Below are 288358 nucleotides of genomic sequence, written 5' to 3'. Positions count from 1 at the left end.
AAGATCAACGGTATTGTGAGCTCTGTGGCCTGCCGGCTGAAGCTTCCTAGGACTATGAAGGTACACCCAGTTTTTCATGTATCTTTACTAAAGCCTGTATCTCCTAATACCTTCCAGGGATGTGTTGTGCCACCTCCACAGCCTGTTGTGATTGATGGGCAAGAACAATTTGTGGTGGAGGAAATTATTGATTCCAGGATTCGCAGGAATCGGCTCCAATATCTGATAAGATGGCAGAGGTATCCCCCTGAGGAAGACTCTTGGGGACCTGTGGAAAACATCAATGCCCAACAGAAGATTTCTCGTTTTCATCAGAGATTCCCTGAGAAACCAGGTCCAGGATCATCCTGAGGCCGCTTCTAAGGAGGGAGTAATGTCAGGACTCTGAAAATTTTTTACCTTTTGTGCATTACTGCCCTTTTCCAAGATGGCATCTTTGGTCTCATGTGCACTGTGCCTTCCTGCTATAAAATTCCACCCCAGCCTTCAGTCTGTGCTAGAGTATTCTGCCTTGCATCCAGCTCCTGACCTCTGATTACTCCCTGGCTATATACCTGCTCCTGTGAACCTGTGTGGTGATCCTGCTACTCTCCTCTGACTTCCTGCTGCATACACCATTTTCCAGTAATCCTCCTTCATCTGCTGCTCGTGTTTACTTCCATCTGCATTTGCTGGACATGTAAGCTGTTTCTGCTCTGCAAAAGCCTGAGACTATTAACCAGGCCTCCCTGGTTGAGCTAAGATATGATTTAAACTGCCTTATAAGCTTATCTATCTGTCTTTGGACTAAGACAAGGATTTATTCGTGTCAAGTATCCTCAAGAATACTTGTGCTTCATAGACTTTCTGCTTGATTGCATTTTCCTCTGAAGTTTCCTATAGACTGTTAAGCTGCGTTTAATATTTACACCAAGTGTTGTAGACTTGAGTTTCTCTCTGCACCTGTTTGAATCACCGTGTGATAATATAGACTTTACCACTTATAAAACTGTGTCCTGTAGTTGTCTTGTTCCACGCAAAGAGTCTCCTGAGTTATCCCCTATAGTTATTACACACGGACCCGTCCCAGCCATCCAGCAGCGCTGCAGCAAGTGGGCCTGCCACACAATCTGGAGACCAGGAAGCTGGTCCATCAGGTCTTCCCCTTTCCCAGTCCTCTGCCACTGCCCCTTTTTTGGGGGGCTCCTCCCAGCAGCGGCAGAGGGCATCGGACAAGTCCCTCATGCCCGAGTTTTTGCACTTGAGCTTGGTTTTTCACGAAGGACTCAAGGCTTTGGGTGACCGAATGGATATGTCCCTTAGCCACATGAATACACGTATCCAGGAGGTCACCAAAAGCCTTGACCAAGTAAAAGCCAACCTCCAGGGGCCAGCACATCATTTTTTTAACCAAATTGAGCTGGGCATGTTGGAACACCTTACTCCTGATCTCCAGCTTAGTGTCATGCAGGCCTGCAATGCTGCTTACATGCAGGCTATGCAGCAGAGTCGGTATTTTCAGCAGACAGTGGCGCCATATCCACCTGTGCCTTCACTGTCACGATTAACCTCAATGCCGACCTCTGCTGCATACCACTGCACGGCCACCTCTATTCCTAGCACTGCCGGACACCAGTACAGCACCACCACCATGCTGAGTGCTGTTGGACAGCCCACCGCCACCACCATGACAACCGCTACTCCTGCTTGGACCTCCTCCACTGACACCACGATGCAGCAGGATCCAGGCGTGGCCTTCCGTACCGCCACCACCACGATGCAGCAGGACCCAGGCATGGCCTTCCATACCGCCACCACCACGATGCAGCAGGACCCAGGCATGGACTTCCATACCACCACCACCACGATGCAGCAGGACCCAGGCATGGCCTTCCGTACCGCCACCACAACGATGCAGCAGGACCCAGGCATGGCCTTCCGTACCGCCACCACCACGATGCAGCAGGACCCAGGCATGGCCTTCTGTACCGCCACCACCACAATGTAGCAGGACCCTGGCATGGCCTTCTGCTCTACGAGCACTATGGACTCTGGCATGGCTGCATGCTCTATGAGCACTATGGACTCTGGCATGGCTGCACGCTCTACGAGCACTATGGACTCTGGCATGGCTGCACACTCTACGAGCACTATGGACTCTGGCACAGTGCAGCCGGACCCTGTCTGGTCACCCACCATGACCATGCCATGACATATGAGCCCACCAAGGCTTCCCAGAACCCGGCAATCCCAGAAAGGAAAAAAAAAACAGCAGACTCTTAGTATTCCTCCCCTTCACCTCCCAGTGTGTCTGTAATGTCAGGTTTGTCTCACTCTTCCAGTGCGTCTCAAGCCTCTCATGTGTCAAGCCCTATCCCCGAACTACCAGACCCCACAAGTTTCATTGCCCCTTCTCCTGCCACCTCTGCGTCGTCCACAGTTAGCCAGGCCTCACAGCTTCACACCCCCTGTTTACATCACTCTACCCCAAGCAGGCGCAGTAAATAAAAATTTTGTGTATAACAAAATAAACAATATTGTTTTTTGCCCCCAATTATGTGTGGTTTACTTGTGTATTTCGCCGCCGTCAACACACACCGTGCGCCGAACACTTAATTTTTTGGTCACATCATAGCTACAGTAGTTAGCAAATAAAAGACTGCAGCTTTGTGTGTCTTTAGTATAGAGATATGAGGTGGGCCATAATCTCTTCCTTCTGCTTAGTCTGTGACTAGTGTTGCAGAGTGAAGAGAAAATGGCGGAAATAAAATGCAGAACTATACTCAACAGGTCAGGTGTCCACAAACTCTTTAGTTAGGACACCTGACCTGGTGAGTAGAGAACTGCCTTGTATAACCTCCATTTTCTCTTCTGTGTACGTAATCTATTTCACACAAAGTGAAGGGACGATGGCGGTCATGCACGGCATATCTATGTGGAGTGCCCCTAGACGCAGGGCCGTGGGGTACTCGGTACCAGGCCTCTCTGTCTCGGTCCTGGGGTTGTCATGGTGGCTAGACCCGGTCCGTGACCCTGCTAAGGGGCGTCCAATGAAAGGTGTGATGATGATGCGTGGTGCAAGTCGCGATGAATAACGAGGACACAGGGTTGCAGTCTCTTTACCTCTTTACTGAAGGCTTCAGGATCCGCAATCCAGAGCACTGCTAACAGGGCTGGCTGAGACTGGCCGGTCCGAAGGCACATCCAGAGTTCCCTTTGCAGGTGGAAATCAGTGCCTACCTTCTAGCGCCTGTGTGTTGTAGTACCTCCCTGCTGAGCACCACGGGATAGTCCTCACAACTGTTGTGTCTGTTTCTGATGTTCTTTCTCACAACTCTCGTATCTATTCTGATGTTCTTCTCTGTCCCCCAGATGATTTGGCTAGGACGCGCCCGTATGACGGGTAGGCCTGGAGTTCTTCCAGGACCCTAGAGTCGCCCCTCTCCCACAATTGCCTCCTATGTCTGCTTAGGTGATTTAGGTGAGACAGCCAACCTAAAGTCAACTGCCCTGCCGCTGTTTGAAGTAATGCTTGGAGCCCAATACTTCCTCGGCGTTTCGGCCACCGGCTACGCGCCTCAGTAGGATGTTGCCACGATCTTAAGGCACAACTCCTACTGGTTCTATCCTCCTTTGTGCTGTGATCTCGTTTCTCACTTCTCCACAATAAACCTCGCTTTGTGTCCTTTCCTAGGATGCCACTGCAACGGGTGCAGGCGCAGCTCCGTAACGTTCTGTCCTTTTCGCTAGGCCACTGCCAGGATCCCACCCCTGACAGAGACCCCCCTGAATCTTCCCCACAACACCCTCTGCCACAGGATGTTGCCTGGGCAAAACCCAGTCAGCTTCTTCCTGACTTCCTATCCAAACCCCCCGGTTTTACCAGATTGTGAGGAGTGGCCTAATACATAGCGCCCTTTGCTCCCCCTGGAGGCCAGAGTGTGAAGTGTAATGTGTGACTGTGATACCTGGTCAGGTGAACTCCTTAAGTGCCATCAGACGTACCATCACTCCCTTTAGTGGCGGAGCGTCAGTACTGCAACGACCAGGACTCTGGGGCGCTGCATATGCTCACCTGTACATGTGTCAGAAATAGTGAATTCATGAGGCTGTTATATGTGCATCATGAATTCATTATTTCTGACACCTGACTTGATGAGTATAGATCTGTTTTGTATGACAGTCATTGTCTCTTCAGTCTGTGTCCAATGGATACTGCAGAACAGAATCCGGACGCAATGACGTCAACAACCTTTAAAGCAACATGGCTGCCGTCACATTAACATTATGTGGTCAGTATTTTATATCAGTATGTGCAAGTCAAAACAAGGATTGGAACAATTTTGGGAAAATTATAATAATAACATATCTAGCACCTCAGCTATTATCACCCACTCCTGGTTTTAGATTACAAATACTGATATGAAATACAGACCAAATACAGCTAGTGTGAGGACAGCCTTGGTTTGTAGAGGACATAGGAGACACGGTCAAGACACCAAAAAATAAAGTTTATTAACGAGAAATATTAATAACATTTTAGAAAATAACTGGTACAGATAAAATCCCAACAGGACATTTACACAACATTGTCCTGCCATGACACATGCCCAATATCCGAATCAAAAAAGGCAGCAAATTGGTCCGCATGTGGCCAACTTCAGCTGTTGACGGCAGCGGGTGATGTTGGTAATCGGGCAGTGGGTGTACAACTGGTTCATTCAGTTCAATGTTGGGCCGCTCCTTAGCCATTATGTAATTGTGCAGAACCACACAGGCTTTGACCACCTCGTCGACTGTCTCCATTTTTAGATTAATGGCTGATGCAAGAATGCGCCATTTTGAGACTAGAATCCCAAAGGTACACTCTACTGTTCTTCGTGCCCTGGTCAGTCTGTAGTTAAAAATCCTTTTAGTGTGGTTCAAGTCCCGACTGGAATATGGCTTCAATAGGTTTTCACACATCTGAAAGGCCTCATCACCAACCATAACAAATGGCATTGGTGGACCTTGAGTGTTGGGGAATGGTCGTGGACGTGGAAAATTACAATTTTTGCCATACACACCACGGCCCATATCAGAGTTCTTAAAAGTCTGGGAATCGTTGCCACGGCCAAAAGCTCCAATGTCCACGGCGATGAAGCGACAGTCCGAATAGGCTATTGCCATGAGCACAAGAGAAAAATATTTTTTATAATTGAAGTACTCCGATCCTGTTCTGGCTGGTTTGACAATGTGCTTTCCATCCACCGCTCCCAAACAGTTGGGGAAATCACACACACTCCAGAATTTTTCCGCAATTTCAATCCACATGTCCAAGGTGGGTAGGGGTATAAACTGATTTCGGAGAACATTCCACAAAGCCCGGCAGTTGTCTGCAACTATTCCAGACAGGGTGGATATTCCAAGCCGGTATTGGAAGTAGAGGGATGATAAACTCTCTCCGGTTGCCAGAAATCTGGAAGAAAAAAAAAAATTACAATCTATTCTATTTATGGTGTTGTTGTGCTAAAGACAGAAAGGAAAATGCCAAAAAAATACATGTCAGAATACCCAAAATTTGCACTGCCATTGGTTTAGATTTGTTACGTACCTTAATGTAACCAGCAGACGTTCTTCTGGTGGAATCGTTCTACGGAGCTGGGTGTCCTGTCTCTGTATGGCTCCTTGGACACAAGCAAGCAAATCCCGGAATGAGTCTTGCGACATCCTTGTATATTCAGGGAATTTGTCCGGGTTCGCATTAAGCTCGCCATATAACGTGTGATAGGCTCCACGGCTCTCACGTAGTTCAATAATGGGGTGTCTCCAAATATGCCTACGCTGTCTCCTTCTCAATCTTTCATGATTTCTGTCTTGCTCCCAAGCAAATGCACAGGCAAGAAACAGCTTGATGCTTAAATCCATTTTGAAATAAAAGCTCTCCATGCGAATATCCATTATGACACAGGATACAGGTGCAAAATCTGAAGATTTCAGCTGTTCAAGGGTCTATATAAAGATATCCCATAATACACGCCCTCTGTAGTCCCATTGGCGGTGTCTGGGACTGGTGCACCAAAAACGCAAACGCAGGAAAAAACGCATTGAGAAGCGTGCAAACGCGGCGTTTTTTTAACTGCATGCGTTCCCGCATGCATCTAAAAAACGCCGCGTTTGGACATGTTTCTATGCGTTTTTTCCTGCACTTGCGGATGCAGATTAAACGCTGCGGATTCTAACGCAAATGTGAAACTAGCCTTAGAAGGGAAAATCCTCAGCAACTCATCAACTTCACGGGGGAAATGTTCAATGAAACTTTAATGCTCCTTGAAGATCAGCGCATAGCAATGTCAGGAAAAGCCTTACAGTTGCTTGGTTTTCCTGATCCAATAAGAAATCTTGAAGGCATCCAAATGTGTAGGGAGATTTTCATAGAAACAAACTACAATATTCATGAACTGACAGCATTTGTCTCAGAACAAGCCCATATTGGTACCAGATCAAAGGGACGCCTATAACTACATTTTAAGTTTCAGTGAAACCAACAAAGGTGGGATTGTCTTCCTTGATGCTCCAGGTGGAACAGGAAAGACATTTGTAATCAACTTGCTCCTGGCAAAATTTCGCCAAATTGCTTCAAAAATGCAGTGCCATCATTTGGAATGAATGCACCATGTCACACAAAATGGCTCTGGAAGCAGTGGACAGACTGCTGAAAGACCTGTGTAGCAACAAATATATCATGGGAGGAGTAGTTATTGTTTTGGCAGGTGACTTCCGCCAAACACTAACTGTTATTCCAAGATCAACCCCTGCAGACGAACTCAATGCCTGTCTCAAAGCATCGTATCTTTGGAGAAAAGTAAAGAAAATGTCACTGAACACAAACATGATGGTCTACATGACAGGCGATGTTTCTGCTGGACTGTTTTCGAGCCAGCTGTTGACTATTGGAGATGGCAAGGCACCAGTAAACTCAACCACTGGACAGATCACCTTCCCAAGATCACCTTCCCAAGCAACTTTTGTTGCATTGTGACTTCCATTGAGGATTTGAAAGCAAAGGTTATTCCAAACATTCAACTCCACTTCAAAAATTCTGTCTGGCTGTGTGAAAGGGCTATTCTAGCGTCAACAAGATTAATCTTCAAATTCTAAATCTCCTTCCATGTGTGTGCACAACCTACAAGTCAATGGATACAGTAATAGACCCTGCTCAAGCATTATTTTATCCAACTGAGTTCCTTAATTCCTTGGAGCCACAGGGACTTCCTCCTCACAACCTCTAAAACCTGGAGCACCTATTCTGCTCTTGAGAAATTTGGATCCACCAAAGCTATGTAATGGAACAAGACTCTTGATTAAGAACCTGTTTCCACATGTAATTGAGGCAACCATTTTGACAGGATGTGCCACAGGAGAAGATGTTTTCATTCCAACAATTCCTCTCATTCCATCTGATTTGCCTTTTGATTTTAAATGCCTCCAGTTTCCTGTTCGACTGGCATTTGCTATGTCCATCAACAAGGCTCAGGGACAGTACTTGAAAGTAGTTGGAATCGATTTACAATCTCCATGCTTTTCTAATGGTCAACTTTTTGTGGCCTGTTCAAGAGTTGGAACATCCAAAAATCTGTCCGTCTTTGCACCTGAAGGAAAAACTAAGAATGTCGTTTATCAAAAGGCTCTCGATTAAGTAGTAGAAAATTACTTCACATTACTTGGCCAATTTAGTTAAATCTGTGTAGAATATCTCTGGTGTTGAAATATATGTTGTGAAATGCTTCTATTAGCTTAGTTTTTGCCTTTTAATAATTACATTTCTATTTGTTTTGTGGTTTTTGTGTGCAGACTAAATTCTGCATTCTATTTTGCTAACTGCAGTTAGTAACCCGGGCGAAGCTGGGTAGTACAGCTAGTATATATATAGCACAATGATCAAACGTGCATTGAAAATCATTCTGTTGATGGCAATCTCTGAGTTACTGAAGGGGAACCTGTCACCATGAAAATGCAGTCCAATCTGTAGACACCATGTTATAGGGCAGGAGGAGCTGAGCAGATTGATATATAATTTTCTGAGAAAACATTCAGTATAACCTGTGATTTCATCATATAATCCTCTTCTATTTCTGGGATCCAGTGGGCAGTCCTATAAGTGACAGACCCAGCAAGACCAGACCTTCAATGTAGCAACAAGGCCACCACCAGGTGGCAGGAGAATAGCCAAAACAAGCTGGGTCGATATAAGACTGTAGCACAGTACAAAAGGAATAAGCAAACACAGAGAACTGTGTGAGGCATGATATGTATTATAACCAGTGGTGTGAAATAAGCCTACATGGCAGTTTACAAGATTATATAACTCCATAGCACAGCCCTATAATGATCCAATAATGCCACCAACTCTTTGAGTTTAATTTAGCGATTGATCTTTTATGTCGCCTCCATCTATATGGCTGCATAACTGAACAGATTTGTCATCAAAACTTTTTTGGTGATAAAATAGTAATCATTTCCTGAAAATTATTTTGGAAACTAAAAAATTCCTGTACACCTCAGAATTATTCAATATCACTTTTTTGACTCCTCTGATGCACAAAATCTTAAAAAACCTGTTACAGTACATGAAAGGACACTTGAATATAAATTCAACAGCTTCAATGCAGTTCTGTAAGTTGTGAAAAGTCAAACGATATGACATTTATGTAGGAAATTATGGTAATAACGACTCATACAAGGTGACTGAGCTGAAGATTACTTTGTAGAGCAGTTTACCACAGGGGTGTGTAATCAAGAAAATCAATACAGAAATGGGATATTTTTACCTGTGACTGTGGGTCAATAAAGTAAGTTACACTGTGCACTATGCGGTGCTGTTCCCAGGAGCAGATTTCTAAGTGATACAGGGGAGAGACATTTTGTGTAGCTGCATGCGCGGCTACTGGCTCTGCAAAACCCTATTAAAAAGTGTTAATCAAAGCTTAACACCGCAGTTTTTCCCTCTGCGGCTGCTTATTTTTAATTTCACGTATTAAGCTGTAATTGTTAAATTCCATTATCTTCTAACGCTCGTAATTAATCTTTGTACATTTCTCAGAGGGAAGCTCATTCTGGTGCCAATTAGGCTGTGGGAAAAACACTGCAATTGGACTTGAAATCCTGTGTTTTATTAGGACCCATAGACTTGTCTGTCTTACCCTTCTGTACAGTGTCATAATACCTTACTCCGTAGCAAAGCAATTACAACCATTTCCTTATTAGTAACTTAGCGTAGATATGAATCATTGCCTTAGGAAGTTTCATTCCGAGAAAATTGGGAGAAGGATTTGTAAAAATATGAAAAAGCAACAGTTTTCATTAAAACACTTTAAGTGGCAACATACAGGTCATCTCGGCTTTGGCTCTGTACAACATGTGCCCTGCGATGTTAGGAAGTGTTGCCAACTTTTCTATGCCTGAGAATGAGGACCTTGGGTCACATTCAGACGTCAGTAATTTTTCTCATATGTGAAAAACAGATCAATTTCCAACAGTGTTTTGAATCAGATTTTCATCAGTGAGTGGTCCGTATTTAGCTTCTACCATCAGTAAACCATCATACCATCATAAAAAATTTGTAAAGCTTCTCTTACCCTTTTCTTACCCACCTACATGGCATCTACTTTTCGTCCATGATTTTCATGGATCCATGGGCTTGTACAAGTGATTTTGATCCATGATCTCGGATTGATCCATGACTCGGATCAAAAACAGACATGCCTCCATGATTTTCTTTTGGCACATTGTCTTGCAAAAATACACTGATGTATGTGGAGTGCCCGCTAGGGTCGTGGGGTACATGGGCCGGGTCTGACGGTTCTTCAGGGGGTTGTCACAGCAGCTGTGACCCGGTCCGTGGCCCTGGGCATCCAATAAAATTAAAATGAAAGGGGAATAAAGTTTATAGGGGATTAGTTCGTGATGCCACCCATGGTGTTCGGCAATAGGGGAATGGCCGACGCTGTGGTTCAGGTCCACTGGGGCAGTTGGTGACGCAGCAGAGATGTTACAGCTCTCCACGGGTAGAGCTAGGCCCCAGGGCAGTTAAAGAGCTGACGTCAATGATGGTGAATGCTATAGTGGAGGGCAGGTGATGCAGTAATTATTCAGAGGACACAGCGGGACGTAGTTTCTACACTTTACTCATAGTTCTTAGATGCAGTCCCCAGCCGGGTGCTGTGTCCTCCGGGTCTGTAGTCCAGCCAGCTCTCAGGTAATTTGGATGCACTTTCCTGAGACTCCCTTTCTTATGTTCCTTCCCTGGCTGTCTCTCTGCGCTGGCTTCACCCTCCTGCCCTGCGCCTCACACAGAATGTCCCAAGCCAGCAGCCTCAGATCCTGTCGGGCGACGTCCTCCTGGTCCCCTTGTTCCTATGTGGCTGCCTTTTTGGTGAATATGTATGGATGTGGCGGTGGCACATACAGATACCGTAGCCGCAATGAATACGCAAGCAATGAATAGCCAGGTCTTTCACCGGGAAGGAACAACCATGGGAAGGGCAGCATCCAATAAAGGAAAACCACCTATGACAAAAGATGGTATCCATCCACAGACAGCTGTTTCGGGGTATTTGCCCCTCATCAGTGTGGAGTAGGAAACTGGCTATTAGGAGCAGTGCCTAGTAAAAAGACTATAAACATAAGGATGAATGACCTCGGGGAGATCAAAACAGCTGTCTGTGGATGGATACCATGTTTTGGCATAGGTGGTTTTCCTTTATTGGATGCTGCCCTTCCCGTGGTTGTTCCTTCCTGGTGAAAGACCTGGCTATTCATTGCTTGAGTTGAGAAACACGTGATGGTGTCTCCGTGGCTTCTCTACATGCTTTTGCATATTTCCCTTAAGGGATGGGGGCAGTGTTCTGGATCACTGCGTTGAGAAACACGTGATGGTGTCTCCGCGGTGCTGGATGTTTTGATCTCCCCGAGGTCATTCATCCTTATGTTTATAGTCTTTTCACTAGGCACTGCTCCTAATAGCCAGTTTCCTACTCCACACTGATGAGGGGCAAATACCCCGAAACAGCTGTCTGTGGATGGATACCATGTTTTGGCATAGGTGGTTTTCCTTTATTGGATGCTGCCCTTCCCGTGGCTGTTCCTTCCTGGTGAAAGACCTGGCTATTCATTGCTTGAGTTGAGAAACACGTGATGGTGTCTCCGCGGCTTCTCTATATGCTTTTGTATATTTCCCTTAAGGGATGGGGGCAGTGTTCTGGATCACTGCGTTGAGAAACACGTGATGGTGTCTCCGCGGTGCTGGATGTTTTGATCTCCCCAAGGTCATTCATCCTTATGTTTATAGTCTTTTCACTAGGCACTGCTCCTAATAGCCAGTTTCCTACTCCACACTGATGAGGGGCAAATACCCCGAAACAGCTGTCTGTGGATGGATACCATGTTTTGGCATAGGTGGTTTTCCTTTATTGGATGCTGCCCTTCCCGTGGTTGTTCCTTCCCGGTGAAAGTCCTGGCTATTCATTGCTTGCGTTGAGAAACACGTGATGGTGTCTCCGCGGCTTCTCTACATGCTTCTTCATCAGGCAAAGACATAGTCTATGCCTGATGAAGAGACCTGAGTAGTCTCGAAAGCTTGCAATTTGTTACCATTTTTTCAGTTAGCCAATAAAAGGTATCAACCACTGAGGACTCTCAATTCTAAATATTTTTTACACAGCATCGCTCACTCTGCCGAGACCTCCTGTGTTCTCTGCAAGAGAGAAATGGCCAGACTCCACTGGTGTTAGCTTTTGTTTGTCAAGGACAGATTTAATGGAAGTCAGAAATTGGAAAGGCTGGATCTTTACTTCCGCCAACATCATCTTTAGGGGTCCTAGCAAAGTGAGGGAGCCATACACAGATCTACAGTGGAGAATGGGAAACATATCTAAAGCTTTGTGAAAAGTAGGAAATCAGGCTATAGACAGGCGTAAAGCACATGGAGGGGAAAGAATTGCAGTTCTGAAGACATCAGCCTTGTGGATATATCCACAGCTCACGTCCAGCATGTATTACAGGGAGGGACGCTCCAAGAAGAGAAAAATCTGAAACTTGGATCAGGCTATAAACTGAATATGAAAATAAGGAGAACAAATAGGAAGTTTTTTTTATAGAAAATTAAGAACAAACTTTATTAACAATGACAAATAGATAAAAACACAAGCCACTGTCACATGATAACAGTGCCATGGACATACAAAGTGCAAAAGAAGGACACCGGACATGCAAGTCCACCAAACACAAGATATAATATATAAACCAACAACGCTGAATGTGTACTCAAGATGCAAGCAGCATGTATGTAAATATTGACCATGTGCCCTAATGACATTGATCCCATAAGGGATAACCCATGTATATAACTAACAGATGATCCATACATATATATATCACGGCAGTGTGCCTAAGTTAAACTCAGTTATTTAGTGGGGATTAATACATGGGTATAGAATCTCCCTGGGTAGGGGACCAAGACCATACTTGGTACCCCATATCAAATGTCTGAATTGTAAAGGGTAAAAAGGTATAGCATACTTCACCTGAGGGTTGGAAGACAAGTTGCACATACCCCGACGCGCGTTTCGCCGCTATTCGCCTTGCTTTCTCAAGGGGAGTGTGATTTTTATTGCCTATACAGTGTTTTAAATACTAACACCCAGTCACCAAATCAGTCACATGGCCATCACAGCTGTGAGCAGGCGGCGCGTGCGCACACCGCCACACCGGGTCCGCCCACCCCCGCCCGGACCTGACCAGCACCGGGGCCAGACGGGCACCGATTGGTCCCGTCTGTACCAGACGCAGGAAGTTGCCGGAGGGAGGAGGGCGGAGCCGCGAGGCAAGTGCGCACACGCGCACCACAGCTGGAACCAGAATCCATACAGCGGAAAGGGGGAAGGAAGGGGAATGAACCCATGGTAATCCAGAGCGCAAGCGCACCACAGAGCGTGGAGTCTGTCTAAGCCCCACACGTCGATCAAGAGAGAGGCGGTGCAGGGAACAGCACAGGGTGTGGAATCTGTCTAAGCCCCACATGTCAAGCAGAGGGAGGGGCATAACCGGAGGCTGGACCCGTGAGAGTACTGTGCGCAGGTGCACTTTAGATCACAAAGCGTGGAGTCTGTCTAGGCCCCACATGTCAATCAAAGGAGGGGCAGTACTATGTTAAGATAAATGTACACACGCATGATCATACACAACAAGCCTAGCCTATTATAAGTCACAAAGTTAATGCACTGAATAATCACTATAGCCGCTAATATGAAGACAATATCACCAGTATGTACTAGCACTTCATGTTGCTGGACATTCGTCATGTACACCGATTCTTAGTATGGTCCATGATGGAATTTCTGGAGTGATGAAGAGTCTTCACATATATATGTCACGAAACAGCATATCTTGATTTTTATATCAATCACGTTTTTCGCCCCATTAAGTCTTATCCGCATGAACACATATATCTCCCGCATGACCGAAGGGAGAAGAGGATGGGCCATGTAGACCGGACACACATACAAAATCACCTGGATACAAAAAACATATAAGCATTAAAAACAAATTATGTACAATAAAATACAGGGAAGAAGGGACGGACATACAAAGTAGGGGGGGAGGGAAAAGTCAAGGAGAAGCAGGACAGGGGGAATATGAGAGGAAAGGAAAAGAGGGCAATGAAAACGTGCGGCCCTAATCATGCCACACTTAACAGCATTTATAAGTAAACCCCAAAATTCAGTGATTCATTAAGCCCATCAGGTTTCATTGTCCCAAGGGTCACTATCCATTTCAGTTCTCGTTGGGCTAGTAGTTTTTTTATGTTACCACCCCTAATGCCCGTATGTATAACGTCAATAGCCCTTACTTTAAAATCCTTAGGATCACAATTGTGTACCAGGCGGAAGTGTTTCGGAATAGTTTTGAGGGTTGATATATCTTCCACCGTTCGCGTTGCCAAAATATCCCTCACGTGTTCTCTGACACGTACCCTCAACTCCCGTGATGTCAGTCCCACGTATATGAGGGGGCAGCTACATGTCGCATAATATACCACATTCTGGGTACCGCATGAAATGTACTCCCGAATGTGATACATTTTCTGATCCACTGAATTAAATGTAGACGTTTGGTACATATTGGCACATGCCAGACAGTGGCCACATTTAAAGAAACCCTTTCTAGGTTGCCTGGTACCAAAGAAGTTTGGGGTAGGTGCCACATAATGGCTTTTAACTAGTAGGTCACTGAGATTTCTAGAGCGACGAGGAGTCATGAGGGGTCTATCAGTAAGGAAGGGTCTCAGGGAGGGCTCTGCACTAAGGACAGGCCAATATTTGTTAAAGATGTTACGCATATTATCCCACTCGTGATTATACACCGATATAAAGCGTATATTCTCATCTTTCTTCTCGGTTTTTATCTTTTGGTATAATAATGCATCCCGAGACACCGACTTAGCTCTATTATATCCATTTTTGATAGATCTTTTGCTATAGCCATGTTGTTGAAATCTCTTTTTCAAGTCTATGGCTTGCTTCTCAAATTTTTGATCCGTAGAGCAGATCCGCCTCACCCTCAGGAACTGTCCAACCGGGACGGCCCTAACCGTGGAATGGCTATGCGCAGTTGATGCATGTATTAGAGAATTTACAGATGTTTCTTTCCGATAGACATCAGTCTGGATGGTGGAGGATGAGTCCACCCCCAGACTGATGTCCAGAAAATCAATTTGAGCTGTATCATATCTATATGTCAATTTGATGTTATAGGTATTATCATTGAGCATAGCCATAAACTCATCCAACTGCTGCACCGTTCCCCGCCAAAAAAATAAAACGTCATCAATATAACGTAGCCAGCACAGCACATGGTCAGCGGCCCCCGCCCCTGAATCACCAAACACCAACCTCTCCCAGAATCCTAAAAAGAGGTTGGCGTACGCAGGGGCACAGGCCGCGCCCATGGCTGCGCCACGCTTCTGATGATAAAACTGATCTTTAAAAGTAAAAAAATTGTGCGTGAGAACAAAGTGCAGCAGTTCAAGGATGAGTTCACACAGCGGGCCTTCCAGGTTGGAGGTCCCCAGGAAGAAGCGGACCGCCCGGATCCCATCCTCGTGGCTAATACAAGTGTATAACGTTTCAACGTCTGCAATCACCAGGATGGTTTCTTTATCCACAAGGAGGCCGTCAACCCTAGCAAGGACGTCCGTCGTATCCCTCACATGGGAGGGTAAAGTCTCTACAATAAGTTTTAAATAAAAATCAATAAACTTACAAATGGGATCACAGAGTCCATCTATCCCCGATACGATCGGACGTCCAGGAGGGTTGACGGCATCCTTGTGTACTTTGGGAAGCAAGTAAAAGGTCGGCGTCTTCGGGAACTGTACTGTAAGTCCATCAAGGACTTTTTTATTTATTACACCCAAGTCAAAGGCTCTCATAAGGATTTTTTGAAGTTGGGCAGAGAAGGACACCAATGGGTTATATCCCAATTTGTTATATACCTGGCCATCACGTAGTTGTCTGAACGCTTCGCGTTCATATTTAATTATAGGCCAGACCATGATGTTCCCTCCCTTGTCCGCTGCTTTGAATACCACATCTTCCAAAGATTGTAATTGTTTTATAGCCTCTCTTTGTTTGTGGGTCAAGTTGTCATACCGGCGGTGTGATGACAATGTTTTCAATTCATTTGATACCAATTTGGTGAAAATCTCCACCGCCGGGCAGAGTGACAAGGGAGGGAACCTCGTGGACTTAGGGAAAATTGTTTTGGGAAACCCACCTTCATCAGCTGGAGTTTGCTCATCTAACAGTTCCTCCAATATCCGTATGGTGTCCTTCTCGGCCGCACTCCAACCCTCCAAGCCGTTATCACCTTTGCTGTGCAGTTTCTTTAGTACCAGTTTCCGAGAAAAAAGATGGAGATCTTTTAGTGCTGTGAAGTAGTGAAAACCATTAGTGGGAGAAAACGACAGGCCTTTGCTTAATACATCAACTTGTGTGTCCGTTAGTATATGGTCAGATAAATTAATTACCTGTAGCCCTCCCTGAGAACCACTCCCGGCCTGTTTACCCTCAGATCCTTTTTTCACATTTTGTCTTGTGTTCATTTTCCTATTGTTCCCACTAGTTGTGGGCTCGTCACTCTCAGTGTCCAATCTTTTTTTATTATTAGTTTTCCCTTGCTGCATTTCCCCTCTCATTGATCTCATCGATGTGGAGCGGGACCGTGACTGAGAATCATTTCTGTAAAATGGGCGTGACCTTTCGCCTGGATTTCTCCATTTATACATTTTATTTTGATTTTTATCATTAATGTCCCGCTGAAATTTTTTTGATTTAGTTGTTTGTATTTCTTCCACCCATTTTTGCGTCTCATCCTGTACCTCACTGTTGAACTTTTTTAAGGCCTCCACTGACATCTCTTTTTTGATGTTAGTCTGCAACTCTTCCATTTCTTTCTCAATACATTCAAGAGATTCGGCGTTCATTTCTTTTAGTATTTCCATAAAGCCAAACGAGCAGGTATTGGCATGGTTTTCCCATCTCTCATGTATTCCTGAATTTTCAACTGGAAATGAAGGGAACACTTGTACTCGTAATCCCCTTGGGGCTTGGGGCTTAGACAGATTCCACACCCTGTGCAGTTCCCTGCACCGCCTCTCTCTTGATCGACGTGTGGGGCTTAGACAGACTCCACGCTCTGTGGTGCGCTTGCGCTCTGGATTACCATGGGTTCATTCCCCTTCCTTCCCCCTTTCCGCTGTATGGATTCTGGTTCCGGCTGTGGTGCGCGTGCGCGCACTTGCCTCGCGGCTCCGCCCTCCTCCCTCCGGCAACTTCCTGCGTCTGGTACAGACGGGACCAATCGGTGCCCGTCTGGCCCCGGTGCTGGTCAGGTCCGGGCGGGGGTGGGCGGACCCGGCGTGGTGGTGTGCGCACGCGCCGCCTGCTCACAGCTGTGATGGCCATGTGACTGATTTGGTGACTGGGTGTTAGTATTTAAAACACTGTATAGGCAATAAAAATCACACTCCCCTTGAGAAAGCAAGGCGAATAGCGGCGAAACGCGCGTCGGGGTATGTGCAACTTGTCTTCCAACCCTCAGGTGAAGTATGCTATACCTTTTTACCCTTTACAATTCAGACATTTGATATGGGGTACCAAGTATGGTCTTGGTCCCCTACCCAGGGAGATTCTATACCCATGTATTAATCCCCACTAAATAACTGAGTATAACTTAGGCACACTGCCATGATATATATGTATGGATCATCTGTTAGTTATATACATGGGTTATCCCTTATGGGATCAATGTCATTAGGGCACATGGTCAATATTTACATACATGCTGCTTGCATCTTGAGTACACATTCAGCGTTGTTGGTTTATATATTATACCTTGTGTTTGGTGGACTTGCATGTCCGGTGTCCTTCTTTTGCACTTTGTATGTCCATGGCACTGTTATCATGTGACAGAGGCTTGTGTTTTTATCTATTTGTCATTGTTAATAAAGTTTGTTCTTAATTTTCTATAAAAAAACTTCCTATTTGTTCTCCTTATTTTCATATCAGTCTTATATGGGAGTAAGTATTGCTTGTGACTGATGGTAGTCACGAAACATGAATCTGGAAATTTTGATATTTATAAACTGAATATGAAGGATTATAAAAATTAATGAAAAAATGATAATTATATACTGAAACTTGGTTCCATTTTTATTAAATAAATATAACTACTTACATATTTAAAAATAATGTTTTATGGTAAAGGTGTCCAAAGTCATCTTTCAAAGTGTACGATTTATCTTAATTTTATTTCAGGCACTAAATGAAGGATCCGAGTCCAAACACGCAAAACTTACCTTCCTTACATTTTGTATAGTTGCTTGGATTAAACCCAGAAATGAGTATGACTAGAGAGAGATGTGGAAAGTTGCTTCCTCCACCATGGCTTCACCTACCTCAATTGGTCAAATTTATAAATAATAGATTTGAGGATCCTCTGACGCTTTTTCTGCCCTATCAAAGGAATTCACAATTACTTCAACTGGTCTAAACAAGTCACTGCAGACAGTGTTAAGCAAAGGAGAAATGCCTATAACTAAAAAGACTGACATGTCATACTGTTCTGAGCTTGGTTCCTAGTGCACACCATTGCAGATTTCTATGTCACTGATTTCCAAGAAATATGCACTTCCAGCACTGCAAACAGAACACACTTAGAATTAGCACCGCAGATGTTATTGGCTTGAAATATGGTATCCATAGAAATCTGTAGGCCCATAAAATATCGTAAAGAAGCCCTCCTCCCATGAAAGTTTTTATCATCTTAATATTTTGCAATCATCATATTATATAGCACTGTGCACTTACAGTTGATCATTTTGCCTTTCTACCCAGCTGATTATTCTCTTTTCTCTGCTCAAAGTAGCAGATAGAAGGAGACATGGATATAGAGACATGGATATAATCCGCACTGCTGCAGAAATCACAATCCCAGGACTTATGCATCTCCTGAGGAAGAAGTTATGTTAACTTCAAAATGCGTTGAGAGAATAGTGAATAAAATACCATCTTTTATCCATATATTGGGATTGTAATTTCTGCAGCAGCGTGGATTATATCCACGTCTCCTTCTATCTGCTATTGTGAATTGGCCATATAGTCTGACCCGTGGATCTGCAGCAACTGTTGGCTCTGATGAGTCTTATCTCTTATGTGCCTTTATACTATGGAAAACTAGGTGAGTGCAAACTACTACCTGTCTTGAAAGTATTATCGGATGAGACCCTATTTGCACTTTTCTCTCCTAGAGTGGTTTTGTGTCTCTACTCTATGTAGAAAGAGAAAGTGTCTTTTCCCTACAAGAGTCATCCCCTCTTCAATTTCTGACCCAGCTGCTTCGACCTTTGCAGTGACTCATAACTTGTGCAGAAAAAATTGACCCTCCCGTTTTATATATTTACTTTACTGCAGGGTATTTAATCACTATGTTTCTGTCTTTGTTTTTGTTCTGTTTAGGGGCTTGTGTGAACATGTGCTTACATGCTGCATGCACACCAGTTTATATCCCAGTTCATACCTTTTTTTTTTTAAGCCCAAACACTTCTCTGGAGTTAGCCTCTCCAGACACACTGAACACTGAATGCCTCAGAAAGCCGACTATTTAAACTCCAGACCACACCCTGGGGTGGAGATAAAGTGGCAAACCTATCACCTGAAGCAGTAGCGTAACTACTGGGGGGCAGTGGGTGCAGGTGCCCCGGGCCCGGTGCTCTGAGGGGGCCCACCTGGAGCTACGCTACTGTAACTGTATCGGCACGCGCAGCGTGCCGATACAGTTACATTCTGCGGCAGAGCAGTGAGAATCGATCTCCCTGCTCTGCCGCCCAGCCGCTGCAGCCCCTGAGCAGGCGGGGGGGGGGTGCCAGCAGTCGGCCCCCCGCCGTCATCGGAAGATCAGCTGTACCGGCATTTAGCCGATACAGCTGATCGCATTGATGGGAGAAGGAGCGCTACGCTCCTTCTCCCATCATCCCCCTGTCAGTGTTGGCATCTGACATCGCCGACACTGACAGCGGGTGCGATGACATCACTGCCTGGCGCCCACTGTCAGGAGATCAGCGGGAGCAGCGCAGGAACCAGGTTGAAGAGAGGTGAGTATTTATTTATTTATTTATTTATTTATTTTATGGGTGCTGCTGCCTTATTACAGGGTCTGCCTATGGGGGGCTGCCTTATTACAGGGTCTGCCTATGGGGGCTGCTTTATTACAGGGTCTGCCTATGGGGATCTGCTGCCTTATATCAGGGTCTGCCTATGGGGGCTGCCTTATTACAGGGTCTGCCTATGGGGATCTGCCGCCTTATTACAGGGTCTGCCTATGGGGGGCTGCCTTATTACAGGGTCTGCCTATGGGGATCTGCCACCTTATTACAGGGTCTGCCTATGGGGTGCTGCCTTATTACAGGGTCTGCCTATGGGGATCTGCCACCTTATTACAGGGTCTGCCTATGGGGGCTGCCTTTTTACAGGGTCTGACTATGGGGGTGCTGCCTTATTACAGGGTCTGACTAAGGGGGCTGCCACCTTATTACAGGGTCTGACTAAGGGTGCTGCCTTTTTACAGGGTCTGACTATGGGATCTGCCGCCTTATTACAGGGTCTGCCTATGGGGGGCTGCCTTATTACAGGGTCTGCCTATGGGGGCTGCCTTATTACAGGGTCTGCCTATGGGGGCTGCTTTATTACAGGGTCTGCCTATGGGGATCTGCTGCCTTATTACAGGGTCTGCCTATGGGGGCTGCCTTATTACAGGGTCTGCATATGGGGATCTGCCGCCTTATTACAGGGTCTGCCTATGGGGGGGCTGCCTTATTACAGGGTCTGCCTATGGGGATCTGCCACCTTATTACAGGGTCTGCCTATGGGGGGCTGCCTTATTACAGGGTCTGCCTATGGGGATCTGCCACCTTATTACAGGGTCTGCCTATGGGGTGCTGCCTTATTACAGGGTCTGCCTATGGGGATCTGCCACCTTATTACAGGGTCTGCCTATGGGGGCTGCCTTTTTACAGGGTCTGACTATGGGGGTGCTGCCTTATTACAGGTTCTGACTAAGGGGGCTGCCACCTTATTACAGGGTCTGACTAAGGGTGCTGCCTTTTTACAGGGTCTGACTATGGGATCTGCCGCCTTATTACAGGGACTGCCTATGGGGGGCTGCCTTATTACAGGGTCTGACTATGGGGGTGCTGCCTTATTACAGGGTCTGCCTATGGGGGTTGCCTTTTTACAGGGTCTGACTATGGGGGCTGCCTTATTACAGGGTCTGACTATGGGGATGCTGCCTTTTTACAGGGTCTGACTATGGGGGTGCTGCCTTATTACAGGCTCTGACTAAGGGGGCTGCCTTATTACAGGGTCTGACTATGGGGCTGTCTTATTACAGGGCCTGACTATGGGGGCTGCATTATTACAGAGTCTGACTATGAGGGTGCTGCCTTATTACAGGGTCTGACTATTGGGGCTGCCTTATTACAGAGTCTGACTATGGGGGTGCTGCCTTATTACAGGGTCTGCCTATGGGGGGCTGCCTTATTACAGGGTCTGCCTATGGGGGCTGCTTTATTACAGGGTCTGCCTATGGGGATCTGCTGCCTTATTTCAGGGTCTGCCTATGGGGGCTGCCTTATTACTTATTACTTATTACTTATTAATCTGCCCGAAGATTTCATCCATTATAAGTTCATGTTAAAAACATACAACTCTGCCCTTCACCTCTCCAAACAAACCTATTTCAACACCCTCATCACGTCGCTGTCCAATAACCCTAAACGTCTCTTTGACACTTTCCGGTCCCTACTCAACCCAAGAGAGCAGGCCCCAACCACAGATCTCCACGCTGACGATCTGGCCAATTACTTCAAAGAAAAAATTGACCACATTCGACAGGAAATCATTTCCCAATCTCTTCATACCAAGCACTGTCCTCCCTCCCCCACTGCATCTAGTTCACTCTCTGACTTTGAACCAGTTACAGAAGAAGAAGTAAGCAGGCTCCTTGCATCCTCTCGCCCGACCACTTGCACCAGCGACCCCATTCCGTCGCATCTCCTCCAGTCCCTTTCCCCGGCTGTCACCTCTCACCTAACAAAAATATTCAACCTTTCCCTCACTTCCGGTATTTTTCCCTCCTCATTTAAGCATGCCATCATACATCCACTACTTAAAAAGCCCTCCCTCGATCAAAATTGTGCCGCTAATTATAGACCTGTCTCTAATCTTCCCTTCATCTCTAAACTCCTGGAACGCCTGGTCCACTCCCGTCTTACCCGCTATCTCTCAGATAATTCTCTTCTCGACCCTCTTCAATCTGGTTTCCGCTCTTTACACTCTACTGAAACTGCCCTCACTAAAGTCTCTAATGACCTACTAACAGCTAAATCTAATGGTCACTATTCCATGCTAATTCTCTTGGATCTCTCGGCAGCATTCGACACTGTGGATCATCAGCTCCTCCTCACTATGCTCCGCTCCATCGGCCTCAAGGACACCGTTCTCTCTTGGTTCTCCTCCTATCTCTCTGGCCGATCCTTCACTGTTTGTTTTGCTGGTTCCTCCTCCTCTCACCTTCCCCTTACTGTTGGGGTTCCTCAAGGATCAGTCCTAGGCCCCCTCCTCTTCTCTTTGTATACTGCCCCTATTGGACAAACAATCAGTAGATTTGGTTTCCAGTACCATCTCTATGCTGACGACACCCAATTATATACCTCTTCTCCTGTTATCACGCCGACCTTTTTAGAAAACACCAGTGATTGTCTTACCGCTGTCTCTAACATCATGTCCTCCCTCTATCTGAAACTGAACCTGTCAAAAACTGAACTCCTCGTGTTCTCTCCCTCTACAAACCTACCTTTGCCCGACATTGCCATCTCTGTGTGCGGTTCCACCATTACTCCAAAGCAACATGCCCGCTGCCTTGGAGTCATCCTTGATTCCGAGCTTTCATTCACCCCCCACATCCGATCACTGGCTCGCTCTTCTTATCTGCATCTCAAAAACATTTCCAGAATTCGCCCTTTTCTTACTTTCGAATCTGCAAAAACTCTTACTGTCTCACTTATTCATTCTCGTCTGGACTATTGTAACTCTCTACTAATTGGCCTACCTTTTACCAGACTCTCCCCGCTCCAATCTGTCCTGAATGCTGCTGCCAGGATCATATTCCTCGCCAACCGTTACACCGATGCCTCTACCTTGTGCCAGTCATTACACTGGCTACCCATCCAATCCAGAATCCAGTACAAAACTACTACCCTCATCCACAAAGCACTCCATGGCTCAGCACCACCCTACATCTCCTCTCTGGTCTCAGTCTACCAACCTACCCGTGCCCTCCGCTCTGCTAATGACCTCAGGTTAGCATCCTCAATAATCAGAACCTCCCACTCCCGTCTCCAAGACTTTACACGTGCGGCGCCGATTCTTTGGAATGCACTACCTAGGTTAATACAATTAATCCCCAATCCCCACAGTTTTAAGCGTGCACTAAAAACTCATTTGTTCAGATTGGCCTACCGCCTCAACGCATTAACCTAATTATCCCTGTGTGGCCTATTAATAAAAAACAACAACATAATCACGTTCCTCCATCATGTTCTCATACACTTTATGCAGTTAATAGCCTCTGTGTCTGTACTGTTACATACTTAGGCAGTTAACTGGTTCATGCAGCTTTACATGAACACCCGAGCCTTACACTATGGCTGGTCCAAATAACTAAAGCAATTGTTACCATTCACCTCTTGTGTCTCCCCTTTTCCTCATAGATTGTAAGCTTGCGAGCAGCAGGGCCCTCATTCCTCCTGGTATCTGTTTTGAACTGTGATTTCTGTTATGCTGTAATGTCTGTTGTCTGTATAAGTCCCCTCTATAAGTTGTAAAGCGCTGCGGAATATGTTGGCGCTATATAAATAAAATTATTATTATTATTATTATTACAGGGTCTGCCTATGGGGATCTGCCCCTTATTACAGGGTCTGCCTATGGGGGGCTGCCTTATTACAGGGTCTGCCTATGGGGATCTGCCACCTTATTACAGGGTCTGCCTATGGGGTGCTGCCTTATTACAGGGTCTGCCTATGGGGATCTGCCACCTTATTACAGGGTCTGCCTATGGGGGCTGCCTTTTTACAGGGTCTGACTATGGGGGTGCTGCCTTATTACAGGGTCTGACTAAGGGGGCTGCCACCTTATTACAGGGTCTGACTAAGGGTGCTGCCTTTTTACAGGGTCTGACTATGGGATCTGCCGCCTTATTACAGGGTTTGCCTATGGGGGGCTGCCTTATTACAGGGTCTGCCTATGGGGGGCTGCCTTATTACAGGGTCTGCCTATGGGGGCTGCTTTATTACAGGGTTTGCCTATGGGGATCTTCTGCCTTATTACAGGGTCTGCCTATGGGGGCTGCCTTATTACAGGGTCTGCATATGGGGATCTGCCGCCTTATTACAGGGTCTGCCTATGGGGGGCTGCCTTATTACAGGGTCTGCCTATGGGGATCTGCCACCTTATTACAGGGTCTGCCTATGGGGTGCTGCCTTTTTACAGGGTCTGCCTATGGGGATCTGCCACCTTATTACAGGGTCTGCCTATGGGGGCTGCCTTTTTACAGGGTCTGACTATGGGGGTGCTGCCTTATTACAGGTTCTGACTAAGGGGGCTGCCACCTTATTACAGGGTCTGACTAAGGGTGCTGCCTTTTTACAGGGTCTGACTATGGGATCTGCCGCCTTATTACAGGGTCTGCCTATGGGGGGCTGCCTTATTACAGGGTCTGACTATGGGGGTGCTGCCTTATTACAGGGTCTGCCTATGGGGGTTGCCTTTTTACAGGGTCTGACTATGGGGGCTGCCTTATTACAGGGTCTGACTATGGGGGTGCTGCCTTTTTACAGGGTCTGACTATGGGGGTGCTGCCTTATTACAGGATCTGACTAAGGGGGCTGCCTTATTACAGGTTCTGACTATGGGGCTGTCTTATTACAGGGCCTGACTATGGGGGCTGCATTATTACAGAGTCTGACTATGAGGGTGCTGCCTTATTACAGGGTCTGACTATGGGGGCTGCCTTATTACAGAGTCTGACTATGGGGGTGCTGCCTTATTACAGGGTCTGCCTATGGGGGTGCTGCCTTATTACAGGGTCTGCCTATGGGGGTGCTGCCTTATACTGCAGAGTGCCTATGGGGGTACTGCCTTATTACAGGGTCTGCCTATATGGGGGTGCTGCCTTATTACAGGATCTGCCTATGGGGGCTGCTGTATGCTATAGCGTCTGCCTATGGGGAGTGCATTATACTATATTGTGGACTATTTGGTGCATTATGCTACTGTATATGGAGGCTATCTAGGGGGCCATCATACAGTGTGGAGATTACAGTGAGGGAGTCATCTTACAGTGTTGGAGCCATCAAAGTTTGGGGGCTACTAAGGGGCCAGTATACTGTGTGGGTGGTACTATACAGTGAGGGGGCATTATACTGTGTATAAGAGAGCATCATATTGTGTATAGGGAAGCTGTACAGGGGGGCAAACTCGGGACATTATTCAATGTGAAGTGGGCACTTATTGCTATAGTGGAACTCAGGTTACTGTGGCTTTCAAAGGGGCTCATAGGGCAATATTACTTTCTAGGGGGCAAAATATGGGCCATGTTTTCTAGGGCACTTGCACCTGGCATTACTATATTATAGATGGGTGCTTTAGAATTTAGAGGGCACAGAGAACCACACAGCAGGTGCAGTAATAGAGAGACATACGGCAGCAGCGGCTCAGTATTGGGGTATCAGGGGCAGTAATAGGGACACATACGGCAGCAATGGCTTAGTATTGGGCTATCAAGGGCAGTAATAGGGACACATACGGCAGCAGCGGCTCAGTATTGGGGTATCCGGTACAGTAATAGGGACACATATGGCAGCAGCGGCTCAGTATTGGGGTATCAGGGGCAGTAATAGGGACACATATGGCAGCAGCAGCTCAGTATTGGGGTATCAGGTGCAGTAATAGGGACACATACGGCAGCAGCGGCTCAGTATTGGGATATCAGGTGCAATAATAGGGACACATAAGGCAGCAGCGGCTCAGTATTGGGGTATCAGGGGCAGTAATAGGGACACATACGGCAGCAGCGGCTCAGTTTTGGGGTATCAGGGACAGTAATAGGGTCACATAGGGCAGCAGTGGCTCAGTATTGGGGTATCAGGGGCAGTAATAGGGACACATACAGCAGCAGTGGTTCAGTATTGGGGTATCAGGTGCAGTAATAGGGACACATAAGGCAGCAGCAACTCAGTATTGGGATATCAGGTGCAATAATAGGGACACATACAGCAGCAGAGGCTCAGTATTGGGGTATCAGGGGCAGTAATAGGGACACATACGGCAGCAGCTGCTCAGTATTGGGGTATCAGGGGCAGTAATAGGGTCACATACGGCCGCAGAGGCTCAGTATTGGGGTATCAGCAGGATGAGGAGTTTGTGCAGGTTAGGAATAGATGGTGATGGGGCTGGAATATGAGAAGTGAAATGTGTCTTTGTTGTATTCTCTGCAGACGAGTCCTGGCTGGAAGAAGTTATGATGTCGGTCTGGGCCAGATGGAAAAGACAGGAAAAATGAACGATTCCATCAGAAAGGATGTCAGCGGTAAGACATTATCTGTAACTGTGCTGTGATCTCTTATATGTTCTGTAGGGCTGGTATCTACCACTGACCATATGGCGGTAATATCCATGTTGGTCGTTATATAGAGATGATCCTCAGTAACATCGCAGTCATCTGCTGAGGTTCTTCTCCACTATTAGGGTGCGTCACCCAGCTGTAATCAAGGTTACCTGGTTAAGGGCCCACTCAGAAGTTTCGCCCCCCCCCCGAACCAAAACCCTAGCTACGTCTCTGACCTGAAGAATAGAGAGGTTTAGTTAATGGAAACAGCATGGGTATTCAGCTTGAAAGGGTACCACCATTTAACAAAATCCAGTCAGATAATATTGTGCTAGGAAAAAAGAAAAATATGTCACAAAATGCTCTTACCAAATTGCTGTAGTCAGAGATCAGGGGTAAACAAATGCTTACAGTAAGCAGCGCCTGTTGCAGCGGTGGGTGGCGTTATGGCAGTATGAAATAAAGGAGATTACATACAGAGCATCCTGCAAGTAGAAGGAATGGGTCATTGTGGTGACATCGCATTTAATCTGGAATATCCAGATGTATTGTTTCTAGTAGGCCCAGGGACAGGAGAGAGTTGATGTGAGAATGACTGTTGACCCTTATTGTCATTGAATTAATGTTCGGTGGCTGCCATTTGTTGACTTGCTGCTGATTAGCTATTGTATCTGTACTAGTATTCTTCTACTATTTTTAGGAAACAAAGACACGATGTTTGAATATTTGTTAATAAGTTGATGACCCATTGGTGCTCTGCAATATGAAGGACAATCTATGCATATGGTTTGAACACTCCAGCAGTGAGGGATGGCCTCGTTCCACCCCCCCTCCTGTGGTGGAACGCCTAAATAAGAAGTTGTGACCTATAAAAAGGAGGATTTGCCTGTGTTCAGAGAGACTCTACATTACAGAAATCATGGCATCATGGTTCCAACTGAATAAATTCAGAGCTGCTTCATTAACCATCACTGAACCCTCAAAGACATTTAGAGAATCCAGGTTGGAACAGTCAGGTCACCTGGCCTCGTACATCAATGGACTGTCAGCTTTCTAAGCTTGTTGTTACCGCCTCACTGTGGGGGCCCGCCAAAAGTGGGGAGCCAATGGTGGGGGTATTTAGCACTGAAAGCAGATCTAATCCTCGCGAGTCAGCGGAAAGGTGAGACTCTGTATTTTGCACCATCTTGGGTATTTGCTAGGACTGTTCTATATGCTATTGTGTGTTGGTGGTTCAATAAATTATTGCCACACTGTTTTACCCTCACCCTATTTTGTCTGAGTAGTGTTCTGACCACAGGAAGTGAGTAGGCGTTCAGTGGTATAAGCCCTGGTCCATGCAGTCTTTCTAAAGACAGTCGGACCAGCGGATGAGACCACTCACTGACCCTGTATCTGTCATGGTTAATGTCTTGTTCTTTCAGGGTTAATTTTGCTGGCCTCCCTTTGGATCTGGGAGGGGTACTTATGCTCACTCCAGACTAGGATACCCTGTCAGCTATACTTTCGTTCTAGTCTGCCTGACCCCTGGAGTGTCTGCTCGGTTTGCAATTGTATTCCTTGCTCTCTGTGCATTACTCTGATCGCTTGTTCTTTTGGATTTCTAACCTCTAGCTTCTCTTCTGACAATCCCATGTCTCTCCCCTTTGGTACCTTGTGATCTTCTTGTTCTGATCTTAGCTTGTTTGACTATTTTCCTGTGTGTATCGTCTCCTCTGCACCCCGGCGTCTGGCTCCGCCCCCAACCACCTCCTACTCTGTCACATGGTTCAGGTCCTGTTTGTAACCTGGCTAGTAACCCGGCATTTTGCTCAGCTCCCTTGCTGCTATGTGTAGCTCTCCCCATAGCAATAATACCCGGGAACCATGACAGTATCTCTCCAGTCAGTTACCATTGACCTGTGAGGGCATCATGGAAACAGGACACTATGGTGACATCTACCGCAGGGAGATGACCTAAGGTGTCTGTAGTTCAGCTCAGTGGAAGACTGGAAGTGATGTGATGATAGATCTTGTTGTCTGCATGGTAACTAGATCACTTGCAGGCATTCTAGTGAGGAAATGGAAGTGATGCGCCTGGTATTGTTGATATGGCATCATGGTAACTAGTCATGGAGAAATGCTCTGCGGAGGAGAGAGTGCAACAGCTGCTGGAGTCTGATCACCAAATTAGATTAATGAATGCCTGTGGTAAGTGTCAGAAAAGAAGAAATGAAGAGTAAGGAAACCATGAAATGATCATTACCATAACCAGATTAAATGATTCTGAAAGAACAAGGCTATGGTTAAATGAAGTACTGACAGGCAGATATAAATCGGAGAAATTAGATGACATATACTCACTAGAACAATAAATCTAATATCAATGGACATTATCTTGGAGAATAATAATGACCCAATGTGTGAATATACTACGAATGGTCAGACTTATAATTCTTAAGATAAAACCATGGTGAAGGCTTAAAACAAATCAATAGTATAGTGGAACCCAGCCAGTGAGAGTATTGATCAGAGTATATTACTGATTCAGTGTGTAAATGAGTAAATATCAAATTCTTTATTCAGGCCGTTTGGGGGAAAGAGACTGGAGTTCATGAATTCAGTATGCCTCCCGCAATTTAAGGAGGTGTTGCCTGTCACCCCAATGATGAGGTTCAGGTACATGTTCTATCATTTGAAATCGCAGCTGTGAAAAGCTGTAACCTTTAGAATGAAAATGTTGAGGAATGGGTAACAGTAGATTCTTACATCTGATCTATGTCCACTTTGACCATGGTATTTCTGAGATTACTGGGACATATAAGGCATGGCAGAAAAGGTTGCCTAAATTCAGATACTTCTGGATTACCCTGTACTCAAAATGTTCCAGTGTCTACGGATCACTCTGTGCAACCTATAAGCATAGGAGTGAAGGAGTGGATAAAGGGCATATGATTGAGTCCCACAATTTTGCTGGTTAACCCCTGTCTGAAAATGTATCCTGCATTTCATCATATGAGTTTGAGCTGTGTGGCCTCATCGCTATCAATGTATTTAATGTGTTGAAATTGAGAAATGGGAATTGACTTTCTAACTTAACATGTATGTAAACTCTCCTAAATGTAATATGTTATTGTGATGTGGCCTGCACAAAGAAGTCAGTGGTAAGTGTGCCTGAACGATTCTTAGTGACAAAAGTGTCAAGAAAACTGATTTGGCTAGAGTTGTACTGTAAGGTAAAAGTCAAACCTGGCGATGTGGAGTTGAAGAATTTGTAGAAGAATAAGGAGTCCAGCATGCCAACTGTAACCGTAAAAGATGTCGTCTATGTATCTTTTCCATAAACGACACTGATTTTTAAACAAGATCCTCAAATGATGCCATGTAGTATTATCCATAAGAGGGTACCACGTTGAACCCATAGTTGTCCCCATAGAGAGAAAGGAAATATAATTTTTTTGGAAAGAACAAGTTTGGAGACCAATAAACAGCTGAATTACCAAAAGGTTCATATTGTGATTTATCGAGTAATTTATTGACCGAATCTAATCCTTTAGCATGAGGAAATGAAGTGTGTAGGCTGTTGAAATAAAAGGAAACAAGAAGAGGTTTACTGTTGAGGGGACCTAGCTCATAGATGACTTTGAGGAATGCACCAATGTCCAAAAGGAATTATTTGGTATTTTTAATTAAGTGTTCTGATCTTTTCCAAAAAGATAAAGGGGAAAGTAGTTAGTCGTCGAGGCAACAGTGAGTCTGCCTGATGGTTTATCTAGGAATTTGTGGCTTTTTGGTAGTGTATACAAAACGGAAATCACTGGATGCTGTTTCAGCAGAAATTATTGGGTTTTATTGTCAATTGCACCAAGAGTTGTTTCTCTAAAACACATTTGATCTCCTGAACAAGACTATTGGAGGCATTATGCGTAAGTTTGATAATACCTTAGAATCACTGAGCTGTTCAAGAATATCCTGTACATACTCAGTACGATTCATAACAACTATGGATCCTCCCTTGTCGGTAGGCATAATAATAATTTCCTTGTGATATAATAAGGATCACAGAGCTTGATGGTCTAGTGATAAAAAATTCCTGTGATAGAATAGATAACCTTGTTCTATATCAACACGTAGTGTTGAAAATTCTTTATCACTTAAACTAAGGAAGGTTTTTAGAGAAGGGGCTCTCTTGGATGGTTGAAAATTACTTTTTGTTCATAGACCTAGGTCTGTTAAAGAAATCAAGGGTTGGGGACCTGACAGAACCTTGTGTGATGAAGGTGTGTCCCTAGAGAAGTATGCCTTAAGTCGTAAGGTGCTATAGAGTCAATGAAGATCCATATCAAGATGGAAGGTGTTTTCTTTATAATCTTGGCAAACAGACAAACATGTTTGTAATACTGAAGGTTCAGCAATCCCCAATGATTTGGATTAAATATTCACTACCAGGGATGTGTTACCTGGGAATGTGTCACTCTGATTGTGTTTGAGGCCTCTTTTCCATTGATGCCCTTGTCTCGTCTTTTTTTGTCTGAGTGGCTAAATGGTTGGACCCTACAAAAGGAGCTGAAAGTCCTGGACATAAGTTTTCCAAGCTGGAAAATGAATGATCGGCAGAGGATTTAAGGTATTTGGTTAAGGTGGCACAATACAGCTCGATGTTAATGAGATTCGCGTTCAAAATCCCAGCTATGTGTTTCCTTGAGTAGAGCGTGTAGAAAATCATTTGAGTATGTAGACTTTGCTATGATGTTGGAGGATTCTTCAGTTTTGTATGAAAAAGTAGTGTGACAAAGTCACTAGCAAGGTGCTGAAGGGGAGATATGTTTTGCTCAGGCTCATGGCTTCAGTGATCTAGAAAGCCTGAAGTTGTTCCTTCAGCACGCTAAGTGTTGCAAGGAGGTAGCAGCCAATTTAAATAAAGGGATTTTAGTGGATGACCACAGAGTGGGTGGAAGGTTGTCCACCTCATCTCCACCCCAGGGTGTAGTCTGGGGCTTAAATAGCTGGCCTCTAGAGGAAGTAGTTGTTCAGTGCCTGGAGAGGAACACTCCAAAGAAGTGTTTGTGACTAAGGTAAAGGACCTGAACCATGGACCTTGCTAAGCCTGAGCATGCTGATCCCCACTAAGACAAGGACTGTGTGTTTTGCTGTTTTGCCCAGAGGGCTGTGTTTACTTTTTCAGCTTGATTTATGCTGCACTTAATAAATCAAAGACATTTTTAAAGAGACAGTGTTCTGTTTCTACTTCTAAGTCCAGCCGAGTGAGCAGGTCTACACAGTTGGTGTTAGAAGTGTGGGCAGCAGTCCCAGCAAACAAGTGTGATGGCTACAAGAGGTACTGCATATGTGGTGCCCAAGGGTCCTGGTCATCACAGTAGCATTGCTTTCCTCACGGGGAGAGTGATATTACATTTGGAAGCGATGAAAGATAACCCTCACCAGATAATTACAATGCACACAACATGTGCACACTCCAGGCCACAAGGGGGAGCTTTTGATCCTATTTAATAGGTGACTCCCCTATATACATTGTGGTTTGGAGGGAAAGAGAGATCAGATTGTCAGAGAGACAGAAGAGAGCAGACAGACCTAGAGGGTCAGAACGTCTGAAGGGGCCGTGTGGTCTGAAATACCACAGCTCCTGGAAAGAGACACAGAAAGTAGAACATTTTTCAGTGAGCGTGCAGGAGAGCGAAGCACAGGAGAGGGATATCAGGGGAGACCAGCTAAAAGCAGGCTGCCTCCCTCTGAAGCGCAATTATCCGGTAGCTGGAACACCGAGGTTGTAAGGATCTCTAAGACTTACAGCAGAAACCTGCAGGACAGCTGAACTGCATGTTACCTGTCCACCCTAACACTCAGGAGGCACGGTGACACCTTTAGAGCCCGGGGCGTGCTAGAGTCCCTATAAACAGGCTCAATTCACCAGTCATACGGGTTATGTCCTATCCTATAAGGGAGACAGAGAGAGAACATCTGTGAGGACCTTATGTGAAGCCATAGGTAGTAAGGAACTACAACACCACAGCGCTATAGAAAGGCTTTCGCCTCCACCTGGAAAAGGGGGACTCTGGATTCACTTCCAAACCGGCCGGACCCTGCCTGCCCTGTGATCAAGAGCCCTGGACTGTGGCTGCCTGAAGTCATCAGTAAACAAGGTAAAGAGACTGCAAACCTGTGTCCTCATTCTTTACTGCACCATTCACCATCTTCCATCTACACGCCGGGAGCCCTGGGGATATACTTCACCTGTGGGAAGCTATACCATCTAGCTGCCATAACATCACTCAGGGGACCCCTTAAAGCAGCGTTGGTCCCCACTGACCGAACACCACAGATGGCATCACGAACATAAACTTTATTCCCTTTAAAGACCTTTCCCTTTTTACATGAGCGCCCAGGGCCACGGACCGGGTCGCCACCGTGACACCCCCCTGTGAACGCAGGACCCGGTACCGAGTACACCATGGCCCTGGCAGGGCGACTCACATGTCCTGGGTGAAGGAGGCCAAAAGCCAGTAAATGACGTCAGGCAAAATGTAGGACCTGCTCAAACATCTGGTACAAGTGCAGCAGAAACAGCACCAACAGCATCAGCAGCAATTACAGCAGCAATAGATGGCGCAACAAGAGATGAGTAAGCTGCCTTTACAGCAGATGCAACAGCAGCACCAGCTGCAAATTGACTTGCTCATGCAGGCAGTTCATGGAAGGTGGGCAGCCTCTCCCAAAAGTCCAGGGGGAGTCTGGAAGGCGGTAAGATGAGCGATGCAAAAAATGACCCCTTGTGATCATATGGAAGCATTTTTTACTGTGTTTGACCGGATAGCAGAGTGTGAGAAGCATCCGCCAGAGCAATGGGTGGAGGTGCTCATCCCCTGACTAACTGGCAAGCTCCAAAAGGCTTATTATGATTTGGCATTAAAGGGTGCGCAGGAGTATGCCAAATTAAAAACTGAAATTTTGGCACACGCGGGGGTGACTATGTTGGTCAGAGCACAAAGGGTTCACCACTGGGCGCATCATGGGGACAAACCACCTCGATCCCAAATGTTTGGCTTACTGCTTATCTTGTGCAAAAATGGTTGTGCAGTGCCCCAGAGTCCTGGTCATTGCAGTATTGTTGCTCTTCCACTAGGGGGAGTGATGGTACGTCTGATGGTACTAAAAGAGTTCACCTGACCAGGTATCACAGTCACACACTACACTTCACACTCCGGCCACCAGGGGGAGCAAAAGGTTCTATCTATTAGGCCATTCCTCACACTCGGGTAAAACTGGGGGTTGGATAGGAAGTTAGGGAGAAGCTACCTGGGTTCAACCCAGAGAAGACCTGTCAGGCAGACAGGGGGAGAAGGAGGAACATCTGAGCTGCAGACAGAGGTCCCTGTCAGGGGTGGGATCCTGACAGAGACATAGCAAGAGATAGAACGTTACGGAGCTGCGCCTGCACCTCATTGCGGCAGCAACCTAAGAAAGGACAAGAAGCGAAGTATATTGTGGAGAAGTGAGAAACGAGATCACAGCACAAGGAGATAACACCAGGAGGAGTCCTGCCTTAAGATAGGCAACATCCTTCTGAGGCGTGTAGCCAGTGGCCGGAACACCGAGGGAGTAATAGGCTCTACACATTACTTCAAACAATGGCAGGACAGTTAATTCCAAGTTGGCTGCCCAACCTTTAACCTAATGAAGACAACGGAGAGGGGCGTTACTAGGGTCCCTATAAAATAGCTCCAGGCCTACTCCATCATACGGGTCGTCCTATCCATACCATCTGGGGGACGGAGAGAAAGAACATCAGAAATATACAATACAGTTGTGAGGAATATCCCGTGGTGCTCAGCAGGGAGGTACTACAACACACAGGCGCTAGTAGGAAGGCTACTGATTTCCACGTGCAAAGGGAACTCTGGATGTGCCTTCAGACCGGCCGGACTCAGCCAGCCCTGTGAACGGTACTCTGGACTGTGGACGCTGAAGTCTTCAGTAAAAGGTAAAGAGACTGCAACCTTTGTGTCCTCATTATTCATCGCACCTTACAACATCCACCATTACCACCTACTCATCAAGGGTAGCCCTGGGGACATACTTCACCTGTGGGAAGGTATACCATCTAGCTGCCATTCAATCACCCCAGTGGACCCCTAGCAGCATCAGTCACCCTGACCGAATACCACAGGTGGCGTCACGAACACTTGACAAACTACACCTTTAATTGGGCGCCCCTTAGCAGGGCCACGGACCGGGTCGGGCCACCGTGACATCCCCAGAACCAAGACAGTGGGACCCGTTACCGAGTACCCCACTGCCCTGCGCCTGGGGGCAATCCAGTTGCAGCCAGAATCCTCTACTCCAGCCCAGATGATTGAGCGGGTTGTCATGGACAGATTCATTCACTTTGTTCCTAGGCCGGTACGGTCCTGGGTTGCTTATTGAGATCCTTGGAATGGATGAACTGGTGGTCCAAGTGTAACAAAACCAGGTGGTCAAGAGGTCCCTAAGAAAGCCAGGGGGTGATTCATCCCCATACTGGGGTACACAGTGGGAGCCTGAGCCCCAAATGAGGATGGACAGCACCACAGGATGCACATGGTTGCACCCTGTACCACGGTCACCAGAAGAAATGCCACTGCTCTCTACTAGAGAGCCCACCCATATTGACTGCACTGCATATATTAGTGAGGTTTGAAAAAGACCCAGGCTGGGTCGAAACATAAATGATAACCTAAGTTACCTATGTTATACACCTTTTCTGCGATGAAGGAATACGGATACTTTTTTTTGCATATCAAACTCTCTCATGAGCGCGGTGGGAGGTTGTCCACCTTATCTCCACCATAGGGTTTCATCTGGGGCTTAAATAGCTGACCTATAGAGGAAGTAGTTGTTCAGTGTCTGGAGTGGAACACTCCAGAGAAGAGTTTGTTCTTGTGTTAAAGGACCTGAACCGTGGACCTTGCTAACCCTGAGCGGGCTGATCCCTGCTAGGAGAAGGACTGTGTTTTGTTTTGCTGTTTTGCCCAGAGGGCTGTGCTTACTTTTTCAGCTTATTTTATGTCGCAATTAATAAACCAAGGACGTTCTTAAAGAGACAGTGTTCCATTTCTACATCTGTGTCACGCCTAGTGAGCCAATCTACCACAGTAGCCATAAAGTTGGTTAATACAGGGTGCTCGAATGATCATGTAGAAGACCTAATTTCCAAGCACAAGTGTGGCCACTATCAGATGTAAAAAGCTACTGTTACCCATTCCACAACATTTTCGTTCTATTGATCACTGCGTTTCACAGCTACGATTTCAAGTAATAGAATATGTCCCTGAACCTTTTCGTGGGAGTGAAAGGCAACAACTCCTTAAATTGGGGAGGCATACTGGATCAATGTTAAAGTCCTGGAAAACCACTTTAATGAAGGAGACACAGGGCAGAGGAAGAACCAATGTGTGAACGTTGCTGCTTCATTTTGTGAACACTCCCCCTTCTTTAGATATCTCTAATGTTTCTTTGTAAATATTGATTATTGCATTTTGGTGTTAGATGAAGATTTCTTTATTGCTCATTGTAAAGCCACATTCACACGATCAGTATTTGGTCAGTATTTTACATCAGTGTTTTACCACCACACTTATTACAATCCTAACCCATGTCTTCAACCTATCACTAATTCTGGTACCTTCTCTTCTGCTTTCAAATATGCCACAATCACGCGTGTCCTCAAAAAGCCATCCCTTGACCCAACTACTATGTCCAGCTGGCCCCCACATCGCTGCTACCATTCGCTCCCAAGCTCCTTGAGCAGAACTTTCATGCTGAACTTTCCTACCACCTCTCATCTAACTTGCTCTTCGACAACCTACAATCTGGCTCCCTCTCCCAGCACTCCACTGAAACTTCCCTGACCAAAATTACTAAGGACTTACAACCAAAGCTAACAGAGAATTCTATATACTCCTCCATCTAGACCTGTCCTCTGCCTTTGACACAGTTGACCACTGCCTCCTACTCAAGCACCTTGCCCTATCCTAAATCTCCTCATACCTTTCCAACTGCACATTTAGCATCTCCCACTCCCATACTACCTCCTCATCTTGCCCTCTATTTGTTGGTGTCCCTCAAGGCCCTGTCCTAGGACCCCTACTCGTCTCCATCTATACCATTGCCTAGGACAACTCATAAAGTCCCAGGGCTTCCAGTACCATCTGTATGCTGATGACAATCAGATCTACTTCTCTAGCCCAGAAGTCACCTATCTGCTGTCCAACAATCAGCCATATCTTTTCCTCTCACTTCCTCAAGCTCAGTGTGTACAAATCTGAAATCATTATCTTTCCTCCATTTCACGTATCTTCCCTAGCTGATCTACAGTGGTGAGAAAAAGTATTTAGTCAGCCCACAACATCACTGCTCTAGAGGAGATCTGTGTGGAGGAATGGGCCAACAAACCACCATAAGTGTGTGGCCAACCTTGTGAAAAGTTACAGAAAATGTTTGACTAATGTCATTTACAACAATGCATATATAACAAAATATTGAGATGAACTTTTGTTATTGACCAAATACTTAATTTCCAGCATAATTTGCAAAATAAATCTTGCAAAATCAGACAAGGTGATTTTCTGGATTTGTTTTCTCATTTTGACTCTCATAGTTGTAGTCTACCTATGATGTAAGTTACAGGCCTCTCTCATCTTTTTAAGTGGGAGAACTTGCACAATTTGTGGCTGACTAAATACTTTTTTCCCCACTGTATCTATCACAATAAGTGATGACACGCTTTCCCCTATCCTGACTAATCAATCTCTGTCTTCGCTACTCCTCCACTTCTCCCCTTTGCAAATCCCTTCATTGGCTTCCAATTCCCCAATATATCCAGTTAAAACTATTCCAGTTCCCACGCGTATGCAGTTCAAACTACTAAGGCCGGCGTCACACATGCGTGTTTTACGGACGTAAGAGCACAAAAACTACGTCCGTAAAACTCGCATTACATACGGCACAATGATTCTCAATGGGTCTAGTCCTATCAGCCGTATATTACGGATCCGTAATATACGGCGTTCTACGGCCATACAAAATCGCAGCATGCTGCATTTGTCAGCGTATTGCGCAAAAAAATCGCCAATGAAAGTCTATGGGGGCGAGAAAAATACGGATTCCACACGGACCAGCAGTGTGACTTGCGAGAAATACGCAGCGGTGTTAGTGAAAAGTCGGTAATTCAATTGCCGGCTTTTCATTTCTCCTGCCTAAACCCGACAGGATATGAGACATGGTTTACATACAGTAAACCATCTCATATCCCATTTTTTTTTTGCATATTCCACACTACTAATGTTAGTAGTGTGTATTTGCAAAATTTCAGCACTGTAGCTGCTAAAATAAAGGGTTAAATGGCGAAAAAAAATGGCGTGGTCTCCCGCGCAATTTTCTCCGCCAGAGTGGTAAAGCCAGTGACTGAGGGCAGATATTAATAGCCAGGAGAGGGTCCATGGTTATTGGCCCCCCCGTGGCTAAAAACATCTGCCCCCAGCCACCCCAGAAAAGGCACATCTGGAAGATGCGCCTATTCTGGCACTTGGCCTCTCTCTTCCCACTCCCTGTAGCGGTGGGATATGGGGTAATGAAGGGTTAATGCCACCTTGCTATTGTAAGGTGACATTAAGCCAGATTAATAATGGAGAGGCGTCAATTATGACACCTATCCATTATTAATCCATTTGTCTGAAAGGGTTAAAAAACACACACACACATGATTTAAAAGTATTTTAATGTAAGAAAGAAACAGGTTGTTTTAGTATTTTATTGTTCTCTCAATCCATCAGGAACACCCTCGCTTGGCAAAATAATAAACACACAATATACATACCTTCTGATGTCCTATCACGTCCCACGAGGTAATCCATCTGAAGGGGTTAACTAATATTACAGGCATGAGCTGCGCTAAACCACTCGCTCGTGCCTGTAATCCCCGGGTGCTGAAAGGAAAGCAGAGTGATCTATACTTACATTCAGTCGCGGTGATGCACCCCTGCTGGATGTTCTCATGAACTGCAGCCTGGGAACTTTTTCCCACGCTCCAGGTCATATGAGGACAACCACCAGGGGGCGCATCACCGCGACTGGAGGAAATGTAGGTCAATGACCTACATTTCCTTCATTCGCCGGGGAATTACAAGCACGAGCACAGCTGCATTTGCAGGGCTCCTGCTTGTAAATTATTTTAACCCCTTCAGATGGATTACCTCGTGGGACGTGACGGTTCAACAGAGGGTATGTATCTTGTGCATTTATTGTTTTGCCAAGTGAGGGTCTGCAAATGGATTGAGAGAGCAATAAAATATTAAAACAGCAGCTGTGTTTATTTCATTAAAATACTTTAAAATCATGTGTGTGTGTGTTTTTTTAACCCTTTCAAACAATTGGATTAATAATGGATAGGTGTCATAATTGACGCCTCTCCATTATTAATCTGGCTTAATGTCACCTTACAATAGCAAGGTGGCATTAACCCTTCATTACCCCATATCCCACCGCTACACGGGAGTGGGAAGAGAGTGGCCAAGTGCCAGAATAGGCGCATCTTACAGATGTGCCTTTTCTGGGGTGGCTGGGGGCAGATGTTTTTAGCCACGGGGGGGCCAATAACCATGGACCCTCTCCTGGCTATTAATATCTGCCCTCAGTCACTGGCTTTACCACTCTGGCGGAGAAAATTGCGCGGGAGCCCACGCCAATTTTTTCCGCCATTTAACCCTTTTTTTTTAGCAGCTACAGCGCCCAAATTTTGCATACACACACTACTAACATTAGTAGTGTGGAATATGCAAAAAAATGGGGATATGAGATGGTTTACTGTATGTAAACCATGTCACATATCCTGTCGGGTTTGGGAAGGAGAAATTAAAAGCCGGGAATTGAATTACCGGCTTTTCACAGACATCGCGCTGAAGTAAATATAAATACAGAATATATATATATATATGTGTCTCAATGACATATATATATATATATACTGTATATATGTTTTCCCGAACATTTGAGCACATAAATCCATTAGATGTCGGTTTTGCAAGCCTGCGAGAAAATATCGCAGTACGGATGCCATACGGATTACATACGAAGGATGCCATGCGCAAAATACGCTGACACACCCTGACTACGGATCAATATTTTGGGAACATTTCTCCGTATTACGGCCGTAGTACGGATGTATAATACGTTCCGTATTGTCTTACGCCAAGTGTGACGCCGGCCTAACACTGACCTACAAAGCCATCCATAATCTGTCCCCTCCGTACATCTCTGAACTAATCTCAAGATATCTTCCCTCACGTAATCTCCAGTCCTCCCAAGACCTCCTTCTCTTCTCCGCACTTATTCATTCCTCATCCAATCGCCTCCAAGGCTTCTCCCGAATGTCCCCCATCCTATGGAATTCTGTGCCCCAACATGTCCAATTATCCATCACATTCGGATTTTACAGAAAGAACCTGCTACCTCAACACCATCGGAGCTACTGCAACCTCCCAACCTATTGTCTACTTCCCCATCATACTGTAGAACGTAAGCCGCAGGGGCAGGGGCAGGGTCCTCTTCCTTCCGTAACTGTCCATCATTGTTAGTTTGTTTACTGTGTTATTTGTATTTTGTATGTAACTTCTTCTCATGTACAGCACTATGGAATCAATGGTGCTAAATAAATAAATAATAAATAATAATCAGTAATTATAGGCTAAAACCAGAAGAGGAACAATCTGCAGAAAAGTATAATAGAAACACATGCATCACTTCTGCATTCTTCACCCACTTCTGGTATTGGCTTAACAGGGCCAGACTGGGACTAAAATTCAGCCCTGGCATTTGAAGTTACACAGGCCCACTTGTCACATGGTGACTGTATAATATCTTTGTACACTTGCAGGCAGGGCCGGTTTTAGGCAAAGTGGGCCCTACGCCTAGGCAAAGTTTAAAATGGGGACCCAAATGCTAACATATTGCACATCACACAAAAGCATTTCGGTTGTATTTACAAGCGCTGAGCTCAGGCCGCTAAATGAGTTTGATCAACAATACTGAAGTTGTTCAACGCTTGTTTCCCGGCCTCTTTCCACCAGCTGAGGAATAATGATGGGACAGAACGATCATTAATAGATCACTAACAGATTACCATACAGTATCATGTTATCAGCAGCACATCTACAGTTTACACCGGCAATGTGCTGCTAAGAACAAGGATTTTTGTTCCAGCAAAAACAATCTGAATATGCAGCATTTTACTTGTTTAGTAAAATACACCCCATAGTCCTCCAAATATTATAATGTGCACCACAGTCCTCCATATAGTATAATACACTCCCTATAGTCCTCCATATATTAAAATACACTGCTAAGTCCTCCATATAGCATAATACACTCCTCATAGTCCTCCATATAGCATAATACACTCCTCATAGTGCTCCATATAGTATAAGGCACCGCCATAGTCATCCATGAAGTACAATTCACTTCCCATAGTATAATGCACCCCATAGTTCTTCATATAGTATAACGTATTCCCCATAATCCTCGATTCAGTATAATGCAGCCACCACCCTACAGAATATAATGCAGCCACCCCAGAGTATAATGCAGCCACCCCATAGAATATAATACAGCCCACCTCCCCATAATATATAATGTAGCCCCCATAGAATATAATGCAACCCCCCATAGTATAACACAGCCTCCCTCATAGAATATAATATACCCCCACAATAGTATATAACAGCCACATAGTATATAACACGGCCTCCCCCATAGAATATAGTATACCCCCATAGTATATAGCACAACCCGCATAGCAGATAACACAGCCCATGTAGCAGTAAACAGCAGGGCCCATGTAGCAGTATACAGCACAGCCCACATAGTAGTATATAGCACTGCCCACATAGTAGTATACAGCACTGCCCACATAGCAGTATACAGCAGAGCCCGCATAGTAGTATACAGCAGAGCCCACATAGTAGTGTATAGCACAGCCCACATAGTAGTGTATGGCACAGCCCACATAGTAGTATACAGCAGAGCCCACATAGTAGTATACAGCAGAGCCCACATAGTAGTGTATAGCACTGCCCACATAGTAGTATATAGCACAGCCCACGTAGTAGTATACAGCACTGCCCACATAGTAGTATACAGCACTGCCCACATAGTAGTATACAGCACAGCCCACACAGTAGAATACAGCACAGTCCACACAATAGTATACAGCAGAGCCCACATAGTAGTATACAGCACAGCCCACATAGTAGTATACAGCAGAGCCCACATAGTAGTGTATAGCACAGCCCACATAGTAGTATACAGCAGAGCTTACATAGTAGTGTATAGCACAGCCCACATAGTAGTATACAGCACTGCCCACACAGTAGTAAACAGCACAGCCCACATAGCAGTATACAGCACAGCCCACATAGTAGTATATAGCAGAGCCCACACAGTAGTATATAGCATAGCCCACATAGTAGTATACAACAGAGCCCACATAGTAGTGTATAGCACAGCCCACATAGTAGTATACAGCAGAGCCCACATAGTAGTGTATAGCACAGCCCACATAGCAGTATACAGCACAGCCCACACAGTAGTATACAGCACAGCCCACATAGTAGTATACAGCACAGCCCACATAGTAGTATATAGCAGAGCCCACACAGTAGTATATAGCACAGCCCACTTAGTAGTATACAGCACTGCCCTGTTGTGAAATTGGATTTTGGGCTCCCCCGGTGGCCACTGGTGGAATTGAACTGGTGTGCATCATCCTCTCTGTTCACCTGTTTCCATCAGGATGTGGGAGTCGCTATTTAGCCTTGCTCCTCTGTCACTTCCATGCCGGTCAACATTGTAATCAGAAGCCTTTCTGTGCATGTTCCTGCTGCTAGACAACTCCCAGCTAAGTTGGACTTTAGTCCTTGTTTGTTTTTGCATTTTGTTCCAGTTCACAGCTGTAGTTTCGTTTCTGTGTCTGGAAAGCTCTTGTGATCTGAAATTGCCACTCTGATGTTATGAGTTAATACTAGAGTCTTAAAGTAATTTCAGGATGGTGTTTTGATAGGGTTTTCAGCTGACCATGAAAGTGTCCTTTCTGTCTTCCTGCTATCTAGTAAGCGGACCTCAATTTTGCTAAACCTATTTTCATACTACGTTTGTCATTTCATCTAAAATCACCGCCAATATTTGTGGGGGCCTCTGTCTGCCTTTCGGGGAAATTTCTCTAGAGGTGAGCCAGGACTATATTTTCCTCTGCCAGGATTAGTTAGTCCTCCGGCCGGCGCTGGGCGTCTAGGGATAAAACGCAGGCTACGCTACCCGGCTACTGTTAGTTGTGCGGCAGGTTTAGTTCATGGTCAGTTTAGTTTCCATCCTTCCAAGAGCTAGTTCTTATGTTTGCTGGGCTATGTTCTCTTGCCATTGAGAACCATAACAGTTTGACCGGCCAAAAAGGGTTAAATTAATTGACAGAGAAAGGAGAGAAAAGAGAAGTCTGCTGAAGTTTTTTTTTTTTTTTTTCCTTCAGTTCTGAGTGTGCTTGTAATTGAATCTCTTGCAAGTCTGCCTATATTGCAGCCTTTCTCTCTCTCTCTCCTTCTAATCCTGGAATGGTTCTGTGTTCACCTGTTTAAAATGGATATTCAGAGTTTAGCTGCAGGTTTGAATAATCTCACCACGAAAGTTCAAAATTTACAAGATTTTGTTGTTCATGTTCCTATATCTGAACCTAGAATTCCTTTGCCTGAATTTTTCTCGGGGAATAGATCTTGCTTTCAAAATTTCAAAAATAATTGCAAGTTGTTTTTGTCCCTGAAATCTCGCTCTGCTGGAGATCCTGCTCAGCAGGTCAGGATTGTGATTTCCTTGCTCCGGGGCGACCCTCAGGATTGGGCTTTTGCATTGGCTCCAGGGGATCCTGCGTTGCTCAATGTGGATGCGTTTTTTCTGGCCTTGGGGTTGCTTTATGAGGAACCTCAGTTAGAACTTCAGGCGGAAAAGGCCTTGATGTCCCTATCTCAGGGGCAAGACGAAGCTGAAATATACTGCCAGAAATTCCGTAAATGGGCTGTGCTTACTCAGTGGAATGAGTGCGCCCTGGCGGCGAATTTCAGAGAGGGTCTCTCTGATGCCATTAAGGATGTTATGGTGGGGTTCCCTGTGCCTGCGGGTCTGAATGAGTCCATGACAATGGCTATCCAGATCGATAGGCGTCTGCGGGAGCGCAAACCTGTGCACCATTTGGCGGTGTCTACTGAGAAGACGCCAGAGAATATGCAATGTGATAGAATTCTGTCCAGAAGTGAACGGCAGAATTTTAGACGAAAAAATGGGTTGTGCTTCTATTGCGGTGATTCATCTCATGTTATATCAGCATGCTCTAAGCGTACTAAGAAGCTTGATAAGTCTGTTTCAATTGGCACTTTACAGTCTAAGTTTATTCTATCTGTGACCCTGATTTGTTCTTTATCATCTATTACCGCGGATGCCTATGTCGACTCTGGCGCCGCTTTGAGTCTTATGGATTGGTCCTTTGCCAAACGCTGTGGGTATGATTTGGAGCCTCTTGAAACTCCTATACCCCTGAAGGGGATTGACTCCACCCCATTGGCTAGCAATAAACCACAATACTGGACACAAGTAACTATGCGGATTAATCCGGATCACCAGGAGATTATTCGCTTTCTTGTGCTGTATAACCTACATGATGTGTTGGTGCTTGGATTGCCATGGCTGCAATCTCATAACCCAGTCCTTGACTGGAAAGCTATGTCTGTGTTAAGCTGGGGATGTAAGGGGACGCATGGGGACGTACCTGTGGTTTCCATTTCATCATCTATTCCCTCTGAGATTCCTGAATTCTTGACTGAATATCGTGACGTTTTTGAACAACCTAAGCTTGGTTCATTACCTCCGCACCGGGAGTGTGATTGTGCCATAGATTTGATTCCGGGTAGTAAATACCCTAAGGGTCGTTTATTTAATCTGTCTGTGCCTGAACATGCGGCTATGCGAGAATATATAAAGGAGTCCTTGGAAAGGGGACATATTCGTCCTTCGTCATCTCCCTTAGGAGCCGGTTTTTTCTTTGTGGCTAAGAAAGATGGCTCTTTGAGGCCGTGCATTGATTATCGGCTTTTGAATAAAATCACGGTTAAATATCAATATCCGTTGCCACTGCTGACTGATTTGTTTGCTCGCATAAAGGGGGCCAAGTGGTTCTCTAAGATAGATCTCCGTGGGGCGTATAATTTGGTGCGAATTAAGCAGGGGGATGAGTGGAAAACCGCATTTAATACGCCCGAGGGCCACTTTGAGTATTTGGTGATGCCTTTTGGTCTTTCAAATGCCCCTTCAGTCTTTCAGTCCTTTATGCATGACATTTTCCGTGATTATTTGGATAAATTTATGATTGTGTATCTGGATGATATTTTGATTTTTTCGGATGACTGGGACTCTCATGTCCAGCAGGTCAGGAGGGTTTTTCAGGTTTTGCGGTCTAATTCCTTGTGTGTGAAGGGTTCTAAGTTTTTTTTGGGGTTCAAAAGATTTCCTTTTTGGGATATATTTTTTCCCCCTCTTCCATCGAGATGGATCCTGTCAAGGTTCAGGCTATTTGTGATTGGACGCAACCCTCTTCTCTTAAGAGTCTTCAGAAATTTTTGGGCTTTGCTAACTTTTATCGTCGATTTATTGCTGGTTTTTCTGATGTTGTTAAACCATTGACTGATTTGACTAAGAAGGGTGCTGATGTTGCTGATTGGTCCCCTGCTGCTGTGGAGGCCTTTCGGGAGCTTAAGCGCCGCTTTTCTTCCGCCCCTGTGTTGCGTCAGCCTGATGTTGCTCTTCCTTTTCAGGTTGAGGTCGACGCTTCTGAAATCGGAGCTGGGGCGGTTTTGTCGCAGAGAAGTTCCGATTGCTCCGTGATGAGACCTTGTGCTTTTTTCTCGCGTAAATTTTCGCCCGCCGAGCGGAATTATGATGTTGGGAATCGGGAGCTTTTGGCCATGAAGTGGGCTTTTGAGGAGTGGCGTCATTGGCTTGATGGGGCTAGACATCAGGTGGTGGTATTGACTGACCACAAAAATCTAATTTATCTTGAGTCCGCCAGACGCCTGAATCCTAGACAGGCGCGCTGGTCGTTGTTTTTCTCTCGGTTTAATTTTGTGGTGTCCTACCTGCCGGGTTCTAAGAATGTTAAGGCGGATGCCCTTTCTAGGAGTTTTGAGCCTGACTCCCCTGGTAATTCTGAACCTACAGGTATCCTTAAGGATGGAGTGATATTGTCTGCCGTTTCTCCAGACCTGCGGCGGGCCTTGCAGGAGTTTCAGGCGGATAGACCTGATCGTTGCCCACCTGGTAGACTGTTTGTTCCTGATGATTGGACCAGTAAAGTCATTTCTGAGGTTCATTCTTCTGCGTTGGCAGGTCATCCTGGAATCTTTGGTACCAGGGATTTGGTGGCAAGGTCCTTCTGGTGGCCTTCCCTGTCTCGAGATGTGCGAGGCTTCGTGCAGTCTTGTGACGTTTGTGCTCGGGCCAAGCCTTGTTGTTCTCGGGCTAGTGGATTGTTGTTGCCCTTGCCTATCCCGAAGAGGCCCTGGACGCACATCTCGATGGATTTTATTTCGGATCTTCCTGTTTCTCAGAAGATGTCTGTCATCTGGGTGGTGTGTGATCGTTTCTCTAAGATGGTCCATTTGGTTCCCCTGCCTAAGTTGCCTTCTTCTTCCGAGTTGGTTCCTCTGTTTTTTCAAAATGTGGTCCGTTTGCATGGTATTCCGGAGAATATCGTTTCTGACAGAGGTACCCAATTCGTGTCTAGATTTTGGCGAGCATTCTGTGCTAGGATGGGCATAGATTTGTCTTTCTCGTCTGCTTTCCATCCTCAGACTAATGGCCAGACCGAGCGGACGAATCAGACCTTGGAGACATATTTGAGGTGTTTTGTGTCTGCAGATCAGGATGATTGGGTTGCTTTTTTGCCTTTAGCGGAGTTTGCCCTCAATAATCGGGCCAGCTCTGCCACCTTGGTGTCTCCCTTTTTCTGTAATTCGGGGTTTCATCCTCGATTTTCTTCTGGTCAGGTGGAATCTTCGGATTGTCCTGGAGTGGATGCTGTGGTGGAGAGGTTGCATCAGATTTGGGGGCAGGTGGTGGACAATTTGAAGTTGTCCCAGGAGAAGACTCAGCTTTTTGCCAACCGCCGGCGTCGGGTTGGTCCTCGGCTTTGTGTTGGGGACTTGGTGTGGTTGTCTTCTCGTTTCGTCCCTATGAGGGTTTCTTCTCCCAAGTTTAAGCCTCGGTTCATCGGCCCGTACAAGATATTGGAGATTCTTAACCCTGTGTCCTTCCGTTTGGACCTCCCTGCATCTTTTTCTATTCATAATGTTTTTCATCGGTCATTATTGCGCAGGTATGAGGTACCGGTTGTGCCTTCCGTTGAGCCTCCTGCTCCGGTGTTGGTTGAGGGCGAGTTGGAGTATGTTGTGGAAAAAATCTTGGACTCCCGTGTTTCCAGACGGAGACTCCAGTATCTGGTCAAATGGAAGGGATACGGTCAGGAGGATAATTCTTGGGTGACTGCCTCTGATGTTCATGCCTCCGATTTGGTCCGTGCCTTTCATAGGGCTCATCCTGATCGCCCTGGTGGTTCTGGTGAGGGTTCGGTGCCCCCTCCTTGAGGGGGGGTACTGTTGTGAAATTGGATTTTGGGCTCCCCCGGTGGCCACTGGTGGAATTGAACTGGTGTGCATCATCCTCTCTGTTCACCTGTTTCCATCAGGATGTGGGAGTCGCTATTTAGCCTTGCTCCTCTGTCACTTCCATGCCGGTCAACATTGTAATCAGAAGCCTTTCTGTGCATGTTCCTGCTGCTAGACAACTCCCAGCTAAGTTGGACTTTAGTCCTTGTTTGTTTTTGCATTTTGTTCCAGTTCACAGCTGTAGTTTCGTTTCTGTGTCTGGAAAGCTCTTGTGATCTGAAATTGCCACTCTGATGTTATGAGTTAATACTAGAGTCTTAAAGTAATTTCAGGATGGTGTTTTGATAGGGTTTTCAGCTGACCATGAAAGTGTCCTTTCTGTCTTCCTGCTATCTAGTAAGCGGACCTCAATTTTGCTAAACCTATTTTCATACTACGTTTGTCATTTCATCTAAAATCACCGCCAATATTTGTGGGGGCCTCTGTCTGCCTTTCGGGGAAATTTCTCTAGAGGTGAGCCAGGACTATATTTTCCTCTGCCAGGATTAGTTAGTCCTCCGGCCGGCGCTGGGCGTCTAGGGATAAAACGCAGGCTACGCTACCCGGCTACTGTTAGTTGTGCGGCAGGTTTAGTTCATGGTCAGTTTAGTTTCCATCCTTCCAAGAGCTAGTTCTTATGTTTGCTGGGCTATGTTCTCTTGCCATTGAGAACCATAACACTGCCCACATAGTAGTATACAGCAGAGCCCACATAGTAGTATATAGCAGAGCCCACATAGTAGTATATAGCACAGCCCACATAGCAGTATACAGCACAGCCCACACAGTAGTATACAACACAGCCCACATAGTAGTATATAGCACAGCCCACACAGTAGTATACAGCAGAGCCCACATAGTAGTATATAGCACAGCCCACACAGTAGTATACAGCACAGCCCACATAGTAGTATACAGCACAGCCCACATAGTAGTATATAGCAGAGCCCACACAGTAGTATATAGCATAGCCCACATAGTAGTATACAACAGAGCCCACATAGTAGTGTATAGCACAGCCCACACAGTAGTATACAGCAGAGCCCACACAGTAGTATATAGCACAGCCCACATAGTAGTATACAGCAGAGCTTACATAGTAGTGTATAGCACAGCCCACATAGTAGTATACAGCACTGCCCACACTGTAGTATAAAGCAGAGCCCACACAGTATTGTATAGCACAGCCCACATAGTAGTATACAGCAGAGCTTACATAGTAGCATATAGCACAGCCCACATAGTAGTATACAGCACTGCCCACACAGTAGTATACAGCACAGCCCACATAGTAGTATACAGCACAGTCCACATAGTAGTATATACCAGAGCCCACACAATAGTATATAGCATAGCCCACATAGTAGTATACAACAGAGCCCACATAGTTGTGTATAGCACAGCCAAGATAGTAGTATACAGCAGAGCCCACATAGTAGTGTATAGCATAGCCCACATAACAGTATACAGCACAGCCCACACAGTAGTATACAGCACAGCCCACACAGTAGTATACAGCACAGCCCACATAGTAGTATATAGCAGAGCCCACACAGTAGTATATAGCACAGCCCACATAGTAGTATACAGCACTGCCCACATAGTAGTATACAGCACAGCCCACATATCACCCGCAGTGTCAGAGGCAGAGCGGGGAATGATGGGAGAGGGAGCATCAGGTGACACTCTCTCCTCCATCATTGCATTCAACTGTACCATTGTAAGTTCATTAATTTTTATTTGAAACCTTTAGTTGAGACTATCCCCTCCTATGTCAGAGACACAACGGATGTTCTCACCAAGATCGATGGTATCTCAATTGATGAGAATATGATGCTAGTGACTATTGATATTGAGTCACTATATACTTCAATTAGACATTTTGATGGGTTAAGAGCGGCCCGATTCTTCCTTGAGACAGCCAACTGGGAAGGCCATTTATCTGATTTCATTTTGGATTTGTTAGAGTTTATTTTGACACATAACTTTTTTGTTTTCAAAGATCGATTTTTTTTACAGATGCAGGGTACGGCGATGGGCGCGGCCTGTGCCCCGTCGTATGCAAACCTGTTTCTCAGATTCTGGGAGAGGCAGGTTTTTCAGGGCGACGGGGCGCGGGCCGCCGACCCAGTGATGAGCTGGTTTCGTTAGATTGATGATGTGTTAATGATTTGGGAGGGTGACGAAACCAGCCTATCGAACTTTATGCGGTACCTTAATGACAATTCTTTTAATCTAAAATTTACTTATAATTGTCATAAAACACATATTGATTTTTTGGACATTAGTTTATTTGTTAGGGAGGATGGAAGGATAGAAACTGACTTATACAGAAAAGACACCTCTGTGAATTCGCTCCTACATGCCTCCTCAGCACATGGCCATTCTACTATTAAAGCCATCCCAGTTGGCCAGTATCCCAGGAACAAGAGGATCTGCTCCACAATGACCCGTTTTGAGAGACAATCCACGATCTTGGCGGAGAGATTTAAGTCCAGAGGATATAGTGCTCGAAGTATTAAGGCAGGTTATAGACGTGCACAGCACACGGACAGAAGGGAACTCTTGAAACCATAGGTAAATTGGTGATTATGGGATGAGTTACATCTCTACGTCCAATTGCCGGTGGGACCGGATCCATGAAATACTGAAGAAACATTGGCCAGTACTGCTCACGGATTCAGTCCTGGCATCCCACATACCAAAATCTCCACACATGACACAGAGGAGGAGCAAAAACTTACGTGACCACCTGGTGAGAAGCCACTATGTGGCAAAAGAAAAAAGATTGTTTAATTTTGGTGGCCCAAAAAATGGTTGCTTTCCTTGTGGATCATGTGTGGCGTGCCCTAACATCTTAAGGTGTGAAACATTTAAGACATCAGATGGGAGCAGGGAATTTAAGATCCGAGAGTATATCTCTTGTAATACATCATATGTGGTATACTATGCCACTTGTCCCTCCTCCCTAATATATGTGGGTCTCACTTCTAGGGAGCTCAAGATTAGAACCCGTGACCATGTGCGTGACATTATAGCTGCCAAGGAAATGTTGGATATTACCACACTGAAAACGTTATCAAAACACTTTAAGGATTTTTATGGATCCGATCCCCATGGTTTGAAGGTGAGAGGTATTGACTGTGTCCATGGTGGAGTGAGGGGTGGGAATCTTAAACAGATTCTCGCCCAACGGGAGTGTAGGTGGATTACAGTCTTAGATACCATATCCCCAAAGGGGTTGAATGAGAAATTGACCTTTGCACCCTTTTTATGATCTCTCTGTATTGAGTGCAACCTGGGACCTGATGGCGTCCTGTTCCTTCCACAGTCTATGGGGGTTTAATACGAATATATAGTTATTATTACGTGGTCTATCCATGAAATATTTTCTCGTGTTGCTTTGAATTTTAATTTTTGTTTGTCCTGTTCGTTTTTCCTTTTAGTGTACTTATCGTTCCTTTTGAGCATACATAGGATATATGAGAACTGTCCTTGCCTTTTTTGGATACCCTGATTCGGAGGATTTGAAGAATTCATTAGTGGCCATAAAAAGATCGTCTTTTATTATTTATTCTCTTGGTATAATTGTTGTAATTAATGTTAAGAGTGTCTTTTTTTTTTTTTTTTTATTAGCACTACAGTCACTTTATTACTTGTTATAATTGACCTCTATTGTAACTATCACGAGTCACATCAGTATATATGGTGGACACATCTATAAAATATTTGCACTTTATAGTTTAATACGGACCACTTTTTAGAACTATGTCCGTTTTTAGTATGCGGTTTTTACTGCACATGAGGAACTATATTGTTCCCTTGGCATCTTCTTTTATTACAAATAACTTGGGGTTTGTTGTGTGACCGATAGAATTAGTCTTATGGTCATTAAGGTATGTAATGGAGGGTTTTTCTTTTCTTTTTTAGCGGTGTACAATTACCTTTTTGACGATCTGACGATCTTTTTTTCTCTTTGTTAGAAAAGGAGTCCGGTAGTAGTACGCGTGTGCATTGTGACTTGTTTTCATCTGTGCACCTCGGTACTTATCCCTTCCACCAAGAAAATGGCTGCTGATAGTGCGCGTGCGCACCGCAACCTGTCCCACGCTGCGTACCTCATGAAGGCGACCTAGATGTATAGCGCGCATGATTTTGACGTCACTAGGTGTATTTTCACCCGCATGCGCGTTATGCAATGACGCCGACATGAGGGGGTGTTTTTCATGTGTGGGGGGAAGCGGGCGCATGCGCCACCTTCTGATCAGTGGACCATATCCATATAAAAGGGTGAACAGTGACAGGATTAACTTACATCCCCTTTGAGAAAGCCATCTCGCGAAACGCGCGTCAGGGGCCATAGGGAGGACTACTGCATTATCCGGACTTATAATGGGTGAGCATTGATTGTAACCTTATATGTGCCTTATGGAGTGGGCGGTACTGTTGTAGCACACATGTGCTGTTGATGTTTCTCTGAACCTTTGTTACACTTAGAAACCCGCTCCAATGGGGCAAGTTTGTTGTATTGATATATATACTTCCCCAGATCTTATAATGGAGCAGTATTCCTCCTTTTGAGTGTTAGTTGTTGTTCCTTCTTTTATCTATTATGATATGCTATTTGTTATCACATTATATGTTTAATAAAAGCTGTTCTGTTTGAACTACTGTGTTGGTGATTTATATACTCTTATTTCTCGTGTTGATAAGCAGAGCCCACATAGTAGTTTACAGCACAGCCCACATAGTAGTATATAGCAGAGCCCACATAGTAGTGTATAGCACAACCCACATAGCAGTATACAGCACAGCCCACACAGTAGTATACAACACAGCCCACATAGTAGTATATAGCACAGCCCACGCAGTAGTATACAGCAGAGCCCACATAGTAGTATATAGCACAGCCCACACAGTAGTATACAGCAGAGCCCACACAGTAGTATATAGCACAGCCCACATAGTAGTATATAGCACAGCACACACAGTAGTATACAGCAGAGCCCACATAGTAGTATATAGCACAGCCCACACAGTAGTATACAGCAGAGCCCACACAGTAGTATATAGCACAGCACACATAGTAGTATACAGCAGAGCCCACATAGTAGTGTATAGCACAGCCCACATAGCAGTATACAGCACAGCCCAAATAGAAGTATATAGCACAGCCCACACAGTAGTATACAGCAGAGCCCACACAGTCGTATATAGTACAGCCCACATAGTATACAGCAGAGCCCACATCTCCCCCCCCCCCCCAGAATGGCCCCACAGTCCAGTAAAAAAAAACAACACACTCCTAACCTTCCCTCGTGCCTGTGGTGCTCCCTGCTCCTGTCTCGGCAGCTGCCGCTGCACTGCCTGGGACACAGTGAGTGCGCGCACACCCGCAGTATCAGAGGCAGAGCAGGGAATGATGGGAGAGGGAGCGTCAGGTGACGCTCTCTCCTCCATCATTGCATTCAACTGTTCCGGCGTCATAGACGCCGGTATAGTTGAATGCGGAAGCGGCGGCGCTGGGGGGGGAAGGGTGAGTCGGCGTTCAGCGGCCCACTACTGGCACCGGTCCTTCTGGCATTTGCCAGAACTGCCCGATGGCCAGTCCGGCCCTGTGGCTTACAAATACTGATGTAAAATACTGACTAAGTACTGAATTTATAAATGTGACCTGACTGTCTGCATTGAGGATAGGGGAGAGTCCTGCAGAATATACGGACATCCAGTCTAATCCTTTGTGCTGTGTTTTTGTGAATGGTTTGTTGCTGCCTCCTTTGTATCTGTGGGAATATAGCTGGAGTTAGAGGATTCATTTATTCTTTATTTCTAGGTTTCAGGGAATTTGAAAAACGCAAATAATAGTCTAAAGCCTACATTTAACATTCGCACAATGTGCGTAGACTGTATCCACCGATGGAAGAAATAGGGAGAACAATGCATTATTCCTAGCTGCGCTGCAGAGGTAATGATCTCATTTGAGATGCTCTGCAGAGGTCCATTGGTGCATGTGTTAAACATATACTCTTGAGCCAGTGGGTCAGCTTGCTCTAAGGTTTGCCACTGTGAGTGAGTTAATAGTTGGTACTACAAGTTTTACAAATGAAGCAGTAAATATATGTGTCCTTGACTACTCTGTGTGGTCTAATGTTGTGGAAGAAAAATTTCAGACAAATATTTGTACAAAGTAAGCTTGCGGCTCTTACCATTATCGCAGGTGAAAATTACAATGTAGAACATGGCAGGGTTATGAGTACAATACATGCATATTTCCCTGATAGCAATTTCATTTTACTGTTTGCCTACCTTATTGCTCCCAAAAAGATTTACAGCCCTGCACTGCCATTATCCATAGAACTTTATTAAAGGTACTATTGTATTACCACAGACAGGGTCTAAGAGGCGATTGAGAAAATGCAGCACACTCTGTTATGGCCTTTATCCAACAGAGATACAAGTGCCTGAATTATGAAAAAAGAAAGCGATCATATTTTACTAATATACAGAATGTACCGTACATATGTTAGACATTTCATAATTCCTCTTTTACGTAGTCATAAATACAACTATATAGTTGTCATGGGTTTACTGTGACAGAGAGGGGCCAGAAGACTGCGGTATTTGATTTCACATACTCCTGCACTGAATAGAAGTATGTCTCCTTCATATTAAATGGTGCAGGTTTCTGTTAGCAGTGCTTGGATGATCTTAGCTGTTCAGTATTGGCCATTTCCCCTCTGCTATATATACTCGCCTCTGGCTATCTGGCTTGCCAGTGTTAAGTCTTCTACTGCCTGGTGAGAAGTGGAGGAGTCGGATGTTGGTAGATGCGTTTGTAGTTTGGTTCTCTGACTGTAGATTGGAGTTTTTGGCTGTCTGCAAATCCTCTTTCTCTCTTATTTGGTTTACATTCCTTTTCTCCCCGGTGTTCCCCTCTGTGGTCTGTGAGTGGATATATGCATGATTGTTATTTTTCCTTTATCCTTTTACGTCCTTCCTTGTTTGTCTGGTTTGCATATATACATGTACTATTACTCCTCACTTCCCTAGTTGGTGGACGGGGACACATATAGGGCTGATTCAGGAGTTTAGCAAGGTACGTGGCTTGTCATCTTCAACATCAAAGTGATCTGGGGAGCAGGGATAGCTAGGGTGTCATTAGCGTTAGGGATAGGGAAGGAGCCCCTGGCCCCATATAATCTGACAACAGAGCAGTGACAGTAACACTGGCCAATATTTTTTTTTTCCATCATGAATCCTATTACTGCTCTGGCTGGGCAACTGTAGCAGCTCAGTTTGGAGGTGACAGATCTTTGCTCTGTTGTTTTGCAGCACTCAAACACATCTGATGTGCGGACTGCAGCTTCCAGAAAACCCCTGGTGGAGTCCAAGGTTGCTTTGCCTGACAGTATCTCTGGGGTGGCGTGACAAGTTTGTTGTTTTCAGGGAGGCCTGTAACCATTACTTTAAATTGCGTCCTCACTCCTCTGGAACTGAGGAGCAATGGATGGGGAGGATAATTTCACTCCTTCAGGGTGACCTTCAAGCCTGGGCATTTTCTCTTATGGCCGACTCTCAGTTGCTAAAGTTGGTTGAGGAATTTTTTCAGGTGTTAGGTGACATATACAATATCCCCCCATCATGTCTCCCTGGCCGAGTTTACACTATGTCATCTTCGGCAAGGAGACTTGTCTGCTGAGGAATATTGCTCTGAGTTTCGGAGGTGGTCTACAGATACTAAGTGGAATGACCCTGCACTCCATAGAAAGTTCTATCAAGGCTTAACTGTAAGGGGCAAGGATGACTTTGCCCTGCATGAGACTTCGGTCTTCCTTAAAGCCGCCATGTCTCTGGCCATCCATGTGGACAGGCGTATTTGTCAGTGACATAACGAGACACTCAATTTGCGGGGGACCCAGAGTCAAGGGTACTTAGGTCTGAGTCTACCGAAGAACCCATGCATTTGGAAGGGGTGACATGTTCTGTTGGTCCATTGGTAGTTCTGCGTCAAGGGGGAATGTTTTTTTTCTGTGGTGGAAAGGGTCATTTTGTGGGTGCTTGTCCTTCCATATATCCCCATAATCAGCCACTGGAAAACTAAGGAGTCTGGGTTGCGGGGAGGTTGGCAACGCAGGTGTACTTATTTCCTCCGTTGTTAGATTTCAATTTTTTCTACTGGCCAAGATCCATCTTGGAAAAGATAAGGTGGTCATGCTTTCCTTTCTGGACAGTGGGGTAGGGTTTATTTTGATCAACGCTAGGTTCATCAAGGCCCATGGCCATTACAAGTATTGTCTCGATCAATACCCATTATTGCTATTGACTCTGCACCCTTGAGCCAGGGCTATTTTACTCAGGTCGTTCGTACAGTATGTTGCATCTACAGGTAGGGGCATGATCATAAAAATCTGTTATATTTAGAATCTGCTAAATGTCTGATGTCTTGACAGGCAAGGTGATCTTTATTCTTCGCCAGATTCAACTTTTTTGTTATGTATAGGTGTGGGAATAAGAATGTTAAGGTGGATCATTTATCCTGTTGTTTTCCTCGGGGTAATGATAATTGTGAACCATTTCCTATACTACAGAAAGGAGTAGTTATTCTTGCTATAAGCTCTGAACTTGAGAGAGGGGTTATAGAAGCTCAGGGGGATTCTCCTGCTGCCAGTCCTTTAGGTAAACTTTCCATACCAGTGAATCTCCGTCTTAAAGTTATAAGTGAACATCATGATTTGGTCTTGGCTGGACACCCTGGCAGTAAAGCCACCACAGATCTCCTTACCCGGCATTTTTCGTGGTCTGGGGTGCATTAGGATGTTTGGGAGTATGTAGTTGTCTGTAGTGCGTGTGCGAGTTCTAAGATACCCCGTACTAGTCTGAATGGGTCTCTCCAACCATTGGTGAGTCCCAGTAGACCTGCCATTGGGTTACCATGACAGTGTGGAGCCAGAAGACCGCAGCATCTGATTGCTCCTACTCCGGCAGAAGCACTTCTCCTTCATTTTAAATGTGTTTATTCCTTCTGGCAGAACAGGGGTTAATCGGCCATGTTGGAAATCCCTGTGCTCACAGCTGTGCTCAATTAGCCACTCCTTTTCCCTTTATACTCTGGGCTCTGATACTAATCCTTGTCAGATCTAGCTTTATTGCTGCATAGCTAACAGAGGGAGAGGAGTTCGTATGAGAAGGAGAGTTGAAGGTGTCATTAGTGACTGTTGCTTGGTTTTTATGCATGGTAATTCCTTATCCTTCTCTGTTTTGGTTTATTCCTCTACCTTCACACCCCAGTTCATTCCTCTGTTATATGTGAGTGAATATTTTGTATGCCTGGAGTTTTCTGTTAACCCTTGCTTGTGTTGTCTTGTTTGTCGGGTTGGTATACTAAGGTGCACAGTAGCACCCCCTCTTCCCTGGGTGGGGTAAGAGAACAGATAAAGGACTAACTCAGAAGATAAGACAAGGGCGGAGGCCCTGGCATCTTCGCCTTCTGAAGTATACTGGGAAGCAGGGCAAGCTAGGGCGCCCCCTGGTGTTAGGGACAGCGAAGGAGTCCCTGGTCCCGGATGACCCGACAGCTGTGTTGTGACATTCGCTTTGACTGCTACCATCTTCACTGATCCATGATGGATCAAATCTCTGCTCTGATGGGGTAATTGCAGCAGCTCAGTCAGGAGGTGGCAGATTTACACACGGTGGTTTTGCAACACCCTAATACATCTGAGAAAAGAGCCCAAAAAGGAGGGTACACTTTGATTATTCTCCACCATGCCACACACCACAATGGGGGGAGCTTCCAGGGGAGAAATACACCTACTCGAGGTACTTTAGGACACTCCAAGAAAACTGGATATATGCCATAGAAAAACAATGGAGTACACGTGCATGGATAAATAATTACAATTTTATTAGAACGAAAAAACACCAAAATACAGATATGTACATAGAACAGTATAATTTGTCACTTATTCAGATTAAGAGGAGCCGAATAGCACAGATAAAAACTAGTGTGGGTCTCAAAATGACGCCATATACCGCCGTAAAGTGCATAGTGCAAATCTATAAGGGTATTCTTAACTGGGGGAGTAGTAAGCATGTAAAGGACAGTATATGAGCCCTGTACACAAGCTCAAAAAAGTGTCAAAAGCATATCCAAAACCCCCCCCAAGATTCTTACCCGTGTATTGGCGTCAGACAGAGGACCACACCGTTACCCCTACGCGCGTTTCGCGTTAGCTTCTTCCGGGGGCGGTGCTGCTGAATAACTTAGGGCATCATTTATAGGTCCCCCATAATTGCCCACTTATTCCACCTGTTGCGGCGCATGTTCGCAGCCTGCCCGGCCGGGTATTGCATCACTGACGGCGTCCAAGATGGCGGCGCGGTCCACAGCTCCGTCGCAGTGACGTCACTGCACCGCACACGTCATCAAACGGCGCCGCCCATAATGCCCCGGTGTGGGAATACATCTGGTGTGGGAATCTCGCCTTTCAGGCAAACCATAGTGGAGCCCGAGGTCTCGTTGCCTGACAGGTTCTCTGGGGGGCGTGACAAGTTTGTTGTTTTCAGAGAAGCCTGTAAATGGTACTTCAAGTTACTGTACATACGGTTTCCTTAGGTACAGAGGAGCAATGTGTGGGGATAGTAATCTCGCTCCTTCAGGTGCACCCCCAAGCATGGACATTTTCTTTCTTGTCTGACTCTCAGTCGCTTTACACAGCGGAGGGATTTTTTCGGGCACTGGGCCTTATACACTCACTGGCCACTTTATTAGGTACACCTGTCCAACTTCTTGTTAACACTTAATTTCTAATCAGCCAATCACATGGCGGCAACTCAGTGCATTTAGGCATGTAGACATGGTCAAGACAATCTCCTGCAGTTCAAACCGAGCATCAGTATGGGGAAGAAAGGTGATTTGAGTGCCTTTGAACGTGGCATGGTTGTTGGTGCCAGAAGGGCTGGTCTGAGTATTTCAGAAACTGCTGATCTACTGGGATTTTCACGCACAACCATCTCTAGGGTTTACAGAGAATGGTCCGAAAAAGAAAAAAAATCCAGTGAGCGGCAGTTCTGTGGGCGGAAATGCCTTGTTGATGCCAGAGGTCAGAGGAGAATGGGCAGACTGGTTCGAGCTGATAGAAAGGCAACAGTGACTCAAATCGCCACCCGTTACAACCAAGGTAGGCCTAAGAGCATCTCTGAACGCACAGTGCGTCGAACTTTGAGGCAGATGGGCTACAGCAGCAGAAGACCACACCGGGTACCACTCCTTTCAGCTAAGAACAGGAAACTGAGGCTACAATTTGTACAAGCTCATCGAAATTGGACAGTAGAAGATTGGAAAAACGTTGCTTGGTCTGATGAGTCTCGATTTCTGCTGCGACATTCGGATGGTAGGGTCAGAATTTGGCGTAAACAACATGAAAGCATGGATCCATCCTGCCTTGTATGGAGCATCTTTGGGATGTGCAGCCGACAAATCTGCGGCAACTGTGTGATGCCATCATGTCAATATGGACCAAAATCTCTGAGGAATGCTTCCAGCACCTTGTTGAATCTATGCCACGAAGAATTGAGGCAGTTCTGAAGGCAAAAGGGGTCCAACCCGTTACTAGCATGGTGTACCTAATAAAGTGGCCGGTGAGTGTATATGATTACCCCGATCGTGTCTCCTTAGCTGAGTCCACACTGCGCCAACTTCAGCAAGGAGACCGGCCAGAGGAGAAATATTGGTCTGAGTTCCGGAGGTGGGCCACAGATACCATGTGGAATGACATTGCACTCTGGATGCCTTAGCTCTGTATGAGACTCCTGACTCCCTTAAGGCAGCCATGTCTCTTGCGATCCGGGTTGATTGCCATCTTCGCCAGAGACATAGGGAGTTACCTCTGGGTGCGGGAGGTCTGGGGTCAAGGGAGGTCAGCACTGAACCTACAGAGGAATTCATGCAGGTGGGTGCGGCATCACATTCTGGTAAATTGTCTCTTGTCCGGCATAAGGGGGGAGTGTGTTTGTTTTGTGTTAAAAAGGGCCATTTTATAGGCATGTGTCCTTCCCGACCACATAGTAAAGAACCGCCGGAAAACTAGATGGCCCGGGTTGCGTGGAGGTTAGCAACCCGGGTGTACTTATCACCTCTGTGGGTAGGACACAGTTTTTCTACCAGCTGCAATCCAAATGGGTGGAATTAACGTGTCTGCATTTCTGGACAGTGAGGCGGGGTTTAATTTGATCGATGCTATGTTAGTCCAGGTCCAAGGCCTTATTCCACATACCCTGTCCAGACCCATACTCATAATTGCCATCTACTCTGCCCCCTTGAGACAGAGGCACTTTATTCAAGTTGTTCAACACTTGCGGCTTCAGGTGAGGGCCATGCACACTGAGGTGTTGGACTGTTATGTGCTAGAGGGTATGACTTCCTTGGCTTACTCTACACATTCCTATAATAGATTGGCAGACACAGGAAGTAGTTAAATGGAATGTGGATTGTCAAGGATACTGCTTGCGTACCTGGTTGGCAAGGTAGATACCCAGTCAGTGACTAGTTACCTGTCGGATTTTGGGGACATGTTTTCTAAGCAGGAGAGCCAGGTACTCCCTTCATGCTTATGATTTAGCCATTAAACTCGTTCCTGGTGCCAAGCCGCCCCAGAGCTGACTCTATAATGTCTCTAGTTCAGAGAGACAGTCCATGAAGGACTACATCACGGAAAGCCAGACCATCCTCATCCCCCATTGCCGCAAGGTTATTTTTTGTAATGAAAAAAGATGGGGGCTACGCCCTTGCCTGGATTTCTGGGAACTCAATACGATCACGGTTCGTGATCAGTATCCGCTCCCTCTCATTACAGACCTCTTTTATCAAATTGTAGGGGCAAAATGGTTCTCTAAGATGGACCTCAGGGGGGTGTATAATCTCATCCGCATTAAAGAGGGAGATGAGTGGAAAACTGCATTCAATACGCCTGAGGGACACTATGAGAATTTGGTGATGCCTTTTGGGTTAACGAACGCGCCTGCCATATTTCAACACTTTATAAATGACATCTTTATTCACCTGATAGGCAGATTCATTGTTATCTATCTGGATGACATACTAATTTTTTCACCTGATCTTGAGTCACACCAGGTACATATCAGGCAGGTTTTAAATATACTCCGAGACAATAATTTATATGTCAAACCCGAGAAGTGTATGCTCTCGGTTGAGGAGATCCCTTTCCTAGGATATGTGTTGTCTCCTACTGGTTTTCGCATGGATCCGGTGAAGTCTGGGTGGTATTGGATTGGGACTATCCAGAGGATTTGAAGGCATTGCAAAGATTTTTAGGTTTCCCAACTACTACCGTAAGTTAATTAAAAAAATTTTGTTAGTAGCCAAACCTCTTATGGATATGACCAGGAAGGGGATGGACTTCTCCAAGTGGACCAGTCCTGCCAGGGAAGCATTTGATACATTGAAAAGGTGTTTTTCTTCTGGGCAGATTCTTATTCAGCCTGACATCTCTCAGCCTTTTATTTTTGAGGTCAATGCCTCTGAGGTGGGAGTGGTGGCTATATTGTCGCAGGGTTCGTCTCCTGGTAAATGGCAACCATGTGCATATTTTTCTAAAAAACTGTCACCAGCTGAGAAAAATTATGAGATTGGTAACAGGGATCTGTTAGCAATTAGTGATGAGAGTGTATACTTGTTACTCGAGATTTCCCGAGCATGCTCGGGTGGTCTCCAAGTATTTCGACATGCTCGGAGATTTACTTTATGTCAATGCAACTGCATGATTTGCGGCTGCTAGACAGCTTGAATACATGTGGGGATTCCTTAACAAACAGGCAACCCCAATATGTATTCAATGTGTCTAGTAGCCGCAAATCATGCAGCTGCGTCGACATAAACTACATTTCCGAACACGCAAAACTACTCGGAGAACACCCAAGCATGCTTAGGAAATCTCGAGTAACAAATATCCTCGCTCATCACTATTAGCAATTAAATTTTTAAGGAGTGGCATCATTTTTTGGAGGGAGTGACTACTCCTTGGTTTATATAGGTGGCAATTCATTATCCTTCTCTTTTTTGGTTTATTCCCCCACCTTCACACTCCGGTGCATTCCTCTGTTATACAGTATGTGAGTGAATATTTTGTATGTCTGGAGTTTTCTGTTAACCCTTGTTTGTGTTGCCTTGTTTGTTGGGTAGGTGTACTACGGTGCACAATAGCACCACTTCTTCCCTGGGTGGGGGAAGAGAACAGACAAAAGGCTAACTCAGGAGATAAGGCAAGGAGGCCCTGGCATCTTCACCTTCTGAAGTGTCCCGGGGAGCAGGGCGAACTAGGGCGCCCCTAGTACTAGGGACAGGGAAGGAGCTCCTGGTCCCGGGTAACCCGACAACTGTATCAAGACAAGACCTTTGACTCATTTATCAACAGATTTCACTACTGATTTACTCGTATCTGCAGGTAATAAAGCTATTTTGGTGGTAGTGGACAGGTTCAGCAAGATGTCTCATTTCCTTGTGCTATCCACCTTACCCAACACCAGACCTTGGAACAAATTTTCATCAAAGAAATTGTGAGACTACATGGCATTGCTACCGATATTGTTTATGACCAGGAGATGCAAATTATTTCCAAATTTTGGAAAGCGTTTTGTAATCGGTTGGGGATCCATCTGTTGTTTTCCTCAGCCTTCACATCCACAGTCTAATGGGCAAACTTAACTTGTTAATCAGAATCCTGAGACTTATCTTGGGTATTTTGTGTCTGAGAATCAGAAAGATTGGGTTGCTTACTTATCTCTAGCCGAATTCCATTTTCTTGAGTCTGCTGGTAAGTCCCCGTTCTTCTGGGCTTACAGATTTCATGCTCAATTCAGTGCTTTTAATAGGAATCGTTCCTCAGGAATACCTGAAGAGGAACGGTTTTCATCCATATAATGATTGCAATTTATTAAGAGGATAAAGACTTTAATGACAGTGCTTCTTTACGTAGTTCAATTTGTGTCATAGTCAATGGACAGCAGCTTGGACCCATTATGTCATCTTTAAATTTGACTTAAGCCTAAACTTGGGGTGAAAATGTATTTCATTTTATAACTTTTTCCTTGAAAAAATCCAGAGGAGAAGACTACTGGCCAGTGGAGCATGCCATGTGGGGTTGTAAATACCAGGAGGTCAAGTTGGGACAGAATCAGAAAGCTAGTGGGTGGTCAAAATACAAGCCATGGTCTGCAAACAGAATAATCCATATACCATTATAGGAGCAAGCAGGGACATGGAACAGGTAGCTGAACTTAATAACTGTTAGTGTGGAACAGGGATACAGGAACCTAAATAGCAGCAGACCTGCCCAGGGTTAATCAACAGGGAACAAACATAAACCAAAAACAGAAGAAACCATTAGGCTCCCTGGCCAACAGCACAAGTCCCAGTGAATGCACAAAATCATTGAGCTATTGCCCAGTGTCAGTGACAGAAATTGAAACAGAGGGGGCAGACATCGACACGGACATTACACTCCTTTGGGCTTCATAATTTCTCTACTCACAGGAAAAGCCTGGCTTGGGCATAAACTTTTTGGAAGCAAAGCTCATGATTTTTTTCTACAGTTCTTCAAAGAAGCCTGGTCATACAGATCTGTGGAGAACTTTATGGTTGCTTTATAGTCGGTCTTACTTAAAGTAAACAGTGACGATCCTAACTGAATAAGAAGATCGCATGATGGTTACACCCTCTTCCACGTGATCCAATCTAATAAATTAATTAAATGAAGTCACACCTAATAGTCTAAAAGAAAATTCCACCATAAAAGCGGCTTCATTTAAACTACAACTTGTTTCAGCAGCAAACAGCCTTCGTCTGATACAACTGATATCACCTGGTTTTATTTCCACTTTGTGTGTCATGTCTTTCTAAGAATCCTGTGTAGGTTTTGTGGACTCAGAAGACATGGATTATTTGATTGACTATTCCCTCATCAAGAAACTTCAGGTTCTTCCTCTGCTACAACAGGAACGTCTGCATCTCACCTCTATCAATGGAACACTCATTTCACAAGAACATATGAGTCACTGTACATTTCCAATTTTCCTTTCGAGTGGGATTTCTTCATATGGAGGAGATTGAATCATTCCAGTACTCTGGTGCTTCTCAGATTACCGTGGCCTTCCGATGTTTGCTGTTTCTATTTGTTTTAAAGGAATAGGTGGGGGCTGTTTTTGTTCACTATTCAATAAAAATTAGGTGTTAACTTTATCCTTCAGAGCAATACTAATATATTGTGTTACAAAAAAAGGGAGGGCTATAGGTTCAACAGTGGGAGCCCCCATCTTATGTCTAACCACTTAGATTCCAATAATGGCAAAGACCATGTCATTTAGGGACTTATAAAGTTGGGATCAGAGTTAAAGGAGTAGTTTTGGGCTATCCTGTAATAGACAAAGCAATAATGGGCATTATTATATACTTAGAAATAAACAAGCATTGGAGTGGTGTTTGGCAGCAGCATTCTCGCCATGAACCTGGGTCAGTAACTTCTAAAACCTTTCCCTTCATATCAGGATCTACATAGTTTTTCGGTTGCGTCTTCGTGGCAGTGATCAGCACATGTACTTGTTATACACACCTTGTATAGTTTACTGGCTATAGTTAACATATATATTTTTAGTGCACTTGTACTTTATGTATAATCCTAAGACACTTGACTATTTATGGTCCAGGGTGTTTATGTTCCTCCGCCTCCATTTTTTATCTTTGTTTTTATTCTTGTATTATGTTTTTTACTATGTCCTAGTTTGTCAATTGGTTTTCTAATAATAAAGTATTTAGTTTACATTTTTGTTTGTTTATTGGTTAGTGAAAGCAGTTTTTAGGTTTCACAATATTAGGTACCAACAGTGCCTGGCTATGGATACAGATATGGTGTCCCGGGATAAGGGGCTCCTTCCCTGTCCCTAATGCTAGAGCTGCACTACCTTGCACTGTTCCCCATTTTCCTTCTGATAGTGAAGACGACAGGCCACGTACTGTCATGTCTGTCACGTTGTCTGATACTTACCTGTCTTGCAGGCGTGCTCCCGACGGTGCCCCTTGCTGTCTTCCGCCCGGGTTCTCAGGCTCGCGACACTTCAGTGGCTCGCACATATGCAGATGAGCTCCTCCTGCCGCTAGGGTTTCTGGAAGGTCGTGACTCGGTGGCTCCGCCCCAACATGGCAGCACCCATTGGGTATTTCAATCCCGCGTCTACTCAGGTAAGACACCTAAGTATCTATTGTGCTCATGCTAGCATTCTTGCTGGCGCTTTCCCTGGTACCTAGGCTCCCTCTCTCTATTTACTTTGCTTAGTCTCAGCCTTGTCTTTTTCTGTTTCTCAGTTGTCTCCTGCCAGCCCTGTGTCTCTGCCGTTCCTGCCAGCCCTGTGTCTCTGCCGTTCCCGCCAGTCCTGTGTCTCTGCCATTCCCGCCAGCCCTGTGTCTCTGCCGTTCCCGCTAGCCCTGTGTCTCTGCCATTCCTGACAGCACTGCGTCTCTGCTGTTCCTGCCAGTCCTGTGTCTCTGCCGTTCCTGCCAGTCCTGTGTCTCTGCCGTTCCCGCCAGCCATGTGTCTCTGCTGTTCCCGCCAACCCTGCATCTCTGCCGTTCCTGCCAGTCCTCTATCTCTGCCGTTCCTGCCAGCCCTGTGTCTCTGCCATTCCTGCCAGCCCTGTGTCTCTGCCGTTTCTGCCAGCCCTGTGTCTCTGCCATTCCTGCCAGCCCTGTGTCTCTGCTGTTCCTGCCAGCCCTGTGTCTCTTCCGTTCCTGCCAGCCCTGTGTCTCTGCCGTTCCTGCCATCCCTGTGTCTTCGTCCATACCCTGTCTTCTTCTCTTCCTTGTCCAGCCCTTAGCTGCCCCTTTGGCTCTGGCAGTTGTGGTTTTCATCCCCCTTGGGCCTGTTCCAAACACTCCCTGTAAAGAGGGTGGATCCATGGGTAAACCCTCTTTGGGAGCGTGACGACCCCGTGGTCTCTCAACTGATTTCTTTTTTGGAGACTTTTCGTTGAGTTTTTGATGAACTGGGTTGCCTGGCCTGGATCCATCTGATCCGCTCGTCCTCGGGGGCTCTGAAGCTGCGACCCAGAGGGTCCACTTTTTGGGTTTTTCCTCCTGAACCCTGATAGTATACTTAGGCCATTGCTCCCGCTGGAGCCTCAGCCGCTCAGAAGGAACTTGTTTTCTTGCAGGTGAATCAGACTAGGATGATGTCCTTTATGAAATCCACGTATCTCCGCTCTTCAGGCTTCTGATCCGGGGAATGCCTCCCAGCTGGCCAGTCTGCAACAAGAACTGGCTCAGCAGCGAGACACCCAGGCTCATATCCTCACTTACATGGCATCTGTCGACAGTCAATTACTTTCTTTGCAGACTGCCACGTCTGACCCTGCCCCAGTCTCAGCCCCTCATCCTCCTCCCCGTCTGGCCAAGCTACCTTGGTTTAATGGAGATCCAAAATTATGTTGGGGTTTTCTTAATCAATGCCATCTCCATTTTGAACTCCTGCCTCTGCAATAATCTACTGATCAGGCCAAGGTAGCCTTTATAATTTCTCACTTAGAATGAGATGCTTTGGCATGGGTAAACCCTCTTTGGGAGCGTGATGACCCCGTGGTCTCTCAACTGATTTCCTTTTTGGAGACTTTTCGTCGAGTTTTTGACGAATCGGGTCGCCTGGCCTTTACTACTGAGTCCTTGTATAATTTACACCAAGGGTCCTTAACTGTTGGTCAGTACGCTATTCAGTTTCGGACCTTATCTTCTGACTTGGGCTGTAATAACGAAGCTTTGGTGGGGGCTTTCTGGTGGGGGCTATTCGGATGTATAAAGGATGAATTAGCCGGTCACGATACTCCAACCAATTTGGAGGATTTGATTGCTTTGACCACTCGTATTGACCTTCTCTTTCAGGAGTGAGCCCGTGAGAGAAGGTTTCCTCATCCTCCACCGTCTTCTCACAGACCACCCAGTCCACGTCTCAGGGCCTCCGCTTCTGTATCAGCACCAGAGCCGATGCAAGTCGATCGCCTTAAATTATCTGAACAACGTCGCAAGGAGAGACACACCCAAGGTCTCTGTTTCTACTGTGGGAGTTCTTCCCATCTTCTTCGAGCCTGTCCAGATCGTCCGGAAAACTCCTCCGCCTAAGTCAGGTAAGAGAGGCCTCCCTAGGTGCATGTGATACCTCTCTACCCCTCACTCTGTCTATCTTGTTGCATGTTGATGGTAAACGTTTTTCTTTAGAGGCCTATGTAGACGCGGGAAATTTTATTAGGTTGTAGGAGGACATTAAATTTTCTGTCCCTGTTAAGACTTTAGAAAATTCCCTCTTTCTTGCTTCTGTGGATGGCAAACCCCTGCAAGAGACCATAACCCAGGTTACGCAGCTGGTAGAGCTTCAGGTAGGGGCCCTGCATAAGGAGAAAATGGCGTTTTAAGTTTTAGCCAGTATCTCTCATCCAGTTCTTCTTGGTCTTCCGTGGTTGCGGACCCATGAGCCCACATTAGATTGGCATAAGGGTGATATTCTGCTTTGGGAAGATTCCTGTCGGACTCGGTGTCTGCTGCCAGTGCATCCTTTTGGTGTTCCTTGTTCCCTCTCTATCCCTCCCAGGTTGCCCTTTGTTTATAGCTCCTACTTGGATGTCTTCGACAAGAAGGAGGCTGAGAATCTTCCTCCACATCGTCCCTACGACTGCCCTATTGATCTCATTCCTGGTACCACTCCTCCTAGAGGAAGAATCTATTCTCTCTCTCCTGCGGAGACTCAAGCCATGTCGGAGTATGTTCAGGAGAATCTCGCCAAATGCTTCATTCAAAAATCTTCTCCTGCTGGGGCGGGCTACTTTTTCGTGAAGAAAAAGGATGGCACTCTTCACCCATGCATTGACTACAGAGGCTTAAACAACATTACTGTGAAAAACAAAAACCCGTTGCATCTTATTCCTGAACTCTTTGACCACCTGAGGGGAACGTGAATATTTACCAAGCTTGATCTTCAAGGCCTATAACCTAGTCCGAATCCGCGATGGGGATGAGTGGAAGACCGCATTCAACAACCGTGACTGTCACTATGAGTATTTAGTTATGCAATTTGGTCTCTGCAATGCTCCTGCGGTATTCCAAGAATTTGTAAATGATGTCTTTCGAGATTGTCTCTATTCCAGTGTTGTAGTCTACCTAGATGACATCCTCGTCTTCTCTCCTGATTTATCTTCTCACCGACGAGACGTTTGTCTAGTTTTACAACGATTAAGGGAGAATCATCTCTTCGCGAAGATAGAGAAGTGTGTCTTTGAGCAGTCTTCCGTACCCTTCCTGGGTTATGTCGTCTCTAAGGATGTCCTGAGGATGGATTCTGAGAAGGTATCTGCCATTCTAAACTGGCCACGTCCTCTAGGAGTGAAGGCTATACAGCATTTTCTTGGCTTTGCCAATTATTATAGGCAATTTATCCCTCATTTCTCCTCCTTAACTAGACCAATTTCTGATCTTGTTCACAAGGATGTCGACCCTATCCACTGGCCCATGGAGGCTGAGGTCGCTTTCCAAACCCTGAAACAAAAATTTGCTACAGCCCCGATACTGCATCGACCGGATGCCAATAATCCATTTATCCTCGAGGCTGATGCATCTTCTATTGGAGCTGGAGCTGTTCTTTTGCAAAGGTCTAACTTTGGTCGTTTTAGTCTCCTGTGGTTTTTTCTCTAAAGGATTCTCCTCTTCTGAATGAAATTATTCCATTGGTGACAAGGAACTGTTGGCCATCAAACTAGCCTTGGAGTAGTGGTGTTATCTTCTCGAAGGGGCTGTTCATCCCTTCATCATTTTCTCGGATCACAAAGATTTGGCCTACGTTCAGTCCGCCCAAAGATTAAATCCTCGGCAAGCCAGATGGTCATTGTTCTTCGGACATTTTGACTTCGAGCTCCACTTTTGACCTGATAATTAGAACATCAAAGCGAATGCCCTATCTAGGTCTGTTCAACCACTGGATGAAGAGGAGAGAGCGGTGCATATTGTGGATCCAGCTAGGATCATTTCCGCGACTCCCTTGAACGTGATCACCCCTCCTCCTGGAAAAACCTTTGTGTCAGGTCATGACAAGGTGAAAGTCTTGCGTTGGGGTCATTCCTCCAGGTTTGCCGGACACGTTGGGGGCAAGAAGACTCTCTCCCTTATTTCTCGCCATTATTGGTGGCGTCACTTCACCAATATGTCCTTAATTTTATCGCTTCCTGTTCTTCTTGTGCCAGAAACAAAGTTCCACGGCAGTTACCTTCTGGACTCCTGCATCCGCTCCCTGTACCTTCTGTTCCTTGGAGCCATATTGCTATGGACATTGTCACCGATTTACCGCGCTCCTCGAACTGCACCGTTATCTTGGTAGTTGTGGATAGATTTTCCAAGATGGCCCACTTCATTTCCTTGCCTGGATTGCCTTCTGCCCCTGACTTGGCGAAGATCTTTTTAAATCAAGTCTTCTGACTTCACGGATTTCCACAGCATATCATGTCCGGTCGAGGAGTCCAATTTACCTCTCGTTTCTGGAGAGCTCTTTGCGGATTAATGAAAGTGTCTATGGATTTCTTCTCCGCCTATCATCCTCAGTCCAACGGTCAGGTAGAATGTTGTGAATTCTGCTCTTGGGTTCCCTCCGGTGGTAGTAGGTGGTAGGTGGTCCCTGGGTTGCAGTCCTGGTCAGGTGTGTCTGCTGATTGCAGTTCTGACTGGGGTATTTAGGTGTGCAGGATTCATTAGTCCTTGCCAGTTGTCAATTGTTGTTGGGAGGTGTAGGACCTCTGCCTAGTTCCTCCTGTCTTTCTGCCAAATCAGCAAAGATAAGTGTCTGGTTTTTTTTTTTCCTGTGGCACACATGCTGTGTGCTTCACAATTCAGTGCTATTCTTTGTGTTTTCTTGTCCAGCTTAGATTGTGTCAGTATTTTCTCAGTCTTGTTGGATTCTCTGGAGTGGCAGATATACATTCCATGTCTTTAGTTAGATTGTGGAACTTTTTGTATTATCTGTTGTGGATATTTTTGGAAGGGTTTTAATACTGACCGCCTAGTAATCTGTCCTATCCTTTCCTATTTAGCTAGAGTGGCCTCTTTTGCTAAATCCTGTTTTCTACCTGCGTGTGTCTATTCTTCTCCTACTCACAGTCATTATTCGTGGGGGGCTGCCTATCCTTTGGGGGTCTGCTCTGAGGCAAGATAGCATTCCTATTTCCATCTATAGGGGTATTTAGTCCTCCGGCTGTGTTGAGGTGTCTAGGGTTTGTTAGGCACACCCCACGGCTACTTCTAGTTGCGGTGTTAGTTCAGGATTTGCGGTCAGTACAGGTTCCACCGACTCCAGAGAAAGTTTTCATGCGGCTCCAAGGTCACCAGATCATAACAGTAGAATGTGTAAATCAAGTTCTCACGTCTTACCTTCGGCATTTCTCCAGTGCTCACCAGAGTGACTGGGTTTCTCTCCTTCCATGGACAGAATTCACCTACAACAATCACCCTAGTGAATCCTCATCTAAGTCTCCTTTTTTTAAGGTCTTTGGGCAACATCCCGGCGTTCCACTTCCTGTTCTCCTCACCTCAGGTGTACTGGCGGCGGATTCCCTGTCCTTGGAATTTTCTAAAATTTAGAAAGAAACTAAAGGGGCACTTGAGAGGGCTAGTAGCAGAATGAAAAGTTACGCTGACAAGAGGCATCTGGATGCTCCTCCATATCGTCCAGGTATAAAGTCTGGCTGTCCTCACTCTACATCAGACTTAAAGTTCCCTCTCAGAAGTTAGGTCAACGCTACATTGGTCCCTTCGAGATTATTAGTCGTATCAATGATGTAGCCTACAAGTTGAAGTTGCCTGCTTCGTTGCGAATTCCCAATGCTTTTCATGTGTCGCTCCTCAAACCTGCAGTCTTCAATCACTTTCATTCTGCTCCGTCTCACTCCCCTCAACCCAGTACTTCTGATGGTATATTTGAGGTTAAGGATATTCTAGCCAGAAAGTCAGTTAGGGGAAGGACTTTATTTTTAACTGATTGGAAAGGATTCGGTCCTGAGGAAAGATCATGGGAACCCCTAGAGAACATCGATGCTCCTAATATCTTAAGGAGGTTCCTCTCCAGCATTAAAAGGAGGGGGAGTAAGAGAGGGGGTACTGTCACATCATCTGATACTTACCTGTCCGGCCGGCGTGCTCCCAACAGTGTCCCTTGCTGTCTTCCACCTGGGTTCTTAGGCTCACGACTCTTCAGCGACCCGTGCATGTGCAGATGTGCTCCTCCTGCCGCTAGGGTTTCTGGGAGGTCGTGACCCGGTGGCTCCGCCCCAACATGGCGGCGCCCATCAGGTATTTCAATCCTGCGTCTACTCAGGTAAGACGCCTAAGTATCTAGTGTGCTCACGCTAGCATTCTTGCTGGCGCTTTCCCTGGTACCTAGGCTCCCTCTCTCTATTTACTTTGCTTAGTCTCAGCTTTGTCTTTTTCTGTTGCTCAGTTTTCTCCTGCCAGCCCTGTGTCTCTGCCATTCCTGTCAGCTCTGTTTCTCTGCCGTTCCTGCCAGCCCTGTGTCTCTGCCGTTCCTGCCAGCCCTGTGTCTTCATCCATACCCCGTCTTCTTCTCTTCCTTGTCCAGCCCTTAGTCGCCCCTTTGGCACCGGGGAGTGGAGGATGGGGTAAAACCAAAGTAGAAGAAAAAGGGGAATTAGCACACACCCAAAATCTAGCAAGTCTCAGATAAATCCACCAAACACCTTCTCAAATAAGAACCACCAACCAACAACCTCCAGCCATGCAGTGAAAACTAGCTCTGACAATGAGTGCTTGCCATTGCCCATATTGTATAGGAGATGGGAGTGGCTTACAGTGAACAGCTGAGCCCAGGTAGGACTGTGTTGTGACCCCAATGGCGAGGGTCTCAGAGGAACGTGGAAGTCTGCAGAATACAAAAATCCAGCTCATAGGGCAGTGGTAACTGGGTTGACCATATATCTACTCCTAACGCCAACACTAGAAGTAGCCGGGGATCATTCCTACGTTGATTCTAGATGACACGCGCCAGCCGGAGAATCTAGCTACCCCTAGTAGAGGAAAACAAAGACCTTTCTTGCCTCCAGAGAAGGGGACCCCAAAGCTGGATAGAAGCCCCCCACAAATAATGACGGTGAGGTAAGAGGAAATGACAAACACAGAAATGAATCAGGTTTAGCACAGAGAGGCCCGCTTACTGATAGCAGAATAAAGAAAGGTAACTTATATGGTCAACAAAAACCCTATCAAAATCCACACTGGAAATTCAAGAACCCCCGAACCGTCTAACGGTCCGGGGGGAGAACACCAGCCCCCTAGAGCTTCCAGCAAAGGTCAGGATATAGATTAGGAACAAGCTGGACAAAAATACAAAACCAAAACAAATAGCAAAAAGCAAAAGGCAGACTTAGCTGATATAACTGGAACCAGGATCAGTAGACAAGAGCACAGCAGACTAGCTCTGATAACTACGTTGCCAGGCATTGAACTGAAGGTCCAGGGAGCTTATATAGCAACACCCCTAACTAACGACCCAGGTGCGGATAAAAGGAATGACAGAAAAACCAGAGTCAAAAAACTAGTAACCACTAGAGGGAGCAAAAAGCAAATTCACAACAGTACCCCCCCCTTAGTGAGGGGTCACCGAACCCTCACCACGACCACCAGGGCGATCAGGATGAGCAGCATGAAAGGCACGAACTAAATCGGCCGCATGAACATCAGAGGCGACCACCCAGGAATTATCCTCCTGACCATAGCCCTTCCACTTGACCAGGTACTGAAGCCTCCGCCTGGAGAGGCGAGAATCCAAGATCTTCTCCACCACGTACTCCAACTCGCCCTCAACCAACACCGGAGCAGGAGGCTCAGCAGAAGGAACTACAGGCACAATGTACCGCCGCAACAAGGACCTATGAAATACATTGTGAATAGCAAACGACACAGGAAGATCCAGACGAAAAGATACAGGATTAAGGATTTCCAATATCTTGTAAGGCCCAATAAAACGAGGTTTAAATTTGGGAGAGGAGACCTTCATAGGAACAAAGCGGGAAGAAAGCCACACCAAATCCCCAACGCGTAGTCGGGGACCCACACCGCGGCGGCGGTTGGCAAAGCGCTGAGCCTTCTCCTGTGACAACTTCAAGTTGTCCACCACATGATTCCAGATCTGCTGCAACCTATCCACCACAGAATCCACCCCAGGACAGTCAGAAGGCTCCACATGACCCGAAGAAAAGCGAGGATGGAAACCAGAGTTGCAGAAAAAAGGCGAAACCAAGGTGGCGGAACTAGCCCGATTATTAAGGGCAAACTCAGCCAACGGCAAGAATGTCACCCAATCGTCCTGATCAGCAGAGACAAAACACCTCAAATAAGCCTCCAAAGTCTGATTGGTTCGCTCCGTCTGTCCATTAGTCTGAGGATGGAAAGCAGACGAAAACGACAAATCAATGCCCATCCTACTACAAAAGGATCGCCAGAACCTGGAAACGAACTGGGATCCTCTGTCTGACACAATATTCTCAGGGATGCCGTGCAAACGAACCACGTTCTGGAAAAACACAGGAACCAGATCGGAAGAGGAAGGCAGCTTAGGCAAAGGAACCAAATGGACCATCTTGGAGAAGCGATCACATATCACCCAGATAACGGACATGCCCTGAGATAGCGGAAGATCAGAAATGAAATCCATGGAGATATGTGTCCAAGGTCTCTTCGGGACAGGCAAGGGCAAGAGCAAACCGCTGGCACGAGAACAGCAAGGCTTAGCTCGAGCACAAGTCTGTTGTGAATTTGCTTTTTGCTCCCTCTAGTGGTTACTAGTTTTTTGACTCTGGTTTTTCTGTCATTCCTTTTATCCGCACCTGGGTCGTTAGTTAGGGGTGTTGCTATATAAGCTCCCTGGACCTTCAGTTCAATGCCTGGCAACGTAGTTATCAGAGCTAGTCTGCTGTGCTCTTGTCTACTGATCCTGGTTCCAGTTATATCAGCTAAGTCTGCCTTTTGCTTTTTGCTATTTGTTTTGGTTTTGTATTTTTGTCCAGCTTGTTCCAAATCTATATCCTGACCTTTGCTGGAAGCTCTAGGGGGCTGGTGTTCTCCCCCCGGACCGTTAGACGGTTCGGGGGTTCTTGAATTTCCAGTGTGGATTTTGATAGGGTTTTTGTTGACCATATAAGTTACCTTTCTTTATTCTGCTATCAGTAAGCGGGCCTCTCTGTGCTAAACCTGGTTCATTTCTGTGTTTGTCATTTCCTCTTACCTCACCGTCATTATTTGTGGGGGGCTTCTATCCAGCTTTGGGGTCCCCTTCTCTGGAGGCAAGAAAGGTCTTTGTTTTCCTCTACTAGGGGTAGCTAGATTCTCCGGCTGGCGCGTGTCATCTAGAATCAACGTAGGAATGATCCCCGGCTACTTCTAGTGTTGGCGTTAGGAGTAGATATATGGTCAACCCAGTTACCACTGCCCTATGAGCTGGATTTTTGTATTCTGCAGACTTCCACGTTCCTCTGAGACCCTCGCCATTGGGGTCATAACAGTTTGCCAGGCCAGTATTAAATGTTTAATGCATTGCAGAAGAGGGATTATAAGAAAGAAGATTCTGAGTTTTTTTTTTTCTTCTTCCCCTTTACCTCAGAGTGGCTATGCTTGCTGCAGACATGAATGTCCAGACCTTGATTACAAGTGTGGACCAGCTGGCTACTCGTGTGCAGGGCATACAAGACTATGTTATCAGAAATCCTAGGTCAGAACCTAAAATACCGATTCCTGAACTGTTTTCCGGAGACAGGTTTAAGTTTAGGAATTTCGTGAATAATTGTAAATTGTTTTTGTCCCTGAGACCCTGTTCATCTGGAGATTCTGCTCAGCAAGTAAAAATTGTTATTTCGTTCTTACGGGGCGACCCTCAGGATTGGGCTTTTTCGCTGGCGCCAGGAGATCCGGCATTGGCTGATCTTGATGCGTTTTTTCTGGCGCTCGGTTTACTTTATGAGGAACCCAATCTTGAGATTCAGGCAGAAAAGGCCTTGCTGGCTATGTCTCAGGGGCAGGACGAGGCTGAAGTGTATTGCCAAAAATTTCGGAAATGGTCCGTGCTGACACATTGGAACGAGTGTGCACTGGCCGCTAATTTTAGAAATGGCCTTTCTGAAGCCATTAAGAATGTTATGGTGGGTTTTCCCATTCCCACAGGTCTGAATGATACTATGGCACTGGCTATTCAAATTGACCGGCGGTTGCGGGAGCGCAAAACCGCAAATTCCCTCATGGTGTTGTCTGAACAGACACCTAATTCGGTGCAATGTGATAGAAAAACCGCAAATTCCCTCATGGTGTTGTCTGAACAGACACCTGATTTAATGCAATGTGATAGAATCCTGACTAGAAATGAGCGGAAAATTCATAGACGCCGGAATGGCTTGTGCTACTACTGTGGTGATTCTACACATGTTATCTCAGCATGCTCTAAACGTATAGCTAAGGTTGTTAGTCCTGTCACCGTTGGTAATTTGCAACCTAAATTTATTCTGTCTGTAACTTTGATTTGCTCACTGTCATCTTATCCTGTCATGGCGTTTGTAGATTCAGGTGCTGCCCTGAGTCTCATGGATCTCTCATTTGCTAAGCGCTGTGGTTTTACTCTTGAACCATTAGAAAATCCTATTCCTCTTAGGGGTATTGATGCTACACCATTGGCAGCAAATAAACCGCAGTATTGGACACAGGTTACCATGTGCATGACTCCTGAACACCGCGAGGTGATACGTTTCCTGGTTTTACATAAAATGCATGATTTGGTTGTTTTAGGGCTGCCATGGTTACAGACCCATAATCCAGTCCTGGACTGGAAGGCTATGTCAGTCTCAAGTTGGGGCTGTCGTGGTATTCATGGGGATTCCCTGCCTGTGTCTATTGCTTCTTCTACGCCTTCGGAAGTTCCGGAGTATTTGTCTGATTATCAGGATGTCTTCAGTGAGTCTGAGTCCAGTGCACTGCCTCCTCATAGGGACTGTGACTGTGCTATAGATTTGATCCCAGGCAGTAAATTTCCTAAGGGAAGACTGTTTAATCTGTCGGTACCTGAACATACCGCTATGCGTTCATATATCAAGGAGTCTCTGGAGAAAGGACATATTCGTCCGTCTTCTTCCCCTCTTGGTGCGGGATTCTTTTTTGTGGCAAAAAAGGACGGATCTTTGAGACCTTGTATTGATTATCGGCTTTTAAATAAGATCACTGTCAAATTTCAGTATCCTTTACCGCTGTTGTCTGACTTGTTTGCCCGGATTAAGGGTGCCAAGTGGTTCACCAAGATAGACCTTCGTGGTGCGTACAACCTTGTGCGCATTAAGCAAGGTGATGAATGGAAAACCGCATTCAATACGCCCGAAGGTCATTTTGAGTACTTGGTGATGCCTTTTGGGCTCTCCAATGCGCCTTCAGTTTTTCAGTCTTTTATGCATGACATTTTCCGGAAGTATCTGGATAAATTTTTGATTGTTTATCTGGATGATATTTTGGTTTTTTCTGATAATTGGGATTCGCATGTGGAGCAGGTCAGGTTGGTCTTTAAAATTTTGCGTGAAAATTCTTTGTTTGTCAAGGGCTCAAAGTGTCTCTTTGGTGTACAGAAGGTTCCCTTTTTGGGGTTCATTTTTTCCCCTTCTGCTGTGGAGATGGACCCGGTCAAGGTCCGAGCTATTCTTGATTGGACTCAGCCCTCGTCAGTTAAGAGTCTTCAGAAGTTCTTGGGCTTCGCTAACTTCTACCGTCGTTTTATCGCTAATTTTTCTAGCATTGTGAAACCTTTGACGGATATGACCAAGAAGGGCTCCGATGTAGCTAACTGGGCTCCTGCTGCCGTGGAGGCTTTCCAGGAGTTGAAACGCCGGTTTACTTCGGCGCCTGTTTTGTGCCAGCCTGACGTCTCACTTCCCTTTCAGGTTGAGGTGGATGCTTCGGAGATTGGGGCAGGGGCCGTTTTGTCGCAGAGAGGCCCTGGTTGCTCTGTTATGAAACCTTGTGCCTTTTTCTCTAGGAAGTTTTCGCCTGCCGAGCGAAATTATGATGTGGGCAATCGGGAGTTGTTGGCCATGAAATGGGCATTTGAGGAGTGGCGTCATTGGCTCGAGGGTGCTAAGCATCGTGTGGTGGTCTTGACTGATCACAAAAATCTGATGTATCTCGAGTCTGCTAAACGCCTTAATCCGAGACAGGCCCGCTCGTCATTGTTTTTCTCCCGCTTTGATTTTGTTGTCTCGTATTTGCCAGGTTCAAAGAATGTGAAGGCCGATGCTCTTTCTAGGAGCTTTGTGCCTGATGCTCCTGGAGTCGCTGATCCTGTTGGTATTCTTAAAGATGGAGTTATCTTGTCAGCTATTTCTCTGGATCTGCGACGTGTGTTGCAGAGATTTCAGGCTGATAGGCCTGAGTCTTGTCCACCTGACAGACTGTTTGTCCCGGATAAGTGGACCAGCAGAGTCATTTCCGAGGTTCATTCCTCGGTGTTGGCAGGTCACCCGGGAATTTTTGGCACCAGAGATCTGGTGGCCAGGTCCTTTTGGTGGCCTTCCTTGTCAAGGGATGTGCGGTCATTTGTGCAGTCCTGTGGGACTTGTGCTCGAGCTAAGCCTTGCTGTTCTCGTGCCAGCGGTTTGCTCTTGCCCTTACCTGTCCCGAAGAGACCTTGGACACATATCTCCATGGATTTCATTTCTGATCTTCCGCTATCTCAGGGCATGTCCGTTATCTGGGTGATATGTGATCGCTTCTCCAAGATGGTCCATTTGGTTCCTTTGCCTAAGCTGCCTTCCTCTTCCGATCTGGTTCCTGTGTTTTTCCAGAACGTGGTTCGTTTGCACGGCATCCCTGAGAATATTGTGTCAGACAGAGGATCCCAGTTCGTTTCCAGGTTCTGGCGATCCTTTTGTAGTAGGATGGGCATTGATTTGTCGTTTTCGTCTGCTTTCCATCCTCAGACTAATGGACAGACGGAGCGAACCAATCAGACTTTGGAGGCTTATTTGAGGTGTTTTGTCTCTGCTGATCAGGACGATTGGGTGACATTCTTGCCGTTGGCTGAGTTTGCCCTTAATAATCGGGCTAGTTCCGCCACCTTGGTTTCGCCTTTTTTCTGCAACTCTGGTTTCCATCCTCGCTTTTCTTCGGGTCATGTGGAGCCTTCTGACTGTCCTGGGGTGGATTCTGTGGTGGATAGGTTGCAGCAGATCTGGAATCATGTGGATAACTTGAAGTTGTCACAGGAGAAGGCTCAGCGCTTTGCCAACCGCCGCCGCGGTGTGGGTCCCCGACTACGCGTTGGGGATTTGGTATGGCTTTCTTCCCGCTTTGTTCCTATGAAGGTCTCCTCTCCCAAATTTAAACCTCGTTTTATTGGGCCTTACAAGATATTGGAAATCCTTAATCCTGTATCTTTTCGTCTGGATCTTCCTGTGTCGTTTGCTATTCACAATGTATTTCATAGGTCCTTGTTGCGGCGGTACATTGTGCCTGTAGTTCCTTCTGCTGAGCCTCCTGCTCCGGTGTTGGTTGAGGGCGAGTTGGAGTACGTGGTGGAGAAGATCTTGGATTCTCGCCTCTCCAGGCGGAGGCTTCAGTACCTGGTCAAGTGGAAGGGCTATGGTCAGGAGGATAATTCCTGGGTGGTCGCCTCTGATGTTCATGCGGCCGATTTGGTTCGTGCTTTTCATGCCGCTCATCCTGATCGCCCTGGTGGTCGTGGTGAGGGTTCGGTGACCCCTCACTAAGGGGGGGGTACTGTTGTGAATTTGCTTTTTGCTCCCTCTAGTGGTTACTAGTTTTTTGACTCTGGTTTTTCTGTCATTCCTTTTATCCGCACCTGGGTCGTTAGTTAGGGGTGTTGCTATATAAGCTCCCTGGACCTTCAGTTCAATGCCTGGCAACGTAGTTATCAGAGCTAGTCTGCTGTGCTCTTGTCTACTGATCCTGGTTCCAGTTATATCAGCTAAGTCTGCCTTTTGCTTTTTGCTATTTGTTTTGGTTTTGTATTTTTGTCCAGCTTGTTCCAAATCTATATCCTGACCTTTGCTGGAAGCTCTAGGGGGCTGGTGTTCTCCCCCCGGACCGTTAGACGGTTCGGGGGTTCTTGAATTTCCAGTGTGGATTTTGATAGGGTTTTTGTTGACCATATAAGTTACCTTTCTTTATTCTGCTATCAGTAAGCGGGCCTCTCTGTGCTAAACCTGGTTCATTTCTGTGTTTGTCATTTCCTCTTACCTCACCGTCATTATTTGTGGGGGGCTTCTATCCAGCTTTGGGGTCCCCTTCTCTGGAGGCAAGAAAGGTCTTTGTTTTCCTCTACTAGGGGTAGCTAGATTCTCCGGCTGGCGCGTGTCATCTAGAATCAACGTAGGAATGATCCCCGGCTACTTCTAGTGTTGGCGTTAGGAGTAGATATATGGTCAACCCAGTTACCACTGCCCTATGAGCTGGATTTTTGTATTCTGCACACTTCCACGTTCCTCTGAGACCCTCGCCATTGGGGTCATAACACAAGTCCCACAGGACTGCACAAATGACCGCACATCCCTTGACAAGGAAGGCCACCAAAAGGACCTGGCCACCAGATCTCTGGTGCCAAAAATTCCCGGGTGACCTGCCAACACCGAGGAGTGAACCTCGGAAATGACTCTGCTGGTCCACTTATCCGGGACAAACAGTCTGTCAGGTGGACAAGACTCAGGCCTATCAGCCTGAAATCTCTGCAACACACGTCGCAGATCCGGAGAAATAGCTGACAAGATAACTCCATCTTTAAGAATACCAACAGGATCAGCGACTCCAGGAGCATCAGGCACAAAGCTCCTAGAAAGAGCATCGGCCTTCACATTCTTTGAACCTGGTAAATACGAGACAACAAAATCAAAGCGGGAGAAAAACAATGACCAGCGGGCCTGTCTCGGATTAAGGCGTTTAGCAGACTCGAGATACATCAGATTTTTGTGATCAGTCAAGACCACCACACGATGCTTAGCACCCTCGAGCCAATGACGCCACTCCTCAAATGCCCATTTCATGGCCAACAACTCCCGATTGCCCACATCATAATTTCGCTCGGCAGGCGAAAACTTCCTAGAGAAAAAGGCACAAGGTTTCATAACAGAGCAACCAGGGCCTCTCTGCGACAAAACGGCCCCTGCCCCAATCTCCGAAGCATCCACCTCAACCTGAAAGGGAAGTGAGACGTCAGGCTGGCACAAAACAGGCGCCGAAGTAAACCGGCGTTTCAACTCCTGGAAAGCCTCCACGGCAGCAGGAGCCCAGTTAGCTACATCGGAGCCCTTCTTGGTCATATCCGTCAAAGGTTTCACAATGCTAGAAAAATTAGCGATAAAACGACGGTAGAAGTTAGCGAAGCCCAAGAACTTCTGAAGACTCTTAACTGACGAGGGCTGAGTCCAATCAAGAATAGCTCGGACCTTGACTGGGTCCATCTCCACAGCAGAAGGGGAAAAAATGAACCCCAAAAAGGGAACCTTCTGTACACCAAAGAGACACTTTGAGCCCTTGACAAACAAAGAATTTTCACGCAAAATTTTAAAGACCAACCTGACCTGCTCCACATGCGAATCCCAATTATCAGAAAAAACCAAAATATCATCCAGATAAACAATCAAAAATTTATCCAGATACTTCCGGAAAATGTCATGCATAAAGGACTGAAAAACTGAAGGCGCATTGGAGAGCCCAAAAGGCATCACCAAGTACTCAAAATGACCTTCGGGCGTATTGAATGCGGTTTTCCATTCATCACCTTGCTTAATGCGCACAAGGTTGTACGCACCACGAAGGTCTATCTTGGTGAACCACTTGGCACCCTTAATCCGGGCAAACAAGTCAGACAACAGCGGTAAAGGATACTGAAATTTGACAGTGATCTTATTTAAAAGCCGATAATCAATACAAGGTCTCAAAGATCCGTCCTTTTTTGCCACAAAAAAGAATCCCGCACCAAGAGGGGAAGAAGACGGACGAATATGTCCTTTTTCCAGAGACTCCTTGATATATGAACGCATAGCGGTATGTTCAGGTACCGACAGATTAAACAGTCTTCCCTTAGGAAATTTACTGCCTGGGATCAAATCTATAGCACAGTCACAGTCCCTATGAGGAGGCAGTGCACTGGACTCAGACTCACTGAAGACATCCTGATAATCAGACAAATACTCCGGAACTTCCGAAGGCGTAGAAGAAGCAATAGACACAGGCAGGGAATCCTCATGAATACCACGACAGCCCCAACTTGAGACTGACATAGCCTTCCAGTCCAGGACTGGATTATGGGTCTGTAACCATGGCAGCCCTAAAACAACCAAATCATGCATTTTATGTAAAACCAGGAAACGTATCACCTCGCGGTGTTCAGGAGTCATGCACATGGTAACCTGAGTCCAATACTGCGGTTTATTTGCTGCCAATGGTGTAGCATCAATACCCCTCAGAGGGATAGGATTTTCTAATGGTTCAAGAGTAAATCCACAGCGCTTAGCAAATGAGAGATCCATGAGACTCAGGGCAGCACCTGAATCTACAAACGCCATGACAGGATAAGATGACAGTGAGCAAATCAAAGTTACAGACAGAATAAATTTAGGTTGCAAATTACCAACGGTGACAGGACTAACAACCTTAGCTATACGTTTAGAGCATGCTGAGATAACATGTGTAGAATCACCACAGTAGTAGCACAAGCCATTCCGGCGTCTATGAATTTTCCGCTCATTTCTAGTCAGGATTCTATCACATTGCATTAAATCAGGTGTCTGTTCAGACAACACCATGAGGGAATTTGCGGTTTTTCTATCACATTGCACCGAATTAGGTGTCTGTTCAGACAACACCATGAGGGAATTTGCGGTTTTGCGCTCCCGCAACCGCCGGTCAATTTGAATAGCCAGTGCCATAGTATCATTCAGACCTGTGGGAATGGGAAAACCCACCATAACATTCTTAATGGCTTCAGAAAGGCCATTTCTAAAATTAGCGGCCAGTGCACACTCGTTCCAATGTGTCAGCACGGACCATTTCCGAAATTTTTGGCAATACACTTCAGCCTCGTCCTGCCCCTGAGACATAGACAGCAAGGCCTTTTCTGCCTGAATCTCAAGATTGGGTTCCTCATAAAGTAAACCGAGCGCCAGAAAAAACGCATCAAGATCAGCCAATGCCGGATCTCCTGGTGCCAGCGAAAAAGCCCAATCCTGAGGGTCGCCCCGTAAGAACGAAATAACAATTTTTACTTGCTGAGCAGAATCTCCTGATGAACAGGGTCTCAGGGACAAAAACAATTTACAATTATTCACGAAATTCCTAAACTTAAACCTGTCTCCGGAAAACAGTTCAGGAATCGGTATTTTAGGTTCTGACCTAGGATTTCTGATAACATAGTCTTGTATGCCCTGCACACGAGTAGCCAGCTGGTCCACACTTGTAATCAAGGTCTGGACATTCATGTCTGCAGCAAGCATAGCCACTCTGAGGTAAAGGGGAAGGAGAAAGAAAAAAAAAAAAAAAAACTCAGAATCTTCTTTCTTATAATCCCTCTTCTGCAATGCATTAAACATTTAATACTGGCCTGGCAAACTGTTGTGACCCCAATGGCGAGGGTCTCAGAGGAACGTGGAAGTCTGCAGAATACAAAAATCCAGCTCATAGGGCAGTGGTAACTGGGTTGACCATATATCTACTCCTAACGCCAACACTAGAAGTAGCCGGGGATCATTCCTATGTTGATTCTAGATGACACGCGCCAGCCGGAGAATCTAGCTACCCCTAGTAGAGGAAAACAAAGACCTTTCTTGCCTCCAGAGAAGGGGACCCCAAAGCTGGATAGAAGCCCCCCACAAATAATGACGGTGAGGTAAGAGGAAATGACAAACACAGAAATGAATCAGGTTTAGCACAGAGAGGCCCGCTTACTGATAGCAGAATAAAGAAAGGTAACTTATATGGTCAACAAAAACCCTATCAAAATCCACACTGGAAATTCAAGAACCCCCGAACCGTCTAACGGTCCGGGGGGAGAACACCAGCCCCCTAGAGCTTCCAGCAAAGGTCAGGATATAGATTAGGAACAAGCTGGACAAAAATACAAAACCAAAACAAATAGCAAAAAGCAAAAGGCAGACTTAGCTGATATAACTGGAACCAGGATCAGTAGACAAGAGCACAGCAGACTAGCTCTGATAACTACGTTGCCAGGCATTGAACTGAAGGTCCAGGGAGCTTATATAGCAACACCCCTAACTAACGACCCAGGTGCGGATAAAAGGAATGACAGAAAAACCAGAGTCAAAAAACTAGTAACCACTAGAGGGAGCAAAAAGCAAATTCACAACAGGACTGGGGATGAAATTTAGTCCTGGCATTTGAAATCACACAGGCCCATGATGTCCCTTTCCACATGAACCAGATGGGATATATTACTAATATTACCCTGGATGGAGGAGAGGAAGATTTCCTACAAGACCAATATTTCTAATGATACCCATGGCCTGCTGGGGTAAGTGACGGAGTCAGCAACTTTGTGCTCAATCACAACTCTTAACAGTATGGGTATTGTTGTGAATTCTGCTTTTGGGTTCCCTCCGGTGGTAGTAGGTGGTAATGCAGTTGTCCCTGGGTTGCAGTCCTGGTCAGGTGCCGCCTTGAACTTAATGGATTTTGAGTTTGCCAGGCGTTGTGGTTTTCCCTTGCAGCCTTTGCAGAACCCTATTCCTTTAAGGGGGATTGATGCTACACCTTTGGCTAAAAATAAGCCCCAGTTTTGGACACAGGTGACCATGCACTTGGCGCCAACCCATCAGGAAGATTGTCGATTTCTGGTGTTGCATAATTTGCATGATGTTATCGTGCTGGGTTTCCCGTGGTTGCAGGTACATAATCCTGTGTTGGATTGGAAATCTATGTCTGTGACTAGTTGGGGTTGTCAGGGGGTTCATAATGATGTTCCTTTGATGTCAATCTCCTCTTCTTCCTCTTCTGAAATTCCAGAGTATTTGTCTGATTTTCAGGATGTATTCGATGAGCCCAAGTCCAGTTCCCTTCCACCGCACAGGGACTGTGATTGTGCGATTGACTTGATTCCAGGCAGTAAGTTTCCTAAAGGCCGACTTTTCAACCTGTCTGTGCCTGAACATACCGCCATGCGGAGTTATGTTAAGGAGTCTTTGGAGAAAGGGCACACTCGGCCATCTTCTTCACCGTTGGGAGCAGGTTTTTTTTTTGTTGCTAAGTAGGATGGCTCCTTGAGACCTTGTATTGATTATCGCCTCTTGAATAAGATCACGGTCAAGTTTCAATACCCTTTACCTTTGCTTTCCGATTTGTTTGCTAGGATTACGGGGGCTAGTTGGTTTACGAAGATTGACCTTCGGGGGGCATATAATCTTGTTCGTATTAAGCAGGGTGATGAATGGAAAACTGCGTTTAATACGCCCGAAGGCCATTTTGAATACCTTGTGATGCCATTCGGGCTCACTAACGCTCCATCTGTTTTTCAATCCTTCATGCATGATATCTTCCGGACTTATATTGATAAATTTTTGATTGTATATTTGGACGATATTTTGATTTTTTCCGATGATTGGAAGTCTCATGTGGAACAGGTCAGGATGGTATTTCAGATCCTTCGTGACAATGCTTTGCTTGTGAAGGGGTCTAAGTGTCTCTTTGGGGTGCAGAAGGTTTCTTTTTTGGGCTTTATTTTTTCTCCCTCATCTATGGAGATGGATCCGGTTAAGGTTCAGGCCATTCATGATTGGATTCAACCCACATCCGTGAAGAGCCTTCAGAAATTTTGGGGTTTTGCAAATTTTTATCGCCGATTTATTGCTAACTTCTCCAGCGTGGTTAAACCCTTGACTGATTTGACGAAAAAAGGCGCTGATGTGGCGAATTGGTCCTCTGCGGCTGTCTCTGCCTTTCAGGAGCTTAAACGCCGATTTACTTCTGCTCCGGTGTTGCGCCAACCAGATGTTTCTCTTCCATTTCAGGTTGAGATTGATGCTTCTGAGATTGGGGCAGGGGCCGTTTTGTCTCAGAGGGATTCTGTTGGTTCTTTGATGAAACCGTGTGCCTTCTTCTCCCGCAAGTTTTCGCCTGCTGAACGCAATTATGATGTCGGCAATCGAGAGTTGTTGGCTATGAAGTGGGCGTTTGAGGAGTGGCAACATTGGCTTGAGGGAGCTAAGCACCGTATTGTGGTCCTGACCGATCATAAGAATTTGATTTACCTCGAGTCTGCTAAACGGCTGAGTCCTAGACAGGCTCGATGGTCCTTGTTTTTTTCCCGTTTTGATTTCATGGTTTCATATCTTCCGGGTTCTAAGAATATTAAGGCTGATACCCTTTCTAGGAGTTTTTTGCCTGATTCTCCTGAGGTCCTTGAACCGGTCGGCATTCTGAAAGTAGGGGTGGTCCTTTCTGCCATTTCCCCTGATTTACGGCGGGTTCTTCAGGAATTTCAGGCTGATAGACCTGATCGCTGTCCTGTGGGGAAATTGTTTGTTCCTGACAGATGGACTAGTAGAGTGATTTATGAGGTTCACTGTTCTGTGTTGGCTGGTATTTTTGGTACCAGAGATTTGGTTGGTAGGTCCTTTTGGTGGCCTTCGTTGTCACGTGATGTGCGTTCTTTTGTGCAGTCCTGTGGGACTTGTGCGTGGGCCAAGCCTTGTTGTTCCCGTGCTAGTGGGTTACTTTTGCCATTGCCGGTCCCTGAGAGGCCCTGGACGCATATTTCTATGGATTTTATTTCTGATCTTCCGGTTTCCCAGAGGATGTCGGTTATCTGGGTTGTTTGTGACCGGTTTTCTAAGATGGTTCATTTGGTGCCTTTGTCTAAATTGCCTTCCTCTTCAGAGTTGGTTCCATTGTTTTTTCAGCATGTGGTTCGTTTGCATGGTATTCCGGAGAATATTGTGTCCGACAGAGGTTCCCAGTTTGTTTCTAGGTTTTGGCGGGCCTTTTGTGCTAGGCTGGGCATTGATTTGTCTTTTTCTTCTGCATTTCATCCTCAGACAAATGGCCAGACCGAGCGAACTAATCAGACTTTGGAGACTTATTTGAGATGCTTTGTGTCTGCCGATCAGGATGATTGGGTGGCCTTTTTGCCATTGGCCGAGTTTGCCCTTAATAATCGGGCTAGTTCGGCTACTTTGGTTTTGCCTTTTTTTTGTAATTTTGGTTTTCATCCTCGTTTTTCTCCTGGGCAGGTTGAGCCTTCTGACTGTCCTGGTGTGGATTCTGTGGTTGACAGATTGCAGCAGATTTGGGCTCATGTGGTGGACAATTTGGTGTTGTCTCAGGAGGAGGCTCAACGTTTTGCTAACCGTCGTCGGTGTGTTGGTTCCCGGCTTCGGGTTGGGGATTTAGTTTGGTTGTCTTCCCGTCATGTTCCTATGAGGGTCTCTTCCCCTAAGTTTAAGCCTCGGTTTATTGGTCCTTATAGGATTTCTGAGATTATTAATCCGGTGTCTTTTCGATTGGCGCTTCCGGCCTCTTTTGCTATCCATAATGTCTTCCATAGATCTTTATTGCGGAAATATGTGGTGCCCGTTGTTCCCTCTGTTGATCCTCCGGCCCCTGTTTTGGTTGATGGGGAGTTGGAGTATGTGGTTGAGAAGATTTTAGATTCTCGTTTTTCGAGGCAGAGGCTTCAGTACCTTGTCAAATGGAAGGGTTATGGCCAGGAGGATAATTCTTGGGTTTTTGCTTCTGATGTCCATGCTGCTGATCTGGTCCGTGCCTTTCATCTGGCTCGTCCTGATCGGCCTGGGGGCGCTGGTGAGGGTTCGGTGACCCCTCCTCAAGGGAGGGTACTGTTGTGAATTCTGCTTTTGGGTTCCCTCCGGTGGTAGTAGGTGGTAATGCAGTTGTCCCTGGGTTGCAGTCCTGGTCAGGTGTGTCTGCTGATTGCAGTTCTGACTGGGGTATTTAGGTGTGCAGGATTCATTAGTCCTTGCCAGTTGTCAATTGTTGTTGGGAGGTGTAGGACCTCTGCCTGGTTCCTCCTGCCTTTCTGCCAAATCAGCAAAGATAATTGTCTGTTTTTTTTTTCCTGTGGCACACATGCTGTGTGCTTCACAATTCAGTGCTATTCTTTCTGTTTTCTTGTCCAGCTTAGATTGTGTCAGTATTTTCTCAGTCTTGTTGGATTCTCTGGAGTGGCAGATATACATTCCATGTCTTTAGTTAGATTGTGGAACTTTTTGTATTATCTGTTGTGGATATTTTTGGAAGGGTTTTAATACTGACCGCCTAGTAATCTGTCCTATCCTTTCCTATTTAGCTAGAGTGGCCTCTTTTGCTAAATCCTGTTTTCTACCTGCGTGTTTATTCTTCTCCTACTCACAGTCATTATTCGTGGGGGGCTGCCTATCCTTTGGGGGTCTGCTCTGAGGCAAGATAGCATTCCTATTTCCATCTATAGGGGTATTTAGTCCTCCGGCTGTATCGAGGTGTCTAGGGTTTGTTAGGCACACCCCACGGCTACTTCTAGTTGCGGTTTTAGTTAAGGATTTGCGGTCAGTACAGGTTCCACCGACTCCAGAGAAAGTTTTCATGCGGCTCCAAGGTCACCAGATCATAACAGGGTATCTTGAGAACACCGATTCTGTTAACAACGTAGCAGACAAGGCAACCCATGACCAGACAGGCCCTTCTGGCACTTGCCAGAAGTGCCAGATGGCCAGTCCGGTCCTGGCTAAGCCTTAATGTAGGAAAGCTTCCAGGAGCTCTCGACTGAGCAGATTAACCCCTGCACTGCTAAAAGAAACCTGCACAGTTTAATATGATGGTAAAGTACTTCTAATCAGTGCAGGAGTAGGAGAAATCAGACACTGCAGTCTTCTGGCTTCTCTCTGTTGTGTTAAATCAGTGACAAAATCTGTATAAATAGCATACTTACATAATGTTAAAGCAACTTGGCAACTTTGGTACCCAGTTGGGATCTCCAGTGAAAGAGTTAATAATCACCCATTGCCACAGTAAATGTTATCCTTGAAAGTCCAGAACTCAACACAGAGGTTTGGATAGCAATTCAAGTTATTAGAGATGACTGAGTGAATGATAAGGAGCTAATAGGCAGTAAAGGTTATACTCATGTGAATCCCTATACTAAAGTGCCATCAGTGCAGTGCATCTATGGTCCTATGATTAAGGCAAGGGGTAAGTAAACCTAATATGTTAATGGTATTATCTGTCAGATTGAACTGCTTGGCACACGATGGCATCCCTCTGCCCTGATGGGCGTTTTGCGTTTCGTATCATACCTGTTCGGTGTATCAGAGGAGAATTTAGAGGAAAGCTGGGCTATTGAGTCATGTCGGTTGTCTTCTTGTGATCAAAGTTTCTGAACTTCTCCAATTTGGAAAGATTATGTCGGTTGGCGTAGATCATTGTTGGCTTCACTTGGAGAACATTGTCAGAAGTATGGAAATCTAAAAGAGAAGACTCACCAAATAACAATTTTGAACTGTCATATTTCTAGTACGGTATATTAATTCTTCAAAACATCGGTCACTCACTTTTGTGACTGCATCCCCATGAACACCTTCTATAAATTAGTTTTCTCAATGCTTAAATTAACTAATCTAACTAATCAATTTTTTTATTGAATATACTAGTGAGTTTTATTTTTAGCTATAATTATATCCTTTTTTTTCACTCTACACATTTAGGAATTGTGTTTTTTACACTATTTTAAATGTTTATATCTTTGGTATTACATATACCCTCCAACTTTTCACCTTCCGTCACGTTCCTTTATTCCCCTTATTTATTATTATTATTATTATTATTATTATTATTTATTTATATAGCACCATTAATTCCATGGTGCTGTACATGAGAAAGGGGTTACATACAGGGTTATAAATATCATTTACAGTAATCAAGTTTACAGTGACAGACTGGTACAGAGGGGAGAGGACCCTGTCCTTGCAGACTTACATTCTATGGGATAGTGGGGAAGAGACAGAAGGTTGGAGGTGCAGCAGCTCTGGCGGTGGTGAGGCGGCTGCTCTGGCGATGGCGAGGCGGCAGAATGGTTATTGCAGGCTGCCTCCCTGTCTCACCTGGCTTCATTTCTTGGTCATTAGAATGGTACGTCTCCTCAGGATTAGCCACTGCACCCGTGAATCCCATGTACTTCTCTCCCTCTTTCCTAACTGCTGGTACGTCTCCTCAGGATTAGCCACTGCACCCCTGAATCCCATGTACTTCTCTCTCTCTTTCCTCACTGCTGGTACGTCTCCTCAGGATTAGCCACTGCACTCCTGAATCCCATGTACTTCTCTCCCTCTTTCCTAAGTGGTACGTTGCTTCTTTTTTCCCTGACTTTAATTCCTGTATCATTCTGTTAATTTTTCTGACTGCATATTGACATATCTGTGCTCCTCACACCTAGCCCCATCTTTTGATCTTCTCCTGCCTCTGTCTTCATCTTTGGTAGTCAAATGTAGTATTAACTGCAATCTGCTAATTGTCCCCTGCCGTGGACTTTCCTCCACCTCCTTCCTCCCCTCCCTGTCTCACCTGGCTTCATTTCTTGGTCATTAGAATGGTATAAGTTGCATGGAGTGGGTCAGATCTGACTTTAGTCAGATGTGACATAATTTCAAGTGACATATTTTAAGTGTATTATCTGAAATATGCCAGAAATAGTCCAGAAATCGGTCAGGCGGTAAGACTAACCACTGTAGTCTAACTTTACTTGCCTTTCTTTTTCTCCCCTGCTCTTTAACCATGCTCACATTTCCCCCACTGTTTTTTGCTCCACTAATCCTCACTCTACTCCACTAACCCCATACCCTCGCACCCTCAAACCACATAACTATCTCCCCTCTCTCTTACACCCATGCCTCATTCATCACTAATCCTCCCCCTATCCTTCTCACACTATGAGAAACTATCGCAACCCCTCACACTTAAAATATGTGCCACTGACCCCCACCCCCCTGCTTCCTCTCTCTGGGACACTTTGGAATGCCCGCTCTATATGCAACAAGCTCCATGTGATCCATGATCTCTTTACTTCCCGCAACCTTTCCTTCCTGGCCCTCACTGAGACCTGGCTGACCCCCGATGACATGGCCTCTCCTGCAGCACTGAGTTACGGTGGCCTCCAATTTACCCACACTCCTCGCCCTGGCAACAGACATGGTGGAGGAGTGGGTATCCTTCTTTCTAAAAACTGTTTTTTCAACCCTATCCAACCCCCACCCTCCCTTATCCTCCCTTCTTTTGAGGTTCACTCTGTCCGTATCTATGCTCCCTCCAATCTCCAAATGGCTGTCATATACCGACCACCAGGCTCAGCCACTGCCTTCATCAACCAATTCTCTACCTGGCTCCTTCACTTTCTCTCCGCTGACATCCCCACCATCATCATGGGTGACTTTAATATCCCTACTGACACCCACCAGCCAGCAGCCTCTAAGCTACTGGCCCTTACTTCATCCTTTGGACTCACCCAGTGGTCCTCCACAGCCACCCACACAGACGGACATACACTAGACCTCCTCTTCACCCGCCTCTGTTCCTTATCTAATCTCGCAACCTCTCCCTTCCTCCTATCTGACCACCATCTACTCACCTTCTCATCCTTGTCCTCTTCACCTGCCCCCCATGTCCAGCCACTACCACATCCACGCAGAAACCTCGCACATCTAGACATTCTCAGACTCTCTTCTACCCCTGTCCTCCATATCTTCACTCCACGACACGGACAGCGCCACCGCGTTCTATAACTCCACTCTCACATCAGCCATAGACTCAGTCGCCCCTCTCATGCATGGCAAAGTGCGACGAAACAATAGGCAACCTTGGCATAACAATCTCACAAAAAAACTTAGACAAGCATCCAGGGTCGCAGAGCGACGTTGGAAGAAAACACGCCTGCCAGATGACTTCACTGCTTTCAAACAAGCTACATTTGACTTCAAATTAGCCCTCACCTCCGCTAAACAGACCTATTTCACTAACCTTGTATCTTCACTATCCTACAACCCAAAACAACTGTTCAGCACATTTAACTCCCTCCTCCGCCTACCACTGCCACCCTCAACTCCCCTCATCTCCTCTGCGGACTTTGCCACCTACTTCAAAAACAAGATCGACCAAACAAGGCAAACCCTAACTGTTCCACGTCCCCAACCACTCCATATACCAGACCTCTGCCCTTCCCTAATAACCTCCCTCTCCAACATCACTGAAGGAGAGCTTACTTGCCTCTTCTCCAAATCACACCTCACCACCTGTGCACTTGACCCCATCCCCTCCCACTTGCTCCCCAACCTCACTAACATGCTCATTCCAGCCCTAGCCCATCTCTTCAACCTATCGCTATCTTCTGGTACCTTCCCCTCTGCCTTCAAACATGCCACCATCACACCCATCCTCAAAAAAACTAACCTTGACCCAACTGCCATGCCCAGCTACCGCCCCATATCACTGCTCCCGTTTGCTTCAAAACTCCTTGAGCAGCATGTCCATGCTCAAATTTCCTCCCACCCCTCATCTAACTCTCTCCTTGACAACCTCCAATCTGGCTTCTGCCCCAACCACTCCACCGAAACTGCCCTGACAAAAATTACTAATGACTTACTCACAGCCAAAGCTAACAGACAGTTCTCCATCCTCCTCCTTCTTGACCTATCCTCTGCTTTTTACACAGTCGAACACTGCCTACTGCTACAGATTCTTTCTTCCCTTGGCATCAAAGACCTTGCCCTGTCCTGGATTGCCTCATACCTTTCCGACCGCACATTTAGCGTTTCCCACTCCCACACTACCTCCTCATCCCGCCCTCTCTCTGTTGGAGTCCCTCAAGGCTCTGTCCTAGGGCCCCTACTTTTCTCCATCTATACCCTTGGCCTAGGGCAACTCATAAAGTCCCATGGCTTCCAGTACCACCTGTATGCGGACGACACTCAGATCTACCCCTCTGGCTCAGATGTCGCCTCTCTTCTGTCCAGAATCCCGGAGTTTCTGTCTGCCATATCCTCCTTCTTCACCTCTCGCTTCCTAACCGAACTCATCATTTTTCCCCCATCTCACGTATCCCCCCTACCTGATCTATCTATTATGGTAAACGGCATCACGTTCTCTCCCGCACCTGAAATCCGCTGCCTCGGGGTAACTCTCGACTCTGCCTTGTCCTTCAAACCGCACGTTCAAACTCTTGCCACCTCCTGTCGCCTCCAACTCAAAAATATTGCCAGAATCCGTCCCTTCCTCACCCCACAATCTACTAAGACTCTTGTGCATGCCCTTATCATCTCCCGCCTCGACTACTGCAACACCCTCCTCTGTGGCCTCCCCGCTAACTCTCTTGCACCACTCCAGCCTGTCCTCAACTCTGCTGCCCGGCTAATCCACCTCTCTCCTCGCTACTCTCCTGCTTCTCCCCTTTGCAAATCCCTCCACTGGCTCCCAATTCCCCAACGAATACAGTTCAAACTACTAACGCTGATCTACAAAGCCATCCACAACCTGTCCCCTTCCTATATCTCTGAACTAATCTCCCAATACCTTCCCTCACGTACGCTCCGATCCTCCCAAGACCTCCTACTCTCCACCACACTTATTCGGTCCTCACACAACCGCCTCCAAGATTTCTCCCGAATATCCCCCATCCTCTGGAATTCCATGCCTCAACACGTCCGACTATCCACCACCTTCGGATCCTTCAGACGGAACCTGAAAACCCATCTCTTCAAGAAAGCCTACAGCCTGCAATTTACATTTGCATATCTCATTTTCTCACAGCATTTAAATTTGAGTTTGCTAATAGATATTTTAAATTGTTCCCCATTAGAGTGGGAACATTTTCATCTAACTTCCCTTTTTTCACTTCTCAACACTTTTTGTTTAAATCTTTTTTACAAAAAAAGAAAAGAAGTTCCCTTTAAAAACAAACACATACATCTCGTCACCAGTTTGATATAGCAAGTTTTTCCCTTATTTTCCCCCTTTCCTCTAACAAATTCACATTTTTACTCACCTAGCAAAACCTTTATATTGGAATTCTACATGACAGAAAACCGCCAATACATCTTGGATTTACCCACTCTGTGATGGTCTGTCGGCTCACAACATGATGCGCATATTCAAGCCGCCGGCTCGCTAGTTCTTGGGGTCACGATCTATATATGGGGACCGGCTTTTGTCATGCTCTCAGGGACGTGGCAAGGGTCCAGCTCCCACATGACTGGAGCTCCATGAACATCTTTACTAAGCGAAGCTGGTGAGCGGGCGCATGCACCAATAAATCTTGCGTCGTCGTCAAACCTCCTCCCACTTTCTCCTGATTGGCCGATATGAATATTTAAACCTCGACGCCCCCTGTCCTGACAATCTGAGCAGCAGAGCGAAACACGCGTCAGGGCAGAGGGACGCCATCTTGTGCCCAGCAGTTTGGTTTGACAGGTAATACCATCTACATATTAACTTTACTTACCCCTTGCCTTAATCATAGGACCATAGATGCACTGCATTAATGGCACGTTAGTATAGGGATTCGCATGAGTTTAACCTTTACTGCCTGTTAGCTCCATTGTACTTCATGTTAGTGGTAAAATTTCGATATGACTTGCGTTTATTTATGAAACAAAATGGAAATATGGTGAAAATTTTGAACATTTTGCAATGTTCAAAATTTGAATTTGAATTTCCTTAAATCAGAGAGTAGTGTCACTCAAAATACTTAATAAATAAGACTTCCCACATGTCTACTTTACATCAGCACAATTTTGGAAGCAAAATTTTTTTTTTGATAGGAAGTTATAAGGGTTAAAAGTTGACCAGCGATTTCTCAATTTTCCAGCAAAATTTATAAAACCATTTTATTTAGGGACCACATCACATTTGAAGTGACTTTGGGGGTCAATATAACAGAAAATATCCAAAGGTGACACCATTCTAAAAACTGCACCCCTCAAGGTGCACAAAACAACATTCAAGAAGTTTATTAACCCTTCAGGCGCTTCACGAGAACTAATGCAATGTGCAAGGAATAAAATGAACATTTCACTTTTTTCAGAGAGGGAGCACCATTTGACTTTTTGAATGCAAAATTGGCTGGAATCAATGGTAGCACCATGTCGCATTTGGAGACCCCCTGATGTACGTAAACAGTAGGAACCCCTTAATTCTAACTCCATCTATAACCTCAAAACACCTCTAACCCTAATCCCAACCATAACCCTAACCAGAAACTTAACCCCAACACACCCCTAACCCTAATCCCAACCCTAAACATAACCCTAAACACAAACCTAACCCTAACAGACCCTACCCTAATCTGTTATGACCTGGTGGTTAGGAGCACCCGAAGTGACCTGATGGTTAAAACAGAAAAGCTGGGACAAGCTCTGAGGACGTGGTAACTCTACTGACCGCAATCCCTAATCCTATCACACACACTAGAAATAGCCGTGGAGCGTACCTAACTCTCCCTAGACGCCTCTTCACAGCCTAAGAGCTAACTACCCCTAAAGATAGAAATAGTAGCCTACCTTGCCTCAGAGAAATTTCCCAAAGTAAAGGTAGCCCCCCACAAATATTAACTGTGAGATAAGAGGGAAGTGACAAACACAGGAATGAAACAGATTTTAGCAAAGGAGGCCGAATCTTCTCTAGAAAGACAGAGGATAGGAAAGGGAACTATGCGGTCAGTATTAAAACTACAAAAACCACGCAGTGTGCAAAAAGACCTCCACACCGACTCACGGTGTGGAGGTGCAGCTCTGCACCCCCAGAGCTTCCAGCTAGCAAGGAAATATCATAATAGCAAGCTGGACTGGAAACATAGCATGTACTGAAAAATATATTCAAAAACCGATGAACAGCAAATGACTAGCAAGGACTTGGCTTCTGCTGGAGTAGACAGGTCATCTGAGAAATCCAAGAGAGATCTGAACCAGTACTGAGACATTGACAGCTGGCATGAATTAACGACCTGGGCAGAGTTAAATAGGGAAGCCAGCAGCAGCAATAAACGAGGGCAGCTGAGAAAGTCAACCTCAAAGATCAGCAGTTCCACTTAAAGCCACCAGAGGGTGTCCAAGGACAGAACTCACCAAAGTACCATTCACAACCACAGGAGGGAGCCCGAGAACGGAATTCACAACAGTACCCCCCCCTTGAGGAGGGGTCACCGAACCCTCACCAGAGCCCCCAGGCCGATCAGGACGAGCCAAATGAAAGGCACGAACCAAATCGGCAGCATGGATATCGGAGGCAACAACCCAGGAATTATCCTCCTGACCATAGCCCTTCCATTTAACCAGGTACTGAAGCTTCCGTCTCGAAATACGAGAATCTATAATCTTCTCCACCACATACTCCAACTCCCCCTCAACCAACACCGGAGCAGGAGGATCAACGGAAGGAACCATAGGCGCCACATATCTCCGCAACAACGACCTATGGAACACATTATGGATGGCAAAAGAAGCTGGAAGGGCCAAACGAAATGACACAGGATTGATAATTTCAGAAATCTTATAAGGACCAATGAAACGAGGCTTGAACTTAGGAGAAGAAACCTTCATAGGAACAAAACGAGAAGACAACCAAACCAAATCCCCAACACGAAGTCGGGGACCAACACAGCGACGGCGGTTAGCAAAACATTGTGCCTTCTCCTGAGACAACGTCAAATTGTCCACCACGTGAGTCCAAATTTGCTGCAACCTGTCCACCACAGAATCCACACCAGGACAGTCAGGCTCAAGGCTCAACCTGCCCTGAAGAAAAACGAGGATGAAAACCAGAATTACAAAAAAAAGGCGAAACCAAGGTAGCAGAACTAGCCCGATTATTAAGGGCGAACTCGGCTAATGGCAAGAAGGTCACCCAATCATCCTGATCAGCAGAGACAAAGCATCTCAGATAGGTCTCCAAGGTCTGATTAGTTCGTTTGGTTTGGCCATTTGTCTGAGGATGGAACGCTGAAGAAAAAGACAAATCAATGCCCATCTTAGCACAAAAGGACCGCCAAAACCTAGAAACAAACTGGGAACCTCTGTCCGACACAATGTTCTCCGGAATGCCATGCAAACAAACCACATGCTGAAAAAATAATGGAACCAAATCAGAGGAGGAAGGCAATTTAGGCAAGGGTACCAAATGGACCATCTTAGAAAACCGATCACAAACCACCCAGATGACAGACATCCTTTGAGAGACAGGAAGATCAGAAATGAAATCCATGGAAATATGCGTCCAGGGCCTCTTCAGGACAGGCAAAGGCAAAAGCAACCCACTGGCACGAGAACAGCAAGGTTTGGCCCGAGCACAAGTCCCACAGGACTGCACAAAAGAATGCACATCCCGTGACAAGGAAGGCCACCAAAAGGACCTAGCAACCGAATCTCTGGTACCAAAAATCCCAGGATGACCAGCCAATACTGAACAATGAACCTCAGAAATAACCCTACTAGTCCATCTATCAGGGACAAACAGTTTCTCCACAGGACAACGGTCAGGTCTATCAGCCTGAAACTCCTGCAGCACCCGCCGCAAATCAGGGGAGATGGCAGACAAAATCACCCCCTCTTTGAGAATACCAGCCGGCTCAGAGACTCCCGGAGAATCAGGCAAAAAACTCCTAGAAAGGGCATCAGCCTTCACATTCTTAGATCCCGGAAGGTATGAGACCACAAAATTGAAACGGGAGAAAAACAGTGACCATCGAGCCTGTCTAGGAATAAACCTCTTGGCGGACTCGAGGTAAGTCAGATTCTTGTGATCAGTCAAGACCACCACGCGATGTTTGGCTCCCTCAAGCCAATGTCGCCACTCCTCGAATGCCCACTTCATAGCCAACAACTCCCGATTGCCGACATCATAATTACGCTCAGCAGGTGAAAACTTTCTAGAAAAGAAAGCACACGGCTTCATCAAAGAGCCATCAGAACTTCTCTGAGACAAAACAGCCCCTGCCTCAATCTCAGAAGCATCAACCTCGACCTGAAAAGGGAGCAAAACATCTGGCTGACGCAACACAGGGGCCGAAGTAAAACGACGTTTAAGCTCCTGAAAAGCCTCAACGGCCGCAGGGGACCAGTTCACCACATCAGCGCCTTTCTTCGTCAAATCAGTCAAAGGCTTAACCACACTAGAAAAATTAGCGATGAAGCGACGGTAAAAATTAGCAAAGCCCAGGAACTTCTGAAGACTCTTCACAGATGTAGGTTGAGTCCAATCATAAATGGCCTGAACTTTAACAGGGTCCATCTCGATAGTAGAAGGGGAAAAAATGAAGCCCAAAAAGGAAACCTTCTGAACTCCAAAGAGGCATTTAGACCCCTTCACAAACAACGCATTAGCACGAAGGACCTGGAACACCATCCTGACCTGCCTTACATGAGACTCCCAATCATCCGAAAAGACCAAAATATCATCCAAATATACAATCATGAACCTATCCAGATACTTCCGGAAGATGTCGTGCATAAAGGACTGAAACACAGATGAGGCATTAGAAAGCCCGAATGGCATCACCAGGTACTCAAAATGGCCCTCGGGCATATTAAATGCTGTTTTACATTCATCGCCCTGTTTAATACGCACAAGATTATACGCCCCTCGAAGGTCAATCTTGGTAAACCAACTAGCCCCCTTAATCCGAGCAAACAAATCAGACAACAGAGGCAAAGGGTACTGAAATTTGACCGTGATTTTATTGAGAAGGCGGTAATCTATACAGGGTCTCAGAGTGCCATCCTTCTTGGCCACAAAAAAGAACCCTGCTCCCAACGGTGACGAAGACGGGCGAATATGTCCTTTCTCCAAGGACTCCTTTACATAACTTCGCATAGCGGCATGTTCTGGCACAGATAAATTAAACAGTCGGCCCTTAGGGAACTTACTACCAGGAATCAAATTAATAGCGCAATCACAGTCCCTATGAGGAGGTAGGGCACTGGACTTGGGCTCATCAAATACATCCTGGTAATCCGACAAAAACTCAGGAATTTCTGAAGGAGTGGAAGAAGAAATTGACATCAAAGGAACATCAGTATGTATCCCTTGACAACCCCAACTAGACACAGACATTGATTTCCAATCCAGTACTGGATTATGAACCTGTAACCATGGCAAACCCAACACAACATGCAAATTATGCAACACCAAAAAGCGAATATTTTCCTGATGTGCGGGAGCCATGCACATGGTCAGCTGAGTCCAGTACTGAGGTTTATTCTTGGCCAATGGCGTAGCATCAATCCCCCTTAAGGGAATAGGAATCTGCAAAGGCTCCAAGAAAAAACCACAGTGCCTGGCAAACTCCAAGTCCATCAAATTCAGAGCAGCGCCCGAATCCACAAATGCCATAACAGAGTAGGACGACAATGAGCAAATCAGAGTAACAGATAAGAGAAATTTAGGCTGCACAGTACTAATGGTGACAGACCTAGCGAACCTCTTAGTGCCCTTAGGACAATCAGAGATAGCATGAGAGGAGTCACCACAGTAAAAACACAGCCTATTCTGACGTCTGTATTCTTGCCGTTCAGCTCTGGTCAAAGTCCTATCACATTGCATAGGCTCAGGCCTCCGCTCAGAGGACACCGCCAAATGGTGCACAACTTTGCGCTCGCGCAAACGCCGATCAATCTGAATGGCCAAAGACATTGACTCATTCAGACCAGCAGGCGTGGGGAACCCCACCATAACATCCTTAAGGGCTTCAGAAAGACCCCTTCTGAAAATTGCTGCCAGGGCACACTCATTCCATTGAGTAAGCACAGACCACTTTCTAAACTTCTGGCAATATACTTCTGCCTCATCCTGACCCTGACATAGAGTCAGCAAGATCTTTTCTGCCTGATCCACAGAATTAGGTTCGCCATAAAGCAATCCAAGCGCTAGAAAAAATGCATCCACATTAAGCAATGCAGGATTTCCTGGCTCAAGGGAGAATGCCCAGTCTTGCGGGTCACCACGCAACAAAGAAATAATAATCTTTACTTGCTGAATGGGATCACCAGAGGAGCGGAGTTTCAGAGCAAGAAACAGTCTGCAATCATTTTTGAAATTCAAAAATTTAGATCTATCCCCAGAAAACAAATCAGGAATTGGAATTCTAGGCTCTAACATCAGATTCTGAACTACATAATCTTGAATACTCTGTACCCTAGCAGTGAGTTGATCCACACAAGAGGACAAACCTTGAATATCCATATCTACACCTGAGTCCTGAACCACCCAGAGGTTAAGGGAAAAGAAAAACAAAACAAGCTGCAAAGAAAAAGAAATTGACTCAGAACTTCTCTTATCCCTCTTTTGAGATGCATTAACGCTTTGAGGGCCAGCTGTACTGTTATGACCTGGTGGTTAGGAGCACCCGAAGTGACCTGATGGTTAAAACAGAAAAGCTGGGACAAGCTCTGAGGACGTGGTAACTCTACTGACCGCAATCCCTAATCCTATCACACACACTAGAAATAGCCGTGGAGCGTACCTAACTCTCCCTAGACGCCTCTTCACAGCCTAAGAGCTAACTACCCCTAAAGATAGAAATAGTAGCCTACCTTGCCTCAGAGAAATTTCCCAAAGTAAAGGTAGCCCCCCACAAATATTAACTGTGAAATAAGAGGGAAGTGACAAACACAGGAATGAAACAGATTTTAGCAAAGGAGGCCGAATCTTCTCTAGAAAGACAGAGGATAGGAAAGGGAACTATGCGGTCAGTATTAAAAACTACAAAAACCACGCAGAGTGTGCAAAAAGACCTCCACACCGACTCAAGGTGTGGAGGTGCAGCTCTGCACCCCCAGAGCTTCCAGCTAGCAAGGAAATATCATAATAGCAAGCTGGACTGGAAACATAGCATGTACTGAAAAATATATTCAAAAACCGATGAACAGCAAATGACTAGCAAGGACTTAGCTTCTGCTGGAGTAGACAGGTCATCTGAGAAATCCAAGAGAGATCTGAACCAGTACTGAGACATTGACAGCTGGCATGAATTAATGACCTGGGCAGAGTTAAATGGGGAAGCCAGCAGCAGCAATAAACGAGGGCAGCTGAGAAAGCCAACCTCAAAGATCAGCAGTTCCACTTAAAGCCACCAGAGGGTGTCCAAGGACAGAACTCACCAAAGTACCATTCACGACCACAGGAGGGAGCCCAAGAACGGAATTCACAACACTAATCCCAATCCCAATTCTAACCCTAACTCTAATTTTAGCCCTAACACTAACCCTAGCCCTAACCCTAGCCCAACTTACTTTAGCCCAACTCTAACCCTAATGGAAAAATGGAAATAAATTAATTTTTTTATTTGATTATTTTTCCATAACTAAGGGGGTGATAAAAGGGGGTTTCCTCTACTATTTTTTTTATTTCGATCACTGTTATAGTGTCTATCACAGTGATCAAAATGAGCCAATAGGAAAATGTTCCTATTGTTGCTGGGTGCCGCATGCGCCTGCCATTTTCACGCGAGGATACATGGACACCACAGGTACTGGAGGTATTCCTCTCTCCTCTCATGTGCGATCACATCAGAGGAGAAAGAAATGAAATGCAAAATCTACCTTTTTTTTTCGTGGTTACCGTTATAACGTTAATAACGGCGATTGCAACATCGAGGTCGGTAAAATCCAACCTAAATAATGTTCTCTGGGGTCTCAGCTACCCCCCGCAGCTGAGACATCAGGGAAATTTCAACTCTGGGGGGCTATACACTTTTTCCACATCACCGTAACGGCGCTGTGGTTTAAGTACCCTTGACTGCCACCGTTAAAATGCGCATTTTCAGTCATTAAGGGGTTAATATTGATTTACGTACTTCATTTTTTACTTTTAGGACACTCATCTATGGGAAATACTTGGTTTAAGATTGTTTACAGTGAAGTATCATCTACCGCCATATGGTAACGTTACTTAAAAAGGACTAATATTGCTAATAATATGATTTCAATTCAGCATATTATTTATTATTTAATGGCCTTTGGCTCGATCCTGAGCCATGGCGACTTGATGGATGATCAATCTCTATGAAGATAAATCTTCTGCAAGCCTAGATAGGTCCACCACTGTCTTCTCCACCATTATTTTGATTGTATTAAGCCATCAAGTTGCTGGTCTTCCTCTTTGCCTTGATCCTTCTATTCTTCTGACCATGATATCCTTCTCCAGTAATTGCGCTCTTTGTATGGTGTGTCCAAAGTAGGCAAGTCAAAGATAGATTTGTTTGTTCTTCTTGCCATCCATGGTATTGATAACATTCTTCTCCAGCACCACATTTCGAAGGTGTTGATTCTTCTCCTGTCTTGTTTCTTTAACGTCCAGGTTTTGCATCCGTATGTTACCACAGAAAAGACCAAACTATGTATGAACTGTGCCTTTGTTAGCAGGGAAATGTTCCTTGATTTGAAGACTATGTCCAGTGACTTCATTGTTAATTTGCCCATTGCTATTTCGACAGATGGGGAAATTCAATTTTCATCTAAGTTATTTCATGTGATTCGAATGTTTCTTATTATGCTCTGCGATCTCCCAGAAATGTAGCATGTAAAAAAAAGGAATATTCGCCTTGTGCTCACCTGTTGTGTCTTTGCAGCCCCTTATCCCATCTAGAATTTTTTTCCTCCCTCCATCATGCAATGTCATTCTTTAGGCTTCCAGCGCTGAGTAGACATAGTCACCGCTTTGGGCAGTGCGTATTGTGATGTCTAAACATGTGTTGTGGTGCAAGAGACTTGCTCGGCCCGAGCTTTGGTACAGAATAAAGATGCACCAAGAGGATATTGCATGCCGGAGAAAAGAGGAATGAAGTAGACCGATTTAGCAAAAAACCAGACTATGGGCTGTGGCATTGGATAGGTGAGCAGTGAGGTATAATTAATATGACTTTTTAACCCCTTACCCCAACTTTTTATGATTTAGCAAAATGTAAGTAAGCTGGGTTCAAATTCACATAAAGCAAAAAATTGCGTTCAGCAGAATCAGATTTTTTTTGTAAAATTCGAGGCAAATTCAATTTGTTTGGAACAAATTCGCTCATCTCTACAAGGTAAGGAAGGTTGTCATTTCTTATGAGACTTGTGGCAAACTCAGTTTCGGTCTTCTTACAGACCACAGTCGTGTCACAGAACAAGGTCACATCACTAAATAGGGTCACCAGAATAGAAACGCTTTTGGAAAATGCTTCTGAGTTCTGGGATCCATGCTAATATTCAATGTGGGTGTTTATAATTTGGCTGGGGACAAGGTCTATAAAATACGTCAAGCAAAGTACTTAACTTCATTCATGAATTCATGTTTCCTCTAAGCAGATTAAATAAGCATTCACTTTCCAGCTCACAGGGTTTCAAAGGGTCTTGTATAAATGATTACCCTCCTCCCGAGTATAAATACATGAATCAATGGTATTTCTGCCCACATAATGGCCGGCACAAATTGCTACTTTCCAATTTTTCTACTCCAAAGAGGAATGTACAGGAGATTGTGGTCTTTTTTTTTTCTAGCATATAGTTTTATTTAGCATTTAGAAAATCATATTCAGATCCTGACCTCTTTGCGAGCAGTAGCTGAAAGGTCTATGAAATATAAGGTCGAACAGTTTAGGATTATTAACACACAAAGATTGAAACTATTTTCGATCACCGATTCAACCAGTGATTCTTTTGAATAGTTATTAAATATAGTCATGCAACATAATAACAATGACTTTTTTTTTTATTAAATACCAGTTGTGCTAATCAATGTCTATCAACTCCCTCGCAAGTGCCGGAGAATTACAGGTCTGTGAATAAAGGGAGGGATCAGCTCCAAAGTAAGAAGAAGGGAGCGTAGCATTGAGCATCAGCTCAATTGGGTTGGGAAGAATGATGAAGCCAGCTCTGAAGGTGAGGGTGAGCGAGTGGAAGGGTATGGAGAATACGTGAGACGGGGCATTTGTGCATTATGAGTGTATTGAATGAGCAAATCTAATGGGAAGGGCATCCATTCCAAATCTATATCTCCATTCAATAAGTAGTGTCACATTGGAAATAAAATTTGGATGTAACTATCTCCTGTCAATATTGACAAATATTCTGTATTTGTCCGACTCTCCAATTTATTTAGTTTTAGCTAAAACAGAAAATGCGACTTAATGAGACCCCAAGTTTTCTATTCGTCTGTGTAAGGTTGGATTATAAAATGAGAAATAGATTAAATTACCGTATTACAATTTTTTTTTAACAAAACTTTGAAAGTCCTGCAACTTTTTTTGCTGTTATTCTTTCATCTGCTTTGGCCAGAAGGATGTGATTTAACATCAATGGTTGCAGGAGACAGGTCTAATTTTGTGAATATTATTATTGTCAGTGCATCATAATTTGCTATTGTTGTTTGATCTTTTTGTGAGTATTGTCTCCCACTAAAATTGTTATTAAACCAGAGCACTGACCAAATGTATCCATTATTACTATAGCACATGTGTAAACCTCATGCAGCCAACTGATACGTGTATCAGGTACACTTACCATGTAACATTATATACATTTCCTGTCAATTTATAGCACAGTTAGTTAACACAGATCTTTCATGTCTAAGTGAAAACTCAGCAGAAATCTAGCTTGTAGAGATAGCGTACTTATAGAATTGCCGCATTGCAGATGAAAACTATATTCTATTTCTGCAAATATTGCTCTGTTAGAAGTCCAGTGCCGGCAATAGACTTTGGCAACCAATTTTATAATCAATCTGATTCTTGTTTTTTTCAAACTGTTGAAAAGAGGACATACATAAAAAGATTTCATATGACATGTACTATTTTTCTGTTGGAAAATGAGTTTCATAGTGAGAAATAACATTTTCTTGCATTGTCCAGCATTTTTTCTAGGATAAATACTGATGGTAACTTAAGGTACCTTCACACATAACGATTTTGTTAACGATATCGTTGCAACGTCATGCTTTTTTGTGACGTACCAACGATCCCGCTAACGATCTCGTTATGTGTGACAGCGACCAACGATCAGGCCCCTGCTGGGAGATCGTTGGTCGTAGGGAATGATCAGGACCTTTTTTTGGTCGCTGATCACCCGCTGTCATCGCTGGATCAGCGTGTGTGACGCCGATCCAGCGATGTGTTCACTTGTAACCAGGGTAAACATTGGGTTACTAAGCGCAGGGCCGCGCTTAGTAACCCGATATTTACCCTGGTTACCATTGTAAAAGTTAAAAAAAAAAAAACACTACATACTCACATTCCGATGTCTGTCACGTCCCCCGCCGTCAGCTTCCCGCACTGACTGTCAGTGCCGGCCGTAAAGAAGAGCACAGCGGTGACGTCACCGCTGTGCTCTGCTTTACGGCCGGCGCTGACACAGTCAGTGCGGGAAGCTGACGCCGGGGGACGTGACAGACATCGGAATGTGGGTATGTAGTGTTTTTTCTTTTTTACTTTTACAATGGTAACCAGGGTAAATATCGGGTTACTAAGCGCGGCCCTGCACTTAGTAACCCGATGTTTACCCTGGTTACCCGGGGACTTTGGCATCGTTGAAGACAGTTTCAACGATGCCGAAGTCGTTCCCCTGATCGTTGGTCGCTGGAGAGAGCTGTCTGTGTGACAGCTCCCCAGCGACCACACAACGACTTACCAACGATCACGGCCAGGTCGTATCGCTGGTCGTGATCGTTGGTAAGTCGTTTAGTGTAATGGTACCTTAAGTGAAGCCTACCTGACAAATGGTCTGACCAATGGAGAACACATCTGCTGGTTAGAACTGATTGTTTTCAGTACTATAGACACAGCAATAATTAATTAGCATGGCATAATCAACCTGTTCAGTGGCGTAACTAGAGTCTGATATACCCTGGTGCAAAATTTGGACCTGGACTCCTACCTGCATGTTGGTCAGATATATGGGTCCTTGTAGCGCTCTAAATCCTATAAAGACATACTTGTTGTCCCCCATAATGTACTAATGTCCTCCATACTGTACTAATGTCACCCATCCTGGGCCCCTTTCTAGTATAATGTTCTCCATCCATGTCCCTTTCTGGTAATAATGTGCTCCTTCCTGGTATAATGTTCAACATCCTGGACCCCTTTCAATAATAATATCCACCATCCTGAGCCTCTTGCTGGTATAACATCCCCCATCCTGGGCCCCTACAATAATAATGACCCCCATCCTGGTGTAATGTCCCCATCCTATCCCATTCCAGTAATTTCTTTCCTCCATACTGAGACCCTTCCAGTGATAATGTCCCCCATCATAGACCCCTTTATGGTATAATTTCACCCACCCTGGGCTCCTACCAGTAATAATGTCATCCACCCTGGCCCCTTCCAGTAATATATGGGCCCCTTCCTAGTATAATGTCCCCCATCCTTGTATAATGTCCCCATCCTGGTATAATGTTCCAAATTCTGGGCCTTTTCTAGTAATAATATCTCCAATCCTTGGCCCCTACCAGTAATAATGTCCCCCCATCTTGGTATAATATCCTCCATCCTGTTTCCCTTCCTGGTATAATGCCCTCAATCCTGGTGTAACGTCCCCATCCAGTCCTCTTCCAGTAACAATGTCTGACATCCTGGTATAATGTCTTAACTCCTGCCCATCCTGTAATAATGTTCAATGTTTTTCTCTAACACATTTTAAAAAAACACACAAAAAAACCCAAACAATTTTCCTCACCTTCCACCTGCTCCCATGATGTGCGGCATCCTTCTCTATAGCCGACGCAGAAGCCTGAAACATACTTCGGCGTGCCTGCAATGGGCAACACATGCTGTCCCTGCTATGCACCACCAGTGACTTGCACGTCGATGTCAGCTGCTGGCCTTTCATTGGCCGACCCTGTGTACTGCAGTGTAGAGATGAGGGCCCTGCAAATTTATTTGCTTACCTCCGCTTAACACATATCGTTTTATTATGGAGTTTGATGTTATTCTCAAAGTATTTAGTTATTCCCTATCCATGGAACAAAATAAAATGTACTGACTGCTGGTGATCTGGCCGCTGGCATCCAGTACGATCCTGTGATCGGGGCTCTGCAAAGCACCATCTTGAATCAAACAGAGATGCGCATGCTTGACGTACGCTCCATTCACGGTCTATGGGACTGGGAGAGAAAGCAGGATATATGATAAGTATGCTAATCATGAGTGGCCGGCATTAGCTACACCCCATTGCATCAAAAATAAATAGATATATGCCGCTGTGTTGATAAAATATTCAACCCCTAGGCTGAGTAAAAAAGTTCCCCTCTTTATATTCAGTGGCCATAACTTCTTGTACTTTATGTTTATACATTATATTTGAAGGGGTTAAGTGTAAAAGAAACTAATTGTGCTTTATTTAACCTTCCTGGGTCTAGTGCTGTGTTTATGACTGCCCTGGACGCTGTTGTTTATCTGCGTTATTGACGTCATGTTGTCAGCGCTGCAGGCAATCATTGAGCTCTGCAGCTCATGTTGTCTACGATTGCTGAGTAGATGGGCTCAGAGATTACTTGCAGACTCTCCCCGGATCTAGTGCTGTGTCTATGGCTGCCCCAGACTTTGCTGTTTATCTGCATTATTGACGTCACGTTGTCAGTGCTGCAGGCAATCACTGAGCTTAGGAGCTCATGCGTCTAAGGGCCCCTTCACACTGTGCAATCAAAGTCTGAACGAGCGTTCGATTTGTGACGTTTATCCGTCCTCGTTCCGAGGTTGCAAAGTGTGACATGGCGTTACGATTTGCGACGCAGCCCAGCATCGTACGATGTGAAAGAAAGAGCAGAACTTTCTTTCGTCGTAAATGTCCCGCTGTGGCGGTCGAAATCGTAGTATGTGACGGCGGTCATACGAGCTCGTAATGCGACTACGTGGGTTGGGCTTCCGCATACCTGTCTCCTGATTGGGCGTGACGTTTTAGCACGCCCATGCTGGTAATACGTCACGCTCGGAGTCGTAGGACTATGGCGGTGTGAAGGGTAGCGTACGATTGCGACGCGTGACGTTCACATCGCAACTACGTCAGAAAAAGCGTTAACATCGTAGAGTGTGACCGCTGGCTACGAGCTCGTACTGCGATGTCGAATATGACGCAAATGCGTCGTAATCGTAGCAGAATCGACCAGTGTGAAGGTACCCTAAGTTTGCAGTGTAGCTGAGCTCAGTGATTTCCTACAGAGCTGTAAACAAGAGGTAAACAGAGACCAGAACAGCAGAGGAGCCTCATACTGGGCCAGTGTTAGGGAAAAAAAGGGTCTTTTGTTTGTTTGCTTTTTTACTCTGGACTAGAAGACAATAGTTTAACAAGAATACCCCTTTAATTAATATACACTTTTATCTTAGCAAAAATGGAAAAATTCAAAACTGCTGCATTTTTTAATGAAAGTTTTTGAAGTGTAGCGCAGCTGGGTTTACACAGTATGAGGACCACAGAAAGTTCAACATAAAACGTCTTTATTTCCAAAACTCACATAAACAGGAAAATGATATCCTCCAGTTCACAGCTGGGTCCTTAAAAAACAGTCCGTATTCCAACCTGCTGCCATGGGCAATGGCACCACCGTATCTCTTGGGTACGTCAGCCGCTTTGAAGTCTCTGAATCTGTGTTAGCTTCACACACGGCTGGGTTGCACAGAGCCTCCTGCTCTGCAGTTTGCAAAAACAAAACTGACACACTCAAGGCCAAACTGAGAGTGTAAATGGGAATCGTGGACATAGAACCACTTCCAAAATCCAGAGTGAGGAATTCGTCCCACTACCAAACCTGCATATCCCTAAAAAAATAAAAGCCCATGTTGGGTTTTCCTAAAATCTGACTTGGTGAGCTACTTTTACTAAATCCACACTTACTTTTACTTTGCCTTGAAATTCACAGACATTTTGCTGTAAACCCAAGGCTCTACAACAGGTGTGATATGTCTCTATACGCAACCTAGAGGACACATACCTCCCCTTGTATATGATCCCCCTCACTGCCTCACAGAAGGCATACATATGCACCAATGATTGTGGATGATTCTACAGACTTTTTTTTTTTACAGAGATTTTACAGAGATTTTGTTTTGGACGTATGTTTAATAAACTCTACCTTTTTTTATCTTTTGGGAGATATTTAATTTTGATTTGTATTTTTTGAACAAAAATGTGCTGGCATGTATCTATATGACAGTTAGTACAAACAGTACCTTGGGGTACAAGTCTGCAGTTACTCTGTGACTGAAAACTTGTGAATCCTCACATTGCGCCCTGTGAGGGTTGGGTCTCTGGCATTAGAAGCGGTGGGTGCGTGACTGCAAGTATGTGATTTTTATACACGTAGTCACATGCTCACTAGACGTTCGCGGCCTCGCTCAATGGAAGTGTATAGTGCGAGGTTGAGTGCGTCTAGTCGGAATGTGGCCAGAAATCTGCAATTCACATACTTGCATTAATATGGCCGCCCATTCCCAGCGCCGGAGAACCCTCACGTTAGTCGTGTGCTGATACAAGAAAATCTCTGCCAAAGAGCTGGGATAGCACTGATAAGTGTTATATATTGAAATTGGGAATGCATCTAAAAAAATTTAATTTGAAGCAGACCATCCCTCTAATGCCCAATCTTACAGACATTAGGCTACTTTCACACATCAGGTTTTCGCCGTCAGGCTCAATCCGGCTAATTAAAAAAAAAACCGTTGAATGTTGCCGGATCCATTTTTTTTCCATAGACTTGTATTAGTGCTGGATTGCGACGGATGACCATGTGTTTTGTCCGGTTTTCGCTGGATTCGGCAAATCTGACGTTTCCGGTTTCTGGAAAAAATGTCCATAGCAACATTTTTTTTTCTCCGGCGAAAAAGCCGGAAGCGCCAGATCCACCTCTTCCGGCTGTTTGCTAGAATAGAAGCCTGTGGGAGCCAGAAGGTGTCGGATCCGGAAAATGACGGATTCCGACGCCGGATTCTGTTTTTTTAAACTGAGCATGCTCCAAATTTTTTTTTCCAATTATCTGGATATGCTAGTCGGATCTGTCAAAAAACCGGATCCATCGCATCAGTTTTTCACAATCTGCGCCGAATCCGTTATTTCCAACATTCAACGGATTGTGCCTGATGGCAAAAACCTGATGTGTGAAAGTAGTCTTAGGCTGCTTTCACACATCAGTTTTTTGCCGTCAGGCACAAAGCGGCGAATTTTGAAAAAAACGTAGCCACCGGATCGTTTTTTTTCTCATAGACTTGTATTAGTGACGGATTGCAACGGATGGCCTCACATTTCATCCGTTTTTCACCGGATCCGTCGAAAATTGTTTTTCAGGCGGCTGGAGAAAACGGACATAGTAACGTTTATTGTGTCCGCCGAAAAAACGGACAGCGACGGATCCGTCGCTGTCCGTCATTTGCTATAATGGATCCCTATGGCACCAGATCCGTCAAATGATGGAATCTGGCAACGGATTTAGTTTTTTTAAACTAAGCATGCGTTTTCCATTCTGGGGTCTCTCGCTCTCTCTCCTCTCTCTCTCTCCCCCCCCCCCCCTCCAGATCAGCTAGTCGGATCTGGCAAAAAAAGGATCCATTGTATCAGTTTTTCACAATTTGCGAAGGATCCGTTTTTTTTCAAAATTCGCCAGATTAAGCCTGACGGCAAAAAACTGATGTGTGAAAGTAGCCTAACAGTGCCTACACAAAAAGCATGTCTTGTCATAATGCTGGAATTACCTGCTACTTATAATGAATATACTTGTCATAAGTGATCAAAGTGTTAACCCAGCTGCAGTATTATTAACAAATATAAACTATATAAAAAAGTAATAATAATAGTAATCAAGCACTGAATTAAACTATTTCAAGAAAAGTCCAAAACATCTTTGGTATCTTCACAAGTGTTGCAACCCGTGCAATAGATTTATAAAAACCAAGAATATGTAATAATTAAAAATGTTGAAGAATAACTCTACCTTTTTTTTGTTAAAATAAAAATTAAATGAAATGAAATGTTAATGTAAATATTTACAAAAAAATAACATAATGACAAATAAAAAATGTTCTTATTAATGGGATGCAAAGAGGCAAAATCAAAAAGTTCTTCTAAATTGTTTTTGGTGCTGAATAGGATAAGAAATCGCAATAACAGTATTATCATACTGAACTAAACAGGACGATTCTGCAGCGTTTGGCACAGGCGTGTATGGAGGGCAGGAAGATGAAGCAATGTAAGCACTGAAGAGACTGCAATGGTCAGACAAGAACCAAAGCCCCTTCAAACAGCATCCAGAGGGCCTGAGCGGCCTCACCTTATGCTGGCCACTATGTTTAGGAAAGTCTAAGGTGCTCCTTCATCTAAACCATATAAGGCTACGTTCACATTAGCGTTCGGCGCCGCAGCGTCGGGCGCCGCAGCGTCGCCGCATGCGTCATGCGCCCCTATATTTAACATGGGGGCGCATGGACATGCGTTGCACTTGCGTTTTGTGACGCATGCGTCACTGTGGTGCATGCGTTAGGGCGCAGAGGACGCAGCAAGTTGCAGTTTTTTCTGCGCCCAAAACCATGCAAAAATGGACGCATGCGTCACAAAATGCTGCGTTGTGCATGCGTTTACATTTGCATTGTGCGTTGCGTCGCCGACGCTGCGGCGCACAACACAAATGTGAACGTAGCCTAACTGCTATACAGGGTTATGGTATTTGCTGCTTGGGGACCCCTGGTTGCATCCACAGAATAGTTGCTGACCGTTGGAGTGAGCTTAGTGAAAGAACAAACAAGCCAGAACCATGGAATCAATAACCAGAATCAGATCAAAAAAGCAGTGACAGCCCAGTTGGAGTCAAGTAGGGCAGCCAGAATAAAAAGAAGACAATAGTTACTAAGTCCAGAGGTGAAAACAAGAGCCGGCATCAAGGGGTTATCTAAAAGAATGATTAGGGAGAAAGCAATGTCAAAACATAGAAAACCAATGTAATAAACCCAACAGAGTGATAGAAAGTAATCCAATGGCTGGCACTGTGCTACAAACTAGGGGAAGTTAAAGAAGGGTCTGATGAGGATATTAAAGTAAATGTCTTCCCATTCTCCCCAGTCCCGCAAGCTCGCTGCCTTGGGGCAATCCTTTACTCTGATCTCTCCTTCAAAACACACATAAAAGCCATTTCCACTTACTGCCAACTCCAACTCAAAAATATCTCCCGGATCTGCACATTTTTCAAACAAGACTCAAGAAAAACACTAGTGCATGCCCTCATCATCTCCCACCTCGACTATTGCAACCTCCTGCTTTGTGGCCTCCAATCTATCCTAAACTGCGCTACCCGACTAATCCACCTATCCACCCACTGTTTCCCATCTTCTCCTCTCTGTCAATCCCTATTGCCCAGAAACTCCAGTTCAGAACCCTAACCATGGCATACAAAGCCATCCACAACCTGTCTCCTCCGTACTTCTGTGACCTAGTCTCCCGGTACTTGCATGCACACAATCTCTGATCCTCACTAGATCTCCTTCTCTACTCCCCTCTTATCTCCTCTTCCCACAATCGCATACAAGATTTCTCCTGTGCTTCCTCCATACTCTGGAACTCTCTACCCCAACATATCAGACTCTCGCCTACCGTGGAAACCTACAAAAGGAACCTGAAGACCTACCTCTTCCGACAAGCCGACAACCTGCGGTAACCCTTGTTCTACAATACCACTGCACGACCAGCTCTACCCTCATCTACTGTATCCTCACCCATCACTTGTAGATTGTGAGCCCTCGTGGGCAGGGTCCTCTCTCTCCTCCTGTACCAAAAGGTGATTTGTTTTTTCAAGATTATTGTATTTGTTTTGTTGTGTATATCCCTTTTCACATGTAAAGCGCCATGGAATAAATGGCGCTATTATAATAAATAATAATAATAATACTGCCACACCTGCGTTTACATGGATCAGTAGATCCATCCAACTCTTCTGATTTGCCAGTCAGAAGGACATTGTGATTGACCAGAAGCGCTTGGAATACTCCTAGCTGGGTGGTCAGATACACTGTGCTTATGCCACCCAGCGTCCCTGTCAGTATGGCTCTCTGACAAAGAAGTATATATCAGGTAAAGTCAAGGGTGAAAGTGTTAGCCCCCTTGAAATTGTTTACGAAAATGAAGTATTTCTCCCAGAAATGTATTGCAATTATGCATGTTTTGTTATACACGTTTATTTCCTTTGTGTATTGGAACCACACAAAAAACAAAGGAAAAAAAAGGCAAATTGGACATTATGCAACGCAAAACCCCCAAAATGGACCGGACAAAATTGTTGGCACCCTCAACTTAATATTTGGTTTCACACCCTTTGAAATAAATAACTGCAATCAATCACATACTATAACAATCAAAACACTTTTTTCACCTCTCAATTGGAATTTTGGACCAGTTTTCTTTTGCAAGCTGCTCCAGATCTCTCATATTTGAAGCAATTTTAAGATTTTTCCATAAGTGTTCAATGAGATTTAGATCAGGACTCAACGCTGGCCACTTCAGAACTCTCCAGCGCTTTGTTTCCATCCATTTCTGGGTGATTCTTGAAGCATGTTTGAAGCATGTCATTCTCCTGCTGGAAGACCCATGACCTAGGATGCAAACCCAGCTGACACTGGGCACTACATTGAAATCTTCAAATTTCATGATGCCTTGCACACAGGCAAGGCACCAGTGCCAGAGGCAGAAAAACAACCTCAAAATATCTTTGACCCTCCACCATAATTGACTGAAGATACTGTGCTCTTTTCTTTGTTGGCCTCATTCCATTTCCGGTGAACAGTAGAATGATGTGCTTTACCAAAAAGTTCAATCTTGTTCTCATCTGTCCACAAGAGCCTTTCCCAGAAGGATTTTGGCTTACTCACGGCAAACTACTGCCTAGCTTTTTTATGTCTGTGTGTCAGCAGTGAGGTCCTTCTGGGTCTCCTGCCATAGCGTTTCATTTCATTCAAATGTCGTCGGATAGTTCACGCTGACACTGATGCACCCTGAGCCTGCAGGACAGCTTGGATTTCTTTGAAACTTGATTGCGGCTGCTTATCCACCATCTGGACTATCCTGCATTGCAACCTTTCATCAATTTTTCTCTGCCGTCCACATCCAGGGAGATTAGCTACAGTTATTAAGGTTGTAAACTTCTAGATTATGTTGCACACCATGGATAAAGGAACATCATGATCTCTGAAGATAGACTTGTAACCTTGAAATTGTTGATATTGTTTAAAGGGAACCTGTCACCCCCCCCCCCCCCCTGGCATTTTTAGCTAAAAGAGCAACCTTGTGCAGCACTAGTGCTGCATTCTGTTAAGGTGGTTCTTTTTTGGGGGGGTCCCTTCCAACACTGCAATATCAATTTTTATAATTTGCCCGCCATACTTTTAGTCTGTCCGGGGGGCATGTCTTTTTCCCCCAGACACAAACGCCTCCCAGCCATCACTCAGCCCCTCCGGCCTGCGCTGTAAGTTCCCATCATGTGATGTGAGTCGAAGGGCAGCGCAAACTGCGCATGACCGAAAAAGGAACTTACAGCGCAGGCGCCGGGGACGTTAATGAAGGCAGAGATGGCGCCCGGCACACGGAGGGGCTGAATGATGGCTGGAAGGCGTTTGTGCCCGGGGGGAAAAGACGTGCCCTCCGGACAGACTAAAAGTAAAATTATAAAAATTGATAAAGCAGCGTTGGAAGGGACCCCCCAAAAAAGAGCCACCTTCACAGAATGCAGCATTAGTGCTGCACAAGTGGCTCTTTTAGTTAAAAACGCCACAGGAGGGTGACAGGTTCCCTTTAATAATTTTTGATTTCAAGTCCTCAGACAGTTCTCTTCTCCTCTTTCTGTTCTCCATGCTTAGCGTGACACACAGACACAAAATGCAAAGATTCAGTCAACTTGTCCCCTTTTTATCTGGTTTCAGGTGTGCTTTTCATATTGCCCACACATGTTACTTTCCACTGGTGAGTTTGAATGAGCATCACATGCTTGAAACCAAGTTTTTGACCCAAAATTTTGGAAAGGTGCCAACAATTTTACTCAGTCCATTTTTGGTTTTGTGTTCAATTATGTCCAATTTGCCTTTTCTTCGTTGATTTTTTTTTTTGTGTTGTTCCAATACACACAAAGGGAATAAACATTTGTATAACAAAACATGTGTAATTGCAATAATATTCTGGGATAAATATTTCATTTTCTAGAACAATTTCAAAGGTGCCAGTACTTTGGGCCACGACTGTATATTATGGATTTCCAGATCTACACATTATTCTATGTCACTGCTTTGACACAAATTTCAACAGTTGCGATGCAACTTGTGAATTGTAAGGCAAATCTGTAGCAAAATTCAAGATGGAAAATCCTGCCATACCTGACCTAATCACTTTAGAAAACTGGAGCGAGCATAGGTTTTTGAGCATAGTTAGTGAGTGTAATGTAACCAGCACCGTCAGATGTTTGCAGCCTGTATCCTCTCTCTCTACTCACAGAATACAGTCAGTGTAACAGGGGCAAGGAAAGCACCCATGCAGGATTTGGGATCCACATCTGCACTACTGTTTGGGTAATTGCTCATAAATATAAGTTCCATAGTTTAATGAGGTCAGTATCTACGACACATAAATTGCAATCCTTGTAGTACAGACAGTGTAATCTTTTGTTCCTCTCATTATGTAGCTTATAAAAACCTCAATTTTTCATTTTACTGCTAAAAGCTTAAACACATAGATACTACAATCATTTAAAGGTCTTAGCTCCTATAATAACCATACTTGTACTGTACTGTTTACTGTACTGTTTACTTATTGCCAGGGGCGTAACAACCGTGGTCGCAGGGGTCGCAGCTGGGCCCGGAGTGCTTAGGGGCCCGCCCAGTGGCGTATCCAGGGGTTTTCAGGGCCAGGGAGCGGGGGCCGTCTAATTATACTCACCTACGACTGGCACGGTCCCTGCAGGTCCCTGGCTGCCCAGCTTCTTCCTGTACTGAACGGTCACATGGTACCGCTCATTACAGTAATGAATATGCGGCTCCACCTCCCATAGGGGTGGAGCTGCATATTCATTACTGTAATGAGCGGTAACGGTGACCGCTCAGTACAGGAAGCAGCAGCGCCGGGAAACCAGGGACTGCACCGCGCCAGGAGCAGGTGAGTATAACGGGGAGGGGGAGCGCTGCACGATATTCACCTCTCCTCGTTCCAGCCGCCGCTCTTCTGCAGTGACGCTGAGGTCAGAGGGCGCGGTGACGTAGTTAGTGCACGCCTCTGCCTGAGCGTCAGTGCGGAGGAGGCGGAAGATGGAGTGGCAGCTGGAACGAGGAGCAGCCTGCAGGTGAATATTGAAAGTGTCGGGGGCCTGAGCGACGGAGAGGTGAGTATGTGTTTTTTTTTTATCGCAGCAACAGCAAATGGGGCAAGTGCCTGTATGGAGCATCTTATGGGGCCATAACATTTGTGCAGCACTATAATGGGGCAAGTGTCTGTATGGAGCATATATGGGGCCATAACATTTGTGCAGCATTATATGGGGCAAGTGTCTGTATGGAGCATCTATGGGGCCATAACATTTGTGCAGCATTATATGGGGCAAGTGTCTGTATGGAGCATCTATGGGGCCATAACATTTGTGCAGCATTATATGGGGCAAGTGTCTGTATAGAGCATCTTATGGGGCCATAACGTTTGTCCAGCACTATATGGGGCAAGCGTCTGTATAGAGCATCTTATGGGGCCATAATGTTTGTGCAGCACTATAACGGGGCAAGTGTCTGTATGGGGCCATAACGTTTGTGCAGTACTATATGGGGCAAATGTCTCTATGGAGCATCTTATGGGGCCATAATCAATGTGTCTGCAGCACTATATGGGGCAAATATCTTTATGGAGCATCTTATGGGGCCATAATCAACGTTTCTGCAGCATTATATGGCGCAAATATCTTTATGGAGCATCTTATGGGGCCATAATCAACGTTTCTGCAGCACTATATTGGGCAAATGTGTCTACGGAGCATCTTATGGGGCCATTATTAACCTTTATGCAGGATTATATGGGGCTCCTGATTCAATATGGTTTATTCAAAAACACTTAACCTACTGATGTCTCAATTAACTGTATGCAGGACTCTGCTGTGCTGATTGTCATGGTGCTGAATGAGGGGAAGTTTATGTGTGGGGTCAGGAGGGGTTTATAGTGTGGATGTAGCAGAGCCGTGTGTGTACAAAGTGTACAGAGCTCAGCCGTGTATGTGTGTAGTGGAGCAATGTGTACGAGGTGTACGGAGCGGAGTCAGGTGTGTACGAGGTGTACAAAGCTGAGCCGAGTGTGAAAGAGGTGAGCGGAGTAGTGTATCCAGGGCTGCCACTAGAAATTTCGGGGCCCCATACTGGCAAAATTTCCGGGGCCCCCTTGAGACTCCGCCCAGGCTCCACCCCAGCCCCGCCTCCACGCTCCACCCCTCAAACTGTCCACAGTCCCACCGCTCTCTCTTGGAAAATCTCTACTTCTCACCTATCACACATTGACAGTTCCCATCACCAGATCACACATATAGCCGGCAGCTTTTGTTTTGGCCAAAAGATTTTTTAAGCCACCAAAATGACAAGGTAGACACTTTTGGCCAGGCCCTACTCTACTGTAACCTATTAAATATTTGTTAAAATATGCAATACAATTTAGGTATATTTTTATTTATTTTTCAATTTTTAAAATGACCTATAATGCCACATACAAGGAGCAAATACCACAGCACCATGACCAGACACCATATTATCACCACAGTGACCTATAATACTATCTACAAGGCACAAGTACCGCCACACCATGACCAGATGACATATTACTACCACAGTGATCGAATAATATCAAATACAAGGAACAAATTCCACAACATCATGACCAGACCACATATTACCACCACATAGTGACTGAATACTACAATACTGATCAATAATAAAAAAAACCCACAATACTATCACCATAAGTGCCATTATACACAGGAGATCTGTACTTAGTATGCAGTGTCTGTGTACAGGTAATACAGTGATCACAAGTGACAATATACACAGGAGCTCTGTATATAGTGTATAGGTAATCCAGTGATCACCGGTGACATACACAGGACCTCTGTATATAGTATACAGTGTATAGTGTCAGTGTATAGGTAACACATTGACTCACCAGTGACGTCTCTAGGTGAAGTCCTTCATCTTTCATCCCGCACAGACCGCCATCACTTCATCCAGCCAGGACTCGTCTCTGCAGGAAATAACACAGTTATCTCGAGTTCCACTTGCAGAACACATTACTTAATTTTCCCAACTTCTACATTACATCACATGAAGAAGGCGACATAGTATCACTCTACACAGTAATAGGACCGCCCCTCCATTTAAAACAGTGTACTCAAAAAATAAAATAAATACATCACTGCAGTAATAATATCCCTTAATTAGCCCCTATGGTAATAATATTCGCCATCCTAGCCCCCGTGTGTCTCATTCCTGGCGTCAGCCATATGTTCTCCCATCCTGCCCTAATGAGTATCCATCCTGCCCCATATGATCTCCCCATCCTGCCCCATCTGTCTCCATCGTATGCATCCTGCCCCATCTGTCTCCAATCCTGCCTCCAGTGTCTCCAGTCATGCCCCATCTGTCTCCAGTCATGCCCCATCTGTCTCCAGTCATGCCCCATCTGTCTCCAGTCATTCCCCCTCTGTCTCCAGTCATGCCCCATCTGTCTCCAGTCATGCCCCATCTGTCTCCAGTCATGCCCCATCTGTCTCCAGTCATGCCCCATCTGTCTCCAGTCATGCCCCATCTGTCTCCAGTCATGCCCCAGTGTCTCCAGTCATGCCCCAGTGTCTCCAGTCATGCACCAGTGTCTCCAGTCATGCCCCAGTGTCTCCAGTCATGCCCCCGTGTCTCCAGTCATGCCCCAGTGTGTTCAGCGTTCTGCCCCAGAGTGTCCAGCGTTCTGCCCCAGTGTGTCCAGCGTTCTGCCCTGGGCCCCCCGGATCGCCGCTCAAAATTTAAAAAAAAAAAAATCAAGTTCTGCTTACCTGGGGCAGCACGGTGGCGCAGTGGTTAGCACAGCAGCCTTGCAGCGCTGGAGTCCTGGGTTCTAATCCCACCTTGGACAACATCTGCAAAGAGTTTCTCTCCGTGTTTGCGTGGGTTTCCTCCGGGCACTCCGGTTTCCTCCCACATTTCAAAGACATACTGATAGGGAATTTAGATTGTGAGCCCCAACGGGGACAGTGATGATAATGTGTGCAAACTGTAAAGCGCTGTGTAATATGTTAGCGCTATATAAAAATAAAGATTATTATTACCTGCCGCGCTCCTGCTCTCTCCACGCAGCTGAAGCGTGCACTCACCGGCGTCAGCTGCCAGCCTCAGATTGGCTGGCGGCTGTTAACTATTGACGTGCGGGCGCGGGCCCGCACATCAATAGCATTAAACAGCTGCAGTGCCGGCCACCGCTAAGGGCCCGGTTCAGCCTGCAGCTGCCGGTAGGGGCCCGGTGAGCAGATGAGAGGGGGCCCGATGCGGGCCCCCTCTGCCCACCGGGCCCCATACGCCAGTCACGGCTGAAATGCCCTGATGGCGGCCCTGCGTGTATCTATGGGGTGTATGGAGTGGTGCTGCGTGTTTACGAGGTGTATGGAGCGGAGCCGCTTGTGTACGAGGTGTGCGGAGCTGCATGTGTATGGGGTGGACGGAGCGGAGCCGTGTGTGTATGGAGTGTACGAAGTGGAGCCGCGTGTGTATGGAGCAGAGCTGTGTGTGTGAGGTGTACGGAGGTGTACGGAGGTGTACGGAGCAGATCCGCGGGTGTAAGGAGCGGAGGCGCGTGTGTACAAGGTGTACGGAGCAGAGCCGTGTGTGTACGGGGTTCACGGAGCGAAGCAGCGTGTGTACGGGCTGTAAATTTCCGAGTCGGGAAAAATGGTACACGGCTGTGGGCAGAGCCCAGCATGTGCACTGTGGGGGAGTATTGGGTGTGCTCACCAGCGTCAGAATGTGTAGTGCATGTGCTCCGGAGCCGACCAGTTCACCCAATACACCCCCACACTGCACAGGTCCGGAAATGATGCACTGCAGCGTCATACCAGGAAGAAACAGCACACAGATTTCAAATGCCGGGAGTGCGCTTGGAATTAGAGCGAGGAAGGACATGAACGCCCAGAGTCTGCACTTCCGAAGACATCACCATAATTAGTATAGGGAATTGTTAGTTATAAAATCATTTCTCTCAGCGATTACAGGGCAGTATTAGGTCAGACTATACAACAAAGCAACAAAACTATAGTGTGCGAAATGAATAGGGAAAATGTGAATTTCGGTGGGAAATATTTTGGCGCGGGGGGGGCCCCATTTGAAAGTTCGCATCGGGGCCCCTCACTTTGTAGTTACGCCACTGCTTATTGCGCTTTATATAACAGTGTTTTTTTTAGATATGAAAATGAGGAGGCTTTGGTGCACCCTTGGCGTAGCCCAGAGCTTAATGCACCACTCTGTCCCCTCAATTACAATCCTTTGCACCTCTCTTTCTGTCTATGGGGGGCTGTATTAGATTCTATGGGGGGTTTTATTAGATTTTATGGGGGAGCTGTATTAGATTTTATGAGGGAGGATTGCATCATACTCTTTGATGGGGCTACATTATATTCTATGAGGAGGTGGGCTATATTATATTCTATGGGGGCTACATTATATTCTATGGGGGCTATATTATATTCTATGAGGGAGGATTGCATCATACTCTTTGATGGGGCTACATTATATTCTATGGGGAGGTGGGCTGTATTATATTCTATGGGGTGCTACATTATATTCTATGGGGGGGCTACATTATACTCTATGGGGCTGTATTAGATTTTATGAGGGAGGATTGCATCATACTCTTTGATGGGGCTACATTATATTCAATGGGGAGGTGGGCTGTATTATATTCTATGGGGGGCTACATTATATTCTATGGGGCTGTATTATATTCTATGAGGGAGGACTGCATCATACTCTTTCATGGGGCTACATTATATTCTATGGGGAGGTGGGCTGTATTATATTCTATGGGGGGGCTACATTATATTCTGTAGGGCTGCATTATACTCTGTGGGGTGGCTGCATTATACTCTGTTGGGTGACAGCATTATACTATGTGTGGGCTGCATTATACTGTATCGAGGACTATGGGGAATACATTATACTATATGAAGAACTATGGGGTACATTATACTATGGGAAGTGAATTGTATTACATGGATGACTATGGCGGTGCTTTATACTATATGGAGCACTATGAGGAGTGTATTATACTATATGGAGGATTGAGCAGTGTATTTTAATATATGGATGACTGAGGAGTGTATTATACTATATGGAGGACTGAGGGCTGTATTATACTATCTGAAGGACTGAGCAGTGTATTTTAATATATGGAGGACTATGAGGAGTGTATTATACTATATGGAGGACTGAGTAGTGTATTATACTATATGGAGGACTGAGTGTATTTTAATATATGGAGGACTATGAGGAGTGTATTATACTATGTGGAGGACTATGAGGAGTGTATTATACTGTATGGAGGACTGAGGAGTGTATTATACTATATGGAGGACTGAGCAGTGTATTTTAATATATGGATGACTATGAGGAGTGTATTATACTATATGAAGGACTGTGCAGTGTATTTTAATAGATAGAGGACTATGAGGAGTGTATTATACTATGTGCAGCATGGTGGCTCAGTGGTTAGCACTGCAGCCTTGCCTAGCTGGAGTTCTGGGTTTAAATCCCACCAAGGACAACATCTGCAAGGAGTTTGTATGTTCTCCCCGTGTTTACGTGGGTTTCCTCCGGGTACTCTGGTTTCTTCCGACATTCCAAAAACATACTGATAGGGAATTTAGATTGTGAGCCCCATTGGGGACAACGATGATAAAGTCTGTAAAGCACTGCGGAATATGTTGGTGCTAAATAGATTATTATTATTATACTATATGGAGGACTGAGGAGTGTATTATACTATATGGAGGACCGAGCAATGTATTCTAATGTATGGAGGACTATGAGGAGTGCATTATACTATATGGAGGACTGAGTAGTGTATTACACTATATGGAGGACTATGAGGAGTGTATTATACTATATGGAGGACTATGAGGAGTGTATTATATTATATGGAGGACTGAGCAGTGTATTTTAATATATGGAGGACTATGAGAAGTGTATTATACTATATGGAGGACTGAGCAATGTATTCTAACATATGGAGGACTGTGAGGAGTGTATTATACTATATGGAGGACTGACCACATATAACCCTTGCTATGAATCAAAAAGTATCAAGAAAGGGTCAGAGAGTTTCTTAAATGTCTAACAAAATTTATTACATCAAAAAATTGAATAATAACATAGAATACAAGAAATGACACTAATAGCGGGATAGTAAGGAGATAATACTTATAACATCATAAGCTGCATTATATATAGAATTATTTTATATCTAATGGTCCCATTAGGAATCCTAATATAGAAAATTGCTTCATGTATCAAGTTTATAACGCAATAATCCAGATTGAATGCTCCTAACCTGGTTATAGGTATGTATAAGTGACTGGTAAAATTCAAGAGGTAGGAAGTGGTATTGCAGGCAGCATTCCCTATGTGAGTTTATATACGAGACTTAATCAGTCCTATCAGTAAGGGGAATAATACGAGCTCTAGTTCCAAATTCAGATTGGAAGTGCAATAGTGCATATAATATATTAAAGCAATCAATAGCTCGCTCATAATGAGCAATGCAACTTACAGGTTGTGTTTGTAAATGTGCGATCTCTCCACCCGCCGCCTCAACGCACGTTTCGCCGATCTTCTTCAGGAGGCGTGGCTAAATGACGTGAATGTGTCGGTATAAATAGTCGGATAGACCAATCAGAATTCAGTGTTGTGCCCGATGTCAATCATAGCGACGCATGCGTGGATCCTACTGCGCTCTGTAATGAGCACTTCCATCAGTGCTCGGTGGAACGCATGCCATCCACCGATGACGTGCGTATACCTGAAGAGCACGCTGGGAAGGCCGAGTGCAGGGGAACCGAGCATGCGTACTGACTGTTAATAATGATGAAAGGTAACTAAGTGTGGAAGTTCAGGGCGTGCATGTTAGATGCTAACCGGAATAGGCCATATGTGTATAGCAGGAATAAAGGGAATGTGTATAACTACACAGGCAAATGCCATAAAATATTCAATTATAACAATATAGTCATTGCATATTATATGTATATTAATTAAAATTAGTGCAAGGATATATATTATATACTAAATATAAAAACAATACAATATCAAATACGAATATATAGTGAATTTAAGAAAATTACAGCATAATTAATATAAGAGTGCCAAAAGGTAGGAAGTAATAATTACTAAAATTAATATATACAATCAAAATTATACATACTAACATTATTATACATAGGTACATAGTGATAAATAGTGATAAATAGTGATAATATTCTCGTGAAAAAGATTATATATCAATACAACTATATAAATACTAAAATATATAAATAGTGACTATATGAAGATAATTGGCGATTAATAAATAAATTTTGAATGTCCCTGGATAAAATTATACACATATCCAGATAGTCAGATCTCTATAGTTTTATTGCACGCAGCTTGTATCCATAGGGTCCTGGTTGGAAATTTCATCCTTATCCCTAGGATATATCGGGGGCAACCAAATCAGTGATGATAATAAATCTGCAAAATTACATATACCGGTAATTAAAATCAAATAAAAACACACAGAAACACAAAGAAACATTAAAAAGCCCATATAAAATTAAAACTAAATGACCTTATAGGAACTTCCACACTTAGTTACCTTTCATCATTATTAACAGTCAGTACGCATGCTCGGTTCCCCTGCACTCGGCCTTCCCGGCGTGCTCTTCAGGTATACGCACGTCATCACCGCTGCATAGCAGCGGTGGATGGCATGCGTTCCACCGAGCACTGACGGAAGTGCTCATTACAGAGCGCAGTAGGATCCACGCATGCGTCGCTATGATTGACATCGGGCACAACACTGAATTCTGATTGGTCTATCCGACTATTTATACCGACACATTCACGTCATTTAGCCACGCCTCCTGAAGAAGATCGGCGAAACGCGCATTGAGGCGGCGGGTGGAGAGATCGCACATTTACAAACACAACCTGTAAGTTGCATTGCTCATTATGAGCGAGCTATTGATTGCTTTAATATATTATATGCACTATTGCACTTCCAATCTGAATTTGGAACTAGAGCTCGTATTATTCCCCTTACTGATAGGACTGATTAAGTCTCGTATATAAACTCACATAGGGAATGCTGCCTGCAATACCACTTCCTACCTCTTGAATTTTACCAGTCACTTATACATACCTATAACCAGGTTAGGAGCATTCAATCTGGATTATTGCGTTATAAACTTGATACATGAAGCAATTTTCTATATTAGGATTCCTAATGGGACCATTAGATATAAAATAATTCTATATATAATGCAGCTTATGATGTTATAAGTATTATCTCCTTACTATCCCGCTATTAGTGTCATTTCTTGTATTCTATGTTATTATTCAATTTTTTGATGTAATAAATTTTGTTAGACATTTAAGAAACTCTCTGACCCTTTCTTGATACTTTTTGATTCATAGCAAGGGTTATATGTGGTCATTGTATATTGAGTAGTTACCTGACAAATTCTTTATATTCCGGTATTTGGGGATTCTTGATTTAATTATATGGAGGACTGAGTAGTGTATTATACTATATGGAGGACTGAGTGTATTTTAATCTATGGAGGACTATGAGGAGTGTATTATACTATATGGAGGACTATAAGGAGTGTATTATACTATGTGGAGGACTGAGCAGTGTATTTTAATATATGGAGGACTATGAGGAGTGTATTATACTATATGGAGGACTATGATGAGTGTATTATACTATGTGGAGGACTGAGCAGTGTATTTTAATATATGGAGGACTATGAGGAGTGTATTATACTATATGGAGGACTGAGGAGCGTATTATACTATATGGACGACTATGGGGAATGTATAATACTATATGGAGCACTATGAGGCGAGTGTTATACTGAGCAGTGTATTTTAATATATGGAGGACTATGAGGAGTGTATTATACTATATGGAGGACTGAGCAGTGTATTTTAATATATGGAGGACTATGAAGAGTGTATTATACTATATGGAGGACTGATGAGTGTATTTTAATATATGGAGGACTATGAGAAGTGTATTATACTATATGGAGGACTATGGCTAGTGTATAATACTATATGGAGGACTGAGGAGTGTATTTTAATATATGGAGGACTATAGGGAGTGTATTATACTATATGGAGGACTATGGGGAACATTATATTATATGGAGGACTATGGGGTGTGCATTTTACAATATGGAGGACTGTGGTACACATTATACTATGTGGAGGACTATGGGGTGTATTATACTAAACAAGGAAAATTCTGTATATTCATTGAGTGATTGGATTGTTCATGCAGGAACAAAAATCATTGTTCTCAGCAGCACATCGCTGGTGTAAACTGTAGATGTGCTGCTGATAACATGATACTGATCTAATAGTGATAATGTAAAGAGGCCGGGAATCAAGCGAACGACTTCAATATTGTCGATCACACTCATTTAGCTGCCTGAACTCAGCGCATGTAAATACAGCAGAAATGCTTCTGTGTGATGTGCAATATGTTAGCATTTGGGGACCCATTTTAAACTTTTGCCTAGGGTCCCACTTTGCCTAAAACCGGCCCTGATTGTCAGTGTGTACAGGTGCGTTCTCATCCCTCTCCTGCCTGCAGCAGCCGCTCACTACACACAAGGTCACTCAGTAGTGGTCACTGCTGACAAGAGTGTGAGATAAGAGCATGTACACACTTCCACTGCCAGAGCTAAGTACTGGGAATTACTTGCTTCTGTCCCCGGCTGAAGTTTGTTTTAAAAAAAATAATCTGTACTTTGCTCACACTCCCCAGGCCCAGCATTAAGTCTCAGCTGCTGCTCTCAGTGTCTGTTATAGTCTTTAGCACTGATGTCACATTGACATGGCTGCAGCCAATCAGTGAGCTCAGCGATTCTGAGTGGCTCGTGTTGTCATTTAGGGCAAAGCAGTTGAGCTTAGTGATTGGAAGCAGCGCTGTCTACCTGATATCAGTGCTGCCGAGAATAACAGACACCGGGAGCAATGGGTGAAACTTAGTGCTGGACCTGGGGAGGGTGAGTAAGGTACTTTTTTTTTACTAACTGCAGCTGGGAGATAGGAGTTTTCTGAAATCAGAAAATGCCTTTAATGCAATAGTTGTGTAAAACTCTTTGAACTAAAGCTGAAAACCTACAGCTCACTGCACAACTTGGAAAGATATAGAAAGGTTAAAGAATGAAAATTCAGCCACTGTGCAGACATGTCAGGAACTCACCGTCAGATCCAAGAGTTTGCACTTGTACAGCGGCTATACTTGTGGCATCTGTACCGGTATGGTGGCTGTCACATCATGGAAGTGTATTGTACAACCAACCCGTCCAACCTGTCATCGGCACCGGCGCCGTACCAGACGCATATTATTATGCAGAGGCTGTAATTAGGCAAACCTTTCCTAGCCCGGCATCATTCAGAGTGGGATGTCAATGAAGAAGAATGGGGGTGTAATTACAGTGTGACTAGTCACCCCTACAGCCCCGCCCAGATGACTACTGAGATGTGTGTGCAGAGGTACTGTAACTTTACCTTTCCCTCCTTTTTTTTCTCTACTTTATAAATGTTTCTCTACTTTATAACTTTTCCTTAATATAACTTTACTTTTTCCCTTTTTTCCCCACTTTATAACTTTTTGCCCTCCTTCTTTTTTGTCAAACTTTTTCCCTATTTTATCATTTTTCCCTATCATAACTTTACTTTTCTGTTTTTTTCTAATTTTTCCCCACTTTATAACTTTTCCCTATTATAACTTTATTTTTCCTCTCCTTTTTCCCTACTCTATAACTTTTCCCTATAACTTTACTTTTCCCTGCTTTTTTCTCTCACTTTATTCCTATTTTATAACTTCTTCTTTCCCCACTTTATAACTTTTCCCTGTTACAACTTTATTTTTCCCTCCTTTTTCCCTACTCTATAACTTTTCCCTTTTATAATTGTACTTTTCTTTTTTTTCCTACTTTATAATTTCTTATTTCCCTACTATATAACTTGTTTTCACTGCTCTAACTTTTCCCTATAACTTTATTTTTCCCTCATATTTCCCCACTTTATAACTTTTCCCTACTACAACTTTATTTTTTCCCTTCTTTTTCCCTATTCTATAACTTTTCCCTATAACTTTGTTTTTCCCTCCATTTTCCACACTTTATAACTTTTCCCTATTACAACTTTATTTTTTCCCTCCTTTTTCCCTACTCTATAACTTTTCCCTATAACTTTATTTGTCCCTCCTTTTTCCTCACTTTATAACTTTTCCCTATTACAACTTTATTTTTCCCTCCTTTTTCCCTACTCTATAAGGCTGGTTTCACACTTGCGTTTTGATCTGCAGCGTTTAAAAAAAAAACGCATGTGGTGAAAAAACGCATGTAAACGCGGCAAAACGCCGCATTTTTTAGACGCATGCGTTTTTGCATGCAGAAAAAAAATGCGGCGTTTTGCGGCGTTTACATGCGTTTTTTCCTGCGTTTGCGTTTTTTAAACGCATGCTGAGAAGTGTGTGACAGCTGCCAATCATCAAAATCAACTAGAAAACCCACTATAAACAGAAATAGCTAGGGTTAGGGTTAGGATCCCTAGTAACCCTAGGGATCCTAACCCTAACCCTAGGGATCCTAACCCTAACCCTAGGGACCCTAACCCTAATCTTAACCCTAGGGACCCTAACCCTAACCCTAGGGATCCTAACCCTAACCCTAAGGGTTAGGATCCTAACCCTATCCCTAAGGGTTAGGGTTAGGATCCCTAGGGTTAGGGTTAGGGTTAGGATCCCTAGGGTTACTAAGGATCCTAACCTTAGGGTTAGGGTTAGGATCCCTAGTAACCCTAGGGTTAGGGTTAGGGTTAGGGTTTTCTTGTTTTTTCTTGTGTTTAGGGTTAGGGTTAGGGTTTTCTTGTTTTTTCTTGTGTTTTCTTGTGTTTTTCTATAAAAACGCATGCGTTTTAACACAAGCAAACGCATGTGCTTAAAAACGCATGCGTTTACATAGACAGCAATGCATTTTTTTGCCACGAATAAACGCATGCGTTTTTTTGCGGCAAAAAAACGCCGCTAGAAATTACTACAGGTTGCATTTCTGCAAATGAACGCACGCGTCAAATAACGCATGCGTTGCCGAAAACGCGTCAAAACGCATGCTAAAAAAAAGCATGCGTTTTTAATGTTAAGTATAGGAAAAAAAAAATGCATGCGTTTTTTAGCGCTAAAACGCTGTGGATCAAAACGCAAGTGTGAAACCAGCCTCACTTTTCCTTATAACTTTATTTTTCCCTCCTTTTCCCCACTTTATAACTTTTCCCTAGTATAACTTTATTTTTCCCTCCTTTTTCCCCACTTTACAACTTTTCCCTATTATAACTTTATTTTTCCCCTCCTTTTTCCCTACTCTATAACTTTTCCCTATTATAACTTTACTTTTCCCTGCTTTTTTCTCTAACTTTATTCCTATTTTATAACTTCTTCTTTCCCCACTTTATAACTTTTCCCTGTTACAACTTTATTTTTCCCTCCTTTTTCCCTACTCTATAACTTTTCCCTTTTATAATTGTACTTTTCTCTTTTTTCCTACTTTATAATTTCTTATTTCCCTACTATATAACTTGTTTTCACTGCTCTAACTTTTCCCTATAACTTTATTTTTCCCTCATATTTCCCCACTATAACTTTTCCCTATTACAACTTTATTTTTTCCCTTCTTTTTCCCTATTCTATAACTTTTCTCTATAACTTTATTTTACCCTCCCTTTTCCGCACTTTATAACTTTTCCCTATAACTTTATTTTTCACTCCTTTTCCCCACTTTATAACTTTTCCCTAGTATAACTTTATTTTTCTCTCCTTTTTCCCCACTTTGCAACTTTTCCCTATTATAACTTTATTTTTTACCTCCTTTTTTCCCTACTCTATAACTTTTCCCTATAACTTTATTTGTCCCTCCTTTTTCCTCACTTTATAACTTTTCCCTATTACAACTTTATTTTTCCCTCCTTTTTCCCTACTCTATAACTTTTCCCTATAACTTTATGTTTCCCTCCTTTTCCCCTCTTTATAACTTTTCCCTAGTATAACTTTATTTTTCCCTCCTTTTCCCCACTTTATAACTTTTCTCTAGTATAACTTTATTTTTTACCTCCTTTTTTCCCTACTCTATAACTTTTCCCTATTATAACTTTACTTTTTCCCTCCTTTTTCCCTACTCTATACCTTTTCCCTATTATAACTTTACCTTTTCCTTCCTTCTTTTCCCTACTTTTTCTCTCCCTGCTGTTTTCCCCAGGGACATGGCTGAAAGAGTACATGGAAGTCCTGCTACATTATGACATCAGTTTAATATGAAAACCTGTCTCCTAATGGAATTTAATGTAGAAATCTCCAATACTGAGGATGGATTCCCTACCCATTGACGATTAGTTACAAGAGAATGGGAATGAGAGTGAATATGGGAATGGGTGATGTGGAGAGAGTGCTGTGGGAAGAAAGTGTCATGTGTGAGACAACACGCGGGAGGCGTAGATTTATCCATGGGGATATTCAGGAATTCTGCACATAGTACTCGCCATGAATCTCAGCCATGACAAAATATGTGTAAGGAAATCTCAAGCCACAAGCAATGATCTTGGTTTTGGCAGAAGATGCACCCTCACTCCCCCAAGTCTTTGCTTCGCCGGTGCATTCTGGGAACTCAGCACTCGAGGACCCCAGAGAACGGGTCACGAAGCTGCGGCATGCCGTGCGCACGGGTCCTTTCGTGCCATGTATAGAGCACTTTCCACTTCCTAAAAAGAAGGGAAAACGTAATAAAACTACCACAACTATTCTTGCTGGGTGCAGCCACCATGGATGACAGACCGCTAATTCACGGCACAGATCATCTTCACCTGCAGGGTCAATGATTTGCCATAGAAGCCCGGGAACCACTGAGGATTGTAGGCGGGAATCCTTGGACATCATTTTTTCTATATACTGCTGTGCTGTAAGCAAGAAGAAACATTAAAATAAATAAATAAGCCTAAAAGTTGAAATCACCTACTGAAAAACTCATTCAAAAACTCAATAAAAATTGTACAAAAAAAAATCGGTATCACCGCAAGCCAAAAAATCCAATCTTTGAAAATTAATTCACTTCTGTATTTAGTGCCGCAAAAAGGAAAAAAAAGCGAAATGCCAGAATTGCCGATTTCGGACGCCGTACTTCACCCGAAAAATGCAATAAAAAGCTATCAAAACATCATATGTTCCCCAAGACGGTATACAAGCCCTGACCTAGGCCCAGAAATATAGAAAATACTAGTGATCCCCAACAATAGAGACTGAAAGCAAAACGTAGATTTTAAAAACGTCTGAAAAAAAATTTAGCTACCAAAATAGGAACAAAAAATGCTACGGGTTTGACATCAGAGGAGCGTGAAGGGGCAGACTGAGCCCATCACTGCCCTGGCAGAGCTTAAAAACAAACTGTGCTTTACTTCCCCTTCCCAGGTCCGGCACTGAGTCTCCGCCACTGCTCCAAGACTCTGCTGTAGCCAATCAGTGAATCAGTGTGCGTCCAGCAGGGGGAGCTCGGGCCTGCAGCGCTGTGTGTGTCCAGCAGGGGGATCTCGGGCCTGCAGCGCTGTGTGTGTCCAGCAGGGGGAGCTCGGGCCTGCAGCGCTGTGTGTGTCCAGCAGGGGGATCTCGGGCCTGCAGCGCTGTGTGTGTCCAGCAGGGGGAGCTCGGGCCTGCAGCGCTGTGTGTGTCCAGCAGGGGGAGCTCGGGCCTGCAGCGCTGTGTGTTTCCAGCAGGGGGAGCTCGGGCCTGCAGCGCTGTGTGTGTCCAGCAGGGGGAGCTCGGGCCTGCAGCGCTGTGTGTGTCCAGCAGGGGGAGCTCCAGGCCTGCAGCGCGGTGTGTGTCCGGCAGGGGGAGCTCCAGGCCTGCAGCGCGGTGTGTGTCCGGCAGGGGGCGGCCGTGCTCTCATGCTGTGTGCAGTGTAGCGCTGTATGTGTGTGGGCGCCGCTCGGACTTGTTGTTGGGTAAAGTTTTGCTGGAAGGGAAGAGGCGGCTGTGCGCGGAGTGAGCGGCGCTTGTCAGTCCCGGGGGCCGTTCTGGTGCCGGGAGTGTGAGCCCCGGGGGCCGGGAGTGCGGCTATGCGGCTGGAAGTTGTGTGCTGGTCCCGCACGGCTCTCCGTGAGTGTCCGCCGTGAGTGTAACTTGTGCCGGGGCCGTGTCGGGTGCATGCTGCCTGGCGTCTAGTCACGTCCCGTGTGTCGGCCGGGTGCGGCTGTGTGTGACCCGTGTCCCCTCTCCGCTCCCCTGGTGTCTCCCGCTGGCGGGCCCAGCTGTCTATGAGCGCCCCCCCGGTGATCCGGCCGCCCAGCCCCGCGGGCCCCGGCCTCTCCCTGCAGATCCAGATCGGCCTGAGCCGGGAGCCCGTCCTACTGCCGGAGCCCGGAGAGCTGAGCCTGGGGGCCGTGCGGGAGATGGCCTGCTCCATCGTGGACCAGAAGGTGAGGCCGCCGCCGCCACTGTGTCACCGTGTCATGTGTGCGGGCACCGGAGCCCTGCTGCGCCCAGCCTCGGCATCCCTGCTGCCACCACCATCATCTCCACTACTAGCATCCTACCACCGCCATAACTACTACCATCATCATAACTATCATCTCCACTACTACCACCACCATCATCTCCTCCACTGCTACCACCATCATCTCCACTGCTACCACCACCACCATCATCTCCACTGCTACCACCACCACCATCATCTCCACTGCTACCACCACCACCATCATCTCCACTGCTACCACCACCACCATCATCTCCACTGCTACCACCACCACCATCATCTCCACTGCTACAACCACCACCATCTCCACTGCTACTACCACCACCATCATCTCGACTGCTACTACCACCACCATCATCTCCACTGCTACTACCACCACCATCATCTCCACTGCTACCACCACCATCATCTCCACTGCTACCACCACCATCTCCACTGCTACCACCACCATCTCCACTGCTGCCACCGCCATCATCTCCACTGCTGCCACCACCATCATCTCCACTGCTGCCACCACCATCATCTCCACTGCTGCCACCACCATCATCTCCACTGCTGCCACCACCATCATCTCCACTGCTGCCACCACCATCATCTCCACTGCTGCCACCACCATCATCTCCACTGCTGCCACCACCATCATCTCCACTGCTGCCACCACCATCATCTCCACTGCTGCCACCACCATCATCATCTCCACTGCTGCCACCACCATCATCTCCACTGCTGCCACCGCCATCATCATCTCCACTGCTGCCACCGCCATCATCATCTCCACTGCTACCGCCATCATCATCTCCACTGCTACCACCACCATCATCTCCACTGCTACCACCACCATCATCTCCACTGCTACCACCACCATCATCTCCACTGCTACCACCACCATCATCTCCACTGCTACCACCACCATCATCTCCACTGCTAGCATCCTACCACCGCCATAACTACTACCATCATCATAACTATCATCTCCACTACTACCACCACCATCATCTCCTCCACTGCTACCACCACCATCATCTCCACTGCTACTACCACCACCATCATCTCCACTGCTACTACCACCACCATCATCTCCTCCACTGCTACTACCACCACCATCATCTCCACTGCTACCACCACCACCATCATCTCCACTGCTACCACCACCACCATCATCTCCACTGCTACCACCATCATCTCCACTGCTACTACCACCACCATCATCTCCACTGCTACCACCACCACCACCATCATCTCCACTGCTACTACCACCACCATCATCTCCACTGCTACCACCACCACCATCATCTTCACTGCTACCACCACCACCATCATCTCCACTGCTACCACCACCACCATCATCTCCACTGCTACTACCACCACCATCATCTCCACTGCTACTACCACCACCATCATCTCCACTGCTACTACCACCACCATCATCTCCAGTGCTACTACCACCACCATCATCTCCAGTGCTACTACCACCACCGTCATCTCCACTGCTACCACCACCATCATCTCCACTACTACCATCCTACCACCGCCATAACTACTACTATTACCATAACTAGTAGTACTATCATCTTTTCTATCATCACTACTACTATCATCATCTCCCATCAGTAACATCATACCACCATCACCACTATCTCCACAACTACCATCCTATCACCATCATCTCCACTACTACCATCACTACTACATAACTATTACTGCCACCATCATCTCCCCTACTCCCACCACCACCACACAGCCCCGAGTGATTTATACCACATACCCCTCCGTTGGCCCCGTGTGCAGTGACCTGTGATCTCTTCTCTCCATACTTATTCCCGGCGCTCAGCATTACACGTACCATGTTTTCATTTCATTTGAACAAAAAACTGATTTATAACTTGTCTGTAACGCATGAGACATAAGCAGTGCCCGGGCCGTGCCCACCATTGTCCCCTCTTGTAAGAGCCCTGGTGAGGAGACGATGGCCGCACTTGCGTTCTGTAAATGATTGAATATTCAAAGTTTTTGCCATTTTATGTTGAGAACCATTTTTCTGGAATTGTTCCCCAATTTTTAGATTCCCATTTCACAGTTGGTCACCTCTGACCTTCTTTCCTTCTGGGAGACTCTGCCTCTCTAACCTTCTCTTCTCACATAGTTGTGTGACATAGCTGACCAGCGCCCAGGTGTTATTCATTGATACCACTCACTTTTTCCAGTCTTTTGGTATCATTGTCCCAACTTTTTTGATGCGTTGCGGCCATCAGTCTATAAATGAGATAACTTCTTCAAATGAAATGAAATCCTGTCTAAAGTAAATCCGATCTCTTCTGCTGGGAATAAAATCCGGATAGAAGAGATTTCCACGTCACTGCATTGTTGTTTTCTTTCCATTTTCCCCAGGCCATATCGCACAGCCTGCTGCATTTTCCTTTAGCCTGTGTTCACACAGGTAATGTGGTACATTGACAAAAACTGCACAGAAAATCTGCATGCGATTCCCCATTAATTGCAGTCATTTTGCAATGTGTTTCTTGTAGCTGTGAAAGTGACTGAAGCCACAGGTATTGTACTGTACAAAGCGAATGTCAGGCACACGACCTGTCCATGGTATTACACCCCTTTACGAAACCTTTATATCTCGAGAGTGGGTAGCCCCACATTGGGGATTTCATAAATATTATGTGTTACAAGAGTTAGCAGCGTTCCCCGAAAATGTCCAATGTTCTAGCAAAAGTCCGATCCGAACATCCAGGTTGTGAGATCCCGCACCCAGACCAGGGTCTGACATTTCTTTGCTCCCCTCTCGTGTTGAAGTTGCTTGTTTTTGCGCGATCTTTGCGCTACTTAGCGAATGGTAATGTTTGTAATGTGACCGTTCCGTAACTTCTTCATAAAGTACGGCAGAGAGTTATGATGAGCGGAGAATTGTGGCATCCTGCTCTGCGTGCCGGGACCCTACAACCCCAGAAGTCCTGACTTTTGCTAGTACCGTAAGTTGGGCCCTTTTGGGGAGGGACATTATGACCCTTCTGTGGGGTTTTGTTGATACCTGATTTAAAAAAACAAACACACACCAGTTTGGGGCTTCCCAATCTTTAATTAAATGAAAAGGGCAGCAATAGATTGGGAATAGGGTCTCTTTTATTTAAAGGCGTGTATTAACATGGGCAGGTAGTACACCTGGGAGTCAGAGCAATGTATATATCTGTAGAAATAAAGACGAATGCTATAAAATAATGTAATCGGTTTATTTATTCAATTGCCAAAATGCAAAGGGAATGAATAAAAGAGAAATCAAGTAAATATTTGGGGTGGCCATCTTATGTTTTCATAACAGCATCAGTTCTTCTAGGTACTTGGACACAGTTATAGAAGGAGCTCAGCAGGGAGGTTGCCCCAAACATCTTGGAGAACTAACCGCAGATCTTCTGTGGATGTCACTTGTGCCAATCCTTCATGTGATCCCACATTCTGGATGATGTGAGATCAGGGCTCTGTGGGGTTGGATCATCACTTCCAGGGCTCCTTGTTTTTCTTTCCATTGTAGACAGATCTTGATGAAATTGGCGGAATGTTTGTGGTCATTGTTCTGTTGCAGAATAAATTTGGAGCCGATCAGACGCCTCCCTGATGGTTTTACTTGATGGATAAGCAGGGCTGTGGAGTCGGTGAAACCTCCGACTTCTCAATTGCCATGACACCAACTCTGACTCCATCAAAATAGGCTCATTCCATGACTCCGACTCCACAGCCCTGTGGATAAGTATCTGCCCGTATTTCTCAGTATTGACGATTCCATTAAACCTGACACGGTCCCCACCTCCATTTGCTGAAATTCAGCCCCAAATTTTTAAGGAACCCCACCATTCTTCTCTGGTCATGCAGACCTTCATTATTGTACCACTTTTCGGCCAGCAAACTCCCTCGTGTTACAGCCAAATATTTCACATTTTAATTCATCAGTCTAGAGCACCATTTTTCCTCCCCCCACTACCCAGTCTTTACTTCATATTTGAGTCACTTGACCTTGTTCCAATGTAGATATGGCTTTCTGACTGCAGTTCTTCCATGAAGACCACTTCTGGCCAGACTTCTGAACAGTAGATGGGTGTAGCTCTGGCCCACTAATTGCTGACCGCTCTGAGCGGATTACACTGCTGTACGACATCTGATTTTGAAGGGAAGAAATCATGATGCGTCTCAGTTGTTGCCCTAAGTTTTCTTGTTATCGACCGCTGCAACTATGGTCCTCAACATTTCCCTTTTTTTTTTTGGTGATTCTTCAAAAGAGCTTGAGCAGCACATCTTGACTCTACCACTGTGCTTTGAAACCTTTGCGTGGGAGAGATCTTACTGATGCAGTATAACTACCTTGTGTCTTGTTGCTGCGCTTCGTCTTGCCACGGTTGTCTTCTACAACCTCACCTTTGTAGCAGACTCTGTTCCTCACCCAGTTTGTGTTACTCCTAAGCAGCTGTTTGTTAATGACTGTGTACCACCCTACATATGAAAATATTGTAATTATATACTGGACTATTACCCTTCACAATCTCTGATGTTTGTGCTAGCCTACCTTGTAGAATTAAGGCTTTGACGCTGTCCTGAAAGCAAAAGGGCTGTCACAAAAAATATTGATCAATTAATTTCCATTTTGTTCATTCACTTTGCATTTTAAATGAACTTTTAACACTTACGGTATGATTTTGTACGCTTTTCACCCTGCAACATTTTCTCCACACCTGTCTATAACATGTATGTATGTGTGTGTATGTATATATATATATATATATATATATATATATATATATCTATCCGACATTATCACGTATGTACTATTATATAAATTGCAGGTAATAATATGAGATGATCTGTTGGACCATCAATATTGAAGCAAGTGTAAATCTCTAGGCCACGTTCACACGTTCAGTATTTGGGATTGTGGTCACAGGTCGTCTGCTGCTGATCAGTATTCCATCAGAGCGGACATATTGGTAAAGCCGATCAGTTGCTGCTGATAGCCGACAGCGCTCATGTGACGTAATCTCGACACCACTGGAATGGCGCCAGCGTGGGAGGCGAATATATGTCTTATTTTACTCGCTGGACTAGGGGACTGTTCCAGTAGTGTACAACCCCTTTACAACCTCAGTATAGTGTATTTGTTGGTATTAGGTGACTAATCTGCACGAGCTCCTCCAGTGCAGAGTTAAGTTATCGGTGTAGACCGCCGTGCACAGACTGATGGGGCTGTGTAGATCGGGGCGGTGCGCGCAGTTCTGCGCTAATACTTAGATTACTTATCCCAGCCATTTTGCTTCCTACATTTTTTATTTTGCGACATGTAATTTGCTCCCTTTATGTATGATTAACCATTCGCAGGTTGTAATCTTATTTCGTCTCCAGGTTTTCTTGAACCGTCTTTATAAAAATCTGAGTCATTCTGTTCTGCCAAATTGTATACGTATGTAGAAAGCTCCCGCGTTCTCCACCTGTGCTATAATCCAGGGAATTAGCGGCGCTTGGCAGCAGTCTGGGCAATCCAGTAATGTAGAAGAGATTGCCTCACTCACCACCTCCACAAAATCACGTCTTTATTCAGGTAACTTATAAAATAAGGGGATGTGTACACGAGGCCTTAATTCTCATGGCTGACACACCAAGGTTTTCCTAAGCGCAGCTGCTTCAGGAAAAAGTCAGCATTCGTTTTACTAAATGACGACGTTTCGCCATAGTGTTTTTGAGGCGGCCCTGCTGTCAACAACTTTAAAGAGCAGTATGAACACGTTACTACTTTTAACCACTGTTTCCGAACCCTAAAGGGGTTAAAGACGCAGCAGTAGATGAAACTTGCTAGACAGTGTTGTTATTCCATCTCTGGGCACTATGTTCATCTTTTGTGGGGCTTCTTCAGGGGATTCCGGGGAAACCTACCTGCTGAAGACATCGTGTTAACATACCCTAAGCAAACTTTTCTGCTATGTTATGGACTTGGTGTGTGCAGCAGATTCCTCTATGTTTGCGACGTGTTTATTTCTGCAGTTTTCATCCTGTTGTCGATTTTGCTGTGAATCTGCTGCAGAATCCAGAGTTTCAGGACTCCTCCAGACGTCAGCGATTTTCCATAGCGCCATAGACTATATTGGGTACATGTTCTGTCCGTGAGAAGTTCAGGTACAGTACGTCCGTTACTCAAGGGTATCTGAATGAGGCCTTAGGGTGCGAAATTTTTGGGAGAAGCTGTATGTGTAGCCACCCAGATTTCATAGAAGCTTAAGAAAAAGTTGTAATAACTTTCATAAAGAGAATTATCTTTGTGTTTCGGTGTGTGTGGAGGAACGCTCCCTGGGGTGGTGGTTGGGGTACCTCAGTGCTCCATGCCATGCTTCTGCCTGCAGGCCAGTCTGTGTGCAGCGGAGGAGCGAGGAGTGAGGTCTGTGCTATGTATAGGAGGATCAGAGAGAGAGGAAGTGTAAGAGCAGCCGCAGACAGCGACCTCCCCCAAACACCGGAGGAAGTGTGTGCCAAGGAGCACACTGGCTCTTATACATGGCAGTGCCAGCCACACGTCATGTGCAGGTGCAGGAGTCAGGGATGCGTCTTCTAACTCCTTTGTGTGCTTCATCTTTCATGATGGCAGACCAACATGTAACACAAGTTAACCCATCAGTCAGTGTTGCGTTTGGAGGTCCTAGGTCTGGGGTGCAATGTATGGTAATACAGAAGCCTGTGGCTGCTTCCGTGGCATTGTCATTCTAAGGCCCCATTCAGACTTATGTGTTTTATATGCCCGTTATGGTGTATGTGACTGTCCCAGATGTCCATGTTTTTTGTGGAAAATAAGGGAGACATGTCTGTTTAAATAAATTATAATCACCCATACAAGTCTGTGACAACTACAAATAGCACACGTGGGCCGTCTGTATCACAGTGATGGACAGGAGTAGCCCTAATGTATTTGTATGGCCCATTACATAGAGCCCCAGAAAAGCTACGGGCACCCGAGCATTTCCCTGTTCACCAATGATTGCGGTGTGGCTCCTTTGGTATCTGTTGTGCTTTGACTGCTCTGTTCTGTACAGCGTCATCCCGTAATAAAGTAGATATGCAGCGTGGGGTCCCAGCATATTCTCTATATTGGACATGTATGTGGTCAGTTCTCTAGAGGCCTGTGATCTGACGGCGAGGCCCTGCTCATGTAACATCTGGCTCCGGTTTCAACATGTGTCGGGGTAAGCCGGTGATGGATGGCGGTTGCCTGTGCCACCTGTACACGCTATAGCGGTATCCGTCTGAAGGGTCCGTCATGAAGTCGGCTCTATATGTTAAATGTGTTTTTTTTAAAAAAAAAGAAAAAATAGTGACATATGCAATAAACTTCCTTCTCACCCCCACTGATCAGACATTGATTATCTATCCTAACGATGGGAAATCAATATTAAAGTCCTGCACAACTCCCTTTAGCTACATCTTTCACATGCATCTATCTTCCATTTACTGTAATGGTTTGTTGATGGAAAGCTTCTGCAGCTTGTACACCCCCAGAACATAAATCCCATAATACATGTAAGGCTACATTCACACATCCATTTTTTTCCGACATCTGTGTAAAACTGACCGTTTTTCTCACACCCCTGTTTTGCATCCATTGTTTTTTCCATCTGTGTATAAATACTGGAGCAGGTAGATTGTCTGAACTTTTTGTTTCCGTGGACTCTTAACAATAGATCGGTTCAAAACTAAAAAATAATAATAAAAAAAAAAAACCTGAATGGAAAACGGAAATACAAAGTACGTTATGTCTTCTGGTTTTCATCAGTATGGAACGCCTCCTCATAGACTTTAATGGCCGAGACAATTATCCCAAAATTGAGAATAGGGTGTGCTCCGAGTCTCACGGATCAGTCACATGGGTCTGTTTTACACGTCACATGCTGTCAGTTTTTAAAAACGGAGGTGTGAATGTAGTCCTAGACCTTTAGCCAAGTGTTGGTGCTTCTTGCAGTTGGGATATACCCCATTTTTACCAATAATTCTAGCACTAGTATGGCCATAATCAGTGCTGGACTGTGATGTCTATCACCAAGTGTCACTGAGAAGCTCCTGGTCCTTGGCTTTGGCTGGTGGAGTTTTGAGCAGAGATGTTTCCTGCCTCCATACCATGTGATGCTGTTACATTGTGTCTGTGCATTATTGGGGGTCAGTAGACCACCTTCTGAACTGTGCAGGGATTGTTCTCAGGGTTTCTGTCCCAGTAAATGACTCACATTGGCCCTGTCCATACTGTGAGCTATCCAGTGAGACAGCGCAGCCTGTACAACTGTTAAACACCAAATGGCAGCGCTTAGGTTTTTGACTGCGTCGTGGTCACGCTATGACTACGACCACGTCGCCCCGTCTGGCTTTACCCATAATTGGAAATTACATACGGTAAGTGCTTACTTTAGAAATGTTTGAATTGCTGCAAACCACTGCCAAAATGTTCTCCCCCGAGTGGATATTCCATGATTAGGCTGTGTTTGCACATTACATTTTTTTAATGCAAATTTTCATCTGCGTTTTACAATACCTACCAGCTAAGTATGATATTTTCAAAATCTCGTGCACACACATCTGTTTTATTTTCCTGACCGATTTTGCAAACTGCAGCATATCAATTTTTTTGGCGTATTTGCAACGTTTTTTTCACCTGTAGGAAGCAAGGGTTAAGGACAATACCACTGCAAAAAAACGCAAGTTAAATCATGATTTATTTTTTTTTCTTTTTGGGCCACTCAACTTTCAAAAGAGACAACAAAAGGGCAACAAATACAGAGCAAAACTGCTTTTAGTAAGCTGCTTCTTTACTGCCAAGTGAGCAGATTTTGCCTGCGGAAAAAAAACGCAGCAAAAACGCAATGTGTAAACATAGTCTAAAATTTGTCGATAAGGCTATTAAAAGGGAGGAGAGTGGCAGTGGATCCAGTGCGCTGCTGCTGACAAAAACCTTCCAAGCTCTAAGAATAAAAAGTTCTTGATTTTAAGCGATGCTACGCGTTTCGCAGTATATTTTACTCCTCCGTTAGGCAGGATTTTTGTTGTTACTGAAAACCGTTGTGCAATTTAGCACTCGCATATGGATGGAAGATTCACCCCCAAAAAGCTGTTTAGGTCCATTTCCAATGAATGAGCACTCGTAAGAATGCATGTTTCATGATAATTGTGCGGTCTAAATAGGCACCCACACCGATCTTGGAAGCGGATCCTCGTCTAAATTGAGTGTTGGTTGTACATGCCTGGCTCAGCTATATTCATTCTCTATGGGATTGCATGAAACTGCCAAATTCAGTAGTCCACTTTCTCCGTCCCATAGAGAACAGCGTGGAGGTGCATGCTCCATCTCCACTGCATTCCCACTAGGAGCTGTAGATCTTGCAACAAATTGGACAAATATGGTGACTGACAATACAACCCAATAGAGAATGGACCAAAAAATGAGAAACATATTACTCCTATATACAGTTGTGCTCAAAAGTTTACAAAACCCGGCAGAATTTTTGCTTTCTTGGCCTTTTTTACAGAGAATGTGAATGATAACACCAAAACTTTTTCTCCACTCATGGTTAGTGGTTGAGTGAAGCCATTTAATGACAATCTACTGTGTTTTCGCTTTCTAAATTATAATGACAACCCAAAACATCCAAATGACCCTGATCAAAAGTTCACATCCCCCATTTCTTAATACCGTGTATTGTCCCCTCTAACATCAATGACAGCTTGAAGTTTTTTTTGGTAGTTGTGGATGAGTTTCTTTATTTTCTCAGATGGTAAAGCTGCCCACTCTTCTTGGCAAAAAGCCTCCAGTTCCTATAAATTCCTGGGCTGTCTGGCATGAACTACGTGCTTGAGAATCTCCCCAGAGTGGCTCCATGATATTGAGGTCAGGAGACTGAGATGACCACTCCAGAACCTTGACTTAGTTCTGTTGTAGCCAATGATGGGTCGACTTGGCCTTGTGTTTTGGATTGTTGTCATATTGGAACATCCAAGTACGTCCCATGCGCAGCTTCTGGGCTAATGAGTGCAAATTTGCCTCGAGTATTTCCTGATAACGTGTTGCATTCATGTTTCCTTCAACTTTGACCAAGTTTCCTGTGCCTTTGTAGCTCCCACATCCCCAAAACATCAGCGATCCACCTCCGTGCTTTACAGTAGGAATGGTGTTCCTTTCATCATAGGCCTTGTTGCCCTCTCTCCAAATGTAACGTTTATGCTTGTGGCCAAAAAGTTCAATTTTGGTCTCATTACTCCAAATTACCTTGTTCCAGAAGTTTTGAGGCTTGTCTCTGTGCTGTTTTGTGTATTGTAGGCTAGATACTTTGTGGCATTTCTGCAGTAATGGCTTTCTTCGGGCGACTCGACCATGCATACCTTTAGTAGCCATTCAAACCCATTTTGTGTCAACTTCTGTGCATGTTATCAGGCCAAAATCACCAGGGTATGTGAACTTTTGATCGGAGTCATTTGTATATTTTGGGTTGTCATAATGATTTAGGAAGAGAAAACACAGTAGTTTGACAATAAATGGCTTCACCCAACCTCTAACCATGCATGAGTGGAGAAAAAGTTTTGGTGTTATCATTCATATTTTCTGAAAAAAAGGCGAAGAAAGCAAAAATTCTGCCGAGGTATGTAAACTGTTGAGCACAACTATATATAGTAGTAAATGTTTTTAATTTTTTTGTAGAAGCCATTGGATACTTTCTTTTTCATCTCATGACTTTTGATCTGGCCATGGATCAGTAATATCACCTGGGCAGTAAAGCCCACTTGCAAACCCTTGGTCATTCATTGTATGTGCATGCGTTATCTGCTGTAAGTGTATTATTGCTCGTAGCATATATCTTCACATTTATGAGATGGCTACATTCACCTGTGTCCTCTCCAGCCCTTCACATGCCTGCAGTGTAGCCTGGTGAGGTCACCGTCAGTAACTGGGACACGTCTGCTCCGGCAGGCAGCGGCGATTTAGCTGTGACCTCTCCTAATGACATGTAGTGGGATCAGATGATGGTGCCTGCTCCGCTGTACGGATGAGCAGAGCATGCATGTGCCGCAGCAAGGTATGACATGATTGTGACTGATGAAATCGCAGCTGGTGTCTTAGAATTGAGAGCCGGTTTTTACATTGCTGGTGACATGATGGGTGTGTGTGGTGCTCGCTGGTAGGAGAGTGTAAATATGGGAGTGGAAAGTATTTCCACCTTTATGTTGCACTTTGGCTCATTACGTCATTTAAGCAGATCTTTGTGCTACGAGTCACCTTTCAATCTGCAAGATTTAAATAGAAACACTTGCGTATTCGAAAGCTGTCACTAGAGAAATGCTTGACGTAATTTTTTATTTTTTTGTGATGCCTTTTTCAACCTGGCGCAAGTGCGGGAGTAATAGAGTAGTGGACGGGCTTCGGCTACTGGTGTGTTCAGCAGAGAGGAACTGGTAACCTGCTGGATATTATAGGGGGAGGTAGGCAAAACAGGGTTCCTCCTACCCCCGATTGTGTTCTGGCTGGGCATCAGAATACCGAAATTTGTCTTTTCAACTGTATAATATCGGATATATAATATGCTCAGAGGTTTGTTATAACAGCTGGATGACTACCAGTCTGGTAGCTATAATGCCTAGAAATGTATTTCTTAGTTACATATTATGGTTGTAAAAAGACCTTTCAATCAAACAAGGGAGAAAGGGAGTGGGGGGTACAATCATATTGCATGGCGCAATGTGACCTAAAATAGGAGATTTTTTTTCCTATTGAATCCGAGTGTTAAACTGGATCAACATTCAGAACAGGCATTTTAGACATTTATATAACTTTTATTTTTTTTCTAAAAAAGCATCTAAAACCTTTTTGAAACCATCACAAATTCCCACTGGGACAAGCCCCTGAAGAAGCCTGTTCCACAGTACAAAGATATGTTCACCCAGTGGCTTTATCAGGAGGATCCAACTTTGAAAACCGACTGAAAAAGTGCTACCTAAATGCTCAACAGAATGAACACAAAGGCTTGCTCTTCATACAGTATGTTCAGTTTTTTGTACCTTTGTAACCGCATCAGATTTCCAATGACGTCAATTGGTTTTAAAGGGAACCTGTCACCCCCAAAATCGAAGGTGAGCTAAGCCCACCAGCATCAGGGGCTTATCTACAGCATTCTGTAATGCTGTAGATAAACCCCCGATGTATCCTGAAAGATGAGAAAAAGAGGTTAGATTTAGTGATGAGCAAATATACTCGTTACTCGAGATTTCCCGAGCACGCTCGGGTGTCCTCTGAGTATTTTTTAGTGCTCAGAGATTTAGTTTTCATCGCCGCAGCTGAATGATTTACATCTCTTAGCCAGTACATGTGGGGGTTGCCTGGTTGCTAGGGAATCCCCACATGTTCTTATGCTGGCTAACAGATGTAAATCATGCAGCTGAGGTGATGAAAACTAAATCTCCGTACACTAATAATAATAATAATCTTTATTTTTATATAGCGCTAACATATTACGCAGCGCTTTACAGTTTGTACACTAAAAAATACTCGAAGGTCACCCGAGCGTGCTCGGGAAATCTCGAGTAACGAGTATATTCGCTCATCACTAGTTAGATTCTACTCACCCAGGGGTGGTCCCGGTCCGGTTCTGGTCCGATAGGCGTCGCGGTTCGGGGCCTCCCATCTTCTTACGATGACGTCCTCTTGTATTCACGCTGCAGCTCCAGCGCAGGCGTACTTTGTCTGCCCTATTGCCTCAACAGGGCAGACAAAGTGATGTGCCTAAACAGTGGAAGCCCCCAATTCTAACTGAAACCCTAACTCAAACACACCCCTAACCCTAATCCCAACTCTACACATAACCCTAACCACACCCCTAACCCGAACATGCCCCTAAGCCCAACCACACCCCTAACACCAACACACCCCTTACCCCAACAGACCCCTAATCCAAACCCTAACCACACCCCTAACTCCAACACACCCCTATTCCGAACCGTAAATGTAATCCTAACTTTAGCCCCAACCCTAACCTTAACTTTAGCCCCAACCCTAACTGTAGCCCTAGCCCCAACCCTAGCTCAAACCCTAGCCCCAACCCTAGCCCTAATGGGAAAATGGAAATAAATACATTTTTTAATTTTATTATTTTTCCCTAACTAAGGGGGTCATGAAGGGGGGTTTGATTTACTTTTTGCGTCTCCACATTTTGGGAGCTATAATTTTTCAATATTTTGGTCCACTGAGTCATATGAGGTCTTGTTTTTTTTTGCGGGACGAGTTGACGTTTTTATTGGTAATATTTTCGGGCATGTGACATTTTTTGATTGCTTTTTATTCCTATTTTTGTGAGGCAGAATGACCAAAAACCAGCTATTCATGAATTTCTTTTGGGAGGGGCGTTTATACTGTTCCACGTTTGGTAAAATTGATAAAGCAGTTTTATTCTTCGGGTCAGTACGATTACAGCTATACCTCATTTATATCATTTTTTATGTTTGGCGCTTTTATACGATAAAAACTATTTTATAGAAAAAATTATTTTTGCATCGCTTTATTCTGAGGACTATAACTATTCGCTGATGATGCTGTATGGCGGCTCCTTTTTTGCGGGACAAGATGACGTTTTCAGCGGTACCATGCCATGGTTATTTATATCCATCTTTTTGGTTGTGTTATTCCACTTTTTGTTAGGCGGTATGATAATAAAGCGTTGTTTTTTGCCTTTTTTTTTTTTTTTATGGTGATCACTGAAGGGGTTAACTAGTGGGACAGTTTTATAGGTCGGGTCGTTACGGACGCGGCGATACTAAATATGTGTACTTTTATTGTTTTTTTTTTTTTTTAAGATAAAGAAATGTATTTATGGGAACAATATTTTTTTTTCTTTATTTAGGATTTTTTTTTTTTTTTACATGTGTGAATATATATTTTTTACTTTATAACATTGCCCCTGGGGGGGCACCATGTTATAGGGTCAGATCGCTGATCTGACGCTTTGCAGTGTACTGTGTCAGATCAGCGATTACACAGGCACTGCAGGGACGCTTGCAAGCGCTTGCTTTGAGCAGGCGCTTGCAAGCCACCTCCCTGCAGGACCCGGAAGCAGCCCCGCGGCCATATTGGATCCGGAGCCTGCAGGGAGGAGGAGGTAGGAGACCCTCGGAGCAACGCGATCACATCGCGTTGCTCCAAGGGTCTCAGGGAAGCACGCAGGGAGCCCCCTCCCTGCGCGATGCTTCCCTATACCACCAGAACACTACGATCATGTTTGATCGCAGTGTGCCGGGGGTTAATGTGCCAGGAGCGGTCCGTGATCGCTCCTGGCACATAGTGCCGGATGTCAGCTGCGATAGTCAGCTGACACCCGGCCGCGATCGGCCGCGCTCACGGGCCGATCGAATATGACGTACTATCCCGTCACTGGGAATTAAGTCCCAGGTCACCTCGACGGGATAGTACGTCATATGGAATTAAGGAGTTTTTCCAGGCTTAATGTCACCTTACAATAGCAAGGTAAAATAGCAATTCCAAAACACATAAAAAACTCTATTGTCTACAGCCAAGCCATCAGATACAATGGTATATGTTCCAACCCAGTGGATAGGGATAAACACCTTGGTCGCCTCAGAAAGACCTTTTTGAATCAGGGCTACCATCCAAGAACAATTGAAAACCAGATTACAAGAGCCACCAGAATATCAAGGAATCACCTGCTACATTACAAAGCTAAAGAAGAAAATAACCGGGTACCTCTAGTAGTCACCTACAGTCCAAATCTGGAGGCGCTAAGGGGAGCTGCACGGAAATTACAACCTTTACTACAAAAAGATGCCCGCTTACGATCCATTTTCCCAGACCCCCCACTACTGTGTTTTAGACAGCCCCCAAATCTAAGAAGCATCATTGTCAAAAGCTCTCTGTCCTCTCCAACAGCTGCAGGTACCTTTCCTTGCAATCAGAAAAAATGTAAAATCTGTCCATTTATAATGACCACGGACAAGATAAAGATCCCCAACTCACATCAGGACTACAAGATCCCAGGTACCTTCAGCTGCATCACATCTAATGTGGTGTACCTAATTATTTGTACTAAATGTCCAACTGGGGGTCTGTATGTGGGGGAGATGGCAAAAACTGAGGACAAGGATGAATTCTCACCGCCATACAATAAGAGAAAAAAGAATGGGTCTACCTGTGGCCAAACATTTTTGTCTCCCTGATCATAACATTAAGGACATGAAATTACTTGTATTAAAAGGTAACTTCAAATCTCAGAGAGAGAAGTCTGTGAATATAAGCTGATAATGACCTTTGACACTTAGTGCAGGAATGAATGTGTCACATGGATTTATGTCTTTTTACATCAACTAAGGAATTTGCCCTTCAGACATTGTAGGGTCATCACAACAGAACCAGACCCCAATCAGAGGACAATAAAACATTCCCTATCTAAGAACTGGCCCAATATTTATGGACATAACTGTTTATCACCCATGGTAATTCTGCTTCATGTCACCTATCTGATCCATGTTTTTTTTTTTTTTCTGTGATGTTTTGTGCATAAATATGTGATTCTCCAGAATTTCTTTTAGTCTATGCCTGATGAAGAGACCTGTGTAGTCTCGAAAGCTTGCAATTTGTTACCATCTTTTCAGTTAGCCATTAAAAGGTATCAACCACTGAGGACTCTCAATTCTAAATATTTTTCTATACTATGTGTAGACATTTATTTTATCTATTCTATTCTAACCTGTCAGTGTGATTTTACTGTACACCGCACTGAATTACCGGATTTCTATAGAACACCGCTGCGTATTTCTCACAAGTCAGACGTGTGGTCCGTGCGTAATCTGTATTTTTCTCGCCCCTATAGACTTGCATTGGCATATTTTTGGAGGAATACGCTGACAAACACAGCATGCTGCGATTTTCTCAGCCCGTAAAATAAGGCCGAGAAATATACGGCTGATGGAAGCTGCCCCATAAAGAAACATTGTGCCGTGTGCAATGCGCTGTTATTTCGCCTCTCACTCGTCCATATTTCTCTCAAGTGTGACGCCGGCCTTAGAGTTTCGTGGTGTCTCCTCCGGAGATGAGAGAAACCTTGTCTCCTATGGTGATGTCTAATTTTTTGTGTCGTTTTCCGTTGAAGCCATTACTAGAATTTCTTATCCCCTCCTTCACTGTGCTTGGACCTTGTTTTGTAGCAAATTAGTTTCCTTTTTTTCTGGAATATGTAGCACTTTTTTTTTCTTTTTTTTTTTTTTTTTACAATACGCAGCTCCATTTAGTTCCTTGTGACATGAGCTTGGAGAATAAAATTTACAGGCTGATGTGATCTCTACCAGTGCATTCTAGAAGTTCTTTGTACACAGCAATGCTTTTTGGAGGAATTTTTTACTTTAGAACATTTTTGCTTATTTTTTTTAAGTTTTTTAAAATTTTGATAGCATCCGAGGAAAGCCTAGAGGGAAAAAACGTATCTTTGAGTAATGTCGCATTTTGAAAAAAAAAAATGCATCAAATGTGTCTAAAACACAAAATAAATGTGTGCTGCAAGCATATAAATCAGTTTTTGATGTAAATAGAGGCAGGATTCTGGTTCAGTTAGCTTAGGCCTCTTAAACACTTCAGTCTTTTGGCGTCAGTTTGAATCCGCCATTTTCGTCAAATAGCGGATCCACCATTTTTTTGGGGCGGATCCGCTATTTTCCCATAGACTTGCATTAGTGACGGATTGTGGCGGATGGTCGTCCGTTCCATCCGCCATGTGACGGATCCGTCGAAATTTGGCGGACAAGTGTCTAGACATTGACGGACATTGCAACGTTTTTTGTCAGCGCCGAAATGGCGGTTCGCGACGGATCCGTTGCGTCCTCCATTTCCTAGAATGGGCGCCTACGGGCGACGGATCCGTCGCGATCCGTCATTTGGCGGATCCTTCGCCCCAATCTGCTTTTTCAATTGAGCATACTCCAAAAAGTAGATACTTTTCCCAGACAACCCCAAAACTATATAAACAGGACAGGTGAGCTTCATTCCTCAATGTGCCATCAAGCAGAGAAGAAGCAGAGAGAACACAGTGCCAGCCAGCAAGACAGACCCTGCCAGCAGCCAGCAAGACAGACCAATTAGCCTCAAAAGTGAAATCCGCACATATCTTCACAATATTCGCCAGTACTCCTTCCATCTCTGCCACTTTCTCTACAACCTTTCAAAGATGTGGTGTAAATACACTGTATATATAGTTTCCCAGTAGTTTCCAGTAGCCAGTCACATTTCCCAGTACTTTGTATTAGCCAATCACATTGAGATCCTCGGTTTTTAAAACTGATCCGTCAAAAAAAACGGTTCCAACGGATGTAAAAAAAACGGTCGCAACGGTTCTAACGGATCCGTTTTTTTGACGCATCAGTGTAACTGATCCGTCAAAAAAACGGATCCGTTAGAACCGTTTTCTCAACAATTTTGACGGATCCGTCACAATGTCGGAGCAGACTGACGCCAAACAACTGAAGTGTGAAAGAAGCCTTAGTAAAGCTCCCCCAATGTGTAAAAGGGTAAATGTTTCAATAATTTGCTACTACTTTTTAACTAAAAATAAATGGTGTGAAAATACTGCAGTTTGCTGTGTGTTTTTAACAGAGAGTGTAAAAAGAAAATGATCCTAATAAAGTTAGTGGTGCGGGATACCCCAGGACAGCAAGTAATAGACATTGGTGGCGGCATGGTTTTGCGCTTCCGGGAGTTCTCCTTTAACACTGTAGTACATGTAAAGAACTGTATTCTCTGCTCTACACCTGGACTGCAGGAACCATTATAAGTGACCGCCTGCTTGGCAATCGTTCTGAATTTTTCCATCCTCTTGGATTGAAAAACTGCTTCACTTGTGCTCAGGAATAAAGCTTATGTACAGCTGGGTTTTCAGAATCATTACTTTGTAGATGGCTCATAAAGCTACCTACAAGTGAAGCTTCATCTAAGATGTACAGTATAGCTGAATTAGCAATGCTTCCAATTTCAAAGATTTTTTTTTTTTTTAAAAGGAGTCTGTCCAGGGTTTTGCCACCTAATCTGAGGGCAGCATAATCAGAGACCTTGATTCCAGTAATGTGTCACTTTCTGGGCTGCTTAGTGTAGTTTTGATAATCTCCTGCTGATAAAACTTTGATTTGATCACTAGAGGACTAGTAAACCTGCTGCCATGTAGTCCAACCCCACCCCCACCACTGATTGGCAGCTTTCTCATAAAGAGACCAATCAGTGGTGTGGGCGGGGTTGTACACAGCTCCACATTCAGAGAACTGCAAGATACTCAGCAGATAAGTTACAGCAAGCAGCTCAGTAAGCGACTCATCTCTGGTCTCTGCCCCTACATTATGCAGTTACCAGATTTCATAGCAAAAACCTGGTGAAAGATTCCTTTTTGAGTGGGTTTTCTCAAGTTTGAAAGTTATTTTCTATCCATAGTATAGGGGATAACTGTCCGATTGATGGTGATCTGACCAATGTGGCCCCCAGCAATCCTGAGAACCTTGGGCTGAATGGAGTGGTGGTTGATGTGCATTGCTGCTCCATTCTTTCTAGTGGGAGTGCTGGAGAACAAGTACAGCACTCGGCATTGTCCTGTGCCCCCATTAAGAATGAATTCCAGTGCGTATGATCGCTCTCCGCTCCATTCACACTGGCTCTTCAGGGATTACCGTAGATAGTTATTCCCTGTCCAAATGTGCTAATTTTTAATTTTTTTCTGCCCTCTGTTTTGTAATAAATTGGGGGAACATCCAGCACTCCACAAAAGCTGCAAAGATGCTTCATGTGAATATGACACGGTCTAGTGCAGGGGTGCACAACCTGTGACCCACTATGCCATTCTGTGCGGCACCACACATGGGCACAGAAGTGCTGCCTGTGTCTGGCTGTTTGCAGGTAGTTTAAACAACAAAGAAAACAGTTATGTGACCCCCATACATTTTTAGAGAATGTGGGCCCCTGACCCCTCTTTGTTGCTCTAGGTAGTAATAATTTGTATATGACATAAGTGTCTCGGATGTCCCCTGTCAGACCAGTGACCTTGGTAATGGATCGCCTTCCTCTTTTCAGGCACCAGTCAGTATTTTAGGGAATTTTTGTTGCGTATTAATGTAGACGTGAGCCATTCAGATAGTGGTAATTTATTGTATGGAGCAGCATTGATCTGGTGGACCAGGGTGGTAGCTTACATGTGCGTACCCCCCATCTAATGAGTGTAACATTTACCATGGACCCGACTTTTTCTGAAGACAAAACCTGCTCTTTTGGCAGTAAAGAAGCTGCTTGCAAAAAGCAGGTTTTACTGCATTTTGTGTTGCTTTTTTATCATGTACATTTGTCTCTTGGTATTGGTACTGTAAAACACAGCTTAAAATTTGCACAAAAAAAGCAGCCAAAAAAGCAACGTGTGAATGTAGCCTTAGACTTGTCACACTTTTATCACCTTGTTTTTGTTTTGGGTAGTACAGATTTTCCTTAGAATTCCTTTCCTTGTGTTCAGTCACTACTTCCAGATGCGCCCCTCCTCCCAAATCTCCGGGAACTTTGGAGTGGTGGAAGCTGGCTCATTTTACACCCCTCCCCTCCTCCGTGGGCATTTAATCCTTTTCCTGCCGCAGGGCTTGGGTGCATTGGGGTGGAATGTGCTGCCGAACCTGCTTGCTGACTGCAGAATTCAAAGTGTTGGTTTTTCCGTGCTTTATGCCACAATATATCACTTCTCCTGCGTTTAGTATTTTTGGTTATAAAACTTTAGTTTTTTGTTTTTTTTTTATATCGTGAAGTTGGGAATGGCATTGCATTACCTGGAAGGATTTCTTTTGGACATGATTTGTTTAAATCTTTGTAGTATAGTGGAAAGATATACGGTAACTATGGTTCTTATTTTGCACAATGGAAAGCACCCCCCAAACAAAAAGCGTGGAGGAGCGGCGGTCCCGAGATATCTGTTCATATCATTGTGAGAGTATGAAGGTCCTCCGAGGGTAGACGGAGAACTGTGTATCATTGAGTTTGATGCTGAGCGTACAGCTCTTGTGCTCCCCCTGCTTTCCCCAGCTTTGGCTTCTTGCCTCTTCTTTCCACGTAGACAGTATCTTTCCCTGACCGGTTTCTCATTTTCCTCTCCCTCCCTTGCATAAATCTGCTCCCTTTCTAGCAGCGATCACTATAAACCTGCTAGTTTAATATTATTCCATGAACTTCCCAGCAGCGACTGTTGCAGGAGAAGAGTTTTGCGAATTGTCCCTGGGATTTTGTAGACTTCCTGATTTGCTTTCTTTTCTTTTGTTAGTGAAGTATGTGGACAATTCTGATTAAAAGAACTTGGTGCAAAGAAAAAAAAAGTTAAAGGGATCGTATGGGATTTTACAAACTCTTAAAATTGAGATAAAACAACAAAAAAAAGCTAGAAATCATTTTTATATTCCCTGTGACTCCAGCTATGTGAATGCTGCAGCACATTGCTGGCCTCAACGGTCAGCCTGTTATTGGCTGCAGCAGTAATTATGAATGTTTCAAGTTCTTAAATTGGTGTACATTTTATAGTGTACAGCTCATTGCCTAAGTTACTGGCCACCCTGTTGTCTGGGTAGCCTAGGTAAGGAGCTCCTTCTTGCAGACAACCTACCGCCCCCTGCGTTTTTTCCATGCTGTAGAGACAAAACTACATTTGCCAGTAGCTAAGGCGAGCGCATCGGTCAGACCAGCAGCACAGCAATATCCCTGTCAACCACTTTAAAGGGAACCTGTCACCACCAAAATCGATGGTGAGGTAAGCTCGCCGTCATCTGGGGCTTATCTACGGCATTCTGTAATGCTGTAGATAAGCCCCCGATGTTACCTGAAACAGGAGAGAAAGACGTTAGATTATACTCACCCAGGGGCGGTCCCGTTGCGGTCCGGGTCCGATGGGTGTCTCAGGTCCGGTCCAGAGCCTCCCATCTTCATTCCATGACGTCCTCTTCTGGTCTTCACACTGCGGCGCAGGCGTACTTTGTCTGCCCTGTTGAGGGCAGAGCAAAGTACTGCAGTGCACAGGTGCTGGGCTTCTCTAAACTGTCCCGGCGCCTGCGCACTGCAGTACTTTTCTCTGCCCTCAACAGGGCAGACATAGTACGTCTGCGCCGGAGCAGCAGTGTGAAGACCAGAAGAGGATGTCATGGAATGAAGATGGGAGGCGCCAGACCGGACCTGAGACACCCATCGGACCCGGACCCCAACGGGACCGCCCCTGGGTGAGTATAATCTAACGTCTTTTTCTCCTCTTTAAGGCTACGTTCACATTTGCGTTGTGCGCCGCAGCATCGGCGACGCAACGCACAACGCAAATGTGAACGCATGCACAATGCAGCGTTTTTTGACACATGCGTCCACTTTTGCATGGTTTTGGGCGCAGAAAAAACTGCAACTTGCTGCGTCCTGTGCGCCCTGACGCATGCACCACAGCAACGCATGCGTCACAAAACGCAAATGCAACGCATGTCCATGCGCCCCCATGTTAAATATAGGGGTGCATGATGCATGCGGCGACGCTGCAGAACCCGACGCTGCGGCGCCGAACGCAAATGTGAACGTAGCCTTAGGTAACATCGGGGGCTTATCAACAGCATTCCAGAATGTGTAGATAAGCCCCTGATGACGGTGAGCTTACCTCACCATCGATTTTGGGGGTGACAGGTTCCCTTTAAATTATTTTTAACTATTGAGACTTAGTTGATGAATATGATTTTCATTTTCAATGTTTCGCATCATAATAGGGCCGGATTCAATCACATAGTGGACACCAATGGCACTAGGAATACAACTTAAATGGGGTGAATGACTTTTTGGTGTCTGTCTTTCTTACCAGGAAGACAGGGTGGACAGCATTGTGAGCAGCCTCTTACCTCAGCACTACTGGTGTCTCCAGTGTTAGATCATATAGATAGGTTGGACAGCAGTGTGTGCAGTCTCTTCTTACCTCAACACCCTTGTTATCTTGCATTTTGGATCTGATATGGTGGACAACAGTGTGAGTGACCTCTTTTTACGTCAGCACTCCTGATATATCCAGTATTAGATCACATGACATGGTAGACAGCTGTGCTAGCAGCATTTTTTTAAAAATTTTATTTATTTATTTTTTTTTTTTTACCTTCGGGCACCGTAGGTAATCTCCAGTATCAGATCAGCTAGACAGGGTAGACAGCAGCATAAGCAGACCTCTTCTTACCTTGAAACCCTTGGTATCTCCAGTACTGGATCAGATAGATAGAGTGGACAACAGTGTGAATGACTTCAGCACCTTTGATATATCCATTTTTTTTTTAGATCAGATAGATAGGATGGATGGCAATGTGAGCGGCCTCTTCTTACGTCATCACAGCAGGTGTCTCCAGTATTAGATCAGATAGACATGGTTGACAGCTGTTTGAGGAGCTTTTTCTTGCCTTACTGCTGATATCGCTGGACAGCAGTGTGAGAAGTCTCTTCTTACCTCAATGCCCTTGGCATCGCTAGTACTGGATCTGATAGCGTGGACAGCAGTGTGAGCAATCTATTCTTACTTTGAAACCCTTGGTATCTTTTACGTTGGCACCTTTGATAAATCCTTTTTTTTTTTTCTTTAGATCAGATAGATGGGATGGACAGCAGTGTGAGCAGCCTCTTTTTTTTCCTCATCATCTCTGGTACCTCCAGTATTAGATCACAGACATGGTGGGTAGCAGTGTGAGCAGCCTCTTCTTACCTCAGCACCCACCTCCAGTATTAGATCAGATAGACATGGTGGGTAGCAGTGTGAGCAGCCTCTTCTTACCTCAGCACCCACCTCCAATATTAGATCAGATAGACAAGGTGCACAGCAGTGTGAGCAGCCCCTTCTTACCTCAGCACCCACCTCCAGTATTAGATCAGATAGACATGGTGGGTAGCAGTGTGAGCAGCCTCTTCTTACCTCAGCACCCACCTCCAATATTAGATCAGATAGACAAGGTGCACAGCAGTGTGAGCAGCCTCTTCTTACCTCAGCACCCCTGGTGTCTCCAGTATTAGATCATCTCCGCGACCCCGGTCGCATATCCCCGTGCGCTGACACACACAGGTCTCACTGCGGCATTCAGGCATTTTGAAATGTTTTGTGGATCTGCAAACGGCAGGATAATAACATTATCTACTAGACAAGTAATTTGTTCTGATGAAGGTCCGGATGTGGACCGAAAACGTTCAGTTTTTTTTCCTGTTGGAGGCACAATAAATGAATGCTTTTTCAAGCTACCCTTCCATTTGAGTGCCAAGTTTCTCTTCTATCCAGTATTATATCAGATAGACAGCAGTGTGAGTTTTCTCTGCAGACCTTGCTCACTCAACGCTAAAACTAAAGTTTGTATACCTTAAATCTGTTGATCGGATAAAAGCGTTTTAAATGAGTCTGATAAGCTTGCTATACATTAAACAAGTCTTCACACAGCTCCATTAATGGAAAAATTAAACATTCCTGGGTTTAAAAAACAAACAAACAAAAAATTTCCCCCCACTAATTTGAAAGAGAAATCTGTGCAAGTTTAGTATTGCCGTAATTGCACTGATATGGAGAATCATGCTGTCAGGTCATTTTTTTATAATGCAATGAACACTGAAAACAAAACCTAAAATACAATGGGGGGGATTCATTTTTTTCTACCATTTCACCCCACTGTTTTACAAACGTGGTACATATGGCTAGGTCAACAGAAAAATAAGAGTTCTGGATCTGAAAAAATGGGGAAAAATAAATGCAAATGTAAAATTAAAAAAATTGTTTCAAAGGGTTCATGATGATCTGTCACCAGAGCAAAAAAGGGGAATAGAATACGAGCACTGGCCACTATTGACCTGGGGACAGGACCTCTTTGATGCCTTCATCCTATGGGTATGTACTTCTGACTTCATTTGCAAATCTTGAGATTTACCGTAACTATTAAGGCCATTTTTTCTGTGATTTACGCTTGATTCCTAGGCTGAGATTTAGGGTATACTGGTTGCATGGTTGTGCTGTATTTTTTTTTTTTCCATGCACCTAACGAACACACAGCATAGTCAGTGTATGTATCAAGCATGCAATCACGCAGAACTATCCCCAGATTTTTACTTGCAGACTGTATTGAGACACATCTGGCGGCAAGGTTACTCCATAGTTAGCACTGGAGGCTGCATCTACATGAAGCTTGTCTGCTCCTTGTGCACGTCATGTTTCCACTATCATTTTGCAACCACAGACAGCCATTTCTTGTATGAAATTGCCCATAATGTGTGCAAAGGATTGCGGGTACCATGTCGGTGAATGGAGCTCTGCGACTGTTCTCCTTTTATACATTGCAAGGTCCAGTGTTCAGAAGATGTAGAAGTGGAATATTTGTATAGTATTTGCATGGGATCATGTTGCAAGATACGGTCAGCTCCTTTTGTTTGCAGTTTCTGGGGTTTCTGCTATACCGATATAGGGAGACCTACAGATTCGTCACATAGATATATATTTCATATAAACCTTCTACCATGGCTTGTTTCTTTGTCTGATCCAGCTGCAACAAAGACCTTATTTGCTGAGGTCCAAACAGGCACACTCAGTGTTAAACAGTTCACCGGGAGCAGAAACTTTCCATTCCCACATCCTGAGAAAAAAAAAGCCTACAAAGAACAGAGCGGGCCAGTCCAGGCGTCTTTCTGGTCTGGATATTGAAGCATGCTGGGGGGATATCTGGCGTACAGACACCTTATAAGTGCATAGATATTATTGGACGATGGTGAATAATCTTCCTAGGATATGCCGAGGATTTGCTGACTTTTTATCCTTTCCAGTATTGTACATTGTTATCCTATACTTATTAAGCCATCAGTTACTGTTGGTGGGGCCTCCATCTCCGGGACAGCCCCAGTGCAAACAAAAAGAAAGAACTGCTGGGCTTTTTCGAACACCAAGGCCATTTCTCTCCACCTCTGTGATTTCCATATCTGAGTGACTCTGCCTGTAATGTTTAACATCCCATAAGCCTAAAGGCATCAGCAGAATATTTGTAGTCCAATACAAAAAGAAAGAAAAAAGTGGCACTCACCCAGGTTTTGCTAAATAGTGGTTTGTCCTTTTATTGAAGTTTCACAACGTGACAACCTTTACATGGAGAGGCGGCAGGTGGGAGACAGGGTGCGGGGAGTGAGGAGAGGACTACGGCCGTTTCGCGCTTGTGCGCTTCCACGGGTCCAGGTGCACAATTACAATCGTCATTTCCTTTATAGGGGAGTAGACTTAGTGACATAAGTGAAGGTGAAAATAAAAACATAAGCAATTGTGCAATTCTTGACTCTAAACAGTATTACTCTGGGCTAGGACTTTAATTACATCACATATTATACATTACTTTCATAATTTCGCAATTCAAAGAAAAAACGCCATGTCCAATTTGTCATTAAGACCTATCGGCCCTTGTGCATTGGTTTCAATAATCCACCTCGCCTCGCGTTGAAGTAATAATTTGTTATGGTCACCACCTTGAGGAGGATATTTTACTACTTCCAAACCTGCAAACCGCAATAGGTCAGGATTTGAATTATGCGCATCCCGCATGTGCTTAATTAAACGGGGGCAGCCTTTACCGGTGGAGATTGAATGATGGTGTTCTCTGAATCTATGGACAAGAGGGCGAATAGTTTTGCCGATATAGAAGAATAGGCATGGACAAAAAATAATATAAACTACAAATTTAGTTTTGCACGTGATGAAATGATGGACTGTATGATTAATCCCTCCAATGCGTATAGGGTTATCTAGAAATCTAAGATGGCAAAAATTACAGTTTCCACACTTGTGGTTTCCCTGTGGTGTAAATTCCTTTAACCAATTGTTTCTACCGGGCAGGAGACGTTTTTGTACTAACAGATCACCTAAGTTTTTGGTGCGCTTATATGCGAATCGTGGGTGGCATGTGGTAATTTCTGCCAGGTCTCTGTCGCGTTGAAGCACATGCCAATTTTTATTAATGGCCGAGTGAATTTCTCTGTCCACAGGACTATGTGTAAAAGTAAATACAAATTTTTGAAAATCATTTTTTAGGGGGAGAGACTGCTTTTCCTTCTTACGATCTTTCAAAAGATCCTTCTGTTTGAGCTTTCTTACTCTCTTTTCCGCTGTTATTAAGACGTTGGAGGGATATTTTCTTTTTAAGAAATTGGTTTTTAGATCGGATATTTGCTCATTAAATACTGCATCATTATTATTAAGTTTTCTATATCGCACCATCTGGCTATATGGAATACTTCTCTTTGTATGAGTCGGATGTGCGCTGTTAAAGTGCAGTAAACTGTTGGTCGCCGTTGATTTTTTGTATACCCGTGTATTCAATTTACCCTCTTTAATATCAATTTTTACATCAAGAAAATCAAGAGTATCACCTCCATAACAGGCAGTGAACTGCATATTCTCGTCATTCACATTGTTGAGATAGATCACGAAGGAATCAAAGACTTCTCTGGGACCATCCCAAATTATAAAAATGTTGTCCGCGAATCTCAAATACGTACGCACATGTTTTAAAAAGGGATTTGTTACCGACGTTATAAATTTCTCCTCAAAAGCGGCTAGGAACAGATTAGCAAAGACACATGCAACGGGCGTACCCATTGCAGTGCCTGTGCATTGCAAAAAACACTTATCCATAAATTTAAATGCATTGTTCATGAGTACAAATTCTAGACTTTCTATGATAAATGATATAAAGTCCTGATCTTTATCTGTATGGGTCAAAATGGTACGTATTGCCTCTATGCCCTTGGCCTGTGGTATTCTTGTATACAGACTGACAATATCAATAGATACTAAAGAAAAAGTCGGGACTGTATATATACACCTTTTTCAGTGGAGCACCGCCTGTTGATTGCTACTAGCACGATCCAGATCCTCCGCAACAAGTCTGGTCTCTATAAGCAGCGTGGTGGAGCCTGGTGCCGGTTACTTTGTGTTTTTTACATTTGTGTCGAGATTGTTCTAAAAAACCGAGCACAGGCGAGAAACCACGAGATCGGGTTTTGTAATCCCGTATAGACATGGACTTTGTTCAGGAAAACACAATGGATGCGGATTCTGGTGTGCTAATGGAGTCTGGTTTACTGGCGGGTAGAGAGGGTGCGGAGGAATTCTTTATGGATTGCAACCATAAAGAGGAATTGACTTTAATCAGTACAAAAACTCTGGAAATGAAAATTCAATCTCTAGCTGAAAAAGAAATAAGGTTATATTGGACTATAGAGGGTAAATTGAATACACGGGTATACAAAAAATCAACGGCGACCAACAGTTTACTGCACTTTAACAGCGCACATCCGACTCATACAAAGAGAAGTATTCCATATAGCCAGATGGTGCGATATAGAAAACTTAATAATAATGATGCAGTATTTAATGAGCAAATATCCGATCTAAAAACCAATTTCTTAAAAAGAAAATATCCCTCCAACGTCTTAATAACAGCGGAAAAGAGAGTAAGAAAGCTCAAACAGAAGGATCTTTTGAAAGATCGTAAGAAGGAAAAGCAGTCTCTCCCCCTAAAAAATGATTTTCAAAAATTTGTATTTACTTTTACACATAGTCCTGTGGACAGAGAAATTCACTCGGCCATTAATAAAAATTGGCATGTGCTTCAACGCGACAGAGACCTGGCAGAAATTACCACATGCCACCCACGATTCGCATATAAGCGCACCAAAAACTTAGGTGATCTGTTAGTACAAAAACGTCTCCTGCCCGGTAGAAACAATTGGTTAAAGGAATTTACACCACAGGGAAACCACAAGTGTGGAAACTGTAATTTTTGCCATCTTAGATTTCTAGATAACCCTATACGCATTGGAGGGATTAATCATACAGTCCATCATTTCATCACGTGCAAAACTAAATTTGTAGTTTATATTATTTTTTGTCCATGCCTATTCTTCTATATCGGCAAAACTATTCGCCCTCTTGTCCATAGATTCAGAGAACACCATCATTCAATCTCCACCGGTAAAGGCTGCCCCCGTTTAATTAAGCACATGCGGGATGCGCATAATTCAAATCCTGACCTATTGCGGTTTGCAGGTTTGGAAGTAGTAAAATATCCTCCTCAAGGTGGTGACCATAACAAATTATTACTTCAACGCGAGGCGAGGTGGATTATTGAAACCAATGCACAAGGGCCGATAGGTCTTAATGACAAATTGGACATGGCGTTTTTTCTTTGAATTGCGAAATTATGAAAGTAATGTATAATATGTGATGTAATTAAAGTCCTAGCCCAGAGTAATACTGTTTAGAGTCAAGAATTGCACAATTGCTTATGTTTTTATTTTCACCTTCACTTATGTCACTAAGTCTACTCCCCTATAAAGGAAATGACGATTGTAATTGTGCACCTGGACCCGTGGAAGCGCACAAGCGCGAAACGGCCGTAGTCCTCTCCTCACTCCCCGCACCCTGTCTCCCACCTGCCGCCTCTCCATGTAAAGGTTGTCACGTTGTGAAACTTCAATAAAAGGACAAACCACTATTTAGCAAAACCTGGGTGAGTGCCACTTTTTTCTTTCTTTTTGTATTGGACTGTATATATACACCTTTTTCAGTGGAGCACCGCCTGTTGATTGCTACTAGCACGATCCAGATCCTCCGCAACAAGTCTGGTCTCTATAAGCAGCGTGGTGGAGCCTGGTGCCGGTTACTTTGTGTTTTTTACATTTGTGTCGAGAATATTTGTAGGGTCACCGTGGTGCTAGTAATAGTTACAGTCCATAAGAATACATTATGGGGCATCTGTCAGTAGGGTCTACCCTTCGTAGCCACCTATATGGCCATGTAGGTCAGAGGAAGTTTAGTAAAATAATACCTTGATATCTGGAATCTGATGTGTCATTCCTGAGAAATCCTTTTTATTTATTTTTATAAATCTATATATCTAGAAATCTATAAATTATATATATCTACTGACTGGACATAGATCTTCCAGAGAATCTGCCCCCAGAGATTATTATAAATAAAAGGAACGTTACCAGTGTGAGACATGTAGCAACTGACAGTCTGCTCTCCTGATCTACATGTCTCACACTGGTAATGCCCTCTTTCATATAAAAGAATCTCTGGAAGCAGATTCTCAAGTGGATCTATGTCCAGCCCATAGATCTTAAGAGCTCATTTACATATGAGAAAAGCATGACTAGCTCTGGAATAAGACATTGAATCTCACATATCATTTTGTACGGTTTCCTATGACCTACATACTGGTACTGTTCCCGCTGTGTCTGAATTGGCTCTCGTTACATTATATCACGCAATCATTACTACTGCAGTTTTAACTTCCTCCAGATGTCAAGTATGTCCATGGGAAATGAGAGTGAAGCCAGCACTGATTGGCCACAGGGATCACGTGACCTATTGTCAACACTTCTGGAACGGCACTGGAGGCGAGTAGAAGAGTTATTTTACTGGGGGGAAACATACTGATAAGGGGTTGTCCGAGTGATGGAAAAAGATGGCGGCAGCAGCAGGGCTACCACAAAAGCAATGGCAAAGGCAGTTCAGGAAAAAGACGGTGGCTTTTTCCTAAAGCGTCTTGTCTGGGAAAACTTTGGTAGATGCGCCAGCGCATTAAAGATGTAGTGTGCTCATGGGCTAAAAGTTGCTGAAGGAGTTGTGTGTTAAATTGACTAGTTAAGCGTTAGGTTTCCTCTCTTGTCTAAGTAGTTAACGGTCTTGTTTTAACCAAAGTCATTGATCCAAGACACACAATGCCAGTCTTATCCTAATAACTGGAAATATAATTGGGATATTTCAGTTTTATTTATCATTTATATCCATTTCTTGGTTTTAGTACAAAAAACAATGGATGAAAATCAAATAGTATTAGATACTAATTATTGGAGGCTGCGCTGGATGAACTTGTTTGTAAGTTAAATCTACAAACAACCTTCAGGGTGGTTATTCCAGTCGGTAGTCACTGAAGAGGCATGTAGAAAAGGGGGAAGAGAAATGGAATAGGTCACACATAGTAGGTCACCCGGGGCAAGGAATCAGCAAAAATCTTGTTTTTATTTGACACAAAAAAACATGCACAAAACTTTTAAAAACACAAAAAGTCGTCACACATGTGACATGACATCTTATCTACGGCTCATAATAGAGGCCACCATCTGAAAAAACTCCCAAAAAATGTGTACAAACTAATGTATACAATCTTAGTATCTGTATGAACAGCATTTCAAAAACCTGAAAGCCTATGTGCTAAATCACTTGTATAGTTTTGAGTCATAGAATTATTAGCCATTAGCCCAGGGTACCCCTGACGAAGCCACTAAGGGTGGCGACACGCTTCGGGTCTTGGCACCACCTGGCCTAACTCCCTGTGGGTGATCCTTTAATTACAGCACCGCCTTTTGCTATTGGGTATGGTTGGTGCTTACAGCCTCTTTCTGTAACCATATGTATGCATCTGTGGTTGGCCATTTGGCCGTCTATGTTGGTCCATGTACATAGCCCTTGAGTTAAGAATATTTAGTCGGGGCTCTGTGCAAGCTTGTAGGATTTTTCTCTATATCCTGTGTGTATCAGTTGGGTCCATTCATTATTGTGCCCACTGTTTTTGTTTTGGCTTGTTAAATACAAATACAACACAACCTAATATTCAAATGGCTAATAATTCTATGACTCAAAACTATACAAGTGATTTAGCACATAGGTGTTCAGGTTTTTGAAATGCTGTTCATATAGATACTAAGATTGTATACATTAGTTTGTACACATTTTTTGGGATTTTTTTCAGGTGATGGGCTCTATTATGAGACGTAGATAAGATGTCATGTCACATGTGTTACTACTTTTAGTGTTTTAAATGTTTTGTACATGTTTTTTTGTGTCAAATAAAACCAAGATTTTATGCTGATTCCTTGCCTCAGGTTATCCCCTATGTGTGACCTATTCTTTTTCTCTTCCCCCTTTTCATATGGTTATTCTTAGTATAGGTCAGGTTGTATCCCTTTATATCTATTAGAGGCATGTAGCACACACATGTAGATTTTTGTAAAAAGGTTTATAGAGGCAATGAAAAGGTTAAATATTAATATAAAGAACAGCACTTATTTTCCAGTTGATTGTGGTCTAATCTTTGCAAATGTTATCTTATCCTAGTATATTTATTATTTTTTGTATTTCCGTTTTGAACTCGATCATGAAAACATCTACTATATAATTGTCTAAGGGTCACTTCCGTCTGTCTGTCTGTCCTTCTGTCTGTCTTTGTCTGTCACGGATATTCATTGGTCGCGGACTCTGTCTGTCATGGAATCCAAGTCGCTGATTGGTCTCGCCAGCTGCCTGTCATGGCTGCCGCGACCAATCAGCGACGGCCACAGTCCGATTAGTCCCTCCCTACTCTCCTGCAGTCAGTGCTCGGCGCCCGCTCCATACTCCCCGCAGTCACCGCTCACACAGGGTTAATGCCAGCAGTAACGGACCGTGTTATGCCGCGGGTAACTCACTCCGTTACCGCCGCTATTAACCCTGTGTGACCAAGTTTTTACTATTGATGTTGCCTATTCGGCGTCAATAGTAAAAACATCTAATGTTAAAAATAATAATAATTAAAAAAAAAATCATTATATACTCACCTTCCGCCGCCTTTCCCGCTCCTCGCGACGCTCCGGGGAACCGGTCCATGCAAGCGGCAGGTTCCGGTGCCAAGGATGGTCTGCGAGAAGGACCTTCCATGACGTCACGGTCATGTGACCGCGACGTCGTCACAGGACCTGCGCGAGAAGGACCTGCCATGACGTCACGGTCATGTGACCACGACGTCATCACAGGTCCTGCGCGAGAAGGAGGCGACAGGACTACAAGTGTCCCTGGAAGGTGAGTATATGCTTATTTTAATTTTTTTAACCTGTGACATGCGTGGCTGGGCAATATACTACGTAGCTGGGCAATATACTACGTGACTGGCCAATATACTACGTGGCTGGGCAATATACTACGTGGCTCTGTGCTGTATACTACGTCGCTGTGCAATATACTACGTGGCTCTGCTGTATACTACGTGGCTGGGCAATATACTACGTCACTGGGCAATATACTACGTCACTGGGCAATATACTACGTCACTGGGCAATATACTACGTCACTGGGCAATATACTACGTCACTGGGCAATATACTACGTCACTGGGCAATATACTACGTCACTGGGCAATATACTACGTCACTGGGCAATATACTACGTCACTGGGCAATATACTACGTCACTGGGCAATATACTACGTCGCTGGGCAATATACTACGTGGCTGGGCAATATACTACGTCACTGGGCAATATACTACGTCGCTGGGCAATATACTACGTCGCTGGGCAATATACTACGTCGCTGGGCAATATACTACGTCGCTGGGCAATATACTACGTCGCTGGGCAATATACTACGTCGCTGGGCAATATACTACGTCGCTGGGCAATATACTACGTCGCTGGGCAATATACTATGTCGCTGGGCAATATACTACGTCGCTGGGCAATATACTACGTCGCTGGGCAATATACTACGTCGCTGGGCAATATACTACGTCGCTGGGCAATATGCTACGTCGCTGGGCAATATGCTACGTCGCTGGGCAATATGCTACGTCGCTGGGCAATATGCTACGTCGCTGGGCAATATGCTACGTCGCTGGGCAATATGCTACGTCGCTGGGCAATATGCTACGTCGCTGGGCAATATGCTACGTCGCTGGGCAATATGCTACGTCGCTGGGCAATATGCTACGTCGCTGGGCAATATGCTACGTCGCTGGGCAATATGCTACGTCGCTGGGCAATATGCTACGTCGCTGGGCAATATGCTACGTCGCTGGGCAATATGCTACGTCGCTGGGCAATATGCTACGTCGCTGGGCAATATGCTACGTCGCTGGGCAATATGCTACGTCGCTGGGCAATATGCTACGTCGCTGGGCAATATGCTACGTCGCTGGGCAATATGCTACGTCGCTTGGTAATATGCTACGTCGCTGGGCAATATGCTACGTCGCTGGGCAATATACTACGTGGCTGGGCAATATACTACGTGGCTGGGCAATATACTACGTGGCTGAGCAATATACTACCTAACTGGGCAATTTACTACGTGGCTGGGCAATATACTACATCGCTGGGCAATATACTGCGTCGCTGGGCAATATACTGCGTCGCTGGGCAATATACTACGTCGCTGGGCAATATACTACGTCGCTGGGCAATATACTACGTGGCTGGGCAATATACTACGTCACTGGGCAATATACTACCTAATTGGGCAATTTACTACGTGGCTGAGCAGTATACTACGTGGCTGGGCAATATACTACGTGGGCTGGGCAATATACTACGTGGGCTTTGCAATATATTACGTGGACTGGGCAATATACTACGTGGCTGGGCAATATACTACGTGGGCTGTGCAATATACTACGGGGACATGCATATTCTAGAATACCTGATACGTTAGAGTCGGGCCACCATCTAGTAGTAATAGTAATGTGGCAAAAATGTATCCTGATCTCTATCATAGATCAACAGGTCTTGCAATGAATAAATGGCAATATGGTAATTTGCAGGATATTGATTCACGTACGAGCACATCGTCCTGTTGGTTTTCTGTCCATGCATTTGCTACGATGAGCTTTACAGGACTCTAGATGGAGAAATATTCTAAGAATAAAGCAGGTGAAATAGAGAGAGGCCGCGAGCAAGCAGAAAGCCTTGGGCTCTCGGGGAGGATCGGGTGTAAGTCTATAGAGAAGCATCTTTTGCATGTAGGGTATAGGGAGGCATTGGAACTATGATATGCTACGTCGCTGGGCAATATGCTACGTCGCTGGGCAATATGCTACGTCGCTGGGCAATATGCTACGTCGCTGGGCAATATACTACGTCGCTGGGCAATATACTACGTCGCTGGGCAATATACTACGTCGCTGGGCAATATACTACGTCGCTGGGCAATATACTACGTCGCTGGGCAATCTACTACGTCGCTGGGCAATATGCTACGTCGCTGGGCAATATGCTACGTCGCTGGGCAATATGCTACGTCGCTGGGCAATATGCTACGTCGCTGGGCAATATGCTACGTCGCTGGGCAATATGCTACGTCGCTGGGCAATATGCTACGTCGCTGGGCAATATGCTACGTCGCTGGGCAATATGCTACGTCGCTGGGCAATATGCTACGTCGCTGGGCAATATGCTACGTCGCTGGGCAATATGCTACGTCGCTGGGCAATATGCTACGTCGCTGGGCAATATGCTACGTCGCTGGGCAATATGCTACGTCGCTGGGCAATATGCTACGTCGCTGGGCAATATGCTACGTCGCTGGGCAATATGCTACGTCGCTGGGCAATATGCTACGTCGCTGGGCAATATGCTACGTCGCTGGGCAATATGCTACGTCGCTGGGCAATATGCTACGTCGCTGGGCAATATGCTACGTCGCTTGGTAATATGCTACGTCGCTGGGCAATATACTACGTCGCTGGGCAATATACTACGTCGCTGGGCAATATACTACGTGGCTGGGCAATATACTACGTCGCTGGGCAATATACTACCTAACTGGGCAATTTACTACGTGGCTGGGCAATATACTACGTCGCTGGGCAATATACTACGTCGCTGGGCAATATACTGCGTCGCTGGGCAATATACTACGTCGCTGGGCAATATACTACGTCGCTGGGCAATATACTACGTCACTGGGCAATATACTACCTAATTGGGCAATTTACTACGTGGCTGAGCAGTATACTACGTGGCTGGGCAATATACTACGTGGGCTGGGCAATATACTACGTGGGCTTTGCAATATATTACGTGGACTGGGCAATATACTACGTGGCTGGGCAATATACTACGTGGGCTGTGCAATATACTACGGGGACATGCATATTCTAGAATACCCGATACGTTAGAGTCGGGCCACCATCTAGTAGTAATAGTAATGTGGCAAAAATGTATCCTGATCTCTATCATAGATCAACAGGTCTTGCAATGAATAAATGGCAATATGGTAATTTGCAGGATATTGATTCACGTACGAGCACATCGTCCTGTTGGTTTTCTGTCCATGCATTTGCTACGATGAGCTTTACAGGACTCTAGATGGAGAAATATTCTGAGAATAAAGCAGGTGAAATAGAGAGAGGCCGCGAGCAAGCAGAAAGCCTTGGGCTCTCGGGGAGGATCGGGTGTAAGTCTATAGAGAAGCATCTTTTGCATGTAGGGTATAGGGAGGCATTGGAACTATGATATGTATTACTAGAAGTGGCTGTTTTATATCCTGTCCTCAGAGGATGCAATCTGCACACGCGTCATTGGTGGCTAAGCTTAAACTCCTGACCAATTCTAATAATGCTGCTCAAGATGCAACTACTGCTCTCATAGTCCAAACCGTGACCGATCATCATGACTGAATGTGGAGGCGATGTCTCCTGGCTTCACTTTATACAGGAACTAGTAGCCACAGGGGAAATATCCTGGTGGTCTTTTCCTAATTATCTTGATCGCCGTCGCGGTTTAATGCCAAGGCTCCAGAGCTAGCTGCTTTCAGCTGCAATTTTGCAATAGTTTGTGGAGCGAAAAACCGCATCATGGCCGCTATGTGTCAGTAGACCCCAAGATTGTAATTTTTACCCGTCACTACTTTGTTGCTGCAAATAGACAAAAGGAAAAAAAACAGTTTGCACCTGAATTTTGTATATATTAGATAAGGTGCACCGTGTATTTATGGCCACTGTTCACTGTTATACACATACGTTCAGGAGGTATATGCCCAACAGTGGCCACGGACAAAAACATGCACCACATGGTTTCTTTATTTTTGCAGTGGCTTTCTGTGTAGGAAAGAACAGCTTGCTGCACATTCATATACAATTAGAACAAAAATTAAGCAGACACCTATCTGCCAGGTACAGGCCAAAAGAAGTAGAGGAGTAAGTAGGGGACAATATAGCACAAAAGGGGTTTATCTGGATACCAGTAAGGCTGTGTGCACACGTTCAGAATCTTTTGCGGTTTTTCGCTATAAAAACGCGATAAAACTACTAAAAAACCCCACATACATTAAGCATCCTATTATTAGAATGCAATCAGCAATTTTTGTGCACATGTTGCGTTTTTTTCCGCAGTGGAATCTCATTCCGGAAAAAAACGCAGCATGTTCATTCTTTGTGCGTTATCGCGGGGATTCCGCACACATAGGAATGCATTGATCTGCTTACTTTCTGCATGTGGCTATGCCCACCATGCGGGAAGTAAGCGGATCATGTGCGGTTGGTACCCAAGGTGGAGGATAGGAGACGCTCCTCCAGGCCCTGGGAACCATATACCTGTAAAAAAAAAAAAAAGAATTAAAATAAAAAAATCTTGATTTTCTCTCCTTCCGGTGTCCCGCTCAGCTTTCCTGCTCCTTGCGATGCTCCCGTTCGCAGTAATGCCTTGCAGCAATGACCTGTGATGCTACGTCATCTGGGGTCATTGCCTCGAGACATTACTGAGAACTCGAGGAGCGGGAGTGCTGCGGGGGCCGCCGGAAGGTGAGAATATCACTATTTTTAAAATTATTTTTAACATTAGAACTTTTACTATTGATGTTGCATAGGCAGCACTAATAGTAAAAAGTTGGTCACATTTGTCAAACACTGTGTTTGACATGTGTGACCAACCTGTCAATCAGTTTTCCAAGCGATGCTACAGATCGCTTGGAAAACGCTAGCATTCTGCAAGCTAATTACGCTTGTAAAACACTAGTGTTTAGTGGGAAAACGTGTGCACATTGCCTTAAGGTTAATAAAGCAGTCCTGCTCACCTAGTTCGGTTACACAGCACTAAAAAGGCATGAAACATAGAAATCCCTGCTGCTGCAGCACCACGGATTAAAATAATCAATGTAATATCAGGTAGAAAAAGGAAAAACTAGTATGGTACACTGCTGGTGAGGATCTAAATGACGACTCAACTAGACATGGATAATAGCAATGCGGTTTATTTTCTACACGTTTCAAAGTAATCCAACTTCTTCATCAGGAAGAGGATTACTGAAGAAATTAGACCGCATTACTATTATCCATGTCTCATTGATTCTTTATTTGGAATCTCACCAGCAGCACAGGAAAAAACTTTTACCATAAGAACACACTTTTGGTCTCAGTTTGTAAAATTTTGGCCTATGGGAAGGTTGACGTATATATGGCTGGAATTGTTCCTGGTGTATACTTTAGGCTATACATGACCACAATAAACCAGGTGATTGGATCCTATTGGTCTCCTTGGGGCACCTACCTCCCACCTATTGGTCGCTCAGGGGCAACCGCCACCCACCCCCTCCCACCACTACCATGATAGGTGCTTGGCATAGAATGGTGCATAGACTTATGGTAAAAGTTGCACATGTAGAAGTTGGATCCAGTGCCCGTCGCCAATAAAAATTGCAATTCCATGACTTCTGCCTTTCGGAAACCCTTAGGGCCTGTTGACACTTCTTTATTGTAGTGCATTGTGGTTTCCATTTGTATCCCTTTAAAAATAGGATTCAGACAGGTCCCCAACAAGGCCACAAACTGCAATGATAAGAACAGAGTTCAAATGAACTCCGTTTGTGTTCTTTTGTCTGAATGTGACCATTTTTTCAGACGGGTAAGGAAACATGCTACGATGCTGTACCCGTCCTAACACATGTTCAGGAAAAACCACCCCAAAACCCATTTGTGTCACAGCAGTGTATTGCCTCATCGGGGCTCCGTATCAAATCTCATTTTTAAGAGGATTCAAATGGAGACCACTGAGCGCGCTGCAGAAATGTAGTGTGAACAGGATCTTACACACAAAGTCCTCAAGACACTAACGAAGCATGTACCAGTAAATTGGAATCTGTTAGTTATTAAAAAGGTCAGATACAATTGTAGCAAAACAAAAGTCAGAATACAAAGTAGCCATAAACATTGAAATCGCTAAATATAAAAGGACTACAGGAGATAAGGTGTTGTGCTTTACCCCTTCCAGCCATGTATAGTAATAGTATGTGAGGGTAAGTGGGCCAATTCCGTGATAATTATATATAACGGATTACTGTGGCAACTGGATCCAAGGCTGCCATAATAAAATGCCAATTAGGCAGGTAACGTAAGAGAATACAAAAGATGATTCATTTTAGAAAACATAAGTGATTGTGATGTAATATTTTGTAAATGGGAACTTTCATGTGGTCCTCCTCTGATACCAGCTCCAGAACGGCTGAGCCACTTTGGGGGATCCGACACATTCATACATTAAACGGCTGGCTTGTAATGCTACGACTCTGCAGGGGAAACCTTCACAATGCTGGTGACTGCCTCTGAGGACTATTTCTTCAGGTTTACAGCTTAGAGATGAATTTCTTTTATGAAAGCACCCAGTGATGCTTGCATGTATGCAGAGTTTGCATTATTAGTCATTGGGGCGGATTTACTAATGCTTTGTAGTATTTTAGACAGCATATCGCTAAGTCAGTTGGAAAATGTGCCTATTCTAATGCTGGATTGGCTGGAGGTTTTTTTTTTCTCTTTCTTGTGGATACAGGTGGGTTTTTACTGTAGACTAGTAATTTGCAGCTAAAAATTGGCATAAGCCAGTTATAACTTGAAATGAACAACGCTGCCTGTTCTAAACACTGAAAGGGTTTTTCCCACCATGTGCATTTTAATTAATAGTTCTTGAAATAATAAATTCCACAATTTGATCTATTAAAGTGTCCTTGTGGTGAGAAAATCTTATAAATGTGCCTAGGCTAGGTGCTGTGTAATGGCTGTGTCTGACCATGCAGAGCTGCTCCAGTTTGTCTACACAGATCACAGCTCCAGGCCAGTGTGGGAGCATAAGTCACTTATGATCAGTGAGTATACAGAAGAAACCGCATGGGCTCTGAGCTGTTGCTTTCAGACGTAACACATTTCCCTATTTTATCACAGGAGGGAATGTTTCTGCCGCATAACCAATCCTGTGAGCTCATCATCAGTCACGTCACTGACTTAGAAGCGCTGAATCTCCTAAATCACGATTTGATTTATGATGAGCTCTGAGGGCTAAAGACCTGCTGGAAACAATCACTCCTGTGATAAAACAGGCAGGGGAATATTTTACCTGTGAACGCAGCAGCTGTGAGACCCTGCTTTATATGCTCTCCCCCCTGCCCACCAGGAGCTGTGGTAAGTGTCAACAATGTTTCTGCATGGTTAGACCCAGCCATTACACAGCACATAGCAGGGACACATTCATAAGATTGTCTCAGCACTTCCAATTGTGGAACTTATTATTCCAAGATCTATTGATTAAAATGTACTTTTTTTATGGTGCAACACCTTCAAGAAAGGCAAAAAAAAGTTTCTAACATAGAGATAAATGTGATGCACAACATTTGTTTCAATATCTTTCGATCATATACAAGCTAGAATTAAAATATTCTAGTAATTTTGCCCCACAGGAAGGTTTTAAAGCAAACATAGTGAAGCAAGCTGTGAATTACCGGTACAACTACAGTCAGACATGACCTGATGACACATGCGTGTAACTCGGCTGGGAAATAAAGGATAGCTAGAAGATGACAACATAGCACACCGGATTAAGAGAGCAGGACAAGAAGCTGTGAACTACAGAGCTGTGGAGAGTAGGCATTCCCTGGGGTAGAAAGACTGCAATGTGGATTGGAAAGTTTCTTAAGGAAAGGCATTTTCTAAAATAACCTTGGTCTTGAAAAGGGTATGTTAGAGGGTATCAGTAGTGGCACAATCACTTGAATATTGACTATAGCAATATATACTGCTGACCTTATTGATGGCAAAATGTAACATTTTTATGTTTGTGAAATGTTTTGATCTTTTCAGGGTTTAGATGATACTGTAGCCTTGGGAAAGTTGTGCGACGTCCAGCTCTTGAAAGGTTTTCTTAGTGCGACCTAGTAGAGAAAGCTTTCTGATGCTATAAGGCTATGTGCACACGTCAGGATTTTGTCAGGATTTTGTCAGGCTTTTTCATCAGGTTTTGTAGCCAAAACCAGGAGTGGGTGATAAATGCAGAAGTGGTTCATATGTTTCTATTATACTTTTCCTTTAATTGTTCCACTCCTGGTTTTGGCTACAAATCCTGAGGAAAAATCCTGACAAAATCCTGACAAAATCCTGACGTGTGCACATAGCCTAAGTGTTCCGTGTTCAGTTCTTTGCATGATTACAGTATATCAGTAGTGTTAACGGCACTATGCATGTCAATTGTCTGGTGCATTTCTCTGTTTTGTAACCTATTAAATGACCCGTGTGTTAGAGCAGGATTTGGAGGTGGTGCGCTATTGAAATTAGTAACTGACCTGTATGCCCAGGGAACAGGGAGCGTCTATTCTAGCCTGTGATTCATGCAAGAAAGCCAGGTGTGCCAGGCATGTAAGCCACTCGCCTATTACCAACCTAATTTCTTAACACAGTTGTCTTGCATGGAAATAATTCAGGGAATGGTTGGAAGTTGTGACACGTAGTGGGGTAACTGCTGCAATCTTCTCCCTGTGTAAAGTTGTGCGGATGTGCATTCTAGGAGACAAACTCCATTTTGTTTGATTTTCAAAAGTATAGTCACATGATATTATATTGTACCCAATAGACATTACACCACTTTATTTTGGCCATAATTCACACAAAGCAGTTACACGCAGGTTTTTTTTTTGCAGGTTTGCAGTGTGAATTTGCAGCTGGTATAGTAATAGTTCTACAAAACCTCATTCCCATGAAGCAGAAAAAAAATCTCACATTTGAGGGCATGCTGCTGATTTTAAATACCGAGAATGCTCTATGTTGGCTCCAATTTTGCTGTTGATCTCCATAAAAATGGAATCTGTCAGCAGAATTTTACTCTCAAACGGTATGCTCGTGTAGATCTTTAAAAAACAAGTCCTGCATTACTTTTTTCATGGCCAGTCTGTTCCTCCCTTACTGAGAAATCAGCATTTGAATTGATACGTAAATGAGACTGAAGAGCTATGGTAGATCTGAAGCCTCTGTCACTCCAGCTCTATGCGTTGCCCAGCTCCTCTTCCTTGACTGACAGCCTTTATGTTGTGTGACTTCAAGTAAAGGAGCCATCACGTAGGCAGCAGGGGGTGGAGCTGAGCAGGAAATAGAGCTGGAGTGACAGAGGCTTCAGATCTACCATAGCTCTTCAGCTTCATTGGCATATCCATTCAAACACTGATTTCTTGGAACAACAGATTGGCCATGTAAAGGTATAGCTGGACTTGTCTTTCAAAGAGCTGCATGCACATATAGATAGTTTGTGGGGTGAAAATCTTATGCTTTCTTGCAATACAAATTACCACTCCGGATCTGAAAGCACATTCTATTTGAGAGTGAATGGATTATTTCATGTTATGATAAAAAAATAAATATGGGAAATCTGGGTTAATTTGATATTGTAAAAAGAGAGCGATCACATTGGCGCCAGTCATTAAAATAGAAACATTCTCTTGCTTGGTTGTTGTGGGCACCTTTTCCTTTTCATTACCTTCAGGCCATATTTCCACTTGCAGAAACTGTGTTTTTCTGCTTGTTTTTATCAGGTGTCCACAATCTGCTCTATTTATTGAGTTTTCGTTGTTTCTCATGTATTTTTGGTGCTGATTTGAGGCAGCATTTTTTAATGTGAGATGCTGCAATTTCACAGTTAAAAATGCAATTGACTTTTCTTTAAGAATAATGCAGGATTCGGCCTTCAATCAACAGATTGCCCTGGTGGACAACCTTTCTCATTTACAGGTTTTACTTCCATATATTGTGACAGATGGGCTCACTCTCTGCTTAACAAGGTAGTCACAGGAATGCTTTTTGTTAAAATTTTCAACTGGTTTATTACAGCAGGCTTCATAAACTAGTGCAAGAAAAGAAAGACCTATCCAGTGTTCTTGACATAAACAAAAAGAATAGCACTCACTACAGTCCTTATAACAGTGGGGATGTGCCCGCACAGGAAACAGATTTCAGCTCTGTTTAGTAAGAGCCTAGCTCCTCTCCAGAGTACACAGAACAGTGAATGAATCCAAAGGCTCCACATTTAGCTTCTGGACGACACCCTGGGGTGGAGATATGGTGAACAGCCTCCCACCCACTCTTCATCTGTTGGCAAGAACCCTGCCCTTAAAGTGGCCGATTAACCCCTCTCAGGACTTAGTATGCTGGAGCATTTTTTCAGGCTCATATCACTGAGGCTAACATCCTGTGTGACACATATCTCCCCTCCAGTATTTTAACAGTGACTGTCACACAATATATATACACTGCTCAAAAAAATAAAGGGAACACTGAAATCCCACATCCTAGCTATCAACGAATGAAATATTCCAGTTATAAATCTTTTCATTACATAGTGGAATGTGTTGAGAACAATAAAACATAAAAATGATCAACGTAAATCACAACTAATATCCCACGGAGGTCTGGAGTTGGAATGATGCTCAAAATCAAAGTGGAAAATGAAGGTACAGGCTGATCAAACTTCAGTGGAAATGCCTCAAGACAAGGAAATGATGCTCAGTAGTGTGCGTGGCTTCCACGTGCATCTATGATCTTACAACGCCTGGGCATGCTTCTGATGAGGCGGCAAATGGTCTCCTGAGGGATCTCCTCCCAGACCTGGACTAAAGCATCCGCCAACTCCTGGATAGTCTGTGGTGCAATGTGACATTGGTGGATGGTGCGAGACACGATGTTCCAGATGTGTTCAATTGGATTAAGGTCTGGGGAATGGGCGGGCCAGTCCATAGCTTCAATGCGTTCATCTTGCAGGAACTGCTGACACACTCCAGCCACATGAGGTCTGGCATTGTCCTGCATTAGGAGGAACCCAGGGCCAACGCACCAGCATATGGTCTCACAAGGGGTCTGAGGATCTCATCTCAGTACCTAATGGCAGTCACACTACCTCTGGCGAGCAGATGAAGGGCTGTTCGGCCCTCCAAAGAAATGCCACTCCACACCATTACTGACCCACTGCCAAACCGGTTATGCTGAAGGATGTTGCAGGCAGCAGATTGCTCTCTACGGCGTCTCTAGACTGTCGTGCTCAGTGTGAACCTGCTTTCATCTGTGAAGAGCACAGGGCACCAGTGGCGAATTTGCTAATCCTGGTGTTCTGTGGCAAATGCCAAGCATCCTGCCCGGGGTTGGGCTGTGAGCGCAACCCCCATCTGTGGACGTCGGTCACTCAGACCATCCTCATGGAGTCAGTTTCTAACCGTTTGTGCAGACACATGCGCATTTGTGGCCTGCTGGAGGTCATTTTGCACGGCTCTGGCAGTGCTCCTCCTGTTCCTTCTTGCACAAAGTCTGAGGTAGCGGTCCTGCTGCTGGGTTGTTGCCCTCCTACGGCCCCCTCCACGTCTCCTGGTGTACTGGCCTGTCTCCTGGTAGCGACTCCAGCCTCTGGACACTACGCTGATAGACACAGCAAACCTTCTTGCCACAGCTCGCATTGATGTGTTATCCTAGATGAGCTGCACTACCTGAGCCACTTGTGTGGGTTGCAGAGTCCATCTCATTCTACCACGAGTGTGAAAGCACAACCAACATTGAAAAGTGACCAAACATCAGCCAGAAAGCATTGGTACTGAGATGTGGTCTGTGGTCCCCACCTGCAGAACCGCTCCTTTATTGAGTGTCTTGATAATTGCCAATAATTTCCATCTGTTGTCTATTCCATTTGCACAACAGCATGTGAAATTGATTGTCAAACAGTGTTGTTTCCTTAGTGGACAGTTTGATTTCACAGAAGTTTGATTTACTTGGAGTTATATTCTGTTGTTTAGGTGTTCCCTTTATTTTTTTTGAGCAGTGTACAGTCATGGCCAAAATTTTTGAGAATGACACCAAAATTATATTTTCGCATGATCTGCTGCCCTCTGGTTTTTATTAGTGTTTATCTGATGTTTATATCACATACAGAAATATAATTGCAATCATATTATGAGTACCAATAGGTTATATTGACAGTTAGAATGAGTTAATGCAGCAAGTTAATATTTGCAGTGTTGACCCTTCTTCTTCAAGACCTCTGCAATTCTCCCTGGCATGCTCTCAATCAACTTCTGGACCAAATCCTGACTGATAGCAGTCCATTCTTGCATAATCAATGCTTGCATTTTGCCAGAATTTGTTGGTTTTTGTTTGTCCACCCGTCTCTTGATGATTGACCACAAGTTCTCAATGGGATTAAGATCTGGGGAGTTTCCAGGCAATGGACCCAAAATCTCTGTTTTATTCCATGAGCCATTTAGTTATCACCTTTGCTTTATGGCAAGGTGCTCCATCATGCTGGAAAAGGCATTGTTGGGCGCCAAACTGCTCTTGGACGGTTGGGAGAAGTTGCTCTTGGAGGACATTCTGGTACCATTCTTTATTCATGGCTGTGTTTTTAGGCAAGACTGTGAGTGAGCCGATTCCCTTGGCTGAGAAGCAACCCCACACATGAATGGTTTCAGGATGCTTTACAGTTGGCATGAGACAAGACTGGTGGTAGCGCTCACCTCTTCTTCTCCGAATAAGCTGTTTTCCAGATGTCCCAAACAATCGAAAAGGGGATTCATCAGAGAAATGACTTTGCCCCAGTCCTCAGCAGTCCACTCCCTGTACCTTTTGCAGAATATCAGTCGGTCCCTGATGTTTTTTCTGGAGAGAAGTGGCTTCTTTGCTGCCCTCCTTGAAACCAGGCCTTGCTCAAAGAGTCTCCGCCTCACAGTGCGTGCAGAAGCACTCACACCAGCCTGCTGCCATTCCTGAGCAAGCTCGGCACTGCTGGTAGTCCGATCCCGCAGCTGAAACAGTTTTAAGATACGGTCCTGGCGCTTGCTGGTCTTTCTTGGGCACCCTGGAGCCTTTTTGACAACAATGGAAGCTCTCTCCTTGAAGTTCTTGATGATGCGATAGATTGTTGACTGAGGTGCAATCTTTGTAGCTGCGATACTCTTCCCTGTTAGGCCATTTTTGTGCAGTGCAATGATGGCTGCACGTGTTTCTTTAGAGATAACCATGGTTAACTGAAGGGAAACAATAATACCAAGCACCAGCCTTCTTTTAAAGTGTCCAGTGATGTCATTCTTACTTAATCATGACTGATTGATCGCCAGCCCTGTCCTCATCAACACCCACACCTGTGTTAATGGATCAATCACTAAAACGATGTTAGCTGCTCCTTTTAAGGCAGGACTGCAATGATGTTGAAATGTGTTTTGGGGGTTAAAGTTCATTTTCTGGGCAAATATTGACTTTGCAAGTACAGTAATTGCTGTTAAGCTGATCACTCTGACATTCAGGAGTATATGCAAATTGCCATTAGAAAAAATAAAGCAGTAGACTTTGGAAAAATTAATATTTGTCTCATTCTCAAAATTTTTGTCCATTACTGTATATTTATATTAGCTGGTCAACATCAAATGTGCCCCCCGTCCGCCTTCCCCCTTCCCCCTTTTGAATTGCTTCTCTTGTTTTCCAAATTTTAGAAAATAAAATACTGCATTTTGATAAGAGAGTGAATGATGAATTATTACATAATTGAGGCAGATTATAGGCCAGAATCTGTAATCTGCATCATGCTGACGATCCTCCAGCTCTCAAATGATTTGTGCCTTTTTTCTAATTGTCTTGTGGTGTTTAGTTGGTTTTCTGATTTTTTTTTTTACTTCAATGTGGCTTTTTTTCTGATGTTTTAGAAAGGTTCATGAAATGTGACTTTAAAAAAAAATAAAAAATTAAAACTTGGCGCAGTTCTACTCCAGTCCCCCATGATAGGATTTTATGTATGCCACAGTTATTTTGACACATGCTTTGTGATATTTAGCAAGTCGTCTTGATAAGTCACAAAGCCGAAGGCATAAAAAAAAGGCAGGTTGGGCTTTTCATAAAATTGATGAATGGCATGCACTATTTTGATGACATTAGTACAAAATAGGTCAACAAAAACCGCAAATCAAAAAAGAAAAGGGACTTAAAGAAAAAAAATTATGCAATGTGTGCATCAGAATCCAATTATGAGGCACAGCAGAGACTCTGCCATCTTTATGGCCCGCACAGTAGGATGGACATTGTTGTTAAGTGTTTATGCACATTGTCACCTTTGACTCATCAAAACAAAATAAAAGCCAAGTGCGTGGCCTACAGTATTGTCACTGTACTGCTGGCTTTCTTTGGCTAATCTTAATTTTTTCTAGACGACCTTGGTGAATAAGCTACATGGGAGGTGCCCCTCTCATCACATCTAAAGAAGCCGCAGACATTCACTCTTTTAACCTCCTTCCACAATACCAGAGAAATTGACATCAGCTTGTGGAACCGGTCATACAAGACCCATGGCTCATGTACAAGGGGAAAACCCTCTGATCCTCCTTGGATAAGTACATGCAGAATTATTACCCTTTTATGAAGTTTTACGATAGTAAATAGACACCTGGGGAGAGAATCCAGAATTATTCTTCAGTGCTGTGCATCATCTAAGCCAAATGGACCATAAGAGATGTCCTCCTCCAATACTACCAGGTTAGATCATCCTACTAGCAATGTGCTTGGTGTCATTTATACAGGGTTGATACAAAAGCAACAATGACTGCCCATGCAGAACAGTTTCAGAACAGTCTGAGATCTCCAGAGATGAATGGAATAAATGGGTACAAGACTCCTACTTCTTTGGCTTCAATTATTATGTCCACTCTCCTTGCATGAATATAGACAGAATTTAAAAGCATTTTCAAAATTCCAGACACTATTCATCTAAAAAGTATCTTTTATAATTAGACTAGTGGCACATGAACATCTAATTTTAATCTTTTTAACCCCTTAATCCCATATGACGTACTATCCCGTCAAGGTGACCTGGGACTTAATTCCCAGTGACGGGATAGTACATCATATGCGATCGGCCGTGCTCACGGGGGGATCGCGGCCGGGTGTCAGCTGACTATCACAGCTGACATCCGGCACTATGTGCCAGGAGCGGTCATGGACCGCCCCCGGCACATTAACCCCCGGCAATATACTGTTCCGGCGGTATAGGGAAGCATCGCGCAGGGAGGAGGCTCCCTGCGTGCTTCCCTGAGACCCCCGGAGCAACACGATGTGATCGCGTTTCTCCGAGGGTCTCTTACCTCCTTCGCTGCAGCAGGCCCGGATCCAAAATGGCCGCGGCATCCGGGTCCTGCAGGGAGGTGGCTTCACAGCGCCTGCTCAGAGCAGGCGCCAGGAAGCCAGGAGCTGTGCATGTTAGATCGCCGATCTGACACAGTGCACAGCAAAGTGTCAGATCAGCGATCTTACACTATAAAATGATACCCCCCCCTGGGGCAATGTTATAGTGTAAAAAAAAAAATATTCATGTTCTTACAACACATCTAGATAAGTTCCTTGGGGGGTCTAGTTTCCAATATGGGGTCACTTGTGGGGGGTTTCTACTGTTTAGGTACATTAGGGGCTCTGCAAACGCAATGTGACGCCTGCAGACCAATCTATCTAAGTCTGCATTCCAAATTACGCTCCTTCCCTTCCGAGCTCTGCCATGCGCTCAAACGGTCCCCCCCCCACACACACACACATATGGGGTATCGGCGTACTCAGGACAAATTGGACAACAACTTTTGGGGTCTAATTTCAACTGTTACCCTTGGAAAAATACAAAACTGGGGGCTAAAAATAATTTTTGTGGAAAAAAAAAAGGAATTTTTATTTTCACGGCTCTGCGTTATAAACTGTAGTGAAACACTTGGGGGTTCAAAGCTCTCACAACACATCTAGATAAGTTCCTTAGGAGGTCTACTTTCAAAAATGGTGTCACTTGTAGGGGGTTTCAATGTTTAGGCACATCAGGGGCTCTCCAAACGCAACATGGCGTCCCATCTCAATTCCAGTCAATTTTGCATTGAAAAGTCAAATGGCGCTCCTTCGCTTCCGAGCTCTGCCATGCGCCCAAACAGTGGTTTACCCCCACATATGGGGTATCGGCGTACTCAGGACAAATTTTACAACAACTTTTGGGGTCCATTTTCTCCTGTTACCCTTGGTAAAATAAAACAAATTGGAACTGAAGTAAATTTTTTGTGAAAAAAAGTTAAATGTTCATTTTTATTTAAACATTCCAAAAATTCCTGTGAAACACCTGAAGGGTTAAAAAACTTCTTGAATGTGGTTTTGAGCACCTTGAGGGGTGCAGTTTTTAGAATGGTGTCACACTTGGTTATTTTCTATCATATAGACCCCTCAAAATGACTTCAAATGAGATGTGGTCCCAAAAAAAAAAAAAATGGTGTTGTAAAAATGAGAAATTGCTGGTCAACTTTTAACCCTTATAACTCCGTAACAAAAAAAAATTTTGGTTCCAAAATTGTGCTGATGTAAAGTAGACATGTGGGAAATGTTACCTATTAAGTATTTTGTGTGACATATCTCTGTGATTTAATTGCATAAAAATTCAAAGTTGGAAAATTGTGAAAGTTTCAAAATTTAAGCCAAATTTCCGTTTTTTTCACAAATAAACGCAGGTAATATCAAATAAATTTTACCACTTTCATGAAGTACAATGTCACGAGAAAACAATGTCAGAATCGCCAAGATCCGTTGAAGCGTTCCAGAGTTATAACCTCATAAAGGGACAGTGGTCAGAATTGTAAAAATTGGCCCGGTCATTAACGTGCAAACCACCCTCGGGGCTTAAGGGGTTAAAAGCCTAAATAGTCATAGTAAAAGGAGAGATGAAAAAAAGGATAAAAAATTATTGCAATGTGTTTCAGAACCTACACTTTGATCAAGCATATCTTAATCGTTATGCCTGAGGAAGGAGTATGTCCTACTCCGAAACGCGTTGCAATAAATTAGAAGTTTTTTATACTTCCCGGCTGGATTAATCTTTGTCAGTGACAGCGCCTGGGATCCACCGCACCTCTCCTTTACTTTCTATATTAAGACCACTGATAACTACTGTAGACATCAGATGAGCCACACATAAGTCATGTCTGTCTCCAAGAGGATGCGCAGTGATTACAAGTGGAATCTTCAATCTTTCCTTGCTTCAATATCCACGAGCGTATGAAAAATCCGCCTTTCAATTTTTTTTTCTAATTTTCATCCACGTACCATGTGTCCATTTTTTTTTACACCGTGAGACGTCTGTGTTAAATCCGTTTTCATACAACTACATTAAATCATGTACTTGATTACATACAGTTTTCTTGGTATATAATAGAAATCTATCCTTAAATATCAGTTGGCGCTCTGATGCTCTGTGTAGATCCGATTTTATTTATCTTGCACTATCTTGCACCCATAAACTTGAATGTGTGAGTCTCATCTGAGACTCGGATGAAAGTGGTGCGTGCTGCAATTTTTTTCTCACCGACGTTTGGACCAATAAAAAAATCATTCATCTGATCAGCCCCATTGAATAACACATGTGCTGCCCTATTAAAAATCAGATGGCACACGTCCGCTCTTTACACTCGTCCGCATGAGCCCTAAAGCTTATCACCTGTACGTATGCATTTAAATGGTAAGGTCAAATGTAGCAACCGTGATGCTGCTGAAAACCACAGCAACTAGTTTTTTTTAACTGTTTGTAAAATAATGTCTTGATTCTGTTCATAGAAGCTCCTACAGCTTTCGGCCTTGCTGCGGCTGCTCCATTTGGCCTTCGCCTAATATAAAAATGAGTCTTTTGTCTTATTCATTGACTCAAATGTGACAAAAAGATCCATTTAAGGACAACTTTGTTCATTCCGAGCCTTACTTACATTCTCAAGTAAAAAATGTCACAGGTATGGAAAATATACCGAAGTGTTGTACTCAAGTGACGTGTTTCCAGAAGGGCGTTCTTGGTAATTTGGCCTATGGATCGTTCATTAGTAATTTGCGATACTTGTGTGTTGGATCAATTAGGATCTAGTTTTCAAAGACTAATCGATGCCTTCAATCTCCTGATTTAGCCGCCATTCGGTTCCTATGTACAAAAAGCACAGAAAATGTCTTGTCTTGTGGCATCGCCGGCATGTTACCGCACTGCATCGAGAGCTTGTTGTACGACTAGTCACGCGAATCCTTCCACATAACCTCGACTTTCTTTTGTATGACGGCAGAATGCTTAACGGGAATGAAAAGCCTGAGAGTCTCTCCATCTTGATTGGAAACTTTCAATTTTTGTCATTTCATTTGTCAATTGAAGCACAAAGGGTCAGGGTTGTGCTGTTTGTGCCTTGTGGGTAGAGCGCGAAAGCTGGATTGTAAGTGGCGCAGACGGATGACCTTGGTGTTAAGCTTGGCCAGTCTGCTAAATGACTGCCTTGACCCCCAGAATTAGAATATGCACAACGTTATTTTTTTTTCTTTTTTACCGAGGGCGATGCAAGCAGCCTGCTAGCAAGTATTTAAGAGTGATGTTTGCACCCATTAATTGCTCATAACTAAGTCTCCCCTGTGTTTTGTAGCAGCAACAAAGAGCTATTAAAATACACAAAGGCACAGCTTGATAGAATTGAACATGTGAAAATATCAAATACATAACGCTCTCATTAAAGGGTCCATCTAGAAGACTGTACAAGGGCACAGGTTACACTGGAGAGCTCCTCTGATGCAGCTATGGAAAAACTTAATTCACCAACCTTGACTTGAATGGGTGGGAGAGAAAAAGAGAAAAATTGCAAGTTGTATGGACAGGGAATGCTCTGCTGTGCTTAAACAATGGTGCTTGAAAGGTTGTGAACACTTTAGAATTTTCCATATTTCTGCATAAGTTTGGCCCAAAGGTATAGCAGTTTTTCATACAAGTACAAAAACAATTGAGTAAAAAATGTTTGTCATTTTTTGAATGTGGTAGACTGATCCAATATCTTATGTCTGAATGAGAAAAGTGTGTCATTCTTTAGGATCAGCAGATAATTTTAAGGTGAAATTAAAGTGTTGCTTTTCAGTTAATGGGCTGACAGTCCGATGTGAGTGGGCCTCCTGGTTTATTCAAAGAACAGAGTTCTATTAAAATTTTATTTTTACAACCCATATTTGAGGAAGTATATCATGGCATGAGCAAAGGAGATTTCTGGGGATCTGTTCAGAGGCGTTGTTGATTCTCATGCGCTGTGCTTTACAGCCGGCACTGACACAGTCAGTGCGGGAAGCAGACGGCGAGGGACCTGACGGACACCGGAATGTGAGTATGTACATTTTTTTTTTTTTTTACATTTACAATGGTAACCAGGGTAAACATCGGGTTACTAAGCGCGGCCCTGCGCTTCGTAACCCGATGTTTACCCTGGTTCCCCGGGGACTTCGGCATCGTTGGTCGCTGGAGAGTGACAGCTCCCCAGTGACCACTCAACGACTTACCAACGATCACGGCCAGGTCGTATCGCTGGTCGTGATCGTTGGTAAATCGTTTAGTGTAACGGTACCCTACCTCTCGGCAGATTAGATTTCCCCCCTGTGTTCTAGTGCCAGTATTGTTGATGGGATGTTATAAAATTTCTTCCGCAAAAGGCAGAGAAAATCCGCAAATAAATTGAGCAGGATTGTTTAAATATTGTGGTATATTGCTAGAAGGCATACAAGTTCTTGTAAATTGAACATGTGGCTCCGTGATGCCTAACGATAATCCTTCCACTTGTACAATCTGTTAAAGTGTAAGAAATAAACAGACATGGTGGTTTTGATGATACAACATTAAAGCAGATCTGTGGCCAGATTTTACAATACAAACTGTATACATTGTGAAATAGATATCTTAGACCAATCTCCATCCATGACCCATGTAAATCCATGTCATAAGTAAAAAACATAAATAGGTTATCTCGTCCTTAGCCTATTTGACAGTTCCTCAGTGTTCCTCCTCCCTGCTGCTGAGATCTCACTGCTCAGTACAAGGTACAGCTGTTCGGTGCACAGAGACTGGATTCACTTGGTCTCATAAGCTTTCTTAGGCCTTATTCTCATGCTGGATTTACTTGTACCAAAAATCTGTTGCATTTAGCTGTTTTTTTTTTTTTTAAATATAGGCCTTTATGAGGAGGCTGTAAAATTAATTTAGGTACGCAAGTGCAGATTCCCACCGTATTTACACTAAAAGTCTCATTACAAAAAAAGACGTCAAACCTGCCCCAAAAAGCATAAAAAAAAATGCAGCAGAAACACAATAATCCGAGTAGATTGTTGTGTATTTTGACACTGACACCTGCCAAAAAGAGCATAAGAGAGCATGTCCTTACTCTTTGATCGGACTTTACTCTTTAGTAGCCATTCTTATAAGGATTCTCAAAGTAAGCCTCATCAGGTGTAAGAATTGTTATTTAATAATTTTATTCAGTTTGTATTGTGATATCTGATGACAAGTCCATTAAAGGGCTCATTTATAGATGACCTTTCACTAGTTTTTGCACTTTAATTTCGCCACATTATGATGAAATGGATGAAGAGCTGAATAAACCATTTTTATTTCTCCGCTGCAGAGATATTAACTTATAAAGTTTATATGCTCATTTTTTTCTATAATCATGGGACAGTTAACAGAGATTCTTTTCTAAGGACATTTACTTTTTTCTCCTGCATGACGTTGCCCAATCATAGGCAGGAGGCGTCTTACTGGAGAAAAAAAAAGTGCCCCAAGAAGAGCTAAGAAACTGCTTTTTCTAGGTGATGTGGAAAGACTGATGTGTCGAACCAGATCTCACTGCCGACATCTACTGACATTACAATTACTGAGAAGAGAGCGGAGCTGTGCGTCATTACATACACCACACTGACAGTGCTGTGAGATGAGAGCTGCAGCGTGTCCCATAAATCGCACTGCATCTCTCCCAGACACCCAGCTCTGCTTTCCTCCCAGCACATGTAATCACAGTAGATGCCCACAATAGGATCTCAGCAGACACTTCAGTTTTCCCATATCACACAGTGAAAGCTGGCTTTGACAGTCTCTAGGAACGATTACATTTTCTTTCCCTCTGTATGACACTGCTAGCTTAAGATAGCGCAAGATCATGCAAGTGAAAAAGCAAATGACCCCCCCAGAGAAGCATTTCTGTTAACCGCTCCTTGGCTACAGAGTAAAGTAGCATAAAAACTTTTCAAGCTAATATCTCACAACGCAGATAAAAAAAAAATCATTTTATTTAGGTCTTCAGCCACTTTAGCATGTACAAAATGGTGAAAGGGCCTCTTGAAACAATCATATCTGAGTTGCATGTTCAGTTTTTTACCAATTAACCCAATGATTTTGGGAAATCATTTCCTTTTACATTGCCACCCTAGTATTTTTCTTGGATCATAGTTAATTGTGCAGTACAATTGTAGCAAGTACTGAGTGAACTGTGAAGCATCCAACTAACAGAGCGCATTTATGGCAGTGGAAAGTATTATTCTTCCCATTGATGTAGCTGGCTGCCTTCTACATCATAGACTGCTCTGAAGAGTTTGTTGAACAGCATTGTGTGTGTTGGTTAGCAGTGGTGCTGTGCAGGTTACATGTTGTGCCCTGTGCTGTCCTGGCGGCCCTCCCCTAATCTGTAGGGAATAACCGTATTTGGCGGGAGTGCAGGCGGAGGACACAGATCAAACAGTGTATGTTGCTTCTTTGATTCTTATTTTTGAAAGCCGCTCTATTCTTCTTTGCTGCAGATGGAAAGCTTTGAACGCTGCCATTACAAGGCCACTTATCCTCCCTGCTCCTCCAGATTTATGTGCCTGCCTCTGTATACCCAGTACTGATAATATAGGAATGTGTTTCATGCTTGCGGGTAATCCTATTTATTGTAGTTACAAAATGCCTAGACCGTTGCAACATTTCTACATTGTACACAGTCACCAGAGGCGATTTCACTACCAAAAACTGAAGCTTCGAAGGATTGGACTTCACCATCATCCTCCTCAAACTGGACCAGTCCTTTTTGTGTGTTTTTTGTATAAAAGTTTTTTTAAAAAAAAGTAAACTAAATGGAATTTTCAGTGTTGATGTGAAGGTGACAAATATAAGGCTAAGATTACCATGGAACGACTCCTTGAGGCCATTTCTCTGAGATTCAACAACTTAAACGTCCACTTGAATTTTTTCCGCAGCTTGAAACTGAATGTCACAATTTTAAGTTGTATAAGATTTCACGTTAAAGTGATTTCTCGGATTTTAATGTTGATAACCCATCCTTAGCAGAGGTCATCAATATCGGATCGATTAGGTCCTGACTTACTAGCACCTCCTGCAATAATCTGGCTAAATGATCTTTGTCACATCGAAGCTGGCACAGCACTGTGCAGGGTGTGCTGCTCATGAATGGTATGAGAGCTCTATTCCTTGTAACTTTAAGGTCTAGGTTCACATTGCGTTAAGTGCAGTCCGTTCAACGCATGCGTTAAACAGACTGCGCAACGCAAGTGCCTTTTAAAGATCGCGTTATGCTAGCGCAGATGCTTCATCTGTGCTAGCGGTGACGGACCTGAAAACGCTGCAGACCGCGTATGAGGGTCCGTTACAGAATGACGGCACATCGCTAACGCATGCCGATTATGACATGCGTTAGCGATGCGCTACATAATGGCAGCTAATGGGTGCGCTAACGCATCCGTTACATAGCGTTAGTGCCGCTATGTACCGGATGCCGCCAGAACATTGCCATTAACACAATGTGAACCCAGCCTAAAAGTTTTAAAGAGATTGTCTCATGGAGACTACATCTGCCCATATGTAAAATTTAGGCGTAACGACATGCTAGAAGAGTGGGGGATAAGGACAGATTGTCTTCACAAGACAGCCCCTTTTATGCTGTGTTTTATTTTTAGTAAATGTTACCAGTTCTTGTAATTGTGGACATTTTGCCATGTTTTGATCTTCAGAATTGTTTGTGTTTACTGTTATGTCAGTGTGTATTCTATTTGCTGATCTATCCCAGCTACATTTGTGGGGATCTAGATTACTTTTATACCTGTCTCTGTGTCCAGGTTTTTCCATTGTTTGACTTTTACTATTTATACTGTTTCCTACTCTCCTTAAGTAGTTGACTGCTGATGGGATGGTTTCACTAAGGGGGGTTCATTATTTTTCATGTTTTTGAGCGCTTCCTCAGGCGGCTTCCAGGCAGAATCCTCCTGAAAAAGATGTTGTGTTCATGTACCTTAAGGCAGCTAATGTTTCACCACAGTCAATCATTTTTTTTAAGGCCTTATTCAGATGATCATGATTTTCTCTTACAACAAAAAAAGCTGCACCAATTTTCATCATTGTGCTGTATCACATTTTCATCAGTGTTTAGTCACGGTCACTTTTTAGTAACAGTTTCATCCATTTTTTTTATCAAATTCATCAAAAACTAATGGAGGTTTTCCCAAGTTTCTCCTAGCAAGCAGTGACAATGGAATACAGTAAGACGCCAAGTTTTATACGGATCTATTGGTTATGATTGGTTTCTGGTATAAAAAATACTTTTTTTTTCTTTTTGTATGAGCCACTGGCTCTGCCCAAAAAAATATGGGCATGTGAACAGACCTTTAGGCCTTAATGGGAATGTACTGTATTCCTGGAAAACACAAATAGGACTTGTATGTGAAAAAAGGAATTTTGCATCGGGGGGGAACAAGTAGTATACAATCCGCTCCAACTTGTATTGTGGCTGCTGTGCTCTTACTCATCGGAAACTTGGGAACTTTTTTGTGTGTGGGAGTCCCCATATGTCACGTGAGATAAGTTTCTGAAACCAGATCATATTGTGGACTTGGATAAAATCACATAGTCCTGTCTGGGAACATGAGAATAGTGCTTGTTGTTTTTCCATAGGTAGGACCCTTTTATTGATGTGGGGACTGAGACCTCTGGGCGGCTTCACCACGGAGTGACACGTTCTCTGTGGAGCATTAACCCCTTAAGCCCCGAGGGTGGTTTGCACGTTAATGACCAGGCCAATTTTTACAATTCTGACCACTGTCCCTTTATGAGGTTATAACTCTGGAACGCTTCAACGGATCTTGGCGATTCTGACATTGTTTTCTCGTGACATATTGTACTTAATGTTAGTGGTAAAATTTCTTCGATATAACTTGCGTTTATTTGTGAAAAAAACGAATATTTGGCGAAAATTTTGAATATTTCGCAATTTTCCAACTTTGAATTTTTATGCCCTTAAATCACAGACATATGTCACACAAAATACTTAATAAATAACATTTCCCACATGTCTACTTTACATCAGCACAATTTTGGAACCAAAATTTTTTTTTTGTGACGGAGTTATAAGGGTTAAAAGTTGACCAGCAATTTCTCATTTTTACAACACCATTTTTTTTTAGGGACCACATCTCATTTGAAGTCATTTTGACGGGTCTATATGATAGAAAATACCCAAGTGTGACACCATTCTAAAAACTGCACCCCTCAAGGTACTCAAAACCACTTTCAAGAAGTTTATTAACCCTTCAGATGTTTCACAGGAATTTTTGGAATGTTTAAATAAAAATGAACATTTAACTTTTTTTCACACAAAATTTATTTCAGCTCCAATTTGTTTTATTTTACCAAGGGTAACAGGAGAAAATAGACCCCAAAAGTTGTTGTACAATTTGTCCTGAGTACGCTGATACCCCATATGTGGGGGTAAACCACAGTTTGGGCGCATGGCAGAGCTTGGAAGCAAAGGAGCGCCATTTGACTTTTCAATGCAAAATTGACTGGAATTGAGATGGGACGCCATGTTGCATTTGGAGAGCCCCTGATGTGCCTAAACATTGAAACCCCTAACAAGTGACACCATTTTGGAAAGTAGACCCCCTAAGGAACTTATCTAGATGTGTGGTGAGCACTTTGACCCAACAAGTGCTTTACAGAAGTTTATAATGCAGAGCCGTAAAAATAAAAAATCATATTTTTTCACAAAAATGATCTTTTCACCCCCAATTTTTTATTTTCCCAAGGGTGAGAGAAGAAATTGGACCCCAAAAATTGTTGTGCAATTTGTCCTGAGTACGCTGATACCCCATATGTGGGTGTAAACCATTGTTTGGGCGCAGGGCAGAGCTCGGAAGGGAAGGAGCGCCATTTGACTTTTCAATGCAAAATTGACTGGAATTGAGATGGGACGCCATGTTGCATTTAGAGAGCCCTTGATGTGCCTAAACATTGAAACCCCTAACAAGTGACACCATTTTGGAAAGTAGACCCCCTAAGGAACTTATCTAGATGTGTGTTGAGCACTTTGACCCAACAAGTGCTTCACAGAAGTTTATAATGCAGAGCCGTAAAAATAAAAAATCATATTTTTTCACAAAAATGATCTTTTCACCCCCATTTTTTTATTTCCCCAAGGGTAAGAGAAGAAATTAGACCACAACAGTTGTTGTGCAATTTGTCCTGAGTACGACGATACCCCATATGTGGGTGTAAACCATTGTTTGGGCGCATAGCAGAGCTCAGAAGGGAAGAAGCGCTATTTTACTTTTCAATGCAAAATTGACTGGAATTAAGATGGGATGCCATGTTGCGTTTGGAGAGCCCCTGATGTGCCTAAACATTAAACCCCCCCACAAGTGACACCATTTTGGAAAGTAGACCCCCTAAGGAACTTATCTAGATGTGTTTTGAGAGCTTTGAACCCCCAAGTGTTTCACTACAGTTTATAACGCAGAGCCGTGAAAATAATTTTTTTTTTTTTTTTCACAAAAATGAAATTTAGCCCCCAGTTTTGTATTTTCACAAGGGTATCAGGATAAATTGGACCCTAAAAGTTGTTGTCCAATTTGTCCTGAGTACGCTGATACCCCCTATGTGGGGGGGAACCACTGTTTGGGCGCATGACAGAGCTCGGAAGGGAAGGAGCACCATTTGGAATGCAGACTTAAATGGATTGGTCTGCAGGCGTCACGTTGCATTTGCAGAGCCCCTGATGTACCCAAACAGTACAAACCCCCCACAAGTGACCCCATATTGGAAACTAGACCCCCCAAGGAACTTATCTAGATGTGTTGTGAGAACTTTGAACCCCCAAGTGTTTCACTACAGTTTATAACGCAGAGCCGTGAAAATAAAAATTATTTTTTTTTTCACAAAAATGATTTTTTAGCCCCCAGTTTTGTATTTTCACAAGGGTATCAGGATAAATTGGACCCTAAAAGTTGTTGTCCAATTTGTCCTGAGTACGCTGATACCCCCTATGTGGGGGGGAACCACTGTTTGGGCGCATGACAGAGCTCGGAAGGGAAGGAGCGCCATTTGGAATGCAGACTTAAATGGATTGGTCTGCAGGCGTCACGTTGCATTTGCAGAGCCCCTGATGTACCCAAACAGTACAAACCCCCCACAAGTGACCCCATATTGGAAACTAGACCCCCCAAGGAACTTATCTAGATGTGTTGTGAGAACTTTGAGCCCCCAAGTGTTTCACTACAGTTTATAACGCAGAGCCGTGAAAATAAAAAATCCTTTTTTTTCCCACAAAAATTATTTTTAGCCCCCAGTTTTGTATTTTCCCAAGGGTAACAGGAGAAATTGGACCCGAAAAGTTGTTGTCCAATTTGTCCTGAGTACGCTGATACCCCATATGTTGGGGTAAACCCCTTTTTGGACGCACGGGAGAGCTCGGAAGGGAAGGAGCACTGTTTTACTTTTTCAACGCAGAATTGGCTGGAATTGAGATTGGACGCCATGTCGCGTTTGGAGAGCCCCTGATGTGCCTGAACAGTGGAAACTCCCCAATTCTACCTGAAACCCTACCCCTAACCTCACCCCTAACCGTTTACTGAACATTTTCTGACAGTCATAAGTGCCACGTATATAAGTGCCACGTATAAGTGCCACGTATGTAAGTGCCACATATGTAAGTGCCACGTATGTAAGTGCCACGTATATAAGTGCCACGTATATAAGTGCCACGTATTTAAGTGCCACGTATTTAAGTGCCACGTATTTAAGTGCCACGTATTTAAGTGCCACGTATTTAAGTGCCACGATATTTAAGTGCCACGTATTTCAGTGCCACGTATTTCAGGCACTGAAAAATACGTGGCACGTAAATACGTGGCACGTAAATACGTGGCACTTAAATACGTGGCACTTAAATACGTGGCACTTAAATACGTGGCCACTGAAATATCATGGCACTTATATACGTATATACGTATATAAACGTATATTTCAGTGCCACGTATTTCAGTGCCACGTATTTCAGGTTAGGGGTAGGGTTAGGGTTTTTTGTTTTTTTCTTGTTTTCTTGTGTTTTTCTATAAAAACGCATGCGTTTTACCGCGTTTACATGCATTTTTTCACACATGCGGGTTTTTTTAAAAACGCATGCAGATAAAAACGCAAGTGTGAAACCAGACTAAAAGACGCTTTTTATAGCAAAAAAGTTTTTGCGTCTCCACATTTTGAGACCTATAATTTTTCCACATTTTGGTCCAGAGTCATGTGAGGTCTTGTTTTTTGCGGGACGAGTTGACGTTTTTATTGGTAACATTTTCGGACACGTGACCATTTTTTATCACTTTTTATTCCGATTTTTGTGAGGCAGAATAACCAAAAACCAGCTATTCATGAATTTCTTTTGGGAGAGGCGTTTATACCGTTCTGTGCTTGGTAAAATTGATAAAGCAGTTTTATTCGTCGGGTCAGTACGATTACAGCGATACCTCATTTATATCATTTTTTTATGCTTTGACGCTTTTATACGATAAAAACTATTTTATAGAAAAAATAATTATTTTGGTATCGCTTTATTCTCAGGACTATAACTTTTTAATTTTTTTGCTGATGATGCTGTATGGCGGCTCGTTTTTTGCGGGACAAGATGACGTTTTCAGCGGTAACATGGTTATTTATATCCGTCTTTTTGATCGCGTGTTATTCCACTTTTTGTTCGGCGGTATGGTAATAAAGCGTTGTTTTTTGCCTCGTTTTTTTTTTTTTTTTTTTCTTACGGTGTTTACTGAAGGGGTTAACTAGTGGGCCAGTTTTATAGGTTGGGTCGTTACGGACGCGGCGATACTAAATATGTGTACTTTTATTGTTTTTGTTTGTGTTTTTTAGATAAAGAAATGTATTTATGGGAATAATATTTTTTTTTTTATTATTATTTATTTAGGAATTTTTTTTATTTTTTTTTACACATGTGGAAATTTTTTTTTTAACTTTTTTACTTTGTCCCAGGGGGGGACATCACAGATCGCAGATCTGATAGTGTGCATAGCACTCTATCAGATCGGCGATCATACTTTCATCGGAGCAGGCTGCAGCTTTCATCTGCAGCCTGCTCCGACCCGGAAGTTCTCCCTGCAGGACCCGGATGCAGCCCCCCGGCCATTTTGGATCCGGGGCCTGCAGGGAGAAGACGTTCGGTACGAGGTGAGTACATCACCTTGTACCGATCGTCTCAGGGAAGCACGCAGGGAGCCCCCTCCCTGCGCGATGCTTCCCTGTACCGCCGGTACACCGCGATCATGTTTGATCGCAGTGTGCCGGGGGTTAATGTGCCGGGGGCGGTCCGTGACCGCTCCTGGCACATAGTGCCGGATGTCAGCTGCGATATGCAGCCGACACCCGGCCGCGATCGGCCGCGCTCCCCCCGTGAGCGCGGCCGATCGCGTATGACGTACTATACCGTCACCGGGAATTAAGGCCCACCCCACCTCGACGGTATAGTACGTCATACGGGATTAAGGGGTTAATAAGCAGTTCCCTTACTTTCTTTTCACACTGTAAGTGACATCTCTTGGCCTTCCTCTTCCTTACTTGGGTTGGGTCCTATTTTCAGTTTTCCGGTATTAGCACAGACATTTCCTCTGTAGCTTTGCCGCTGGGGAAGCCCCATTACACACATCTGTGCACACAGTATAGATCATGTTTGCTTCCTCTGGCTTATTTCTTGATCTTAGCTGATCTTGCATTAACCATCTTCAGTAGTATCCAAAATGACACGGGCTTGAGAATTAGGCACTTTCTTGACTTTATATGCCATTGTGTGGCTGCCTTATACTTTGAATTAATGTATTAAATAGTAGTTCTCCTTTATTTTAAAATGAATCTTAAAAGGGTTGTCAAGCAGCACTATATGGAGATTGGTCCTACCCTTGGCATCCCCACAATCAGCTGTTGCTTTCTCCAGCGGTGATTAGAAGAAAACTGGAGCAGGGCTGCAGAGCGCAGAATTTATCAATGTGTAGCGGCTGCTGCCGGGCCCTGTAGAAGAGATCCTATAGAAGAATGCAGGCTGGTCTGCAGTACCTGGCAGCGGATGCTATACGTTGAATGGAGCTGTTCTCAGATGATTGGTGAAGCTGCCGGGTGTCTGACCACCACCAATCTCTTAATGATGACACATCCTACATATTCGTGACCTATGTTGTGAGAATATACAGCATAAGAATATTTTTTTGTACTCTGGCTCATCTGTTGATTTATTCATTCCCATTGCCGTTGGGTGACTTCCATAGCCTGTTTTCCAGCATTGTAGAGTCCTCCTTTGCCGGTGCAGTTCCACCTAACCACTTCTCTGCCTCTTATTCCAATTTTCCATTTCCAATTCAAACCTTATTTTCTTTGGCGTCCAACATGAAACCTGAGTGCAGTCCTTGAAGTTGTTTCTGTACATCACACCACCCTCCCCCTTCATTGTCTCCTTGGATGGTAGCGGTGGGTGATGGATCTCTACCTGATGCATGCACACCGTTGCTATAGCACCTGCTCTTTCTTGTGTGCTGCCTGACTGATCTCTTCTATGGACACATCCATATTCTCTCTTGCACAGGAGCATCTTCAGCCAATGTGTAGTTCTGAGAAACCTTGCATTTTGCATATCACATTATAGAAGCGGCGGCATAGTCATGTTTTATTAACCTTTCATGTTCCGCTTGTGACCTAGGTCTTAGCATTATGGCTTCGGTCACTGCGGCTCCCTTCACAGTCATACTATTCAATGACTGCATTGTTTGAGAAAGACCAGGATCAGATTGCATTGGTTTTATTAACAGCAAAGAAAGAGAAAACCTTGTTACGTTGTTGTTGCTTGCTTCAATAGATAACCGCGGAATGGTAGAGGAGACGGGGAAAGACTCGTGCGCTCATCGGGTTAATGCGTCTTGACCTAGGTTAATAGACACTTTCTTGGTATATAAAGGCTCTAGTATAATAGGTACAACTCTATTGTAGACCTAAATTGATGACGCTGCAGTTGAAGTCCGATCTTTAATAGCTCGACCTGGTGAAGACGGCCCAAGAATAGCTACAGAAGGACCCTGGTGGTGGTCTTGTATCAAGGCCAGGTGATGGGACAACAAGAGGGCTTAGACTACATAAACGTCAGATGGTCCAGTCTTTGCTTAAGGTAGAAAAGTTGATTCTTCATTATGAGTGAACAGAACAGTCTCGGGACAACCCATTTCGAGGCTCAATGTCCCCTTCCTCAAGTGTTCAAGGACGGGACAAAACACAAGCTCCACTCGTATCTTATCCAACATCTGTTGAACATAGAATATGTTAGACCACTAAAAGGGACAGACCAAAAATAAATTAATAATTATATATATATTATGCGGGGCTACGGTGTTCAACATCAAAATGGGCCATTATTATGGTGCTTGCTTATGCCATTAGGGCAAATTAGACGGATGTTTCTAAGGGGATGCACTGGGGTACCAAGGGCCTATCCTTAACCGACTCCAGGGACCCACAATTACATGCAAATTGAGATTATTCTCAATCACAAATTTAAATAACAATGAATTTGGTAGATTGTTAAAAGAATAAGATGCCTTTGTCTGTACATAGTGATACAGGTATATTGTGCCAATTACTGCTCGTGTCAGAAGGTGGTGGCCCACCGGAGGATTCTACTGTTCTCCTGTGAGCCAGTCAAAGCCTGCATGCAACAAACCAATGCTGGGCACCCTCACCTTGGTCTGCCTGTGGTAAAGATATCCTGTAAGATACCTCTCCTTTGCGGTAGCCCTAATTTTTGGCCTTTCTGTAGAAGCTGTAAGCATGCCCTTGAATGTGTGTTTCAGAAACTGTTTGCCTTTGGGTGAAAAGAAAACCTTGGCGTCTCTACACTTCCTCCCTGATATATCATTCATAAGCTTCTGCGTTGCTGATATGTTACTTTTTTTACTTTCATACTGCTAGAAGAACCAGCAGAGAGCAAAACTGTTCAGACCTTACTGGGTGAGGTATGGATTAAACATTACCCAAATTGTGTCCTCCATACCCTTCAGTGATGTGCATGAAAGCAAATGTGCTTCCAGGTTTTGCAAAAAAACTTCGAGAATTTCACCTGCCGGAATAAAAAAGTTACTAATTGTTAGTTTGTACATCCACCTACAGTTATTCATTTATAGCCTTGGATATTTTTACTTGGCCATTGTTTTGATTGTGGCGGAGAAGAAATGACCACATTTAAAAGAGCAGTAAAAGTACAATGTAAGGCTTACAAGTTACAGCATATGAGAAGACTTGCCTAGATCATTCGCACGTGTGTAAGCAGCCATTGAACTGCGTATATGGAAAATAAAATGGTGATCATGGGTAAGAAATCTCCCTGTATTTCCTGTTTGTAATCCTATAGAAGACTGTGCTATCTTAAAATAGCAGCTTATCAGTTCTTTGCAAGAATAGATTGCATTCTACAAAGCGACAATGAGAGTTTAGTGTCGTTAGGATGGGGTCAAAGTTAAGAAAAGTTTGTTTCTCTGACGTTCACGGTAACCTATGATTCCTATTGTCACTACTTTATATGATTGTCATCTTCAAAGAGGATCTGTTATTGCTGAGAACCTAAAAAGGGTTTCCTTGTAAATATAAATAAATTGTAGTTGCTGTATCTTAAATATTGTAGTTACAGCTGTATAATTTACTGTAAGTTGTGTGCCAATATGGTCTAGCTTTCAAGGTAGCGCTTGCTGCGGCTCTGGCCGCGGGTGCCGAATTCTGACCTGGCCGCAGGTGCTGCGTTCTGACCCAGCAAGGATTGACCAACAAGGGTGCACAAAGACTGCCATCCAATGATATAATATTAAAGTTACTTGGCAAGGTACTACTTATTAAAAGACCTCTCCATTCTCATAAATAGAAGGATTTTTTAATACAATTATGCACTACTTATTGCAGAGTTGTGAAACTCTGGCTCCCAAGGTGAGTATGTTTGGCCCGCAATGCCAGGTGGGGGCTCTGCCCCCATGCCCAGCATCGCACATCAACTGTATCGGCATCCTGAATGTTGAAAGAGGGAGCCATTAGCTGATAATTCCTCCTTCATTCTCTCTCTGCATCTGACATCTCAGTTCATGGGCATAATGACGTCACTACAAAGTGCCCACTGTGACGAGCAATGAAGAGCTTCAGAGTGCTTGCTGCCGAGACCAGTGCAGCAGGTAACCTGTGTGAGGTGAGCATTTTTTTTATGTAGGGTCCATAAGGACAATGTGGATGACAATGCAGGGCCCTGTTATACTATATGGAGCACTATACGCGGGCCATTATATGGAGGACTAGGTGGGGCCATTATACTGTATGGAGGACTATGTGGGCCCATTGTACTGTATGGATCAGTATGGTGGGGCCCGTTATACTGTATAGAGCTCTCTCGGGGCCATTATACTCTATGGAGTACTATCCGGGGCTCATTATTCTGTATGAGCACTATGTGGGCCCATTATACTATATGGATCACTATGTGAGTCCTATTATACTGTATAGAGCACTGTGTGGGGCTCATTATACTATATGGAGGGCCTTTATATTGTATGAAGCACTATGTGGGGCCCATTATACTGTGTGGGGATCACAGTTGGGGCAGCATACTGTATTGGGGTCACCAGACTTTTATGGGAGGGTTGAGGGGAGTACTGTAGGGTCATCATACCGTGCATGTGTAGGGTACTATGGAGTAATTCACTTTGGGGATATCATACTGTGTTTGGGGGGCACTTTTGTTGACCTCATACTTTATCTGTATTATTCAAGGGTTTTTATCCTTTGTTATTACTGGGGGCTGTGGAGTCAGTCGGTGTCCATTTTGGTGTAGTCGGAGTTTGTATAAAATGGACTGACTCCTAAAATTTATAATACATTGGGTACAATAGTACAATGCAGGATGTGCTGTAAATGTTTTCACAATAATTTGTCCTATTAATGTCTGTTCCTGTTCTCAGGATCTAGGATTTTAATTGAGATGAGTCTGTGCTGCACTTTATGTACTTGCTCAGTAGTGACCATTGCTCTGGAGTCGTAGATGAGTCTGTGCTGTGCTTTTTATGTACATTCTCAGTAGTGACCAGTGCTGTGGAGTCGTAGATAAGATGAATCTGTGCTGCAGTTTATGCACATGCTCAGTAGTGACCAGTGCTGTGGAGTCGTAGATGAATCTGCTGCACTTTTTATGTACATTCTCAGTAGTGACCAGTGCTGTAGATGAGATGAATGTGTGCTGCACTTTATGTACATGCTCAGTAGTGAGGCAGTGCTGTGGAGTTGTAGATGAGATGAATCTGTGCTGCACTTTATGTACATGCTCAGTAGTGAGGCAGTGCTGTGGAGTTGTAGATGAGATGAATCTGTGCTGCACTTTATGTACATGCTCAGTAGTGAGGCAGTGCTGTGGAGTCGTAGATGAGATGAATCTGTGCTTCAGTTTATGCACATGCTCAGTAGTGACCAGTGCTGTAGAAGAGATGAATTATGCACATGCTCAGTAGTGACCAGTGCTGTGGAGTCGTAGATGAGATGAATCTGTGCTGCACTTTATGTACATGCTCAGTAGTGACCAGTGCTGTGGAGTCGTAGATGAGATGAATCTGTGCTGCACTTTATGTACATGCTCAGTAGTGACCAGTGCTGTGGAGTCGTAGATGAATCTGTGCTGCACTTTATGTACATGCTCAGTAGTGAGGCAGTGCTGTGGAGTCGTAGATGAGATGATTCTGTGCTGCACTTTATGTACATGCTCAGTAGTGACCAGTGCTGTAGATGAGATGAATGTGTGCTGCACTTTATGTACATGCTCAGTAGTGAGGCAGTGCTGTGGAGTTGTAGATGAGATGAATCTGTGCTGCACTTTATGTACATGCTCAGTAGTGACCAGTGCTGTGGAGTCGTAGATGAGATGAATCTGTGCTGCACTTTATGTACATGCTCAGTAGTGAGGCAGTGCTGTAGATGAGATGAATCTGTGCTGCACTTTATGTACATGCTCAGTAGTGACCAGTGCTGTGGAGTCGTAGATGAGATGAATCTGTGCTGCACTTTATGTACATGCTCAGTAGTGACCAGTGCTGTAGATGAGATGAATGTGTGCTGCACTTTATGTACATGCTCAGTATTGACCAGTGCTGTAGATGAGATGAATGTGTGCTGCACTTTATGTACATGCTCAGTAGTGAAAGTAGTGACCAGTGCTGTAGATAGATGATTCTGTGCTGCACTTTATGTACATGCTCAGTAGTGACCAGTGCTGTAGATGAGATGAATGTGTGCTGCACTTTATGTACATGCTCAGTAGTGAGGCCGTGCTGTGGAGTTGTAGATGAGATGAATCTGTGGTGCACTTTATGTACATGCTCAGTAGTGAGGCAGTGCTGTGGAGTCGTAGATGAGATGAATCTGTGCTGCACTTTATGTACATGCTCAGTAGTGAGGCAGTGCTGTGGAGTCGTAGATGAGATGAATATGTGCTGCACTTTATGTACATGCTCAGTAGTGAGGCAGTGCTGTGGAGTTGTAGATGAGATGAATCTGTGCTGCACTTTATGTACATGCTCAGTAGTGAGGCAGTGCTGTGGAGTCGTAGATGAGATGAATCTGTGCTGCACTTTATGTACATGCTCAGTAGTGACCAGTGCTGTAGATAAGATGAATGTGTGCTGCACTTTATGTATGTGCTCAGTAGTGATCAGTGCTGTGGAGTCGTAGATGAGATGAATCTGTGCTGCACTTTATGTACATGCTCAGTAGTGACCAGTGCTGTGGAGTTGTAGATGAGATGAATCTGTGCTGCACTTTATGTACATGCTCCGTAGTGAGGCAGTTCTGTGTAGTTGGGAGTCTGTGTCGGAAGTCAGGTAAATTGAGTCGTTGGAGATTTGGCTTACCAACTCCACAGCCCTGGTTATTAATTAATTTAGGTCATTGAACCATACGCTCTTTACTGCATATTATATTATTCCAGTATGCCGCATTTGTGATATGTTTTGTTTTATTCTAATATCTAAAAGGGAACCTGTTACCCCCCAGGCGTTTTTAACTAAAAGAGCACACTTGTGCAGCAGTAATGCTAATAAAAGAGCCACTTTGACAGAATGCAGCATTACTGCTGCACAAGGTGACTCTTTTAGTTAAAAACACCAGGGGGGGGGGGGGGGTGACAGGTTCCCTTTAAGTTTGTTTCCATATGCAAAGTTTTATTATTATATTTGTTGATAATGAAAAACTTCCTCAATTGTAAATATTTTTTTAATATCAAGGTTAGCCTGCGAATCTGTCCAAGCTTTTAATGTCCCCCCAGTGTATATGAGTTTGACATATTTGTGAACCTGCTCTGAAGCTGGCTGACCAGTTACATTTGTCACCAACTAAATGTATCTAGGCCTCATCCTTCCACAGATCGCCTGTGTTGATACAATGTAACAAATGCCATCAGCCTGGAGTCTTGGCCAGCATGTGCTGCAGCTATGCTCCCTGCTACATTGTAACATCTCGACATATACCGAGATTGTATATTCAGGATATAAAGAATAAGGAATTGAAACACAAAGTACTGTATATCAAACCTTGTCATTGTTACTAAGCATTGTTTAGATGATCCTTTCATGATCTTGGTATCGTAGATTTGAGCCTCCTGGACATTGCATACATTATATGTAAATTATGGCCATTTCTTAACATGCTGGTCAGGTTCTTCACTGAGCGTTCTCACAGCGCCGTGAAGCTTCACTTTACAGGAATGACGCAACAGAGCAGCCATTTACTTTAGGCTACTTTCACACTAGCGTCGTGCACTGCATGTCGCTATGCGTCGTTTTTAAGAAAAAACGCATCCTGCAAAAGTGCTTGCAGGATGCGTTTTTTTCTCCATAGACTTGCATTAGCGACGCAGTGCGACGCATTGCCACACGTCGCAACCGTCGTGAGACGGTTGCGTCGGTCCGTCGCCACCAAAAAACGTTGCATGTAACGTTTTTTGGTGCGTCGAGAACGGCTTTTCCAACCGTGCATGCGCGGCCGGAACTCCGCCCCCTCCTCCCCGCACCTCACAATGGGGCAGCGGATGCGTTGAAAAACTGCATCCGCTGCCCCCGTTGTGTGGCGCTTGCACAATATGCGTCAGTACGTTGCAACGTCGCATTGCGACGTGCGTCGTACGACGCTAGTGTGAAAGTAGCCTTATTATGGAGCACCGAGTCCTGGGACTTTTTGTTCAGGAGCACGCATCATCTCTTCACTTTTCAGTGCAGTTACATTGGTTTTATTACTTATTTGTGTTGAAAAGAACATCTGACTGCAACGTTCACTAGGCTGTGACTCTGATAGGCCTCACTGACTGGGGTACTGCGGTTCTTCCGAACCAAGATCTCTCGCCAATGCCATTATAGTCTGTGGCTGTGCATGCACAGTGGGTTTTATGGCATCTTGAGGATCTTGCAGTTCACCGAATCAAGAGTGTCCTGTCGGAGACGGGCTGGGGATATGGAGAGCAGTATTAGAGCTGCAAGTGCAATGTCCCACCTGCTGCACTTGCAGCTCATAAGCATACAGTTTCAACTAGGGATTTCTCGTAAACATCAGAGTGGTTTTCTACAAGCAAGGTAGGGTTTTAGTCAGCATTAAAGAGTCTTTACATAAACGGCATTAGTTTGGGATATAAGATTCCAATGACCTTTCCTTTAAGATAAGATAAGTGCACTTGGCTTCTTTTACACAACAAAGTACCAAGTTTTTTAAGCTAAAGATGCATCAGAATAATAAGTGTTTACTTTTCCTGATGTGTTGCCTTTGGTGTCTTTTATGCTGGTTTATTTTTTCATCTACTATATAATTGTGTAAGGGTCACTTCCGTCTGTCTGTCCTTCTGTCTTTCTGTCACGATATTCATTGGTCGTGGCCTCTGCCTGTCATGGCTGCCGTGACCAATCAGCGACGGCCACAGTCCCATTAGTCCCTCCCTGCAGTCAGTGCCCGGTGCAATTCCATACTCCCCGCAGTCACCGCTCACACAGGGTTAATTCCTGGCGGTAACGGACCGCGTTATGCCGCGGGTAACTCACTCCGTTACCACCGCTATTAACCCTGTGTGACCAAGTTTTTACTATTGATGCTGCCTATGCAGCGTCAATAGTAAAAACATCTAATGGTAAAAATAATTTAAACAAATTAAAAATCATTATATACTCACCTTCCGCCGCCTTTCCCGCTCCTCACGACGCTCCAGGCAGGTTCCGGTGGCAATGATGGTCTGCGAGAAGGACCTGCCATGACGTCACGGTCATGTGACCGCGACGTCATCACAGGTCCTGCGCGAGAAGGAGGCGACAGAACTACAAGGGGCTCTCGGAAAGTGAGTATATGTTTATTTTTTAACCTGTGACATACGTGGCTGGGCAATATACTACGTGGCTGGGCAATATACTACGTAGCTGGGCAATATACTACGTGACTGGCCAATATACTACGTGGCTGGGCAATATACTACGTGGCTCTGTGCTGTATACTATGTCACTAGGCAATATACTACGTAACTGGCCAATATACTACGTGGCTGGGCAATATACTACGTGGCTGGGCAATATACTACGTGGCTGGGCAATATACTACGTGGGCTGGGCAATATACTACGTGGGCTGGGCAATATACTACGTGGGCTGTGCAATATACTACGTGGACATGCATATTCTAGAATACCCGATACGTTAGAATCAGGCCACCATCTAGTTTTTTATAAACATCTAAATATATAATCACATGTAAAAAATGTACCGATCACTTCCTATGGGTTTCAAAACCTGAAGTGGTTAAAAGTAGCTCAAAATGACTGAACATGTGCAGGAGCAGGGTAGTAAATGGGTGAGTGTAAGTTACTACTTTAATTTTCTATCCTTTTGTAATCTTAACACCGTTCATCACAAGTCTGAGCCCAACTTGTGCTCTGGGGTCTTCCCATGTTCTTCCTTTGCTCCTGTCACGGCATCCTCCACTCTTCTCATTTCTTAGACACAGACCATTCAATGTGAAGGTTTCACTCCTAAGGCAATTATTGCATTGCACTGAACTCGTGGACCAGAATTCTCCATTGTAACCAAATTTCATTTTTTTTCTAAAATCCTTTGAAACATAAAATGAGCAGTCTGGTTAGTTTGATAAATTCCTGCACTTTATTTTGCACTATGTATTACGTAAAAAGGCACCCATACAAAAAATAAAAAAATAACAAAAGCTCCTTATGTGATAAGGTGGCTTTCTCTACATTTGTAAACGTGAAGGGATGGAAGGTTTTTCTGTTCTAGGTTACTTTAAAGTCCATTTTTAACTCTTATCCCATAACAGGATGTGCTCTCATATAGTGTCTGAAGTTAGAAAACTTTGTAACACCACTAAGTAAATGTATCTGCTGTTTGGATCTGCTTATTTTATGTAAGTACTCAGCATATGTATTTTGTGAAAAACAAACTCCAATGGATTGTAACCATGTTTGTACAGTTAATAAATAGATATTTCTCTCCTGAGAGTAAGTTCTTGTTTAGTGACATTGTTGTCCTGAAATGGAAAGAAGCATGTTTGCCGTTCCAGCCCCGATTCCATTTCTGGTAAATAAGCAAATTGTTATCACTTACTGTTAGGTGCCGAATAGGATTTATGGGCAAGTTAAGCAGAATTTACAATGGGTACGGAAAGTATTCAGACCCCCTTTAAATGTTTCTCTCTTTGTTTCATTGCAGCCATTTGGTAAATTCAAAAAAAGTTCATTTTTTTCTCATTAATGTACACTCTGCACCCCGTCTTGACTGAAAAAAGAAAAACTGAAATATCAAATGGTCATAAGTATTCAGACCCTTTGCTCAGTATTGAGTAGAAGCACCCTTTTGAGCTAGTACAGCCATGAGTCGTCTTGCGAATAATGCAACAAGTTTTGTACACCTAGATCTGGGGGATCCTCTGTCATTCCTCCTTGCAGATCCTCTCCGGTTCTGTCAGGTTGGATGGTGAACATTGGTTGACAGCCATTTTCAGGTCTCTCCAGAGATGCTCAATTGGGTTTAGGTCAGGGCTCTTGCTGGGCCAGTCAAGAATGGTCACATTATTTTAGCTGTGTGCTTAGGGTCATTGTCTTGTTGGAAGGTGAACCTTCGGCCAAGTCTGAGGTCCAGAGCACTCTGGAAGAGGTTTTCATCCAGGATATCTCTGTACTTGGCAACCAGTCGTCCTGTCCCTGCAGTTGAAAAACACCCCCATAGCATGATGCCGACACCACCATGTTTCACTGTTGGTATTGTATTGGGCATGTGATAAGCAGTGCCTGGTTTTCTCCACACATACCGCTTAGAATTATCAACAAAAAGGGTCTATCTTTGTCTCATCAGACCAGAGAATCTTATTTCTCGTAGTCTGAGTCCTTATGTTTTTTAGCAAACTCTATGCAGGCATTCATATGGCCACTCTGCCATAAAGGTCTGACTGGTGGAGGGCTACAGTGATAGTTGACTTTGTGGAACTTTCTCCCATCTCCCTACTGCATCTCTGGAGCTCAGCCACAGTGATCTTCGGGTTCTTCTTTACTTCTCTCACCAAGGCTCTTCTCCCACGATTGCTCAGTTTGGCTGGACTGCCAGGTCTAGGAAGACTTCTCGTGGTCCTAAACTTCTTCCATTTAAGGATTATAGAGGCCACTGTGGTCTTAGGAACCTTGCGTACTGCAGAAATTCTGTTGTAACCTTGGCCAGATCTGTGCCTTGCCACAATTCTGTCTCTGAGCTCCTTGACCAATTCCTTTGACCTCATGATTCTCATTTGGTCTGACATGCACTGTGAGCTGTGAGGTCTTATATAGACCTTTGTGTGCCTTTCCAAATCAAGTCCTATTAGTTTAATTAAACACAGCTGGACTGCAATGAACGAGTGGAACCATCTCAAGAAGGATCACAAGTAAATGGACAGCATGTGACTTAAATATGAGTGTCTGAGCAAAGGGTCTGAATACTTATGACCATGTGATATTTCAGTTTTTCTTTAATAAATTTTCAAAAATTTCTACATTTTTGTTTTTCTTTTCAGTCAAGAAGGGTGCAGAGTGTACATTAATGTGAAAAAAATAAAAGTTTTTGAATTTACCAGATGGCTGCAATAAAAGAGTGAAAAATTTAAAGGGGTCTGAATACTTTCCGCACCCACTGTGCATGCAGCATATCAGCACTGTATGAAACCGAACTAATGGTCTGAAAAAGACTGTTCCATTTGTGACAGCAGTGCTCTGTAGCAAAAATAAAAGCAAAGCTGAAACGTTCTTAAAACGGCTCAGGGGTTTGTTTCTTTGCTTTATTGTGGCCTCCGATATCCTCCACTTAAATTTCTTGGTGGTTTTGGGACCACTTTTGATGGCACATCATTCCACCTTAAAGGGATCCTACAAGGTGCGCAATGCATGCCCTTTCTTCAGTCTCTGACTTTTGTGCAGACATAACTGGCACTACTGCTTGAAGGTGCACAAGTAGGATCCAATCCCATTTCAATGATATGTAAGAAAGTTGGCACTCAAAATTGGTAAAATTTAAATTGTACTGATTTAATATGCAATTCAATAATTAGGTTCACAAACGCTGTGCGCCTGTGTTTGGGCGAGCACTGTGCGCCCGTGTTTGGGCGAGCGCTGAGCGCCCGTGCTTGGGCGAGCGCTGAGCGCCCGTGTTTGGGCGAGCGCTGAGCGCCCGTGTTTGGGCGAGCGCTGAGCGCCCGTGTTTGGGCGAGCGCTGAGCGCCCGTGTTTGGGCGAGCGCTGAGCGCCCGTGTTTGGGCGAGCGCTGAGCGCCCGTGTTTGGGCGAGCGCTGAGCGCCCGTGTTTGGGCGAGCGCTGAGCGCCCGTGTTTGGGCGAGCGCTGAGCGCCCGTGTTTGAACCAGCAGATGACACCACACTCAGCACTTCCTACCTGTCAGAAGGGAATAATTGCAATCTGATGTGCACAGCAGTTCTGTAGAACTTAGAAATTAAACGTTGCCGTCTGCCGCCACTAAGGCCAGGTTCAGACGTGAGTGCGGTCTCTCTGTGGCGCAGTGCCTGGACTGCCAGTTGTTCTGGTATACGGACTGTAAAATAATCCAATCTGAACCTGGCTTAAGCAGTCTCCTCTGTTATATATAGGCCCCTCCAGACACTGATTGACAAGTGTATCCCTATGTATTACAGGGAAAAAACTTCCAGTCGGTGGCGGGAGGGTCAGCCTCCTTTTTTGAATACATCGGGCTCTCTAGTGGCTGCAAATTATAAGTTCTACAAGCCTTCATTACAAAGACACCTAAATGACACCTGTAAAGTTAGAGGGTCCCTCAATACTGTATCCATGGTGGACTTGGATGAATTTTCCAAGCAGGGCACCTTCAGGATGTGTATGTGGGCACTGGGCATACATGGGAGCCTGACGACAAGCTACTGTGTTGCACTTTTGAGGAGGAATTGTAGTAGTAGGGCTAATCTAATCAGCTAATATCTAGCATCTCCCGTTGTCTTCTGAAAGTAATGTTTCTAGTATTGCGTCACCATTTATACGTTTTCATGTGAAGGCCCTGAGACATCATTTCACTTTACAGTTTATGTCCTTGGTGAGACACTGGAAAATGGTGAGTCACAGTGAGCGACGCCTGTGGCGATACCGGCTCAAGAAATTACTTTAAAAAGGACCTGCCTCTACTTTCTCTCTATGAATCAATCTGACATGTTGCAGGCTAAGATCTGTACGTTAGGCCTCATTCAGACATACATCATTTGTTTATTTTCCTCATTTATATAGTGCCATTAATTCCACAGCGCTTTACAGACATTATCATCACTGTCCCCATTGGGGCTCACAATCAAAATTTCCTATCAGTATGTCTTTGGAATGTGGGAGGAAACCGGAGAACCCGGAGGAAACCCACGCAAACACGATTAAGTTGCATGTTTTTCCCAGATAAAACATGTACCTATTATGACCTATGGAGCTGTTGGCAGCTGTTTTATTGGAGGACTGAGAATATTCAAGAATAAAAAAAACTGCGATGTCCAATTTTGATCTTTCACTGGTCAAAATCACACATTCAAACACTCATTCATGGGTCCATGAAAAGTTTGAGAAGACCATACAGGTGTCATCCGCAGTTTAAAGGATTGGAGAAGCTTGGACATTTTTTTTTTTTTTTTAAATTCAGAACCTGAATAAACGGTCTGTTTTGTCTCCAACCCGTTATCTCCTCCTATAGTGAAAGGACAACTCTCAGCATGCCCTGACTACAGAAAGCTGGAAATCAAGAAGCTGGACATCAATGATCTAAAAAATCGGAGTTACTTTTATTTATTTATTTTTTTTAAATTTTGAAATATGAAAACTATGAGCATTTCTCTTTTGAAGTTATTATTGCACTGATATGCCCCATTATCTGGGAGTTTGATTGTCGGGAGTCCCACTTATCCACAGAATGAGAGGCACTTAACTTGAGCAGCACCAGGGCCCCTTTCACAGGTTACCCATCAACAATGTTACTTAGTATGTATGCCAGAAAAAGCTTCTGAAAAGACTGAACATAGAGCTCTATTGTCTCAACGGAGGCCATACGTTTGCCATTTTGGCCTCTGTAAGGCCGGCATACGAAAAGGTACAGAATATTATAGAAAAAACTAGCTACTTTCTACTGTGGGCGGTATACACTTTGCCCCCCCCCCCTCCCTCCAATGGGAACCCATTTCTCCTGGATACTACTACATGGTTTTTGTTGGAGGTCTCTCTGCAATGCAAATATGTTGGTAGCTTTTTTTCCCTGCCTATAAGTGAAACGGAGGCCTTAAGTTTCTTGGATGTGGCAATGAAAAGAAAACTTAAGTTGGATTTTTTTTTTATTATATCGATGTAACCATTCAAATCAGTTTTGTACAACTTTGCAGAGATTTGCCCGTCCTCTCCGAAAATGTGTTTTTCCAGGAATAATGAAGTGGTTATTCACCCTCACCTGGTCCCGTGCTGCCTTGCTGCAACTGCTCTGCACTTTGTTTGCAGATGCAGCGATGGCATTATGACTACAGTACACATCACCGCTGCAATCAATCACTCAGCTCATCAGCTTGTATCAACCACCTTGGCAGAGCCGCCGACTATCTATATATATCTATATATATATCTATACAGTGCCTACAAGTAGTATTCAACCCCCTGCAGATTTAGCAGGTTTAATAAGATGCAAATAAGTTAGAGCCTTCAAACTTCAAACAAGAGCAGGATTTATTAACAGATGCATAAATCTTACAAACCAAAAAGTTTTGTTGCTCAGTTAAATTTTTATAAATTTTAAACATAAAAGTGTGGGTCAATTATTCTTCAACCCCTAGGTTTAATATTTTGTGGAATAACCTTTGTTTGCAATTACAGCTAATGATCGTCTTTTATAAGACCTGATCAGGCCGGCACAGGTCTCTGGAGTTATCTTGGCCCACTCCTCCATGCAGATCTTCTCCAAGTTATCTAGGTTCTTTGGGTGTCTCATGTGGACTTTAATCTTGAGCTCCTTCCACAAGTTTTCAATTGGGTTAAGGTCAGGAGACTGACTAGGCCACTGCAACACCTTGATTTTTTGCCTCTTGAACCAGGCATTGGTTTTCTTGGCTGTGTGCTTTGGGTCGTTGTCTTGTTGGAAGATGAAATGACGACCCATCTTAAGATCCTTGATGGAGGAGCGGAGGTTCTTGGCCAAAATCTCCAGGTAGGCCGTGCTATCCATCTTCCCATGGATGCGGACAAGATGGCCAGGCCCCTTGGCTGAGAAACAGCCCCACACCACCATGCTTGACTGTAGGGATGGTATTCTTGGGGTCGTATGCAGTGCCATCCAGTCTCCAAACATCACGTGTGTGGTTGGCACCAAAGATCTCGATCTTGGTCTCATCAGACCAGAGAACCTTGAACCAGTCATTCTCAGAGTCCTCCAAGTGATCATGAGCAAACTGTAGACAAGCCTTGATATGACGCTTTGACAATAAAGGTATCTTACGGGCTCGTCTGGAACGGAGACCATTGCGGTGGAGTACTTTACTTATGGTATTGACTGAAACCAATGTCCCCACTGCCATGAGATCTTCCCAGAGCTCCTTCCTTGTTGTCCTTGGGTTAGCCTTGACTCTTCGGACAAGCCTGGCCTCGGCACGGGAGGAAACTTTCAAAGGCTGTCCAGGCCGTGGAAGGCTAACAGTAGTTCCATAAGCCTTCCACTTCCGGATGATGCTCACAACAGTGGAGACAGGTAGGCCCAACTCCTTGGAAAGGGTTTTGTACCCCTTGCCAGCCTTGTGACCCTCCACGATCTTGTCTCTGATGGCCTTGGAATGCTCCTTTGTCTTTCCCATGTTGACCATGTATGAGTGCTGTTCACAAGTTTGGGGAGGGTCTTAAATAGTCAGAAAAGGCTGGAAAAAGAGATAATTAATCCAAACGTGAAGCTCATTGTTCTTTGTGCCTGAACTACTTCTTAATACTTTAGGGGAACCAAACAGAATTCTGGGGGGTTGAGGGGTTGAATAATAAATGACCCTCTGAAAAAACTTTTCTCAATTAAAAAAAAAAAATAAACAAAGAAATAACATTCTTTTTTGCTGCAGTGCATTTCACACTTCCAGGCTGATCTACAGTCCAAATGTCACAATGCCAAGTTAATTCCAAATGTGTAAACCTGCTAAATCTGCAGGGGGCTGAATACTATATATATATATATATATATATATATATATATATATATATATATATATGTAAAAGAAGACGGCACAAGAAACTGAAAAAAAGTGGACTTTATTGCCCAAACGACGTGGCAACGTTTCGGATGTAATATCCTTCCTCAAGCTTGAGAAAGGATATTACATCCGAAATGTTGCCACGTCGTTTGGGCAATAAAGTCCACCTTTTTTTCAGTTTTTTGTGCTGTTTTCCTTTTTTTACTTCTATTTTGATAACCATTTGATTACTGGTTGGGGAAGCTTTGCACGATATTAAGGTAGTATTTGATTGTGTTCCAGTTTCTATATATATATATATATATATATATATATATATATATATATATATATATATATATATATATATATATATATATATATATAATGCTATTGAACCCGTTGCGTTGTACGCCCGGGTGGCAAGCATTTATATTGGTATATGGTCTCCATCCTGGTATGTGCTGCTTCCATCCTGCGCCCTAATCTTGTCATGTGCTGGTACCTTCTTGCGCCCCCATCCTGTCATGTGCAGCCCCCATTCTGCGCCCGTGTCCTGTTTTGTGTGCCTCCCATCTTGTCATGTGCTACTCTTCCTGTGTCCTCATCCTGTCATGTGCTCCTATCTGTGCCTCATTTTGTCATGTGCTGCTCCCATCCTGCGCCCCCATCCTGTCATGTGCTCTTCCCATCCTGCGCCCCCATGCTGTCATGTGCTGCTCCCATCCTGCGCCCCCATCCTGTCATGTGCTGTTCCCATCCTGCGCCCCCATCCTGTCATGTGCTGTTCCCATCCTGCGCCCCCATCCTGTCATGTGCTGTTCCCATCCTGCGCCCCCATCCTGTCATGTGCTGCTCTCATCCTGCGGCCCATCCTGTCATGTGCTGCTCCCATCCCGTGCCCCCATCCTGTCATGTGGTGCTCCCATCCTGCGCCCCCATTTTGTAATGTGCTGCTCCCATCCTGCGCCCCATTCTGTAATGTGCTGCTCTCATCCTGCACCCCGATCCTGTCATGTGCTGCTCTCATACGGCGCTCCTATCCTGTCATGTGCTGCTCCCATCCTGCGCCCCCATTCTGTCATGTGCTGCTCCCATCCTGCGCCACCATCCTGTCATGTGCTGCTCCCATCCTGCGCCCCCATTCTGTAATGTGCTGCTCCCATCCTGCACCCCATTCTGTAATGTGCTGCTCCCATCCTGCGCCCCCATTCTGTAATGTGCTGCTCCCATCCTGCTCCCCCATTCTGTAATGTGCTGCTCCCATCCTGCACCCCCATCCTGTAATATGCTGCTCCCATCCTGCACCCCCATCCTGTAATGTGCTGCTCCCAACCTGCACCCCCATCCTGTAATGTGCTGCTCCCATCCTGCTCCCCCATTCTGTAATGTGCTGCTCCCATCCTGCACCCCCAGCCTGTAATGTGCTGCTCCCATCCTGTGACCCCATCCTGTAATGTGCTGCTCCCATCCTGCGCCCCATTCTGTAATGAGCGGGTCTTATCCTGCGGCCCCATTCTGTAGTGTGCACCCATCCTGCACCCCAATCCTGTCATGTGCTGCTCCCATCCTGCGCCCCCATTCTGTCATGTGCTGCTCTCATCCTGCCCCCCAATCCTGTCATGTGCTCCCGTCCTGCACCCCCATGCTGTCATATCGTGCTCCCATCCTGCACCCCATATGCCCCGTATGCTGCTCCATAAAGGTTGATGGCCCCCATAAGATGCCCCATAGCATAATATGCCCCGCATGCTGCTGCTGCGGTAAAAAACAAAACAAAAACATACTCGTATCTCGTCGCTGGGCACCAAGTGCCGGTGGCCTGAGCAGGAGGGGGCAACGGCGCTATGGGGGTCAGGTGTCAGAGTCGCCACTGGCTCAGGCCCCCGGCACTTGCGATATTCACCTGTCCCCGTTCGACCGCTGCTCGCCGCTCCATCTTCCGGGTCTCTGGCTGTGATTGTTCAGTCAGAGGGTGCGCACTAACCATGTCATCATGCCCTCTGACCTGACGTCATAGCCAGAGGACGCACAAGACAGAGCGGCGCTCAGCGGTGGAACGGGGACAGGTGAATATCGCATACTCGCTCTCCTGGCATGTCCCTGGTCCTCCGTCAGAGATCGCGGTATGCGTTCAGTGCTTACGCATACTGCGATCTCTTGGGCTGCATCACTGTGGGGTCTGGGACGAACTGCCGCGACGTCATGAGAGGGCGGGATCGTGACGCAGAAATCGTTGCCTGCGTAGTCCGCGCTTTCGGACACTGTGGTGTCTCTTCAAGAAAATGACGTCAGAAAGCGTGGACTGCGCAGGTGCCGATTCCGGGAGCAGGGGTTACATTCATGGGCCAGAATCAGGGGGCATGGGGACACTGTGGCGGTGGAACCCACACCAGATATATGCAAGTAACTAATTGCAGTGGGGCGGAATGCCACGACTTCATGAGTGGGCGAGATTGTGACGCCAAAATCAGCGTCAGCGCAGTCAGCGTTTTCCGACGCCATTTTTTCTTGAAGACGGACACACTGGCTATAATCTAATGCTAGGAGAGTCTGCTTGCGCAGTCTATAAAGGGGACGGACAGAGTTTATTTATAGATAAATATGTATATATATAGATAGATAAATATATATAGACTAGATGGTGGCCCGATTCTAACGCATCGGGTATTCTAGAATATGTAGTTTGTTTATGAAGATTTTAGAATAATACAATGAATACACAGAATTCGTCTGGCCAGGCGCGACCAATTAGCGAAGCATGGTTCAACTCCCACGCCAATTTGCGGCCGGAGTGCGCCTGTCGCTGATTGTAAGCGGCCGGCCACGTAGTATATAGCAGAGCCATGTACTATATAGCATCCCACATTGCATGTAACACAGCCATGTAGTATATAACACAGCTCACGTAGTATATAACAGCCCACGCAGTATATAACACAGCCCACGCAGTGTATAACACAGCCCACGTAGTGTATAACACAGCCCACGTAGTGTATAACACAGCCCACATAGTGTATAACACAGCCACGTAGTATATTGCACAGCCTCGTAGTATGTAGCACAGCCCACATAGTATATTGCACAGCTCACGTAGTATATTGCACAGCCCACGTAGTATATTGCACAGTCCACGTAGTATATTGCACAGCCCACGTAGTATATTGCACAGCCCACGCAGTATATTACAGCCACGTAATATTACACAGCCCACGTAGTATATAGCACAGCCACGTAGTATATAGCACAGCCACGTAGTATATAGCACAGCCCATGTAGTATATTGCACAGTCCATGTACTATATAGCACAGCCCAGATAGTATATTACACAGCCCTCGTAGTATATAGCATAGCCACATAGTATATTGCACAGCCAACGCAGTATATATCACAGCCCATGCAGTATATTACAGCCACGTAATATATTACACAGCCCACGTAGTATATAGCACAGCCACGTAGTATATAGCGCAGCCCACGCTGTATATTACACAGCCCATGTAGTATATAGCACAGCGACGTAGTATATAATGCAGCCACGTAGTCCCACATACTATATAGCACAGCCAAGTACGGTAGTATATAGCACAGCCACGTAGTACATTGCACAGCCACGTAGTATAGTGCACGTCCACGTAGTATATTGCACAGCCCACGTAGTATATTGCGTAGTCCACGTAGTATATAGCACAGCCCACGTAGTATATTACCCAGCCCTATTAGTATATAGCATAGCCACATAGTATATTGCACAGCCGACGCAGTATATTACAGCCACGTAATATATTACACAGCCCACATAGTATATAGCACAGCGACTTAGTATATAACACAGCCCATGCAGTATATAACACAGCCCACGTAGTCCCACGTAGTATATTGCACAGCCAAGTAGTATATTGCACAGCCAAGTAGTATATTGCACAGCCAAGTAGTATATTGCACAGCCAAGTAGTATATTACACAGCCATGTAGTATATTGCACAGCCACGTAGTATATTGCACAGTCCACGTAGTATATAGCACAGCCACGTAGTATATAGCACAGCCACGTATTATATTGCACAGCCGACGTACTATATAACACAGCCAACGAAGTATATAACACTGCCTACGTAGTATATAACGCAGCCCATGCAGTATATAGCAATGTGGGCACCATATCCCTGTTAAAAAAATAAAAAATAAAAAATAGTTATATACTCACCCTCCGACGGCCCCCGGATCCATCCCAGGCCTTTCCCGCTACTCGCGCTCTGCTCCGGTCCCAAGTGGCAATAACACGTGATGATGTAGCGGTCTCGTGAGACTGCTATGTCATCTCCGGTCATTGCCGCAATGCATTATTGCGACCGGAGCCGCGCGCGAGGAGCGGAAAATGCCTGGGCTGGTTTCAGGGGCCGTCTGAGGGTGAGTATATAATGATTTTTTTATTTTTTTATTATTTTTAACATTATATGTTTTTACTATTGATGCTGTATAGGCAGCATCAATAGTAAAAAGCCACGACCAATCAGTGACTTGGGATTTCCGTGACAGACAGACAGAAGGACAGACAGAAAGACGGACGTGACCCTTAGACAATTATATAGTAGACACACAAACACTCATAATTCCTGCATGGTGGACTACATCTCCCATCATGTGGCACATTTTGGATGCAGCAGTCATGTGCTGTGTGTGTGTATTATATGTATGTGTGTATATAGATATATACACACTAGATGGTGGCCTGATTCTAACGCATCGGGTATTCTAGAATATGTATATATATTGCAGCCACATAGTATATAGCACAGCCCACGTAACACAGACAGCCATGTATTATATAGCACAGCCACGTAGTATATAGCAGCCACATAGTATATAACAGCCCACGTAGTATATAGCACAGCCACGTAGTATATAGCACAGCCACGTAGTATATAGCACAGCCACGTAGTATATAGCACAGCCACGTAGTATATAGCACAGCCACGTAGTATATAACACAGCCCACGTAATGTATAGCAGCCACGTAGTATGTAACAGCCACGTAGTATATAGGAGCCACGTAGTATATAGCACAGCCACTAGTATATAACACAGCCCTCGCAGTATATAACACAGCCCACGTAACATACAGCCACGTAGTATATAGCGCAGCCACTTAGTATATAGCAGCCACTTAGTATATAACACTGTCCACGTAATATATAGCACAGCCCACGCAGTATATAGCACTGCCCACGTAGTATATAGCACTGCCCACGTAGTATATAGCGCAGCCCACGTAGTATATAACACAGCCCAAGTACTATATAGCAGTGTGGGCACCATATCCCCGTTAAAAATTAAAATTATATACTCACCCTCCGGCGGCCCCCGGATCCAGGCAAGGCGTTTAGCAATGCTCCTCACGACGCTCCGGTCCCAAGAATGCATTGCGGTCTTGCCATCATCTTGCGAGACCGCAATGCATGGCCCAGAGCGTCGCAAGGAGCAGGAGAGGACCCGGAAGGTGAGTATATCACAATTTTTTATTTTATTATTTTTAACATTAGATCTTTTTACTATTGATGCTGCATAGGCAGCATCAATAGTAAAAAGTTCATCACATAGAGTTAATAGCAGTGTTAACAGACTGCGTTATGACGCGGTGTAACTCAGTCGGTTTAATGGACTGCTACAACGCTATGTGGGTGGCGGGCGCTGACTGGGGGGGGGGGGAGTATGGAGGGGGCACTGAGTGCAGGGGAGTAGGGAGCTGCCATTTCGCGGCCGGACTGTGCCCGTCGCTGATTGGTCGCGGCCAGCTTTCCGTGACAGACAAAGACAGACAGAAAGACGGAATTGACCCTTAGACAATTATATAGTAGATATATATATACGGTATCTATCTATATACACACATACATTCCTCGTTCCTGCATGGTGGACTACCTTTTGGATGCAGCAGGCTTTTAGGTGTTGTCGGGGATGTGATTTTTATACAGTACGCTCTGCTTATTATGTCCACACCCTGTATATCATACGCTGGATGATATTCAGGTACATTTAATTTGTACACTCCCTGGAAGAAATGTGCAGCGTTGTCAAAGGGAGGCTAATTGGTGCGTTAACTGGCCGCACTAATTACTATCCTCACAATGATGATCTGATCTTCTGAAATTAAAGTGCACTGCCAAATATCACCCATCTATTATTGAGCTGACTGCTTGAAATAATAACTGGCTCCACAACGGCTGCAATACATGGAGAGTATGGAAAGTTCTGCTCCTCGGTTGTGTGTCTTGCAAAGGAGGGGTGGGAGGGATCAGAAGCTGCAGGTGGCATCAGGACAAACAATTCTCTTGTCCATTAAATTACCTGGAGGCTGCACGATGGGATGATGACATTAGGAGGGTGAAATTAAGGCTCTCCTGTATATTAGTGACTTGTGGGAACCCACCAATGTCTCTGGGTTCGACTGGTATCAATGGGTCTTATGTGGTTGAAGGCTCCCGACAGATAATTGTTGGGAAGTTACGGATCCGACATGTCTGATTTCTGATGGCCGCCATCACAGATGGCTAGCAGTGTCTGTCATAGAGAATGCAGGAGCGCTCTTCTGAATGGGAGAGAGAGCTGCCGGCTGAATGATCGGCCAAAGCATCATTGGACTATCAGCTATCTAACATGTATGGGGGGCGTTACAGGGACTGTTACTCTTGTTTTCACCCCTCTGATCAGACAGAGGATGCATGCCCTCTGACTGCCATTTATTGGCTGATCAACAGTCAGCTAACAGCTGTGATCGAAAGGTGGAAACCCGGCGTAAGAATATGAGCAGTTGTACATGTAATGCCCCTATCAGGAGTTTTGGGGGGTTTTTAAACAAAATTTTACACTTTCTTGCAAAATTGCTAAGTGGCATTTTCATTTTCTGGTGTCTATTTTTGGAATAAAAAATATATATTTTGAGGGTATATTATTGACCAGACTGCATAAACTTTTTAGTGTAAAGACTTGCACAAATCCTCTGCATTGCATCCACTTACCAAGGCCGTCCACTGTAAGAATACAGCTGATCCAATTTCTATGGTATTGCCCTTTGTTAACCCAAACAATGTCCTATCAGACTGGTAGCGGAGATTAACTGGGCACAAATCCTTCAGGGCAGATGTTGGGGCTGTTAGATTTGTGGGCAGATGAGAAGAGTAAGCGTTGTTTTTGGACTCTGTACAAAACCTCTTTAATGGATGAAATGATATTTTGAGTAGTTAGTAATAGGACAGGAGAAAGACCCATTACTATTGCATCTGAAAAAGCAAAATACAGGTTTTTGCCACATATTCCCATACAAAGTATTTACGAGGAAAGCTGCTCAGATTTGGCCACATTATATATTTATACAGTTTGTTATATTTTATAGAAACTGCAAAATTGGTGGGAGTCCACTAATGGTTTAAAACACGGGTCTGAAGTGTACGGCTCTTGTATGAGCTTGTCCACAGAGTGGTGTACAAGCTCAATATGCCTATGGCTCCATACCCCTAAAAGCAACACCAAGGATCAGTGCGTTTTATAGTAAGTCTATGGGTCTGTTCACCATTCACTTAAAGAGAATCTATCAGCAGGTTTTTGTTTTGTAATCTGAGAGCAGCATAATATAGGGCATGAGACCCCGATTCCAGCGATGTGCAACTTTCTGGGCTGCTTAGTGCCGTTTTGATTGAATCCCGGTCTTTGTTGTAGATCCAGCAATGCTGTAAATGGTGATTTGTGTTTAACTCCGCCCACACTACTGATTGGTTGTGGTACAGTGTGCATGGTCAACAAGCTGCCAATCAGTGCTGTGGGCGGGTTTACACAGATTAGCCTGACTGGCTTACACGTGACACCCAGTCCTGCAGTGATAATCTCCTGCTGATAAAACACTGATTGTATTGAAATGACAACACGCAGCCTAGTAAGTGACACATCCCTAGAATCAGCCATTCTTGCCCTAATTTATGCTTTTCTCTCATTACATTTCAAACCCTTCTGACAGATTTCCTTCAATGGTAAGTGTAGGGATCTGTACGCTCACCCTCGCCGAGTGGGCTACAGACCCATCTAGTAATTCTTGAGCCTATTCTTGCATTCATGCACCCAAATTTTGGGCAACCCGTGGGGTCTCAGGACCCAGCACTACGTTACTGTTTCAGTAGCATTTTTTGGAAATGTTTCCCTTTGACCCCAACACTTCAGGGGTAACCGTGCTGATCCTGACTGTCCTGCTGCTCAGCATGTGGCCTCCTTCTCCGGCCTTGGCTAGCTGTGGAGCTTAGTTTTCCCATCTTCCCGCTTTTCTAGCTCAGTTTCTTGGTCTTCTGTTGCACCTTAGCGTAACCTTTTTTACTCATTGGAAGACTTCACCATGAAATGTTTCTTTTTGTCACCCTGTCATCTTTTCCTTCTGCTCCCGGCTGCATAGAAGACGACGTTATCTGCGGCACTTTCGTGTTTTCCCTTTCGTATGAAGTAGCATTTACCCCCAAATGTACCTCATGCCTGCAGCCATAGCAACCGATGCTGGATGCCACTCCGCTGTCATGGAGACCCCTTTCTGTCCCTAGGACGCAACTCAAGGGCTATTGGAAGAAGAGCTCTTGTTAAGACGCAGCAACAGACTCTCATTTGGCCACAAGTCCAGGAGAGCGGTGGGGCTCCAGCCCCCCATGATAACCCGCACCGAAGTGACATGAGTAGACGGTTCCTATATACGTAAGGTGGCGTTCTCCATCCTCCCTCCATAATGGGGGTCTCCTGTGCACAGGCTTCGGCTAATTGATGATTCATTAATTCTGCCGACATCCTTCGGTGAGACCAAGTGCGGCATAAATAATGCACAGCATCTACAAAACCATTTATATAGATGTACACATGTATGAACTGCGCCATGGTAATGTGAGCTGGGGTGATGTGGGCGAGGCTCAAATATCCATAATTCTGTTCTGCAGCAGCTGCATGAGAGCATCGAGTGCCAATGTGTGGACCACCCAGAGCTCCTGCTGTGTCCTGTCCTGGTGATGGGCATGGGGATTTCTGTACAGCAAGGGGTAGGATATACTGAGGACTCAGTCCTGGATTTGTGTGATGGGTACCCTCAATCCTGATAATACACTAATAAGGCTCGGTTCACATTTGTGCATTGCGCTCCACTATACGTATAGGCCTGAGTTGCAACAAACTAGAAGTAAATGGCAGTGTATCGATAACTAAAATAGGCAAATAGTAAAAAATGTGTTTTGTTTGTTTTGTCAGGTTTATAGCTTATTCCGTTTTCTTTTGTGTGCAAAAAGAAATAGTTAATCCCTTTTTTGGTCCCCAAAAGAAAGCATGAAAGGGATATTCATTTTTTTTTTCTCCAGTATTCTTCAAAAGAGATATATTGAAACACATCCAAATAAAAGACTGGAAAGACTCAAAGCGCAAATATGGTATTATCGGAGTAAAATGCCAAAAAGAATTGTCTAATGGTGCTCACCTGGTCGGGTTGTGTGCACACAACCACTGATGACGCTTAGGCTGCTGCAGGGACACAGAAGGATGAAAGTACAGGTATTGGAGAAACGAATGGGTTCAGTATGTGCTGCCATGTGGAAAAGATGAAGGATGCCAGTCCGAGTGTAGGTAGTTTATTCATCAATGTGTTTGAAAGTATACATACTTCTTCTTCAGGACAACCACGATCGTGGTTGTCTTGAAGAAGTATGTGTATTTCAAAACACAGATTTTCTTCTGAGGGATCTCCGCCCAGACCTGGATTAAAGCATCAGTCAACTCCTGGGCAGTCTGTGGTGCAATGGGCCATTGGTGGATGGAAGGAGACATGATGTTCCAGATGTGTTCGATTGGATTCAGGTCTAGGGAATGGGTAAGGCCAGTCCATGGCATTAATGCATTCATCATGCAGGAACTGCTGACACACTCCAGCCACATGGAGCCTAGCATTGTCATGCATCAGAAGGAACCCAGGGCCAACCGCACCAGCATATGGTGTCACAAGGGATCTGAGGATCTCATCTCAGTACCTAATGGCAGTCAGGCTACCCCTGGCTAGCACATGGAGGGACTGTGCGGCCCTCCAAAGAAATGCCACCCCACACCATTACTGACCCACTGACAAACCGGTCATGCTTGAGGATGTTGCACGCAGCAAAAGATGCTGTACGGCGTCTCCAGACTCTGTGACGTGCTCAGTGTGAACCTGCTCTCATCTGTGAAGAGCACAGGGCTCCAATGTCGAATCTGCCAATATTGCTGTTCTCTGGCAAAGGCCAATTGCCCTGCAAGATGTTGTGTAAGCACCACACCCACCTGTGGACATCAGGCCAATACCACCCTCATAGAGTCTGTTTCTGACAGTTTGAACAGTCACAATGATGTTAATGTCTTGATGGAGGTCGTTTTGCAGGGTTCTGGCACTGCTCCACCTGTTACTCATTGCAAAAAGGGGGAGGTAGCGGTCCTGCCACTGGATTGTTGCCCTCCTACGGCCCCCTCCACATCTCCTGGTATATTGGCCTGTCTCCTGGTATCCACTCCATGCTGACTGACTCAGCTACCCTTCTTGCCACAGCTAACATTGATGTGCCATCCTGGATGAGCTGTACTACACCTGAGCAACTTATGTGAGTTGTAGACACCACTTCATGCTACTGTACTGAACCTCTAGGGGTGAGAGCAGTTGCCAAATGCAAGTGTGACCAAGACAACAGCCAAAAAGGATGAGAACAGAGAAATGGTCTGTGGTCCTCCCCCGGCTAGCCACTCCTTTATAGGAGTTGTCTTGCTAATTGCCTTTCATTTCTACATGTTCACTGTTCCATTTGCACAACAGCAGGAGAAACTGATTCACAATGGATGTTGCTTCATAACTGGACAGGTTGATTTCACAGAAATGTGATTGACTTGGAGTTATATTGTGGTGTTTAAGTGTTCCCTTTATTTTTTTTGAGCACTGTATTAAATAAGGGATAACTTCACAATCTCATGAGGTCTGAACGCTAGAACCCCACACTGATCCCAAGAACTGTGAGTTTGGATGTCGCGATGGTTGATTATGCTGCCATAAGAATGAATGGAGCAGTAGTGCACATGATCGGCCACAAATCCATCCATCGGTGGGAGTTCCAGCAGTCGGACCCCCAACTATCGGATGCCAAAACCAGAAGTGGGTGAAAAATACAGATGTGGAGACTTGTTTCTATTCTACTTTGCCTCAGATTGTTCCACTCCTAATTTTGTCTTAAAAATACTGATGTGAAAAACTTACCAAATACTGAACTTGTTTGCGTGGCCTTAAAAGAGGACTATAATATTGGTTGCCTCTTTAGTCTGCTAATCAGTCATCAGATTAGGTAATTAATATCAATCCTGGAGACCCCTTTTAGGACTGTACTTTATCAGCTGACAGTGGTGGGCCGTGCAGAGCACCACTTGGTACTCGTGTAGATCTGCACCTTTTAGTGATTTGCCTTATTGACAGGTACATGATTACCTTTTATCACAGGCTGCCATATACTACTGCTTCCATACTACTGCTTCCTATATACATTGCTCTTTCATGTCCATTTTGCAATCTGAGAAGTTCTTACATGTTCTCTCTAACTGATTTGTACCTTCAATTAATAATAAATGTTATTCTTTCCAGTTTCCAGAATGCGGGTTCTATGGGATGTACGACAAGATCCTTTTATTCCGCCATGACCCGAACTCGGAAAATATTCTGCAGCTGGTAAAATCTGAGGCAGACATTCAAGAAGGAGACCTTATTGAAGTGGTGCTTTCAGGTATTGCCCTTCCTCTTGCCTGATCTGCAGGTTATTCACGTGTCTACAGGATCTCGGTGTGTCAGTATGTTCATGTGTAGGCAGCTACTAATAGAACGAGTGGTGCCGAATAGTTATGAGCAAACTTGCTGGGATAAGGTGTTATCTGAGCATTCTCGGGTGCTAACAGAATGTCTTCAGTGTGCTCGAAACATAAGTTAGAGTCCCCACGGCTGCATGTCTCCCGACTGTTTGACAGTCGCAGTACATGCAAGGATTGGCTTTTTGTTAGACAATCCCTGTATGTGTTGTGGCTGTCAAACAGCCGTGAGAACATAGTATTCGAGCATGCCGAAGACACTCTGTTAGCACCAGAGCATGCTCAGATAACCTCTTATCCCAGCATGTTCGCTCATCACTAGCGCTGAAGTCTCTTAGTAATGAAGAAATAGTACTTGATATGGCACACATTTATGATGGAGTTCAGGTGTTACAATCATACATGTGTTTTCTCATTACTAGATCAATGATATTCCCTCTAGGAATATTCTTAATAATCGCAACATTTGCTTTCCAAGGTCTGACATGTACAGCAACCTTTTTTGCAGCATGGTGTTGTGGAATTCGTTAGTGTTCTAATTACAGAGCATTTCCATAAAAATGTCCTCTAGGTTTTTCCTGTTTAGTGATCAAAATATTATTATTATTATTATTTATTGTTATAGCGCCATTTATTCCATGGCGCTTTACATGTGAGGAGGGGTATGTATAATAAAAACAAGTACAATATTCTTAAACCATACAAGTCATAACTGGTACAGGAGGAGAGGACCCTGCCCGCGAAGGCTCACAATCTACAAGGGATGGGTGAGAATACAGTAGGTGAGGATAGAGCTGGTCATGCAGCGGTCAGGTTGTATCTGGTTGTATAAAATATCTGTACATTTTTTTCATTACTATGGACACCTGTAGAATCTGTTCAACTCCTTAACATAGCTGGCTACGCTCCCACTCCGTCAAGTCTCCAGGCTACTATTGGCTCCGGGCTGACGACATCTGCTATTTCTACGCAATCCTTTCTCCCCAGAGTTGAAACCCATTTACACAGTGAGATATCTGTCCTTAATATGTGACATTTCACAATACGACAAGCCAATCGGTGCTCAATTACATTCCTTTTTACATAGGCTGATAATCGCTGTATGGGTCAGCATAAATGACGCATAAAAGAACAGCAGACAAGCGAGCAAACACCTGTCATGTTTACATCGGACAATGATCGGAAATAAGAATTTTGGCGAATGCTTGTGTGACTGGTTTGGCCCATATAAGAAGCAATTTAGACATAGCGGAAGGGAGGTAGGAGGTTTTACACTACATAGCAAGCGATAAAAGGGTACCCCAAAGTCTTATCTGTATGGAGAGCAGAAAAGGGGGAGAGATCAGATGCACAGACTGTGTACAGATTAAGGAGAGAATCCACTTCAGAATCTACAAAGGAAAAGGGAGAGCTCACACATGCAGCTTTGGAGAAACCGTGGCTGCTCCAAAGTCCTTAGCGGGGGATACCGCGTCTGATGACGGCACACGTTACCTCGTCCTCACACAACAGTGAATTTTCCTCTTGTCCAGCACAATATTCAGACGCTGACTACAAGTGTGCCTTGAGACAACAGTGTCTCTTATACCTAATATTTATTATAAGTACGTAACTGATGAAGGTCCTGTTTGTGGACCGAAACGTTTTGGGTACTACATTAAAAATCACACGAGCATTAAGTTGAGTGCAAGGTTCTTTCTTTCCAAAGTCCTTAGCATCATGCCAGCATGCCTGTACGGGGAAGAGAAGGTTCCTGGTGGGGTGCAAGAGGGGAGTTAATACTTTCCCTATGTCATACCTCCTAGCATGCTGGCAACTCAATAAAAGACATTTGAGATACATTCTAGTCATTTTAAAATTCCTTGCAATACCAGAATCGCTGTAGTTGCAACCTAGCTGATGATATTAGGAGTTAAAGCGGAGCTGTGGAGTCTGAGTCCGTGTCTATTTTGGTACAGTTGGAGTCGGTATAAAATGGACCGACTCCTAAAATATATTATAAATTGGGTTCAGTAGTACAATACAGGATGTGCTGTAAATGTTTTTATAATAACTTGGGAAAGTTATAAAATGTCTTATAAATGTCTGTTCTGTTTCTGATCTCGGGATCTCGGCTTTTAGTTGAGATGAATCTGTGCTGCACTTTATGTACATGCTCAGTATTGACCAGTGCTGTGGAGTCATAGATGAGATGAATCTGTGCTGCACTTTATGTACATGCTCAGTAGTGACCAGTGCTGTGGAGTCATAAATGAGATGAATCTGTGCTGCACTTTATGTACATGCTCAGTAGTGACCAGTGCTGTGGAGTCATAAATGAGATGAATCTGTGCTGCACTTTATGTACATGCTCAGTAGTGATGTTGTGGAGTCGTAGATGAGATGAATCTGTGCTGCACTTTATGTACATGCTCAGTAGTGACCAGTGCTGTGGAGTCGTAGATGAGATGAAACTGTGCTGCACTTTATGTACATGCTCAGTAGTGATGCTGTGGAGTCAGTCGGAGTCATGGAGTTGGAGTCGGAAGTCAGGGAATTTGAGGAGTCTGAGTCTGTGGTTTGGCTTACTGACTCCACAGTCCTGGGATAAAGTGGGAGTCGGGAGTGCAAGTTTCCACACACCTCTTCCATGTACAGACATGCTGACATATTTCTCAGGACTGTGTGAGAGTCCCTAGCTTTCCTGAAGCTACTTATGAGAATTTTCTCCCTTTCTCTGTGGATTCTGTGATGGATTCCCTCCACTATCTGTACACAGCCTGTGTAATTGACTTGATTGCTTCCAGACTGGGATACCCTCCAGTTATAATCCCACTCCTCCTCCTAACTTTAGCCTGTGTGAGAGGCAAAGGGGAAGCTGACAGGCTGCAGGGACAGGAGAGAGATGTGTGATCGCCTCCTGTCCTTGTGCAGCATTTAACAGTTAGGGTACCGTTACACAAAACGATTTACCAACGATCACGACCAGCGATACGACCTGGCCGTGATCGTTGGTAAGTTGTTGTGTGGTCGCTGGGAAGCTGTCACACGGACAGCTCTCCAGCGACCAACGATGCCGAAGTCCCCGGGTAACCAGGGTAAACATCGGGTTACTAAGCGCAGGGCCGCGCTTAGTAACCCGATGTTTACCCTGGTTACCATCGTAAATGTAAAAAAAAAAAAAAAAACGTACATACTCACATTCCGGTGTCCGTCAGGTCCCTAGCCGTCTGCTTCCCGCACTGACTGAGTGCCGGCCGTAAAGTGAAAGCAGAGCACCGCTGTGCTCTGCTTTTACTTTCCGGCCGGCAGTCAGTCAGTGTGGGAAGCAGACGGCTAGGGACCTGACGGACACCGGAATGTGAGTATGTACGTTTTTTTTTTTTTTACATTTACGATGGTAACCAGGGTAAACATCGGGTTACTAAGCGCGGCCCTGCGCTTAGTAACCCGATGTTTACCCTGGTTACAAGCGAACGCATCGCTGGATCGGTGTCACACACACCGATCCAGCGATGACAGCGGGAGATCCAGCGACGAAATAAAGTTCCAAACGATCTGCTACGACGTACGATTCTCAGCAGCGTCCCTGATCGCTGCTGCGTGTCAGACACAGCGATATCGTATGGATATCGCTGGAACGTCACGGATCGTGCCGTCGTAGCGACAAAAGTGCCACTGTGAGACTGTACCTTTAAACATACCTGTCTGCAGTCACACAGCCACACTCTGATATATGCTGTTCAAGGTTTGGGCAGCATGAATCAAAGGACAGGTTCCTTTTAACCTACGTTAGATATGAACATGGAAAAAATCTGTGTTTCTTGGCAGAGGTGTCCATAGCTTCTAATTATTTAGTCAGTATTATTTTGGTATTTGGGACCCATCCTTGTAAATAAGTTATTTGCCTCTTTATACCCCCACACACATTTACAGCAGTGGAAGACCTTGGCAGACTTGATATTCAGGAGTTTAAGAAGAGCTGTATAACGTCCATATTGGTTGTCAATACTGAGATTCAGGAGTCAATATATTTAATGAACAAAACTTAAAGGGGTTGTCCCATTTCAGAAGACTTTTGCACTCTGGCTCAGTTTATCGTAAAAGAAAAACAAACCCCGCTTTACTTTCCTGGCGCTTTTGTATAGGTTGCACCCAGTCACCAAGCTCAGCGGCTCTTTTGATGTCAGCGGCACGAGCTGCTGAGCCCAGTAATTGTCTGCAGCGCTGTCAGCCTGACCTCACTGCTTCCGCCTATAGCACATAGTTTAGGTTAAAGAAAAAGACAAAGTAAAAGTATCCAACGACGAAGCAGTGGAAAGGCGGACTATGCTCCAGCATTGGGCTACAGAGGCGATCTTCACTGGCGTCCTTTGGAAAGATGTCACGCGAAACCCAGTATTGGAGCAGTGCCATCACTTGCCTTATCTTCTTGTCTGCTGTGACATGGACTGAGACACTAGAGGAGAACTCCTACAGAAGGAGGCAGCTTGTATAGTAAGGACATCATAAATCTAACCTCGAACTTGTCAGCTTGGCTTCTAGCCACTGGTAGGTGTTTTGCGCAGCCTGAAAGGTTTCTCTTCTGATACCCGGACCTTGGCTCTGCAGACAGGAACTCCATTCCAGCTTTTTTGTGATATATTTAGTTCTCCAAGACTTTTTCCATTGAAGCCAATAATCGAGACCTCTAAGAGTCTGTGTTTTTCCAAGTAATTTCTTACAGGTGTTCCTCACTTGTATCCCTTATTTTCCATGACACAACAGTTGTGCCCGGAAGCAGAGTTGTGCTCGAAAGCAGCAGGCACGCTAGCTGGTCCAAGAGGATTGTGGGCTGATGGTCCTAATACATGAATGTTCATTCCCAATTGTTTGCAAAAAAAGAACAATGGCTCGATTCATCATTTGTGATTCCTTTAAGTCACTTTTATTTATTTGTTTAATCTTGTGGTATTTTTTTTTTGTTTTGTTTATTTTGCCCCAATTTCTTTCAAATGGTGTACACTGTTCATGAATTTGGTGCATAGTTAATTATGCTCTTTATTTTTGTCTGTAACCATTTTTTTTGCAAATTGAAAACTCTGCTTGTAAGGCCGGTTTCACACGTCAGTGGCTCCGGTACGTGAGGTGACAGTTTCCTCACGTACCGGAGACACTGACACACGTAGACCCATAAAAATCAATGCATCTGTGCAGATGTCATTGATTTTTTTCGGACCGTGTCTCCGTGTGCCAAACACGTAGACATGTCAGTGTTCGTGGGAGCGCACGTATTACACGGACCCATTAAAGTCAATGGGTCCGTGTAAAACACGGACCACACACGGACGGTCTCCGTTTGCAGTCCGTGTGCCGTGCAGGGGACAGCGCTACAGTAAGCGCTGTCCCCCCCACTGGTGCTGAATCCGCGATTCATATGTTCCCCGCAGCAGCGTTTGCTGCAGAGAAAATATGAATAATAGTGTTTAAAATAAAGATCTATGTGTCCCCCGCCCTCCCACCCCCTGTGCGCCCCCCCACCCCCTGTGCGCCCCCCCACCCCCTGTGCGCCCCCCCGCTGTTCTGAAAATACTCACCCGCTCCCTCGTTGGCTGACGCTGCTTCCTGGTCTGGCCCCATCTTCTCCTGTATGCGGTCACGTGGGGCCGCCGATTACAGTCATGAATAGGCGGCTCCACCCCTATGGGAGGTGGAGCCGCCTATTCATGACTGTAAATGAGCAGCCCCACATGACCGCATACAGGAGAAGATCTTTATTTTAAACACTATTATTCATATTTTCTCTGCAGCAAACGCTGCTGCAGGGAACATATGAATCGCGGCTTCAGCACCAGATGCTGGTACGTGTGGTACCCAGCACGGTGCGTGTGGTACCCAGTGGGCACACGGGCGGCACAAGTGTGCCGCACGTGTGCCACACTGATGTTCACCAGAAACGCAGGGGCACACGGACACGGATAATTCCGGTACCGATTGTTTCCGGTACCGGAATTATCTGGACGTGTGGGACAGCCCTAACATTCATCCAGACAAGGACTGGAGTGATTTCGAGCCAAAAAAAAAAATGATCCTGTCAAAAACACGTCAAACTCTGGCTCACAGGTCAAACCTGGCCCCCAAGGTGAGAATGTTTGGCCTGCGATGCCAGGTGGGTTATATGCCCTCACGCCTGGCATCGCACCTTCAACTGTATCAGTGTGCTAGATGATGAAATAGGGAGCTGTCCGCTGACGCGTCCTCTTTCACCATCCTCCATCTGCATCCGACATCTCAGCACAGTGGGCGTGATGACGTCAATACAACGTACCCATTATGCCGATCAGTTAAAGAGCTTCAGTTTGCTGTAGAGACCAGAGCAGCAGGCAACCTGGGAGAGGTGGTATTATTATTATTTTTTTTTTTTTGTGTGTGTGAGGTCCTTTATTCTGTGTGGAGGATAATTCATGAGGCCTTTTATACTGTATAAAGCACTATGTGGTGTCCATTATACTGTATGGATGACTATGTGGCCTCCATTATACTTTATGTTGGACTATGTGGGGCCCTTATACTGTGTGGAGCACTATGTGGAGCCCATTATATTTTATAGGGCACAATGTGGGGCCCATTATACTGTATGGAACACAATGTGGGGCCCATTATACTGTATAGAGCACTATGTAGGGCTCATTATACTGCATGGAGTACTATGTGGGGCCTATTGTACTGTATAGAGCACTATGTGAGGCCTATTATACTGTATATAAGTTGGCCAATATATTGTATACAACACTATGGGACCATTATACTGTATAGAGCACTATGTGTGGCCATTATACATAGTCTTCCATACAGTATAATGACCTCACATAGTTCTCCATACAGTTTGTTGGCCTCACATAGTGCTCCATATAATATAATGGCCCCACATAGTGCTCTGTACAGTATAATGGTCCCATAGTGCTCTATACAATATAATAGCCAACTTCTATACAGTATAATATTCCTCAAATAGTGCTCTATACAGTATATTGACCCCACATAGTGCTCTGTGTAGTATATTGGCCACACATAGTGCTCCATACAATATAGTGGACCCACATAGTGATCCATAAAATAATCCTCACCTTTTTTTATCCTCAGTTATTATTTATTTAAATTAGGCCATTGGGCCCTATGCTTTTTACTACATAATATATTATTCCAGTATGCTCCATTTGTGATTGTTTTACTTTATTCTAAGATCTAATAATTAAAATGTACTTTGTTCATCGGACAACTCCAAAGTTTGTTCCTATATGAAAAGGTTCAACATAATATTTGATAAGGAAAATCTTCCTCAATTGTAGACATTTAAAAAAAAAAAAAACTGGAGAAAAATCAATGCTGAATTCAGACCAAATCTTGATGTAGGCGCTATTGCGGTAGTTCCACCTTAAGGTTGTTCTAACGCAGGCTGTCTTTTAACAATTCAGTTTTCCCGTATGTTAGAACCGTAATCACGGTGATTGTTAGATACAGTAATCACCTGTTACCTGCAGTAACACTGAATCATTAAAACATCAAGGCCATGTACTTTTTTTTTTTTTTGCATCTGCTTCTCAATGTGCCAATGAAGGTCATAAAGTTGCCACTCCACCATTAAAGTATTGCTTGCATGATCGAGAGTCCCACGTTATCATTGCTTATACCTAACATTGATGCCGTGCCCCTAGTCTTTTGTAAGATCCTTGGAAGAAATAAATCACGTGCCAGTCCTTTCTATTCACCACACATGTACTTGTAAATGTAAATTATATCAAATCTATGGAGTCTTCTATTTTTTTTCTACGCTCAAGAAGCCCACATTGGACCTTGTTTTATGAGTAAAGATTTGATTTGGTTATCTTGCAGTTCTTTCAGATAGATTCCTGCTGTTTCTATATGTAGATGTTATTTGGGCGGTGATTGACAGTATCCCAGGAAAGATGTCAGTCACTAAGCGGGACTCGCCCACTGGACTCCTAAGCATACAGTGAGCAGGGATTTCAATGAATAAAGCACAATTGTTGAAAATCTATATTGATTAGTGATGAGCGAACGTGCCCAGACAACGTCTTATCCGAGTATCTTGTAGTGCTCTTATATTATGTTCGAGTCCCTGCGGCTGCATGATTTGTGACTGGTAGACAGCCTGATCACATGTGGGGATTGCCTGTTTGTTAGGGAATATCCACATATGATCAGACTGTATAACAGCCGCAAATCATGCAGCCGCAGGGACAGGAACATAATATAAGAGCACTGAGCAGATACTCGGATAGCACCCGCTCATGCTCGGATAAGGCTACTTTCACAGTTCAGTCGGTATGGGGCCGTCGCAAACCGTTGGCCCGGCGTACCGACGGACGTTGTGCTAAATTTAGCACAACGTGGGCAGCGGATGCAGTTTTACAACGCATCCGCTGCCCATTGTGATGAGCGGGGAGGAGGGGGCCGAGTTCCGGCCGTGCATGCACAGTCGGAAATGGCGGACATGTCGCACAAAAAAAGTTACATTGAACTTTTTTTGTGCGTCGCGGCCGCCAAAACACGTCCATACGTCGCAGTTCGTTGTGCATTAAAGTCAATGGCAAAAAAACGGATCCTGCGGGCACATTTGCAGGATCCGTTTTTTTGCCAAACCGACGGATTGCGACGTATCCATAAAGACAGAAGTGGGAAAGTACCCTAAGACGTTGTCCGGGCACGTTCGCTCATCACTAATATTGATATGTTCAGGTCTTCTTGCTCCATAGAATGCTGCCCATAGATTGGACTGCATGTACAAAGTGATAGGTTCCCATTAAAGGAGCACACCGGTTACTAAGGGCAACAAGTGTGTGGATGGGGTGCAGCTGAGATAACCTCTGGGGGGCACCTTCCATATTCACACATCTGTGTTTCATGGTCCAAGCACGAATCGGCCGCAGGTCTCCCGATCTGAACTTGACAGTCTTAAAATTGCCTACAAGGCTGTCAGGTATGGTCCAGCATCCCATCCGTAAATGATGGTCTGTATTTAGACCACGACACCCGGATGTGTGAATATGGCATTAAGAGGGGCCTCCCAGAGGTGATCTCGGCTGCACCCTTTATAGCCTTCTCTAGAAGGATGAGCTCCGTTCTCAGACAGTAAGATTGTCTTAGGCCTCTTTCACACTTCAGTTGTTTGGCGTCAGTCTAAATCCGCCATTTTCCTCAAAAACGGATCCGTTTTTTTTTTCGACGGATTCGTTTTTTTCCCTGTAGACTTGCATTAGCGACGGATTGTGACGGATGGTCGTCCGTTCCATCCGTCATGCGACGGATCCGTCAAAATTTGGCGGACGTCATCTAGACATTGACGGTCATTGCAACGTTTTTTGTCTGCGTTGAAATGGCGGATCGCGACGGATCCGTCGCGTCCGTCATTTCATAGAATGGCCACCTATGGGCGGCGGATCCGTCGCGACCGTCATTTCGGCGGATCCTTCGCCCCAATCCGTTTTTTCAATTTTTTTCAATTGCGCATGCTCCAAAAAGTATATACAACCCCCGAGTAACGGATCCGTCAAAAAAACGGATCCGTTACATCCGTTTTTTCAACTATTGTGACCGAACCGTCGATCCGTCATTATGTCGGAAGTGACTGACGCCAAAAAACTGAAGTGTGAAAGAAGCCTTAGAGAAAGCCAAGAGAAGAGGAGCAGCGATAATTGTACTTGAGCACGTCAGAGAGCCGCCATTAGATGTGTACTGATGCGAGCGCTATTCCAATCCTCCTGCCACATCCATCCGTGGCCAGGTTATCAGGATAGCCAGGGTCATTATCTCCAGGAATGCTAGGTGTCAGGAAGAAAACCCTGAATTGTATCTTTGTCATCTAGTGCTTAATGGAGTGTAAGTGCCATTGGCTATGTGCGAAGAATGGGGTCAGAACACGCAGCCTGAATAAGGTTGGTGACATTGTGCTGGGACTCGCTGACGCTACTAATTAAAGCCTAGCAACCCAGCAGCGTTTAATTACTCTGGTGCTAAAGTTTATGCCTACAGCCTGTAAAACCAAAGAATTTCACTGCCATCCAAGGGCACATTCTCCTCTGCATTTTAATGATGTGTTTATATAGGTAGCTGTGAGCAGCCATCCTCACCATGGAGGAAATGCTGCCTTTATTGCTCTTTTCTCAGGTTAACCCTTGCACCATTTGTCCCAGACTGACTACATGTCCACTAGGCCCGTCTCCTGGTTTTCCAAGTGTTCCCAGTATTAAAAACAGACTGGTGCCGGCCAAGAAATGGCCTTTGTCAAGCTGCGGTGTCAGCAGCAGTAAACTTGTCATGTGGGGATTCTCTGAATTATATCCATTACCTGAATCCCTCCCTTTATGACTTAGGAGTGTTTTGTGGGTATTTCACAGTCACTATGGCCACACTGTCTGCAACCTTGAGACGCCCCATAATGCAGGGGCCATAAACCTTGCTAACGGGTTTATGGAGAATTTCACTCCTGCTACTTTCTCTGTTACTTTAAGTGAATCGGGAAATACTTACAAGTAAGCCATTTGCAAGGAGCGGTGGTGAATTCTGGAGCCTCTTGTAAAGCCACAACTTGTTTTTCCTTTTTTAGTATATCGTAAGCGCCATTTTATGATGTGTCTATATACTCTAAATAAAGGGTTAATTAGCTATTTTGCTCTGATCAGTTACTACCTGTTCTTAGGTTACAAGCTTGGTTATCAGTATCACTCTGACTTTTCTACAATCTTGAGGCTGTTTCCGCTTGGCGTTTTTCTTTTTTTCTTTTTCCGTGCAGCCAAATGCTTCATGCTCGTCTATAAAAAAAAATAAAAATTTGGGGGGGATGTGGATTACATCTGTGATTTGTCTACAGTATGTTAATAAAGTTAGTTTTATTAACCAAAAATGAAAAAAAAAAATGCAGCACAAAAGTGCTGCGACGTTACAGCGTTTTTTTGCAATTTCTCACTACTTTCCGTGGGTTAAAAAAAACGCTGAAAGAATTGACATACAAATTTTCCAAAACCACTGCAATGCTCAAATTCGGCCAGGAAAAAAGTGTAAGTGTGTGTGTGTATATATATATATATATATATATATATATATATATATATATATATATATATATATATATATATATATATATATATATATATATATATATATATATATATGATTTCTGAAATCTTATAGCTGTAGCTGGTACTGAGAAATGCAGCTTCTTTTCTGCAGAAAAAAACCCCATGTATGTGAACATAGCCCGAATAATTATGGTGCCCATGTGCATTGGATCAACCAGTTCTGGACCGAACTCCTTTGCCCTGTTCCTGAGCAGGCACATCTTTTTTTTCTTACATAAGCTTTTTGTTTATCGCGCTAAATGTTTTTTTCATTTGGATATCCAAATAATTTTTGTCTCTTTTTGGGGGACAACTGGGGTTAAGTTCTATGAAATATTTATATTCCCCATTTTTTTTGGTATTTTTTTACGATTACAGGGGAAATGTAAAAACAAAAACGGAAAGAACCTGTAGGACTGCTAAAACACTTAATATTGTGTTCTCCTTTTCACAGAAATTACTTTTGTATATAGGACATTTTATTTGTGGCGACGGTTGGGCTGGAACTGCCATTTGGACTGGCGGTGCACTTTTTTTTATGGTATATTTTTTTCCCTTTTTTTTTAATGTACGATGCCCCCCATTAGTTCTCAAAAGACCGAGGTCAGGGGCACTTTAAGACATTGATACATTTTTTTGTCATGGCTGATTTCCCCCTTGGGCTGATATTTTCATCAGTCACAGGGAAGATTCAGCCTCCTGCCGGCATAGCAGAGCTGACTGTTTTTTGTAGGACCCAGCAGCTCCAGTCCCCTACAAAAACCCAGTGATCACATGAGCTTTGGGTCCGGAGGAGGAAGCACTGTCAGTACTTCCTAATCTGTATTCAGAGCTCTTATTCAGCATTGTGGATTCAGTGATGAATTAGGTAGAGATGGTAATAAACCATGTCTGCCTTGACTGGGAGTCCAGCTGTGTCTGATAGCCGGCTCCTGCCTCACAGCAACATAATGATATGAAAGCAGCTTGCTCTGCAATGATGTTTTAGAAGGACAGTGCAAAGTGCGGACGTTCTGGATGTATAAAGTCTGTGGGTGGTCCAGAACTGGTTAAGGGCAATTTCACATGAAGGCCAGTCACATCTATGAATTGTGGATATGCCGGTGTCTGTGCAGCTCCATATGCTCTTGAACATCACAGACAGGTGATAATGCCTTTAAAATTTCATCCACCACCCAGACAGGATTAGTACATACAGGGAATTTTTTTCACACAAACTGAGGTGTGTAAATTAGCAAAATGATATAAAGAGTGGGCAATTTTTGAAATGACATGCCCTAAAGGATCGCCAGCTTTTCCTCTCATTAGGTCACACTTTGTCGTCGCCATTTCAATCATTTGCAGGACGTACATGCCTTATAAAGGTTTTCAGTCAATAATATTGACTGTTGTGAGTCTTATATAACGCTCTATACATGTCACAGGCTGTTTTCACCCTGGGGTTGATGGATGCATTAAGGATGGCGACGACACGATGACCCCCAAATGAGTGTGGAAAATAATGCGTGAAGGATGGTGGCACCTGCCTGGATTTTCACGGCAATGTGCATGAGAATTGGGCGCAGTGTCAGGGAACGTTCGGTACCTGCCACATCACATGGAGCCTTGTATGCTTATCTTATGCATTTGTCTGTCTGCTTGTGTCATGACAGATGCTCTTTATTGGCAAACTAATACACCTCCGCACTGATCCAACAATGGATTTAGCCGTAAGTTGTGATTCTCGATGAATTAAGAGCTGAACAATTGTAAGAAGATGTTTAGGTTGGAGGGGGTTTTATATAGGGATTTCTTTTAAAGATTATCTGGTGATCTTTAGGCTGAGCCCTTCTTGTACAGTCTCAAAACATAGGGGGCGACTCAAGAGAAGCCCAGGAGGATGTAGAGGAGCTCGTATTCATTAGGTCTGAGCAATCATTGGCATGTGTGCCACAGACAGCTTATAGGTCATCTAACTGGTACACGGGTAGTACGCTTATATTGGTGCCACTATTGCTCCATGTGCAAGTGGCTAGGGGTTCAACTCCTTGTAGATGATGTTGTGGGATTTGAATGTAAGACCCCAGAGCAACCGTGCTAACCACTGAGCCACCATGCTGCACTTATGAAATCCCATACTAAATCTGGAAGCAATAATTTGGAGTTGTTTCTCCATATCTCCCCCTCAGCAGATATAACACCTTCCACTCTTTTGGGAAGACTTTCTATAAGTTTTTTGAGGTGTCTGTAAGAAGCTTTTTCCATTCATCCAGAAGCATTTGTGATGTCAGACACTCCATTCAAATTCATCATAAAAGTGTTTGGTGGATTTGAGGTCAGGGCAATCTGCGATCGGTCATGTTCTTTCACACCACAGTACCCCACCATACCTTTATGGACCGTGCACTGGATATTCATGGTGAACAGAGAAGGACCTTCCCAAACTGTTCCCACAATTTAAAAGCCTAGAGTTGCCATAACTGTCTTGGTGTGCTGAAGCATTAAAGGGGTTGTCCACTACTAGGACGACTCCTTCTTGATCTAAATGTTTAGCCCTAATAAAATGAATAGGGTTATACTCACCTTCCGCACCCATGCTGTTCCCACGGTGTCGGCACTCTCATTTCCAGGGCGCTGGTGAGGTTGTTGTGACATTTGACCCTGGCACCCAATCAGCACTGGCGTCCGTCTCCACCTTTGTACGAATTCAACATGTAGAGGAAGTCAGAGATCAGCTGCAGCCTGGACTTCCTCTTCATTTTCAATTCATACAAAGACTGAGACAGTGACGCCATCGCTGATTGGGCGCCGGGCACATGATAGCCCTGGGACCGAGAGTGCCAACACTGCTAGAACGGCTCCGAAACAGGAGGTGAGTATAGGCTGTTCTATTTTATCAGGGCTAAACATATAGCTCAAGAAGGGGTTGTCCTAGTAGTGGACAACCTGTATAAGATTTTCCTTCACTGGAACTAAAGGGCTTAGTCTGACCTGAAAAATGACCCCATAGCATTATCCCTCCTCCACCAAACTGTACAGCTGGCACAGTACTGTCAGGTAATGTCCTTCTGGCATTCACCAAACCCAGACTTAGTTATCAGATTGCCAGCTAGAGGCTCCATTCATTATGGCACAGAAGATATTCCCACTGCTCCAGAGTCCAGAGCCATGAAGAGCAGTGAGATTATGGTGCTTTCTGCCACATGATGTTTTAATGGTTGATTCACTAAAATAACTTCAAGGATGCCTGCATGTCTTTACTTAAAAATATAACATTACAGGTTATGGGCACTAGATTCTGTGATGGGGCGTTGATTTGGGGAAATTGTTTCATTACTGTATGTGAAGCCGGGAAATATTGTCCGCTAATATGGTGCTATTAATGTCTGCCCATGGGGTGTTTCCCTTCCTCTGGACCAACACTGTAGCTTTGTAGTTTGGTGTATGGACCGGTGCCTTGTTTTCAACTTGATCAAATTTATAACTATGAAACTAGTGAAACAGTGAATTGTAGATGAGCGAGAGGACAGGTAAAGCTTTGTCCAAGAACTTGCCAAAACATTTGAGGATTGTTGCAGAATTGTTTTATGTCACTTTTGTGGGTGCTTTGTGTGGGAAATGGTCTACATATGGTCAGCCCACAGAAAAGTTGTATGATTTACGGGTTTCCTGTTCTTTGACAGATGTCAACCTCCTCTGTGATATTTCCACACCACAGAGATCTATCGTATAAATGAAAGCTGTAGCACTGTGAATGAGATGACCGGGGAGCAGCAGGGTAATAAATGATGCAGGCAGCGCGGGCCGAGCATTCTGGAGTCTGCCTATCCAGCAGCATTGGCTGACTGTCCTGGAGTCTGTCGATCCAGCAGCACGGGCCGAGTGTCCTGGAGTCTGCCCATCCAGCAGCACGGGCCGAGTGTCCTGGAGTCTGTCCATCCAGCAGTACGGACCGAGTGTCCTGGAGTCTGCCCATCCAGCAGTACTGGCCGAGTGTCCTGGAGTCTGTCCATCCAGCAGCACGGGCCGAGTGTCCTGGAGTCTGCCCATCCAGCAGCACGGGCCGAGTGTCCTGGAGTCTGCCCATCCAGCAGTACTGGCCGAGTGTCCTGGAGTCTGTCCATCCAGCAGCACGGGCCGAGTGTCCTGGAGTCTGCCCATCCAGCAGCACGGGCCGAGTGTCCTGGAGTCTGTCCATCCAGCAGCACAGGCCGAGTGTCCTGGAGTCTGTCCATCCAGCAGCACGGGCCGAGTTTCCTGGAGTCTGCCCATCCAGCAGCACGGGCCGAGTGTCCTGGAGTCTGCCCATCCAGCAGCACGGGCCGAGTGTCCTGGAGTCTGCCCATCCAGCAGCACGGGCCGAGTGTCCTGGAGTGTGCCCATCCAGCAGTACGGGCCGAGTGTCCTGGAGTCTGCCCATCCAGCAGTACGGGCCGAGTGTCCTGGAGTCTGCCCATCCAGCAGTATGGGCCAAGTGTCCTGGAGCCTGCCTATTCAGCAGTACGGACCGAGTGTCCTGGAGTCTGTCCATCCAGCAGCACAGGCCGAGCGTGCTGGAGTCTGTCCATCCAGTAGCATGGACTGAGCGTCCTGCATTCTGTCCATCTAGCAGCACGGGCCGAGCATGCTGCAGTTTGTTCATCCAGTTGTTGACAATGGATACTATCTCACATACACTCACCGGCCACTTTATTAGGTACACCATGCTAGTAACGGGTTGGACCCCCTTTTGCCTTCAGAACTGCCTCAATTCTTCGTGGCATAGATTCAACAAGGTGCTGGAAGCATTCCTCAGAGATTTTGGTCTATATTGACATGATGGCATCACACAGTTGCCGCAGATTTGTCGGCTGCACATCCCAAAGATGCTCCATACAAGGCAGAATGGATCCATGCTTTCATGTTGTTTACGCCAATTTCTGACCCTACCATCCGAATGTCGCAGCAGAAATCGAGACTCATCAGACCAAGCAACGTTTTTCCAATCTTCTACTGTCCAATTTTGATGAGCTTGTACAAATTGTAGCCTCAGTTTCCTGTTCTTAGCTGAAAGGAGTGGTACCCGGTGTGGTCTTCTGCTGCTGTAGCCCATCTGCCTCAAAGTTCGACGCACTGTGCGTTCAGAGATGCTCTTAGGCCTACCTTGGTTGTAACGGGTGGCGATTTGAGTCACTGTTGCCTTTCTATCAGCTCAAACCAGTCTGCCCATTCTCCTCTGACCTCTGGCATCAACAAGGCATTTCCGCCCACAGAACTGCCGCTCACTGGATTTTTTTTCTTTTTCGGACCATTCTCTGTAAACCCTAGAGATGGTTGTGCGTGAAAATCCCAGTAGATCAGCAGTTTCTGAAATACTCAGACCAGCCCTTCTGGCACCAACAACCATGCCACGTTCAAAGGCACTCAAATCACCTTTCTTCCCCATACTGATGCTCGGTTTGAACTGCAGGAGATTGTCTTGACCATGTCTACATGCCTAAATGCACTGAGTTGCCGCTATGTGATTGGCTGATTAGAAATTAAGTGTTAACAAGAAGTTGGACAGGTGTACCTAATAAAGTGGCCGGTGAGTGTACATGGAAGACTAATGTGCTGTATAAAATATAACTAATATATATATATATATATAAATTAATGTGCATTCTCATAAAACATACTTATTGTCCTAATATCCTAAAAATGGGTTAATACACTTGCAGATCTCGTCCAATAACTACTGATCAATGATCTCACTATTTAGTCCGTGCTCCTATAAGACATTTTACAGACCTATACAAAGTGTATGTGAATGAGCGATGGGTGATATGATCAATTGGCTCCTATTCACATTGCATTTTCATCAGCAAATTCCCTGCTTGAAACTGGCAGTAGTTTGTAGGCCGCGTAAACAATCTGCTCAGTCAATGAACAAGTGCTTCGCTCATTTGTCGGCTTGTTCCTGCTATGTTCACGTGGATGCCAGGTCGGGAACTAGCGCTGTATACAAGGCATTCATGTGACTCTGCCGAGCCTGCACGGAGGAAGTAATGCCCTGACTGACCATGAATTCCTGCTATACAAAAGGATATGGCATGTTGGCAGTCAGCATGCTTGATCACTTTGGAGTTCATAAAGCCCCATGCACATAAAATCATTCATCATCTTCTACCCACCCCGTAAATAAAGCTTGAAGTCTCCCAGCCATGGACCCTATTTTGTGCTTGTACCCCCATTATATTCTTCCTTTACTGTCTCCCCTATGCCTTGCTTGATAACCAGGAAAGCCTGTGAATACAGGTGGTCAATGTTGGTCTCTGTTCACTGTATTGAAGTTTTTAGGCCATTCTTCGATTTGACAGAAAGGTGTAATGTCTCCATCCCAGGCCTTCTGCCGGTCCTACAGCCTCTGATGTGCCCCTTAAGGCCCTTGCATTGAGGCTATGGCAGTAATGCAGAGACCTCCGCTTCAGGACCATAACTGGCTACGTTTCTGGACATTGTAGTGTTTACTGGATTAAGGAGATGAACTAACACTGTAATTTTGTGCAAACATGGCCCCTCTAGAGAAAGATCGAGAAGCCCTGCCCTAATGTCAGATTCACCACCGTACATCGCTGTGACGTCAGTACCTTGTGTGAGTATTTCATGCTCGTGTGTGACTTTCACAGGAATCCAGGCGAGTGACCGGCTACCATGTGCATTCTTACTCTTGTACGCATTCTTCTTCAGTAAATCTATTACTGACAACATGAAGATCAGCAACACTTTATGCAAGTCTGTTTTACTTGGGTAAAAAAAATGTTAATATATATGTCTATTTACCGTATATAGATTGTGTATATCCAGTAGATTGTAAGTTTGTGAGCAGGACCCTCACTCCTCCTATAACTGGTGAGTAGAGATGTGCGAATGTTTGGAATCGGTCACCGACTCTGAGTTTGCCATATTCGTGCCATATTGGTACCCTATTCATGCCGAATTTATGTCTGATCGGTTCAGAACATATTCAGTCATTTCTGCTCCCATTGACTCTAATTACGTTCGGCTGTGTTTGGCGAATATTGCAAATACAGTATTCTCCACCGATCGTAATCGGAACCGAATTTTGAAAAATTTGCTCAACTCTACTGGTGAGCTATATGTTACTTTGTATTGTTTCTCTTATCTGTACATGTCCCCGCTTAGTTGTGAAGTGCTGCAGAATATATATTCCATTTATGAAGTCTCTCCAAGGTGTACTCACACATATAGTATACTCTCATGGTAGGCTCCTTTAGCATTGCGTTCGGCACCCTTTCAGTAGCCCCATCAGGGTTAATGTCTGAACCCCCGTATGCTCTGACAGTACCATAGACTATAATGGTGCTGGCAGAGCGAACGTGCACTCTGTTGTGCATCATTTTTGGGCTTATGCACCTCCTGGATGCGGACACTCTCGAAAATGATGCTCAGCAGAGCGCACTTTCAATTTGTTGGAACCATTATAGTTTATGGCCTCATTGAATGTGCATCCGAATCCCGTTTTGCGGGGAGGGAGGCATTCAGTCATAAGCCCCGACGGGGCCACTAAACGTGGCAAAGCACAGTGTGAAAGCACCCTTACAGATATGTACATAATGAAAAAATGAAAACTAAATTTTAAAGGCCTCTCGATGTATTGAGTATGAGCACCACCTGCAGAAGTCGTGCACTGACGCGCCTTGTCTGCTATTAGGTTATTACTGGTTCTTTGAGGAGTGTTCTGCCACACTGAAGGCACTTGGGCAAATCCTCAAGATCCTCTGCTGGCAACCAATGATGTTCCAGATGTGCGGTTAGTCTGGAGATGCTGCAGGCCATGATGGCATGTTTAGGCCACACAGCTTCTCACTGTAACACGAGCAACATGTTGCCTGGTGGTGTTGTGTAGAAAAACTGCTCTTGGGATGCTGTGGAGAAACGGCCGTGCCACTTTTTCAGCGACCAAATGTAATGTCATTTTGAGATGTTAGTACACCTGGAATGAAGACCGGAGGGATCTGGCTACCACACCGTATTCCCTCACACACCATAATCCCAGGAGTTGGATTGGGGTGATATTCTCAAGAAACTAGATTCACATGAGGCTGATTTGGCACATGGAAAGTTAGCACATCAGTGATAGGGGTCATCTATAATAAAATGTACACCTTGACGTGATTGGATGGCGCTTACGTTCTTTGATGAAAAAACGCTAAGTAGCTTACAGTTTCAACATTTTCTGCAGTATTGGCGTTCATGTATTCATTAGTCGCAGTGTGTAAATAACGTAACATTGTCAACTTACAGTGGACAGATTTTTTTTTTTAAATGTGTGTTCGTTTTATAGGTGTTTTCCGAACCTAAACCTATATGGCATCTCAATGTGGCCTATGTACAGAGCAGAGGTCCTCTGATCTGCCTGGGGAGGTGGAGAATGAACCGATGGGGGTACAACGCTTTCCATTCTCTCCTGTAGCAGCCGCCTCGCCGTTCATTCTCTGCTGGATTATGCCACAAGGTCCCTTGTTGAGAATACTCCTTTATAGTGTTAGCAGTGTCTTCATTCCATTTTGATGCAGCCAGACTAACCTAAATTGAACCGTTTTGTCATTTTAGCCTCTGCAACCTTTGAAGATTTCCAGATTCGTCCACATGCGTTGTATGTCCACTCGTACCGGGCTCCAGCCTTCTGTGACCACTGTGGAGAGATGCTTTGGGGCTTGGTGAGGCAGGGCCTCAAGTGTGAGGGTGAGTATTAGGACCTTTCTGACCATGCGTAATGGAGAACAACTAGCTGTAGATCATTCTTATCACTGTTGTGGCTGATCAATGTTTTCAATGGTAGAGTTGTTGTGATTCCATTCGATTCTCACTTCCTATTTCATTGGCCACGACAGTGATTGGTGGGCGCTGTACAGGAATGGGAGTACTACCTATTACATGCCGGCATCTGTGGCTCCTCTTTTGATGAGCTGACTTGGTGCGACGTCACATGCAATGCTGATGCCAGGCCGGCTAATCCAAAGAAGAGCCGCAAATATCAGCAGGTAACAGCCAAAAGAATGGGACGTGCGCATAGATTCCCATCACGTCTAGTAAATTAATCTCTCTGCGATGCCTTCAGTAGATTTGTCTTTAAGTGCTCTGGAGGGAAAGCCACATGTTTGCTGTGCTACACATCACCAGCTAACACAAGCTGAAGAATGGACTCTGGGGCCATACTGGAAACATTTTCTACAAAAGAATGTCAGAGATGCAATCAAATATTAAAATTGGCACATATATGTTGTGGGGGTTTTTATGGTCTCCACTGTGTATTTGCAGCTGTTTGCAAAAAAAAAAAATTATATTTTCTTGTTCATTTGAGTTTTGTTTCACATCCTAGTTGGTCACTTTTACTTTTTGTCTGGCTATCTGCTGTGTTTGCTAAACAATAGCTCGTTGGTCTGGAAACTGTCAAAATTACTGGAATAGCATTTTCACGAGCCTTCACGTAAACAGCCCTTCCAAATCATGTGTTTGGATTTTTGTCGCATGAGCAGCTATGGAAGGAAGGAAGACGTCTACAGGCTTGGCTGCTCCTTTACTTAACAACTTTTAACACCATAACCCCATATAAAGTTGAAATACAGTGGTGGTTAATACCTTCAAACCCGCCAAAATAGGTAAGAGGGGTCAGAGTCCTTTTGAGGACAAGCTGTGGAAGAATGACTTGTCGTATTCTACAATATACCCAGAGCCGCCGTAAAAGGAATACTATGGACATGTTTGTCTCATCCGATGGGATATATTTGGTGGCAAGTGAACTGTCTAGTTTCAGCGTTAGGCCAGAAAAATGGGCAAAAGTAAAGATCAGAATAACAAGTGTAAAAATGTGATGGCTAGAAGGCTGGGTTTGAGCATCTCCAAAACATGGGGTCTTTTTTCACTATTATCCAAGGTTTTTGGCAAACGATCCCTTACTGCCTTTACTTAGTATGGGAAATTATATATATTTTTTTGAACTTGCTAGATCTTCTTGTTGGATTTTCCCATCTCCAAAACAGCAGGTGTTGCTGGTATGGTGGCTACCTACCCAAATGAATCCAAGGAAGGACTCCATATAAAATGCCTAATGTTTTATACATTGCCCAATATGTTACTGCTGGCTTATGATAGAAAGATGTGAGGACATGTAGCACATTGCAACGTATGCCACTGTTTAGCCACAGACTGGTCAGAGAGCCCATGCTGACCCCCATCAACCTCTGATGATGCCTGCAATTGGTATTCGAGCCTCAGAGCTGGACCAGGGAGCAATAGAGGAAGGTTGGCTAGGCTGATGGATCACATTTTTTTGCCCATCATGCGGAGTTTATAGTGTGTGTACATCACTTACCTGGGAAGAGATGTCTCCAGGATGTACAATGTAAAACACATAGCTGATGGGAGGCTACATGACCCCCAGGATAATGTTCTCCTCAAGTCCTGACTTGTGGATTCAGGTGGATGTTACTTTGGCTTAGATCTTCCTTAACCGTAGCAGCGTTATAGTGTTGGTCTCTGTGAGCAGGATAAAGCTCTCGGCATCACTATTCAGGAATGGTGACAGGAATATGACTTCACAACACCTAATTTTCAATGTCTTTGTGACAGATTTTTTACACCGGCCTTGGAAAGTCAATACTAAGAGTGCAGTTGTGGGTGGAATGAGGCCCTACACAACATTATTTGGTGGCAGTTAATGTTAAGCCTGTCCAGATTTGTCCAAAAAAGGTGATTTTGAAGTAGTAAAATCCAGATTTGTCCAAAAAAGGTGATTTTGAAGTAGTAAATTAACATATTGCTCCGATATGTCCAAATCTCCTATAGGTGATATCCAGATGATCTCCAAGGGTGTAGCATTTGTGACCCCCAGCTATCAGCTGGTGTTGTCACTGTAGGAGAATTGATGCCTTTCATGTCAGTCATTAGGTGGCCAACCATTCACTGTAGTAGGTTGAGCTATGAGAATAAGGGATGACGTTAGTGGCTCTCCATACCTTATTACATCCATTTGCCCGTTTATAGTGTGTATAAACCGGAGATCTCGCTCTTCACTTTTCTTTGTAGAACATTGAAGGTTTCCGGTAGATCAAAGTAACAGTTGTAATTTCTGCGCCCCTGCTATTCCCACGCCATCTCTCCGCTGCTGGCTACGGCAGTGTCGGCATGTTGATGTGACGTGACTGCTGCCACCAATCGCTAGGCACATCGGTGATGCTGATGTAGCTGGCACCATGCATTTTAGCTAAATTTGGATATTTATGTTTACTTCATTCTGAAACTTTGAGAAAAAATCTTTATCGGCCACACGGGCAAGGTCGATATGACAGTGGAAGCCTTAAAGTGTTTTTATATTTTTCTTCAGGATGTGGTCTCAACTATCACAAGCGATGTGCTTTCAAGATACCGAACAACTGTAGTGGTGTCCGGAAACGAAGGTTGTCAAACGTGTCACTAACTGGATTATCCAGCATTCGCACGGTGTCCTCAGAACTGGTCTCCTACTCTTCAGAAGACACCCTTCTGGTAAGTGGCAGTGGGGATGCTCGGGCACATGAGTCTGATAGGCCAGCCTGAAGTACACACGGCCCATCTCCAGCAGTATTAGTAATCCACGTGCTGCAGATAAATTGCATTGTCCATACTGCTGCATAATAAGACGTGGTTCATACTGTAGTCTGAACTCTGCGCTTAGGGTACTGTCACACAGTGGCACTTTTGTCGCTACAACGGTACGATCCGTGATGTTCCAGCGATATCCATACGATATCGCTGTGTCTGACACGCAGCAGCGATCAGGGACCCTGCTGAGAATCGTACGTCGTAGCAGATCGTTTGGAACTTTCTTTCGTCGCTGGAACTCCCGCTGTCATCGCTGGATCGTTGTGTGTGACAGCGATCCAGCGATGCGTTCGCTTGTAACCAGGGTAAACATCGGGTTACTAAGCGCAGGGCCGCGCTTAGTAACCCGATGTTTACCGTGGTTACCAGCGTAAAAGTAAAAAAAAACAAACACTACATACTCACATTCCGGAGTCTGTCCCCCGGCGTTCTGCTTCTCTGCACTGTGAGCGCCGGCCGGCCGGAAAGCGGGCACAGCGGTGACGTCTGACGTCACCGCTGTGCTTTCCGGCTGGCGCAGACACAGTGGAGAGAAGCAGAACGCCGGGGGACAGACACCGGAATGTGAGTATGTACTGTTTGTTTTTTTTTACTTTTACGCTGGTAACCACGGTAAACATTGGGTTACTAAGCGCGGCCCTACGCTTAGTAACCCGATGTTTACCCTGGTTACCCGGGGCCTTCGGCATCGTTGGTCGCTGGAGAGCTGACTGTGTGACAGCTCCCCAGCGACCACACAACCACTTACCCACGATCACGGCCAGGTCGTATCGCTGGTCGTGATCGTTGGTAAATCGTTTAGTGTGACAGTACCCTTAGTCACATTCTGACGCAGTGCCCTATGAAGTGTCATTGTGATTGCATTTTACGGCCATGAGGGCAAAGAAAACACATTCTTCTCTTTACAAAAGAAACTTTATTACCATGTTCAGCTCTCCTGTGGCGTCAATCTTGGTGGCAGGTTCCAGCATCTGTCCTTCAAATGCACAAGTCTCCTCTGATAAATCAGGGCAATGCTGGTTTACCTCCCACACGACAGCTTTATATATGCCCCGCGACGGTGTCAGTGCTGCATTACATCCCATCCAGTGATTGTGTGGCAGCACTGTGGCACTTGGCGCAACCTGACTGTTTCCAAATATCCAAACCTGCTATTTTGTTACCACAAATTGCAGAAATCTTTTTTATTGCTTAAGATTGCACCTTTCAGGAGACAAAACCTGCCGTATATTGCAAGCCTTAGAGGGCCTCTGATAAATGTGGATGTATTAGCTGGTTCCTGGCCAGCTGCTAAATGTGCCTGGTCTAATAAGGCCCACATAGGCCTGGTCCTTAAAGGGTTCATCTACTGCCCTGCACTAGGAAGTTAACCTAAGTCGGGCTTCAACTCAACATCTGCTCTGTGTGGATGATGTCAGGGGGATGCCGATTAGCGTATGGCGTAGGAGAAGGTAAAAGTGGATTTCATCAGGTGTGCCAGAGTGCGAAGGAGAGATGAGCGCACATTTAGGAACAGCTTTCGAGGATGAATAACCCAGTGGCAGCTGTTTAGAAAGAGGAAACCTGATAACATGTTCCTGGTCTGGTGACAGAGGCCATTAGATGCTTGAAGAACCCTCTGATTGTGAGGGAATAGGTTATATAGGGTGTAAAAAGCCTCGCCTCCATGTAGGTCTACCTTTGTCCACCAGTTACACATTCACCATGGCTAGAACATGTATTCTTCCACACACTGTTGTGATTTATCTTCAGCAGATGAAAACATCATTGTATTGTGTGTCCCATGTTATCTCCTAGCTTACTATTACTTTTTTAAGGTGAGAACCTTATACAATCCGCATCGTCCACACACTGGTCTGAATCCTGATATTTGAGTGACTGGTGTGTGGACCGACAGAATCCGGACTTTGTTACCCTCACAGAGTGCTCGTGTGTCATCTGGAGGGTTTCTTCATGGTGAATTGAAGGACTACCTCCTTGTGAACAGTTCGTCTAAGCCCCTCGGGATGTCTGGGTTTATAGTGTGGGAGCTTAGATTGAGGCTCCATTAGTTTCTTCTTTCAGGATCACCTTGCCCACTCTCATTCCTCTGTCATCTAACCAAATCCTTCATATGTGTGTCTTCTTTTTAACATTACGTCTTTTTTCTTTCTGTCCCTTTACGCTGCCATCTGCTTCCTATATCAGTCTCCTCTCAACCCCAGTTTTTGAGGTACGTGATGTCTTTGAATCTCATTCTCCCAGCCACCATCACTTATCCGTACCTTCCTTTCTCTCTTGGTGCTGTAGGTAGGGTCTAGGACGGTATCACTTGTAGGTGGGGTACGCTGATATTGCACTACATTACTGTGGTTTCTATGACTCTTTCAAAAGTGTCCAGAGTGAAGAATGATTATACAATAAAAAACTACAAATTATGTACGGAATCTGTCTTCGAATCTGAATTTGCCTTATTCGTGCCATATTGGTACCCTATTCATGCTGAATTTATGCTTGACGATCAATTCCGAATATATTCGTTCATTTTTACACCGATTGGAGTCAATGGCGTTCAGCTGTGTCGTGCGAATATTGCAAATACAATATTCGCTGCCAATCGTAATCTGAACAGAATTCTGAAAAATTCACTCACTTCTAAAATTACATCTCTTAAAGGGGTTACCAGGACTGTATTACTTTTTTACTATGGGCCTAAGAACTAACAAGCAGTTAGTTGTTAATGCTAACTACCTGCCTATTATACCCAGCGCAGATCTCTTCTGGCACCGAGTGGTCACTGACACTGCTGATGTCACGTTGACAGAGCAGCGGCTTTTCTTGTGCTCTGCTCTGTCAACAGAGCAGCCCAGAAGAGGAAGAGCTGCTCTGATGACTTGGTGCAGCTGAATCTCCCGCAAGGGCAGTCCGTGACCGCTTTGATCCAGTGCCAGATAGAACTGGCAGGTAAAATAAAATAGTCCTGGAAATCCCTTGCTGCTCAATTGCCACCATTCATTCCAGTGGTTTCTTCCAGGACCACCAATACAGTTAAATTGTCACTGTTTGGTTGCAGCCAGGTGACCGATGGTTGGGATGACATCCCTCCAGAGGTTGCTGTGGAGTTCAGAGAGGTAAGTAAGACTTTTTTCTTCTTTTTTCTCTATTTTTCAATTATCAATAACTTCCAGCCACTTTTAGAAAAGGGAAAGAATCCTCTTTGTTTGTTTGTTTGTTTGTTTGTTTGTTTGTTTTTTTTTTTGGGGGGGGATGAGTGGCATGGTTGAAACCCCTATTTTTTTATGTAAAAGTAAGAATTTTTTTTTTTCCAGCTTGTCGTAAGATTAGTAATGCGTTTGCAGAGTGCAGTGTGAGATTGGGTATATACAGAAGTTCTACGTCTTCACTGTTTTTTGGGAGGGATGGTTATGTGCATGTGGAGGGCTGGGAGATTGTACTGTCGTTGATTCAAACTCTAATTTTATCAAAAAGGATTTGGCTTTTGTGTAGGATTCAACATTTAAGATTTAGATGATTTAAGAAAGTTATATGGACCAAGTATTGGGATGCAGGTATTAATCATTGAGTTTGGGTTTTTCATTTAGTCCCATAGCCTCGCTGTGCAGTCTGCCTTTATAGGCACTTGGGAAGGAATGAGACATTGTGAAGGGCTCAGTGATCCCAGCACGGTCCTATTATAGGGGGTCATCGCGGTATCAAGTCCATTCATGACACTTCTTCCTTTCTAAATCTACACCCCCCACCCCCCACCCCCCCATTCGCCTGTGTGATATTATTGAGAAGTGGAAGGAACCGCAGCAACTCTGCCACAAAATCGAGACCACGTAATGTGGTAAATGGCGTCACCGAGTGCTGAGGAGCAGAGGGCAGAGAAGTCATCAACGCTCTGCTGACTCCATAACTGCAGAGTCCGATGCAGTGGTGTAAAGCCTGGACTTTGCAGCAGTGGAAATGACAAAAGTCTCTCTATCAGGCAATGTGGTCGTCTTGACCCCTCACTTCCACAGTAGGGAAATCTTCATGCTTCACCATGCAAGATATTTTGGACAATAGTAGCTTACAGCTTTGTGGGAACAGATTGATTGTGCCAGTGTACAAAGCAAGGTCTATAAAGACACGGTGGAGGGAGTGTGGTGTGGAAAAACATAAGCGGCCACAGAGCTCGAACCTCGCACCCACCAAACACCATTGAGATGAACTGGAGTGGAGATTATGAGCCCGACTCTCTCCTCCAACATTAGTGTCTGACCTCACAAATGAATAGGCAACATTTCACAGAAGAGTGGACCAACTTCTTATTACAGGGTATCTGTCAGGTTTTTGCTATGTAAGGCTACTTTCACATTTACGTTTATCTTGCACCGTCACAATGCGTCGTTTTGTGAAAAAAACGCATCCTGCAAAGTTACCCGCAGGATGCGTTTTTTTCACATAGACTTGTATTACCGACGCATCACGACGTATGGACACACGTTCCATACGTCGTGCACTGGATGCGTCTGTATTTGGCGGGCCGTCGTTGCGAAAAAACGTAGAAGGAAACGTTTTTTCGTACGTCCTCTCCTGCATTTTTTAATGCTCAGGCGCGGCTGGAACTCCACCCCCTCCTCCCTGGGACTTTACAATGAGCAGCGGACGCGTTGAATCACTGCGTCCGCTGCTCACGTCACTCAAAATTTCATAAGCTTCCGTCGGTACGTTGCGCCAACACCTGGTGATGACCGAGTACCAACGGAAGTGTGAAAGAAGCCTAATCTGACAGCAGCATGAGGTAGGAAGAAAGACCCTGACTCCAGCAATGTGGCAGTTTACTGGGTGCAGCAGTTGTGATGGTCAGTTTCCTCTGCAGCGGATCTAGCAGGGCTCTGAATGCTAAATTGGTTAAAACCCTGCCCACACCACTGGCAGCTTTGTGTCTAATCCCGCCCACACCACTGGCAGCTTTCTGTGTCTCACCTCGCCACACCACTGGCAGCTTTCTGTCTAACCCGGCCCACACCACTGGCAGCTTTGTGTCTCACCCCACCACACCACTGGCAGCTTTCTGTGTCTAACCCCGCCCACACCACTGGCAGCTTTCTGTGTCTAACCCCGCCCACACCACTGGCAGCTTTGTGTCTAACCCCGCCCACACCACTGGCAGCTTTCTGTCTAACTCGGCCCACACCACTGGCAGCTTTGTGTCTCACCCCGCCACACCACTGGCAGCTTTCTGTGTCTAACCCCGCCCACACCAGTGGCAGCTTTCTGTCTAACTCGGCCCACACCACTGGCAGCTTTGTGTCTCACCCCGCCATACCAACGGCAGCTTTCTGTGTCTAACCCCGCCCACACCACTGGCAGCTTTGTGTCTAACCCCGCCCACACCACTGGCAGCTTTCTGTCTAACTCGGCCCACACCACTGGCAGCTTTGTGTCTAACCCCGCTCACACCACTGGCAGCTTTGTGTCTAACCCCGCCCACACCACTGGCAGCTTTCTGTCTAACTCGGCCCACACCACTGGCAGCTTTGTGTCTCACCCCGCCACACCACTGGCAGCTTTCTGTGTCTAACCCCGCCCACACCACTGGCAGCTTTCTGTCTAACTCGGCCCACACCACTGGCAGCTTTGTGTCTCACCCCGCCACACCACTGGCAGCTTTCTGTGTCTAACCCCGCCCACACCACTGGCAGCTTTCTGTGTCTAACCCCGCCCACACCACTGGCAGCTTTGTGTCTAACCCCCACCCACACCACTGGCAGCTTTCTGTCTAACTCGGCCCACACCACTGGCAGCTTTGTGTCTCACCCCGCCACACCACTGGCAGCTTTCTATGTCTAACCCCGCCCACACCACTGGCAGCTTTGTGTCTAACCCCCGCCCACACCACTGGCAGCTTTCTGTGTAACTCGGCCCACACCACTGGCAGCTTTGTGTCTCACCCCGCCACACCACTGGCAGCTTTCTATGTCTAACCCCGCCCACACCACTGGCAGCTTTGTGTCTAACCCCCGCCCACACCACTGGCAGCTTTCTGTCTAACTCGGCCCACACCACTGGCAGCTTTGTGTCTCACCCCGCCACACCACTGGCAGCTTTCTGTGTCTAACCCCGCCCACACCACTGGCAGCTTTCTGTGTTTAACCCCGCCCACACCACTGATTAGCAGCTTTCTGTGTCTAACCCCGCCCACACCACTGATTAGCAGCTTTCTGTGTATAATCCCGCCCACACCACTGATTAGCAGCTTTCTGTGTATAATCCCGCCCACACCACTGATTAGCAGCTTTCTGTGTATAATCCCGCCCACACCACTGATTAGCAGCTTTCTGTGTATAATCCCGCCCACACCACTGATTAGCAGCTTTCTGTGTATAATCCCGCCCACACCACTGATTAGCAGCTTTCTGTGTATAACCCCGCCCACACCACTGATTAGCAGCTTTCTGTGTATAACCCCGCCCACACCACTGATTAGCAGCTTTCTGTGTATAATCCCGCCCACACCACTGATTAGCAGCTTTCTGTGTATAATCCCGCCCACACCACTGATTAGCAGCTTTCTGTGTATAACCCCACCCACACCACTGATTAGCAGCTTTCTGTGTATAACCCCACCCACACCACTGATTAGCAGCTTTCTGTGTATAACCCCGCCCACACCACTGATTAGCAGCTTTCTGTGTATAACCCCACCCACACCACTGATTAGCAGCTTTCTGTATATAACCCCGCCCACACCACTGATTAGCAGCTTTCTGTATATAACCCCGCCCACACCACTGATTAGCAGCTTTCTGTGTATAACCCCGCCCACACCACTGATTAGCAGCTTTCTGTGTATAACCCCACCCACACCACTGATTAGCAGCTTTCTGTGTATAACCCCACCCACACCACTGATTAGCAGCTTTCTGTGTATAACCCCGCCCACACCACTGATTAGCAGCTTTCTGTGTATAATCCCGCCCACACCACTGATTAGCAGCTTTCTGTGTATAACCCCGCCCACACCACTGATTAGCAGCTTTCTGTGTATAACCCCGCCCACACCACTGATTAGCAGCTTTCTGTGTATAACCCCGCCCACACCACTGATTAGCAGCTTTCTGTGTATAACCCCACCCACACCACTGATTAGCAGCTTTCTGTGTATAACCCCACCCACACCACTGATTAGCAGCTTTCTGTGTATAACCCCGCCCACACCACTGATTAGCAGCTTTCTGTGTATAACCCCGCCCACACCACTGATTAGCAGCTTTCTGTGTATAACCCCGCCCACACCACTGATTAGCAGCTTTCTGTGTATAACCCCGCCCACACCACTGATTAGCAGCTTTCTGTGTATAACCCTGCCCATACCACTGATTAGCAGCTTTCTGTGTATAATCCCGCCCACACCACTGATTAGCAGCTTTCTGTGTATAACCCCGCCCACACCACTGATTAGCAGCTTTCTGTGTATAACCCCGCCCACACCACTGATTAGCAGCTTTCTGTGTATAACCCCGCCCACACCACTGATTAGCAGCTTTCTGTGTATAACCCCGCCCACACCACTGATTAGCAGCTTTCTGTGTATAACCCCGCCCACACCACTGATTAGCAGCTTTCTGTGTATAATCCCGCCCACACCACTGATTAGCAGCTTTCTGTGTATAACCCCGCCCACACCACTGATTAGCAGCTTTCTGTGTATAACCCCACCCACACCACTGATTAGCAGCTTTCTGTGTATAACCCCGCCCACACCACTGATTAGCAGCTTTCTGTGTATAACCCCGCCCACACCACTGATTAGCAGCTTTCTGTGTATAACCCCGCCCACACCACTGATTAGCAGCTTTCTGTGTATAACCCCGCCCACACCACTGATTAGCAGCTTTCTGTGTATAATCCCGCCCACACCACTGATTAGCAGCTTTCTGTGTATAACCCCGCCCACACCACTGATTAGCAGCTTTCTGTGTATAACCCCACCCACACCACTGATTAGCAGCTTTCTGTGTATAATCCCGCCCACACCACTGATTAGCAGCTTTCTGTGTATAACCCCGCCCACACCACTGATTAGCAGCTTTCTGTGTATAACCCCGCCCACACCACTGATTAGCAGCTTTCTGTGTATAACCCCACCCACACCACTGATTAGCAGCTTTCTGTGTATAACCCCGCCCACACCACTGATTAGCAGCTTTCTGTGTATAATCCCGCCCACACCACTGATTAGCAGCTTTCTGTGTATAACCCCGCCCACACCACTGATTAGCAGCTTTCTGTGTATAACCCCGCCCACACCACTGATTAGCAGCTTTCTGTGTATAACCCCACCCACACCACTGATTAGCAGCTTTCTGTGTATAACCCCGCCCACACCACTGATTAGCAGCTTTCTGTGTATAACCCCGCCCACACCACTGATTAGCAGCTTTCTGTGTATAACCCCGCCCACACCACTGATTAGCAGCTTTCTGTGTATAACCCCGCCCACACCACTGATTAGCAGCTTTCTGTGTATAACCCCGCCCACACCACTGATTAGCAGCTTTCTGTGTATAATCCCGCCCACACCACTGATTAGCAGCTTTCTGTGTATAACCCCGCCCACACCACTGATTAGCAGCTTTCTGTGTATAACCCCACCCACACCACTGATTAGCAGCTTTCTGTGTATAACCCCACCCACACCACTGATTAGCAGCTTTCTGTGTATAACCCCGCCCATACCACTGATTAGCAGCTTTCTGTGTATAACCCTGCCCATACCACTGATTAGCAGCTTTCTGTGTATAACCCCGCCCACACCACTGATTAGCAGCTTTCTGTGTATAACCCCGCCCACACCACTGATTAGCAGCTTTCTGTGTATAACCCCACCCACACCACTGATTAGCAGCTTTCTGTGTATAACCCCGCCCACACCACTGATTAGCAGCTTTCTGTGTATAACCCCACCCACACCACTGATTAGCAGCTTTCTGTGTATAACCCCGCCCACACCACTGATTAGCAGCTTTCTGTGTATAACCCCGCCCACACCACTGATTAGCAGCTTTCTGTGTATAACCCCGCCCACACCACTGATTAGCAGCTTTCTGTGTATAACCCCGCCCACACCACTGATTAGCAGCTTTCTGTGTATAACCCCGCCCACACCACTGATTAGCAGCTTTCTGTGTATAATCCCGCCCACACCACTGATTAGCAGCTTTCTGTGTATAACCCCGCCCACACCACTGATTAGCAGCTTTCTGTGTATAACCCCGCCCACACCACTGATTAGCAGCTTTCTGTGTATAACCCCACCCACACCACTGATTAGCAGCTTTCTGTGTATAACCCCGCCCATACCACTGATTAGCAGCTTTCTGTGTATAACCCCACCCACACCACTGATTAGCAGCTTTCTGTGTATAACCCCGCCCACACCACTGATTAGCAGCTTTCTGTGTATAACCCCGCCCACACCACTGATTAGCAGCTTTCTGTGTATAACCCCACCCACACCACTGATTAGCAGCTTTCTGTGTATAACCCCGCCCACACCACTGATTAGCAGCTTTCTGTGTATAACCCCGCCCACACCACTGATTAGCAGCTTTCTGTGTATAACCCCGCCCACACCACTGATTAGCAGCTTTCTGTGTATAATCCCGCCCACACCACTGATTAGCAGCTTTCTGTGTATAACCCCGCCCACACCACTGATTAGCAGCTTTCTGTGTATAACCCCACCCACACCACTGATTAGCAGCTTTCTGTGTATAACCCCACCCACACCACTGATTAGCAGCTTTCTGTGTATAACCCCGCCCATACCACTGATTAGCAGCTTTCTGTGTATAACCCTGCCCATACCACTGATTAGCAGCTTTCTGTGTATAACCCCGCCCACACCACTGATTAGCAGCTTTCTGTGTATAACCCCGCCCACACCACTGATTAGCAGCTTTCTGTGTATAACCCCACCCACACCACTGATTAGCAGCTTTCTGTGTATAACCCCGCCCACACCACTGATTAGCAGCTTTCTGTGTATAACCCCGCCCACACCACTGATTAGCAGCTTTCTGTGTATAACCCCGCCCACACCACTGATTAGCAGCTTTCTGTGTATAACCCCACCCACACCACTGATTAGCAGCTTTCTGTGTATAACCCCGCCCACACCACTGATTAGCAGCTTTCTGTGTATAATCCCGCCCACACCACTGATTAGCAGCTTTCTGTGTATAACCCCGCCCACACCACTGATTAGCAGCTTTCTGTGTATAACCCCGCCCACACCACTGATTAGCAGCTTTCTGTGTATAACCCCGCCCACACCACTGATTAGCAGCTTTCTGTGTATAACCCCACCCACACCACTGATTAGCAGCTTTCTGTGTATAACCCCGCCCACACCACTGATTAGCAGCTTTCTGTGTATAACCCCGCCCACACCACTGATTAGCAGCTTTCTGTGTATAACCCCGCCCACACCACTGATTAGCAGCTTTCTGTGTATAACCCCGCCCACACCACTGATTAGCAGCTTTCTGTGTATAATCCCGCCCACACCACTGATTAGCAGCTTTCTGTGTATAACCCCGCCCACACCACTGATTAGCAGCTTTCTGTGTATAACCCCACCCACACCACTGATTAGCAGCTTTCTGTGTATAATCCCGCCCACACCACTGATTAGCAGCTTTCTGTGTATAACCCCGCCCACACCACTGATTAGCAGCTTTCTGTGTATAACCCCGCCCACACCACTGATTAGCAGCTTTCTGTGTATAACCCCGCCCACACCACTGATTAGCAGCTTTCTGTGTATAATCCCGCCCACACCACTGATTAGCAGCTTTCTGTGTATAACCCCGCCCACACCACTGATTAGCAGCTTTCTGTGTATAACCCCGCCCATACCACTGATTAGCAGCTTTCTGTGTATAACCCCGCCCACACCACTGATTAGCAGCTTTCTGTGTATAACCCCGCCCACACCACTGATTAGCAGCTTTCTGTGTATAACCCCGCCCACACCACTGATTAGCAGCTTTCTGTGTATAACCCCGCCCACACCACTGATTAGCAGCTTTCTGTGTATAACCCCACCCACACCACTGATTAGCAGCTTTCTGTGTATAACCCCGCCCACACCACTGATTAGCAGCTTTCTGTGTATAACCCTGCCCATACCACTGATTAGCAGCTTTCTGTGTATAACCCCGCCCACACCACTGATTAGCAGCTTTCTGTGTATAACCCCGCCCACACCACTGATTAGCAGCTTTCTGTGTATAATCCCGCCCACACCACTGATTAGCAGCTTTCTGTGTATAACCCCGCCCACACCACTGATTAGCAGCTTTCTGTGTATAACCCCACCCACACCACTGATTAGCAGCTTTCTGTGTATAATCCCGCCCACACCACTGATTAGCAGCTTTCTGTGTATAACCCCGCCCACACCACTGATTAGCAGCTTTCTGTGTATAACCCCGCCCACACCACTGATTAGCAGCTTTCTGTGTATAACCCCGCCCACACCACTGATTAGCAGCTTTCTGTGTATAATCCCGCCCACACCACTGATTAGCAGCTTTCTGTGTATAACCCCGCCCACACCACTGATTAGCAGCTTTCTGTGTATAACCCCACCCACACCACTGATTAGCAGCTTTCTGTGTATAACCCCGCCCACACCACTGATTAGCAGCTTTCTGTGTATAATCCCGCCCACACCACTGATTAGCAGCTTTCTGTGTATAACCCCGCCCACACCACTGATTAGCAGCTTTCTGTGTATAACCCCGCCCACACCACTGATTAGCAGCTTTCTGTGTATAACCCCGCCCACACCACTGATTAGCAGCTTTCTGTGTATAACCCCGCCCACACCACTGATTAGCAGCTTTCTGTGTATAACCCCGCCCACACCACTGATTAGCAGCTTTCTGTGTATATAAAACCTGCTGACAAATAACCTTTAATGCCTCTAAACTTACAATTGGATGTCATAAAAGCTCCTGTATGTGGTGTCACGTTATTTTGTCCATACAGTGCATGATGAATATTGTAATCAGTACATTGCTGTGTCTGTAAAGGGCAGTGATCGGTCCAATCTCATGACGACTACCTACACTAGTCTAAACTAAATATTACTGTAATTACCAATCTCCTAGCACTCCTGTGCCTGCGCTTTCCTTCTGCCCTGCTGGTCTCCGTTCACTCCACCTGTGATACCGTGCGGACACGATATGGCTGCAGCCAGTGACTGACTGCAGCGTGGAGCTCAGTGGTGCCTACATGTTGCCTCTGACGCCTGTGATTTCACTGCTGCAGTTGACATGTCATCACTATAGAGGATGATAGCACAAGGGATACATCGACACTGGACCTGCAGGATATTTGTTGGGTGAATATTCTTTTTTTATTTCATACAGGAAAACTTTTTATATAGTAAAACTATTTGAGACCGCCAACAAAAATTGAGTTGAAAAGTGGACATCGCCCTCAGTCAGCATAGTAGGTGGCAAAACTGAAAAATCTCTTGGTGAAAATCTGCTCTCAATAATGGGTGGCCTTTTGGAGAGGATTTCATTATATAAGCGATACCTTTGATTGTAACCCTGCCTCTAGTGATAAGAATATGGCTACCAAAAACTGATCTCTGCAGCACAGGGAGTGTCGGCCAGGCGCAGGAGTAAATACCAGCTGCACACGACGTCCTTCCGGTTTCCATCGTTGGTGTGCAAGGCCAATCTTCTTATTGTGGCTTTTTAAAGTTGATATTCATTGGAGCAACAGTAATGTGACAAAAGTCAGCCAGGTAATGGCGTGTATGATCTGCCCGGCTGCTCCTGCCCAAATGCACCTGTCATCGGTGAGGAACATGTTGGCATCTAAGCTGTGGAGAAACATCCGCTCAGTGTGTCTTGTATTTGCGAAGTCAACGTTTAGGACGGGGCTTTATGCATGAGAAGAAATGCTGAACTTCTTCCAGGAGGCCCCGCGTGTGTAAAGAAGGGGCGGCTCAGCTTGTTCTAGCATACATTGCTGTTTGGCTTGGCTCGGGCCTAGTTCCTGCTGCTGGCTTAGCTCCACACCTCTCGGCGGCACCTCACACATCTCCAGACTACATCCTCTCCCTGCTTCCTGGCTGCACAAGATGTCCATGGTCCTGCCATGTCTGCTGGATGAGCAGATGAAGCCTCAACAGCAGTCCTGTCCTCTTACAGTTAACCCTTCGCCGTGGCCACGGTTTCCAGATGTTAAAGTAATCAGCTTGGAGTGGCTTAACAAGGATTATTTATGTAGGGGCAGTGTCCCATCGGTGAGCCCCGACCACTGGAGCTTGCAATCTAAAACCCTGAGCCCTTCTCTTTAGTCTCACCAGATCCTGTCCGCTGCTTGACGACTGCTCACAGTTTCCTGTTGGTAGTGAATGGGTTATGGCACCTCTCAGCGAGCTCCCCATCAGCTGCAGTTTCCATCATGTAATCTGGTTTTAGCAATCATTTCCTGGAGCTATTCCAGCCAGAGCTCAGTCTGGAACAAAAATCCATTGGAAATAACCCACAGATCAGGCTTACAAGGCTAAAATGCTTCTCGGGCCTCTGTTCTCCCAGCAAAGCCAGCAGTGAGACTTTGTTTTGTTTTATCTTCCCCAGATTAATGCGGATGAGTGCCTTACAGTGATTATGATATATTAGGGAAAGCATTAGCTAATATTACATTGATTGCAGTTTTCTGCCACATCCTCTTTTTCACATGTAGAATACGGTGGACTATCCACCAAGATGACAGTGCAAGCCTTCTCTTTCTCCGGGAGATTCTGGAGACCCCATATGGATCAGACTGTCAGCCAATCCTGCTGATATCTACTTGCTTGGCTGAATGAAGTCCAATGTCCATGGAGACTTTTACTATAACCTCACCTTTTTATATGCTGACCTATGAATAATTAGATGTAATGTAAGAGACAGAGTATGGCTTTTCACCTTAGCAAGTTCCATTGTGCATGAATTAAAGCAATAGTTCTCTTTATCTTTTAGTTTTTATGGCACTTTTATTTAAATATTACAGGTCCTCCTCCTTCCTCACTTAAGGTACCTTCACACGAAACGACTCTACAACGAGAACGACAACGATCTGATCGCTGCAGCGTCGCTGTTTACATCGCTGTAGAGATGTCAAACACAGCAGCTCCAGAACGACGCAGGAGCGATCCTGTGACGTAGCGGTGACGCACTTATCGTTCTCACAGGTCGTTAGCTCCATGTTTAACATTGCTGGCATCGTTGCTTTTGCTGTCAAACACGACGATACACGCCGATCTGACGACCAAATAAAGTTCTGGACTTCTAGCTCCGACCAGCGATATCACAGCAGGATCCAGATCGCTGCTGCGTGTCAAACACAACGAGATCGCTATCCAGGACGCTGCAACGTCACGGATCGTTGTCGTTCTCGTTGTAAAGTCGTTTCGTGTGAAGGTACCTTTACTACTCCACTCTCCTGTCCATACAATGTCTGCTGATGGCGGAGTGTGTGACCAGGCCTGACCATCCGCCTCCAAATGAGAAAACGTCACGTGGGAAAGTGTCTTTGCATTTGAAGGAGACTGATGGACAGGTCTGGTCTCATGCTCTTCCATCAGCAGTGATTTTGAGGACAGGAGAGCTGCGCTGTCTGCTAGGAAGGAGGAGAACCTGTAATACTTGTATGTGAGTGACTGCCACAAAATCATCTCCCCAACACATCCGTTGAACTAAAATTTACGTTGCTGATCCCTTTAAAAGGGAATGTGTCCGGTTATCCACGATGCTCAAACTACAGGCAGCATGAATAAGAGCCGGGCTGCATGAGTGCAACCAGGTATATTCTTCTCTGAAACTCTTCAGCGTTGTAGAAAAAAACAGTTTTTAATAATGAACCATAGGCAGTCATGACTAGTCCAGTGCCACCCTAGGGTGACACTATCCCACCTCGGTCCAGATGATTGACAGGTCTCTCCTGAGTGTCTGAGTGAGAGACCTGTCGATCACCTGGATCGGTGCTGGACTAGTTCATTCTCACCCTGTTGTTCCCAGCCAGATCCTTAAACTTCGTTTTCAGAAATGCTGGAGTGTTTCAGCGAATGCTGTACCGGACTGCACTTGTGCATCCAGCCTCTGATGATACAGGTTCCCTTTAACCCTTCCCTGTGCACAATTTTATGTTGCCCTACGGTCCCATACGCATGACCTTTACACTGCCTCAGCAGACCAGCTCTAGGAAGAAGGTACATAGCCTGACATACAGAGTTTGGCGTTTACTGAGGCCAGCTCTAGGAAGGAGGTGTACATGGCCTCACATACAGAGACTGGCGATCACTGAGCCCAGCTCTAATCAGGAGTTATGTGACCTCATGTACAGAGGCTGGCTGTCACTGAGGCCAGCTCTAGGCAGGAGGTACATAGTCTCATATACAGAGGCTGGCGGTCACTGAGGCCAGCTCTAGGCAGGAGTTATATAACCTCATGTACAGAGGCTGGCGGCTACTGAGGCCAGCTCTAGGCAGGAGGTACATAGTCTCATGTACAGAGGCTGGCGGTCACTGAGGCCAGCTCTAGGCAGGAGTTATATAACCTCATGTACAGAGGCTGGCGGCTACTGAGGCCAGCTCTAGGCAGGAGGTACAGAGGCTGGCGGTCACTGAGGCCAGCTCTAGGCAAGAGCTATATGACCTCATGTACAGAGGCTGGCGGTCACTGAGGCCAGCTCTAGGCAGGAGGTACATAGCCTCATGTACAGAGGCTGGCGGCTACTGAGGCCAGCTCTAGGCAGGAGGTACATAGTCTGACGTACAGAGGCTGGCGGGCAATAAAGCCCTGCAGTCTCATTCCCGTGTGAGAGGAGAGGTCCTAGCCACAGTCTCGGGGGGGGGGGGGGGGGGGGGAATATTACTATCGATGGCATTTTGTCTTGTGCCCATGTTGTTAATGACATTATGCCAGTAGTGATCTATCCGTACTTTGAGATCTTTATTTTTGTTCTAAATCAACTTTTTCTCACTTTTAGGCCTTAATCAGCCCTAAATGTTGTACAAATTCTTCTCTTGTTTTTTGCTGGTAAAACATGTGCCCATTATTGTTCACATGCCTACGTTTTTTGGAGTCTGCCTGTAAAAAAGTCAGTTTTTCATCCGTCTCATGAATGCAAGTGTATGGGTGCGGGAAAAAGTCGGGCAGTAGCCTGATGCCGTCTTCGCTGCATCCTAGTGATATCTGAAGTAGGTCTGATTTTCCTGTTTGCAAAAAAAAATAAACGTCTGAATGAGGCCTAAAAATAAGAATCGTAATGATGATGGGCAGAAGATCCCCACGGCAGCAGGAATTCCAGTATGTGTTGCCTGCCTAGTTGCTGCATGCTGATATGGACAGTTTTGCTTTATGCTGATGTTTGTAGAGCATTATACTTATGGCTTTTTCTAAAAATGTAACTTCCTTTCTCTCTCCAGCAAAAAAGTCCATCAGAATCGTTTGTTCGGGAGAAGAGATCCAGTTCTCAGCCTTACCCCGGTCGGCCCATCCAGTTGGACAAGATCTTGCTCTCCAAGGTGAAAGTGCCTCACACGTTTGTTATCCACTCGTACACGCGACCCACGGTGTGCCAGTACTGTAAGAAGCTGCTAAAAGGTCTGTTCCGTCAAGGGCTGCAGTGCAAGGACTGCAAGTTCAACTGTCACAAGCGGTGTGCAACTAAAGTGCCTCACAACTGCCTTGGAGAGGTGGCCATTAATGGAGGTATGCATGCCACGGCAGTTTTGTGGCTGGTGTCCATTGTGGCATGCTTTTAGATGTAAAGTGAAGTTGGTCCTTTTACTGTAAATTGGAAGGTTTTTATTTGAGTCTTCTTTCTGTTTGGAGACTTATTAAGTCCTGGAGCCGAGTCTGACGTCGTCATGGAAGAGGGAAGCGACAATGAAAGTGATTCAAGCAGCAGGCTACTGATGGATGACGTAGACGAGTCTCTAACTCCAGATTCTGATGGCATAATGACTGGCTGCCGAAGCGAGAATGGAGACATGCAGGACACCGACCAGGATCCAGATACATCCGATCGTATGATCAGGTATGTAGTAATGAAGACACCAATGCAAAACAATGACAATGGCAACGTTTCGCAACTTTGTTGCTAGGGCTTCGTCATGAGTGTTCAAGATGATCAGCATTTTCTTTTGAAATGGATTTAGATATACATGAGCTCTCAATATCTTATCAATAAAGATCCAACACCCAGCACCACCTCCGATTACTTGGCTGGACACCGTAGCTCCTTACACTTTCTAGTGGCCATTATCAGGTACTGCAGCTCGGATCTCATTCACTTTAATAGGAGGTGAACTGCAGTAGCGGAGAACGGCCACTTAACAGCGTATGGAGCTGTGGCTTTCAGACTGTTTACACTGTCTACTTATGGACGTCACAAGACCGACAAACTGTTAAGTGGGAGGGCTGCTATCGGACCTCCACTGATAGGATATTGATTGCTTATACTGGAGGTAGGATTGTTTAGTTTTATTGTTTTTTTTAGGCAACCTGCTTGTTTATATTTAAATAACTGAGGTAACCAGATAGAGAAATAATGGTAAATAAAGAGCTAAATAATAGTAAATAATTGTTACATAGTAAAGTTAAATAGAAGAGCACTTTTTGGACACTACTATATATGTATGTATATATATATATATATATATATATATATATATATATATATATATATATATATATATATATATATATATATATATGTATATGTATATCTATGTGTGTGTGTGTATCTGTCTATCTATATACATACACTACCTTTCAAAGGTTTAGGGTCACCCAGACAATTTTGTGTTTTCCATTTAAACTAATATTTTTATTAAACTAGCTGTACTACCCGGCTTCGCCCGCCCGGGTTAATGACTGCTGTTAGCAAAATAGAATGTGTTAACAAAAATTTATTCTGCACACAAAAACCACAAAACAAATAGATATAAATGTAATTATTAAAAGGCAAAAACTAAGCTAATGGAAGAATTTCACAACATATATTAGCTTTGTTATACTGAGAATGTCTTTGTTGCCTATATTAACCAATCAGAGCTCAGATTAATTAACTGTAGCAAAATAGAAGCTGAGCTGTGATTGGTTGCTATTGGCAGCCTGATAAATCCCCAGCCAACAGGAAGCCCTCCTCCCTGGCAGTATATATTAGCTCACACATACACATAATAGACAGGTCATGTGACTGACAGCTGCCGTATTTCCTATATGGTACATTTGTTGCTCTTGTAGTTTGTCTGCTTATTAATCAGATTTTTATTTTTGAAGGATAATACCAGACTTGTGTGTGTTTCAGGGCGAGTTTCATGTATCAAGTTGTGTGTGTTGAGTTGCGTGTGGCGACATGCATGTAGTGACTTTTGTGAGATGAGTTTTGTGTGGCGACATGCGTGTAGCAACATTTTGTGTGTCGAGTTGCATGTGACAGGTTAGTATAGCAAGTTGTGTGCAGCAAGTTTTGAGCATGGCGAGTTTTGCGCGTGGCGAGTTTTATGTGTGGTGCGTTTTGAGTATGTGCAAGTTTTGTGTGAGGCAACTTTTGCATGTGGTGCAACTTTTGTACATGTGGCAATTTTTCTGTGTGTGCAAGTTTTGCATGAGGTGAGTTTTCCATGAGGTGAGTTTTGCGTGTGGCGAGTTTTGCGTGAGCCTAGTTTTGCATATGGTGAGTTTTGCGCGTGGCGAGTTTTGAGTGGTGACTTTTGTGTTTCGACTTTTATGTGGCGAGGTTGGTGTATGTGTGGTGAAATGTGTGCTGAGGGTCGTATATGTGTTCAAGCACGTGGTAGTGTGTGGCGCATTTTGTGTTTGTGTTCATATCCCCATGTGTGGTGAGTATCCCATGTCGGGGCCCCACCTTAGCAACTGTACGGTATATACTCTTTGGCGCCATCGCTCTCATTCTTTAAGTCCCCATTGTTCACATCTGGCAGCTGTCAATTTTTCTCCAACACTTTTCCCTTCACTTTTTCCCCATTATGTAGATAGGGGCAAAATTGTTTGGTGAATTGGAACGCGCGGGGTTAAAATTTCACCTCACAACATAGCCTATGACGCTCTCGGGGTCGAGACGTGTGACTGTGCAAAATTTTGTGGCTGTAGCTGTGACGGTGCAGATGCCAATCCCGGACATACACACATACATACATACATACATACATACATACACACATTCAGCTTTATATATTAGATATACCTGTATGTAATCTCCTGTATATAGTATATACCTGTGTGTCATCTCACCTATATATAGTATATATCTGTGTGTCATCTCCTCCTGTATATAGTATATACCTGTATGTCATCTCCTCCTATACATAGCATATACCGTATATACTCGAGTATAAGCCGACCCGAGTATAAGCCGACCCCCCTAATTTTGCCACAAAAAACTGGGAAAACTTATTGACTCGAGTATAAGCCTAGGGTGGAAAATGCAGCAGGCACCGGTGAATTTCAAAATTAAAAATAGATACTCCATACTGTTCATTATGGCCCCATAGATGCTCCACATAAAGCTGTGCCACATATAATGCTCTGCACCGTTCATTATGGCCCCATAGATGCTCCACATAAAGCTGTGCCATATATACAATGCTCTGCACCATTGCCCCATAGATACTCCACATAAAGCTGTGCCATATATACAATGCTCTGCACCGTTGCCCCATAGCTGTGCCATATATATAATGCTCTGCACCGTTGCCCCATAGCTGTGCCATATAGTGCTCTGCACCATTGCCCCATAGCTGTGCCATATAGTGCTCTGCACCATTGCCCCATAGCTGTGCCATATAGTGCTCTGCACCGTTGCCCCATAGCTGTGCCATATAGTGCTCTGCACCGTTGCCCCATAGCTGTGCCATATAGTGCTCTGCACTGTTGCCCCATAGCTGTGCCATATAGTGCTCTGCACCATTGCCCCATAGCTGTGCCATATAGTGCTCTGCACCATTGCCCCATAGCTGTGCCATATAGTGCTCTGCACCGTTGCCCCATAGCTGTGCCATATAGTGTTCTGCACCATTGCCCCATAGCTGTGCCATATAGTGCTCTGCACCGTACATTATTGCCCCATAGCTGTTGCTGCTGCTGCAATAAAAAAAAAAACACATACTCACCTGTCTTGCTTGCAGCTCCTCGGCGCCATCTTCCCGGCGTCTCTCTGCACTGACTGATCAGGCAGAGGGCGGCGCGCACACTATATGCGTCATCGCGCCCTCTGCCTGAACAGTCAGAGCGGAGAGACGCCGGGAAGATGGCGCGACGCCCGGCGTGTGGAACGAGGACAGGTGAATATGACATACTTACCTGCTCCCGGCGTCCCGCTCCTTCCCCCTGCCTGTCTTCGGTGCCGCAGCCTCTTTCTCTATCAGCGGTCACCGGCACCGCTTCATTAGAGAAATGAATAGGCGGCTCCGCCCCTATGGGAGGTGGAGCCGCCTATTCATTTCTCTAATGAGCGGTCCCACGTGACCGCTCAGGGGAAGAGGCTGCGGCACCGAAGACAGTGTGACAGGCAGGGGGAGCGACAGGATCGCCGGGACTAGGTAAGTATATGACAGTGCTCACCCGCCGACCCCACCACCGATCATGACTCGAGTATAAGCCGAGAGGGGCACTTTCAGCCCAAAAATTTGGGCTGAAAATCTCGGCTTATACTCGAGTATATACGGTACCTGTATGTCATCTCCTCCTGTATATACTATATACCTGTAGGTAATCTGCTCCTGTATGTAGTATGTACCTGTATGTCATCTCCTCCTCTATATAGTATATGCCTGTGTGTCATCTCTCCTGTATATAGTATATATGTGTGTCATCTCCTCCTGTATATAGTATATACCTGTGTGTCATCTCCCCTGTAAATAGTATATACCTGTGTGTCATCTCCTGTATATATCTGTATGTCATCTCCTCCTGTATTAGCCCTCGTTCACACGTTATTTGGTCAGTATTTTTACCTCAGTATTTGTAAGCTAAATTGGCTGCCTGATAAATCCCCAGCCAACAGTAAGCCCACCCCCTGGCAGTATATATTAGCTCACACATACACATAATAGACTGGTCATGTGACTGACAGCTGCCGGATTCCTATATGGTACATTTGTTGCTCTTGTAGTTTTTCAGCTTATTAATCAGATTTTTATTTTTGAAGGATAATACCAGACTTGTGTGTGTTTTAGGGCGAGTTTCGTGTGTCAAGTTGTGTGTGTTGAGTTGCGTGTGGCGACATGCGTGTATCGACTTTTTGAGATGAGTTTTGTGTGGCGACATGCGTGTAGCAACTTTTTGTGTGTCGAGTTGCATGTGACAGGTTAGTGTAGCAAGTTGTGTGCAGCAAGTTTTGAGCATGGCGAGTTTTGCGCGTGGCGAGTTTTATGTGTGGTGCCTTTTGAGTATGTGCAAGTTTTGTGTGAGGCAACTTTTGCATGTGTTGCAACTTTTGTGCATGTGGCAATTTTTCTGCGTGTGCAAGTTTTGCGTGTGGCGAGTTTTCCATGAGGTGAGTTTTGCACGTGTGGCGAGTCTTGCATGTGGAGAGTTTTGCGCGTGGCGAGTTTTGAGCGGCGACTTTTGTGTTTCGACTTTTATGTGGCGAGGTTGGTGTATGTGTGGTGAAATGTGCGCTGAGGGTCGTATATGTGTTCGAGCACGTCGTAGTGTGTGGCGCATTTTGTGTGTGTGTTCATATCCCCGTGGTGGTGTGGTGATTATCCCATGTTGGAGCCCCACCTTAGCAACTGTACAGTATATACTCTTTGGCGCCATCGCTGTCATTCTTTAAGTCCCCCTTGTTCACATCTGGCAGCTGTTAATTTGCCTCCAACACTTTTCCTTTCACTTTTTCCCCATTATTTAGATAGGGGCAAAATTGTTTGGTGACTTGGAAAGCGCGGGGTTAAAATTTCACCTCACAATATAGCTTTGACGCTCTCAGGGTCCAGACGTGTGACTGTGCAAAATTTTGTGCCTGTAGCTGCGACGCCTCCAACACTTTTCCTTTCACTTTTTCCCCATTATGTAGATAGGGGCAAAATTGTTTGGTGAATTGGAAAGCGCGGGGTTAAAATTTCACCTCACAACATAGCCTATGACGCTCTCTGGGTCCAGACGTGTGACTATGCAAAATTTTGTGGCTGTAGCTGCGACGGTTCAGATGCCAATCCCGGACATAGATACATACATACATACATACATACACACATACACACATACACACATACACACATTCAGCTTTATATATTAGATGAGTTGCCAAATGAATTGAAAATTTAGTCCAGGCATTGACAAGGTTCGAAAAAAATATTTTTATTTGAAATAATAATTTTCTCCTTCAAACTTTGCTTTTGTCAAAGAATGCTCCCTTTGCAGCAATTACAGCATTGTAGACCTTAGCAGTTAATTTGCTGAGGTAATCTGGAGAAATTTCACCCCATCCTCCAGAACCACCTCCCACAAGTTGGTTTGGCTTGATGGGCACTTTTTGCGTACAATACGGTCAAGCTGCTCCCACAAGAGCTCAATGGGGTTGAGATCTGGTGACTGCGCTGGCCACTCCGTTACACATAGAATACCTGCTGCCTGCTTCTTCCCTAAATAGTTTTTGCATAATTTGGAGGTGTGCTTTTGGTCATTGTCCTGTTGTAGGATGAAATTGGCTCCAATCGAGTTCTGTCCACAGGGTATGGCATTGCAAAATGGAGTGATAGCCTTCCTTGTTCAATATCCCTTTTTCCTTGTACAAATTTCCCACTTTACCAGCACCAAAGCAACCCCAGACCATCATATTACCTCCACCATGCTTGACAGATGCTGTCACTCTTCCAGCATCTTTTCAGTTGTTCTGTGTCTCACAAAGGTTCTTCTGTGTGATCCAAACACCTCAAACTTGGATTCGTGTGTCCATAACACTTTTTTCCAATCTTCCTCTGTCAAATGTCTGTGTTCTTTTGCCCATATTAATCTTTTCCCTTTATTAGCCAGTCTCATATATGGCTTTTTCTTTGCCACACTGCTCTGAAGGCCAGGATCCTGGAGCCACCTCTTCACTGTAGACCAACCACTGGCGTTTTGCGTACCCTATTTAATGAAGCTGCCAGTTGGAGGACCTGTGAGGCGTCGATTTCTCAGACTACAGACTCTAATGTACTTGTCTTGTTCCTCAGTTGTGCAGCGGGGCCTCCCACTTTTCTTTCTACTCTTGTTAAAGCCTGTTTGTGCTCTCCTCTGAAGGGAGTAGTACACACCGTTGTAGGAAATCTTCAGTTTCTTGGCAATTTCTCGCATGGAATGGCCTTCATTTCTAAGAACAAGAATAGTCTGTCGAGTTTCACATGAAAGTTCTTTTTTTCTGGCCATTTTGAAAGTTTAATGGAACCAACAAATGTAATGCTACAGATTCTCAACTAGCTCAAAGGAAGGTCAGGTTTATAGGTTCTCTAATCAGCCAAACCGTTTTCAGCTGTGCTAACATACTTGCACAAGGGTTTTCAAGGGTATTCTAACCATCCATTAGCCTTCTTAGACAGTTAGAAAGCACAAAGTACCATAAAAACACTGGAGTGATGGTTGTTGGAAATGGGCCTCTATACACCTATGAAGATATTGCATTATAAACCAGACGTTTGCAGCTAGAATAGTCATTTACCACATTAACAATGTATAGAATTTATTTCTGAATCATTTAATGTTAGCTTCATTGATAAAAACTGTGCTTTTCTTTCAAAAATAAGGAAATTTCAAGGTGACCCTAAACTTTTGAACCGCAGTGTGTAGATAGATAGATAGATAGATAGATAGATATAAGACAGTTGCTTATTTTTTCCCTGCCAAACTTTGATTTTTGTAGTGTCACAATGTTTATTTGATCTAGGTGGAATATTATAGGATCACTCCCAGCTATAGGAATATCATAGTTTTGCTGCAGCATATGCAAAAAAACCCTACTGTCATATCCATTTATGGTTGTAGTTTTAATTCTCAAGTTCAGTTTAGTAATTTATCTTAATTTCAGCCCCTCGGCCAGTAATAACATTCCCTTGATGCGAGTGGTTCAGTCTGTCAAGCACACAAAGCGGAAAAGCAGCAGTGTTATGAAAGAAGGTTGGATGGTGCATTATACCAGCAAAGACACCTTGGTAAGTAAGCCACGCTATTACCAGGCCACAGGTTGGATGTGGCACAAGTTTAGTGATTGGTTCTGATATGAAAATCATTGCTTTTTTATTAGTTACGTGTATTTCAGTAATATGTTGTTACCGTTTAATACATTTTTGTGTTTTTGTTTCCATTTTATTTTCTTGCAGAGGAAAAGACATTACTGGAGACTGGACAGCAAGTGTATAACCTTATTTCAGAACGATACTGGAAGCAAGTACTACAAGGTAAAAGGAGAATTTGGGATCGCGGTCTTGAAGGATGTCCTTTTTTACGTGATGGATTAAATTTATTCGGTATGGCTGTGATTACCCAAAGTCATCAGTTATCGCTGACCCAAATTATGTTACGATTCCTGTGTAAAAATAAAACCTGTATAAATTGTATATTTTCAGTGCATAAAATTATACTGATGTTGCATTTGGTGAATGTTATTTCCTACTTGTGGCCATTTTAAAAATATTTAAAGAGACAGAGCCTGTCCGGCCCCCACTCCCTCAATCCATTTAGATTTGAGTGCAGCCCGTTAAATGGTACATGGCCACTGACCTGTCAATCATCCCAGTAGACAGTGCTGCTACTGCAGGAGTACAGTGGAGGCTGAGGAGCTGTAAGTGCATCGTCATGCTCTGATTTTCAAATCACAATTCCTCACTACTAATCAACTCTTTGGGGTCATATTATTGTTATCAGATAATTGTTGCAAACTTCGGCACTTGTTCTCACTTAAAAAGGTTTTTGGAAAATTAAATAGTCACTTTCCCGAACACCCACAATAAAATGTTCGGTCTTCATTCGTTCTAGATCTGTGACAAATTGTTGTCGTATAATTTAGTTATGTTTGTTTTCTTCACAGGAAATCCCCTTGTCTGAGATACTCTACCTGGAGCCTCCTAAAAACCTGTCTCAGCTCCCCCCTGGTGCTAACCCTCACTGCTTTGAGATCACCACTGCCAACATTGTATATTATGTGGGGGAAAGCCTTCCCCACCCGATCACCCCTGAGGTTGGGAATAATGTGGTCGTGAACAGCGGGGTGGGGATGGAAGTAGCTCGGATGTGGGAGATCGCCATCCAGCATGCCCTGATGCCAGTGAACCCAAAGGGGGCGAATGGAGGAAGCAGCCAGCACAGTACGTCCTAGTGTTATATCTGCCATTACTATATCATCCCAACCATCACTGCCTATGTATGGAAAGGAATGGGCTCTCTCAGAAAATATGGGATTTTTGTTTTTCCATTGTCATGTCACTAAACTTTGCTTCTTTTGGCATCCTTGTGTTCACAATTAGCATGCCAAATGAGCAAATATGTAATCTTTATGATCTGTATGCCTCTGCATTATTGTGGAAGTAGCAACACACGGTCTCGTGTCGTGGGAAGGAAAATCTGTGGGGTTCTATGTTTTGCCATTAAACATGATTAATATTGGGCTTGATAAATAGTCTGAGACCATAAAGTGTCAGTCTCAAAGCACAATAGTAATGATTTTGCCTTCTCTGCTCATTGCTGTGACGCCCCTGGAACAATTGCTTTTGCATGTCACAAGTGTGAAGGGAAATACTTATAGATATTAGACTTTTATTGTGCTCATATTAAAATGGCGACATAGTGAAAAGGTGGAAAATCCAATATAGAAATGGTAAATTCTGGTTTCAGCAGATAGATTCCCTTTAAAATGTACATTATCGGCAGGTATTTGCCATGTAATCTGAGATCAGCATGATGTTGGGAGAGAGAGCCTGATTCCAGTGATGTATCACTTTTTTTACTGGGTGTTGTAGTTGTGATAGAATTACTGTAGATCTAGCTGAGCTCTGTGTATAACCCCGCCCACACAGCTGATTGGCAGCTTCCTGTGTACAATGTATAGTGACAGAGATGCTTGTGGGCGTGGTTGGACCAGGAGGCATGAGGCTGCTAGTCCTGTAGGGATAATCTCTTGCTGATAAAACACTGGTTGTATTGAAACAGCAAAACACAGAGCCTGGTAAGTGACACATCACTGTTACCAGGGTCTCTGCTCCTACATTATGGTGCTCTCAGGTTGCATAGCAAAAACCTTCTGACAGATTCACTTATTCCTTTTATATTTAAGAGTTATACAATTTTCCAAAATACCTCTTTCGATTCCTCCCGGCTTACTGTCATTTGATATAAACATTTATTGCCAACTATTTGATCACTATTTATTCCAAATTTTTGTGTGTCAGTATAATGGAACGGCTAGATTTGTGATGTTTATTTTTAATGGTGTGTATGGTATGGGTCATGGTACAGTTTTATGGTTGATCTAGTCGCAGTGATCAAAAAAATGTTTTTCCTTTTTTTGTTTACTTCCATTTTTACCTAAAGAAAAAAAAAAAAAAAAAAAAAATATATATATATATATATATATATATACACACATATACACATATATATATATGTAAAGTATTCTTTGGTATTTTTTTTTTAGTTTTGTTTTTTTTCTTTTTTTTCTCTTTTATACCCCAATTGGTCCCCTACAGTAATAATGTCCCTCAAATTGGCCCCTTACAGTAACTATGGCCTTCACACCCATAAACTAATAAGTTATGCTCCCCATCATGTAAAGAATGTCCTCAGTCCTGGCTACCATCCTGTAATATTGTCCCCCATATTGCCGCACTTCATATATACATAAAATAGATTCCTCAGACCTGTCCCCGCTCCCACGAGGAGCAGGGTTCTCTTCCTTCTCCATAGTGCATTCAGGGAGAAGGGGCGACACATTGCAGTGACGTCACGTGTTGACCTTGACAGGCATGGTGCCTGCCTCTGATGGGCCGTTGACTTGTATAGCTATTGCGGTGCAGGGAGCCTCCGGGCTATTGCGGTGCAGGGAGCCTCCGGGCTATTGCGGTGCAGGGAGCCCCCGGGCTATTGCGGTGCAGGGAGCCCCCGGGCTATTGCGGTGCAGGGAGCCACCCGGGCTATTGCTGTGCAGGGAGCCACCCGGGCTATTGCTGTGCAGGGAGCCACCCGGGCTATTGCTGTGCAGGGAGCCACCCGGGCTATTGCTGTGCAGGGAGCCACCCGGGCTATTGCTGTGCAGGGAGCCACCCGGGCTATCGCTGTGCAGGGAGCCCCTGGCATCTGTGTCCAAAGATGCACATTTAGCATTAAAAAGGTAATGGCATCAGCCAGCTCCTTTCCTCCTCAGGTCTGGCTGTGACCCTCTGAGACCATGAATGCTATGCCCTCGAGAATTGCTCTGCCCCAGAATGCAGCTTCTGGGGCTGCGTGTTTGAGACCTCTGCCGTAATCAATGACCAGGACATACCACCATCCATTGGTAGCAAACGGTGAAGGTTCTGATCGAATGGCAGCAAAAAAAGATCTTGAATACCATGAGTAATTTATACAAAAAGTACAATGAAAACTTCAAAAACTTTCTCTATACAAACAATAAGTTGTATAGAGGTGTTCCTCCTCACTTTTGGACATGAAGAAAGCTGTGCGCATGTGAGTTTTACAGAGAGCTGGCGATGGCTCCCTCACTTGCAAATCATGTTGATAACTTGCTGTGAGGGCCAACTAGTCTGGGGAAAACAACGCTTCGTGGACTAGTCAAAGGCCTAATTATCATATGAAGCACAAAGTTTCCAAAGCCTTTTTTTAACCTCATCGGTTTAGGTGATAAACATTGGGCTGGTTTGGCAGTAGTCTAATGCTGGTAGGTTGGAGGGCAGAGGGGACCTGCCAGGTTCTCTATAAAGAGTGTCTTTCTGACAGATAATTTCTGAAATAATCAGTTTCTTTGTTTTTAAGGTTGAACGTAGACACAAGTCCATGGAGTTCAACCTATAAGCTAACATGTTGTTCAAGATCAGTGTTTCCCAAACCCCACTCCTCACGCCCCCCAACAGGTCACATTTTCTGGATTTCTTTAGTATTGCACAGGTGATGGAAGTATCATCATGACATCAGATATTCTCTCGCCTGTGCAATACAATGGAAATTCTGAAAATATGACCTGTGGGGGGCCGGGAGGAGTGGGGTTTGGGAAACAGTGATCCAGAGGAAGGCAGAAACCCCACGGGGCAGACATTAATAGCTCCATACTAGGGAATAAACTCCTTCCCGACTCCAAACATGGTGATCAGACTAGTTCTCTGGATCAGTGTCCCATCACAGGATCTAGTGCCCATAATCTGAAATATCATGTTTTTTAAGAAATGTATCCAGGCCCCTCTTGAGCTTAATTAGTTAACCAACCATTACCACATCATGTAATCAATGTGACATACATTTTAGAGAAATAAAATATGGCTCTGGTTGGTGTCCATATTCTTTAAAGCCTTCAGGTCTAACCTGAGCTCTGAATGTGAATACGTGTCCAACGAGTGATTATTTCATTTCAGGGGATGTATCGATGAGCATTTCAGTGTCCAACTGTGAAGTGCAGGAGAATGTGGTACGTAAAGAAGACTTCTATCTACATGGGGCGTATTTTCTACATAGTGGTTCTGGTGTGAGATATTAGGCACATGTCTTCTATTTCTTCTGTCCCCTGATCATGATTAACCCTTCATAGCAGTATGCATTGCTTTCCTTCATGCAGTCACCCTCCACTCACAGCTGTTTCATATGTGGTTGGTTCTTGTGAAATAACGGATGACACATTTTGGCTTCGTTCACACATTGAGGCCGTGGTGTATGTTGTAAAACTCATTATTTTGCTGCAATTTTCCCAAATTGAGACCAACCAACGCAGTGCGGCCCCAACGGGTGAACGCTGCCTTTTAGATTTTGGTCTTTTAATGAGGTGCTTTTTGGAACAAGTTGTCCTGCAAAATTGTAATGGGTGCAGCATTAAAGCTGGTCGTACGTTGGTGATATCAGATGCCTCCTTTTACCACGATTGGTTATGGTTGATCTCTGCTGTGAAGGTTGTCATTCTGGATAACATGGCAATACCCGATCCCAGTGGGGTGCTGATTTGTTGTTGGCCGGATTATATATTTCCTACACTGCACTTTACAATGACTAGAAAAATCCAACACGGGGATCAACCAAATTCTGAAACTATCTGAGCCGAATGCAGCAAACTCATTTTTTGCAAAATAGGTGACGTCAAATTTATGTTTTGTTTTCCTCTTTACAGGATATCAGTTCAGTGTATCAGATTTTCCCAGATGAGGTCCTTGGGTCGGGCCAGTTTGGTATTGTATATGGAGGTATGGCTCTGTGGTTTTTATCTTCTCTATTAGCCACAATTATGATCTTTTGTGATTTTATGTGTGTGACCCTTTCATTGTAGGTAAGCATCGGAAGACAGGCCGGGATGTAGCTATTAAAATAATCGATAAGTTGCGGTTTCCTACAAAACAAGAGAGCCAGCTACGGAATGAAGTTGCTATTTTACAGGTATTAATAATGATATTACATATACCAGTGACCTGTAGCTCCAGGAAAATGCAACTCTCGTGCCCTGACGGAATAGGGGGCTGTCATTTCAGTACAGATTTAGCAAATTAGTCAGCTTGTCTGATATTAAAGAACTAGAGTGATCAGGCCTCCTAGCATTTCTGTATTTACCCTTGTGCTTCCGCATCATATACCTTTTCCTTTCTTCCTGTTTTGCTTTGGCTATTATAGATCACAATAATAACTACAAAGAAAAGTACTAAGCTCTCGGCACAATGGTGAATTCACACGATGCTTTATTTACCGGTTATACAGTTTGATGATGAAGACTGGGAATTTGGGGAAATTGGCACATGGAAACTGACTGTCAGATATGAGGGCACTCGCATCGCATGTTAAATAACATAGATCACAAATAATACAGGTAGCCACAAATAGATAAAGCTCTCAAAACTAGAAGCAGGATGAAATGTCCAGCAAACAGCAGAGGCCAAAATTATATGTAAAGTGCAGTGATAAGTAATAAGTATGAGGCGATGTTCATATTTCCTCTAATGGCTTCTGTTTTTAGTTCCTTTTTGGGATCATAAAAATGAAAGTTTGGTTTCCATCTTGCATCCATTTTTGCTCTGCTTGTATAGCATTATGTCATTTTTAACACTTGATCCATTCCAAACCGATGACAACTGGATATGTGAACAGAGCCTGACTAATACCGACTAAAGTGCATAGATATAGAGATGCAAAGCTATAACCAAGTGGCTACATGAACATACCATGAGTGAGAGACCCTGCACCAAACACGTTTCGCCTTTGCTTTCTCAAGTGCTCCATGCCAGTTTCTTTACATCACATTTTTCTTTGCATTATTTTTTCAGTATTACTCGTTTGAATTTTCAAATAAAGCATTGTGTGACTGCACAGTTGCGAGTGGGGACTTCTACCTTTTCCTTGTAGGTGTTATTTTTTTAGAGGTACACCTATATTATGAAGTACAATGGTGTTGAAGAAATTGTTAGGTTCGTCCCAATGCTACTGCCACTCCTGTCCATGGGTTTCGTTTTTTATGACATTTTAACACCGTCCACTTTTATGGGCCGGAGCAATAATGTCCGGCACATGCCACAATACGGGTGGCATTGCGTCATGCAGACTCTCCAAGAACTCTACCTGAAATAAGTGCTCACCAGACTTGTAGGGCTCCTTCATTGATCAGTAATGTTCTGTATGGTGCAGAACAGGGACATAATAAATAATTGTTTGCTGTATCTTGTAACTGTAGCCACTTCCTTGAAAACAAACCACAAAACCATTAACCACAGTATCTGTTGCGATGTGCCTTCAACTAACTGATCACTAAGACATCTCTGTCTGGACTCTTCTGCTTTTTGTGAATTCCTGGAGATGCACATTTCTACTCTGGAATGAAAGTGGTTTTGTCTTTTGGATATATAATTAGTTACTTGATAATTCTTCTTTATTTTCCTAAGGTAATAACCTTTCTGCTCAGAAGCATGGGGAAGGGGGTGGTGAGGTTTTTTTTTATTATTCTTTCCGGAGCCAGACTGGAATCATTTTGCTATAGTCTTACTGTAGAAGTGATGGCTCTTGCTGCTAATGCGATCTGGTGAATAATATTAGTGAAATGCCATTTATTTGTGTGCATGGAAGGGGAATTTAAATGCACTTATACTGGTTGTACTGGTGGAGAATGTGATTGTTTGGGTTTCCCTTTACTAAAAATTAAACCAGGTTTTTGATAAAATCTATGTATGTGTGAGGTTATCATGCTGTATGACTCTTCATTTGACCTACATTTACATCCTGGAGACGTCTATAAACAGCAACCCCCTGATATTCTTATTATTGTGTTTGCTTCGAAGGATGGACATTATGGTTCTTGATTATATAATATGACTTTAAAGGTTTATTCTGTGAATGTAAGGCTACAAGCTCTTTCCATTAGAGCTTGTGAGCGCTGCTCTGAAGCTGGCTGGATCACTGGATTGCGTGTTTAGCTCCTAATTTTCGCCAGCTTCGGTGCCACTGCTCCTCTCCAATGGTTTCCCTCATAGACACATCAGGGAGAGCAGAGTTTGGGCAAGTGGACAAACTGTCAATAAAGCATTAAAGGGAAGCTGTCACCAGGTTTCGCCAATAAGAGATAAGACCATCACTTTTCAGGGCTGATATACAGCATTCTATAATGCTGCATATCTGCCCCCAACCTGATCTGCAAGAGAAGAAAAATAACTTTTATTATACTCACCTGCGGGGTGGTCCAGTGGGCGTTGCTGGTTATGACCTGGTGCGTACTTTCTTACAATCCCCGTTTTCCTGCTTGCTTCGTGTGTATGACGCGTCCCTTTGTCATGCACACAGTCTCCCCGGCAGAGCGCTCCTGCGCTGCCGTACTTCTGTTCCCTATCGAGGGCAGAGCAAACTACTGCAATGTGCCTGGGCTCTTTGACCTTTCCCAGCGCCTGCGAACTGCAGTACTTTGCTCTGTCTTCAACAGGGCGGAGAAATACGGCAGCGCAGGAGCGCAGTGCCGAGGAGACGCGTCATCCACACAAAGCAAGCAGGAGGGCGGCATCACAAATTGAAGGGAGGCGCTGGACCAAGAAGAGTGACACCCCTCGGACCGGATCGCCCCGCAGGAGAGTATAATAAAAGTTTTTTTTTCTCTTACAGGTCAAGTTGGGGGCAGATATACAGCATTATAGACTAGAGAGGATTTCACACAATAGACATTTGTCGCCTACCCACAAAATGTGTGACAAACGTCTGATCACTAGAATGAAGATCACCATTGCATTGATGCGTGGATGCTTGGCCCCCGGCTGCATCAATGCTCAGCCCCCCATCTCCGTAAATGCTTGGCCCACAGTTCCATTTAAGCCTTTTTCACCATGCGGTAGTGCAGTGAGGAGGAATGGGAAGCTCAGGAGTAGAGATGGGCGACCCCGAACACGGGCTTCTCTAGGAAGTCCGTGTTGCTGTTCATGTTCGGCACCCTGAGCATCCAGTGTTTTGCTATCTGCTTGACAGCGTGAGAAATACCGCATGATAGCTCCCTTATCAGCTTGAGAATGCCAGCTCTCTGTTTTAGCTTGGCTGGTTATCAACTGTTTACTTTTTACTATTTAAATAAAAAATAAATGGATTGGAACTCCTCTATTCTTGATTAACTGCCATGATAAAGCTCACAGCCCGCAGCTGTCAGTTTTGCCATGCTGATTATCAAAAATACAGGTGAGCCCAGGCCATTTTATTTTATTTTTTCGTTTATAGCGCTGGCAGCGGCTGATGAATACTTCCATCAGCCTACGCCTGCTCTTACTGTTATTCAGCGACAGTAGGCGTAGACTGTTGGGAGTATTAGTCTCTTCAGCTGACACCTTTGGCTGGAGGTGAGCTCTTTCCCTCCGGTCACAGCTGCTGACTCACGCTGTCATATAACAGCGTGGGAACCGCAGCGTTCTGACTGCCAGTAATAATCTTACCGCCGATTAGAGGCAGTGTTTGATGTGATGTCATGCAGATGACAGCGTAGCAAACAATGGATGTTATTGCTCCCCATTCATCTGAACCAAACCACCCAAACCAAACTTTTTTTTAACTGTTCGGCCGCCAGTCCCCGCCAGACCCAAAGATCCAAGGGTTCACACCCATCATTACTCAGGAGCCTTAGCAGTGGTAGGGCACACATGATCAGACATTTTATTAGGCTTTTGAGATAAAGCCAGACTTTGAGCCAGCAGAAAGTGGATCTATTTGAATCTAAATCTTTGGCTAAAGAAAAACATGCACAAATAGTGCCACATTAGTGTTCTTCGTGCAAAACACCTTGCTAATTCAATGCAGTTTCATAAGTTCTTATTACGTTTGATAATTCCCTTCCGTCTTGCCGTGTGCATCATTTTATTGTCTCCTGAAGAGCTGTTCCACCACAATATTGGTCTATGGAGAGAACAATTCCCCACTTTTTCTGATTTATCTATAATACTGATGTATTTGAAAGCCTGATGTTTAATTTTTTTTTTAACACCTTGTTGTTTTCCTCCTTTATGAAGATAAAAGTGGTTTCTTGTGAAAGATTCGCAAGTTCAAACACTTTCTTTCCTGCGGATGATTTCTTATACTGTATAAATGGTAATTGGTCTTTATCACACGGTAACTTTCTTTAATATAGAAACCGGTTTTCCACAGAAGACTTTCCAGCTAGTGAATGATGAAGCCCTTGTTTAACCTTTTATTTCTATGCATGAAGGCTTACGTTATAGCAGAACAAAGGGTAGTGCCTTGCTGCTTCGTATTTTCCATTAGGACTGGACATCTGAGAAAGCGAACAATGGCCACGAGTAATGAACTGCTTCTCAGCGGAGCTTCCACCTTCCTTGTGACATGTGATAGCTCCATCTGTGGCACAATACACAGCTATTCATTCTTAATGGATGTTTGCACCTGCGGAGTTGTCTAATCTTTATTATGTCACAACACTAATTGTTTTAGGGCTTCATCGTGTACTAATTTATAGTGGACCAAACCTTTCTACAATGTAAAGCTGGTCACGTGTAATTATACCTGACCTATCTGTGTAATGCAGGCAGGGGACAAGTTCCTCAGAGGCCGAGATCCTCATTGTAGATGCTCCCAGCTCTGCGTAGTAGTGGAGGATTCTGGATAGGAACCCCTCTCTAATCATCCCTTGGTGACGTATTATGAAGCTGACTTATGAGTTGTGCCCGCTCCATAAATGGCAGCAGACAGCTGTATTATACAGCCGACACCTACCCGCAACTATTAGTCTGAGATGGCTGGCCTTTCAACATCTTACATGCTGCAGTCAAAAGCAAGTGCTGCATCTAAGCAGTTAGACACAGGCGGGGCCCCTGTAGCACAATTTTACAATGCCGATAGCAGCCTGAGGCTTCATGAAGGCCTTGGTCTTATGCCAGCACTCAGTTCCCACAGAAAATCAAGCTTTCATAGAGATATAGACATGGAAGACAAGGATGAAGCCACCAAATCTAAAAAAAAAATAAAAATGGAAGCAGTGCAGGAACTAACTTAGACTTTGCCAACAAACTATTTGAGAAAAGGGTTTTTGTAATCCGGACATCAGCAAGATTGTTCTGTACATCTTATCTGCAGAATCTGCATCACCGCGGTGTGGTCAACTTGGAGTGTATGTTCGAGACTCCGGAAAGAGTGTTTGTGGTGATGGAGAAGCTGCACGGGGATATGCTGGAGATGATCTTGTCCAGTGAAAAGGGAAGGTTACCCGAGCGCATCACCAAGTTCCTGGTCACCCAGGTGAGCATTGTTACATTGGGCCGTGCAGAATGGGATAGTAATGGATGTCAGAAGACTTAACCCGTATGTTGTGTGTTAGATCTTAGTAGCACTGCGACACCTGCACTTCAAGAATATCGTCCACTGTGACCTAAAACCGGAGAATGTGCTGCTGGCGTCCGCGGATCCCTTTCCTCAGGTAATTTACAAGCAACTTTTAGATTAAAGGCCGAAAATGCCGATATGGGATGAAAGCTTCAGGACTTATTGCTCTACAGATCTATTGCTAGAAATGGATAGATAAAATACTGATTTCCATTCATTCTGCTCTGTTTATTTTCACCCATGTACAACCCTAGTGGTTTTAAGAGGTTAGGAGATGGATGCATTTCAGAGTAATGATTACCCAGCCCTTCAAAACTGCAGCTCCTCCTGCTTTCATTAGTCTATTGTGTATTTATGTGTATGTGTATATATATATATATATAGATAGATAGATATAGATAGATAGATAGACAGATAGATAGATGTATATAGAGATATATATATAGATATATATATAGATATATATATAGATATATATATATATAGATATACATTTATATATATATAGATATATATATATATAGATATATATACAGATATAGATATATATAGATATATAATTTCTCAAAAATAATAAAGGGAACACTAAAATCCCACATCCTAGATATCACTGAATGAAATATTCCAGTTGTAAATCTTTATTCATTACATAGTGGAATGTGTTGAGAACAATAAAACCTAAAAATTATCAACGTAAATCACAATTAATATCACACAGAGGTCTGGAGTTGGAATGATGCTCAAAATCAAAGTGGAATATGAAGTTACAGGCTGATCCAACTTCAGTGGAAATGCCTCAAGACAAGGAAATGATGATCAGTAGTGTGTGTGTGGTCTCCACGTGCCTGTATGACCTCCCTACAATACCTGGGCATGGTCCTGATGAGGCAGTGGATGGTCTCCTGAGGGATCTCCTCCCAGACATGGACTAAAGCATCCGCCAACTCCTGGACAGTCTGTGGTGCAATGTGACGTTGGTGGATGGAGCGAGACATGATGTCCCAGATGTGTTCAATCGGATTCAGGTCTGGGGAACGGGCGGGCCAGTCCATAGCTTCAATGTCTTCATCTTGCATGAACTGCTGACACACTCCACCTACATGAGGTCTGGCATTGTCCTGCATTATGAGGAACACAGGGCCAACCGCACCAGCATATGGTCTCACAAGGGGTCTGAGGATCTCATCTCGGTACCTAATGGCAGTCAGGCTACCTCTCGCGAGCACATGGAGGGCTGTGTGGCCCTCCAAAGAAATGCCACCCCATGTGTATGTGTGTGTGTGTATTTTTATATATGTGTGTATATATGTGTTTGCATATATGTGTATACATATGTGTATGTGTGTGTGTGTATATATATATATATATATATATATATATTCAAAATAAGAAAAAGCAGCCCAAAAAAAAATAGAAAAAAGTGGACTTTATTGCCTGAACGGCGTGACAACATTTCGGATACAAGATCCTTTTTCAAGCAGTGAACACATGGGTGAAACAGTCGTTTATATGAAACTCATACCAATCTCATTACAAAATTCATTATGTGTAATATTGTAAATATTAATAAATTACAAAGAAAAACAATCCATGAAATAAGTGAATCAATGTGAAATGGGATACCTTCATCAAATTCATTGTCAGTGAACATTGAATATTGCGTGTCGTGTGATTATTCTTAAAATATCCTCAATAATCAATTATCAATCAAGTAAAAATCAGGTGTTCCAGTCCCATACATCATGATCATAGGAAACTTACAGATATAATCCTTATCATGCACGCCACGGTCTTCGGCGTCCTCCCGCACAACTGCGCATGTCAGTGACATCATAGTCAAAAGACCCATAATGCCAAGGCCCGCAGCTGCGCAGAGTCACAAGGGTAGGTTAATTTTAACATTATATTATATACCGTATTTTTCAAACTATAAGACACTTTTTTCCTCTAAAAATGTGGAGGACACTGGGGAGGGGGGGGGGTGTCTTATAGCCCAGATGTACTGGCTGTGGTGGGGGAGCAGCATCGGCGGAGCAGTGGGTCACTGAGGCAGGAGCCGGCTGCTAACTCCTGTACCGGCTGCTAAAGAGAAATTAATATTCACTGCATTCCACGCCCATGGAATTCATTTCTTTTTAATATCATCTTGGTATGATTGGCCCCCAACCCCGGTCCTGGTATGTGTGGCTCCATCAGAAAACATAAAAAAAAAATACACTTACCTTCCCAGGGCATCGTGTTCTTGATACCAGCAGCTGCTTTATGCTTGTAAGTAGCGCAATGGCCGTGACTGTGTGTGCAGAGAAAAGTGAGTATTCTTTGCTCTTCAGTAGCATGCACAGTGTCATCCGGAGCCTTCTTCCAGCTGACGGGCAATCACGTGTGCCGATACTTAAGAGAAATGAATATTCACCTTTCTCCATGCCGAGAGAGGTGGATATTCATTTCTCTTAAGTAGCGACACACGTGACCGCCCAGCAGCTGCAGGAAGGCTGCAATGAATACTCACTGTTCTCTGCGCACACAGTCTCGGTGTGCAAAGCAGTGAGTGTTCCGGCAGCTGGCCTTTGGCTTGCAAGTAGCGTGTGACGTCCCTACCATGCGCGCTGCTTACAAGCATAAAGCAGCTGCTCGCATTGGAACGAGATGCTGCGTGGGAGCGTTGGGAAGGTCAGAGTAATGGTTTGGGGGTTTTTTTATGTTTTTTGATGGGGCCATGCATACCAGAATGGGGTGTGGACCAATCACAAGGATGGGACCAATCATACCAGAATAGGGATGGGGCCATGCATACTAGGACGGGATGGGGGCCCTGCATACCAGGATAGGGATGGGGCAATGCATACTAGGACGAGATGGGGGCCATGCATACCAGGATAACGATGGGAGCCATGCATACTAGGACAAGATGAGGACCCTGCATGCCAGGATAGGGATGAGGGGGCATGCATACCAGGATGGGGATGAGGGGATCATAAATACCAGTATAGGGGATATTAAGCACAGAATTGACCACATCTTTTGCTTAAATTTTTTTCCTAATTTCCTCCTCTAAAACCTAGGTGTGTCTTATGGTCTGGTGAGTCTTATAGTCCGAAAAATACGGTAAATTTATTTGCATTTTACAATGAGAAATAGGTATTTGATCCCCTACCAACTAGGAGTTCTGGCTCCTACAGACCCGTTAGGCGCTCCTAATCAACTTGTTACCTGCATTAAAGACAGCTGTCTTACACACAGTCACCTTTATAAAATACTCCTGTCCATAGACTCAATCAGTCAGGCTCTAACCTCTACAACATGGGCAACACCAAAGAGCTCTACAAGGATGTCAGGGACAAATCATAGACCTGCACAAAGCTGGAATGGACTACAAAACCATACGTAAGACACTGGGTGAGAAGGAGACATCTGTTGGTGCAATAGTAAGAGTATGGAAGAAATACAAAATGACTGTCAATCGACATCGAACAGGGGCACCATGCAAAATCTCACCTCGTGGGGTATCCGTGATCATGAGGAAGGTGAGAAATCAGCCTAAAACTACACTTAATTATCTCAAGGCAGCTGGGACCACAGTCACCAAGAAAACCATTGGCAACACATTACGCCGTAAAGGTTTAGAATCCTGCAGTGCCCGCAAGGTCCCCCTGCTCAAGAAGGCACATGTGCAGGCCCGTCTGAAGTTTGCCAATGAACACCTGGATGATTCTGTGAGTGACTGGGAGAAGGTGCTGTGGTCAGATGAGACAAAAATTAATGTCTTTGGCATTATCTCAACTCGCCTTGTTTGGAGGAAGAGAAATACTGCTTATGACCCAAAGAACACCGTCCCCACTGTCAAGCATGGAGGTGGAAACATTGTTTTGGGGGTGCTTCTCTGCTAAGGGCACAGGACTACTTCACCGCATCAATAGGAGAATGGATGGAGCCATGTACCGTAAAATTCTGAGAGACAACCTCCTTCCCTCCGCCAGGACATTAAAAATGGGTCGTGGCTGTGTGTTCCAGCAAGACAATGACACAAAACATACAGCCAAGGCAACAAAGGCTCAAAAAGAAGCACATTAAGGTCATGGAGAGGCCTATAAAGTCTCCAGACCTTAATCCCATAGAAAACTTATGGAGGGAATTGAAGCTCTGAGTTGCCAAGTGACAACCTCAAAATCTTAATGATTTAGAGATAATATATATATATATATATATATATATATATATATATATATATATATATATGTGTGTGTGTGTGTATACTATATATATATGTATGTATGTATTCAGTGGAAGGCAACATAACATGATGGCAGTTTAGACAGTGATTGGTGTCACATGCATTAAATGGTATCAGTCAACATGTCTTTGCTATGTAATGTGAGAGGAGCATATAATGTAGGGGCAGAGAGACTGAATCCCAGTTTTATCTGCTGCAGATATAGCAGTGCTCAGAGTGCTGAGCTCTATATAACCTTGCCACATCACTTATCAGCTTCTTGTGTACACTGTCAGTTAGCTGCCAATCAATGGTGGGGGCAAAGATTAGCCTGACCTGCCTGCACATGAAACCTAGTCAGGCAGTTCTAACCTTCTGATAAAAAACTGATTGCATTAACACTACAGCACACAGCCTAATAAGTGACACATCCGTGGAATCAGAGTGTCTGCCACTACATGATGCTGTTCTCAGATTAAATAGAAAATACCTGCTGACAGATTAAAGGAATTCTTTAAAGTAATTGTACACTGTCTTACCAGTATTCTTGTACTCCTATTACATCTCAGGTTAAGCTTTGTGATTTTGGATTTGCACGTATCATCGGAGAGAAGTCTTTTCGCCGCTCCGTGGTTGGGACCCCTGCCTACTTGGCTCCTGAAGTGTTAAGAAATCGAGGCTACAACCGCTCATTGGACATGTGGTCTGTTGGTGTGATCATTTATGTCAGCCTGAGTGGGACTTTTCCTTTTAATGAAGATGAGGACATTCATGATCAAATCCAAAATGCCGCCTTCATGTACCCACCACACCCGTGGAGAGAGACGTCGTGTGATGGTGAGTGCTGCTTGTAAGAAGCGGTGGAGTAAACGGTTGCTTCACACCAATATCCGGCAGAGTTGCATCACTAACAACTGACCTTGCAGTTGCTAGTTCTGCTCCAGGCACTGATCTCTAATGCTGCTGATACAGTGAGATGTGTTGTGCCATAGCAATTATCAGATAACTTGCAATCATTTTAAAGCTGTGATTTTGCTGTAAAAAAAAATGGCCAAATTGCAGAGAATTGGGACGCGGGTTGCAGTAACATGTGACCTGCATTGAAGCCTGCGGCAAGTGAGTCGTGTGCGGCAGAAAATCCAACACATTTGAAAACAAGGCACCAACATAGGAAATCATTAGATCTGATGTCGCAGTGCAACACTTTGCACAACCCATTGTCATGTAGCCCTAGCCTTACGGGATCCGGTCAGAAGAATCTTGGTTTCTGACCTGCGGTTTCTTTCTTCCTGGAAAGTTGTCTTTTGTAGTTAGCACTGGTCAATGTTTCATTGTGCTAAAATTGAAGTTTACTGCCTGCTGGTGCCTCTTGCTAGTTAGGTCTGGGTAGACAAGGAGGGTTTGCTGCACAGTCAAGTCCAGTTGTCGTCTTTAAGGGTAGGTTTCCACGGTCAGGAATGGCTCAGTATTTGCTCAGGATTTGACGCAGGTGAAATCTGCACCAAATCTGAATCTGAGGCCACTGGCAGGTCATCTGCGTTTTTTCATTGCATGTGGGTTTTTTTGTCACTTGAAATAAAGCTAATTGAAAGTTGGCTTCTGGGAAGGAAAAAAAAAGTGATATACTGTTTGCAGATATATTGGGATATGTTCCCACAGTCAGTAGTAAATGCTGCGGGTTGGATGCTGCGTACATCTGCAATGTCCAACCCGCAGCATCCAGCTGATACAGCATAGTGGATGGGATTTCGAGAAATCCCATGCTCACTGTGTGCACCAATACTCGCAGCTCACCCGCAGAAAAGGACATGCGGCGCGTCTTTCCAGACCACAGCATGTTAATTTATGTAGTAGAGACGCTCCGTCTCCTCTGCATAAATTACCCATACACTTTCATAAGAGGCGATAAAATCGCATTATCTTACTAGTCCCATGCGTATTAAGTGCGGTAACGCAGCTTACTATGCATGTGTACTAATTTACATAATGGTGAATCTTATGACACAGCCAGAAATACATGACACAGGAAGAGGAGGAAAGCACAGAGTGAGAGGTCCCCTCCTTTTTAATAAATAATAATTAAAAAATAGTGTGGGGTCCGCCTATATATGTTAACCAGCCAAAGTAAAGCAGACTACTGGGACTTGTATTTCAGGCTGGTAAGGATCCAATATCCATGAACCTTACCAGCCTGATAATACCAGGCCGCAGCAGTCTGCTTACCTTGGATGGTTAGCAAAAGTAGTGGGATCCCCTCCAAAATAAACTGTTGGTTCCCCCTATATTTGTTAACCAGCCAAGGAAAAAGCAGACAGCTGCGGACTGGTATTTTCAGGCTGGTAAGGATCCAATATCCATGAACCTTACCAGCCTGATAATACCAGGCCGCAGCATTCTGCTTACCTGGGATGGTTAGCAAAAATTGCGGGATCCCCTCCAAATAAAACAGCGCGGGGTCCCCCTATTTTTTTAACCAGCCAAGGTAAGCAGACTGCTGCGGCCTGGTATTATCAGGCTTGTAAGGTTCATGGATACTGGATCCTTACCAGCCTGAAATACCAGTCCCAGTAGTCTGCTTTACTTTGGCTGGATGTTGGTGGAGGTTGATGTCACCTGTGTATTGTCAGGTGACATCAAGCCCACGGCTTAGTAATGGATTAGCGTCTATAAAACACCTATCCATTACTAATCCTATAGTTGTATGGTCAGTAAACACATAGCAAGAATAAAGTCCTTTAATAATCTTAATTTACCATACTTACAACATCGCCTAATCCCCGAATCCCTCGATCTCCTGAAAAAAAAAAAAATAATAATTATACCAACACAAATACTCCCTGTCCGACATAGTCCATTTACCGAGTGTTCCACGACGAGTCCAGCTCTGCTTCATCTGGATGCCTTTGGTTGACTGTGGCAATATGCCACCATCCAGCCTGACACCCAGACACAGCGGAGCTTGTAGATGACCACCGGAGATAACTCGGTCTCCAGCGGTGACCTGCACTGCAGTTCTCACAATCGGCTGACCGTGAGAGCTTTGCTGGTGACCGGAGATAACCCTGGTGCTCACTTGCATGGCAGTTTTCGCGGTCATCTGAGCTCATCTCAAGAACTGCAGTGGACGCAAAGTTCTGGCTGTGGCAGAAGGTAAGACATTATTTAAATTAGTTCACATGCGTAGTAAGCTGCATTTCTGCACTTACTACGCATGTAACTATAAAGATGATGTAGTTTTCCCGCATCTAATGATAGTCTATGGGTAATTTATGTTGCAGAGACTGAGCGTCTCCGCAACATAAATAGACATGCTGTGGTCGGGAAAGACGCGCCGCATGTGCGTTTACACAGGGAGCCGCTGGCGTCTTTTAATGCATAGCGGAGATGGGATTTCTTGAAATCCCCTCCACTATGCTGTAACATCTGGATGCTGCGGGTTGGACACTGTGGATGAGCACAGCGCCAAACCTGCAGCGGTTACTGACCGTGGAAACATACCCTTACTTATCTCTTTTAATAGGCTAAAGTCATCACAAGCCGCCCTTGGTGACTAGATAGTAAGTTTGCGGCTGTTCTCGGTGTATGGGCATCATTAGTGAGGAGTCCGGTGCGCCCCTTTACCTTTGGTTGTTGGCCAGCAGTGTGTTATGGGTTCTACATCAGTAGTCTTCAATTGTGATCACGCCTGTGTTACACTTCCTTTACTAAACCTCACCTGTCTTCCTTTTAGCTATTGACCTCATTAACAATCTCCTGCAAGTAAAGATGAGGAAGCGTTACAGTGTGGACAAGACCCTAAACCACCCCTGGTTACAGGTGAGCAGTCAACATTTAGCAAACCGCAAGGTCAGATAATAATAATAATCTTTATTTTTACATAGCGCTAGCATATTCCGCAGCGCTCTACAGACATTATCATTGCTGTCCCCGATGGGGCTCGCAATCTAAATTCCCTATCAGTATGTCTTTGGAAGAAGAGTCACGTGAGGTTTGGCTGAAATCCGCTTGTTTGTGACATCAAAGCGTATATCTTTTTGCCAGTGTTGCAAATTGTACGTCTCATAAAGTCAATTGGAAAACTATTTTAATGTGAGAGCACAAGAATAAACGCTTGCTTTGTATTGAAGGGTTAGTTCAGCGATGTTCACTTCCACATTTGGAGATGAACGGTACCAATGATGTTGTATCTCCACACTTGCTGGAACAAGGGCACAAATCCAGGCCGATATGTTGGGGACATTGTTTTCCTTCTGACGTAGAAGTGAGTAGTGTGAACTGCCCTTTTGAGAGAAGTAATGGCATATGATCATAATATAACACATCTCCGTTGAAAACAGGGCCCACTACAAGTGAACGTGACTTTAGTTGCTGTGTTGCGCAGTGTCCCGTTCATTCTTATGTCTCTTCTCAAAATGAAATACTGATGTGACTTGCTTTGATGAGAAAACATCTGTAAAGATGATTTGTGCTCAAATTGATGATTTACTCAAAGGAACTCGCTCATCAAGACCATAGATGTTCAACCTGAGGCGGCATACCAGAGTCAGCCGCTCCCAAATCTTTAAAGGGTGCGCACCTCTTAATGAATCTGGAGTGTCTGAAAAGTGGTGTGCCCCTCACCATCAATCTTATTTGATTCGGGGGAATGAGGTAAGGAACACCACTGCTAGTCATGAATTGGATGAGTAGGTTTCACCAAACTCCACCAAGAGCCCTCGCAAATTTTACGACTTTTGATGTGAAAACGCCAAAAGTTGAAAAATGTTTGCTCTACTCCTCTTTGTGCCAAACTTCTGTGATTTACTCCACGTAATTGCTTTGATCAATTGGGACCATCATCTTCTCTATACGGAGTGTGGACCCCATTGGCCCCCTAATAATGAGAACTAGGAGTTATCTGCTAGTCTTATTTTTACCGGCTTCTACGATAAATGATTTTTCCAAATATGTAACAGACAGACATTAAGTTTTTTTTGTATTTTCTGATTTCTTTAACCAGGATTTCCAGACTTGGCTCGATCTACGTGAACTGGAGTGCAAGATAGGGGAACGCTACATTACCCATGAAAGTGATGACCCCCGCTGGATGATGTATGCGGGGGAGCACTGCCTCCAGTACCCGCCACATCTGTTGCCTCCACCTTCCACCGACTCTGAAGATGCAGAGATGAGGGCTCTGGGAGAGAGAGTCAGCATTCTCTGACACATGAAAGCCGTGTGGCACTTCATGATTGTTTTTGTGCTGGGAGAGACAAACCGTAGGGAACGGATTTTATTTGTTGAATGTACAATGTTCATCGATCCAACCTGGTTGTGTGCATCGCTCCGCGAGTCTTTACGATACCTCTGGGCTGTATCCCTCACACAATCCTGTTTCTTAAATCCTTCCTGAAGAGCCTGATGAAGACACTCCATTGAAGCAGTGTAGAAGGGGCCCTCATATGTCCCAAGGACGCCTGGATTATTTTTATGACAAGATTTTGCATGTAGGAGCCTTTTCATCTTTTATTATGGTATTATTTCTTACCTTGTTCTGCTTATCAGGCCTGTGAGATGTATCTCCATTCAGGAGGGCTGATCTGCTCCGTCATATTCCACATTGCGTGCTGAGGTGTATGTTCATGCCCCCACACAAGCCAACAATAAAGTCACTGAGATGTAGTTTCTTATAAGGGAGGTCAAAAGGGAACCAATTTTGTCATTAAGTGACAGAAGACAAAGCTGCAGTCCACCAAGACTCTTCTTAATCACTCCATGATGTGTTGCAGGCACAATCGACAGCACAGGGGTTAATCTGCTTGGTCACGACTGTCTTTTTACTCCTCGTTTTTTTTTTGTTGTTTTTTGTTATCTTTTTGTCCAGAGGAAATCGTGTTGGTTTTTATTTAATTTGTAGCCTGAAGGATGACCTAAAAGTTGTTGTTTTTTTTGTGCAAGGTGAGATATACTTGAGGGGGTGAGCAGCTCGCAGGAAGCGCCCAGTGATTGTCATGGCCTGGAGCAGGGTGTACCGAGCTATGGACGTGCATGTATTGAGGCTCTGAGTAACCCCACACGATCCCTTTGTACTCTTAATAGATTCACCAAGGACCAATGCTCTTTTTTTGGGCAGTTACATGAGGTTTTCCCTCCAGCTTTGCCTCACTTTAGCCCCTGATTTTGGTTTTGTTCTCAATTTTGCTTAATTGTATTAAAAAGTTACTAATATTTTTTCTAAAGGTCAAATACAGTGTATTTAGCAAGTTTTCTCAGTATGTTCCATATTATACTCCTCTGGCAGATTTTAGACTATATTCTTACATTTCTATCCTGAATAAAACCAAAATACTGTGTTACTATTTCCTGTGCTTTCCGTGTGAGCAGTTTTCTGTGCAGGTCTCCTTTATGCTATACAACCTACACTGCCAACCTAGTTCTCAAACCATGGGCTCTTATGTTGCAAAAAAAAATCAAGTATTTTTCCTCTAAAAAAGCAAAAGCAGTGTTATGTAAATACAGTGTTATGGTTTTGTTTTTTTATTTAAAGGGAACCTGTCACCCCCAAAATGGCTGGTGAGGTAAGCTCACCGGCATCAGGGGCTTATCTACAGCATTCTGTAATGCTGTAGATAAGTAAGCCCCCGATGTTACCTGAAAGAGGAGAAAAAGACGTTAGATTATACTCACCCAGGGGCGGTCCCGGTGCGGTCTGGTCAAATGGGTGTCTCCGGTCCGCTCCGGCGCCTCCCATCTTCATTCCATGACGTCCTCTTTGGGTCTTCACGCTGCGGCTCCGGCGCAGGCGTACTTTGTCTGCTCTGTTGAGGGCAGAGCAAAGTACTGCAGTGCACAGGTGCTGGGCCTCTCTGACCTTTCCGGCGCCTGCGCACTGCAGTACTTTGCTCTGCCCTCAACAGGACAGACAAAGTACTCCTGCGCCGGAGCCGCGGCGTAAAGACCCGAAGAGGACGTCATGGAATGAAGATGGGAGGTGCCGGAGCGGACCGGAGACACCCATCCGACCTGACCGCACCGGACCGCCCCTGGGTGAGTATAATCTAAAGTCTTTTTCTCATCTTTCAGGTAACATCGGCGGCTTATGTACAGCATTACAGAATGCTGTAGATAAGCCCCTGATGCCGGTGAGCTTACCTCACCAGCCATTTTGGGGGTGACAGGTTCCCTTTAAAGGGGTTGGACCCAGTCAGGCTAGGTTCACATTAATAGTGTTCTCTCCGCTGAGCACAGGGTTTCAGAAAAAGATGAATACTGCCAGGACAGAGGCCAGACCATGTCCACATGGACTCATTCAAGTGAATGGCTCTTTCTGGTTACTGTTGGAATAGCCCCCCAAAAAAAATCTGTATTCTAGGCGGCTTACAAATATCTGACAGGATGTCACAGTATAGAGGGATCATCATTATTATCATTTGCACATGGAAACACGAGAAGCAATGGAATGAAACTGAAAGGGAGAAGATGCAGATTAGATATTAGAAAAACTTTTGACAGGGTGATCAGTAAGTGGAACAGGCTGCCACGAGAGGTGGTGAGTTCTCCTTCAATGGAGGTCTTTAAACCGTGGCTGAACAGACATCTGTCTGAGATGATTTAGTGAATCCTGCATTGGACACTATAGCCCTGGAGGTCCCTTCCAACTTTAACATTA

General features: G+C 44.6%; 1 protein-coding gene across 1 annotated transcript; it reads left to right on the top strand.

Annotated features, from left to right (window-relative positions):
• The first annotated feature begins 129546 nt into the window (after positions 1 to 129546).
• PRKD1 (protein kinase D1) lies at positions 129547 to 287057 on the top strand. Its single transcript, XM_077260916.1, has 17 exons — positions 129547 to 129841; positions 218565 to 218703; positions 238453 to 238584; positions 241226 to 241386; positions 257954 to 258239; positions 258363 to 258567; positions 265564 to 265687; positions 265856 to 265933; positions 266563 to 266839; positions 270092 to 270144; positions 270835 to 270907; positions 270991 to 271097; positions 276255 to 276416; positions 276496 to 276594; positions 281280 to 281547; positions 284441 to 284526; positions 285710 to 287057. Exons 1-17 carry the CDS (start codon positions 129680 to 129682, stop codon positions 285911 to 285913), a joined length of 2616 nt encoding a protein of 871 aa, XP_077117031.1. The 5' UTR covers positions 129547 to 129679; the 3' UTR covers positions 285914 to 287057.
• Positions 287058 to 288358: the final 1301 nt, after the last annotated feature.

This window comes from Ranitomeya variabilis, chromosome 1 (genome assembly GCF_051348905.1).
Source record: "Ranitomeya variabilis isolate aRanVar5 chromosome 1, aRanVar5.hap1, whole genome shotgun sequence".
NCBI lineage: Eukaryota > Metazoa > Chordata > Amphibia > Anura > Dendrobatidae > Ranitomeya > Ranitomeya variabilis.
The sequence above is the reverse complement of the archived record's forward strand: the minus strand, read 5'-3'. Positions and strand labels throughout refer to the sequence as shown.

What these genes read in the sequence shown, in the direction of transcription:
- PRKD1 (XM_077260916.1), top strand. Translation starts at nt 129,680, where the DNA reads ATGAGCGCCCCCCCGGTGATCCGGCCGCCCAGCCCCGCGGGCCCCGGC. An exon ending in CTTCAGAAGACACCCTTCTG is followed by an intron (nt 241,387 to 257,953) that starts GTAAGTGGCAGT and finishes TTCTCTCTCCAG; the next exon opens with CAAAAAAGTCCATCAGAATC. An exon ending in TGGAGGAAGCAGCCAGCACA is followed by an intron (nt 266,840 to 270,091) that starts GTACGTCCTAGT and finishes ATTTCATTTCAG; the next exon opens with GGGATGTATCGATGAGCATT.